Genomic DNA, 244,679 nt, shown 5'->3' with positions numbered 1-244,679 from the left:
TTTGTTTTTCCAGTAGTCTCTCATTAAAACCCACTGAATACATCCAATACCTCGTCCTGGCTGAACCTGATGGCCATCAAGGCCTCGGTATGTCAATGCACATTTCCATATCCTAACGCCTGCAGTGACAGCTCTGCTTGCCAACAAAGCCTTTTCCTGTGCCTGTGAAACTCCAGCCTCTGTCTATTTCCATCCGCAGGGATAACAAACACGGCGTAAAGCGCCCCCGATGCAAACACAAACACGGGGAATAATCCCCGAGTCTGCTCCATGTTTTTACACGGCACGTCCGAAATACCGCGAGGCCCTTCAACAAATAACTAAAATAGCACAGTTTCTGCAATCAAAACAGATCCAGAAGAGAAACCTACACGGTGTGGACGTATACGACCGTTTACATAACAAATGTGTTTGTCTTATCGCTCACTGATGTTGAAGATTGGCGCCTCTTTTTTTAATCCGTCGAAAAGAAGACTTGTTTGAAGGACATGTGGTCCTTTAAAAGTTTTACCTATGACACACGAGGTTTGCTTTCAACAAAGTGTCTTCCTGTTGAGACTGTGGTCATGCTTCCTGTCAACGATGACCGATTCCTGGTGACAGCGTGGTCGAGAGCCCATGTGTTATGGCGTCATTGAGAAAGGCATTCGGCATTAGTCTAAGTGTTTCTTAGTGTATTTGTTTGACCTCATCCTGTGTTTTCTTTTGTTTTTTTTAGCATTGATCTGAGGTGATTTCTTATTTGTCAAACTGTTCCTCAAAAAAGCAATTAAAAACTATGATTTCATCACAGTGGTAGAAACTCTTCTGCACGTATTCAGTGAGCTAGCTGAGCAATTTTCATTGGACTGAATAAGCATCACCTTAGAGTCCAGTTCTCATAATACATCCATGAGTACAACGCTAATCTGTTCTTCAGCTATCTGGCACCAAAACACTCGGAGATAACGTATTTGTGTATCTGTGTGTGTGTGTGTGTGTGTGTGTGTGTGTGTGTGTACGCAGCGCTAGAAATTAAAGGTAAAATGTGCCTCCTCTTATGTGGATATCCAGTCGTTGCTGATGGTAAATGTAGTCCACTGAAGAAATAAGTTATAATTTGTACTTTATTGAATGAGAAAGTGCTGGCTGTGCCTACATATCCCAGGGTTCATTGCGCACAAGTGGTGAGTTCACTACGATATGAGAGATAAACAAAGTGAACTCACAAAATGTTAATGAAGGAAATATTCTTACACCTAAATAGAAAAATACAACTGTACCCCTTATGAATTCTAGTCTCGGACCATTTGCATAAGAAGAGATACGGATGAAAATCTGTGAATTTTCCCTTTAAGGATGTTCCATTGTCCAGTAGACAATAAAAATAGCACCTAGGACACAGTGTCTGGGACGATTCCCGGACAGGAAGTTACAATTACAAATGAAATTATTCACTTTATGTGTCATGGTTGTTACCAAATTTAGAGAGCGAAGCCGCAGGATCGTGAGACGAGAAAACAGACGAGCCCCGTGAAAGTTGCAACAGCTATAGAGAGTTTTTATTGTGGATGCAAAGTTTGACCAATGAGTTGAAGATTCAATGTGTCATCATATTCCTGATGATGTCATCATAAACCTTCCACCACTGACTGAAAGACATATCTCAACCTGGTAATACCTCTCAGATTTACTATGATATTATGTTCATAGTGTGTGTATATCCATCTCTGTATACCAGTGTGTATCAGAAACAAGGTTGCAGTTGTGCATTCATTGATCACACAGTTGATAAACAGGATAAAGTAACTCAAACCAATGACCAGACAAATAAGGAAAACTATATATATAATTATATGGTATTCATATACCATTATAGAATCATTATAATAGAATTATAATAGAATCAAAAAGATTAAAATTAAACTTTATCTATTATGTATAATGTAAAAAAGAACTCCAATTTGGGACATTGGTTATTAATTTGGGAAAGTGTGTATGTGTGTAATGTTTTCCAGCCCCCCCCCCCCTTTTCCTTTCTCTTCGTCACAGGCCTGGGAAGCAGTCATGGGGGGGATCTCTCACAGCCGCTCAGTGTGTGTGCATGTGTGTGTGTGTGTGTGTGTGTGTGTGTGTGTGTGTGTGTGTGTGTGTGTGTGTGTCTCACAGACAGCTGTGTGGACGGCCGGGAGCAGCCGTTACAGCAGGGACACACACACACGCACACACACCCACAGCCGCTCCATCTCGGCATCCCACTCCCTTCCTCTCTTCAGTAAAGGGAGATGTCAGCTGTGTGTGTGTGTGTGTGTGTTAGGGTCAGTGGTTAGGTTGGGTGAGGAGACAGACATGGTCGTCCAGTGTGTAGGACAGTACAGGTTATTATATCATTATGTGTGATGGGGGGGGTTGACCACCAGATGGTAAAGTGGTGACCTCTTTACCAGTGTGTGTGTGTGTGTGTGTGTGTGTGTGTGTTGGCTGAGACAGGGTCACATTACATGGTTGACTAAGTGTTCATGTACCATATATACCACCTTTTGGATGTCAGCGTGTGTGTGTTTATCTTACATCCGATGTTGAGACGGTCGATTCACACCTGTAGACTTTTAGTGGAGTTTGAGGGAAAATTATTTCTTTTACAACTTGTTTTCATGGTTTCCACCATCATTCATACGAGGTATAAAAACAATGTTGGGCAGCAGCACACTTCAGAAACAAATCTCAGTTTTCATGAACGTCAACTGTAGGTTGTAATTATTATTTTATAAATATATAATTTGTCACCTTGTTGCTGTTTTAGAGTCTTTTTTAATGTCATTTCAAGCTGCGATATTCTGTGCAAGACAACTTTCTCCCAGTTTCTTCCCCATTTTTAAAACATCCATTGATTACTTTTCCATTATATGGCACAAAAAAGCTGAATCAATAATTTAAACATTCTCTTTTGTAGTATTTTAATTTGCATTTGCATTTTAATATGATAGAGGCTCTTCTAAATTATTTGAGATTAATACAACTCTGATAGCTGTACAGTTGGTGTGAAGCTACACAACACAGTAACAGCTGCTTAGCTTAGCTTAGCTTAGCATAAAGACTGGAAATATGGAAAAACAGCTAGCCTGGCTTTGGTTTTTATGTGGATTAAAGAACCATAAAGTGTTAATCGTTGAGCTTTAGAGGTCCCGAGAGGCAGATATTGTTACCTTTGTGTAGCTAGCTGTTTCCCCCTGTTTCCAGTCTTTACGCTAAGCTAAGCTTGTATCTAAAATATCAAACTATTAGTATTAAAAGTTATGAGGTTTGAAAAATCTGTTGGATTGTGCTGTGATTCAGTTTAAGGATGATTTTGAAACAGATTTACTTTCTCGGCAGGACTTTAGAAAATATCTCGTTGTAATCGTAATGATTTACTGTATGTTATTTCAAAGCACAGACAGGAAGCTTGGTGTGGGAGTCTCGGGGTGCGGGGGACAGCGGGAAGAGCGCGACCCCAGTGTTAGTGTTGGTAGGGCCACAGGGACCCAATAAAAACAGAGCTGTCAGTAGCACTCCTGACTGTTAGGCTCTGCGTCAACCCACAGACCAAATAAACAGCAATCAGCGCTGCGTTAACCACTCAAAACACACACACACACACACACACACACGTGCATGCATGCACACAGATGCATACGCACGTCACTCACATGTCCAAAAGCAAACAAGCCAGAGAAGTCTGTCTAATTAAAGTTTTGAGTGCGTCGTCTGAGCGATGTAACGACAACATGCGAGTCGGCCTCAGCCCGGCGACTTCCCACAAACCTGGGTTTGAGTTTGTGTGAGCACAAAGCACCGCAAACTACACACTTTATACGTCACTTTCTGTTCTATTATCAGCTGTTTTGCAGCAATTTGTGTGTCAAGCAATCCTTTTCATTATTTGGAGGTTGAGAGATGATTTTTATGGCAGAAATTGATGTCAAAGTTACATTTATTTATCCATGAAATAATGGAAATTAGATGACATGAATGGATTAAAGAACTAACCATCCAACACCCACCATTATGGTGTCCATACAAACTTATTATTGTATCTAATCCGTTGAAGGACAAATAATAATAATAATAATAAGGAAATCACATTGTCATATTTGACTCTTTTCTTCTCCACTGCGTTATATCTTTCGAGAAGAGATGTGCAAACGATCCCTGTTGGTCCGTTTGATGTGGCACCTTTCATTACCATCCCTTTGCATCCCAACACCGTGGATATCAATTCATAAAGACATCTGTGGCATCGCTTCAAAGGTGCGGTCGATTCTTGACTAATTTTCTCTCTCTTTTAAGCAAACCTCAAGGAATTTCTGAACGGGGTGCGCCGCGTTTCCACGCAAAGGGCCCCATGAGCGGCGGTGGGATCAGACATCACAAGTCCCCGACTAATAGATCTGATTGTTTCGAAATGTCTGCACAGAGCCTCCAGGAGGGAGCAGACAGACAGACAAAAAAAAAAAAAGCTAACGAGAGCCGTCTGTGATTGAATAAGCACGCGGAGGGATTGGTTTTGTAGCTGCCATAACGAGCCTGCAGATACGACTGAAGTGGTTGCATCCAAATAGGCGGAGCAGACACACAGCGGAGGTTTGACCAGAGATTCTAAGAAGAATAGCAGATGCTGGAGATGAAAGAGCCGCCGAGCCTTCACTGGAGGGGTCTGTCTCTCAGATACTGACACACACACACACACACACACACACACACACACACACACACACACACACACACACACACACACACATAACCTCTCCGTGGCTTCCCTTTAATGTCAACCTCCTCCCGATCTAAACTTATTTTGAAGGTGCTTTAATGGGATCAGACGATGCATTTAAACTGCCTGGACATGAGGAAGACAGTGTGTCATTTATTATTGCATTCATGCACACGTGTACCTCAGGACAGTGAAAGTACTCAGATCCTTTGCTTCAGTCATAGTAGAAATACTTTTACTCACAATGATGCGGGGTTGGATGAACCAATCATATGTATTTTATTTCACGGTTGTGGGTCCCCTTCTTTCTCTCAACAGTTCATTTTCTGTTCCATCTAAAAATGGAATTGGAAACAATTGAGCTACTTTATCCAAGAGAAATGCTAATTCGGGGCTTCACTCTGCTTCCTTCTCTGTCTCAGGAGACGGCGAAGCCTAAAGTCGTCTCAAACTTTCCCCACCGCTGCCTCCTGTCATTCCTGCCGTAGACAGGCATGCAGACAGGGCACCCTGGTCACAGCAAGACAGGCCGACCACGGGGATCTACCATTTCCGCTGGTGTGTCTCCTGTCGCCGTCACTCCCCTCCTACACACACACACACACACACACACAACCGCCCGCACTTAAAAATAAATACACACCACTGGTCCCCTCTGGAGAGATCAATTTCACGGGATCACACGGCGAGCTCTGGTTCCCAGGCGCTCCTCACGCGCTCTGCAGACGTAGACGGTTCCTTCACACAACCTGAGTCCTGACCCGCCATCATTACCGGGGTCAGAGGAGCAGCAACCCCTCCATGCAGCAGGAGATGGTGGGGGGTGAGGGGGGTGCAGGGTGGGTGGCTGCTCTCTCCCAAGACTGCAGAGATACTGAAGGGAGGCTCGTTCTTTTCTTTTTTTCGTCTTTTTCTTGAGGCCAGATGTCAAACGCTAAAACATGTTTCCACTGTTCAGGCTCGTTATCGAATTAGTGAGTAAAGATGAGTGATTAGAAGTTTGTGTGTGTGTGTGTGTGTGTGTGTGTGTGTGTTGCACATTTGACAAATGCGTGAAACCAATGTTGCTTTTTTCGCCTCACAATTTCGCCATTCCTCCAGGCCCAGATCTCACACTGCAGCCATATCAAAGGATCAAAATCTCAGTCCGTTTTTCTTCAGGCGCAAAACTCGTGACTGCTGTCGCATGCCAGCAGGTTATCCTTGTCCTATATACTCTTCATCATGTAAAATGTCAGAACAGGACAAAGGTCCCCCCCATTTTCCAAGGGCAGGAGGCCAATTTGAGAGTGCGACTGGGTCAAACTCAAAAGCGAATAATTACCTCAAGCTGAGATGAAAGTTAAATAACCGCCTTTGTTCTCTATGACTTTCTCTCGCTCGCCCCTCACAGTGACCACCCACCCGGAGTTTCAACCGGCTCCAGACGTGAGTCACACCCAAACCTCCACGAAACCAGCCGCTCCACTTTGCCTCCAGATTAAAGTCAGACAGCGCTGATTATGACATCCTGTGAATTTTCCCCCGGCAGGTACTTTTTTTTTTTTATCTGAATTGACCGGACGCAACAAATGGAAGTTGAATACCGAGCCTCCGATCCACCTGTTGAATTTAGATATCAAATGTACCAGACGGGAGGATTAGCGGCCCATTTAGGAGATCAGAGGACGGCAGATGAAGGGGGTGTGTTCAAGTCGTCTGGGTTTCCTGCACCCCAAAGAAATCACAGACATGAGCTGTGCAACATATATCCGACAACTCTGCTGTCTGGGAAAAATGCTACAGGTGCCTCCGAGCGCTCACATCCAGGCTCAACCACAGGCTTTGAACTGAAGTTATTCAGCTTAACTCGGTTTCCCTAATGCTGCATAGTTTTGATGTACAGAAGCCAATTCTAATTATTCTGATGGAGCTCCAAATGTGTATTAATCCGCAGTCGATCATAGTCAGGCAACAAATGTACCCAGAACCTTACAGCTGTTTTAGGAAATGAAACCAATGGGCTCGGGACTTGGAGCCACATTAACAGATGTTGGTTTTGGTCTTTTTAGCTCCTATATTTCCATTTAATATGTTCACAATAATCAACAATGTAGAATATATTTAAATTATGCGCAACTGTTATTATGTTTTTCTACTTAATATAACTAACTTTATTTTTTCATTCTAATTTTTCTTACTTTTATTACACACATTACGCATGATTCATTCTATAATGACATTTGGCAGGTGCAAATTCCAAGGAGACTTCATGAATAAGATTATCAGCTAAACAGTTAACGTGTGACAGAAACCAAAGTCATTAGAGAAAAATAATTAAGATACAAACTTAAATCCAACCATCCAACTTGAAAAGGCCATAAGATGTTTGTTTTCAAGAATTAGAATTTAGATTCAGACTGAAATATAAATATAATGTGAAAGAAACATTTGTCTTGTGTCATCAAGACAGAGTTGGTTTCTGTGTGTGTGTTAGTGTGTGTGTGTGTGTGTGTGTGTGTGTGTGTGTGTGTGTGTGTGTGTGTGTGTGTGTGTTACAAAGGGAGGCCCACCGTGAACACTTCCCATGGGGAGACAAGACAGAGATGAGTGTCAGTGGGTCAACTTTGACACATCCTTCACTTCCTCAATACACACACGTACACACACACACACACACACACACACACACACACACACAAACACACACACACACACACACACACACACAGTGAGAAATCTGTTCTGTGTTGACCCAATATGCAGGAGAGGACCCTGTTAACAAAACTCAGAGGGGAACTGTCAGTGATAGACAAGAGCAAACAATGAAACCACTTTCAAACCCCCACCCTCCTGGACAATACTAGGGTATCACACACACACACACACACACACACACACACACACTCCTAAAGACACATTCATAAACAATGTCCCCCCCCCCCCTCTCTCTCTAAGGCACAATGGTCGGGTGTCACACACGTCTGGAGCAGAATTAGCCGTCGCTTCCTCTCTCTGTCAGGGGAAACAAAGTGAGCCTTCCTCCGTGGTCCCGCACAGCTCTATTTATAAACAATAACACGGCTCGCCCTCCGCAGGGTTTCACCAGAGAGCGGCTCGGCGTATTGTTCTCGAGCGGACGAACATCTGTCTGTGGCTAACCTGCAGACGCCGCAGCTCCCAGCGTCTCGCTGCGACACGCTGACGGTTACACCTTCAAAAACCGTTGGATTGGCTTTTTAGCAAACCCAGAGCTGCACCCCCCCCCTTACTACACTTGGATGTTTAATACGTAACAGTCCGATTTTATGACATCACAGTGGGGAGCCAATCATGTTCCACAAGTCACACAGGTCAAACTGGAAGGACTTTTCACTGAGGTCTTGTGTCCAGAAGTCACGTTCTAAATTAAAAATATTTGCATATTCATTGATTGTGGCTTTTTCAATGAGTGATTATGCTTTTAAGACGTCTTTTTTTTTTATAGTTTATAGAGTGTTTTATTTCGTGTTGTTCCTGGAAGGGGACTTTTAAACAGTGTGGGAAATCTGTGTGTGTTGGACTGTACTGACACGTGCTGAATGACATAATGAACCAAGTCTACTGCAGTTTTTCTACCACTTCTTTGTCCGTCATTATACATTAATTATCGCATTTAAAGACCCCTCAACTAAAATGAGCAACGACGACGAACCCAAAACTTAAGACAAACATTTATCTGGCAGTGAACTTCACAAAGCAACATGTGTTGAAGGATCGTTTCCTGCAGTCGGTTGATTTATTACGTATATGATACGTGGCGAGTTTTGCAAGATGAAACAACAAACAACCAAAAAACCTGACGTCACCAAATGAAGGCTTTGTGTTTGCAGACGTTCTCCAAGTGATTCTCATGTGTATTGAACATTTATCCTTGTTAGCGATTTGTCATATTTGTGCTCATACTTCTGATGATGACATCACGAGGCAGACACATATTTTGAAGCGGTCCACGGTTGACTTTGTTTGGTTAAGGAGTAACTGAGAGTTCCTGGACGCGATATCAACATCGTTCATCATCGTCACTCCGTCAACGCGGCGGCGCGGCTTCATTTACACTCGCGGAAGTCATGCAGATCCACGCGAGCTCTTTGCAGGAAATCAAATCCAAACAGCAACTAAATACCTGATGACGTGTGGACTCGTTGTATAAATATGAACAGCAGACGTGACATATAGACTGCGTACGGCAATGAAGTGAATTTATCGGAGATATCTGCTGTGAAAACTACTTCAAAGCCCGAGTGTGCATGCATTAATCCAAATAGTTCCTTCTGTTTATGTCTCCACTGATGACATGTTATTGCTGAAAAATAAAATGCACTTGTGGCTTTCTAATAAACTGAAATTCCAAACCCGCTTTGATTGCACGCTGTGTGAGCCGGCAGAAGACATGGAAACGTATCATTTTCAACGTTTGATTTCTACATAGATGCACTAATGTCTCCCCTTTGAACCGACCCTTAACCATGTGCATCAACATCGATTGAGAGGATTTGGAGAGATAAAATTACCTTCGGCTGAGGGAGAAAAGACAGAGTGAGGACACGATTCAAGAAAACAAGGCAGAGGACAATATGGGAAAACAGGAAGTTGCAGATAAAGGAATAAGATAAATGTATGAGAGAGAGAGAGCACAATCTTTCTGCAAACCTGGTTATTTTGGCCCTGAGATTGAGTCGGTTTGGTGGCCTGATTTGCAGCGGGAGAAGAGAGGGGAGGAGGAGGAGGAGGTGGGTGGGGATTTGATGATGCCGTGTAGCGGGTCCTCACCTTCAAAGGGCGGCCCCTGAAAGGCCCTACTAATCACAACATGTGATGAGACCGGTAGAACAAAGACAGCCGTGCAGAAAATAACAGCGTGGGAACTCTGGGTGAACTTGAAATACAACAAGAGGGCTCACCCCCACCTCCCTCCCTCCTACTCCCCCTAGTTACTCTCTCACACACACACGCATACACACACACACTCACACACACAGTCAGAAACTAATGTGGACGCACACCTGTGTTTATTGTGACAAAGGCTTCAGGTTGCATGTATGCAGCTTCCACACACGCACACACACACTAATAATCAGTTCGATGAATGTTGTGTGTCTGTCTTTAGCCTTGTACAACAACAATAAGATGAAAACAGCCCTAAGTGCTTCCTCTCATTCATATCAGCCAAACAGGCAGCCTCCTCTCTCTGTGATGACTATTATACGCCTTGGGTTGCTGTTTGCTCCCACTGATAAGGATCACCATATTGTGTGTGTGTGTGTGTGTGTGTGTGTGTGTGTGTGTGTGTGTGTGTGTGTGTGCATGTGGAAGTTAGTCATGACTGATCCTTAATCTAGAGTTGATCTTAATAAGCACAAGATCAACAGTACATTCCCCCAGACAGTGAACGGCAGTGTATTTCATTGATGTTGCAATATTGTTTTAGTGTCTGATGAATCATGATTTCATGTTCAGAGAGTAGGAGGTATTTCATATTTATTTTTAATTTTTTTTAAAGTGACCTTCACTGACATTTTTAAAGTAGTTTTTTTCAGGTTGGATGTAATGTCAGCGTGCTGCCGGTGCCGACTGGTTTCAACGTGGATCGCAAACGTTAACAAGAAGGTAATGTTTGTTATCCAACATTAGCCGTTCGTAAGTGTTCAACCACTGTGGAGCTAAAATGCACAGGGATTATAAAATGCCGGCTGCCATGTTTATATTGACCGTTGAACTCATCACTCTATTGGTCTTTGAAAAAGCAAAAGAATGTAAAACTTGGTGGCTTTTTAAATATCGAAATGCCAAATATGCAGATCACACTCTTAGATATGCTGGAATACACATTTTTTAGTTGGACTACCTTCACATGGCATAAAACTTACTTAAGTTCACACAATCTGTCAGTAGCAGTTTGATGCAGAAAGAAGTTTATTTTATTTAAATGTACATTTTTAAAAAAACAGTTTAACAAACCAGGGTGGATGTTGTTGGGCAGAACGGCCTGCCTCCGCAGACTCCACAGGCACACTATCCAAATCTAAAAGCGGCAGTACGTCACGTGGGACGAGATACTCGGCCATGTTGGGGAGTCCGGACACCACACAGCAGCTCAGGGCACTGCGGGCGACCCCCATGTCAGAGACCTCGGACCACTCACCAGTGGCCACGTTGTAACACTCCACGTTGGGGGAGGTGGTGAAGCCGTGTAAGCCCCCGGCAACGAAGAGCTGGCCGTCGATAACTTCGATGCCGAAGTTGGTGCGAGAGGTCAACATGTGGGACACTTCCTTCCAGGTGTCGCTCTCAGGGTTGTAGACCTCAGCGCTGCGGAGACGACTGGTGCCATCAAAACCGCCGACCTTTGGGAGGAAGAGGAAATTAAAAGTCAAACAGAGATTGAATCAGTTTCTCTGAATCTCTTCACACTTCAAACAGTGTATTTGTTGTGTGAGGGTCAGCAGTGTTTCCTGGACTTACAGCATAGAGGCAGTCTGCATATGTAATGACACCGAGCCCACTGCGGACGCAGGTCATGAGGCCGATGATCGTCCACTGGTTGGTCTCTGGGCTGTAACATTCAGCCGTCTGCAGGCACTCGTTCCCATTGAAACCACCGCAAACGTAGACCTGGGAAAAACAGGAAAGGACTTTAATAGGATTTAACAATTAAATGATTTAAGAATTAACACTTTTCTTGGCTTCCACTGGTAATAAATCATCTGAAATATCGCTACACAATATGATAATAATTTGAGAATTATGAGACCCACCTTGCTGTGGAGCGTCGCGGAGCTGGCGTCACTTCGTCTCTCCTGCATGGATGAAATGAGACTCCACTGGTTTGTCTCAGGGCTGAAGCGCTCTGCAGTGGAGTGTCGTGCGTGGCCGTCGTAACCTCCCATGGCATAGATGCACCCGTTCAGTGTAGCGACGCTCACATAGCAGCGGCGGAAAAACATGGGCGACACCTCATGCCAGGTTTTTGAGCTAAGGTCGAACCTGCACACGTTGTTGAAGTACTCCAACCTGTCGAAGCCCCCGACGCAGTAGACGCTCCCGTTGAGGAAGGCGGTGCCGTGGTAGGCACGAGGACGCACAAGACTGTGGGTCATGTTGATCCAGTCGTTGGTGTGGACGTTGTATGCCTTGATGCCGCCACTCCCGCCTCCGATGGCCAGCAGGATGGCTTTCGGAAGGCGAGGACGGGCGAGATGGTTGTAGACATCGGTCTCGTTTTGCATGACTTCATTGGCTTCCATGACCATGCGCTGGCAGTCTGTGTTGTTATTCACGAGCTCATTAGACATCACATTGATCCTCACGTACTCTGTACCCATCGAGGCCAGCCGCACCTACAGAGAAAACAGGACAGAATGCTTGAATTCAAGTTCATGTACGGCAGTACTTTAGGCCGGTCCTTTTATCCTACCTAACAAAATCTATTCAAAATGTCATCATTAAAGATTTTACAGGATGAAACCACGGAGAAGAAATCTAAACATGTGACAGGAAGTCATCGTACCTTAGACAAGAGTACAGCGATGTGGTCTTTCCTTTCTTCGGGTGCGTGGGCGATCCAGCGGAGGACGGCCTCATACACGGTCCTCTCGTTTCTCACTCTGAGGTCGTCTCTGTTGAGGATGGCGGTGAGTTCCTGCACAGAGAGCTGCAGGAACTCTTCAGAGAAGACGAGCTCCTCAAAGTGATCGACGATGAAGCTGTAGGCCTTGCGCTGCAGTTCGGGGCAGAAGCAGACGGCGGTGAACTGAAAGATGCCGATGCAGTTCTCTGGGCAGAGCTGGCCCTCCAGGAAGTCGCAGCACATTTGCACAAGGCCCATCACGTTGAATTGATCGGCTGCTAGAAGCAGCTCCTGTAAGTTGTCCTCCGTCACTGAAACGGAGCCGGTGTATGCAAACTGGATGATGAGCTGCATCATGTCGGGAGTCAGGCCGGGGATGTTGTAGACCTTTTTGTCTGGAGTCGACCAGCGTTGGAAGAGAGCTCTGTGGGTCAGGATGGAAACACAAAGAAGAGGATGAGAAACTGACGTCAGCTGTTCCTTCTTTGCTTCACACTAATAACTATAAGAAATATAGTGTGGCGCCTTTCAAAACAGCAGCAGAGTGAAATATGACTGATATCAAGGATCCTCCCAGTTTACGTGTAGCTTTAAACCACATCACTGACAAACCAAATACGCTGAATTACACATGAAATCTATTGAATAAATGACATCTGGAATGAAAATAGTGAATTATATGCATTTTATAACACTTTTCTGAATGCACTGCATTCTCCAAATCTGCTTTAAAGTACAGTAGTATGGAACTAAGAGACCAGCAGTTAAAATTCTACTTCACGTTAATCATATTTTTAAAAAACAACAAAACAATAACACGTTTGGCAAACATCATAAATCCAACTTGAGTTTACATCTACGATCAATGTACAAATTTCCCATCTTGGTAGTTGATATGAGATGAATGGAAACAAGAAACCTCATTTGAAATGATCAAGTCAAGTCATTATATTTATAAAAACTATACCGACTATGTGTAGACAGACAGGGAAACTACACCACTGGTTGACTTCTTGAATTTTGAATTATCCTTTCAAATATGTTACAAATATTCTCGTGGCTGTCTATCAGGTGTTTAATGTCCTCTCTAGATGACACTTGTTTTTGTTTTTTTTTAAATCACAAATGCTCTATGAGCTTGTTATGTGTTGTAACTCTTCTCTCAGACTTCAGATCGCTAATACATCAATTTGCTATTACTTTCTGCTCATTTGAAGGATATACATTCATAAGCTTCCCCCCTAATATCAGATAATGTACTCACTCGAAGTAGAGGCTGCATCGACAGAGGATGGTCTTGTGGATTTGAAATTCCACGTCTTCAACAGTGATGACTGCGTCGCAAAGCGTTCCCTCCAGACGTAAATCATCGAACCCTGAGTCAGGAAACAGGAAAGAAGACTTGCGTTGATCACCCATCTTGATTTTCTCTCGATAGAGTAGTTGTCTCTGTGTTGTTGTCTCTGGCGGTTGGCTTGTGTGTCGATCAAGAGAGAGACTGGACACCTTCACAGATTTCCATTCTAGAATAGATGCTCATCACATCACTATGATTTATGCGGAATGTTATTGCTCAAATTTAGTTTCTATGTGTTTAACTGCAGCTTACATAAGTCAGACAGGAGGTGAAGTTCCACTAAAGTTGCAGAAACATGAACTCACACTGTATCATTTGTTTAAACCCTTTATTTACTACGACAACAGATCTTCCAGATGATAATGTTTATTTTTTTCAAAGAGATGTTAATTCAACTATAAGTTTCTTCTTTCCAACATTAGCCATTCATAAGTGATCAACCACTGTGGAGCTAAAATGCACAGGGATTATAAAATGCCGGCTGCCATGTTTATATTGACCGTTGAACTCATCACTCTATTGGTCGTTGAAAAAGCAAAAAATGTAAAACTTGGTGGCTTTTTAAATATCGAAATGCCAAATAAGCATATCACACTCTTAGATATGCTGGAATACACATTTTTTTTAGTTTGACTACTTTATAAAATTCCCCTTCACATGCTAAAAACTTACTTAAGTTCACACAATCTGTCAGTAGCAGTTTGATGCAGAAAGAAGTTTATTTCATTTAAATGTACATTTAAAAAAAAACAGTTTAACAAACCAGGGTGGATGTTGTTGGGCAGAACGGCCTGCCTCCGCAGACTCCACAGGCACACTATCCAAATCTAAAAGCGGCAGTACACTGTTAGAAATTTTCCTGTAAAAAAACAGTAAAGAACTGGCAGCTGGGTTGCCATTATGTTACTGTAAAATTAACATATTTTTGCTGTCACTGAAAGTTACAGCTTTAAACTGTAAATAAAAAAACAGTGTGAACTGTAAAAAAACAGTAATGAACTGGCAGCTGGGTTGCCATTATGTTTCTGTAAAATCTACATATTTTTACTGTTACTCAATTAACAGTTTTGTCTTGTAAATGAAAAACACAGTGTAAACTGATATTTAAAATTACTTTCACTGTGTTTTACAATTAAATGACTATTTAGTTTGTATTATTTATACATTTCAATAATCTATTAAAATATGATTGCACACAGTTAAAGGCACTTTTGTAAAGAAAAACATGTTACATGTGACTGACTTTAGGTTTCACTAAATCTCTGTTTGAACCTGGCCACGGAAGGCAAACCATAATAAATTAACCTACTGATATTTCAATCCTGTCATTAAAATGTAAGAGAAAAAGCAGCTTCTTATTGCACTTTACTTTTATTTGAATGTAAAGATTACATGTAAAAACTTCACATGCTGAACAAATTGCATGTTAAAAACAGTATTACATGTTAAAATGACATGTTAAAAACAGTGTTACGAACATTTATATATTAACAGTATTACAAACATATACAGTACTGTTAGTGTGGAAGTCCAAGAACATCGGCAGGAGAGTTACGGCTCACTCGAAGACACCAGGTTTCTCAATCCAGCCTGCAAGTAGCCGTGTGTGTGTGTGCGTGTGTGTGGGTGTGTGTGTGTGTTTGCCTGTGTGTGCCTGTGTGTGTGTGAGAGAGAGAGAGAGAGAGAGAGAGAGAGAGAGAGAGATCAGCTCTAAAATAACTTATATTCGCAACAACTTACACTTATATTGCATACAAAATTAACATTTCTGCCCCTCATTCCCCCCCATCCTGATAAAAAAAATGTCCCAAGCCATGAACTAACACCTTAGCAAACCATAACATTCCAACCTTAAACATCCTCCTGGTACCTTTAATATAACCTTTTGTTGCTTGCATATGCAGTGGTGTAAACATACCAAGTAGTATCAGACGAGGAGTTTCTGGTATGTTGATGGTCCTCTCAATGTCAGCTGTAGTGGCAGATCCCTAGGACATAGAAAGTGAATTACAAACTGTGTTGTTATAAGATGAGTCATTGTATGACATAGTATATGTATATATAAAAAGAAAACGTACATCTGCAAGTAGGATCAGATCTGTAATGTTCTCGGAAAAGTGAGCCATCAGAAGCTGGAGGACACAATATGACAGCTCATCTTCACAGAGAGAGAACTTCCTCATTACAAATTACCAGAGGTCCCCAGGTAATACTTATCTCGTGCGAATAGAGTAAATTACATAGACGGTTTACACAAACTATCATAAAGTTTCATTAATTCACTGACAAAATGCAGCGGTCAACAAACGTTAACTTTGTAGAAATTAAAATGTGCTCCTTGTGTTGTTTGACTATCAGCTTTGAAAATTTAGCTAGCTGCTAACCATTCTAGCATGTGCATATGCTGTAATCATCAATGCTAACAAAACTAAATCAAAACTAATCAAATCAAACAATAATATAATATGTAATATAAAACAATCAAATAAAGTTGGTACTCACCAAATAATTAGTAAGATGGAGATGGATCAGGAATAGCAGGTAACTAGCTTCACATGTGCAGCTCAGGCAATGCTCTTCCCAGAATGCCAAAAATAATGCATGATACTGTTATCTAATACACTTTAACGGTAAAGTGTTGTATAATAGGAATACATTAGAGTTCCGTTAAAAAAACTGTAAATGAGCTGTAATTTCACTAATTTTCTGTAATATTAACAGTAAAGCACTGTTTATTAAAAAACACCTTACTACTGTTGAAATTCCGCCGTAAATTTACAGAAATTATTTACAGTGTACGTCACGTGGGACGAGATACTCGGCCATGTTGGGGAGTCCGGACACCACACAGCAGCTCAGGGCACTGCGGGCGACCCCCATGTCAGAGACCTCGGACCACTCACCAGTGGCCACGTTGTAACACTCCACGTTGGGGGAGGTGGTGAAGCCGTGTAAGCCCCCGGCAACGAAGAGCTGGCCGTCGATAACTTCAATGCCGAAGTTGGTGCGAGGGGTCAACATGTGGGACACTTCCTTCCAGGTGTCGCTCTGACGGTTGTAGACCTCAGCGCTGCGGAGACGACTGGTGCCATCAAAACCGCCGACCTTTGGGAGGAAGAGGAAATTAGAAGTCAAACGGAGATTGAACCAGTTTCTCTGAATCTCTTCACACTTCAAACAGTGTATATGTTGTGTGAGGGCCAGCAGTGTTTCCTGGACCTACAGCATAGAGGCAGTCTGCATATGTAATGACGCCGAGCCCACTGCGGACGCAGGTCATGAGGCCGATGATCGTCCACTGGTTGTTCTCTGGGCTGTAACATTCAGCCGTCTGCAGGCACTCGTTCCCATTGAAACCCCCGCAAACGTAAACCTGGGAACAACAGGAAAGGATTTAACAATTAAATGATTTAAGAATTAACACTTTTCTTGGCTTCCACTGGTAATAAATCATCTGAAATATCACTACACAATATGATAATCATTTGAGAATTATGAGACCCACCTTGCTGTGGAGCGTCGCGGAGCTGGCGTCACTTCGTCTCTCCTGCATGGATGAAATGAGACTCCACTGGTTTGTCTCAGGGCTGAAGCGCTCTGCAGTGGAGAGTCGTTGATACCCGTCATAACCTCCCATGGCATAGATGCACCCGTTCAGTGTAGCGACGCTCACATAGCAGCGGCGGAAAAGCATGGGCGACACCTCATGCCAGGTTTTTGAGCTCAGGTCGAACCTGCACACGTTGTTGAAGTACTCCAACCTGTCGAAGCCCCCGACGCAGTAGACGCTCCCGTTGAGGAAGGCGGTGCCGTGGTAGGCACGAGGACGCACAAGACTGTGGGTCATGTTGATCCAGTCGTTGGTGTGGACGTTGTATGCCTTGATGCTGCCACTCCCGCCTCCGATGGCCAGCAGGATGGCGTTCGGAAGGCGAGGACGGGCGAGATGGTTGTAGACATCAGTCTCGTTTTGCATGACTTCATTGGCTTCTATGACCATGCGCTGGCAGTCTGTGTTGTTATTCACGAGCTCATTAGACATCACATTGATCCTCACGTACTCTGTACCCATCGAGGCCAGCCGCACCTGCAGAGAAAACAGGACAGAATGCTTGAATTCAAGTTCATGTACGGCAGTACTTTAGGCCGGTCCTTTTATCCTACCTAACAAAATCTATTCAAAATGTCATCATTAAAGATTTTACAGGATGAAACCACGGAGAAGAAATCTAAACATGTGACAGGAAGTCATCGTACCTTAGACAAGAGTACAGCGATGTGGTCTTTCCTTTCTTCGGGTGCGTGGGCGATCCAGCGGAGGACGGCCTCATACACGGTCCTCTCGTTTCTCACTCTGAGGTCGTCTCTGTTGAGGATGGCGGTGAGTTCCTGCACAGAGAGCTGCAGGAACTCTTCAGAGAAGACGAGCTCCTCAAAGTGATCGACGATGAAGCTGTAGGCCTTGCGCTGCAGTTCGGGGCAGAAGCAGACGGCGGTGAACTGAAAGATGCCGATGCAGTTCTCTGGGCAGAGCTGGCCCTCCAGGAAGTCACAGCACATTTGCACAAGGCCCATCACGTTGAATTGATCGGCTGCTAGAAGCAGCTCCTGTACGTTGTCCTCTGTCACTGAAACAGAGCCGGTGTATGCAAAGTGGATGATGAGCTGCATCATGTCGGGAGTCAGGCCGGGGATGTTGTAGACCTTTTTGTCTGGAGTCGACCAGCGTTGGAAGAGAGCTCTGTGGGTCAGGATGGAAACACAAAGAAGAGGATGAGAAACTGACGTCAGCTGTTCCTTCTTTGCTTCACTCTAATAACTATAAGAAATATAGTGTGGCGCTATTCAAAACAGCAGCAGAGTGAAATATGACTGATATCAGTGTAGCTTTAAACCACATCACTGACAAACCCAATACGCTGAATTACACACATGAAATCTATTGAATAAATGACATCTGGAATGAAAATAGTGAATTATATGCATTTTGTAACACTTTTCTGAATGCACTACATTCTCCAAATCTGCTTAAAAGTACAGTAGTATGGAACTAAGAGACCAGCAGTTAAAATTCTACTTCACATTAATCACATTTTTAAAAAACAACAAAACAATAACACATTTGGCAAACTTCATAAATCCAACTTGAGTTTACATCTATAATCAATGTTCAAATTTCCCATCTTGGAAGTTGATATGAGATGAATGGAAACAAGAAACCTTATTTAAAATGATCAAGTCATTATATTTATAAAAACTATACCGACTTTGTGTAGACAGACAGGGAAACTACACCACTGGTTGACTTCTTGAATTTTGAATTATCCTTTCAAATATGTTACATTTATATATATTTATATTTATTATATATTATATTTATATTATTGTGGCTGTCTATCAGGTGTTTAATGTCCTCTCTAGATGACACTTGTTTTTGTTTTTTTTTAAATCACAAATGCTCTATGAGCTTGTTACGTGTTGTGGCTCTTCTCTCAGACTTCAGATCGCTAATACATCAATTTGCTATTACTTTCTGCTCATTTGAAGGATATAAATTCATACGTTTCCCCCCTAATATCAGATAATGTACTCACTCGAAGTAGAGGCTGCATCGACAGAGGATGGCCTTGTGGATTTGAAATTCCACGTCTTCAACAGTGATGACTGCGTCGCAAAGCGTTCCCTCCACACGTAAATCATCGAACCCTGAGTCTGGAAACAGGAAAGAAGACTTGCGTTGATCACCCATCTTGATTTTCTCTCGATAGAGTAGTTGTCTCTGTGTTGTTGTCTCTGGCGGTTGGCTTGTGTGTCGATCAAGAGAGAGACTGGACACCTTCACAGATTTCCATTCTAGAATAGATGCTCATCACATCGCTATGATTTGTGATTTATGCGGAATGTTATTGCTCAAATTTAGTTTCTATGTGTTTAACTGCAACTTACATAAGTCAGACAGGAGGTGAAGTTCCACTAAAGTGGCAGAAACATGAACTCACACTGTATCATTTGTTTAAACTCTTTATTTACTACGACAACAGATCTTCCAGATGATAATGTTTATTTTTTTATTTTTTCTCTACTTTTCAGAGAGATGTTAATTCAACTCCAAGTTTCTTCTTTCGGCTGAAGTTTGCATTGATATACACTCAATCGTGCACACATTGACAGACACTTATAGTAAAACACACATTCATTGCCCAAAATCTGCACTCACTCCCTGGTATTACACCGCTGCCTTACCTCAAGGGCAAACACAGCAGGTAGCCCGGGAACTAATTAGCTAGTTAGCCTGCGGTTGACTGAGTAAAGACTCCATCCAAGAGGAGTCTGAGCTCAGTTCACGACATTGTGCTGTGTTAAAGAGGAAATGTGTGCAGCAGTGAACAGTAGGAGAGAGCATTGAGTTGATAAATGGCTGCTAAATACAGCGGCTTCTGATTAAACAGAATCCGAGGAAGTGTTCGTAAAAACGACGAGGCGGTGGAGAAGAATGACTGGAATCAAACAGATTACATCAAATTGCTTGATCTTAATAAGCACAAGATCAACAGTACATTCCCCCAGACAGTGAATGGCAGTGTATTTCATTGATGTTGCAATATTGTTTTAATGTCTGATGAATCATGATTTCATGTTCACAGAGTAGGAGGTATTTCATGGCAGGCATTATTATTATTATTATTATTTTTTAAAGTGACCTTCACTGACATTTTTAAAGTAGTTTTTTCAGGTTGGATGAAATGTCAGCGTGCTGCCGGTGCCAACTGGTTTCAATGTGGATCGCAAACGTTAACAAGAAGGTAATGTTTGTTATCCAACATTAGCCATTCATAAGTGTTCAACCACTGTGGAGCTAAAATGTACAGGGATTATAAAATGCCGGCTGCCATGTTTATATTGACCGTTGAACTCATCACTCTATTGGTCTTTGAAAAAGCAAAAAATGTAAAACTTGGTGGCTTTTTAAATATCGAAATGCCAAATAAGCATATCACAGTCTTAGATATGCTGGAATACACATTTCTTTAGTTTGACTACTTTATAAAATTCTCCTTCACATGGCATAAAACTTACTTAAGTTCACACAATCTGTCAGTAGCAGTTTGATGCAGAAAGAAGTTTATTTCATTTTAATGTACATTTTTAAAAAAACAGTTTAACAAACCAGGGTGGATGGTGTTGGGCAGAACGGCCTGCCTCGGCAGACTCCACAGGCACACTTTCCAAATCTAAAAGCGGCAGTACGTCACGTGGGACGAGATACTCGGCCATGTTGGGGAGTCCGGACACCACACAGCAGCTCAGGGCACTGCGGCCGACCCCCATGTCAGAGACCTCGGACCACTCACCAGTGGCCACGTTGTAACACTCCACGTTGGGGGAGGTGGTGAAGCCGTGTAAGCCCCCGGCAACGAAGAGCTGGCCGTCGATAACTTCGATGCCGAAGTTGGTGCGAGAGGTCAACATGTGGGACACTTCCTTCCAGGTGTCGCTCTGAGGGTTGTAGACCTCAGCGCTGCGGAGACGACTGGTGCCATCAAAGCCGCCGACCTTTGGGAGGAAGAGGAAATTAGAAGCCAAACGGAGATTGAACCAGTTTCTCTGAATCTCTTCACACTTCAAACAGTGTATTTGTTGTGTGAGGGTCAGCAGTGTTTCCTGGACTTACAGCATAGAGGCAGTCTGCATATGCAATGACGCCGAGCCCACTGCGGACGCAGGTCATGAGGCCGATGATAGACCACTGGTTGGTCTCTGGGCTGTAACATTCAGCCGTCTGCAGGCACTCGTTCCCATTGAAACCCCCGCAAACGTAAACCTGGGAAAAACAGGAAAGGACTTTAATAGGATTTAACAATTAAATGATTTATAGAATGATTAACACTTTTCTTGGCTTCCACTGGTAATAAATCATCTGAAATATCACTACACAATTCCGAGATAATTTGAGAATTATGAGACCCACCTTGTTGTGGAGCGTCGCGGAGCTGGCGTCACTTCGTCTCTCCTGCATGGATGAAATGAGACTCCACTGGTTTGTCTCAGGGCTGAAGCGCTCTGCAGTGGAGAGTCGTTGATACCCGTCGTAACCTCCCATGGCATAGATGCACCCGTTCAGTGTAGCGACGCTCACATAGCAGCGGCGGAAAAACATGGGCGACACCTCATGCCAGGTTTTTGAGCTGAGGTCGAACCTGCACACGTTGTTGAAGTACTCCAACCTGTCGAAGCCCCCGACGCAGTAGACGCTCCCGTTGAGGAAGGCGGTGCCATGGTAGGCACGAGGACGCACAAGACCGTGGGTCATGTTGATCCAGTCGTTGGTGTGGACGTTGTATGCCTTGATGCTGCCACTCCCGCCTCCGATGGCCAGCAGGATGGCGTTCGGAAGGCGAGGACGGGCGAGATGGTTGTAGACATCGGTCTCGTTTTGCATGACTTCATTGGCTTCCATGACCATGCGCTGGCAGTCTGTGTTGTTATTCACGAGCTCATTAGACATCACGTTGATCCTCACGTACTCTGTACCCATCGAGGCCAGCCGCACCTACAGAGAAAACAGGACAGAATGTTTGAATTCAAGTTCATGTACGGCAGTGCTTTAGGCCGGTCCTTTTATCCTACCTAACAAAATCTATTCAAAATGTCATCATTAAAGATTTTACAGGATGAAACCACGGAGACGAAATCTAAACATGTGACAGGAAGTCATCGTACCTTAGACAAGAGTACAGCGATGTGGTCTTTCCTTTCTTCGGGTGCGTGGGCGATCCAGCGGAGGACGGCCTCATACACGGTCCTCTCGTTTCTCACTCTGAGGTCGTCTCTGTTGAGGATGGCGGTGAGTTCCTGCACAGAGAGCTGCAGGAACTCTTCAGAGAAGACGAGCTCCTCAAAGTGATCGACGATGAAGCTGTAGGCCTTGCGCTGCAGTTCGGGGCAGAAGCAGACGGCGGTGAACTGAAAGATGCCGATGCAGTTCTCTGGGCAGAGCTGGCCCTCCAGGAAGTCACAGCACATTTGCACAAGGCCCATCACGTTGAATTGATCGGCTGCTAGAAGCAGCTCCTGTACGTTGTCCTCCGTCACTGAAACAGAGCCGGTGTATGCAAAGTGGATGATGAGCTGCATCATGTCGGGAGTCAGGCCGGGGATCTTGTAGACCTTTTTGTCTGGAGTCGACCAGCGTTGGAAGAGAGCTCTGTGGGTCAGGATGGAAACACAAAGAAGAGGATGAGAAACTGACGTCAGCTGTTCCTTCTTTGCTTCACACTAATAACTATGATAAGAAATATAGTGTGGCGCTTTTCAAAACAGCAGCAGAGTGAAATATGACTGATATCAGTGTAGCTTTAAACCACATCACTGACAAACCCAAGACGCTGAATGACACATTAAATCTATTGAATAAATGACATCTGGAATGAAAATAGTGAATTATATGCATTTTCTAACACTTTTCTGAATGCACTACATTCTAAAATCTGCTTAAAAGTACAGTAGTGTGGAACTGAGAGACCAGCAGTTAAAATTCTACTTCAAGTTAATCACATTTTTAAAAAACAACAAAACAATAACACATTTGACAAACATCATAAATCCAACTTGAGTTGACATCTACAATCAAATGTACAAATTTTACATCTTGGAAGTTGATATGAGATGAATGGAAACAAGAAACCTCATTTGAAATGATCAAGTCATTATATTTATAAAAACTATACCGACTATGTGTAGACAGACAGGGAAACTACACCACTGGTTGACTTCTTGAATTTTGAATTATCCTTTCAAATATGTTACATTTATATATATTTATATTTATTATATATTATATTTATATTATTGTGGCTGTCTATCAGGTGTTTAATGTCCTCTCTAGATGACACTTGTTTTTGTTTTTTTTTAAATCACAAATGCTCTATGAGCTTGTTACTTGTTGTTAATCTTCTCTCAGACTTCAGATCACTAATACATCAATTTGCTGATACTTTCTGCTCATTTGAAGGATATAAATTCATAAGTTTCCCCCCTAATATCGGATAATGTACTCACTCGAAGTAGAGGCTGCATCGACAGAGGATGGTCTTGTGGATTTGAAATTCCACGTCTTCAACAGTGATGACTGCGTCGCAAAGCGTTCCCTCCACACGTAAATCATCGAACCCTGAGTCAGGAAACAGGAAAGAAGACTTGCGTTGATCACCCATCTTGATTTTCTCTCGATAGAGTTGTTGTCTCTGTGTTGTTGTCTCTGGCGGTTGGCTTGTGTGTCGATCAAGAGAGAGACTGGACACCTTAACAGATTTCCATTCTAGAATAGATGCTCATCACATCGCTATGATTTGTGATTTATGCGGAATGTTATTGCTCAACTTTAGTTTCTATGTGTTTAACTGCAACTTACATAAGTCAGACAGGAGGTGAAGTTCCACTAAAGTGGCAGAAACATGAACTCACACTGTATCAATTGTTTAAACCCTTTATTTACTACGACAACAGATCTTCCAGATGATAATGTTTATTTTTTTCAAAGAGATGTTAATTCAACTATAAGTTTCTTCTTTCGGCTGAAGTTTGCATTGCTATACACTCAACCGTGCACACATTGACAGACACTTAGTAAAACACACGTTCATTGCCCAAAATCTGCACTCACTCCCTGGTATTACACCGCTGCCTTACCTCAAGGGCAGACACAGCAGGTAGCCCGGGAACTAATTAGCTAGTTAGCCTGCGGTTGACTGAGTAAAGACCCCATCCAAGAGGAGTCTGAGCTCAGTTCACGACATTGTGCTGTGTTAAAGAGGAAATGTGTGCAGCAGTGAACAGTAGGAGAGAGCATTGAGTTGATAAATGGCTGCTAAATACAGCGGCTTCTGATTAAACAGAATCCGAGGAAGTGTTCATAAAAAAACGAGGAGGCGGTGGAGAAGAATGACTGGAATCAAACAGATTACGTCAAATTGCTTGAACTTAACAATCCTCTGAGCATCTCTCAGTCATTATACTCAAATATGTGAGTGTTAATACTGTGTCAGACCTATAGAAACCCAGTCAAACACGTGACCACATATTTGTATTGTTGTTGTTGTTTAAATTGAGGAATCTTTGACCCATTAGTACATTTAGGTGGTCACTGCTCCATTCAGGGAGGACAATAAACAGCACTGTGAATGCTGTATACATGTTGATGTTGCTGATATTAAGAATATCACATTACACATGACACAAATGTGATTTTCAATTACACATGTTTATTTAAACACGCCACCGTCCCTGCAGGAGCGCCTCCACGGAAGGGTAACACGAGCCCTCCGTGTATGCAAACACACCCCAGCAGCTCTACTAAATGATGGGGGGGGGGGGGAGAGTGTGACCATTATAGGAGCCGCCGGTCTTGTGTCGGTGCAGCCGATGTGGAAAACTCCGGGTGAAAAAGGGACGCGGACGGCTTTGATTGCATTACGGCCTTTTGTTGAAAGCACTTGAAGTCCCCACCGCGTCTTTGCGGTGCATGAGGTCTCTCTGTGGGGTGAGATTAGACTTGGTGGCTTCCTCTGGTTGCGGCAGCGCTCCCCGTCTCTGCTCCCGGGCTGAGTTAGTATTGGATTACAGGTTCACACGCTCGCTCGCAGACCGCCCGTCGCCCCGACCAATTGCTCCATTCATTCCAGCGCCGGAGACGGCCGTCGACCTCTGATTGGTTATCAGCGCCGGTTAGGGAACTTTCCCACGGCCAGCGCGTGCTGACAGCCGGCCAGCCACTCCTCATCACCGCCGGGACGCGCACGGGGGGGTGGGGGATGGTGGGGGGGCGTCCACGGGCGGGGGCTTCGACGGACCGAAAGTCCATTGGACCGCTGTCAAAGTTTCTTCAAAGATCCTCTATTTTACAGAAGATGACCTTCAAACCTAAGCTTCACTTCTCAGACGAGAAAAGACCAAACTGGAAGAAGGAAATCATATAAAGCTAATCGAGTCAAAGAAGAACTGAAGACATAAAATTAATTAATTAAGTTCAAATTCAAAGGTCAAATTCCCATAGATGCAACAAATCTTTCTTGTACTCTGTTCAGGTCTTATACGCTTTACATAAACCGTTTTTAAATTAATTCTGGATCTTGGCAAAACACTTTTACCACCATCTCTACTTGGAGATCGTTCAGGTGCTTTTCATATCTTTGTCCTTTGTCAGCAGATAGAGGGGTTCCAGCTGCTGTTTCCAAGGTCAAAAACAAACTTTTAATCTCAGATTTGAAAACCAACACGTAGGCTACAAGAGGTGTGCGAAAGTAAAAATTGGAGAAAAAAAACCCTATTATTTCAGGATCGACCAAGATATCTTTTGTGTTTCTGTGCATTTTTGTTTTACTTAAAAACTTTGGAAATGTTTAATTCTCAAGCAACACAAAACAAACAAACACAGCAAACCTTTAAATCATTTCCACGGTGCGGTAATACCAGCGGAGTGAGACGTCTTCATCTCGTTTCCCCTCTCTGACTTGTCAAAGCGCATTTGGGATGCTCTTGCCAACTGCGTTGTCACTCAAACCCGGGGCCGCTCTGTGATTGGCCGGTAGGTCCTGAAGCCCCGCCCCCACTGGCCGGCACCAGCGTTGAAATGACACCGTGGGAAAGCTGAGCGCTTCAAACGGACGGACGCACGTCTCGAAGACGCAACAAGGAACGCCGAAGAAGGACTATTAACGAACCAAACATGAAAAGGAATCACGATTTCAGCTCCTCGGACAGCGAGTTGGACGAGACCATCGAGGTGGAGAAGGAGAGCGCGGATGAAAATGGGTAAGTTAGGGGTCTTCAGCCGGAATGGAAACAAAAACAACAACTTCAGTGTCTAAGAAAAAATACTGAGCGTCTCTGTTTGGTCTCTTTAAAGGAACATGAGCTCTCCTCTCGGGTCCATGTCTCCCACAACGACTACTCAGGTGCAGGCGAGGAAAAGGCGTCGAGGAGTAAGTACTCATATTTTATTTTTAATATATCAATAAAAAATAAAAAAAACCGTTTGCGGACATGGAAACTCGCGTGATTTCCACATCTTCGTCATATGCATTTATTCTGAAAATAACCATCATTTTTTCTTTCCTCAGATAATCGAGAAACGGCGCCGTGACAGAATCAACAACAGCCTCAGCGAGCTCCGCAGGCTGGTTCCCAGCGCCTTCGAGAAACAGGTAAGCGACAGGAAACTCCAATGTAATATCACTTATACAATAAAGAAAAATGATTTTTTCCATTTTAAATCCCGAAATATGAATTCCCTTTGTTCAAATATGCCCGCGTGGATTATTATTAATACATAATTGTCTCCCCCACATTGAAGGGCTCAGCCAAACTGGAGAAAGCAGAGATATTGCAGATGACCGTTGACCATCTGAAGATGCTTCATGCTGCCGGAGGCAAAGGTGCGTCTTAATAATGATCTGTTGAAAAGGACAAACAAGGTTCTCATTCTTTAGAACAAAAAAACAAACAGATACATGTTTCAAAACTCTAGATTATAAAAGTGTCTGTTTTGAGGGAGTATTTGCTCTCAAAGCCAGGAGCACAATGATTCATGTCAGACAAAGATCCTCCAGCTCTGGACAAACTTGTTTTGGAGCAGCTCAGGTGACTTTTTAAACTAATCCGTCTTCTTCTCCCCTCAGGCTATTTTGACGCACATGCCCTGGCGATGGACTACCGTGGTTTGGGTTTCAGGGAGTGCCTGGCTGAGACGGCCCGTTATCTGAGCATAATCGAAGGCCTGGACAGCGCAGACCCTCTGCGGATCCGCCTGGTCTCCCACCTTAACAACTACGCCAGTCAAAGAGAAGCCCACTCCGGCCTGAGTCACCTGGCATGGGGCTCCGCGTTCGGGACCCCTCCTGCCCACCTGACTCACCCCCTCCTCCTCCAGCACCAACAGGGGGCAGCGTTGGCGCCTTTGCCCCGCAGCGCCACCAGCAGCCCCCAAACTCCTCTCTCATCCACATCCACCTCCTCCTCCTCCTCTTCTTCCTCCTCCTCGTCGGCTGCAGAGACTCACATCACAGGCAGGCGCAGCGGCAGCGCCACGCCCCACTCTGATCAGGTCCCCATCCGGGTCCCCCCCACCACCGCCGCCCCCACCACCGTCCCACACCCAGCCCTGGTCTCCTCATCAGCATCCAAGCTCTCCCCTCCTCTCCTCTCCTCCCTCTCAGCGTTCCCCTTCCCCTTCAGCGCCTTCCCCCTCCTCTCCCCCGCCACTGCCATCGGCGCCCCGGTCTCAGCATCTAGTGTGGGCAAACCCTACAGACCCTGGGGCATGGAGATAGGAGCTTTCTGACTGAGATGAAAACCTCCACACAGTCCACACATAGACTCAACCCACTACCCAGCTGAGCTGGACTTTCAAAGACTTTTTTTCATTTCCCTCAGCTATGAAAGTACTATTTTTTCTATGACGTTGACACACCACAGAGGGTACACCTAGCTCTAGGATTTCTATTTTCTTCGCTAATGTATCTGGTTTTGTATAGAAGAGAAAAAACAGCGAGGAGGGAGACCACGACTAAAAAGCAACAGGAGTGATTGACTGTGATTGATGTCTGTTCCCGCCCGCCCCCCTTTTAGAAGTTTCACCCACTGTTGTCGGCCTATCAGGAATGGCTTTTCCAGATGGTCAAGCAGGCGCTGCCTGTCAAGTTCCTGGGCGAAACTGTCCCCCCTTTGTTTCCCCTCTGCGTGTTGGTGCCCTGGTTACGAGGGGGGGTGGGGGGGGGGGGGGGGGGGGGGGGGGGCTTGAGGTGGTCGAGCGTCACCCCCTTTTTACAGCATTTTATGGGGTGGAATAACCGAAACCAGGTGCCTGTTTGACTAAATACTGCAAACAGAAGTGAGCTACCAGCTTGGTTGAAATAGACGTGATTTACCCTCCGAGGTTCATATGGTGCTCCATTGTTTACGCTCGCTTCCCTAACTTATGTTTCCCCTCTGCAGTAAATTCTCTTAACAACTGAGGCTTCACGTGTATTTCTCCAGTTTCCACCATCTGCCCCACATTTCTTTTTCAGTTCATGTCATGTAACTAATGCTTGGGTCATTCCTCCTTTTCCCCCTCGTCTAGAAAGTTATTTTCTTGTACATGTTCAAAGCTGCAGCGTTGCTGATCTTTACTCGTCAAAAAGGAAGAGCTCATCTGTCTCTGCCACGGCAGCGAAACAAGTCGATACAGTTCGGCTCCCAGCTTTTTGTGTCTTCTCCTGGCGAACCTCGCTGTTTGAGTTTATGTTATGGTTGTACAATGCAAGCACTGACAAATCACACTTCTTGGCTTTCTCAGAGATGTTGCTGGTGATGATGACAGCTTCCCTGTAATAAAAGAGTTCTGTTAAATCACCTGTGGCTTCGCCGGCGTCTTTTTATGTGACTAGTTAATTTGCATGTCTGTTTATCCAAGTGTGCATGTGTGAATATGTTTGTTTGTATGTGTGTGTATGTGTGTGTGTGTGTGTTTGTGTGTGTTTGCTTATTAATGCCTGCAGTTGTTTGCGTGTGTGTGTGTGTGTGTGTGTGTGCATGTGTTTGTTTGTATGTGTATGTGCGTGTGTGTGTTTGCTTATTAATGCCTGAAGTTGTGTGTATGTGTGTGTGTGTGTGTGTGTGTGTGTGTATGTGTGTGTGTGTGTGTGTGTGTGTGTGTGTTTGCTTATTAATGCCTGAAGTTGTGTGTGTGCGTGTGTGTGTGTGTGTGCGTGTGTGTGTGTGTGCGCGGTACGTGGTGACGCCTGCTATCAGATGAGGCTGCTTGTTTCTCTCAGCAGCCCTCTGTGTGTGCACAGGAAACCATTAACAAGGAGGGGATATCCTGGACAATAGCAGCCCGGCTGGCCCCATGCGCTGCGTGGGAACTAGAGGAGGAGGAAAGAAGGAGGGAGGGAAGGTTGGAAGGAGGACGAAGAAAAGGAAAGGAAGGAGGGATGGCGCACGGAGTTGGGTGTGGAGGGAAATGGGGAAGAAAGAAACAGAAGAGGGGGATCAAAGGGGAGAGAAGAAGAAGAAGAAGAGAGGGGCCGACAAACTGAAAAAAGGAAGTGTGCAGACAGTTCTGTCCCTCTGCCATGGTTTCAGTGTGCACCAGCTGCACCTTCTGTTCTCAGCTCCTGCGTGCCGTCACCTCTTCTGCTGATCCAAAAAAAATCCACATACCCGCCAAAATACCTCTCGCTCTTTCATCTATTTCTCCAAAATGTGCACTCTGCCTCTCTCCTTTGATGTCTCTCATAATTCTCCTTAACCTTTTGATTTTATTACCGAGGATGATGCGGAGCCAGGTGGTGATGTAAGCTTCACTGCAGCCAAAACCACAAGGTCAATGAGATGTGAAGTTGAGACAACTTGTCCTTTGGCTCCCCCGGCTGGTTGTAAATGGTACTTCACCAACTGAGAGCAGAGATTTACTAATTTTACTACTTTTTACTTATCTTACTAAGTAGCAATAACACTACGTGACAACATGTAATGGTCAAGTAAACGACCTGCATTAAAAGACTTAAATGTTTCACAATGTATCATATTCATTCAATCAAATGATTTGTAAGTTATATCTGCAAAATAGCCAGTTACCTTGTAAAACAGTATACAGGATTTTTTTTTGTCACAACCATTTTAATATTCTGCTCGACTTATACAATATATATCTCGTATTTTGAGTCACTGTATCTTATTGAAAAATGTTGAAGTCAATCCGATTGAGCCATTTAGGTACGGGCAATAATAAACCGTCCACTAGACGTCGCTGTGACCTTAAATAGCATGTCTTTCCAGTTGGCCTACAGGAAGTTGGCAACAAATTAAAGTCACTTCAGACGTGACGGAATCTGTTTGGTCCAAGGTAGGCATGTTTATTTTAATAGAAAGAGTCTTAAAAAGGGCAAATTATTTTGAAAAACATAGTAGTAGTAGTAGTAAAGCTGATACTGTAATTAAAATGGACTTATCGCAACGAGAAACATGAAAATTCCTTGTTGTTTTTATGTTACATTTAATGTGATTTCATTATGCTGAAAATATTTTATTATGATGCTCTTACTGTCTAAAACACGTCATTGAGTGATGTAGGTAGTGATGCTGAGATAATAAATTAACTTTTTTTCCAAAAAATTAAACACTTGGGAACATTCTGTGTTGTTTATCAAACATAATGTTATTCCTTTATATATTTGATGGAAAAATGTCTGCAATGTTTTAAATGTGTAATTAAATTTGGTAAATATCTAGAATAAATACTTACTCTTACCATGAAGCCACATCTCAACTGCCCTATATTAACAGAAAGTCTGTTTAAAGGGAGTATTTACTCTCAAAGCCATATATATATATATATATATTTATATTTATCAATGAATGCTGCACACGACGTTATCTGAAAGAAGTCACTCTCAAAGCCGGTTTCATTCACTGAACCCCAAATCTTTATTAACCACTGCTTGCTCACAAAGATATACATGGAGAGGAGGGAAACACACAAATGGACGGAGGAGAGAAAGAGAGAGAGAGAGGCAGGTAGGAGAGTGATGTTCTGGCTGTTACACACTGTAACGGTGTTGGTTTATACTTCACCGGGTCAATATCGCCTGGCACAAACATTCTGTTATCTACCTGCCGTTTTTCTGCAATACACACGCATTCCTTTTAAATACACTCATGTACTCCTTTACAGATGGCAATACTGTGTTTGAATCATTTGCAGCTATACCTGTTATGGCTTAAATATCTTTCTCGTGCCGACCTTTCGGTGGCGTTTACAGTGTCTTGGCGGTGGCGTGCAATGATTTTACGCCAGGTGCTGATAAGATGTCGGCGCTACTCTAGCCTCTATGAAGTGGAGAAAGGTGGCATTTATTCGTATTTTCTCCGATTAAACGTTCACAGTCACGAGTCTGGTGAAGTTGTTGAGATCAGTTGTTATCGTACAGTAACACGTGATGGAAGGGATATCAGAGGCCTGCCGTTGGTCAGGTGGATGCTGTGTGACCTTTTCAGGTGTCAGCTCTGCGCTGTGATTGGCTAAATGCCTGCCCATGTGTGAGAGAGAGAGCGTGCGAGTGCGTGCTTCTACGGTATGTACGTATGTAGAGAGATGAAGAGGTTTCAGACAGAGGGGAGGAGGATGAGGATGGGCTCGTTAAATGCTATAGTGTTCTCCGGTGGTACAGTCACCATCTACCTCACAGGAGTGGAGGATGCTGGCGACGGCTTGCGGTCCCCGCAGGAAGCAAACCGGCCCCCTTTTCTTCTGCCCACGTCCCTCCGCTAATTGGAACACTGGCATGAACTCGATGGGATAATCACTCCGACCAAGGATCCAATTTTGTTATCGGATCGGCCGGGTCAAATTAGTAAGTGCCCATTCGGAGGGACAGTGGGGGGGAGGGGATGGTGCCAGCATGCAGGTCTTGTGAGGACGCAACCAGTCGCAGCAAACATCGGCTAGCTGGCAAACTCACAACAAACACCTACGCCTGAAATGGTTCTCAGGCTGAAACAAACAAAAAAAACTGAGAAAAAAACCATGAAAATGAACAAATTATTACATCCATATATAAGCAGGGAGAGGAAACTTATATAGAAAAAAATGGCACACTGCAATCAATACTTTTGCTGCTTGTATTGTACTGTATATAACAAAAAAAGAAGTATTTACAAAAAACCAATACCCACTGTCATTTGTCAATTTGACTTTTTTTTTTCTTTTCTTCTCATTTTTAAATGAAGCAAAACATTCCTTTTTTTTTTGGGAAGAGTGGGTGGGAGACATTAATTTTTCTTTTTTTTCCTAAATGATTTTTCTTTTTTTTCTTTCCACCCCCAACCCCATTTTTTGTACCTCCCACCGTCTCGGGATGGCGTCTCAGGCTGTGGTTGTTTCATAGTATGATGGGGGAGTATGGCGGACGGGTGGAGAGGGTGGGGGGGCATGTGGGATAAGGTGGGGAGAGGGGTGTTCCTCAGGGTTGGGGGGGGGTGGTGGTGGTGAGGTGGGACGTATGAACCTGTTGGGGCTTCTCACGCTGTCAATTCTTCTCTCATCTCCTTGTTCCTGCGCACCTCCTGAGCATGCCTCTCCTAGAAAAAAACACAGTGAGGATGTCACGTTTCTCTCTGCTGCTGCCGGGCCTTTCTTAACATTTGCTTCGTGCTCACTTCATAATTTCTCTTCTTTGACCTTTGCAGCGAAGACTCGTTTCCTTTTCTATCCCCACAACCCATTAAATTCCTTATGTCCCACCTTTCGAGCACAAGACTCCATCTTTGTCTTTATCGAACCCAAATCTTCTCTGAAAGGTGCTCCATTTACAGATGTCAAACAGGTGTGCCAGCCCTCCTTACCCTGCTCTTCCACTACCTGCATCTCTTTCTTTTCATTATTTTCTTTTTATATATTTTTTCATCTTTCATCTTCCTCCCCATCAAGAGAAAATTCATATTTATTCATCCATATTTAAATAAACGGTCAAAGGAGTTATGTTGCAGCTTCTGATGCTACAGTGAATTCCTGTTTACGTGGCTTTTGATTGGATGCCACTAAATACGGTTTTCTAGCAACCAGAGTATGCATTAATTTAGTCTCTAGTAAACCATAGCATGAAACTAGCAAGTAGGAAATGATTTACAGCTTACTGTTAGTTTTCATAAAAAACGTACGATATAATTGGACAGAACAGAATGTTAAAAATCCAAATAATCAACTATTTTGTCTTCTTATTATGGATTTATGACCTCCGTATATCTACGTCGCTGCTCCTCACCTTCTCCTGCAGGCGCTCCATCATGGCAGCCATGTAAGCCTGCCTGTTCTCCTCGATTTGCTCCATCTTCACTTGGAGCTTCTCCTCGGCCATGCGGCTGAAGTTGCTGTTCTCCTCCATGGCCTTCAGCAGCACGTCGCGCTCGTGGTCCCTCTTCTCGGCCAGGGCGCGGAGGACCTGGGCCTCCTGGGACTGGGAGGGAGAAGGAGCAAAGGGCAGCGGAAGGGGAATGAGTCAGCGAGCGAGCAAGAGAATCGATGCAGACAGTGATTTACTGAATCCTACTCATTGATTTCTCTTGAAATTTGAACACTTTTGAGTCCAAAGCTGCTGCAACTGATCCGACTCAGCATAAAAGTGTCTTGCGGTACAGAATTCCTCTCCTTGTCACACTCATCCTCTCTTGGCCTTAATTCAGATAACATAGTGAATGTTGGACCCACAAATGGGACATCTGGTGTTTAAATAAAATGGGCAAACTGCGTTATTGATTCTGTGATTGATTTGCTGGTGGGCTGCTGGATTTGTCAGCTGCTGGTATTGACATTCAAATCAATGAGATGCAGGAATGAGCCGATATCAGATTATAGTCAGTGTGACGCGTGATTTACCAAACATCCACACATCAATGTAGATTTAGTAGTTAGCAAGTAGTAGTAGCAACCAGTACCGTTGTGATATAATTTCTCCTTTTGTTTGGGGTGAGAAATTATTTAGTTTTTTGTGGTTGTCATGGATGCAAAGTGATGCACGGCAGCTGGGTTGCAATGAAAATGATTAGAAACAGCCTTACTCTCCTCCGATCCTCAGCTGCCTCCAGTTTCTTCTGGATGTCCTCCAGGGAAAGGTCCCTCTTTGGGGGGGTGGTCACACAGTGGGCCACATCAGTCACGGGGGAGGTCGGCTTCAGGATGACCTCAAAGGCCTGGCCTGAGGCCCGCTTGTTAATGGGCTTGATGTCCATGTCTGTATGTGTGTGCATTAATGTGAGAGAAAGACAGGCAGAAATCACAGTGTTGGCTCTGTGTGGCTTTCAATTCCAGCATGTTTTATAAAGAATGATTCAAAAATATAAAGTAAATCTCAATCTGATGACCACTTACCTTCAAAATCCCCCATGAGGTTTTTGTGGGTCTCAGGGTACAGACAGGAGCAGATGAGTGAGAGAACTGAGATCTCCTTCATCTTCTCTTTGTAAGCTGTGGAGTAAAAGTTAAACATGACTGCGTTAACTGACTGCGTGTAAAGACGTGTGCACAAACACAAAATATCATTAGCCTACTAACATACAAAAAGAGGAAACATCATTAACCCACTTCCACCTCCACAGGAGGTCCTTGATGTAAATATCCAGATTTTTTGGAGTAATAATTAATCATCAGGTCTCCCCCCAAAAAAGAAAAACCCTCATTAAAGGATGTGAGGTTTGGAGGGGAGCAGGATGGATGTGTCCTTACTTGGCCTAATTTCCCCCAACAGCCAAGATGCTGCCGTCCCTGCAGGATTCGCCACACATCATTAGCTATGCAGTATTATTTATTAACCTAGGCAGACCAACGCCCTATTGCCTCGCAGCCGTTCTGTGGCTAACACACAAAAAACAACAAAAAAAAACACGATTTTCAGATCATGTAGAAAGCGAACTTAGGATTTACGACAGCTGTTGGAATAACATTAAGGCTGTGTCTTATCTTCTTTCTCTGTGGCTTGTGGATAGAGGCTAATAGGCGAGAGCTCCTCTTATCAGCTTAACACAGCAACATGACTGTCCACCCCTGGTTCATTTATAGTCCCAAAAGTTAATAACACTGAAGCAAAGCTGGCAACAAATCACCCCCGGTTTGGCAACCTGCACCCTGCTCAATAGGGAGGGACAAAGTGCTCCAAAGGGCAGATGGTGAAAAAAAAGAAAAGAACAACCAACCTTGTCTAACCTTGATTTCTTTTTTTTATTCTTGTATTTTTGGCATCTACTACTCTGTAATGTGAGCCCAGAGTTCAGCGGCGGTCCCTGCGGGGAGAACGACTAAAGAAATATCTGCAACGCACTGCAGCCTTTAAAATATTCTGCTTCTGCAAATGACTGCTGTGTTCTGGAAAAGGCGAACGGCCTCATGGTGGAGATTTGCATGCCGACTGTCATATTAGAGGACAATCCATCACCCCGGAGCACATGGGCCTGCAGGGCTGAAGTGTGCCGCCTTGATTCATGATTTTCACCGGGCTACAGTGGCAAAGCCAGAAATGAGATTTACTCCGTGGTTGGGGTACAGTGTTAGAGGAGGATTAATCCAAATGCTCTTCCTCGCTCATCCTCTTCTTCTCTCTGTGTCTCACTTTCTGCCCTGCAGACAGGCAGACGCCGCAGTAATGTGATCAACTCTCAGATGTAGCTCTCACTACTCTCTGATGGCCTTGTTAACTCCTTCCCCCGAGGAGGAAGCGAGAGAGGGTGGGACCGTGGCAGGGGGGGGAAAGGAGGGGGGGATGAAGATGAAGGTGAATCAGAAAATAGTGAGAGTTATATCGCATGAAAGGAGAGAGAGAGGAAGAAATGTTTGTCTGTTGGGGTGGGGCTTCGCTGTCATGGTAACACCTCTCTGATATAAACAGAAATCACAGACCGGAGGATTAAAAACCAGTAAAGGGGGCAGCTCCCAGTGGGGCTTGCGGCTGCCATCCACTGCCCCTAGGATGGCCTAATGGAAGCAGCCACCTCAGGTGGAGAGCACTTTAATTTGTAATCAGTGGACCGCACCATTTCTGCTGACGAGGGGTGGGGACAGGGCTTTTGGAGGGCTCATTAACTGCCGTGTTCGTGTCAAGACCCCAGCAGCCATTTTCTCCCACACACAACTCCACTCGACGGCTTAAAGCCTCAAACAGTTAACAATCCAGTGGAGCATGTAATTTGAGTTAAGTGCTTTTGGAGCAGATCGGTAAGGATTGTTGTTCATTGGTTGTCAAAATCTGGGCGGTGCCTTTTTCAGTGAAGAGCTGCAACTTATTAGAATTTTTCAAAAATCCATTAAGCTGCTGATTGTTTTAGAATAACTGGTTAATTGTTTTGTATATTAAACTAAAAAACCCTGAGGAAAACAATTCACAATTTCCTAAATTTCCTAAGAATGTCATCAAATGTGGATTCATGGCCATAAATCACTGCAGCTCTGCTTTGCTTAGTTTTATTTGAGGTGACGTTCACCGACGAATGTAATTTCTTGGAAGATAAGCTCACTGTAAGTCACTGTAACATGAAGCAGCTCTCTGACTCAGAGTCCTGCAGATTATTCATTTATATCCCCTAATCAAAGATATATGAGATTCTCTGTTGTGCAAAAAAATATGAGATTTCCTCCGTATTTCTCCCGAGAGAATAAGATTTTCCTTTCCGTAACCTCGGTTGTAATAAACTCATTCCCAGGGGATCGGCCACATAAAAATGGCAAATGATCCGGTGCGATGTTCCACACCAGGAAGCGTCCAAACATGAGCATCTGTTCCAAGAAACTGAGTTTCCTAGATGCTGCGTCAGGTTTATCAATCTGAGATGAGACAAAAACCGCCTTAAGAAGGACATGACACCGCTTTAATGCGCCCACTCCTCTCCACCGCGCTGGTTTCAACCAGTCAGCTCTGCGTCCTCCCCGTCCCGACCACAGACCTGCAGCCAGCAAACTGCACTTCCTCTTCCAATCCATCAGCCAAAGAGTGCAGATCGTCAATATCCGCCTACTCCCCCGCAAGCGCCCCTCTACCCCGACACCTTCTGCATCCCCGAGCCTCCGATTCATCTGTTGCTGAATGTGTTCTCCCCTCTCAATCCCAGTGTTATCTCTCCCTCCACCCCTCCACTCTCTGCGTCTCCTGGGAGCTTCAATTCTGCGTTAGCAAAAACAAAACTACCCAACCCCCATTATAAAATGTTAACAGGCGAGTCACTTTGAACAAGAAGGCCCGAAGTGATAAAGGCTACAAGCAAACTGTGACCCTGAGCATCGTAGCGTTTACTGCCTTGCTGGGTCCTGTAACCCAGCAGCAGAATGAGCCTGCGTCAGTGTTCGGCACATACAGGCCCTTTACAGCTGTGCCGCCGGGCCACGGCATAATCACAAAATTATGAAGGTATTACCACGGCAAAATTGGCCGTTAAATGAAACGATATGGCACCCAGATGACCAAGGGCAGAGCAAGACGTTTGGTGTAGGAGGGATGGGCTGGTGGGCCGCACCCTGTGTCTGCCAGATCTGCACAGAGGGCCGCAACTAAGGAGGTTTTTCAAATAATCAATAATAGTTTGGCCTTCAAAGTTTTGTCTTGCAAAGCCAAAACCCAAAGATATTCAATCTGGTTATGAGAGAAAACCGAGACGAGCAGCAAATCATCACAATTTACGAGAACACGAGAATGAGTAGTGAAAGGCGATCGACAAGTTATCATAATAGCTGCCTATTATGTTTCTATATCGGCTTACAGCTCCAGATCAGAGCATTAAAAGTGCAGACCAGAGAGGATTCTGTGTCCTGAATCTTTAAAGCACTGGAGGATTGCATCAAATTTGCCAAACTAGGACGTTATAAAAATCTCTGAACTGTCTCGTCCATATGTTGATTGATGGATGACGAACAGCTCATTAGCATATTGCATACCGTCGATGCTGGATTGATGTCACCTCTACCTCTCAGCCTCCTTAAAGAGCAACAGTCATCTGAACCAGTAATGGGAGTGCGCCGCGTTGATCGATGAGACTCTGCGCTAAATCAGCATGAATTATGGGGTCTAGGAGTCTTTTGAGCTCTTAAGCACGCGGGGCCGCTACGACAACGGCGACGCAGGTCATGAGATGGTAAAAAACGCAGCCAGATTTGTACGTGACCAGTCGTCTCTGGATCTGCGCACAAAGGAATTGATTTATAAGGAGGCGGCTGAATGACCACACCTAATTGGATACGACAAGTGTGCATGATAAGGATCGGGAAAAGTGCTCAGAGACCTTAATGCACATGGGAGTGGTTCTGAGCAGGAGTTTGTTGGTGGGGATGCATCTGGGAATGAAGAGGCTTTAGGGGTGTCTCTGTCCCTATTCTCCTCCCAGGAAGGAAGAAAAGAGACAAATTCCCATATATGCAGGTGTATTTATCCTGCCTTATAGTCCCTAAATACACTTATAAATGTTTATTGACCCCTGACACCTAAGATGCTCCTCCATCTCAGACATGACAAAGTAGAATATTATTGGGATTTTATGTTTCTGTAAAGCAAAGACCCGGCATGGACTCAATGACCTGCTGGGTGCTGAGTGTCTGCTCCCTGCCCATCCCATTCTGCCTGTTCACAGCTCAAACCGAGGAGGAGGAGGAGGAGGGAGGGGGAGGGGAGGAAGATGGGGGAATAAATATAACAGTCAGGGTTCGACTGCCAGCGTTGCTCAGCGCAGACACCATGCAGGACCCTTTAAGGCTGTCTGTCTGCACGCCCCTGCAGTCATCGAATGCCTGCTCAACCATAAAACTAACCGACCCACTCCACACTGCACTTTTCATCCCACGTACACACCCCTTAAAGTAAACACACTTTCCTGGACGTCGGATGTGATTACAGGCTTCTTTTCTGATGAAGCCCGCGGGTCACATCCAGTGTTTATGGGTCACACGAAGTGACACGTTGAAAAAGATAATAAAAGAAATAACGCATAAATAAAAATATCTCATAGCTTTGATATGGAAAAGCATGAGAAAAATGCAAGGCCTACAACCTGTCAAAGCATGTAATCTATTTTTTATTTCTACCAGACACTGTCACATTATAAGCCACTAAATCTATATATCTATATGTACAATAATGTTATTGAACATGATCACATTTAGAGGATTGAGGTATGAAATTCATTTCATCGCCATAGTCGTAAATTCTTCCCTCGACTGCAAAGCAATTCAGGAATAGGCTGCTCTTTTTTTTTTCCTCCCCTAAAAAAAAAAAAAAAAAAAAAATCTCCCTCTCGTTCATGCATTTAGCGGTCACCCACAAAATAGGTCGAGCAGACTTCTCGCCACAGCTGCATTGTGCAGGATGGCCCGCTTTTCATCGAGACATTTGTCACGGTGAAACGTCTCCCACACCCTGGGGTGAGCGGCCGGCTCGCCTCGAAGGGACCGGAGATGTTGGGTGGGGTCGCTGGCGCTGCATTATGCTGCGCGGCTCTGAGTCAGGTGCGGCACGCAGGCAGACAAGGCAGCGAAGCGATGCTGCTGCGCGAGGAAATAACAACGCATTTCTGGCGTCGATGCGACCTAATTCTCTTTCATTAAGCGAGCTTTAAAAGGGGGGATAAAAAAAAAAGATATGCGTCACAGAGGTGGCAAACGGATTCCCAAACTAGCTCATATTGATCGGCGCTCATTTGGATATAGGATCAAGCGTTTACCGTTAAAAAAAAAAAAGATTATTAAAACATCGACTGTAAAAAAAAACATAATTCTTTTTTTTGCAACTTCATTTTTAAGGAGTGACTTGCAGAGGAGTTTGGCCGCTCCCTCTAATCGACCAACCCTCAGCATCCTTTTGTGCCATGGGTGTCGCCACAGCCTCTCAGCATCCTCAGATCTGCGAATATCTCAGGGAAGAAAAAAAGAAAAATACATGTGCAAGTGTGAAAATAAAACAACTCACCGATTGCAGTCTTAGCCATCTCTGTACGGTGGTGGTGCCGGGGCGGTGGTGCGGTTGGACCGGAGGAGTGCGCGTCGGTTGCTGGATGCGGTATCTCGGGGTGAAGGGACTGCTGGTAAGGCACTGAGTCAGCAGAGACGGGACTGCCGGTGCGCCTGGTGGTCTGTGATGAGCTGCGTCAAGACGGCGGGAAATATCTAGGCGATAACCGGAAGTGAGTTGATTTAGCCTTCAGAATAAAACGCACTAACCCATCCCATTGTGGAGCTTATTCGTTTTACCTATCCTGTAAATCAAAAATGCAAACAAATCCCTGATCCCAGCTTCTCAAATGTGAATACAAATTTAGCTGATATGATAGTAAACTGGCTCTCATTTGGCGGGATAAATAAAACGATGAGGCTATTCCTCTCCATCATCATGTCAAGCTTTGAGAAAATGTAAAGGCTTGTCTGTATTTTTCCCTATTTTGACATTTTATAGCGTAGACAAACAATCAATAAAATAACTGATAGATTAAATGTTAATTGTAGTATAGGCTTATATACACAGAATGGAAACAGAACTTTGAGGTTACATGTAACCATTTGTTTTCACAACATTCCAACAGCGTGAGAAAGACGTTTTTTGTTGTTGGTAAGACTGTCTTAACTTGAGTGAGGGGGGAGAAGGGGGGGTAAGATGTAACATGAGCAGACAGTCAGTGCCCTCTCTTATTGAAACCTGTCTGACCTTGATGAAACCTTGACCCACATTAAGATTTGCCATATTCTCAAAGGCTTTATTGTGAAATGAACGACAGGAAGTTTCAACACATAATCCGAATTGGTTTGACACTGGGTCAGTAATGAGCGTTTATGTGCCTGCTAGAGGTACCACGCTCCCTTGACGAGCCTCTCCTAGCCAAAAGCCTGACGAACCCAATGTCCTCTTGTAATGGAGCGATCAGGTCCTCAGCAATGTGGGTGTTTCCCCTCTTTGTTTCTGTGGTGATGAGAAGGCTCAGGTTCAGATTACTCATGCTCTCCTTCCAATGGTAATTAAATAACATTTATATTTAGCATCCTTTCATAAACAACATTTACATGCAATTTTGATTAAATGTTGATGGATTTTCATATCTTATATTAAACGACAGCCCCGGACTAAGTCATCCTAATAAATAATCAATGGAAACGGTCAAAGGGCCAAATCATATCAGTTTTCACCTCTTTGTAACCGATGAAAATACTGATGGGCAAATCATTATCTGCCAAAATGAGTAGGTGGAATAATTAAAACGACGACCACTAGGTGGCAGCAAATCTCAGGCGATACGAGCTTGAGGGATACCTTCAGTGTACACTCATCCAGCGCTTATAGGCGACCCTGCAGACCGATCTCCATTCAGACACTCAGCCACACATATTATACACTTTAATTCATGACTTTTTGCAGTAAGATATTTGCATTAGTTCTATTGAAAAGTGGGAAAACACACGAAACACAAAGTAGGCTTTATTGTTCGTACCAACTCCAACATCACCTTCCTTATCAGAGGGTTGTGTTTTCACAGATAACAAAGCAGTCAGGCTAGTGTTTGTTTAAACCGTGACATACACACTCGTCAAGACTACCTGACGTATGTCACTCATTAACCAGAACAGTTTTTAGTTGAGTTTTTAGTTGTTTATAGTTGATATGCTGTGAACATTTTAAGTACATGCGTATGAAATAGTTCAAGTAGGAGTTAAAGAAAACATAGAAACTTTCAAAAATATATAAATTGTTTTACAAAAGCAATTAGCTTGATAAACACGATTAAAATAAAGTGCAGTTTATCCAATAATCACGGGGATCAGAACCAGCCAGGTGTGGCCGCATCACACACACGTACTGTAGATCAATGCGCGGTGTTTTCCCCACCCCAACGGTCGTTTTGAGGAAACGAGGATGCCGTCGCTAAAACGATGAGGTATTTAATACATGTCGGTGTTTGGACTTGGTGTCACAGCAGTGAGGCCCTCGTCCTGTCAGTGGGTGGTGCCACCATCATTTGGCGGTAGATGGTGAGGAGGAGTCAGCTGCTGATGTTGAGTCGACTGACTGCTTGAGGGGACTCACTAGTTAAAAGTTAGACACACGACACACGCTTGCATCATTGAGGGAGGAGGGAAAACGACGACACAACAATGGTAAGTAGTCTCTCTTATATTTAGCTTTTGGAGTGGATTCACTTCCCATTTTTTAAATGACACGCGTTTCCACTCAAAGTAACCTTCGCCACCATCAGTTAAGGTTAGCCACATCACACACTGGCGTTAGCAGGCGCAGCATCAGACATGTATGACGAGTAACTCGGCTAGCTCTGTTAGCTAGGTGACACGTTACAGAGCCGCCGCACAGCCAGTTTAAGACGCATGTCGTCCGTAGAGGGACGCCAGTGTAAGCTAGCGAACAAGCGGGGAGCGGAGTGAAAACCCTCTCATCCTTTCTTGAATATGTAACGTTGTCAGGCCGTGCTAGCAGGGCTATCATTCGTCCCGGAGCTAATCAGTGACGGCAAAAGGAGATTGTTTAGTGTAAATAAAGACCGGTGCGGGAGTTCTTTGCTCTGTTATTTGATGAAGTTGACATTTTTAAGTCACGCGCGCGTCCGAGTTAACGTTGAGGGTCGACGCGAGCGCAAAGTAGTCCGCATTCCACATCACCAACCGCTGTGCGCTCGTGCTCGGTGTTTAAACTTGTGTCTGACACATGAGGGGAGCATGATTCCTCTTACGTATAAACGAGCTGTCAACCGTAATGTTTAATAACCGTAGTGATGGTTAATTATGTGAACTTATACACGCGTTTCCTCACGAACAGCGGGTACGTTTAGTTGTGAACATGAGGAAATATACCAATTTCCTCCACAAATAGGACTTTTTTTTTAGCTTGTTATACTGCAGCAGCCATATTGCTTAAGCATGCACACCAGATGCTACCGTAATTTCATTGAGTAATGCAACACATGGCGCTTGTCCCTCACACCCATTTGTACTGTTTTTATTTTAGTTGTTAGGCAAATGTCTTGGCAGCTGTGAATCTGCAACTAGATCGTTTTACTTGTGCAGTTATTGTGTATTTGAAAACAAAAAATAGAGTACAAAGTACATTTTTTCAATCCGAAATCATGCGTTTGTTTGGCAACCAGTCATGCCCTTGAGCAGTACTGCACCTTAAATGTAGATGGATGGTTCCAGGGTATTTGGTTAACATGTTTGTAGAAGGGAGGGACTCAGGGCGATCTTAATGATGTCGGAGGCCCACAACCAACTCAGCCATGGGAAATGTTTAAAATGCACATTTCCCGACTCTCAAAAGAAGGGGCTCCTTATATTTATCTGGGTTTGGTATATGTCTATCTCCAAGGGCCCGTTCCAGAAAGCAGGTTCAACCAACTCTGAACCTAACCCTGAACTCTGAGTCAACCAACTCTGAACCTAACCCTGAACTCTGAGATGGGCAACTCTGAGTTTTCGGTTCCAGAACAGCAGATCTGAATTAGTTCAATCAACTGAGTATGTAAACTCTGAGTTACGACTCTACAAAGCCATCATCAATAGAGCTCCGATACTACGATTCACCATGGCAACCGGGAGAGAGTTATTAGATATTACTGAGTGTTTATGTAGAAAACAAGCTCATCCATAGAAAGCGGACCAACATTACTGCATTAAAGTAGAGATAGTTGGCGTGGTGGACATTTACGGCCAAACTTTATGCGTATAACTGAATGAAACAGTCTATTGGTCTAAAGGTGATAAGTCTTTATTTTCTGCCTCGCAGTGCGACACTGTGTTGTAATGGTTAGCAACGCTGCCGACGGTGCAGGCGACGGGTTCAACTCCCGTGGTTCCCAAAGTAGCACAAAGAACAAATAATCATTTTAATAGGTGTAATGTGGTGACGGGTGTAATCCCCCGAGGCACAAAAAGAAAGTGACTTCAGCTGAAAATTAAGCATAAGAATATTGCACAAATACGTAGACTAAGGCATATGATTTTAATCATATTTCACATATTAAACAGTAAATATAAGCGGTTATTTCAACAAAGGAATGTCCTTTTAGTTGAGAGTGAACTCAACTAAAGGTTGAGTTCACTCTCTTTCTTGAACGGAAAACACAGAGTATACCTCTTCTCAGGGTTAACAAACTCAGAGTTTCAGGAAAACCTGCTTTATGGATCGGGCCCCAGAGCAGTTGACTACACCTTTCCCTGACTGACTCAGCAAACAGCTGAAACATGATTTCACCTGTTCTCCTGCAACAGCTGCACACGGTGCAGGTTTTTGAAAACACTGTCAATCACATCAGCTTCATGCCCTGAAAAGCCTGTTGACACCAAAATACCAATAACTGAAAAAGGCATATCGTTTGTTTTCATGAAGGGCCAAGGTGTGCAGCACTTGGTGTGCAGCACATTGCTCTCGCAAGGAATTGTGGGTCGGCGTAATTTCCTTTCCTTTCTTAAAGGAAGGTCTGTTGCATCCTATGCTAAAGGAGCTCTGAAAGGAAGCATTGGAGCTCCTTTCCTTTGCATTTAAAGAATTCAAACGGCTCTTATCATGGCGGCCACTTGTTCACTTCTGGGTCACTTCTTCTCACCTTCCTAAGCAATAATTTAAGTGCCGCACACCTCGGCAGTTCATGAAAACAAACAATATGCCTATTTCCATATTTCAACAATTACTTTCATGCAGACATATAGTAATTGGAATTGTGTTGATAAATGTGGGGAAAGTGATAATAATTTAATGGTGTTTATATTTATTTCAATCATGTCACAAATGTTTGACAAAAATAAAACTTAACATTACAATAACATAGCTTAGTGAAAGTCCGGTTGGATTACATCACCGCGGCCGTCTTTTTCTAAATACTTTTGAGTTCTCCTTCCACCTTTCCTTAACCCTGTGACATTTTCCCCCGAGGTCAAGGAAAAGGCGTTAGGAATAGGAGTTGGGTATTTAGAAATCCTGCTGGTTTGGCTTTCAATACCTTCATAAATGCAGCCGGTGTGCTTTCTGTGATGCTGTATTGAGGTCGACTGTGAAACAAACAGCTGAACTCAGAAACATGGCAACTCGGTGTTGCTTTTGTCTTAAAAAGTGTATAGTGCTTTCAATCATCGCTTAATAATACATACCCTTCAACTTAATTTGGCAACATATGGAAATATACCAATGTGGTATCTGTGACACTGTTCATTTGTTTTTCTTGCAGATCATCCCAGTGGAGAATTACTCCTCAGATTCAACAATGAAACGGCCCTAGTCTCAGCCTTCCAGTGACACTCCCACCCCCCTTTCTCTTCTCTTAATCCTCATTCTCTTTCCATTCTAATATTGTCTTGCTCTGTTCTTTTCACCTGGTCAATTTCTGGTGCTGGTCTTCTTTATCAGTTCCCTGTTACCTCCTCTGAGTTGAAGGCTGTAAATCCCTCACAATGGTTGCTGAGGTAGACTCGGTGTCTCAGGGCAGCGAAGTGCGGCTAAAGCAGGAGATCTCTCTCCTCCATGGGGTCTGCCTCATCGTGGGAAATATGATCGGCTCTGGTATCTTTGTCTCGCCTAAGGTAAGAGTTTGTGCTTTGTTTGCCCAACTCATGTATTTGCCCTGCAAATTTATTTTTGTATGAAAATTGTTTCTTGCTCATTCATTCAGACATTTTATTATCTTAAATATTTGAGAAATGTTAAGGGTTTGCTTTTTAGTCTTGGTGCCATTGTTTGGCATGCACTGACCTGCAATGGCAGTATTCACTGCATTAAAAAAAAAAAAAGCAAATGTGCAATTGCACAAAAAACAGGCAAGGCAGGAAACCACATGCAACTCTGATGTGCAATGAAATTCCCTGTGTGCACGCGCACCCTCTTTATTCTCTGCTCTCAATTGTTGTCCTACAGGGGGTTCTTCATCACACAGGTTCATTTGGCCTGTCCCTGGTAGTGTGGGCCATTGGAGGGATATTTTCAGTGTTTGGAGCATTATGCTACGCTGAGTTGGGTACTACCATCCGTAAATCTGGAGCCTCCTATGCCTACATCCTGGAGGCCTTTGGAGGTTTCTTGGCTTTTATACGGTATGGTTTATTTCTTTTTTGCACTTTCTGCCTGCAGAGATTATTTTCATGCATTGTCCTGGAAACAACACACAATTGAAACTAAATCATTTTACTACTTGTACTACTACTTCCAAAACAAAGTATAGTGTGACTAAAATTAATTTTGGCCATTATGATTGGTATGGCATAATTAGTACAGGTTCAGTACCCTTTTGTCCTTTCTACTGTATGTCGGTCCCTTTTTTAGCTGTTTTTGTTGGCAATGGCAGATTTGATTCTCTCATACAAATCAACTTGTGCCCAATTGTCACTTTCATTTAACTGTATAACTTAGCACAATATTTGCTTATAATCTTTACTTATCTTATGATGCAAAAACTCACTAGAAAAGTATAATAGCTTAGTCTTACGGGGCCATTGTTATAAGCAAAACTATTTGCAAGATTTTTGGAGATTTGTTTAACTGTTTTTCCAATCTGTGTTAAATAATCTCTAAATGCGTACTGGGATTTGGGTTAGTGTGTGTATGTGTGCATACCCACCCCTACCTTACAATTAAGACTTGTTAATTCTGTAGACTTTGGACGTCGTTGCTGATAGTTGAGCCAGCTTGTCAGGCAGTGATAGGTCTGACCTTCTCCAACTACCTGGTCCAGCCCTTCTACCGCACCTGTCCAGCCCCCTATGTCGCCGTCCGTCTCATCGCTGCTGCCATCATATGTAAGCCTCTCCCTGTACTAAACACATCTACACGTTCTACTTTACCTGTTGCATGTGTTTTACATTAGTGGTGAAACGACAAAGGTGACACAAATGTATGTTTACGTTCGACACCTATGTCACGGGGTGTTATGTAGAGGATCCATAGAAAGAGGAGTGTCAAAACCACAGGTACACATAAAATTGAACACAGTTCCTTTGTTCAGGTGTTGGACTGTATTGGCCTGGGCTGCTAAATTGCCTTTACATTTTGCACTCTGCACCTGTGCACTGTTGTTTTATGGTGACTGCTTGATTTTATTTCCTTTTATGGGGATTTAATGCAGACATAGCTTCATGGCTTAGTCTTTGTTTCCATTGCACTTAGATGGATATGTTGGTAACTACACTTAATCCTTGTTAAATTACTCTCAACACTACCTACAGCACTTTCTTGGTGAATGGTGTCCGTAAAGCTGTGTGATGCTTGATGATGAATGGCTTTTAAGAAGAATAGCAGTTATAAATACAGCTGTTCATTCTAAATATGGATGTGATTAGGACCAAGCGATACGGCCTAAAAATAAAATATTAGATTCATGTTGCATCATGTCACATCCAATTTATGGTTTTGATCAATGTTTTTACTTAAAAAAAAAAAAAAAAAAAAGTTGTTGAGAAAAATGTATTGTATTATCCCTGAAGAGAAAACACAGAAGACCCTCTCTGATGGGTGACTGAGAGTTATTTCTTGGGCAGATCACAGTGATAGTGTGTTGGCATGTTTGATACGGTTCCATTCACACATCCTACAACATCGGTTGTTGGTCCGACACAGCGTCGTTGTCTTGTACACAACTCACTTTGTGTTGTTGCAGCGGACGGTGAAGCAGCCGGCTGATCTTCCAGCTCCAGGGTCGTCTTTTATGCTTGCATTCTTCACATATGGGATTCTATGAGAAAATTATTCTGTTGTCGGTGTTCTAGGGCTGCCGCTGTCTTGTGCAACTCAGGGTGTCAAACACTTCTGCATATCTGCATGAGATACTGGAATAAATTAGTTGTATTGCTGCTTTTAGTTGCCACAAACGTCTCAACAGATGGTGATTTGCTTGAGGTTGTTGATGAACAAACTCCTCACTTTTATTAGCAAATGCTGCCATATTGATTGATCACAAGAAGCTTAGATCTTTAGATATGATCTATGCTTCTTTGCCAAGGACGTTACACAAACGGATCACTGAGAAAGCAAATGTGTGACAGAGACTGGCGTCAAACTCTATAATTGTGTACACAGATAACCGGGACTGCTTGCTTGTTTAAAAGAGGAAATTCCAGGCCGAGTTAGTAGAGTTTATGTTCCTCCCACATCTAAACTGTGTAAAACGGATTTTGATAGTTGATAAATTAATTTACTCATACCTCCATTCCACTCATACACAAATAATTAATCCATTGTTTATCTCCTTTTCAATGAGTTTGTTATAGACATTCATTCGATTTCATGTTGCTGAAATTCAATGCCAAAAACCTTCTCCACAACTCCCTGCTTGTATCCACCACTCAGTTTAAACTATATTTGTTAACTGCTATTTTTCTTCTTCTTCTTTATCTATCAGGTCTGCTGACTTGTGTGAACTGTATGAAAGTGAAGTGGGGTGCTATTCTTCAGGTCGTCTCCACCGTGGCTAAGGTCCTAGCTCTCATCGTCATCATCATTACTGGTCTGGTTAAGCTTGCACAAGGTAGGAAATCCTAGAAACAGAAGAAGAATTAAGTCTTCACCTGGAAGAGATATTCAGGAATGTTCATACTTCTTTATTTACTGAGCTCATGCCACAAACCTGTGTTGGTGTAGGTTTTAACCAGCACTTTGAGGACTCCTTCAAAGGCTCTAAACTTGACCCTGGTGAGATGGCCCTGGCCCTCTACGCTGCCCTCTATTCCTACTCTGGCTGGGACACACTCAACTTCATCACAGAGGAGATCAAAAACCCAGAGAGGTACGAGTCTGGTATCTGGTATTTCAGAAAGACTTCACAGATTGTTTTTACTTAACTCTACCTATTGTAAATCTAGCATTTGATAAACCTGACTAAGTAATCTTACTTGTGAATTTCACAAGTCACCATGCTCTCATTATATCCAGTAACAATGATGAGGCGTTACAGCTGCATTCCTACTGCATTCCTACTGGGTGCAATGTATTCTCTGCACAAAGCTTTTAGTACTACGTGTACTTGTTGAAGCAATAAATGTTCTCACTTATCTTAAGTAAATAATAATAATTATAACAATGATAATAATAATAATAAATAAATAAATGTGCATCGGAGAGCTTTGATTTTAAAAAACACTTTTCTTATTTTCAGGAATCTGCCCTTGTCCATCGCTATTTCCATGCCTATTGTCACTGTGATCTACATCTTGACCAACGTAGCTTACTACGTTGTCATGGATATAGACAGCGTGCTCAACAGTGACGCCGTCGCTGTGGTGAGTGCATTCTTCCTTGTGGACTGTATGTCGGACCGTGTGCATACTAATATCTACCCATAAACTCTATTAGTACTTCTACAGGACTCCTCCTAATTGACAGAATCTGCTTTGCCTGGTAGGTCTGCAGGTATTATCTCCTGTCTTCTGCTGTCATCTCCTTCAGTCTGGCTGGCAGCCACGGGCGCTGGTGTCTGGCAGTAACTTAGTTTAGCTAAAGAGATTAGCGCCCCACACAGGAACATGGGGAAGTTGATTATGTGATTAGTCCATTGGAGGGAGAATTGTGCCGGTATTTCTAATCTTTTTCCAACTCTGTGTGATCTTGAATTTAACCCGAGAGTCACAGCTAACAGTTTCTCATGTTGGTTGTCAATGATGCTGGATTTGTCAGATTCAGAAGAGAGTGATGATGTCGAACCCTCTGCCATGAATGTTTTGCACTTCTGGGCTTCATAACTCAGCTCTGCACACAGTTCATACCGTTTTAACTTAAACCTTCTTTGTAACAACCATTTTAAAGCACATCTTAATTAATTAGATGTCGCTTCTGTATATCTAATGTCTCTTGTTCCTAGAAATGAGAATTAAATGGGCCTACCATTGTTATACTGACATTTTTTATAATGCCTACATTATACTACAGAATCAAAGTAAGCTTTTGCACAGTGTATATCACATAGTGGCATACACTCATCATAGCCTAAATATTAATCTGAGAGTGCATTTACACAAGGCTTTTTTTACAGCTACTTAAATTATCCATGCCACACTTTTTTTATTTAATTTTTTTTTATCTCCACCACCTTTTTTTTGGTTTCAACATTTTTTCAGTTTTTTCTGTGTAACTTCAGAGGGAAGTCAGTGACCCGGCCAAGGGTCAGGCTGAGCCAATCAGATTGAACAAAAAGTGGAGCAGTCCAAGTTGGGAGGGGCCACATCACTAATATTTTAATGGCAAACATGGCCTCAATATATGGTGGCGACGCCCATGGTTGTATACATAATGTTAAAAATGTTGCCACACCAGTATCTTCAAGGGAGCAGGAGGATTGTTCCTCTGTCATCTCAACGTGCAGCTGCGTGCTACCTGTAAGATACGCTGTGTCCTTTTTGAAGGAAAAAGGACACAAATATTGGGCAGATTGCCATTCCTGCTTCTGACTCTGAAGGTCGAATTTAAAAGCTCATTGAAATCGGGAAACCCCTATCTAGAACTGTACAAGATTAAAGGTAGAACTACATGTAGGGGTCTATATTTAGATCATTGTGTCGAAGCTAAAATGCAATTATTCTTATAAATCAGTATGCACTTACAATATAAGTCACATTAGTACTAATCAATATATTTGATATAATCATCCGATTAATCTGCTGTTATTTGCGTACACTCTAAGCCTACGTTTTTAACATTCAATGATCTTACCAATAGTAAGTTGAGTAGTAAGACACTTTGTCTTTGTCTCCTCAGACATTCGCAGATGAGGTGTTGGGCTGGGGTCGATGGCTGATCCCCCTGTCTGTGGCCATTTCCTGCTACGGGGGTCTCAACTCCTCCATCATTGCTGCCTCAAGGTTACTACATACAAGCACACCTTTCCCTCGCTATTCTACAAAATCCTATTTCTGCCTGTAATGATTTTAAAATATCGGCAAACTACGAGCGTACATGGTGACATGATTTTACCGTTTTGTTTCTCCCGCAGGTTGTTTTTTGTGGGTTCCAGAGAAGGCCACCTGCCTAATGTGCTGTGCATGATCCACATAAAACGTTACACCCCAATTCCTGCCCTGCTTTTCAATGTTTGTATTACATTTTGTTGTGGATTTTGAAATTAAATTCTTTGGTTTTAAATCCTGCGTCCCTGACGTATGCTTGTTGCCAAGCTCAAATATTCTTCTCTTTTCAGGGTGGCATGTCTCTGATCTACCTGGCTGTGCCAGATGTTTTCCAGCTGATTAACTTCTTCAGTTTCAACTACTGGTTGTTCATCGGCCTGTCAATAGCCAGCCTGATCTACCTTCGCGTCAAAGCCCCTGATATGCACCGGCCGGTTAAGGTAAAAACTTGTTGCAGCATGAGTGCAGATGTGCATGTTTAAGTATCGTAGTGATTCCTCTCTCCAGGCACACATAACTTCCCCTATCAGTGTTGTATGACAATGTGAGTCAGATGTTGAACATGTGACACACATGATTTTTTTTCCTCCTAACTTTAGTAACCTAACTGCCTGCTTGCATGCAGATATATTTATAATATTATGATCTATTTAGAAATTATGTATTTCCACCTGCAGAGGAACTACAGGGGGAAAATGCTTCATATAACCTTTTCGAAGGCATCTTGAAAAATGTGATGTTTTTCCCCTTGCCTTCACCCATGCATGCTGGGTAAACAGGGTATCCTTTTGCCAAATGTGCCTCTTTATTTATATTTGTTTACCCATCAACAGTGCCTCCGTTGCAGCCCGGACTACACTCGGCAATGGCTTTGAGTTATAACAATTATTTGGTTGTCTAAGTAACCATCAAAATGACTGCACTGTGTTCTGGCCGAGCAATTTAAGAGCTATTAGAGACGCAATCTAATTATTAGAGGAATATGGTTTACATTATTTGTTAATGTAATTTAAGTTTTAATCCTTCTACTTTTCTTCTCGCCAACCTTTTACTACCCCCATTCCTCTTTTCTGCCTCCCCTTCGTACTTTGCCCTTGTATATCCTCCTCTACCTGTCCTCACTCCCTTCCCCTGCAGCTGTCTTTGTTCTTCCCCATCGTCTACTGCTGTTGCAGCATATTCCTGGTAGTGGTTCCCCTCTACAGCGACACCATCAACTCTCTGGTGGGAATCGCCGTGGCGTTGTCTGGTGTACCAGTCTACTACATTTGCATCCACCTACCGCCCAGTTCCAGACCAGCCTTCCTTGGAAAGCTGCTCGGTAAGAAGCTTCAACCAACCGTTGGGGATGTCGGTTTTGGGAAACCCTCGTACGCCTTTAATAGTGTTTGGCTGCTTTTTAATGGAATATTTACTTTTTTTCCTTATCGTTACTGATCCCTTATATTTGTTCTTCAAATCTAACCAGGAGGCATACTGAGCATACAGCATTTTAGAGTTGAAAAATCAACCCCGACAGTGCTCTCTGGTGGATAAACTGTAAGAGTGACACTGTCTCCAAATTATCACAAACTTTATTTGGCAGTTTTGCACTAAATATTTTTGTTATCAGCCAATATTGGTGGATATACTGGCCTGGGTTACTGTATAATTTCCCTGTGCATGAATGTGGGTGTCTAATGTTATTCAGGATAACCTCTTAAAGTAGCTTACTGTAAGTTGCATGTGGGCCAGCTACCACTGTCACATGTAAAAACTCTTAGCCTTAAGAGCTGAAGAGTGACTGAGATTACCGTTTCAAAGTTCAGCGTACTTTAGAGCCTACTGTAAAGGATTCTGTAGTACAATGTGAAAACCTGCTGTAGTAGAATATCCCCTCCTAATACGACTAATGTTATGCCAATATGTTAGTAATCCTTTAGGTGGTTGTTCTAGAACAGAGTTGCTGTTTACTGCATTTTCAAAGATGGTCTCTTTAGAGCGTTGATTCTTTTCTTCATATTTATTATTTTGTCGTTGCAGATAAGTTCTCCCTGTACACCCAAAAACTGTGCATGTGTTGCATGACCTCGCCGGACATCGACCTGGACAACATAGACCCAGAGAAAATTGAATGATGGCGCAACAATGGCCTCGTGTGGAATGCTGTATGGAGGGACGGAAGAGGAGCTACAGACAATCAGGATTTAGATGAGTAAAGCCTGACTGATTTAAGGAGGATTAAGAAACGGGAGAGGTGAGCTCAACACGCCTTTTCCACCTCTCCTCCTCTCACATACACAATCCATATGAATAAAGGAGCAGGTTTTTACTCTTAATGAATAAAAATATTTTCCGTTATAACCTCTCCAAACTACAGAGGTGTGTAGCTCAACTTAGTGGAACTTGAGCACATTTGCATCCTATTACACAGTGCAGTGTTTGCCGTGCGATTCCCTCCACACATGTGCCCATGCACATAAGCTGACCAAACGCCTCTCGGTGACACTGCGACAAATGGGAAATAAACCACCTGATCCAGAAGGAATTGACTCAGCAAAGATGCCTGAGGCGATTTGTTCACAACAGGAGGTTGTTGCAGAAAATACTGAGGTGGATTTGAAAACGTTAATGCCTCACACGTGTTGCATCACACGTCTCGTGGTGACGGAAGTAAGTTACTGTAGCTGAAGGCATGAAAGATGAGCACTGATCGGTGCAACCTGTTTGACCCCTTTTTAAAAAATGCTGCTTCATCGCAGGTTACAAGCGATGGTGGTTAATGCACCAAGATGGTGGTTAATGCAACCAAATGGTAATTTTCCGTTTATATGAACATTTTTAGGGGCCTTAAGATCAGAGTAGTCACAATTAAAAAAACATAAATTGAAACATTTAAGTCTTACACCTTGTGACTCAATGCTGAATGTTGCAGACCTCAAGACACTCACTTTGTGTGTGTAAATGTTTTGTGTGTGTTCTCATAATCTCATTATAGTTCTGAAATGTTTTTTTTTTTTTTAAAACATCAACTGAATGGTTTGGCAGCCCGACAACGTCCTTGGATTTGTTGACAGATTTAAAATCTGCAGCAAATTTGCACGTTTGCCTTTTTCTTGTTTCTTTTACAGCTACATTACTCATGGAAATACTTTATTCTGCTCTATTAGTGAACTGGAGGAGCAAATAGTAGAAGAGATTACAAAATGTTCACCTCAATAATGTATGTGGATTATTTCCTTCTCTCTTCTAAATCCTTCCAATGCATCTTCTGGGCTACCGGTATATTTGATTTAAGCTAATATTAACTTCCAAGCACAAGCTATATGGTTTACCCCTAGGGTTATTTAAGAGTCCCTCTGCCATTTGCATGTTTTTCATCATGCTGTTACTCTCACCCCGTCCCATTGTTCTCTCTTCAAACAAAAACTAGTGAGAGCAATGTAACTGAAGTGTGAGGTTTTTAACTGTACACACTTATATTGTGATTTGTTTCTGGATCAAGCAAAAGTACCTTCCGGACACCTCCGGTTTCCATTCACAATCAGTCTTAATAGAAACAAATCCTGCTGATGTGCACACATTGTTGCTGATATTTATGATGTTTGTTCTTAAGAGGTTGTATCACAAATGGGATAATTAATCTAATGTCGCCTTGTGAATATATCACCAACTCGGACCATTTATTAGATGCACAGCCAAAGGTCTTAAACAGGCTGATAGTTGGACCATTTTCCCTGCTTGCAGAGTGCAGTGCATCTCTGTTATCTAGTGAACTACAGGTAGAAATGAGTCAAACTTGAGTGTTTGTTCAGTAGTCCTTAGGAACTTCATGTGCCTTCTGTGAGTGTGGTCTGCCAGTGGCCTTGTTTATTTTTGATAATGTAACGTAGTTCTTGTGTACCGTGTCTGAGCACAGTCGTTTTGAATCGTCGCTGTAGGCGCTAGCCAAATGTTTTTCAGCTGTTCAAGCAGCCTTAGAGGATGTAGTTTAGGGTCAGTCATGTGTACGTTGGACATAATCAGGACTTTGAACCATATTTTGTGTCTTGACCCAAGTACTTCCACAACACCAGCCAACCGGAGCACACAGACGTTAATGTTGCTTTCTCGGAGGTCAGTGTCATCTTTAAGCCAAATTGATCTGTTTTGTGTGTGTTATGAATAAATGCCACCATATATCTTCAGTGAACACTGAATAAGTTTAATGTATTTCCATTTATAGTCTTTTACAAACGTCTTTATATACCCTTAAATCACAGGACTTGAATGTTGCAGTATATTTGATGTTTCATTGGGTACAAAATACTGAGTGTGTGTGTGTTTTCTGGTTTGGTTGGGTCTGATAGTTTTGTTTTGTGTATTTTTAAAAATTGTGTCTTGCGTTTGCATGTTGACTGTTTTTGTCTGTTTGGTTTTTTTTTATTTATTGTATTTTTGAAATGGGACAAACCAAATGGCAAAACATGCTGTTCAGTGGGGGAAGTGTTGCCCAGACTGCAACAGGACCATACTGTTTTTATTTGAATAAAGTAAAGACTGCATTTCATTGACTTTGACTTTTTCTTATCCACTGTACTCTACATGAACATGGCTTTGTTGGACCTCTGGCTGCAGTGAACCACTCACAGCCACTAGAGGTCATGGTGTGGTAACTATTCATGATTTAGCTCCAGCAGGTACCTTTTTTGGAAATGGGTATAAACTGCATTGTAGCCGTCAACCAATGTTATTTTTAAGTTGTATAGTATTACAGTAGGAGGAATTGTTATAATTCCTGATTCTTGCATGTACTTTATTGACATATATTTTATATTTATACCTTCTTGTTTGTGAGGGGAACAACACCAGGATTCTGTTTCATAGCTAAACGATAATTCGTGACAAACACCAAAACACAGATCCTGTGTATTTCTATAAGTAAAACAGTCCCTGTGTCTTGGTGCGTTGGACTGACCGTCTTCCTTACAGCCTCCTCCGGTGGCTGGCCCGGCCCCACCTCCTGTCCATCCGTCCACCTTGCCTCCCCGGGGGCTCGGCCTGCTGCAGAGGCATCACATTTCAGCAGGGTGTGCACTCTTTGCTTCAGATTCTGCCCAGACGATAGGTGCGTGTTCCTGGGGAGAGTCTTTCCGCCATCCCTCCCCAGGAGTGGAGGGAGTTGGGTTCCACTGACTCATGCATAAAAGATAAAGCATTGGAGGTGAAATGCAGCTGAGCGCCACAACAGCTACTGTAAGAGCTCTCTCCCACAGAGTGCAGGGCAGGCTGCAGACAAAGTGAATTATTAGCTGTAAAAGGCCCGGGCCTGCTTAGGGTGGTACTTGGCACCGCTGATGCTGTGGAGGGAGAATCTGTCCTGGGGATGGACAGAAGCACTGGGGTGCTGCTCTTTGATGGGTGAGTGGCCATCGCACACTGGCACCAGCTCGGCATCATGGAGCTGCCTCGACGTCTGAACTGGATACGAAGCCGACCCTGGAGGCCCCATGTCTGCCACAGGGAGTTCAACCGTAAGTGTTTGAAATGACAGATTGTATACCTGATTTGCACTACATTTGGCTTTTCCCCCCTCTCTGTCCAAATAGTTTGTTTCTTACAAAATGCCTGTCTTCTGGGTCTGCCTTCATTGTCTAAGCTCTGCTGTGAACCTGAGAAGCTCCCAGTGAAGTAATACAGACTGTGTCGCTGCTGCTCTCATGTCCTTTATGTGCTTCATGCTGTGGATAATAGACATCATTATCTGCTGTTTCTGATGGTACATTCTAGTTTGAAGCATTTCAATAATATACTGCACAGTACTCCAGGTTTTGAGTTTTAACTTTGCAAGTGCTCTCTCTTTTTCACCGAGCAGGCGCTGTTGACATCCCTCCACATATCAGAGAGATTTGATGTTGAGCATGATATTGTGTGGGGAAACGTAACGGAATATAACCTATCTCTTTAACATTTTTGCCAACAAATATAAACTATGGACTTGTACATACAGTGATATGCGTGGGGATCGATGCACGCTGTCTGCCGTTGCCTGAATGTTGCTGAGCTGAGAGGATTTAGTCGACTACAACTTCTTGAGCGGAGTGCAGTTCGGTTCCCATCCCACATCCTGTCAGCACTTTTAATGTGTATGTATGCAAAGCAGAGTTGAGGACAGCGAGAGAGGAAAAGTGGGTTTCTCTGGGCACTTAAGTATTTAATTTTCTCTCTGGGGATCCGTAAAATGACTTCCTTTACATAAAAGCTTTGTGTTTGGTAGTTTGTCTAGAGAGTGAATGGGCTATGGTGTGTGTAGTTTTGATAATTGTGTGTTCAGCATGGATGTGTTTTAGCCTGGTGGCTGGAGGAGGTAGGTAGGCCAGTTGCATGGAAAACAAAAAGTACAAGCAGGGTGTTTAGTACTTTAGCGTTTTGCAAATTGCCCCTTTACGATCACAAATGTGGCTTATAGACTGGTTCTACATTGGCACAACGTTGTGTGATAATCTCATTGATTATCTTGTAGTCTCTGGTGGTTAACACGTTCCCTCCAGCCTTTTTTAATCTAAACGACAAGCAGCAGCATTGCTTGGAAGTCGACGCTTCAAAGAGGAAGGAGCACTGAGGTTGAAGATTATTGATTATTCCCTCAGAAGTCTTTGAGTGGCTTTGTCCACGGCTGGTTGTCTCAGTATTTATTTATAAGAGAGTAGCTCTGTTCTGTTGCAGGGTTTTAGTGGCCACCACAGAGTAGAGGTCTTGAGTGTATTATGATTAGGTTTATAGCCTTTCTGAACAGACACAAAAACACTTAAACTTTCAAAGGACCTGCATCTGATATGACTGTATCAAAGCTTTATTACCACATTATTGATGAAAAGGCTGAATAAAACTCGACTAAAACAGGAAGTTGATACCAAGGAGTCTTTTTATTGATATATATATTTAGTTTTTCATGGCAGTTATCCCACTTTCTTTCTTGCAGGATGAAAAACGTTGTTTTCCTCTTATTTTAGATGTGTATTAAGTCTGAATGAGGCTGTTTTTTTTATTTTCAACACAGCCCATTTATTCTGGAAGTCATTCCTTCATTTCATGGTTGAAAGAAATCCTCTCGCTGAAGGTTCAAACATCTGAAGTTACACATTTTAAATTATTCTGTTGTCTTGTGTGTGCATTAATAAAAACGCATGTTATAAAGTTGCGGTTGCTGTGGCAACTGCTCACTTAAATTCCGTGAGTTATTCATATCTGGTGTGAGTGAGGTGACTTACTTTAACAGCCCACTCGTCCTTTGTTATTGCCTACAGGGCTGCGTGTGTTATGGTTGTTATCCACTGGAGTGTGATGTCACTCAGTAATAACTGTCTTTATAAGGGCATGCATCCCAGTGTTGTCATGGAAACAGTGGGGAGATGTATTGGATAAATTCAATTATAGCGCCAAAAATGATTCAGTCTTACAACATCATGTTTTCACCGTGCCAACTGGAACCTCTGGTTATGTGGGACAGCAGTGACTTGGCCATTAATGCAAGGGTTGTTGGTTTGTAGCTCTGTGTGTCCTTGAGCAAGACACTGAACTCTTTGCTGTTGACTTTGCTGTTGATGTACAATATGTGTAATGGGATAAATATGTAAGTTGCCCTGAACAATAGCATCTGCCAAATGAATATAATCTTTTTTTTTTTTCTTCGATTGACTTCAGCTCGTGGCGGTACAATTGTGTATTTGTTTAAGGTATTATCATATATGTCAGTACTTTACTACATTTATTTTGGTGAGGGTTCAAAACGTTTAATTTGTTTATTGTTCTGTACACCATGATGGGGATTGGAACCATGATTTTTGGTTTACCAACGCCTTACTAGTCTACTTGGCCACCATGCCTAGATTACTCCCATGTACATTATGAGAAGTATTTATTTATCTTTTAAAAGCCTCTCTTACAATTCAGAAAATGACACCAGTGTTGTTTGTTTTCATGCTGCCTGAAATCTTGTTCCCAGTAGCCGCCAGCAGGGGGCCTCCACAGTTTGATAATGACTGCATGCTGAATACTGTCTACAGTACACACACACACACACACACACACACACACACACACACACACACACACACACACACACACACACACACACACACACACACACACACACACACACACACACACACACACACACACACACTCTCTCTCTATACTGTATGTTCCTCTACTTAACCCCCGGGGGAAATGAAGCAACACAAAAGATTGCAAAAAGGATCTTAGTTTGTGTGTTACGTGAAGAAAAACGCTCTCTTCCTCCTCTGAAGACTGCAGTGCCTTCTTTCTGTTTTCTGGCAACGCGCTGAGGGCAAAGTGCCACTCAAAGGATCATCTGACGGATTTTTATAAATAATAAATAGGCTGAAAAAGAGATGCTCGCTCACTTCTGGCGAGCTGCACAAAATCACATGTACAATGAAAACTCTCTGTATCTCTTAATTATTGGTCAGGCGGTCACTTCCCATTTGAGATGGGGCCGGGGCCATGATGTATGTGCTGAAAAGGAAACACTTTGCTAGATTGTATTCTCTGTCTGTGACCTGCCTGCACATTTTTCTTCTCCTGCATTCAGTTGTTGTCACCCCCCTCTCCTTCCTGCACCTCTCCATCCCTCACCTCTGGCCTTGCTGCATTTGCTTTATTGCTTTCTTTCACCTCTCTCCTCCAGTCTCCAGTTCTCAAAAACGTTTGTTTTGTGCCCTGCGCGACCTCCCTCTCTCCCACCTCCCCTCCTTGATCTTCATTATCCCCCTGCCTATCCTCCTCTCTCCTCTCTGCAAACAGATTTGTAATGGTGCTCGCTCTCTGCAAATCTTCCCACTCCATAGCAACGCGCCTCCTCACTATTGTAGCTGCTCCCACAGCTGATGCAGGAGGTGGCGGTTGGGAGGTGGAACTACATCAGACGAGATTACATATCGCCTCGGCTCGTTTTCCAGTTGTCAGCTGTAGCTGGAAATGATTCTCATCACTCGCACTTCTTTCCCCTCCTCTTTTCCTCATGTCCTTTGTTTCTCTCTCTTTCTGCCCTGCTCATCTGCATGTAACCCCCCCCCCCCCCCCCTTCACCTTGAAAAGATTTAAATTCACACGCTTTACAGAGCATGTGAGTGTGGAATCGTGTTGGCCTTTTCTCTGTAATTTCACACAATAAAGTCAACAAGCGGGGCTGCTGCGTGGGCTGCTTGTGAACACAGAGAGAGCGACTAATGGGAAAAGAGAGATGAGGGGAGAGCGAGAGACGGAGGGAGAGGAGAAGAAAATAAAACACTGCCTTCACTTCCCAAAGAAGAGCGCACGTGTTGTGTTTATTTCTACTGGAGCTCTGATTTCCATTTGACAGCAAGACTTTCATATACGCCAATATTTTCAGTCACTGATCGTGATGCTTAGAAACTCATAGACTGTACTCCTGTTGTCACTATATTATATCTATAAAATATATATAAACTAGTAAAAAAAAACAGTTACATGAAAAATTTTAAAAAACAGACAAAGCCATGCAGTTATGGTTTTATTTGGTCAGGTTTTAAGATATCTGTCTGTGATATTTATATCATCCCAATAAAGCAAAGCAGCAATTGTAAATTAATAAATCAAATATCGATGGCTAGATGCCACAGACTAAAGCTATGAGAACTAATTGTTTGTATATTACTCTTGAAAGCAGCATTAAGTGTATTTTGCCTTTTGGGCACAGCAGAAAGAATCTGGAAACACAGCACTGATCTTTAACGATAATATGACCAGTTTGTTAAAAACACTCGATACATATCCAGCAGAGCAACATTATCATTGATTCAAGTCAAGTTTGGGATGAACTCCTTTTTGCTCAATTTTGGTCTCCACCATCTCCTGAGGGAAATATCTTGCTCTTAAATAGAGTTGCTAACTTGTACTGTGCTGACCATGAAGTTCAATGAAGTCGTCTGGCACGACACCCACTCTGCCGAAGCACCATAGATACAGACACTCCCTCCAAGCCTGACCTTTGACATCTCCGTATAATGGAAAGGGCAAATGGAATCGACAAAGTAGCTTGTTTTTGTGGTTGTTTTGGTGACGATCCAGAGGTAAACGATCAGGAGGTTGACCTTGTCTCCTGGCTGTTGTGTTCCGTTAACAGAGTTGGTGATTACTCACGAGCTACAATGTTTGGAAGAAACACTTTGAAAGGGAAAAACACAACGCAGTCGATAAAAGGAAAATGCTGAAAAACACATGCTGTGGTGAACACGATGAATAGATATGGTTGTTGTTTTTTCCATTTCTCATGGAGGTGCTGCCTCTGATATCCCACTGCAACTGGACAATATACTTGGACTGCTATGAAAAAATGCAAATACACAAGGTTGATCCCAACCATAGCAGGATGAATTAATTCTGTCACATTTTTATTACATAAAATAACTTGATTTAATATCCTCTCTTTTTTCTCTCTCAGTATCCGTTGGCTCCGTCTCCTCTTCTTTTCAATCTGTGTCCACATTCTTGTCTCAGCATCTATTGTGTCTTTGCCAGATCATTTCTTCTGTCGGGTCTTCGGACACCAAACCATCCCTCCCATCATCCCGTCGTTGCACTCAAACCATAGGGACACACATGAGAAGTTCCTGCTGAATAGCATGACGCCAACTGAGCGTCTCAGGGCCAGTGTCGTAAGATTTGGCATCCCCTGAGTACGTGGCAGCATTAGCTCATGGTTCCCATGTCACTGGGTTTGGACCGGGTTGCCAATTTCTTCTTCTTTGTGCTTCTCAGTAGAACTCCTGGGTTTTCATGGTGGCCAGGATGTGGCTTTGTTGAGTGTCCATTCCCCTCAGAAGGGTGCCAGATGAACGTGTGTGTGTGTGTGTGTGTGTGTGTGTGTGTGTGTGTGTGTGTGTGTGTGTGTGTGTGTGTGTGTGTGTGTGTGTGTGTGTGTGTGTGTGTGTGTGTGTGTGTGTGTGTGTGTGTGTGTGTGTGTGTGTGTGTGTGTGTGTGTGTGTGCGTGCGTGCGTGTGTGTGCTCTAGCATGCAAGATGCTGGCCTGAGTTAAACCCATGCTGGCTTTACCAATGAGAACAAACATTCAAATGCTGATGAACAGGAAAGGCGTGACTCGACTCGCATCTCCAATGCTGCGGGAGAGTCCGTAAAATGTATTTCTCTAAAAGAAAGCCTGCTTCACAAATTGGGAGTGTAAAACTTGAAAGATGTGGGCATTTAGCAGGCGGGAGGAGGCTTAATAAATAAATAATGGGTTGCATTATGGGAAACATAAGGTCCAGAGTTTTTGGTGCTTAACCTACTGTATACTTTGGATTTTGGACTCTGCTGCTTTAATTTCCAGCATGCTTTTAAAAATCAGTTTCTTGCAAACTTCTCAAATTGTTGAAATGCAATAATAAGTAGCTGGAGTTCTCCTTTTTATTGGAACCAATTAAAGAAAATGTAGATGTATGTAGGTCATATAGGATTGTACATTGTCATACTCCAGGGGGAAGAACAGATGTGCGGTCATGGCAGATGTCATCATTCTGGAGTGACAGACACTGGGAACACACACACACGCACACACACACACACACAGAGAGAGAGGGCTTCTTTAGTTGTTTTTTCCGATGCCCTCATGCGTGATGATGAGCTGCCACTACAGTTTCCAGCCCAGCTCCCTCTGCCCCTGTTCCCCTGACCATCGGGGCAGAAAGGCTACAACGTGTAACACTTTCAGGGACCAGTTCTGTCATCCTCCCACTTTGAATTAATCCTCCACCCACTTCCTAACTGTGTCACCCTTCATAGCTATACCGTGGCACATGTGCACCCTGTTGTACTCGACGGAGACACAGCTGTAATCATCATTTTACACACTGTTGCCCAACCTTCCTTCCACGTCCCCACCCTACTTCTCAGAAGCTGTGTTGTGATATCCTCCCTTCCTGTTCTCAAGGAAGAATTTGTTTAATCTATACATGCACCCACACACCTCTGCCTATCTATCTGTTGAATGATATTCGACCCGTAAGCGTGTACATACCTGATGACCACATGCCTGCAATGCATTGTGGTACAGGTCAAACAATATCAGCGACAGTCATATTGTCGAGTCCCAATGCCCCTCTAGAACACATTGCATCAATTGTATTTCCTAGTTTTGTAAGTTCACTTCCCCTTGTTGCCGGCAGCAGGTGTTGGCTTTAATATGCTGGAAGGCGTGGTGATGTGCTGAGTGGCGTGGGAGAGGAAACTGTGGTTTTCACAGTTCCTGCCATGTTCTTGCCCCACCCTGCTGCAACGCCATGTCATCTGGCTTCTGGGAAGCAGACAAAAATGTCTCCCTGTTAAAAATGTTTTTACGAAATGATGGAATAATGAATGAACTTCCTGGACCAGCTTCCACAGTGGATGTGCTGGTTCTGCACGTGGCTTTTTGTAATGCAACCTGTAGCAACTTTTGTAAGTTTATGATGCGTCACCTTGTGATGCTTGTTTACAACTGATAATCACATCATTAAATCTGTTCCTCACACATTTGCAGTTATTGTTTTTTGGAACCAATCCATCATACCCGATCGACTCTTTATGAAAGCACTTTGCTGCTACAGCAGATCTTTTAATGAGATCATCCCCCCCAGATTGTCTTGAGTTCCTCTCTATAAATTTGATATTGAGGGTCAGAGACAAATGAACAGATATAAGGCTTCGGTCCGCTGGTTCGGACGGTTGAGTGCTCCAGCTGCCTGTTATCGCTTCCCTTCAGGTTTAGCCGGCAGCAAGCAGGACACAACGTGGGTGCTGCCACGTCGTCGGTGCCAGTCTGCACAGCTGCTGTGCAGCCGCTGTATCGCTGCCATTGTCTGATGCCCTCCGTGCACTCTGGGATGGAGACGGAAAGGCAAGGAGTGAATGAGCACCAGGGAAAAGGATCCAATTGTGGAACAGAAAGACAAAATACAATAGGGACAGGGAGAGACGGGGAGAGAGGCACAAAAATAGAAATCGGTGCCAGCACAAAAGAAGTTGTAGGCTTCACACTGTCAGAGGGCGTCTGCTGGACTCGTTAACATGATGCACCGCAGAGTCAGGACATACAACCACATTAAGATGATAAGATATCAATATGCTTACAGTAGGTATATCTTCTTCCTGCTTTTTTATTAGCTGTTTTCTTTCATCTCTTCCTAATACATCCCAAACATCCAAACAATTACAGGCTGCCTGTTTGTCCAGCTGGTGTTTGCCTGAATAATTTAACGTGCTTGTGCTGCTAAGAAACTGTGAAGTTTGAACTAAAAGCTGTTTTAAATTCAGGACTCATTTGATAGTTCATACGTTCTGTTGCTCTTTTGTTTGCACGGACTACTTTTCTGGTGAAAGACTTCTCCTGGTATTTGAATCAGTGATTCACACTGATTGCACTGCTGTTTTATGCAGCAGATCTCATTTATATTCATCATAGCCATTCTCGAGTCTAAGATTTGGATAATTTAGGTTTTACCTGCTTGTGCGTTTGCTGTGATTCTAACTTCTTGTAGGAAAATAATGTCAAGTTTATATTTCCTGTGTGTGTGTGTGTGTGTGTGTGTGTGTGTGTGTGTGTGTGTACATGCATGAGTATGTGCGCTATGGGCTACAGTATGGTACATTATGGTCGTCCTCTATCAGACACACTAAGCCACAGCGCATCACACTCAAACCCTAACTTGCGCACGTTGGACCTCAAATGAGTCAGAGGGTGCCATGGCAAATTGGATTTACCACGCAATGCCCTCATTATTGTAACCAGGGTAACCAGGCGCCTCTCCACAATCATCCCATTTTGTCATCCTTCTTAGAGGCATCGGCCTGCAGAGAAAATGTCCAAAGAGGTCATCTATCTCTTTGTTTTCTTATGTCTGCCACCCATCATCCTGTTCGACACTCACTCACATTGTAATAATTCGGTGGGAACTGTAAAAGAGCTGAACTGCACCATCCTCCGTTATTTCTCTGTTCTGCCTCTGTTTCCATCACCTTGGACCCACTCCTGTCATGGTTTGGCAGAGGAAGTCATGCTGACATCAAGAAGTTTTTGTCATGGTTTTCCATCCTGTCCCCTCGTTAAACTTCCCCACCCACTCGCCTCTCTGTGCATTTGATACGTCTGGGCAGTCCGAGCCTCGGCTGACATGCTGTTACAACACGCTGTTACTCAACTTCCCTGTACTCGGAAATCCAGTTTCTACAGGATTTATGAATCGTCTTTTTGTGCTGCAACAATATCCAATTGTGTGATGGGTGTATATTTTCTAATCTTTATTGCCTTTTTTAATAACTATGCATTGGCTTGAAATCCCATTTTGAAAATCTTCTGGTTTGTTTACTCAAGAGTCCAGCAGGATCATAAAATTATCTATAAAATGATCAACTTAACTGCTCAATACATTTAATTTCCCATTACAAAGCAAAATAATTTTGGATTCATGCTAACTGCTAGAAATACAATCCTGGTGGTAAAATAAAGACTTTAAATATCAAATCCAAAATAATCCAGGACATGAACTCCATGTCCTCCGTGGTAGCTGCCGCCCTGGAGCTCAACATAAATAACCTGCTGTGAACATTAATCACTTTCATGCATGAGTTAGTTTAGACACAAGAAAGTAGGCAGAACTCCTTTCTAAACTTGGTGATCTGACAAACTCATAAGGGAAGGATTTTATTTTAAATTGTGCTTTTTAAAATATGTCAAAGCTAAGTTGTCATTATTTTTTAATTCTGTGAATAGTTCAAACTGAATGTTCTTTGTACTTTATGTTAAGATGTTCAATCCCAGAATAGTTGACAGAAAATAATGTGAGAACACCTAAATGTTTAATGTATAAAACTGTCATCTTACTCCCTCTATGTTCTAGTTTCTTTTCCAAGAGGCTGCATACTTGCAAATTAGCTAGCACCGTAGAATTAGCCTGGATGCTAATGAGTTGCCGCTTCCATGCTAATAACGGATATTTTAGTCCCCAGTAACAGGCGGCGCACTGATGCATATTATCAGGGCCAGAGGAGCGAGTGTGTAGGAGGCTGAAGCCGCCTATTCAGCCTCCTGGGATACTCATCATCTGGCTCGATTCAGATGCCAAAGAGCTCTATTGTTTGACCCCATTCAAACAGCACCATTGTACTGAGCGGGTCTGATTGTCCTCCTCTTTGCAGTGGCGGAGTAACGACTGTGTATGTGTGTTCTTGTCTGTTTGTCCGTGCGGCGTTTTGGTGGCATTGTTAAGAATTATTATATGCACGTGTGTGTGTGTGTGTGTGACATTGTGTGTTTGCATCACAGCAGCATGCGTTTGCATTTCCCGAAGAAAGGGGGGGGGTTCTCTGCTAGTGACAACAATGTACCCAGTCATTGAAATGCAGCCGGGCAAATTCAGCCCAAACGTGACCCCGTTTTCTGGCACTGCTTGTTTGTAAAGTAGCTAATAGTGAGAAACTGCTGCTGAGTTGTTGAAAAAAAGTTGTCTGTGAATGCTGAGATTGGGAACTTTTCACAACAGCACGCAGCATTTTTTTTGCACCAGAGAATAACTCTGGGTTTTAATCCCAAACCTGTTTTGCACATAAACCATGATACAGTCAGCAGATCATGTGATGATTAAAGCAGCGAAACAGATGGGAGTGGGACGGATCTGCATAAGACAATGGGCTTTACTGTGCATCAGGATCAGAGAACAAAGTCCAAACAATGAACCACCACGTTGGTTAGAGGACATTTACATTCAGTGTTTGCACGAAGTCCATTCTGCATCCTCATGGTTCTAAATAGTTTTGTTATGCAATTTATTACAAAACTTTGTGTAATTTCCTGTTGCTGCTCGCAAAGTTCTTCCTTCAAGTTTGTGGATTTCCTCAGTAGCTTCTGCCCTCTTAAAGTTGTTCCTTTTCTGATTTTAATTTGCATAATACTGTACTCTCTGAATATTGTTTCTTTCCATACTCTCAGCAGGGTGTGTGTTTTTTTTTCAATCATTTAACTGATTAAATGTCAGAAAAACATTAATGTATTTATTTTTGCATGACTTAACGGATAAATTGATTATCGGATGATTTTAATTAGTTGGCACGATTCCCCTTCTGTGAAACCAAGATGCTCCTGCACCACTAGAGGTGTTCAGTTCCAACCCATCCTCATTCAATGCATCAAATACTGACTGCAGCCTAGTCACTGACGCTGAAGCATGGATGCACTCTTTAGTGCACATACCTGCTCTGATCTGCACAACATGGTCAACATGTGTTGCTTTTAAATGCGCCCGTTACGTCACGTGAGTCGTTAGTCAAATTAATGTGTAAAGATGGAAGATTATTTTGAAAAGACTCTATGCATGTAACAAGCGTTTTACAGACACGTCCAAAACTGACCCTAGGGGACGACGTGGAGCGTCATAGTTTGAAGTTCGGGAGCTCTGACCGAGCTGTGGTATTTGACATATGGGAGTGAGAATGTGTTGTCAGAATCAGTAGCTTTTAGCAGTGACGCTCCTCACTGGTGACCTAAAGCACCGCTGTCAGCTCAGCAGTGACCCTCGACGCTATTCCCTCGTTAAACTACAGAGTAACACACACACACATGCACAACTACTCTCTCTGTAGTCTATTTCTCACACCCTCCTCGTATGTACCCCACCTCTTCATAGATGTGATGCATCTGAACTGTTTGGACTAGCCTCAGTGAAAATGAGTCCGTGTCCGGGTTCGGCCCCTTGAGCTCGGCCCTTAAAGGGAGGCGTTGGCAGCGGAGAGGAAGTCTGAAGGAGAAGTGATAATGAATTGACTTTTGGGCCTGGTTTCTATTTTGGTTGGGAATTGGTTTGTGTAAATGAGGTGTGAGTCAGAGAAACTGCACGCTGTAGACAGATGGAAAACATCTTAAACAGCAGTATGTGGCATCAAACCACCTGCACTCTGTTCAAATCTGCCTCATATTAATGTTTCGAAAACACCGGTGCGTACTGTACCTCTGTGACTGAAATATCATCATCAATGCAGAAGTCCCAAATGTAAATACTATGATTATAAAAGAGTCTTCTTCAGTGCAGGTCTGTCTGTGTGTGTGTGTGTGTGTGTGTGTGTGTGTGTCTGTGTGTGTGTGTGTCTGTGTGTGTGGCACCATGGGGACTCTCAGCAGCAGCAGACGTTATCAGCTCTGCCGAGGCCCCCTTGGTGTGGGCCAAGTGAAAAAATAGAGAGAGCAATCAGTGCGGTCCCATGATTCCTAGTGAGCTGTGAAGGAATGACAAGTGTGGCCGCATCTCATACGTCACGTCACGTACACACACACACACACACACACACACACACACACACAAACACACACACACACACACACACACACACACACACACACACACACACACACACACACACAAACACACACACACACACACACACACACACACACATTTTCACACCATTTTTTTACATGTCCTTGCTTGCTCAAAATATAGAATCTAATAATGCCTGTTGATCACCATCCACTCAAAGTGACTCACTGTAGTGCACCTTACTGTGCAAATGGACACACACAAATGCACACACCACTGACCCTCCCCCCTACACACACACACACACACACACACACATGCGCACACTTACTCATACAAGTGCTCTCCAAACAGCACACTCTCACTTCAGCTTTGCACAGGATATTATGAAATCAGCACTGTTGCTGCAACTTAGTGAAGGTCGCTGGGAGTCCTCTCTCTCACCCACACACACACACACATGCTCTCACACACTTCACCTGACACTTACACGCTCACACATACACACACACACATCCTTGTGCAGAGAGCTGAATCTCAGCTCAGTCCCAGTCCTCTGCTACTTGAGCGAGGAGCCTGCCAGTGATCGGACTGTCGCCTGAAGGGAAGAGGCCGAGCCGGCGTTGATTCAATTTTACAGCCCAGTCACTCTCTCTGAAGCTCCGATTAGTCAGACGAGGGAGACGAGGGGGAGAGGAGGAGACGAAGAAGAAGGAAGAGGAAGAAGAGGAATAGTGATGGCTGTGACCGACATTGCGGAGGATGACCTGGATGAGATGATGCGCGAGGAAGCGGAGGACGTCTTCTTCGAGGACGGTAAGGCTTGCCACGGGGTCGGCCGTAAAGTGTGAAAGCAGGCGTGGGTTTACAGGTGGGCTGGGACTGCTGCCGGAGGATCACAGTGAGGTCACACTGGTTGGTTTGTGACTTGTGGTGGTGATCGGGGTTAAGACGAGGGCAGAAGTGGTGGTTGAAGTGTGGCCCAGAGGGATCTCTTCAGCTGTGTAGGTGGCGTAGTTTTCTGCGTGGTTGAGTAGCTTCTGATACACACTGATGCTAAAAGGTTCTCACCAATAAATGTTTCTATTAAGAGGAAGAAACGCTTCAGTATGCCACTGCTAACAGTTTTAAGCAGTAGTTGCAGCAATTGTAATAATTAGTCGTGTAATGAATCCTTGACTTATTTCTGTTTCTCCAGTGCAGAGTTTATTTCTGGATTTTTTAAACTTTTACCCTTTTTTAGAAAGCCCAGAGCAGCCATGTCCTCTGCAGTGTGGGCGTTCTTGTATAACAGGCAGATGATTTTGAGCACCACAGTGTTTTTTTTATTTAAAAACTAGCTGTAATCATAACCTATCTTTAGTTGTGTCCTAGAAGAGTGATGAGCAGTAGAGTTAAAGCAGGAACCGACTCATGATCATACAGAGATAGAAAGGAGAAAAGAGGAAATGATGCCATGGTTGAATAATTATTGACTGCTCTTTTGCAGCCATTACAAAAGTGATCTCTGACCAGTGTTTCATAGATCAGCACGTATCATGTCACATGTGTGTTTCTGTGTTTAAAAGTCCACCAATTTAGCAACATACTTTTATAACATACATCCATTCCAACATATTGGACAGTTCACACGATGCAGCAGAAGTGGGGATATTGTCTTTTCTATTCTTGGCACCTACATTACCCATGATGCACCTTGGCCACCAACAGTTTGGTGGTAGATTTCAGTGTGTTATACCAGGAGGGGCAATGTAGCTTGACGCTGCCTCAAGCAGAGATGAGGAGCGAGCTACGCAGGTCTGATGAACTCACTTTTGTCACACATGGATATTTTTAGAATCTCCGCTCAGAGCCAAGAAATAGTCCAGCACACAAAGCCCCCCCTGTGAAACTGCTAACCATCATTTCTACAAATGATATATGAGCTTTAAAGATTCTGGTGGGCAGTGTTGGGCAAGTTACTTTGAGAATTAAATATATTACATTTTACTTTCAAAGTAGCGTATTACATAACAATACTACTGTCAGTGTAAAGGAATGCCCTTTTAAGGGTTTTGCGTTACTTTCACCCAAATAACTGCAGAAGTACGACGAGGCATTATTAAATGGAGAGGGTGATATTGTTCCGAAGCCGGAATGAAAGCACAGCAGCGCAAGTGTATTTCAGTTCGTTATAAATCCACATGCATTTTGTTTCTATGACAACAACATCTCGACAAAATATCTGGTGTCAGGAGTGGAACAGTGTGAATGCATGAAAAAATATGAATGGAAAACAATAATCACACTTCAGGTGGTAACACATTATTTGACATAGTAAATGTTATAATATTGCTAAATCCTATTAGTCATTTGCTAAAAGTAATACATTACTGTAATGCATTCCTTTTGCTACGTGTTACCTTTTGACAGAGCGAGGCTAGCTACTTCCCCGTTTCCAGTCTTTATGCTAAGCTAAGCTAACAGCCTGCTGGCTCCCATATTTTCATATTGAATGCTGTAGCGTATTATCCACAACATCGAACTGTTCTTTAACAATTGAATTGCTTATAAAAGTGTCTAATTGCACACCAGCTGTTTGTATTGTACACATTAATAAAGTGCTCTGCAGCAGCTCTGCTGACAATGAGTGGACAGTGAGCGCTAGGATATCCCCACATATTGCATCATTTGGTGTGTAATGTATGTTAATGCCTCCACTGACCCACTTCTGACTGAGAACACCGACGGTAACGTGACGTTCCCTTTGAACAACACGGCTAGGAGGTATGTTGCCATATGACTCTCTGCAACAAACCGTCCAATCAGAGGGCACGGATTCATGTGGTGGTTGGCCAGCAGGCATCTGTGTGTTTATTCACAGACATGGCTGAAGGATGCAGAATGTAGACCACTTATCTGTTCAAATTTATAAATTATATTGTATGTTATGTTGTGCTGAATGCAAATTGAATTCCACGGGTCTATTTTCTTTGTAAATCATTCGTTTCCTCATTAGTAGTTGGTTTGCAAATCTTTAATATTTTCTACAGCATTAGGATTCAGTGTTGAGTGAACGCAGCTTGAAGTTGTGGCATGTGTGATTTTGCAACAGTCTTATGTGATGTGGTTCCCAACCTGGGGGCCTGAACCCCACAAGGCAGGAAATACATTATACATTAATATGATAATTTTTTGGCTTTTCCCCAATTGTTGCATATTTCTTTTCTGAATCTGGAGCATGGAAATTAGACTCAGCTCTGCTTGCTAACATGCTCACAGTGACCATGCTAACATGCTTTACAATCATCCAGCTTTATTCATATTCATTCATATAATAGATGTTTCACAGAATAAGGGAATCTGATGTCATGTGATAATCTTTTGATGGAGTTGCTAGTATGGAAATAAAATAAAATATGAAGACAATAGGAAACAACTAACAGACATCACAGTTATAGCAGTGCAACTACAAGCATAACCCTAATGGGGCCCTGACGTCAGAGTTATGGTTATAAAAAGGGAGTGTACAAGATGTGGTTGCCCACAACTGGAAAGGTTAGATGCTGCGTGACCACAGGATGGTACACAGTCTCAGTTCACCCCTGACAATTACCCACGAACCCCTGCAAAATCACCTCTGCATCAACTCCCACCTGACCTGAACAATTCCATTTAGATCTTACAGAAACTAGAGCTATGAAGTGTTTTTCCCCACACACAAACTCTGCTTTCTTCCCTTGTTATCACACTTTACCACACACACGCACAGCACAACAGCTTCATTGAGGCAAAAATAAACACAATGGCCACTTTAACGCCTTCTTCCTCCTCCTGCGTGATTTAAAGGGCTTGATTTTGCTCTGCTACTCTACTCATGTGGTCGGCAGCTCTGTGGCAAACAGAGCAAGCAAAGTACACAAGAGGAGTGCGTCCCGGAGGAAAGCTGCACTAGAAGGGCTTTAATGGCAGCAAAAATCTAGTTGATTATGAAGTCGGTGGTTGGAATGAAGCGCCTGTGTTTGCTGTCTCAATAAACCTGCGTTTGACTAACTGGGTCAGGTCACAAAGCATGACAGATGTGCCCGTAGTCACACATGAGAAGCTGCTGGGAAATCAAGAAACACATAATGTGTAACTTGACTTTTAAAAGGGTTGTATGCTGCTGCTTTGTGGTTTCATGTGTTGAACTGAACTAAATCCCTTTTATTTAACGCAATTGTGACTGAGTTCATCTGCTCTGATGCAGGAATGTTTCTTGTGCAATAGGATGCGTCTCCACTCCTCCACTAACTACCAATTACATGACAAAACCACTAATTGCCGGGCTTAACCGCTATTGTTTGTTTGGTTTTTGACACCTATTCTGGCACAATGACATGCCAATCCCCCAGACTTTAAGGGAGTTTTCCATTCAGCCAGTGTCCCTCCACAGATTTTTGAGAATGTTTTCACTTACTACCAAGATGTAGATTAGATATGCAATTAAATAAAGGGGAGGGGTTTGTAGGTAACTTGAATGGGGTTAACGCTTTGATGTAGTGTTTTCACTGGTGCGCTTTAAGCCTTCGCTCCAGACATTGCCAAAGGGTTTTTTCCTTTAATGTTCTGAGATTTAAGGAGGGAACAAATGAGCCGGCAAAGGCATGACACGACATGCACGCTTATTATAAAGGAGGTATGTCACAAAACACCAAATTTCTCATTTCCTCAGGAAGCTGCAGGAGCTTTTCCTGGAACAAGTGGTAGGGCAGCATTCCTCTGGTAATCTAAGAAACAAGAGGCGATACAAAGAAAAGGTATTTATGCTAAAACTGAGCTCCGCATTACCTGAAAAGTTAGTTTTGTAAAACTCGGCTTATAGATATATAACTAGGTCTTTGTTTGGATGACATAAATAGGCTTTTATTTTGAAGCTTTTATCTTACACCTGATTTTAGTAACTTTTTGTGATGTCACACGTGTAAAAGTGAGTAAAATGTAGTCATTCAAGTTGGTATTCCAGTCGACTTCCGACTTGCAATGGATTGCAACATAACCAGCGATGGGCCCCAGAGCACACTATCATGATGGGCCTTAGTTACTTACAGACGCTTTTATTTTTGAAAGTCATGACTGCTTGCCTGGCTTCTAGAGACAAATTCTTATCCTAAATTAGCTTCCGTATATTTAATCATCTCCCCACATGGTCAAATAGAGACTTGACTCTGGACAACATGAGAAGATCAACATACATATTACTCAAAAAGTTATCCGTTATTTATAGTTTTTATTGCTTATATAGAATAATGAATGCATTCCCTATTATCTAGGAGTTTAGCTACATTACCAGCTAAAGCCTTAACCTACATTTAATTGACATCTAACACGTCTAACCTCATGTATGTATCTTATGATAAAATGCTCATGCTAAAGAACGAGGATACGATTGAATTGGATGCTTATTTGAATCGGAGGTTTGTTCATTTCATCCAGATCACATCTGTAGTTCATTTCATGGAGTCGTGAGTTTGTTATGTATGTTATAATTAAATCACGACTTCAAATATGAGCTTTGCGGAGACCTAATTATATTATCATGCTGATGACATGAAATCTATCTCACTTCTACAGTCGAGGCTTTCAACTCTTGCCCAGAGGGTGAAACGGAGGACACGCCCCCCACACACACTGACATTAGCATGATATACAGAGCTGGAGGAGGCTGCAAGATTAGAAGCCAGGTCAGGTTTCACAAATCCATTTCTCTCTCCCAGTCTCTTGTCTGTACTTGCCTTGTGAGGCAAAACCCAGGAAACCGTATCCTCCTCTGAGCCCACATGGTGCCCACCGAGGCTCAGGATCACAGTGAGCAGTAAGAGGGGAGGGAGGTGATTTATCAGCACAGAGAACCATCTGATCTGACAGTTTAGGATCTACTGTATATAGAGAGACGCAAGAAATAATTGAAATCATGTTGTTAAATGGTGTGAACTGGGAAGACTTTAAATGACATTTTACAAAAATCCCCTTAAAAAAACACATTATGCCAATAATAGACTAATTGTTTAGGTCAGATTATCCAAAACACATATTTGTACATGTTGACATAAATAAGACAAGGTCAATTTACAGCTAAGTTATTGTTTGATCCATTAAAACTGTCATTTTCAGCAGCTATTTAGTCGAATCACTCATTTGAAACCAGCTGTACTGATGAGAAATTCTAAGAAAACAATTAAGTGATGGATATGCAGTTTGACCAGAAAATAAAGGGTCACATGGTCTCACACACACACACAGACACTTCCATCCTCAGCATGCACACACTGACACACACACACACTTCCATGTCTCTCCACAGATGTGGTCTCCGTCCACAGCGCTGCAACACACCGACGCCACGACAGTACTGTAGGTTGTGCGTCAGTGGCCGATGTTGGGAATAGCTCTGACCTGAGGGGACCTACTGTAGCTGGAATATTACTGCTCTGCATCTCCCTCTTCCTTCTTCTGACAGTTGGCTCCACTGACCTACTTTTGCCCGGCGACTCAAATTATTATTATTATCTTCAGCAGATTGAACGGACAGAAAAGAGAGAATATAAAGGCAGCCTTGCATTTTGAGACGAGGTGAATTTTTAATGGTGCAACATTCAGTAAGCCCGATGATGCAAGAGTAGAAATCTTTCATTCTTTTGTCTCAGCCGTAAGAGTAACCTTGTCTCGGTTATTTTGGTCACATGATGTTTACATGCTTATGGCAGTTCAACTGTACGGCTAACCTTTCCTTTACAGTTCCCATGTGGTTACTATGACAATCTGCAACACTGGGCGTGCTGGGTTTACACTTTAGTGGTTTGGAAGCTCCCTCACAATGAGGTTATCCTGTTAAACACATGAAACGTAACAGACCACCCATGAATCTTTACAGACGGGTTAACCTGCTGGAAATATGGAGAGCAATTTTGGCTCATCACTGGGCAGCTGGTCACACGTGTATTACTGTTTTTTATGAGTTATGACCATAATTGATGGCTGCTTGTGCAAGACTTGTGCTCCCATTCTCTGTGCCAGCATCACGTTTGTTCAATTGACGTACACCTTACAGTTTTTTTTTTTTTTTAAGTCCATAACAGGTCTTAACTTTTTTTTTTTTTAATTAATGCCAAATTATTTGTAAACTGGTGTTTATTTGTACATCCACTATCAGGTGCAACATTAGTGTTAATTTGTTGGTGTTTTTATGACCTGATGAATGGATATCATGATCGTCTGCAGGGTTATCTGATAGTCCTCTATGGATTTGTCACTATGAACAACCCCCCAACAATTTGTTCAACTTATAATATATATAAAAAAAAAAGAATTAAGAGATCATTAAGATGGGAAGGAATTATTAATATTGCATCCTATATCAGATGTCTTTGCTTTGTGAGGTCACTGGTGAGATGATGTTGTTGGCAGCCGGCTGCAGTCTGCAGGCCTATGACGTGTCTCCGAGCCCCTAGAGGCAGAGGCTCTACCTGCAACAAACAACCTGTCATTACAGACCAAAGGAGCCACATCATGGAGCCGGGCCGTACAGTCTGCGGTTCCCCTCCGAAGACACACAGTAGAATGTACAACTTTGTACAAACACATAGAAGCTTTTCATTGACAATTTAGAAAGCAATGCAGTAACACACATACTCTAAGTGTGTTTCTTTATGTCTCTATAAGCACAAACTAACGTTGAGTTGACAGAATTTAGATTCAAGTTCGGCTTTTACAACCGGGGAAGTCCAACGATGTGTCAACCTACACAGGGCTAGTAACCGGAGAGGAGGCAGCATTTTCATTTTAGCACACACTCTCACTCTAACACACATATATACACACCGTCAGCTGTGCTTGTACATCCCTTTGCCTCGACCTCCCTGCCCTCTGGTCATGTGGCCTTTCTGACTCATCCTGGTTTAGCGGTTGGACGTTGTCAGGCAGAGACGATGGAAACGTGGAGAGCAAAAGACAAAGACCAGCAGTAAAATAGAGATTATAGATGTGGTGGTAGAGCCAGTGAGGTTGTTTTAATGCCACGCTACAGGCGGAGATCGATGGTGGTGACCAACAGCAGTTGTCGCTGTTACGGAAGGAAAGAAACTTCTCTGCTGGGAGGTCGGTGGAGGTTGGCTTCAGTTAAACTTTATCTGCATGAATGGGTTTATGAATGGGCGCACATACCTGGGTAAAATACTCTTTATACTATATGTCCGGATCTATAGTTAATATCGTAAAAGAGCTTTACAATAACGTCTTGAGACCAAAATAAGTGTTTTTCAGCTTGGAAAAGCTATTCAAGAATGTCAAACAACAGGAAAAGCTGGATAATTAAATTTGCTGACATTATAGTTATGACCTTGAGTTAATAAAAATGCACATGTTACTTTGTTCCTGACACAGAATTAAATTTCTGCTTGCTGAGAAAATTCTTTGGAGGATTAGAGCCGATGTTGCAGATTAGCCTGATGCTAAATTACCTGTTGCTGTGATTTTGATTGGTGACTGCTATAAATACCTTGTTATGTATCTGTGTGTGTGTGTGTGTGTGTGTGTGTGTGTGTGTGTGTGTGTGTGTGTGTGTGTGTGTGTGTGTGTGTGTGTGTGTGTGTGTGTGTGTGTGTGTGTGTGTGTGTGTGTGCTGGTTCTTCAGTAAATATAGCCGCTAGTCAGGGGCTGTTGATGACAGCCATAATTACAGGCTGAGCTGTTCAGCAGCTGAGAGTCTTGGAGGAAGCAAGAGAGAGGGGTGTGTGTGTGTGTGTGTGTGTGTGTGTGTGTGTGTGTGTGTGTGTGTGTGTGTGTGTGTGTGTGTGTGTGTGTGTGTGTGTGTGTGTGTGTGTGTGTGTGTGTGTGTGTGTGTGTGTGTGTGTGTGAGGGGTTTATGGAAACCCTACAGAGTTCCCTGAATGTGTTCTACCCAGCATTCTTAGTCAGATGTACAGTGGAATGCAGTCTGAGTGTGGTTTTGCATGTTTCGGACGGTGATGTTTAACATTACAATTAAAGTATGAGTCCCCAAAGAACGTTTCACTGCGGACCAATCAGATTCGCAGTTAGAGCGGACCTGGGACAGAAAGGGACGGGTCGGTTGAGGGGGTTGGGGGGCTCACTGACAGTAGAACAAGTGTAACTGCTGCTACTTCTTTAGCTTTAAAGGAAGGAAAAAGCCCTCTATAGACATGCATTGAGTGATATATATTGGCAGAAATGGAATATAATATTTAGAAGTATGTTTTCTTTGGTGTATAATCACTTGAAAATAAGCTAAATTAAATGATGCTGTTACCTTGGAATGAACTATTGCATGCAGATCAGGTCCTCTTCACGTAGCAGTACAGATGTTGTGTCTTCACATTGGAGTCCCTGGTTGAATAAAGGATAAATGTGTACAAAATTGAAGTGTAAAACCATCCTGTGGTTTTACCGGGGTTTAAGTGCAGGATTGTACTGTGACTTCCTGGAATTTTGTCTTCCATGTGACGTTGCCAGGCAACCACTGGGGACTGTGGAAGAGATTGTGTCTGTTTAAGAAATAGTCTCAATCTCCTAATCTAACTTTCAGCAAAAAAAAATCTATTAAGCGTGTTTCAGAAAATGTCAAACTTTTCCTTTAAACGGCTGAGAGGAAATGGGGGCGCCTTGTTGTTTTGGCGTGTTTTTCATTCATACAAATTAAAGTCAACTACATGTCGGTCTACCTCGTTTGGCCTCATGTAACCTCAGTATGGAGCTTGTTCTTGACTCATTATTCCAGCACTGATACAGTAGCTCACAATGAAAGTCTTGGAGCCATAAAGCTTTTACTTTCTTTGCCAGCTTTTCTTAATTTCCTCATCTGGGTCGTTGCGGCCCATCCAGCTTCACCAGAGTCCCGTTACCGAGCACATTTCACTGTTATTTCATAACAGGCCTTAATGGCAACGTTACAGTGAGGAAAGCATTCTCATGGATTATTTTTTTAAAGGTTATCAGTATTTTGTCAACAAGGATGATTTTCCTGAAAATTTAAAAATCTGTCCTCACGTTAAGGACCACAGGTGAATAATTCCTGGACCTTCCCTTTAAGATGAATCACACCAACGATTATGAAATCCCTTCCTCCTTTACTAATACCAAACTGATGGATTGAAAGGGACAAGCCATTTTCTGCTCCCTTTGCTTCATGGAAGGGCGAGCTGAATTGGATTTGTATGGACTCAGCGGAACAGCATATCCACTTATGGAGGGCAGCTACGCTGGCAGAAGCACCTCAAGACAAGTCACTCTACATAAAACCACGTTGTTCCACAGAAATGTGTTTTCCCCTCGGCCCTCGAATAGCAGCACCGGTGGGGTTTCACGCTGTTTGTAGCTCCTTAAGAACGAGGCGTTGGTGTTTTTCATTGTTCCCTTCGTGTAATTGAATTTATCCTCGGGAAAGCAATCTTTATAAACCCACCTTAGGCGAACAGATTTTTGAAAAAAAGCCCTTGTTGTTAAACTGCATAATCACAGATAATCACACCATCATTTTCGCAATCTGTCAATACGTTTACGAAGAGTTTCATGCAACGGTAAAACGCTGCAGAAAGAGGCAGGTTGTACTGTACTGTAAAGTTTGGTTTAATGTCCAAGTTAACATGAAAGCTGGATTTAAACCCTCTCTCTCTCTCTCTCTCTCTCTCTCTCTCTCTGCTCTCCAGAACAAGGTCAAAGAGAAATGTTCAAGACAGTTCATAAGGTGACAGCTGGTTAAATCTGGTGCTCAGGCAGATTCACCCTGCAGGCCAGGCTGCTGTGCAGAGAGAGAGAGAGAGAGAGAGAGAGAGAGAGAGAGAGAGAGAGAGCTAATGCCTCTAGCAATACAACACCGACTACAATGTACTGTTTGTGTGTGCAGAGCTGCCCAGAGGTCACGTCCTTCATAATTTTGACCCAAAATATTGGGATTTGAGTTCCCCGAACTCTTAGCTGTTAGTTACACAGTTTAAAAGATCCTCAAGGGCCTATAAGTTTTGTATTAGCTTTTCACGCCACTCACAGACACCTGCACAAATTATATTTATTTACACACTGCTACAACTGTAAGACGGATTAATGTTAGGTAAAAAACTAAAATATAAAAAAAAATCTTTGATGTATGACTAACCACACAGCAGACTGGAAGCTTTAACGTGTTTCTGCTGTTACTGATGTTTTATATAGCGCTTTTATTTATATTTTATTTTTTTATGTTAGTTTATCTGTTAATTGCCTATGTAGTGTGACCTATGGTATAATGTGCAGTGTCGCTACGCCAACATTTATACCAATAAAGCTCCTCTGATTTGATTTTACCAGACAGACAGACAGACAGACAGACAAAGAGAATCAGACAGGCATACTCCAAGCTTTATTCATGCTTCTAGGGCGCGTGCACGAGCAACCCCATCACACACACACGCACACACACACACACACACGGGAGCGTCGGGGCACGTAGCAGCCTGACCCCGCCCCTCCTCGTGACACCCTCCGCCTCTGATTGGCTCGCAGTGGTTCAGGCGGAGCGCAGCAAACACAAACTGGAATGTGTGAGAGCGGCTCCAGTGTTTGCTGTGGACGGCCGCTGCACCGAGTCTCCGCGGGGAAACAGACGCCGACCGTCGATCGCTCATCCGGGCGGCTGGTTTCATTCGTTGTGGGGAGATTATTTTCTTTAATCTGCACGGCGAACAAGCACCGAAACATCTGCGTTCAAAGCGACACCGCACTTTCCCTTTGTATTTACGCATGGATGGAGAGGCGCAGGTAGACGGCCGCAGACGCCACTGAGGAGCCACGAGTGAAGTTTTGCAGAGGTGAGTCGAAGCATCGACCGGTGCAACTTCTGCAGAGCTGAAACGCAGAGGAACGCAAGGTGTTTGGTGTGGCGCTCATTCATAAAACAACTGCGTTCTCTCCACTGTGGTGGTGGTGGTGGTGGTGGGGGGGAAGCTTGTTCTCCGGGGCAGTGGGTTAGTGGATCACAGCGAGGCGTGAACTCAGTTCACCACTGGAGCATATTAACTCACATAAACCACCGATATTTTCTTTTTTAAGTCAAGTTTTCTTGACACAAATCGTTTGGTGGTGGTGGTTTTGGGATTATTTTCTGAATTTGTGGCTGGACAATATGGAGAAAATCAAATATCATGATATTTTTGGCCGAAATACCTCAATATCGATATTTTAAACATTGAGATTTTGGATAATAGTCACCAGCAATGTGGATATAATTGATAAGTGGGCAAATAATGGAGCCAATAGAACACTTAAAAACAAACGTGTGCCATATTTGGACATCCATAATCTATTATCTAGTCTCCTTTCACAGATCTGCATTTAAATTGTGTATTTTCCATGGTATCTGTCACTCCTTTTGAGATGATGTGTTGTGAGTAGTTTCTGGTCCTGAACTGGCTTTGTGTTTCCTGGAGACACGTGAAACAAGTTTAAACACCTGTGATGCGCATGTGAAACATGAGTGAATGAGGTCCGTGGTTTTTAAAAAAATGCCCCCGCAGGTTTGTGGATGGAGTTCAAAGGGCATCAGTCTTTTTTTGTCATGTATTGTACAGTGATACCACCCACGGTGAATTGGCCAGATGAACCAGAGCGACAGTACTGAAGAAAATCTCTCTGTCCTTGACTGTTCTACCAGGAGATATCTCCAGTTGTTAGAAGCTTGTCCACCTGCCAGATGGTCTGCAAATAACTTTAAAAAAACAAACACCCTGCCTACCTAGAGACGAGTGTAAATTCCTTAATATTTTAAACTCCCCCCTGCTTTTTAATCGCCTGCCAACTGGGCTGCGGTTATCTTTTCAGCTGCATGTCCTCCAACTTGATCAAAAGCAACAATTTGTCAAGCTATCACATGTCCTCAATTCAGTCAGTTTCAATACACTTAAAAACAAAACAACAAGAGATTCTTCTGGCCAAATGAGCATGCAGCTTGCAAGCGGGGCTTTTCCCTGGCTTCTCAAAAAAAAAAAAAAAGCCAATTTTTTTTTTCAGGGCTAAATGCTCTTTCAGTGCAGGGCTGACTTTGATATGGTTAAGTGGAAGTGCTTTGCTTCCCTGCCAGCCTGTTTGGGCCACGGCTAAGCAGTTTGGAAGAGGCTGGAGACGAGGGGGGGAAGCATGTTTGTGCCAAGCCGAGACGGGCTGCGGGGATGCAAGACTGCCGTCTGTTGCCAGACTCCGCTCACCTTCTCTCTACTTTACCCCAGCCGGCTTTTTATTCCTCGCATCTGCTGCTCCTTCAGTCCTCCTTTCTTCTCCCTCCTCCTTTTCTGTTCTCTCTCTCTCTTTCTCACGTTCTCTCTCTCCACTCATGTCGGGACAAACGCACACATGCACTCATTTCCTCCTTTTTCTTTGCAAACTCTCATTAAAGGAATTATGACTGTGCGGTCTGGAGGAAATTAGACGGGAGGAGGGGGGGGGGTTCCCCCAAACTGGCATAACACAAATGTTGAAGTGAACTCAATGTCACCATCACCTGAATGTATCTGCCGAAATCTGCCAATTACTTTCTCGATTAATTATCCATAAAATATCAGAAAGTAATGAAAAATGTGAGACTGAGGTGAAATCTTCAAATATCTTGTTTTGTCCGAACCCCAAAGATTATATGAGACAAAGAGAAGAAGACAATCTTCAAGTTTGATGCTGGAACTTAAAAAAAAACACAATTGTTTCCCCTCTAATCCTAACGATAAGATAAATTGACTCATCAAGTTTAATTCGATATATCCATTAAGGTGCATGTAAATCACCAGAATAAATCCAAACATCATATAGCAGATCAATATCATGGCAACAATATTGACGAGCTGGATGGGTTCCAAATTTTATACAGATGTTCAAAGTATTTAGATGCTAAATCCTAACGATTTTGGAGAACGCAGTCTCAGAAAGTCAAATAACGAAAGCTCCGTAAATCAAAAATCAAGAGGAGGAGAGATCTGATCTGGAGGTGCTAACAGCCGCGATGAAGACTTTGGTGCTTTAAAATGACACACGGAGTACTTGACCTTTACTTTCCTAAAGAACTTGCACATCTTGAGAATATTGCCTACCTCTGTGTGCATGCGTGTGTGGGTGTGTGGGTGGCTGCAGCATGTGTTTCATTTATATACATATGTCTTTCCATCTGTTGGGAAGAGTGTGTTTTTATTTCAGGGGGAAACGTAGGCCTTGCATTCTTACAGGAGGAGTGTCTCCTAAAAGTTTGCACAGCTGATAGTTATTTCATAAGGCGTGTGCTGCTGGATGTTGAAGTGCTGGGATGGGGGAGAGAAATGATTTCAGTTAAATTAATAGAAATGACTTACACAATGATGTCAATTCTCCTGCTGAGTTTCTTTGATCTCGACATCCAAATTTAGCTCGAGATTGGGTCACTCTGTTCATAGATATACTTGTTTTTTAATGCGTCTGTCACAGTGCATACTAACTGGTATTATTTTAGAATTACAAGTCTGTTTGTCACAAAGTGATTCATCAGTTTGTGACAAACGTCCATTTAGATTGTGGTTCAGCCACACCACAGTCTGATAAAGGGGCCGTCGTATCTGCTGTGACTCAGAGGTTATCTGGTCTCAGGATGGCGGTCTGGCCTTGCTCGCCTGTCCTGACATGTCTTACTCTACAATCACAGCCTCCACAGTGGTGGTTGGGGGGGTAATTCTATGTGTGTTTCTGGTGTCAAATGGGTGGGCTGAGGTTGTTACACTGGGGTGACGTGGTATGTTGAGGGAGGGGCAGGGACAGGGAGTGGAGGGTCGACTGGGACAGGGGAGACGACTAGCTGGGAGGAATGAGGAGTGGAGGAGGGAGGAGATATCTCTGGGGGAGGGAGGAGAGGTGGGAGTAGAGGGAAAATATTTTGGCTCTACAGACATTCATGGACCCTCATCAAACGCCAAAACCTTTCATGTTAATTAGCAAAGAATAACATTCTAACGCTAACATATTATTTTACCTAAACGTCAACATGCTAGCGTTGTCATTGTCAGCGTGTTGCCATGCCAACCATTCAGCTTCAGCAGCCTACAGAGCCGGCTCTTATCTTGTTTTTATAGGTGGGAGATGAAATGAACGAGCGCAAAAGTTAATCTCGCGTCTGCTCGGCTGTCCTCACGGGCCCTCTTCTTCTTCTGCAGGCGGTGCTCTCATTATTCAGAGACGGGTTACTCTGCTGACCGCATGAGCAAGAGGCAGTGATGTATGAAAAATGATAACCGGAACAATTATGTGCTGCTAATGGACTAATGAGTGCCCGGCTGTGTGAGTGAGAGGGAGAGTGGGGGCGGGGTGGGGGGCATCAGTCACCTTTTTGGATCTTCCGTCATTCATTATTTTTATTTTTCCCCCTCCCTCCATCCTCCTCGACGTCTTACAGTCCCTTCCCGTCTGCCCACCCCCTTCTTCTACTCTCCTCCAGGATACAGACAGAGAATTTATGGTTTGAACCCGTCCTCACCCCTCTCCCCTGCTGTCTCTGAGAGCAGGTCAGCTTGGTGTGTTTGTGTGTGTGTTGAATCCCCTCCTCCAATTGTGTGACCATGCTAGGAGGGTACACATATGCACCACATGGCATTGACGTCATGTGCGCCACATGATATCTGACACACACACACACACACACACACACACACACCTCTGGCCGGAGCAGCTGGGAGTTGTAGCCGTGTTATGATTGCAGTAAGCGTTTTAGGGTCTTAAGCCGATAATCCGTCTGTTTTTTGGTATTTGGTGCGCTCCCTCTGCAGCGTTCAGCAGCTGGAAGAGACACTTTTGCTCGGTGTCTGTGTGTCACTGTGATTTGATGATCTGCTTCTTTGTTTGCCAGCATGAGAACAACATGCAGACACAATATGGCTGCGTGACACATCCAGTGCCAGCTGTCCGTACAGTTTGCTTCATAGTTACTCACATTAAGTTCGCTGTCAACGTTGTGACGGATCTCTCGGCAACAACCGTTGCGGCTTTGTCAACCGCAGCCTCCTGTTTGGTTGTTATCTCTGTTGTCTCTTGCTGTTCGTCCTCACTGTTTGTGAACATTTTGTTTTTGACCCAGAATACAGAGGGATGACTTACAGCAAGACTTTTTTTGCACATTTTGTCTGGTTACTTCCGTCACAACGTTGAGCTCAGGGAGGCACCGGGAAGTGTGTGTTCCTGTTACCCAGCTGCCTCTGTGACACACAGCTGTGTGATGACTTGAGGAGGAGACAAAGGGACATTGTTGCCATGATGATGTTCTCTCTTTGAACTGTGCTCCTTCTCCTGCAACAATGTCCTTAAAGGATGCTGCTGCCTGGTGTGGCCATTACGTTTTGGGTACCATCATGACGTGCCTTGCAGGTTTTTTCCTCCAGAATCTTCCTCTTCCCTCCCTGTTTCTCTCCCCGCATCTTCCGCCAATAACAGCGCGTTATTCCCGCGTGGTTCCCCCGTACATCACCACACATGTAGATAAACATGTGTAAGCAGCCGTTCCTGCTGTTTTCCAGCAACAACTTCGCTTTTAGAAATCCCCGGACATCCAATAGGGATTGTGCTAGAGATTTACTAAAAGGATAAAGTGCCTCTGCTGCTTCAATATGGACCCTTGTTTTTTTTAATCTTCACTCTCTAGTCCCCCAACATTATGGATGGTACTAAATCTATTGACCCCTTTTATTGCAAAACATCTGTGGGATCGAGCTTCTCTATTGCATATATTAAGAGCGTTTCTCTCTCTGACCATTTCTGAATGTCTTCAGGTTTTTTTTAACCATTTGGTTCTTTTAGTGTTTGTAACCGAAAATAATAATTAACTGCAGCCCTAAATGTCAGATAACACCGGAAGATTACCTGTGTTGTAAAGGAAAAGGTCAAACCAAAGTTCAGCCTTCAAAAAACGTTTTTTTTGTGTGATTATTATGATCTGCAATGATAAATCACACTTTAGGTGATGCAGCTGCACGTCCCTGGTAAGCACTTCTGCTATAGGTTACAGCACACTCTGTGTTTTTCAGTGTCTCTTGACCTTTTCTGCACGTCCTGCACTCGCTCTCATCTTCCTGGCTCAGTCTCGTCCTTACACTGCACATAATAACATGACAAACAGAATAAAGTGGAATAGAGTGGCAGTAATATAGAACTCTGCCTACTTCTCTAATCAAAATGATTTACACAAATGATTTGAACTTTTGGGTAATGACTGTACTGTCTTTGTGCAACTTTTGATGTATAATCTGTTCAATTTCGTGCTTGCGGAGCAAAATGCACCTCAGTGCCCGGCGCCCCCTGCTGCGTCTTTACATCTTACAGCGTAATAACCTCCACAGTTAGTTTTAACTGAGCACCGTTTAGGGAGAAGTGGAACATTTATTAGTGTATTATCTCTGCCAGGGAGAGCTCATTTCAGGAACATGTGGAAGTGTGGTTTTATTTTTGCTCAGCCGCTCAGTTATTTGCTCCTCTGTTGTAAACATGACGATGGCTTAGTAAAGGTTGCAGAAGGATTGCCGATTACAGCTGTGTCCTGAAGCCCGAGACCTCACCTCACCGTCCTGCCTCCTTCCTATTATGAATCGTGACGATAGCTGGCAGGTTTCCCAGGGTCGGCTAATTCACACATAGCTGCAGAACACTCGGAGCTTGTGTTATCACAGGATCAGCTATCAGTGAAAAGAATGTTGTCTTTCTTTTTGTGCTAAAAATAACAAATGGGGCTGAAATGACCAGTGCAATCCTGTTGTGTTAAGTGCATTCCAGTGCTGCAGCATAGGTGGTCACTTTCAGTCAGTCGCAATGGACTAATCAAAGAAGAGCAAGAGGGGAACTGGTTCTCATGCTGGCCCGAATGCAGGGGGATGCTGACCCTCAGACCTCATGTTCTACTTAGTCAGTGTGACATCAATTTGGCCAAAGAGGACATTTGATAACATTGTCAAACTAACCATGGACAGTTTAAAAGAAAAAAGGGTGAGGCTGAATCATAAACTCTATGTGAGAAGTGGATGTACCGGTAGTCATTGTGACATCATCCATTGGTTTTGAAACCTCAAGTTTGTCATTTTGACTGATGATATCTTGGAATTTTGCAATCAGTGAAAGGAAGTGACCATGTTTGGAATGTGGTGGAAGTGTTGAACTGATAGCGAGGTCGTCGTAGGAACCTGTCAATCACATGGTAGCTATACCCTAAAGCATACGCTACTTTATGGTCTATTTTACTCTAAATGAACATCATGCTGGATTGATGAAGACTTTAGCCTCAAACAGATGTGATGCTGCTGTTTGATGTGTTTTATTTTGACTTTATTGTGTGTTGAGTATCACCACTAGGCAGCATTGATTCTGCGTGGATCAGGCTGGTGGATGTGCAGGTTGGTATCAGAGTTGCTGGCGGTGATGTCGTCATGGGACTACCGTACTTTATTCGGCTGCAGCACTTAATGACTTTGTTGCCAGTGTGCCGACACTCAAGTCAGCAACAGACACATTGTGTGCTTGTGTTTTTAAGCTCCTGTCCCTCAGCTGCTGCTATTTTACTATCTAATCATGTATTGGATGTCAAAAATAAGGATCTTTGAGTACATTAATCTGGATCGTGCATTTACTGGTATGGCTTACAGTTCTTACACGCTGCTCTCCGCAGCTGAAATGTCAGCAGCAGCTGCCTTGATTGTCGCTTCGGTCCAGACACGCCTCAGTTAATCTGATCATCTGTACATTTAAATGCCACGACATATCCTGGCCTTAATTCCTTTTTCAGCAAGGACACTGGTGACCATATGAAATGTACGTGTACTGCACACACACACACACACACACACACACACACACACACACACACACACACACACACACACACACACACACACTGTAACGCTGGGGAAATGTCATAGAGGTGGTCTGAAACAAGCCTTGGTTCTTGTTAAACATGATGACTTAAAAGAAGGATAATAAAGAGTAATATGTACGTGTACTAATTAAGGTGACACATAATTCCAACCGTGGCCTAAATTATCTTTCCGCCCTCTTAAACCCAATCTGAAAATATGATATCGGATTCAGTGCTTGCATGTGTGTATTTCTGCAGCTTGTTGGCAACATTTCTGACCTGTTTCGACTTTCATGTGATGGAGGTGGCACGGGTCTCTCTCTCTCTCTCTCTCTCTCTCTCTCTCTCTCTCTCTCTCTCACAGACTCTGTTCAATTTCCACACTTTGGCAGTCACACAACAGTCATGTCCCCTCCGTTACAGATCCCAATCTGTCTGCTAATGAACCAAATCAGATGACTGGGTTGCCCATCAGCTGATTCTAATATTCTCTCTAATGTTGTGGTGATTGGGTTTGTCTGAGAATCAGGAGATTATGATTAATTGGGTCAGGATTTCAGCAGCCTGATTGGTTTTGCCTAGATGAGGTCCTCATATGCTGGGTGAGGCATAAATCAACAAAAACAAATTATTTCAAACTGTCATTTAGAGAAATATGTTCATTTCACTAACTCAGTAAGAGTTGGATGAGAAGAATAATACCATTCTGTCAGTAGCTTGCTATGAGTACTGGAAACGGAGCTTAAACAAAGGATAAACATAGTAAACTTAGTGCACTTTAGAGCCGATGGGTCGATTTTGTTACTTTATGACAGGGCCGGGCTAACTGTTTCCCCCTGTCTCCAGTCCAGTGGAATCTAATTCAAAAAGGTTATATTTTCAGTTTAGTTGGTTTGCTTTATTTCTCAGGGGATATGGAAAAAAAAAACAGATTTTCATTAAACTCTTACATGGAGCAGATCCGAATCACGAATCAGATACACATTGTTTTACACTTGTTTGACAGTCATCGGTTACTGTCGTCTTCAGCGTATGTCAGTCGATTTTTGTCGAATGTTTGCGCTCCTGCAGGAATTTTCCACCATTGTTGCCATTCAAAATGACTGCTACAAAGAGGCATTGTGCACATGGGTAGAGAGACGACTATTAACCAAGCTATTGATTCTTTTTTTGTACCTGAGGTATTTTCGCTGCGTCACACAGGAGCTGTTGACACATCTGTACTGCTCATTGTTTCTTTTGTGTGTCTCATCAGCGTGGCTCGAATGAAAAACCTGGCAACCTGGTGTCTCTCCATCCTTAGGGCTCTTAGTCAGAGTGTAAAAATGTTATCCATCATCCTGCAGGTGACTGGAGCTAGGAGGCCTCAATTTACAGGGTCAAAGATCAAGGTGTTTACAACATCATTCTGTGTATGTGTGGAAATGCATGTTTTGATGGTAACCGGAGGCGTCAACTAGCCACACACACGTGAGGAGGTAGTTTTCTGGGTTTGACACGTAATATATACTTGTTTTTGTGAGCGACGTCAAAAGTTGCAATAACATTTTTTTGGCCACCTGGGGGCACCAAAAACGAGCTGTAAAGACAGCCTTTGACATATTACCTTTTTGAAGAGGAAATGGCTAAGATGTGAAAGTGAAGAGATGCAGAGCAATATAATAATTCATATTTTGTGTCCACCTGATGAACTCTTTTGGTCTCGACTATCTATTGATGGAAATATCTGGCTCTTTTCGCTGCTAAAGGCTCAATTGTGCTCACTAACTCTCCGTGTGCTGTTTGTTGCTGAGCAGGTATTATACAGTGGATTTGTAAAGCTTTATCAATGAACAGCTGCTGGTTGCGGCTGAGAAAATAAAACCGTAATGGTGGCTGATGCAACGGAGACAGCATTTCCGAGCACTACTGCTTCTATTGAAAATGTCTCCGTTACAGACTAAAATACTGGATTGGGTAATGGTGAGTGAATCTGCACATCCGACATCCTGTTCTATCATTTACCAACTCATTTAACACTACAGTGTAGACATCCGCGTTGAAATCGGCAGTAGAGCTAGTTAACGTTAGCCAGTGGGCCACTGATTTGCATTATGATGGACGTTCAAGGTCCATTAAGTAAAAATGAGTACAGAGTTAAAGTAGGTAATATCGTTATCATGATGCATTCTAATGTAATCAGTCACTGGTATATGTATGGGAACATCTCTGTTCTCCGTCTGTCTTTTTCCAGCAGTCAACTTGACAGAATATTCTATGAAAGATCCTAATTATTAAAGGTGTTTCATCGTCACCATGGCATTTTGGCATGTTTCTCCACACTGTCATCCCTTTTTCTTTTCATTTCTTGTCCTTTTTAGCACTTTAGTGAAGATGAACAAGCACTCCTTCCTCAGGAGGAACAAGCAGGCTCTCCTTGGAGTCTTTTTGCCTTTTTAAAAGTAGCTGGAAATGGCCAACTCTTGTCGTCGGGTTAAGAAGCAACATCACGATCATTCTGGCTGCAGGACTGTATCACATTTGCATGTGCACCGCTCTGGTGTCACACAAACATAATTATGCAGTGATTATGCGCCTGTATGTGTTCTGCAGGCAGATATGTCAACGCCGCCCACTTTACCTGCAGGGAACTTTTTGGATTTTCATGTTCTTCCCAACATGGTCAACGGGTTAATGGGACACGTGATGAAAGTGGGATTAAAACATGCTGCCTTTCATATCCAAATTAATCTTGTGCACGCATGGAATTATGTAGACGTCTGTAATCTGTAAAGAGTTGAGATGTCATGGTGTGTTATTCCGAGTCTTAAAATCTTTTCCAAGGGAGTATTTGAAGATACGTGTGCGTCTACTGAGCAACGTGAAGCCGTACCTTCTTTTTGACTCTGTTTGAGACACTTGAGAGGCCCACACCAAGCCATGCGCTTGTGTCAAACAAATCAGAGCTCTTTCAGGTTTCATCTCTCGTTTCCAGTTTTGAACCGGATTACAGGAAAAGCAGAAGACGGAAAGAAACAATGTGGTATGTTTTGGCTCGGGGACGGCAGCCTGCAGCCAGTTTTAGCCCAGTTTGAAGCCGCACCAGCAGTTACCCTCCTCATTGAACCAGTTCACGCAGACACGGACGCATCGGGGGAAAACCTGAGCTGCTTTCAGGCACGCGCTGGCAGCCTGCAGGCTGTGTTGGGACACGTCCGTCCATTTCCAGTAATGTTGATCGTCACAACTGCATTCGTCCCGTTGTCCTGATTGTTTCTTGTAATCAGACGGTCGCCTCTGTTTATACACTTTTCTCCTGTCAAATCTCTCCTCATCCCCTGGCTGCTTTATTCTTTCATTCCTATTTTTATCTGCATTTCCTGCCACCTTAAATACAAAGACACGATTAAAAGGAATGAGGCAGTTTTAGATGACATTTAACGCAGCATCTATAAACAATCTAAATATATATATATATATTTATTTATTTTTTCCAACTTAAGGATCGGTGCTTTAAAAGCCTCGGCCCTGTAACACGAGGGCGTGTGTCCTACTTCTTGGCAGTTGGCTCTCATAACCATTGTTTTACATAACCCACTTCATCCCATTTTGTCCGCTGTTGCCATGGTGAAGCTAATTTATACAGGCATTAAAAATTAGGCTCCTCCGCTGTGAGCTGACTCTGTTTTTTTTGGGGGGGTGGGGGGAGTTAAACATAAATTCTCATGACACACACACACACTCGGGGAATTATTAGAGTAAAGTGTTTGTTTTTGTGGGTGACTCCTGTTTAAAAGAGAAGATTGAGGTGGGCACAATGTGCACAATGGGAATTAGTGTTAGTGTGATGAATTAAGTGATACAGCAGTTTACGTGTCTACTAGAAATAGTTCACTCACCTCTTCCTCATCTCTGTCTCCACTCTTGTGACGGCTACAAACTTCATTAAGGAGAAAAGTTACTTCACCGAAAGTGTACTTTTACAGTTAATATACATTTGTATGAACGAGTGACAACAAGAGTGAGGAGTAGAGAGAGTGGGCTGAAGAAATGAGATAAAAGGAATAATATAGTGAGTCACAAAAGAGGAGAAAAGAGGAGGTGACCTTGGTTCAAGAGATTTTTGGGAGAATCCATTCAAGTGTCTGAGTCACCAAAACGTGAATGGAGGATTTAAAAGAGTGAAAAGATTGTCATTTTATGCGTTTCTTTGGTAGATGTTTGAATATGTGGCTATGAGTAATTGACTTAAGGCATAACTAAACGTCCTTCATGAAAATCCATGCAAACAGGAATTGTAGTTAATCCGAGTTCAGGTCCCCTAAATGTTATTTTGATTTAATTTTATTGTATTACTGTTCAGTAATCACAGAACTTTCTCTGAAATCAAAAGATTTCCTTCAGATCTGTTCACAATGTCTGCAGAAGAAATAACGTATAATAAAAACATTAGACATCATCTTCCGTCGTAGATTCCTTCTGGGCTGCATCCATTCAAAAAAACAAACTCATTGAACATCGTCACACTTAATAAAATGCAATAAAATAGTCGTCTGGCAGCAGTAGACTTGCTAAGAGGTGAACTCATGAGCAGTAGCGTTGGCTCGGCACCCACACCAGTCATGTGAGAGAGCAGGACACTTGGTGTAATCTTATTGTGCTCTTATCTCTCCACAGTCCATGTGCATTAATAGTCCCATCAGCCCCCCCTCCCATGTGTATCATTGGTCCAGTCCTGCCAAGCTGCAGCTCAGCATACTGATCAATCTAATGTTCACATATTCAACAAAGAAATGCATTCTCACACTTCGTCGAGGGCATTTAAGGCTGTCCGTGTGTGAGCGCCAGAGAAGAAAGCCCCGTGAATGGGCTGAATGGCGGCCGCATTCAACGCGGGTAGCGGCTGGCACCAAACCAGAACGCACTGCGAGAGTTGGCATTGTTGTTCTCCCTCTCAACGGGTCTTTAGACGAGATGAGCGGTGACACTAAGAGGTGCAGAGGAAAGGTTTTTAGGATTCAGTGACTGAACTCAACTCTGTGGAGTTTGTTTTTGAAGGGGCTTGCTGAGGCTGGGAAAGGTTTTGGGGAAAATCTAGAAGCCCGGACATGAGTGGGAACATTCGGCACACCACTCTTGCCAAAGTGTCTGCTGCAAAAACACATCAAGAGAATAAAAACAGGCTACGTTTGCAATAACTTTGAGTATATGGCAAATAAACCAATAATGCAATGTTTCCAGTATTCATCATGTCTTCCGAAGTCTTGTTTTTTCGGACTAAATGAGACCCAAATATGACTTTAATTTATGACAAAGAAAAGCAGCACATCCTCATATTTGAGTAGCTGTAAACAGCCGGTATCTGAATGTAGGACACACTTTCATACAGTCTCAGTCCGCATTAGATTTCACTGTTGACAGTAAGTTAGACTCTTATTCCCCCAAGTCCTCATCATGGGCAGAACTACCTTTTTTGTACCATTTGGGAATAGAAAGGTAGTGAAGGGACTTGAAACTAAATGGCTTACACCATCTGGTATCATTATGTGTAGTTTTTTTAGTTTCTCTGGGCTAAAACTGTGGGACATCTTCGGAAAACGGCTGAAGTGCAGGGAACAGTGTCCAGACAGTGCTGTTATTGCCCAGAGAGCATTAGGTAACAAAATGCACCATTTGCACCCACTGCTCTTCTTTTAGGAGAGTGAGTCAGAAAGTCAGAGAGACAAATGTGGTTAGGGAGAAAAACTGTGCTGTTGAGTATCCAAAGCTCAAAATGGACTAAAAATTGCTGCAGTCCTGTGAAGTCTTTCTGCTCCCAACTGGGGTCAATATTCATTTCAACCATATTGCATTGCACTAGCTGTAGTTAACCTACAATTTCAAATAAATTCCTAAGCATATTACACATTTGCTCATAGATAAACCACCCGTAGAACCAAACCAGATGTATTTTTGTCCACATCCTACCAATCAAAACAGACATTGCCATTCCCAGCCAAAACATCCATCCAGCCATCAGTCCTGATGGTTCGTTTACAGAGTTACAGCCGTCGGCGTTCTGTGTTAAAGTGAGCTAGCTGCTATTAATAGCCTGAACCGTATCAGTCTCACCAGCCTATTGTCCCCCCCGCCGCAAAACAAGGCTCTAGTCTTTCCTCGGGCCCCGTGCCGGGTCTTTGTGTCGCTATCTGCCCGTCCCACAGACCAAAGGAGGGGGATATCGGATGGCTCAGCCGCTTGTAGCGCCGGGATGGATGAAGGTGGAGTGTGTCTACGCATGCATTCATTTGTATGACTAAACGAGGCCCGCACAGAGATGGTTTGTCCTCTGGAAACAGAAAGATGGATCAGTGGGGGGGAAACAAACACATACAAACACAAGGCCCCACAAACAGTGTGTCACACACAAATCAACAAAAAAAATGTCACTTTTCCAAAGTGGTTTAACTGGTAGGACTACGGGACGGTTGAGAGAAGCAGCCACACGGGAGAGCTGAATACTGAGGCTTCACAGACGGATTCCTCTGCTTGTCAGTGTCATCTGTCTCTCTCTCTCCTCCAGGCAACTGTGTGTTCGCCACTCTCTTTGTCATGAAGTGATACTGATTACCAGAAATGACACTTCCTCGCTACAGTGGTCACACAGTTAACACCGAGATCAACATGTTGGTCAGTTCTCATCTCTGAGTGACGCATTGTTGGATAACTTTGAAGTTACGGTAACATGAGGCCAGCGGTTGCTGTTGGCAGCCGGCTGGGACTGAATGTAACCGATAGTGGAAACACTGATTTAATAATGACTTTGACAAACAAACTAGTTAAAGTTCACAGGTCATGTCTGGCTGGTACTTGATTTGTTTAATTGGGTTGTTTTTGGCCCCCCAAACTGCAGCAGATGGGCGCCTCCCAGCATTTTACACTGAAGTCCCCTTTTTTTAAGTTTAAATGCCAATCTGCTGCCACCGGCACCAAAAATCTCTACATGCCATGCAGCTGAAACTATGAGTCAGTTATCTTCTTCCCTCCGGGCGCTTCCTCTCTGCCGCATCATTATCTGACAGCTATACAAGGACCTCTCTGGCTATTTTCAGCTTGTTCCTATGTGAACTATGTTGCATTCCACGTCATCTTATAAAAAGCTGAAATCCGACGGGCCGCTGCTGCTAAATATACACGCAGGGATACGGTCTCAACTATAGGAGAAGCTGATTAGATAACTCGGCCATAAGACAGTCTGGATTGTTTTTACCCAGAATTCCCAATTAGATTTCTAGAAGAAAAAGTGGCCTTTAAAGCTACAGCTGGTCTCCAGTGACTTCTGCTTGTGCCACATTTGAACGACTGTCAGATGAAACACCTTTTTTTTAGAGGTCGACCTCGTCGTTCAGGTAGAAACTATGCATAATTGCTTCATGAAAAGTGATGGGAGTCATGTTTTTTGACACCTGCTGAGGAAGGAAAACAGCAACAGTTGAGTTTTGTTTGCCGTCGGGTAGTGAAAGATGGGGCCACTGTAGCGGAGACATGTCAGTGCAGGATCTGAATGCTGCTCGTCCACATTGCACACTGCAGCCATCACCAACAGCCTGCTTTGTCCCGCGTTGCACAATTCTCCCTGCTATGTAATTAACCTTTATGGTGACATTATTTGGGTGCTAATTGAGGTCATGGGATGCTTTTTGTCGTATCAGTGACTGACCCTGATCTCGACCCCCCATCATTCTGTGTTCAAACATTGTCAAAGGATTTGTTTGTGATGGATTTTTTTTTTGGTGTCTTACTCCAGGAGTGTCGTCCCGCGGCCCAGAGATCATGGCGGCCGGCACCCACTCCCCGGGAGGGCCCAATGGTATAATCCGGAGTCAGTCCTTCGCCGGGTTCAGCACGCTGCAGGAACGACGCTCTCGGTAAGTCTTGGTCAGATGATGTTACTCATCCCTGAAATGACAATTGAAGTCGTTAATGGAGGGTCATCCAATGAATATTTAACAGTAGGTCAGGTATTCAATCATTCTATCATTATAGTATTCTTAAAAGGATAGTGCACACGTTTGGGAAGCGGCTTTCTCCCAACTCTAGATAACCCTGATGATGTCATCAGGGTTATATTCTCAGGATTTCTAAAGCTCCTCCCCAGAAGATGAGTCAACTGTTTGTACAGGGGGGTTGTACTCCTTGTGAGACCATATGTGAAGTGGTTGGAATAGCCCTTTAAAACAAACAAATAACCTCCTTTAGAATCTGATCGATTTTCACATATTTAAACAGCTTCTAGTGTTTAAAATAAGTGAAACACTTCCCTCTATTACTCAGTGATACAGTTGGGATTCTCATGATTCATAACAGCAGAAGTACTATAGATATATTTGCTGTTTTGTAAGCATTGTGTAAAACATCAGCATTCTCATTTAATCTGACCTTTAGGGCTAAAGACAGTGAGACAAAGTTGCCGTCCTTTAGGTAAGTCTTACATCATTTTTACATAAGTGACACATGACATGTGGAAACTCTCGTATATAAGAGCAGATTCACCTCACCTCACATGCATACTGAACACCCGGCGATTCAATGTCAAATCTGTGATTTTGTAGGAGAGATGTTGATGGAAAAGACGACGCATGAGAGAGGAGGAGGAGGATGATGAAGCCTCGAAACAGGATTTTAAGAAAATGGCAGCAATATTTTACCTCTGTAATTAAAAATCAGCATTTGTTAAGTATCTGCCTTCTTTTCCCATGCAGAAGAGATGACACAATTTGTCCAACAAAACCTTCATTTGCTGTTTGGTTGAAATCGATCACTGTTAATGACCACACCTAGATTCAGACATCACTCACAGAAAAAGAAGGAATCTACTAACTCAATCATCGTAGTGACAACTTTTTTTTTTTTTCTGGTGGCGTTCAGCGAGCAACAGCAAGTCTCAAGATCCTGTGAAGGACCTGAATTCTTGAGGGATGATCCGCGCTGTATTGTATAACTACAACTCCGTTTCCTGATGATTGTTCCATTCATAGCCAGAAGTCTGAGATCGCGAAAGTTTTTGTCTAAACATCTGCGTTCCTTCCTCTCTGACTTATCTCTGACAACTCTCACTCAATCATCACAAGACAAAGCCCTCTCACACTACACAGAAACATATCTTGTGCGATCTCTCGGCTGCCGACGCCTCGTCCTCTTCGGCAGCCCCTCGTCCTTCTGAGAGAACCTATTTGAAATGTCTCTTCTTTCGGCTCAGAGGGCGGATGGGGTAATTGGTTGGAATGACTCGAGTGTGTGGGCGACTTGACACTGAGTGACAAGTTACTATTCTGATAATGAGTGAGATTGGAAAGCTGCAGAGCTGTGGTTTCACTTCCGAAATTCCGAGTGTAATTCAGCGACGACTCTCCACGCGTGTACCCATGTGCATGTTTTAGTGTGCATTTCCGCATGCGCTGCCGACTTTGCAGTTTCTGTCACAATTACAAGTCGGTATGGATTTTGCGTCTCTGCATATGTGCGTTTTTTGTGTGTGTGTGTGTGTGTGTGTGTGTGTGTGTGTGTGTGTCCCTGCCAAGAGACGCTTCCACGCTACAGCTTGCGTGACCCCAAGGCTACGCGGCGCTCTCATTCAGCGGTGGCCTACATTCGTGGCAGCGCAGCTTAGCTTGTGCTGCGCTGCCTGGCAAAGCGGCAAGACGTTCCAAGTTGTCGGAGCGCTGGGATTGGTCGCCGCCGTATCCCTGAGAGGAATCCGGTATCGCTCTCATTAAGGCCGGGGAAATGTCATTTGTCAGCCAAATGTGTAAATGGTTTTAAAAGCTGAAATGTGCAGCGTGAGTGGGGAAGATGAGCGTGACCTAAAAAGGGGGTTGATGTGAGGTGAGAGAGGCTTGTGTGGTGCTTTGTGCAGTGGAGAAAAGTTGGAGTTCTCGATCAAAAATTTTATATATTGTTTTTGCGATTTATCAAGCAAAAATGCTAAAGATTTGCTGATTTTATATTAAGTGAGAAGCAGATGCTTTTCTCAGTTTTATTGAATTTTCTTCATGCTCCAGTACATTGTAGATACAGTAGAATATTTTTGGGTGTTGGGCTGTCAGACAGACAAGAAACATGATGACATCACCATTCGCTCTGAGAAGTTTTAGTGGGCACATTTCACTGTTTCCTGACGTTTTATATTTTAAGGAATTAATTTGGAATCTGGAGATCCACCATTTGAATTCTGATTTCTTTACTATAATTCACAGCAAGTACTTAAAATACATAGATATAAATGTACTGAATTGTTATATTTAAATGATGGTATCCGATACCAGATCACCACATTGTCACAAAACCTGATCCAGCTGTTTGAGTCGGTATCGGAATGAGATCGGTATGAGTATTGATGCGTACACATACACTAGCGTTCAAAGGAGCATGTCTCACTGCCTGTTATATAAACATAACACCTACTGCACTCTGTTTAACTCCGAACTACATTTGTCAGCTTCCCCCCCTCCAGTCAGTCACGTTGCTGTTGGTATGTGGGGAAGAAGAGTGAAGAACAATGAATGTCATTGATTGGCGGTAGTGTGATTGTGCCTCCAGCGTGCGTTTGTAAGTTCACTCCGGCAGAAGATAAATGGCGGCTTTTGAATGGGGAGGGGGGGGCACGTGTTTGCATATGTTCGCACATATAATACGTATGTGATGTAGCACGTCCCTGTGATTGATGAAGACGTTCACCTCTGAGTTTACGCTGCACGTGTCTGACAGGTTCTTGTGCAGAATGATGTATAGCCTAAATGTGTCGGTCCCGTGTGACTTTGTAATCTTGATCTGAACAGACTCGACGAGCTCTCCCCATCAGGCACATGAGATGGATTCATGCTGAGACCGGCCCAAGGGCATGCTCGGGATGCTGTAATAATGCAGAAATCTCATCTAACGTTCCATTATTATAGGAAGCTGCAAGCCCGGTTATCTGAAATACTGTGGAAATCCCGTTGTAAATATTTAATATGAAATGTAATGTCTGAACCAGGACTTTAAAGCCCCCCCCCACCCCTCCTCAGCTTGTCCTGTTATTACATTATTATTTGTCTGGCTTTGAAGTTGTGAAACCAAAGTTTTCATAATTACAAGGGATGTAAACAGGAAGTGTTGCCATGCAAGCAGTGAGTCTTCTTTTTATGCTCCAAAAATATGCATGTCATCACTCCCAAGAGGCAGCAGAAAGTTTGATGCAAATTGTGGCTCATGCCTCGTATCCCGCCCTCTGCACCCACCTCCCCTTCAACTCTCCTCTCTCGAGGCATGACATTTTGAAAACCTCTGCTCTATCTGCACTTTTTAGTTCTCAGTCGGTGTTTAGTTGAGGAGATGGTCTTCTTCTATCCTGTTCTTACTATGAAAATGCTGTAAAATGGGTGTCGAAATGTTTTTGCACGGAAACAGACGATTAAGAAAATTTGTGCACACAAGGGACCCTTTTATCGCACTCACCAATGTGTTTGTGTGTGTGTGTGTGTTTGTTTTTGTGTGTAGCTGTAACTCTTTCATGGGGAACTCGGCGGTGCAGAAGAAGCCCCAGTCCAAGCCAAAGAAGCCCCACCTGTCGGGACACAAGGGGGGCAGCAGCTCGAGGGAGCCGCAGCCCAAACGACTGGAGGAAGTTTACACTGCACTCAAACAAGGCCTGGAGTGAGTAAACCTATGCTGTGTGCACACATCACCCAGTCAAGTCATGATGATGCTTTTCAATGCATCAAATGATCAGCATCCAATCACAGAGATTGTTTTATCTCTTGTATTGAACCTTTTTTCGTCCCACAGTGAGTATCTTGAAGTCCATCAGACAGAATTGGACAAACTCATGTCTCTGATGAAGGACATGAAGAGGAACTCTCGCCTGGTGAGAAGCTGCTTTACATGACGTTCCCTAAAAACAACACTTTAGTCTCGCCTCACCCACAATACACTTTTCCTCTTTCTCATAAAGAGTTAGATGACAAGAGCAATACAACTCTCATATTTGTACGGTGAATATGAAAGAGGGACCGCACACTTAAAAGTCTGATCCTGCATTTCAAGAGTATCTAGCTTCTGTACGGTGACATATTTCAGAGTAAAAGAGGATAGGCAGGCGGGACCTAACCGAGTTAATCCTTCAAAAGATTAGCTCACAACTTTCTCAAGTTCTGTGCAGAGCCATACTTGCAGATCTACCTCATGAAATGTGTGTGTATAAAAAGGCCAAAATCACAGTTAGTTCCACCATGTATAGCTGCTGTTGTTTTACGTCACAAAAAGCTTCAAGAACAAACGTTTTTGGAGCTGCGATCACTTCAGATCTGAGCTCTGTTTTAAATTTAATGATAATGCATCACATACAATAATAACAACAGCAACCTGAGCACCACAGATTCACACATACATGCACGTACAGTGTGCAAACACACAATATTGCACATGTAGTCCTTCTGTACTAACTAAGATTGCGTGTGTGTGTGTTTTCTCTCCAGGGAGTGCTGTACGATCTTGACAAGGTGAGTTGATGAAGAGGAGGGTCTGCTGTAACAACTGTTCCAAGTTGGGCATGTGTCCCGGGGGGAATCTTTGATGTTAATAAAAAAAACAATAGAGATGAAGGTAGGAGACAACACTGTTTAAAGGCAGAAGAAACGAGGGAGGGAGGACAATGTGGACAAGTGAGGAGCTGAAGGGATGGAGAAATAATGCAGGGGAAAAGGATGAAAGAGCGAGAGTGTGTGATGGAACAGGAGAGACGGCTCGAGAGGGATTAACTCTGTGGATAAAACAACACATACCATTTAGTTAAACGTGTTGGCAACTTGTGACATGCATTTAAAGTGGCAGTCCATAAGATTTGAGGAACGTTGCTTCTAGCGGCCTCTTTGGTGGTAGATGTAACTGCAGGCTGGGACCCTCATCTACCTCACCGAACAGTGTCGACTCTCTCAGCAGTTGGAAGTTACCGATTTCCGATAACAATGAAACGCAGCATATGTTCCGTGAGTAGCTCCACCTGGGAGACCAACCGCTGCTGACTGACGTCAAAAGCGTCACTAATTTTGAATTTTGCGCGGGAATGTCACCACAGACACGGAGATCCTATTTCTGGGCAAAGCAGCAAGTACAAGCACTTTAATTAGTGGGTCACATGATCAATCACCATTGTTTTAACTCACTCTTTGATAGATGACAATTAAATAGATGAAAATGTTACGGACTGCCACATCAATGATCATAATCTCAGGCTTGCAGTGTATGGATATAGAAATCCTTGTCTACAGCTTAAAACTGGATGAACTTATCAAGTATTGTGCTCTCTGTGTCTTCATGCAGCAAATCAAAACCATTGAGCGGTACATGAGACGTCTGGAGTTTCACATGAGCAAGGTAAGAACTGATGTGGTGGATTGATATCAACGAATGCTTTGAATATGCATAATCAAATGGTTAGCTTAGCGGAGCAAGACTGGAGAGAGGGGGAAGCAGAGAAACAGAGAAAGGCTCTCTGTTAAACTCACCGATCAAAATGTATCTTAATGCCTCTTCCGGGCTTCATGCTAAGCTAAGCTAACCAGCTGTTGAGCTCCAAGATTTTTCAAGTCAGATTCAGGTTCAGGTGATATTCCTGCTCCTCTCTGGTTCATGTGTTGATATATTGTGAGAGCTTCCAGCTGTTTTAAATTGTTGAAGCAACAGGTTGCCAGGTAAGAAAACTTTTTTTCCCCCTTCCCTATTATCCTCCTTTGTAGTCTCACCGGTTGCCTATTTGGGACATGAATCCCCCAGAAAGGCTGTGCAGCACATTCACATCTCCTTTTTTGTAGTTTTGTAAGAGTCTCCCTCGCTGTGCGTCAAATCAGACGTGACAGCAGGCAATCAGAATACACACACCCAGACAACAGCGCCGCTCCGAAGGTAACCATGGTTACCTTTCGACAAATGTACTTATTGTCAGTCGCTTTGGACAAAAGCGTCTGCTAAATGCCCTAAATGTAAATGAACCGGAAGACTTTGAAGTCTTGAGGAGCTGCTATTGGGTGACCGTAACCCTTTATGTTCACAAATGTCCCGAAAGACGATAAAAAATCACCTTCTGGTGTCCAAAAGCAGACATGTACAGACGACGTCGGACAAAGAGACCATCCTTGGACAGACAAGTGTTTATGAAGGGTTGAAGACAACAGTGAATCTGGGTCAGGGCAGTTAGTAAGCTACAGTGAGGAGTGATTGTCAGTCTTTTTTAAAGAAGAATAACAAGAAGAGAGAGATGGAGGGAAAGTGGGGAGGAAAGGGTCTTATGGAAGTAATTTGAAAATAGGCGATGTTGTCTGAAACTCAGGAAATGCACCTACCAGCGCGATCTTCTTTGGCCTCGATAACAAAGAGAAAACAAAAGCGGATTCGATGCGTGTTCTGGTTTTGTGAAGTTGTCACAGGATGCAGTTAAAACAAACACACACACACACTTTCTCTGAGCCTTTTCTACTTAACATCCAGCATTACTCTGCTTTCTGTTCTTTCTGGCTTTGTGCAAAAATAGATTTGAATGCGCTCGTAAATATTTGAAGTGACAAATATAAAGCCTCAAAAGTCAAAGCGTAAGTAAAAAGTTAAATTTAGCACTCTTGTGTGCTCTTTTGTTCTAAATGTGTTCCAGTGCTCCTTCGCCAAACCCTCGTCTTTTCATCAACTGTCTGGCTTTGTGCAGGTTGTTGGTTTATGAATTTGAAATAGTTTAAATTTAATCATTTGTCGTTGTTTGAACTTGTCAGGTTCTAGTTTCTCCCCCTGGTGTTTCTGTGCAACAAACGGTATGATTTCCTGTTAGTAGACTGTGAGAAGTTGTCCTGTAGTGTGGGACCTTTCTAACCGAAGTATGATGAAATATTAGATCCAACTTTTGAAGGTCAACTTGAAATGTCCTAAAATGACTTAATATTCATTTCAAATCCATATTAATTTATGTATTAGCTAGCTGCCCCCATGGCTACTGGCTTTACAAACACACACACACACACACACACACACACGATGAGAACACACCCATTCTCCAAACTTCAGCATCAGCAGATAACTATTGAGTGAGATCAAATGCTGAATGTCCAGCTAAGGGAATCGGCCAACCACGAAAGCATCGTTGTCAGGAAATGAAAGACACACATACACACACAGACACAGAGAGAGACACACAAACACTCTCTCTCTCATCCTTTATTTATTGATATGTTTTCCTTTATACCCAGACCCAGTGATGAATACTTCAGAGATAAAGATTGCTCCCTCAGTGGAGCAGCATGTTGAATAAATGTGTGATGAACGTTAAATGATCAGTTAGTAAGTATGTTGTCATTAAAGGGAGTATATTTGTGTGTCCGACACGTACGCGTCATTGATTGGATGGGTAAACAAAACATTGTCAGGTTCATACACAATGAATAAAACTGGAGTCAGAAAAAAATGTGCATGTGACTTGACGTCAACTCTGAAAGGACAAAAAAAAAAAAATCTGATATAATACTGTATATTCAGCTGTGAGCTACAGTAAGTGTGGACGTCTTTGTCAGTGTTTTCGCTCGTGCACAGGCGTCTCTCTCTTTGTGCAGGACAGCTGCCGTGAGGGGTGACTTAACAATCATCCATCAGCAAGTTGTTAAGTGTGTGTGTGTGCTTGTGACTCACATCAGCTCGGTCTTTTGTTCCTGCTTCTGCTGGCTGCCTGCAGATGTCTGAGCAGTAATTGGCACACATGAAGGAAGCAGGTGGCCCAATACAACCCCTATGATGTCCTGCATGGGATAGACTGTGTGTGTGTGTGTGTGTGTTTCAGCAAGGCATCTTTAAAGATGAGTGATATTGAAGGTGAGAAGAGTGCATGTCAGGCACCTTGTCTTCCCCCGAGGAAGAGAGAGAGAAAGTGTGTGTGTGTGTGTGTGTGTGTGTGTGTGTGTGTGTGTGTGTGTGTGTGTGTGTGTGTGTGTGTGTGTGTGTGTGTGTGTGTGTGTGTGTGTGTGTGTGTGTGTGTGTGTGTGTGTGTGTGTGTGTGTGTGTGTGTGTGTGTGTGTGTGTGTGTGTGTGTGTGTTGTGCCAAATTCAATCCAGAATGAGTGAATACTTGCATGTGATTATTTTTTTTATATAGGACCTTTCTGCTTTCCCCTCTTCCCTTGAATGCTAATCTGGCCCCACACACACACACACACACACACACACACACGCCCACTGTTCCCCAGAGGGGCTTGTGTGTTTGATGCTGTTTGATGTGGCCCGCCTGTTTTAATCTGCTTATAATCACTCCCCTTCTGGTGTGTGTGTGTGTGTGTGTGTGTGTGTGTGTGTGTGTGTGTGTGTGTGTGTGTGTGTGTGTGTGTGTGTGTGTGTGTGTGTGTGTGTGTGTGTGTGTGTGTGTGTGTGTGTGTGTGTGTGTGTGTGTGTGTGTGTGTGTGTGTGTGTACATCCAGGATAATGGCCATATCTTAAGAGGATTCCTGCCATATCCCAAATATTCTCTGCTCATATTTAAAATCCCACAGTTTAAAGTCGGATATACAGTTGATACAGAGACAATCCTTTAAAGTGATACTTTATTAAAACCCACCACATTTACCTCCGACCGTTCAAACCACCAAACAAGTATTATTATTTAGTGATTTTACGAGGATTAGCTCGGGAGGGGGCTTAAAATAAGAAGTCTAAATGGATTCTTCACCCTTCATAAATGTGAACACAATATTATCCTCACCCTGAGCATAATTGATTTCCCAATAAAGATTTCCCCCATAATCCCTCACTGGGTCTCTGGGTCATTCAGGTTTTGTCATTGCTGTAATTAACACAGGGACTCCGTGCCCAATAGGACTCGGTGTAGAATACATTTACATTTAATATCCGTTCACATCTGGTAAGAGTTAATTAAGGTTCTGGTGGGATTTTCTTCTTTTTTTGGGGGGGATTTGATGATTAATTTTCCAATTAATCTATTTTTTACTGCGTGACATTTTACATCCATCTGAACAATTTCTTCTCTAATACAAAATCTCCGGAAGAAAACGTAGAGAAAATATAAAAAACCATGAACAGCTCAATAGGAACTTCATTCTTATATTTTACTTAATATAATTTTTGAATACACATTTTGTCCATCTGCCTGTGTTGAGATTTCTGTCTTGTTGTTTGTGTTTTTTTTTTTTTCTGGGGTGAAGTACGCCCGAGGTGGAGCAATATGCTGATGGCCATCCTCTGGAGTGGAGCTTGGCTGACCTTCACGGGGACGTGTCCTTGAAGGCAGCAATGGGGCTATTGTAATATGGGACAAAAATGATCTTAATTAGGTTATAATGATATGTTTACTGATTGCCTGAGCAGATTGATGGCTATTCATCAGCACCAGTTGTCTCCAGATTAAAAACTAATCGTAGCTATTTGTTTATGTGAGCACAATAATCTTGACTTAATCACTGCAACATTTCACTCAGTTGTGTTTCTTTTGTCTTCAACTTCATCTGCAACCAAAAAATGTCCGCCGCTCGTTTTTCCCTGGTTTTGCCGTAAAGAAATGTGTTTTAAAGCTGCCGCTTGATGGTTCTGAACCGGCTCCACACGAATCTGAGCTGAGAACAGTTGTGGTCGGAGGCTATTTTATAGCTGGCTCAGCTCAGCTGCTGCAGCCCCGCCGCATACACCACATACCACAGACAGGCAGACGGGGCTGGGTCCCAGTGGTGGAGGGGGGGGGGGCTGGTTGGTTTGAGGTGGAGCTGGTGGGATTGGGTGGGTGCTCTCTGTATGCATTCAGATCATTTATTCTAACATCATCAGGCTACATTACCCATCCTGAAGAACAGAAGCTTTGCACTTTTTATAAAAAAAAAACTCACGAACCCGTCCACAACAACATGCTCTCCGCATGTAAACATCCACATACTCGGTCTCGGAGCTCACTCACACAAACGTGCTGGCAGTGTTTGGTTCAGACACAAAGATGCACAAACAAACACAGAAGCTGTTAGGATGGCAGGAGCCAGAATGGCCCATTTTCTCCTCCTTCTCCCTAATGAGTGCCATAAAGAGAGCACAAGGCATCAATATTTCAGCGCTCTTGTCAGGCGGGCTGCAATATTTCCCTTTGATGAGGCTCACCAGAGGTGTTTTGTTTTGCCCGGCTGCCACTCCGATCATATGTGATATTCGGGAAATCGACAGACAGGACGCTGAAAATCTGCGCTGAAAATTGTGGTTTCAGGGAGTGACTCAGCAAAGTGTGATTTGTTTCCAAAATTTAAGGAGAATTGATGGACTTTTACTTTGATTTGGAAGGTTATGATATGAAGTCTGTGTAGTTTGGTATTTGTTTTGGCCATGCTAGCGGGATGGGTTGAAACTGGGATAGGCCGGTCGGGCCACCACTTTGTCCAAAATGATATTCCTCAACAAATGTTAGATGAATTGCCATGAGATTTTGTACATTCATGGTTCCCAGAAGATGGATCTTGCTGATTTTCCACAAACCACATGACAAGGCAAACATCTGGTTCTGAATGACATGTGGCTTACCAGCTAATACAATTTTATGGGGGGGAATTCTGCGATATGTCAAAGTAAGTTAAGTAAATAAGAAAAAATAAAACAAAACGGGTTAGAACTGACTCCATTAGGTTTGGCTTTCCAGAAAAGTAAATGTCTCACCATTTTGCTCAAAATAAATATTTCATCTCATGTTGATGATTTGATTCCAGTTCCAACACTTGAGATCACTGTAAGGCAGCAGGATGTTGATGTCTTTCTCTCTCCCTGTGGATTTGGGCGAGATCAGGCTGCTGCTACAGACTTCTCCAAATGAGCTCTAAACGCCGTCTGTTGTTCCCCCGCTTTGGGAGTGTCCCACTGGGGTCACTGAATACAGTCACACTGATGCATACCAGCTGTATCTGCTCAGTTGGGGACTTTTTGTCTCCTCGGTTTATCTGGTTGTCTCGGTCTCGTCTCTCTTGATGACTGTCCTGTCTATCACTGTCTTAATTAATTTTCCTATCAACCCTTTTTGTTGTCTTTGCAGGCTAGAATCTAACAAAAATCTTCTCAGTCACATTTTATCTTTTTATTTAGACCTGGTTCATTTTCAATAATTCCTATTTTTGCTGTCTTTGATGACCCGTTGATAAATGTTACTGACTGCTCAGGCACAAAGCTGTGTTGGCCGTCCTTGAATGAGTTTTAGTGAGATGTGAACACATCCAGAATAATTTAGGTGGCAGTTGGAAGTTTTTTGGGGAGGAATTTGCTTCCTGCCCAGGGATGTTTTGATGTATAACGTGTGGAGGGTTTCAAACTTCAAAGACTGTCGGTATACCATTAGTGCAGAAGTTTCTCTCCTCGCGTGCATCTTACCTAATGAACATGTTTGACCTCGTGGTACATTTTCTTAAAGATGGAGGATTCGCTGTGTTTGCTTTCAGGTAGATGAGCTGTACGAGGCCTTCTGCATCCAGAGCCGTCTGAGGGACGGTGCCTGCCGCATGAAGCAGGCCTTCTCCTCGTCTCCCTCTACTAAAGGCACCAAGGAGAGCATCGCGGAGGTCAACCGCCGCTACAAAGAATACACTGAGGTACTGGCATATATACCATATGAGAATGCTTTTTAAAGCTTAGGTCACTAAAAAAAATTTCAACAAATATTACAAAAATGTCTAAAATACAGCACTCAGCTTAACTTTCACCATGTCAAAGTCATATAAACTGTGTGTTTATATATATATACATTGGCTCACAGCTGACAATACCCACAATGCACCTATTAGAGATTACTGCTTACACTGTCTTTTGTAAACACCGACGTGTATCTTCACATACTTACAGAAAGGCCTTTAAATCCCAATGACACACACACACACACACACACACACCTGTCATCAGCGGCCCTGAGGGTTTACACCAACCCTCCTGCCTTCTCTGCAGTTTAGTGTCGACTGTCTTTGTCATGGTCTGCTGAGATAACGTGATTACTATTGTATTCCTTGTCTTGTGTAACACAGGGCTGTTTGTTTGATCGCTGTTATCTCTCTCCTTTTTTTAAGAACATGAGCACATTCGAGAGCGAACTGGAAAATCTGCTCGGGGAGTTTCATATCAAAATGAAGGGTGAGAAAAATGACAGATAAACCCACTCAGATACCGTCGATTTGTGGAATAAAAGGCATCATTCCACTGTTTACAGGAATGTTTTTGGTGATGAGCTGGCAACTAATTATCATACTGTATTTTCCACTGCTTTGATCTATTTGTCCATTAAAAACCATTTGTACTGTAATGAAGACACTGAACACATTTGTCCAGCTGAATACTAAAGTCGCATAAAACAAACATTTGTCTTTCTTCCCCCATATCCTGTCCAGATGTCTTTGTATGTTTTTAAATCGGTGTCCTCTCTCCAACAGGTCTGGCAGGCTTTGCTCGGCTCTGTCCTGGAGACCAGTATGAGGCAAGATATTCTTTTTTTTATGCAACACTTGGCTGTTAAATACAACTTTACTTTAGAAATCCATGTGGGAAATATTGCAAAACCAGTCCAGTCAAAAGTCAGGACAGGACAATTAATAATCTAAAGGCATAACGTGTGCAGACATTGTCTGTTTGTAAGCACAGCATTTAAAAGTCCTGACCACGGCAAAATAATAAGAAAAGAGAGTATATTCTGAGACAAAAGTGCTGTCCTTTCTCTCGCTTCAGGCTTACTTCCTAACGCTGCCTTCCCGTTCTTTCCTTCCTGTAGATCTTTATGCGGTACGGGCGCCAGCGGTGGAAGTTGAAGGGAAGAATTGAAGTAAACTCCAGACAGAGTTGGGATGGAGAGGAGATGGTCTTCATGCCTCTCATCACCGACCTCATCAACATCAAGGTGCTGAAGAAAATCCATATAAGCTAACGTTGTACTTTGCTGTGCAGGGTCAAGGAGAGCACAATGTAGAAATCAGACGCTCAGATACAGAACATGACCTTATTTTATTACAGCCGGTATAAGAAAACAATCACCTCACTTATGTCTTGATGTCAGAAGGACCTGTTTTATTGTTTTCTTGACCTGAGCAATGAAAACATGTTGTTTTGGCCTCAATCAGGTGACGGAGCTGAAGGGCCTGGCCACTCACATGCTGGTGGGCAGCGTGATCTGTGAGACCAAGGAGCTGTTCACCGCCATGCCTCAGGTGGTGGCCGTGGACGTCAACGACCTCGGGACCATCAAACTCAACCTGGAGGTCACGTGGTAGTAAGTTGACTCTCATACCTACAGAAAGCTGTCATTGTTTTGTGTTATTCATCATGCTATGCTATATTGTATGTAGTTTTATAATTAGTTGATTACTTTTTAAAGGAATAGTTCACCGCAAAATCAAAAATTAGTATATGAAACTGCTGACAGGAAGGTCTGTGGATTATCTTGAGTAACCAGGTCATGATGAGGTACATTGCTGTTATTTTTCTATATTATATTGAGACAATGCAGAGATCTCTATGGCTGATATCTCCAAAAACTATGCAACTCACCAAAACAATCTTGACTGAGAAATAGCACTACAGGTCAGAGGGAAAATCTATTTATTTTTTTATTTTGGGGTGAACTAACCCAGAACCGAACACACTTAAGGGGGAATTTATCATTTTACTTGAGCCAACTAAAATATTAAAGGTTAGATGAATACATAATGAAAGATTTCACAAAAGATAATGGGATTATCTGATGATTTTGTTATTATTTCACAAGATTCATTCAATTTAATTGAATGCTCATTCCACAAATGTTTCAATGAAATCTGATTTAGAGTTATTATCTCACATTACTGACTTGTGTATGTTATCATAGTTAACACCTAGAGAAACTATTATGAGTCTGGTAGCTTTATATTCCGTTTATATTACATGTGCTTTCCTGCCACCTGGTGGAGAAACGTGGTCATTACACGTTATGGAAGTTAAAGCAAATAAATCCTCCTCTGTGACAAAAACCAAATAAATGAAAGCACACATACAGTGTTTGTAGGGAGGCATAGATAGATCACATTGAGCGGTCGTAAATGTGTGAATGTGTTTTCGTTTCTCCCTTTAGCCCCTTCGATGTCGAGGACCTGACTCTGTCGTCCGGTAACTTGAGCAAAGCCACAGCACTCCAGAGACGAGTGTCGGTCTACAGTCAGGGCACGCCGGAGACCCCCACTTTCCAGGACACCTCCTTCTTTGTGAGTCCAACACACAAGGCTCCTTACGCTTCGTTAGTGTTGCGGGAAAGAGATGACATTTTTGTCTTTAACACCTCAGTAGTTGCTGCACACTAACCTGTCTACACCCTGTGCATATTTCATCATGGCCCCATGATATCGCACACATGTTTTCTGCTGATGCATCATGCTTATGTTGGCGACGCCAATGCTACCCCTAAACTAACCCTCACCCATTTCCCTGCTATCCTCCTCTCCTTTGCATTTCCACATCAAAACCCCCCTTACCCACACTCTATCCCACCACACGTTTATCCATCCCTCCCGCATCTCACCCACCCGCCCTCACTTGAACACCCAACAACTTTTCCCATTTGCCTGCGTGCATTGTGTAAAGAAGTGGCGGCCAAACCCCGTGGAGCGCCAGCGCCTCTCCTTCCTGCACATGCTCCGAGACACCCTGCTAGAGAAGTTAAGGCGCAGTCGCTCGTTTGGTGACCTGGCCTCACTCCGGCCAAGGCCCAAATCCAGTCTGGAGGTCTATGTGAGTGTGTTATGGCCCCCCCCCCTCGACCCGAGCCTGACTTTTGTGTGCCCTCATTGACATGATGGGGATGTTCTGTGTTCCTCTGCTGGTGTGGACACACTTGGGCTTGGGTTGCAGAATGCCACGTGTGCCTTATTGCATGTTTATTTGCATGTGCTCTTATATTTAGCTTGCTAAATTACTTCTGTCTTGGTTGAACAGATCTGGTCGTGAGAATTTAGAAAGAAAAGTGGAGTTAGAGTAGATGTTTTAATTATATCTGCCATCTCCTTTTCCATTGAGAGCTTTGCTGTGTAAGTTTTAATCATATTTGCTTAAACTGTCACAATATCTTGATAAAAGTATGAGAAAGAAACAGACCAATCATGTTCCTCTGCCTCCTTTTAGTGCTCCTAAAAGCTAAAAGCCTTTTTGCTATTTTACAATTTGACAGTTGTACTCCTTGTCTATGATTAGAGATTGCTTGTTTTTTTTCAGGTGCACTGGAATCTTAAATTAGTATCACTACAAGGAGGCAGAGGAAACAGATTTTTTTCTCTATCTGTCCTACTTTCAGGATATAGTGACATAGTTTGAGCAAAAAACTGTAGCCTTTTATATTCTGTCATTGTTGTCACAGATATTTACTGCCATGTCTCTCCTTTCAGTCCACTCTGCCAGACGACGTCTTTGAGAACGGCGGCTGCGGCGTGGCCGAGTGCAAGCGTCTCTCCTTCACCTTCTCCGACACGTCTGGTTCCACGCCTAGCCCCGCCCCGAGCTCCCACTCCCCGGGCCAGTCCAACCCTGAGATCACAGTCACCCCCCCAGAAATGGACCCGTCGCCTACACAATGCCTCCCAACAAGGGAGGACTCCATTGCTGAGGAGCATTTAGTGGAGGAAGAGGAGGAGGAGGAGGAGTATGAAGAAGATGGGGAGACGGGTAGTAGAGGAAGTAGGGCCACCAGTGCCAGCCTCGCCAGTGATGAGGTGGCAGAGGACTCTGAGTGGGAGCGCACAGAGTCGCAGCGAAATTCTGGTTCTGCCTGTGGTTCGGCTGCCCCGTCCCTCTGCTCGAACGGCCAGCTGTCCACTGTGGCTCCAGAGGATGTTTTCTTGGACCACAACGACGAACTCAAACCCGTGGAGCTGGACACGGAGGAGGCGGGCAGCCTGACCAGGCAGCTGGTGAAGAGACTGACTTCTTCAGAAATTGAGCCGCCGAGCGGGAGCTCCATGGAAGGAGGAGGAAGAATGAGTTGGGCCGGAGAGGGGAGCAGGGCTTTCCTAGAGAGCAGTCTGGAGGAGTCCATCCACAGCTTGCTGATGAGGCTGGAGTCTCTGAATCACCGCTGCCGAGAGCTGCAGGACCTGGAACAGGAAGTGATGCGTCTGGAGGACCTGCTCAAGGTGACCGAACCCGTCCGTCTCCCAACTCTCAACCAAATGTTTTATATTATCTTATTTATAAACTTTATAATTTACAGTTCCTTTCCAATTTGGGATTAATACATTTCCTCAATCTATTTATCAATCTATAAATCTAAAGAAACAACTTAAAACACTTATTACCTCAAAAGAAGTAAGTTGACTCCTGGAGTTACAGGAATGGACTATGGCAGGTCAAGGATTTGTAAGAGTAAAGGGTTATTGACCTTCTGGCTCCCCCCTTCTTCCCAGTGCCGTCTCCCGGGTCACAGGAGCCGGTCTTCCAGCCTCAGTCTGACAGTGGAGAGCGCCCTGGAGAGCTTCGACTTCCTCAACACCTCTGACTTTGATGACGAGGATACTGGAGACGATAACATCGTACTCAGTACCCCCCCACAGAGGTCTCCGCTGTTTGATGCAGACGGAGAAAGGATCGGGTGAGTGGGAAAATGTCTTGGTCACACCCGATGTTAAAATCACTTTATTTTAAGTATTGTCGATGACCGTTCTGCGTGGTGACTGTGTATCTGCCTCTCAGTAGCCAACATCCAGAAGCCAGAGGACACCTGAGTGAAGCCCTGACCGAGGACACCGGGGTGGGCAACAGTGTGGCAGGAAGCCCCCTGCCGCTCACCACTGGGAACGAGAACCTGGACGTGGCCATCGTCATCCACCTACAGTACTGTGATCACCTCATACAGGTAGAGCTCCTTGAGACAACTATTAATTTATACTCCAAAACATAATATTATTTATATTTGACATTAACAGCCCTTGGTTTTTTTTTTCCTGTAATGACAGTTGTTGACCAGTGGGGTGGGCGTGTGGCAGCGTCGCAGTCTCCTCCTCAAACTGTCCGGACAAACTCAGCTGTTAGAGGAGCTGGCAGAGATCAGCGTGGACAGACTGGGAGCAATTACATCTGCCGTTGACGGTAAGTACCAACGAGTGAAGGCCTGTTTGCTTTATTGGTGTCGGTGGCGTTGCCAGGTCATTTTGCCGGGGCTTAAGGCCCAAATGTTTTAAGAGTAGTCCGGAAGTTTAAATGTAACGTGTGTTTTGTTCCCGCCTCTCTCAGTCCTCCCAGGCCTCGCTGAGCGTCCACAGCTGATGACTCTGTGGTCGGAGTGCAGCGGGTCTGCGGGACTTTTCCACACAACACTGGACAGAGCGTTGGAACACATGAAGCAGCGCTACACGGCAGTGTTGCAGGAGAGGCACCCACGCAGCAATGACACAGGTTGGACCCCCCTATTATCTTTCTGCAAACAGGCCACTTAAAATGACATGTTTGGTTGTTTGCATCAAGGTGTTGGTCCCGTGTTTTTAATTACTGTCACATTTCAACTGAGTCACTAATTTTCAAACTCTGATCATTAAGGCTCCTAAGAATTAAAAAAAAAAAGAATTGACGGGACTAAAAGGAATCTACTGTCAACACAGATTTACTATTACATTACAAAGAATTGTCTCTGACTTGAGATTCCTTGCTCTTCTCTCCAGTGATTGGCGTGGTCGTCGGCGAGATGGTGGACAGGAGTGATCTGGTGGCGGCACACAGTCCTCCTGCCGCTGAGCTCTCCCAGGACGTCCTGACAGTGTTTCAGTTCCACAGCTACGTCTTGCAACATGAAGTGCAGGACATGGAGATGCACCTGCTGCATCTGGCCAGAGAAGGTCAGCTTTATCTGCCTTTGAGTCATGTCATCCATTGTGTACAGATTTTCACCAGAAAACACCATTTAAAAAAAAAAAAAACATGCGTTACACTTAGACCTCATTCTGTGTTTTCCTCAGAGATGTTTGCAGAGGCTCTGTGCAGTGGGGATTATACTCGGTGTCTGGCAGAGCTGGAAGAGGTGCCCGTGTCATCCCTGTGGCCTAGAAACAGCACCCTGAGGGCACTGGCCTCCCTGCTCACTGCAGAGGACCCTCAGGTCAACAAGGCAGCGGCCGAATACCTCTCTTCCGCCTCGCACAGCCGCTTCAGGTTCAGAGTGAGTAGTGATGAAGTGAGGCAGTTTGTTTGAGAGTTGTTGTGTATGTTGTGTGACTAGTGTTGACTGTTTCTGTGGGTGTCTACAGGCAGTGGAGTGCTACACCCATGCTCTGTCGGAGGCTGGAGTTCAGAGTCAGAGGGCGGCCTGTTCAGCTCTCAGCTGTCTGCAGGTCAGTGGCCTCTTTCCTCATCAACGGATGTGATACTGTGAAGATTTGGAGCTGCTTACTGAGGCGAACAATGTTTCTGATAGATGCTAATTTTTTTTTTTCTTCTTTCAAATCTGTGACATTATGCATATTTGCACAGTCTGGATGGGAGGAATGATATTTACAAAGCATTATTATTTTAATGTACACTACATGTGCCAAGTTTACTATTCAAATAGCAGTCAGGGCATGGTACACAAAAAATCTGTTTCTAATTGTGTTATGCTATGTTGACTAAGGAATTATGTAGATAGAATAGAAAATAGGATTTATTTTGTCCTTTATGTACTTTGACAAGTGTCCTCTAAACAGAGCCTGTCCGTCTGTCTGTCTGTCTGTCTGTCTGTCTGTAGGCAGTAGAGAGCATCAAGGCGGTGGTAGCACTGTGTGATTCAGCTGATGAAGAGCTTCGCCATGTTGCTATAGAAACCCTGCTCACATTTGGTGAGTAACACATTTATGGAAAATCAAATGTTACTTCAAATCACTTTATTATATATGTATTGTAGTTTGTACACAGTTGCCACAAAGGAACTCATACCCAGGGATGGCCAAAAGAAAAATTAAAAAACTTAAAATACAAGTCTAGAAAAGGGTTGAGACAGAGTCTGTAACCATTTAAGAGTTGCTGGGAAATTAACACATATTTTCATATCTGTCTTATTAACATATTTCATATGTACATATATCATATTAAATAACTCTGTTTTTGCCAGTATATTGTGGTGGTACGGGGATTATAGATATCCCTCATGTTTGTGGCAGGTGAGGAGGGGCGGCTGGCGTACGAGCAGCTGGACACGGTGCCGGGGGAAATCATCCGCCTGGGCACGCGGCGAGGAAACGCTGTCACCACTGCCTTCTGAGCCGTCGCCACCGGCAACATCATAAATGGCGTCTCAGCCCGTCCTCCAAGGACAGCGCTGCTCCTCCCTCAGTTGCACCCCACACTGCACACCTTACAGGGCTGTTGATGACTCATCACTTTATTGATCTGCTTTTTTGGCACAGACTTTCCACACCGCCGCGTTAGGTCACTGTTCTTACTGATACTGCCTTCTAAAAGGAGCTCACAACATACAAAATGTCTTAACTACACAAGCCACAACCTATACTCCTCCTGCACACACACACACATACACCCCTTGTTTCTCCATCACCTCCACTTTCAAACCCTCCACCTTACCCCCCTTCCTCTCCCTGCTTTCTGAGCCAGGCAGGCCGGTCGCATTCCATTTAACTGGACAAATGAATTTGACTGGACACAAAGCTGCTGCATTTCACCCTTCAAATAACCTCTGTCACCAAACCACCGCACCCAACACTTGTATCATTTACTCACTGATTAATCACCACCTTGATTGTTACAGAGACTGTAGTGTCACGCAATATGCTAACTATGATCTTTGTATAATCTCTGGTTATCATTAGAAATGTTTTATGGCGCTTTTGGAAGATTTTGCACTGATAGGCATGTAAATATGGCATATTTTACACAGCCGGTGTAATATATGAGCTTGTGTTCAGACGTATTTTGAGTTCTGTTGTCTAGTACGTTCCATTTTGAGTTTCAGGGATTCGTGTACGATTGAAAGACGTGTGTTATGTGGCAGGGAGGACCATTAATAAGTTGAGATTGGCTTTCGAAGAGGAAGTGATGTTGTGGCGTGAAAGTCCTACTTTAACAGCAGTATACAGCCGTGAACAGATTTCGACTTCAGCTATCTTGGAAAAGGAAAAACTGAAGGGTAGAGGTGAAACGGGTCCGCATAGTGCCCACGTTTCACTCACTCAGCAGTGTGTATCACATTTTTTCTCATACTTGCAGTTGAATAAGTGCAATTTTTCTGTACATATGTGACTCTTTTGCACCTAGATAATTAGAAGACGTTTGGTGAAGTCGGCTTTGACCATTTGAGCCTTGATGTGGTCGAGCAGGCAGGTTTCTACAAATACTTTTGTTATTATATTTTTCCCACCAAGTACAGAGCAAGTCCAGGGAAGTAAATTGGGTTTAGCGTTGCGATTGTGCACTTTCTCAATGACTGAACAGAAAGGAGGATTCTTTGGGTTGAGGAAAAGCCTCAGTTTTGGCTAACTGCACATTCACACAGTATGTGAGCTAATGGCAGGTTTAGCAATTAAGCTTTTCTTATGAGAAGCTGCAGAATGAGGTGTGCTGTTTTGGGTCTGTTTTATTTCCCTCCATTTGTAACTATTATATGGGAGAACTGACCCGACGTAAGCACCTAATTCCAACTTTTTTTTTCCATTGTAACTGTACTACTGAGTCTTGTGCTAGTGCACAATGACAAAACTCACATTTGTTCACACATCTTATTTATTATTTTCTTGTAATTCTAATATTATTTGGAGTTGTACTGTAATAGTGCAGATGACATTGTTATGTAAATGAAATGTATATTTATGTTCTATTTTGGATCAGGTCTACTATTTGAAATATTGTTTATCGCTTAAAAAAGCTTCCATGTTATTATCATACAAATGATCTCATCCTTAACTTTAATTGGAGTTTATTTTGAAGGAGATAGAATTAGATGTATTATTATTTTGGAGAAGATTATAATATTATTACATTATTAGCTAATCTTACATTTCTTTTCCCTTAAAGGTCCCAAACATAGGGGGACATTATATATTAGAAATGTTACTTTATTACTTAGAAGAGTTACTGTTACCAAAGGAAGAATTCATTTTAAATTTTTAACAAGAGCTCATCATTCATAAAGGAGAATGTATTTTCAATAAAAACATTTGCATTTTGGCCAGAATACTTATCTTTAAAAGCACAACTTAAACAAGACAAACCCTTAACATATGAATCTTGTTATTTGGTTCTAACTGCACAGTCCAAAAGCCATATTGACGGAAAGCAAGTGGTAATATTTTTATGAAATGTATTTTTTTCTTTTGTATAATCTGTAAATGTGTGAAGTTCTTACTAAAAGCTGAAGATAGATCTGTTTTTTTTTTTCTATACAGCCTTTTGCAAAACATGGTCCACATTTTAAGTAACAGTTACTTGTATTTCTTCCATGATGTGAATAGCATTACAGTATTCTGGAAAAGTATCTAATTCATCCACTCATTCAGTGTTTTTGTTTTTTGTTTTTTTGAGTGAGACGTTCTACAAACTAGGAGTTTGCCAGTGTTGAAATCATTGAAATTGATTCATTGGTTGTTTAATTCCTAACGACCACAAAGTACAAGTTGTCAAATTGTGTGTATATTATCATCTCTTATTTCAGAGTGGTTTCAAAAATAACTTGGTAGACTGCTGAAATTGATCTTCATCCATGTGTGTGGTTTATAGCTTCCATACTGATCCATTTAGTTGCATACTACCCTTTTCCATTGTGGTCAGCAGTATGTTCTCTGCTCAACAAAACATGCAATAAAGTTTATTTTTTCTTATTTTATGACTTTTTATTTTAGTTATTAATTTGACCTTAACCCTATAATAAATTTCATAAAAAAGTCAGTCTAATAAATCAAAAAGTTATTATTTTAATAGGTCATGAAACATTCAGTATAGCATATTGTCAAAAAAGTCATAGCCCAGTATGAAAAGTTCATATTATGATGTTCCAAGAAGGTCATAGTGTATCATGTCATTTAAAAGTAATGGTAAAGTATGAACAAGTCATAATGTGTCAAAAAGAATTCATAGTATAGTATGTTGCGTGCTGAAAAAGTAATAAAAAAGTTATAGTATGTCAAAGAAAGTCATGAAAAGTCATAGTATAGAGTGTCGAAAAAAAAAATACTTTTAGAGTATGTCGAAATAAGGTCATATTAGCATGTCCAAAATAAGTCATAAAAAAAGTCATACTATAGCATATCGATGAAAGTCAAAGTCTAGCATGCCGAAAAATAATAGTATAGTATAGTAAGTTGAAAAAGTCAGATATAAGTCATAGTATAGTATGTTGAAAAAATTCATTTAAAAAGTCATAAAAGTCATAGTATAGTAAGTCATAAAGAAGTCACAGTGTAGTATGTCAAAAAAAGTGGTAAAAAAGTCATAGTAAAGCATGTCAAAAATAGTCATAGTATAGCATGTAGAAAAAAGTAAATAAAAAGTCATAGTATAGTAAGTTGAAAAAGTCATAAAAAGTCATAGTATAGTATGTCAAAAAAGTGGTAAAAAAGTCATAGTAAAGCATGTCAAAAATAGTCATAGTATAGCATGTAGAAAAAAAGTTAATAAAAAGTCATAGTATAGTAAGTCATAAAGAAGTCACAGTGTAGTATGTCAAAAAAAGTGGTAAAAAAGCCATAGTAAAGCATGTCAAAAATAGTCATAGTATAGCATGTAGAAAAAAAGTAAATAAAAAGTCATAGTATAGTAAGTTGAAAAAAAAAGTCAGTATAGTATGTCAAAAAATTTGGTAAAAATAGTCATAGTATATAGCATGTCACAAAAACTCAAAGAAGTCATTAAAAAGTAATAGTATAGCATGTCGAAAAAGTAAAGTCATAGATTAGTATATTAAAAAAGTGTTCAAAAAGCAATATAGCATAAAATAAAATCATTTAAAAAAGTAATTGTATAGTACATAAAAAAAAAGGTCATAATATAGTAGGTCGAAAAAAGTCAGTTTAGTAAGTTTAGTCGTTGAAAGTACATCGAAAAAAGTATTTCATAGTATAGCATGTCCAAAAAGGTCAGTATTAAGTATATTGAAAAACGAAAAAAAAGTGATAAAATAAAGTCGTAGAGACAGACATATAGCATGTTGAAAAAGTCAGAACAAAAGTCTTTTAAAGAAAAATAGGAGTATGGCATAAAAAGCCATAGGTACTCTACGCCATCATAAAAAGTCACTGTGTGCCATGAAAGGTCATTGTATGTTGACGTCAGAAAAAGGCATAACAGTTAATCATGATAAAGTCAACATTTGCCATAAAAAGTCAATAGCATAGTATGACAATAAAAAAATCATAGTATGATTTGTCATGAAAAGCTATAAAAGTTGCAGTCTAGTAGTGGAGAGGGGCCAACACACGCTATGCGTAATTGCGCACACACGCACGATCGTCCTCTCAAATGCGGCTGCATCCGGCCCGGTTCAGCAGCATCAATTTTTCCACCTTCAAAAAAAGTCCTCCCAGTGCGTACTGGATTCCGGCTGGCAGTGCCACTGGGTGTTGTTATATATTCACATTGAAATTCTGACATTGATTTGAGCCCCACCGTCGTATGAGTTAGCCCCACCGTAGTTGAACCAGAAAAAATACTCTGGCGCCGCCACTGCCTTTGATACATGTCACATCCCCCTCTCTCTCCCATGTTTCCTCTCTATCCACCGCTAAATACAAGGTGTCTATGCAAGAAAATAATCTTAAAAAAAAAAAGCCTTGATCATATTGTTAAAAAAAGGTCATGCTATAGCATGTCGAAAATTAACGAAAAAGTCAGTCAGAATATATTCATAAAAAAATATTTAAAATTGTTAAAGAGTCATAAAAATCGCTCATATCGCTTGATGCACCAAGTCTCAGTGTAGTGAGTCCAAAACAGCCATAAAAAGCCATGGTCAACTTTTTCAGGAAAAAAAAAAGTCATACTATAGCATGTCGAAAAAAAAGTGAAAAATCGACAAAATTCATAAAATGTTGTAAAAATGATGTAAAGGTCCTAACATATGCTTCTATAACGCGTGTCAATCAAAATCTGAGTGTAAACAGTCATAAAAAGGCTTAGTCATATCCCCCCCCCCCCCCCCCCCCCAAACAAAAAAAGTCATACTATAGCACGTCGAAAATTCACGAAAAAGTCAGTCAGGACATATTCATAAAAAAATATTTAAAATTGTTAAAAAGGCATAAAAATCGCTCATCTCGCTTGACGCGCCCAGTCTCAGTGTAGTGAGTCCAAAACAGCCATAAAAAGCCATGGTCAACTTTTTCAGGGGAAAAAAAAGTCATACTATAGCATGTCGGAAAAAAAGTGAAAAATCGACAAAATTCATAAAATGTTGTAAAAATGATGTAAAAGTCCTAACATATGCTTCTATATCGCGTGTCAATCAAAATCTGAGTGTAGTGAGTCCAAAACAGTCATAAAAAGGCTTATTCATGGCAGGCAGGCAGGTGGTTGAGTGGTTAGAGTGCATGCCATTTACCCATGTCTGCATATATGCAGCAGCCTCAGGTTCGAATCCCGGCTGGAGATCCTTTGATACATGTCACATCCACCTCTCTCTCCCATGTTTCCTCTCTATCCACCGCTAAATACAAAGGTGTCTATGCAAGAAAATAATCTTTAAAAAAAAAAGCCTTGATCATATTGTTAAAAAAAGGTCATGCTATAGCATGTCGAAAATTCACGAAAAAGTCAGTCAGAATATATTCATAAAAAAATATTTAAAATTGTTAAAGAGTCATAAAAATCGCTCATATCGCTTGATGCACCAAGTCTCAGTGTAGTGAGTACAAAACAGCCATAAAAAGCCATGATCAATTTTTTCAGGAAAAAAAAAAGTCATACTATAGCATGTCGAAAAAAAAGTGAAAAATCGACAAAATTCATAAAATGTTGTAAAAATTATGTAAAAGTCCTAACATATGCTTCTATATCGCGTGTCAATCAAAATCTGAGTGTAGTGAGTGCAAAATAGTTATAAAAAGGCTTAGTCATATTCCCCCCCCCAAAAAAAGGTCATGCTATAGCATGTCGAAAATTCACGAAAAAGTCAGTCAGGACATATTCATAAAAAAATATTTAAAATTGTTAAAAAGGCATAAAAATCGCTCATCTCGCTTGACGCGCCCAGTCTCAGTGTAGTGAGTCCAAAACAGCCATAAAAAGCCATGGTCAACTTTTTCAGGGGAAAAAAAAGTCATACTATAGCATGTCGAAAAAAAAGTGAAAAATCGACAAAATTCATAAAATGTTGTAAAAATGATGTAAAAGTCCTAACATATGCTTCTATATCGCGTGTCAATCAAAATCTGAGTGTAGTGAGTCCAAAACAGTCATAAAAAGGCTTATTCATGGCAGGCAGGTGGTTGAGTGGTTAGAGTGCATGCCATTTACCCATGTCTGCATATATGCAGCAGCCTCAGGTTCGAATCCCGGCTGGAGATCCTTTGATACATGTCACATCCCCCTCTCTCTCCCATGTGAAAAGTGCGGAGTTCAACAGCACCACCACGTCACGTCGTAACGGCATTCAGGCAGCTGCGATGACAACTGTCACTGATCTGGGTTTGTCACTGATCTGGGTTCATTAACAGACTGTACTGTCTGTACGTCAACGTCACTCATGTGAGCCCGCTTTTAGTGTATGCTCGACACAGAGACAGCAGGCTACTAGTTTGTAAGCTACCTGGCTCTAGCAGTTCGCGTTAGCGGCTTATAGTCACTCACGTTAAGTTAACGTTAGTAAGCTGGTCAAAATTGATCATGGATACATTTGTTTTTAAACGTCGTCGGACGGAACAACAGATGGCGGTGGCGGGCGTGTTGGATAAAACTACGGACGCACCGTTGACACCTGCAGGGGAAGATGACCACTCGGGTCTAATGTTTTCAGTATCAGTGAAATCAGTAGTGTATATCATGGTGATAGGCCCCGGTGCAAATAGTTTTTTGTGCCCTCCATCCCCGACCTAAACACAAGCGCACGCTTGTGAGCACTCCACGCACGCACACACACGCTTGGAGGACACGCACGCACAGTACGGTATGATAACTCTGCCGGCCCGGGGAGAGAGACATGCATCGGCTCGGCCCACAGTGCTCAGCAGCAGAGAGGTGACGAGACTAGAGCCGAGCTGTATTGTGTAGTGGAGAGGGGCCAACACACGCTATGCGTAATTGCGCACACACGCGCGATCGTCCTCTCAAATCCGGCCCGGTTCAGCAGCATCAATTCCCCCCCCCCCCCCCCCATCTTCAAAAAAAGTCCTCCCAGTGCGTACTGGATTCCGGCTGGCAGCGCCACTGGGTGTTGTTATATATTCACATTGAAATTCTGACATTGATTTGAGCCCCACCGTCGTATGAGTTAGCCCCACCGTAGTTGAACCAGAAAAAATACTCTGGCGCCGCCTCTGGCTGCGCGGAGGCGCTCCTAATGTAAATGATTTATGAATGAATTGATAGGTGGCTTATTTTTGGCATATTGATTTTTTTTTTTGGCCTGGCGGCAGGTCTCCTGTACAATGGTAGGGGAAACACTGTAGCCTATAGTAGCGGGGCAACACAGACACGCCAACCACAACACACTAATTTCTTTACAGAGACAAACTTTTTTTTAAACCCACAGAAGTTTATTTCACATTAGACTTATGTACAAAAAGTCATAACATTGCACAGAAATTGCATAACATTGCATAAGTTTACAGTGTAAACCAAAATACTTGTGAGCCATGGTCCAGGCCACATTTAGAAGTGAATTTAGCCAGGCAGCCCCCCCCATTAAGAAATGAATGTACAGCTAAACCAAAAATAAAAATCAGCCCAAGGCTTAAAAATATAAAATTCAAGCATTTCAAGACTATTGCAGTTTGAAGTAAATATCTTTGCACAGCCAGCTCTGTGAAATGGAGCCACTGGTTGCCGCCAAAGCACACCACAAAAGCTAAACGGCTCTGTATGAACAGATCAAAGTCTCATGATGTACGAGTGTAGGTTCATTCAAGCCTGCTCTCCTAAGGTCCCAGCTTCTTCATGGTCTGAAGTCTCTTCATCATCTGTAGTCTCATCTTCCTCTGAAACACACAGACTATAATCGGCATCATCTTCTTCCTCACTCTGGCCATGCTCATCCTCCTCATCAAGAGCAATCTCCCTCAGTTCTTCTAGATTTTCTGGACTCTTGCCCGTCAGTCTCTTTTATAAAAAAGGGAAAAAAAGATACAGTACAGCAAGTTAGCACACAAGTTACTTAAAATGCTTGTTCTTGCAATTTAGCTTAAGATTCATGCAGCAAGGCGTGAAGTTAAAACACGGTAATTTTTATGTATAAGACAAGCAATTAAATACAGAAATCACAGAATACCAGTGTACCTACCTCAATCATGTCAGCCATGTACTGTACGTGTTGTGCCAGCTCCTGCAGCTCTTCATTTTCACATTTTAGCTCCGTTATCTGTTCATCTTTGGCCTCAATGTCTTTGTGCAACTGGTTTAAAAAAATAAATAAAAAATAAGTCCACACCATTAAGCTTGGAGAAAGGTAAAGCCGAAAAGACAATGCTGTAATCACTGGCCAACCAAAAGATAAAATAAGCCATGGATATTTTAAATTTCCAATTCCTCTATGCCAAACTAAAAAGCAAAATCATAAAGGAGGTGACAATCCTTCAATAAACTATTTTCAATGTGTACTTAGGTGTAGCTATGGTTGAGTCAGTGGGAGCGTGGGAACAAGTCAAGTGACAGCTAAACATTAGCCATCTCTGAGCGATTAACTCACCTTCTCGTTCTCCTGTAAAACATTGTACAAGGCCTTCCGACGCTCCTCTGCAATCTCTTTCCAGTAAGTGGAAGGTGGGGTTTCTACAATAGAGACAGAAATGTAGTTCAAATGGAGTATAATACAGAGATAGAGTACATAATTATGCATGGAATGATTATGACTTCCTACCTACAACCATAAGTTCATATGCTTCATTGGAGATGCCATCTGTCGAACAATGGCTTGCTTCAGTTTGTGTAGATTTGACTTCTGCCTTAACCCTCTTTGGACCTCTTGTTTGTTCGGCGCTCCACTGTTTCCTCTTTGGAATGACTTTTCCCACCTAAAAACAGAATTATATAATTTAGAAGCCTTTTAAATGTTGAACATAAATACAGATCACTCATCGGTTAGTGGAAAATTCTATACAAAGAATCGATTAATGCAAATAACAGATTTCCTGCATAAAACCAATGCATACCTGAGCTGACCTTCCGAAAGGTTTGTTGCCAGCCGAGGGTTGAAGAACCTGCAGGGTTGGCCTGGGGCCTCCCATTGCCTTTTGAGATGGACTGAAAAAGCTCTGGATGGGGAAGACAAACTCAGTGTTACCTTAAAGCAGAGTAGATCACAATGCAAATATAATTATTACACATGCAACAATTTCCTAAAAACTACGCAAGAATAACCTAGTCATCCACTAGACGTGTGGCGGTGTCAGCATCTGGAGAGACCCTAGCATCTGCCGGCAGTCTTTAATTTTGTCGTTTGGAACCCTTTCGGGCATAAGCAAAGGGCACTTTGATCCCATGTGGGGTGTAACCACCAGCCAATAAGCAGGACCTGCAGCCCAGTCTCGTTCCCAGGTCAAATACAGCTGCTTTGACATGCCTCCATCTACCAAGGAGCAGACTTCACAGGCCTGAAATACAGTTCACATGCCAGAGCACGCAGGGTTTGGATGCATTTGTGCTTTAGAACTCAACCGCTGTGATACAGTAAGAAAAATGGCTACCGCTACGGTCAATCAGTGAATTCTGCTCAAATAGCGCTACTTGGTGTACCTTTAACAATAGGAAAGAGCCTTAACCATTACCAGATGCATTTTGGCTCATTGAGTCACAAGGGAAATTAACGATCCATGTTCTCATTTTCAAAGTCTCTATTCAGCAGGGCTTAGAGTCACGTTACATGCTTTACTCTAGTTACACTGTCACCATGGCAGAGGGCATAAGTGTAGTGGCTTGCAACACTGCCGTCACGTACAGAGGTGTAAGAACAGGGTACAAATTCTTCCAGGAGCCGTGGGAAAGTGACTCCTCAAGGCTCATTATAGACAAGCAAACATGCCCAGCCTGTTAATGTTTGGCCACAGCTTCACAACACTGCTTGTGTGTTTCACACCAATAAGAGGTGATGAGCCTTCTTATTTTCAGCTGTGAGGGAGACAATGTTTATGTATGGGAAGAAAGAAAAAAAGCAATGCATTTCTGCTGTGCCATCCATACAAATATGTGCGAGTGTGTGTCATAGCTAGTATTTACTGGGAGAAAGAAACTAAACTTATAATTAATCCCCTTTTTTTGATACATTTAACCGTTATGATGCATATCCTTCCATTCTCTTGCCCATATACCAGTTACATATAAAAAAAAGGGGGACACGTTTCTAAACAGGACAAATTTAATTCAAATTACTCACCTTTATATTCTCATTAGACCTCTGCTGGCTGTGTTTTAACTTTCCACTGAAACTCATTTTCTTTCAAGATACCTGAAGGTGAAAAATATAAATTAAAAAAAAAAAAAAAAAAAAAACACTGCTCATTAAAATGTGTACAGGAAGTTACTCAACATTACACACGGGGGACTTCCGAAATAAATTAAGGTACATTTAAAGATTAGTAGCTGCGTTAATAGTTTAGTAACGTTGGATTGTAGAAAGGACATTCGTTAAGTGTAATGCTGTCGTTAAAAGGCAAGATTATCGTAAAGTGTCGTTACCGCTGTAGGAGAAGTTGGTTACGTTAGAAACCCTACTCAACTAAAGCTAAAAAACACACGATAATTTAAGAACCAACAGCTAATGCCAATGCAAAGGTAGCTGCCGTTAGCAACACTTAAACAGCAGCAGATGTAGAATATACAGTTAGGGCAAAACAAAAGTCGATAAAACTTTGTTCCGACTTACCGCTGAAAACGCTTCGTTGCTAAACGGTTGAGAGAGTATTCTTTTCTCTCAGAACTCGCGCCACTGGGTTAAATAGGCCTACTCAGTCACGTGGTAAAGGCGTCACTCCCGAGAAAGGTCGTGCGGTTGTTTTTTTTTCCTCGTGCGGTCACATGTCAACATACGTCACATCTTTGTAGTTGACTGTGTGCGCAGCCATTTTGGGGAGGCTGTCGTCGAGTTTGCGTGTGTGCCATTACCAGCTGTCCAATAAACACACAAAGGAACCAAACGGACAAACGTTGGACGACACGCCGTTAAATATGGGCCCGCCGGGAGACAGAACACGCCACATGTCGACTGAAAGAACGGAGGATTTCAGCTGGATTGTCGATTTATCTTGACATGGCATGCGGCAGGGCGAGTCGGAGGTTGTGACGACTGAAGAAAAGAAGAGAAAGAAAACAAGCGCAGAAATATCCGGCGTGGAAAGGGGCGATTTTGTTTAGCTAACGTTTATTTTTGCCATTCCGCGTCTGTCGTTGGTTGGCTAGTTGAGTCCCTGGCTAATTTTTCTCGATGAAGTTGTTGACAAGACACGACTGAAGCACACTATACCTAGCTAAAATGCTGAGCACAAGCAAAACCAGTTAGTCGGTCAGCCCCGCAGGTCTCTTGACTCTCACAACACTGGCAGTCGCATTGAACCTGGCGAGAAAATGTAAACGCGTAGAAAGATGACTGAACGTTAGCTAGCCAGCCACACATGGGCCTCAATTAAGCCAATCAGTCAGAAGATAAGATGTAGCTTTATCGTCGGTTCACTACTAGCTAGTGTTGGAAGTGAATGCCTAGATTAGCTTGCTAGCTCACCTTAGCTAGTGTGCTAAAAATACGCCCACACCATGACTATCAGCCGTGGCAGCACAGCAGGCCCTGGGCCAAATGATTGGCAGTAAAAGTCGAGGAAATGTCAAGGTACTTTCGCAGTAGTCTTCGATGTTACCCGGTGCCAATATCTCCTGGCATCTGTATTTACCTGCCATGTTCGTCTGTATCCCCGATCCGCCTGTAACACGCACATAACGCTGTATCTACAGAGAAACAAACACAAAACGATAGCCATGGATGAGGGACTTTGAAATGACCCAAATAATATACCTGTCTGCTTGCTAGTCTCTAGCCCTCAATTTCACGAGCAAAAATATATTACCGGTATGTGTTTTTACAGTAGCGGCCGTTTTTGTTGAGTTCAGTAACATTCTCGGAAGAAAAGTTAGTCAAATTTGAGTTGCTCTTTCATTGAAATCTCCGTTGTTATCCCTTTTCGATGGCAGGTTGAAAAAAATAGCTCATTTGGCTTTAAAAGTCATGTCTTAAAAGATGGATTTCTGAACAAGTAATAAGGAGATGTAGTCTTAGCTTGTTGACCATTCCCCTCCTCAACACTGCCCTTTTACAAAAAAATAAATAAAATGACTTAGTTTTGTTTCAGATTTGTTGACCTTCTCAGTTTGTCGTGGGTATTTTATAGATCTAGAGTTGTTTGATGCGTTGTTTCTGCGAAGGGTAGCTAGCTCCATCCTTTATCCAACGTATAAATACAAAAGTAGAGGATCTAGCTAAAATATTCTGCACAAGAGAAGGAGACACTACCATCAAAATCTAACCATGGGGGACCCAACTTCACGAAGAAATCAAACCAGAAATCGACTACGAGCTCAACTTCGGAAGAAAAGGGAATCTTTGGCTGATCAGTTTGACTTCAAGATTTATATAGCCTTCGTTTTCAAAGAAAAGGTTTGTCAGTAATAAAAGAATACAGTATTGGCACAAGCTTAAATCACACTTCTCCCATACGTTATCATAATTCTCTCCTGCATTTGCTCATTGTATGTTTAAATGTCTAATTAAGATATTACATTCTATTATATGGCCAAAGATAAATGATGACTTAAAATGTGTTTTGTACCTGTGTTTTGTCATTACAGAAGAAGAAGTCTGCACTTTTTGAGGTAGCTGAAGTGGTGCCAGTGATGACCAACAACTATGAAGAAAACATCCTACGAGGTGTGCGAGACTCCAGCTACTCTCTCGAGAGTTCAATAGAACTCTTGCAAAAAGATGTAGTGCAACTACACGCCCCCCGATACCAGTCAATGCGAAGGGTAAGTCAGTGCAACGTCTTAGCAGGGGATAGCTTGAAGAAGACAAAGTCCAGCTGTGTTTTACATATTTCTCTCTTCTCATAGGATGTGATAGGCTGCACACAGGAGATGGACTTCATCCTTTGGCCACGCAACGATATAGAGAAGATTGTCTGTCTGCTGTTCTCCAGATGGAAGGGGGCCGATGATGAACCCTTTAGGCCTGTTCAGGTCAGAACTTTGCATCTGTTCAGATTACTCAGCCTGTAAATGTTAAAAACCCTTGTTATTTGGATTCTATTTAGATCTGCACCTAATGGTTATTTTCATTATCAATTAGGCAAGATGTATGTTGACAATACAAATTACTTTTTGATTAATCAAATGATCATTTACTTAATAAAATGTCAGAAAACTGTGAATTAGCCCATTACATTTTCCAAGGTAGCATCTTCAAATGTCTTATTACGACTAGCCAACATAACCCTGAGGTAGTCGGTTACAATTCCTTTTCTTTACTTTGTTGCAAGCTTGTTCATTTTTTCCTGCAAAGTGCTTGCAAGAGTGCTTGCATAAAAAAAGTCGAGCGAGAATTATAAAAGAACTGCTCACTTGCAAGACTCTGAGTCATTTTGCATATTTTCAAATATAGAGGCAATCACATTCAGCTATTGTCATGATAATAATTTATACATTTTTAAAATGAGAAAAACCTTCTTGTAATAACCAGGTTTTTCGGAGACATTTTACAGTGTCAAGAAATATGAATTTAATAATTAATTAATCTATTAACGTATATCACCCTGCCCTAGTCTATGGAAGAAAATTTACTCCTTGGTTCACAAGGCTTTCTCTGATTTACAGGCCAAGTTTGAATTTCATCATGGAGACTACGAGAAGCAGTGCTTGCATGCTTTGGGTCGTAAAGACAAGGCTGGAATGGTCATGAACAACCCAACTCAGTCTGTATTTCTCTTCATGGATAGACAGCACTTACAGGTGAGTCCGTTCACTTAAATGATAAGGTTACTGATCTGAAAAACTGAAGACGGGGGGGACTAACACACTTCTTTACAAATGTTCTCTGTCCACATCTCTGGCAGACTCCTAAAACCAAGGCCACAGTGTTCAAGTTGTGCAGCCTCTGCCTGTACTTGCCCCAAGACCAGCTGACCTGCTGGGGTGTGGGAGACATCGAGGATCACCTCCGCCCATACATGCCTGATTAAGGCTTCCTGCATCACCCAGCCACATAGGGAAAACCTTTCCCCTCCCTCCTGCCTAAGCCTTCAGAAGCAAATTGATGTACTCATCTCCACCCGTTTCCTTTTAAAAGATTTGAACTTGTGCTTGGATCTCCCCCCTTTTTTTTTTGTTACCTAAACGTTCTCCCCTCTCTGACCTGAAGCTGATTCAGTTCCCATTCTTGTTTTTTTCCCCTCCTCATGCTCCCAATGTTCCTCCTCCTCTTCACTCTGCAATTTTTGGATTGGTTTCCCCATTTTTTCTTTCTTTTATTCCCTCTTCATTCCCTCCTACTCATTCATCCATTTTTTGTTCATTTGAACCTGCACGAACATTGATTTTGAGTGGTTGGTTGTTCTCTTGGAGCCGCACTGTCAACAGCACCGGTCATTGAAGGAACTCTTTATGTTGCATCAAAACAGGAACAAACAATACACAGGTCTTCACGGTGGTTCTCAGATGGACGTGTTTTATATCCTTGTTGTCATAAGAAAGGATTGTTAAAGCTTGTTTGTAATGTCATTGGGGTTTCTAGAACAACTTTACACAATCTTTTGACCAAGGACAGGTGTGAATAGGTGTTAAAACACCTGTATAAGCAAAGAAAACAAGATGAACAATATTTGTCAAATCATATGGTGTAGGTATTGCTTCTTAAAACCGCCTTAGATTTTTTTTGCTGGACTTTTAAAAAATGTTTTGCTGTCATTTGCTTTCCTCTAAAAACATGCTAGGCAGGCCTTTGCTAAAATCTTGAGTGGCTTGAAAGGCATTGTACACAAAGATGAGACGTGTTGGTTAGATGTTGAAGGTCATTGTCACCATTCAAGCCGTTCATGCACCATTCATTTAAGCTACTGAAATCTGATGTTTTATGTTTTGTTTTATTTGGGATGTGGGTTGGTGAGAAACTGAAATGATGACATACTAAATGTTTAACTTGCCTAACAAAATTTGCTGAAAGTGAACAGATTTGTTTAATTTGACCTACTAAAATGAAGATAATTAGCTGCCATGCTCATCAAATTAAAATTGGACTTGCTTGTCAAAGAATATGAAGTACATAGTACATATAATTTTGCTCCTTGTTGATTCAGTGTGTTCAGTTGAAAGGGTATAAGGCGTGTAACTTCTGTTTTTTTTCTGTTGATTCTCAAATCAATACTGCTGAGCATATCCCAATACAATGCAAATTCTGAAAGCATATTTTTGTCTATTTGTTTTATTGCATGTGCATGAAACAGAAGCATTGATACAGTAGTTGGGTCAGGATTGACTCAGATATTTCATTCCTCTTCAACTATTGAAGACAAACAGTGGTAACGACAAAAATGAAGTAACCAGCAAACAAGGGTTTGTTGCACTCACTTCATTTTTTTGTACACATGATGCGATTTAGGCTGCATTCACACTAGGCCATCCGTACTGTGACCAGGCACGATTAATGTCCAGATTGCGCCGTTTTGTTAACAACACTTCATTGGCCCCGCCACGCTTGGAAGAGGTGTCTTTAGGCTGTTCCCCTAATTATCGCTCAATGATAAAGTGCTTTGGACTCATGGTGTGAGCGGTATGGAGCGGAATTGGACAGGGACATAGTGCGGCGCTCCGTCCTTTTATAATAAAAATGCCATTCTGCGCTTTCCAATATCCGCTCTGCTAACATGCTCTGATCCAGAGGTTGAGTGTTTACCAAATATGTGCAGATGTGACTTGTCAGTAAAGTTACAGTCATGTTCTCTGTGTTATGTATGGTGATGACTTTGAGGTAGCGCGTCTTGGAAACTAATCACAGTACGGATCAACTGGCCCTAGTAAATGGCCTCATTTATTTAGTGTGAGTCCGCCCTTCCAGACGGCCGCTGAGACGATTTAGCTGCTGCCAAGGTGTTTCGTGTGTCTCCCTTGTGCTATGAGCATCCCTGTGGCCTTGTTGGTAAGGTCTACGGTGGCAAAGGCTAGTGTCCGTCCTTGCTTCAGAACCTGAGCCGTGATGAGTATGTCCTCTCCGATCTTGGCAGCATTCATGTATCTGTAAGACATTGACATTTGTTCACAGTTGTTTTAGTTAATCTTCACCCTGACCGGAGGCCTGTACTAAGAAGCAGGACTTGGGGTTAGCGAGGTTACTTCAAGGTTAAATCTGGGTTTTCAGTCCTACTATGGTGGTTCACTTCTTACCGGGGTACATCGCCATGGTAACTTACGCTGCAGCTTGTATTACATGTTTTACTTCATATTTCTGCATTATGGTTTGCTCCTCGTACGTGAAAATTTAAATATGCTGGTCTGCTGCCCAATGATCCATGTTTACGATTGGTCAAATGCTGCAAACACCTCCTTATTTCTTTGATTGCAGTTGTTAGGGTTACTTAAAAAGATACCCCTTGTATGTTGAACTCGCTTCGTAATACAGGCATCCGGGTCATATAGGCTTTTTCAGGATAATAATAACCTACGGCTATTGGTTGAAAGAAAACAACAACATCGAAAGGAAAACTTTCTCAGCAGTAGTAACAGTATTATTATGTATTTACACTACTATTACATTGTTCATGCACTCACGATATGTTCATATCCACACTGACTCCCGGTGCTCCCCTCTCACTGTGCATGATCGCCAGGGTGGAGATGCAGTCGACCAGGGTGGCTGTCAACCCGCCGTGGAGCGTCCCTCCTCGGTTGGTGTGCTCCTCGTCTACCCGCATCTCGCACACCAACTTTCCCGGGCTGGCAGACAAAATGCCCACCTGAGGGGGACATACACTTGCTGTTAACGGCGCAACAATGTGCAAGATATGCGGCTACGTCACTATTTGTGTTTGGAAAACGAGCAATACAAGCGTCAAGCAGTCACAATAATACATCTTAAAACGGTCAATAAATGTCAAAGAATACGTATTTTACCTTGCCGATGACTCTTTCGAAGGACGGGGTCTCTGACATAAATCTCATTATCTGTTTTATCGAATTTAAAGACAGCGAACCCATATTTAAAGCGAGCAACTCAAACGCAACCAATGTCAAACTTGCATTTACTTCGTACCGGAAACTGTTGCGGTCAAACCAGTCGACACGTGATAAATCGTCCGGGCGAAACATAAATCGTGTGCTAAACTGCGTTTCCATCTTTGGCTATAAATGCGGTTAAGAAAGTAAACAGTAAAACATTTGTGGCGTTACTCATTATTAGTTGTACATACAACGTAGCGTTGTTCACGTTGAATTGTATAAAGTAAGGTTGCTGTTTTTTGCTACGACGGTATTTGTTGTGACCTAATTGGCGAATGTACCCGGCCGGAAGCCTTTCACTGATGCACAAGAGCTAACTTGCTGAGAAAAACAAGGGCTAGTGTTTGCCAAAGTCTAAGTTTCTTGTGTTGTTCTGTCATTTAAACTCGGGGCTGAGAACACATGGCTAGTGATGGTGAGATGAAGCCTCTTGAAACATCAAAGCCTCTCAGCCAGATGAACCACCAAAGTGGTTCGACCCCAAAGCTTCAAATATGTACGCTAGGGACACCTAGTGGTGAATGAAATTATGAAGAAAGTAAAAGAGTTTCCAATCAACCTAACATAAGATGTTTGCTGTGCCGATCCAACATCAAATCATTTGAGAATTAAAGTCATCTTGGTGATACATGTGTGTGAGTGTGCCTTTCATAAATAGTTCTGAACTCAAGATAGAAATTAAGTCATTTGGTAAACCACAGACTTGGATTTGAACCTACAACACTTTGATAATGTGTCTCAGTCCTTAGACACTACACCACCCGAAACATGAGATAGGAGTAATACTTATAATGATATATAATAATAATCATTTGTAATATAAGTAATGGATGCATGGGGGTGGATTGTTGTAGGTCTATCCTAGATTCGAACTTGCAACACTTTGACAACAAATCCAACTTCTTAACCGCTACACCACTGTGTCTTTGTAGTATGACCAGCAGTAGTAATAATTACAATAATGATGTATAATAATAATAATAATAATGATAAAGTGATATATTAGTCAAAGTGGTAGGCCAACACTGCAATTCCACCTTGGATTTGAACCTACAATGCTTTGATAATGTGCCCATTTTTATAATAATGATGTATAAGAATATATAAGAATAATTAATAAGAATACTGATAAGCCCACGAGTTAGTATTCGTGTATGAGGCATTTTTATAGTCATAATGTCCCGCCAATTGTAAACCTGTATCACCGCGGTACCTGTATCGCGAAAAAATAGCCCGAAACGAAGCCTCGCTCGTCATATGCTACGTCATTTTGCCGAGGTGAATCAGATCTCGACACGGAGCTTCGTTGGGGGAGGAGCCGAAATTCTCGACACATGCCTCGAAGCCTCGACGCAAATCATAACATCACTACACATGGCTTCTGCATCCGACTCGGACAAACCGTCGGTTTCTAATGTGGAACGAAACAGGAGTCGCCTCTGCGATGAGTTCGCTGCAGTAACAGGAACTGATAGCGCCGTGGCTCAGTGCTACCTGGCTGAAAATGAGTGGGAGATGGAGGTACAGGAGACAACTCTCAGATGTTGTATTCCTTTGCTAGCATACTGCTGTAGCTAGATAAAGAATGCTACAGCTGGTGGCAGATATGGCAACTTTATTGTTCAATTGGAAGCTGCTGAAGTTTATTTCACTGAGTATTGCTAATTATGATTCAACATGTAAGGCTAAAAAGTGCTAACATGTTTACTTATCTGTTATGGGTGTCATGAAAATCTTAGCATTTCCCGTCTTTTGTCTTTCAGAAAGCTTTGAACTCATTCTTTGAGGCTGATTTGGAGAGAGTCTTTGAAGAAGATTTTCCAGAAAGTGAGACCACTCCCAAAACAAAGAGGCAGAAAGTTGAGGAAAAACCTCCAGACTGGTAGGTCTACCGTCCTTCCCTACTTTGTGTGGACGAGTCACAATTATTTCGGTAGTAGGCAGCATATGTTTAACAACTCCAAAAGCATTAACAGTCTGGAAATATTCCCAGTATAGATTTGACTGAAGACAGTCCAGCCTCCTCACACAAACCCCCAGAGGAAGACGACAATAAACTGTCACTGATCTCCTGGAACGTGGACGGACTTGATACAGACAACCTCGGAGAGCGCGCCAGAGGCTTGTGCTCCTTCTTAGTCTTGTAAGATTGTGTATATAATCTGGGACTTGATATTTGATTTGTGGGCTCCAAACCCTGGAGATACAATGTGTAAGATGCTGAGGCAGATAGAATTTGAACATTGAATCTTGTCTTCGTGTAGATACACTCCTGACGTGGTGTTCCTGCAAGAGCTCATCCCACCTTACGTCCAGTACTTAAAGAAACGGGCAGTCAGCTACCTAATCATTGAAGGTATGCTCTGCTCCTTTTATGCACTCTACTTTCTGTTTATCAACTGACTACCGTTGTACACAGTATGTTGTACTTAAATACAAAAAGTAATAAACTGCGATGTTTAAACTATCCTCTTTACTTGTGCTGACCAGGTGGTGAAGATGGTTACTTCACTGGGATGATGCTGAAGAAGACACGAGTCAAATTTGTGGAGAGCGAGATAGTAGCTTACCCCACAACTCAAATGTTGAGGAATCTGCTTGTAGCTCAGGTTAGTGCACACATAGTTCAATCCAAATACTCAAGGCCTTGTTCAGCTCACCTTAGTTGATACAAAGTTGTACTTTTGCTCTTCTGAAATCAGGTGACTTTCAAAGGTCGGAAGCTGTGTCTGATGACATCGCACCTTGAGAGCTGTAAAGCCCATGCAGGGGAACGGATGAAACAGCTGCGAGTGGTGATGCAGAGAATGAGAGAGGCACCGGACGATGTCACCGTCCTGTTTGGAGGAGATACAAACCTGAGGGACACTGAGGTGAGTCAATTTTCTTGGTATCATGTGTGATGTCACTGCTAAAGGAAAAAGGCTGCAGCAATGGTGTTTACACTTGATTTCCCCTATACATGCAATCACACAGTGTAGCTCATTTAATAATTATTGAGGTCCATCTCAGGTTGCCATGGTGGGCCTGCCCTCCACTGTCTGCGATGTGTGGGAGCAGCTGGGAAAGCAGGAGCACTGCCGCTACACATGGGACACCAAAGCCAACAGCAACAAGACTCTTCCTTACGTCAGTCGCTGCCGCTTCGACCGAGTCTACCTTCGCCCGGCTACCAAAGATGGCGTCCCACGACTGGCCCCTGACCACATGGCCCTGGTGGGGCTGGAGAAGCTGGATTGTGGACGCTTCACTAGTGATCACTGGGGAATCTACTGCAGCTTCAGCCCTGTGTAAAAAAATGCACAAAACAACCTGAAACGTGCCAGTTAAAACTTGTGATCAGCTGGTCACCTGAAACAGTTTCTTTGAAAGAAGATTATCCCACCTCATCTGTTTGCTTTAACTGTCATTTTTATATTTTGATTTGAGGAGTTTTATCTTCTAATGAGTCTCTTGTTGATGTTTCTTTCCAAGCTTTTGTGTAAAATTGCTAAATAAATGTAGAAAGCACCAATAAATGTAAAAATATGTAAAAGCTTGTGCTGCTGTGTATGTGTAGTACTGATATCTGACCACTAGAGAGCATTACAGAGCTCAATTGCAATTCTTTAAGTCTTTGGTTCAACATTTTTAAATAATTTATGAAATAAATAAAAATTCAACTTGACCCTAACCATTCCATCATTTAATTGAAGCCACAAGTCAATAAAATATGACCCAACAGCAAATTCCTCACAATTGTAGGCTAAGCTATGAAATTTTAGACACAAGTTTGAACACACATGCTGAATTTGTTAATGCATTTGCAGCAGATTCAACCCACAGAAACATGGATCCAAAACCTGTAAAGCTTAAAGAGTGCAGGCCTGATTTATATAATTAGTACAGCTTTTTTTTCTAGCAATGTCATGTAAAATGTGTGTTGTGAAAAAATGTCTATTAGATAATAGGATTCAATAGCACCTATAATCTACATCATGACCTCAGTTGTACCCCCTAACCAGATGTAACCTCCGCCTCAGTCTCTGCCATCACGTTGTCGAGACGTGTCCCTCGCCTCTCTGTGATGTACCCTTCAGATCTGAGAGTGTTTTCATGTTTGCTCGATGAGCAGACAGCACGGATTTTACAGCGCAGTCAGACAGTGAAGAGGAGCTGACCTTAGGAGAGGACACAGATGCGACTCTTCCCTGGGAGCAGGCGTCATCAGAACATGCCTCCCTCCCCCGTTTGTTACCCGCTGACTGGTTCTTGATTATCAAGGACACATGAGCCAAGTCTGTCCAGCTCTAATACGTTGACCTAAAGCCCAAAACATGTCAATCTACATATATGTGAGCCTGAATACTGTCATGCAAGCTTCACTGTGGTGCCACAATTCTGACCATTTTATACATTTTTCCTGCTCGTTATGTTGATTGTATAAAACACAGTTAATTAATAATTTTGTCCCATTAAAACAATGAAATTCACATTAAATTTGACAAAAGAAAGGCAGAAATACTTACATTAGAGGACCTGGAACCAGGACTCTTTTTTTTGTGACGATAACATTTACCAATACAATATCTGTATAACAAGAAATAAACTGATCCTAGCTTCAAGTAGGATGACGAGCACTTGTCAGAAGTCTGAGTAAAATGTATGTCCTAGTGTCCTTAAGAGCTTATTTTTGTACCTCAGCAGGTCATACATGTACAGATGGAAGCAACAGCTGTTTGTGCCAATAAATTAGTCATGTGATCTATCCATCTGCCTTGAGCATGATCCCTCTGTGTTGGAGGCCTATTGACATTTCCATAAACATCCAATGCCAAAAATGTCCCTCTGGAAGGCTGCGTAGACATATTAAAAAAATAAATTTCACTCACCACATTTTTTTTTCTTTTACAAGTTCACTTGGAGATGTGTGTTTGTTTTTGTCAAGCACCGACAGCCTCACAGATGTACGTCTAGAGCTCCAAAAACGTAGCCCTCAGTGAGATGCAGGGCTTTTCATTTGAGGCCCGTCAAATGAATGTTCTTGGTTTTGTGTGGACGTTATCCGTGTGCTGGCGGGGAGGCTCTGGGATGAGGTTTGTCCTTCCAGGCAGGGTTGGATGATGATGGATCAGACACAGATCTGACCCGAGGCCGGAAGAGATCGGTGGGTTGCGTGAAGAGCAGCAGACACATCTGTGCTGCAGCTCCTGCTAACAGAGGAAGAAAGAAAACGCGAGAAGAGTCTAGTCTGCTACTGTTTGATTGCTAAGCCGTGGCTGGGATGCCTCTGGATTTCTGTTGTATTCGGGGTGTTACTAGTTGACTGTGGGCCACTTGATATTGCGTGTGTGTGTTTACATGGGCATTGCACTGTTCACAAGCAGGATCTATCTGTACCACGTCTTTCAAACACCATCCACACAAACAACCCACCTCCCCCTGAACAGATAGCTTGTCACAGACAGGGCAAGGGCAAGCGTAAAGTGGTGCTCTACATCACCACCGCCACATCCATCACTACTGCGTTTTAAAATTGCTGTGACAAACTGCCCCAGAAGCCAGCATTATTTCTGGCGGTACAGTGCGGCCGCTGCTTCTGCTGCATATTTGAGGACTGGCAGTTATTTAGAGGTTTGCAAGATAAGGGGAAACCTTCTGAGCGAGTACATTTTGTCTTCCATCACTCGAATGGTTGAGGATGACGCCAGGTAATACTAATGGACTCGTATTAGAGTTTGAGGTGAGGTTTTGATGTGTGGGGGGGGGGAAGGATTTTGTGAAATGTGTGGCAGCTCAAAGGATTAAGGATTAAATGTATGAAGTAATCAGCTACACGTCTGTGAAAACAAATTCTAATCATTTTATTCTTGAGGCCAGTTGGACGATGGGGCCAATTTTGAAAGAATTGCCTCCGGGCGTTCCTGAGTCACTGAAATCATGAGAATGGCAAGAAACATAATGCCTTCCGGCATTAAAACAGTGCAAGTAAAAATTTAAAAAATAGCAGAACAAAACTTTGTAACAAAGTCTGGTTTTATTTCTCTCTCTCTCATAAATAACACTGAACAAGCATTGTACAGCGATAAATATCAATTTATACACTGTAAAATTCTCTGTATTACAAAATACAGTATATGTGTAATGCACTTGATACAGATGGGAAGTATTGCATTTCATAGCACCAAACGAGACCCTTAATGTGACCCTTTAAGTTAATGATACCACACGGTACTCCTCCTTAACAGTCCAGTTGTGTGTGCAGTTTTCACCCACATTGAGGTCTTGTGTAGGCGTCTATGAAATATACTTCCCTTAGGAATCAGTTGTTGCATAACTATATCTAAGTTAAGTAGAGCCCACCTAAGATGAACCAAAGCCTCGACTGTAAAACTGCTCATTTCCCCCACAATCTCAAGTTCTCAAAATACCAGAGGAGAGACTAAATTATTATGATCAAATGTTTTTGTATTAAACATGGTTTAATGTCCACTTTAAAGTGGAAGCCAAACAGCTTCATTGAATTACACTTTGTTTGGAGGGTAGGGAAACACTTCTGTCAGGTGAAAGCCTTACAGGAAAACACATTTCCAAGACATAAAAAATAAACAAAAAATGAGAAACTGAGAGCTGTGGGTAGATTTTATAAATATCGCAGTCATAAAATGTACTCATGTCTCTGTATGTAAACTTTCATTCAAGTAGGAAACCGGAAAATATGTCTGGGTTGGATTCAGAAGATTTTCATGTGACAGAAGTGAGAGGTCGATCGCTACACATCAGTAGGCGATCAGCAGGTTTAGGGACTCTCCAAAGAAGGTGCTACGGATAATCAATGAAGCTGTCCTGATCACATATGTTTTTGTGTCTCTTCCACATCATATGCAGCGCAGAAATGTCTTTCAGAGGAGGAGGTAATAGGCAGGTTGAACACTGAAACACAAAGCTGGGAATATTAATACTTAACCTTACAGTGAAACATGGATTGATTGGAAATCAAATGCCATTTTAAAAGAAAAACAAATGTTTACAAGCATCTTTTACATCTTTAACATCAGAAGATATTCCAGCTTTTCCCAACAGTTGGCAAAGGATCGTATTGATAGGACTTCTATAATATTTTTTTGCTTTTGACTTTCAAACGTTATTGCTGAATTCAGACAGGATGGGGCCCTTTCAACCAACATTAAAAGGACTGACAGCATGGAATGTGAACATTAAATCTGCCTTTGAAGAAGAGAAAAAACAATAGTACAAAAATTAAATGTACTAACAAAAAGTTGTGCCAGCATTACAAATATAGGGATATAGATGGATATTTCATATAGGAGCCCTTATTATTCCTCAACCAGAATGAGGAGCAGCATCGCAATAATTCATGTAAAAATAAAAAAATTTCACATTCATCACTTAGTGTCCATGTTGTGTTTGATTGTCGGCTTCTGAGACACATCAATTCCAACCTTTGACCAACCGAACCCCTTCCAAGTTTAACCGTTTGTAGTGGACTGTGCCAGAGAACCTACAGTATGAGAAATCTGATGTATTATTAAGAGCTAAAACACAAAAACATTTATATTGTTACCAGCAATATTAATTCATAAAATAAAGTCAGTCATAAGTCACATGTAGCTCAGATGGGGCCAGTGTCATGGCATCTGATAAACTGTATCAAATTATGGCACATAAAAAAAATAACAGCCTTTTTTTTTCTTCTTGAAACAAACAAAGACTCAGGTTTGTGTTATTTTGATGCATGAGAGCCTTTCTGATTAGTTTGGTTTCAGCACTGAAATAGGACATTCATGCCATTTTGTCACCATTCTTTGATGTATTGCACATAATTGTTAAAACTACCAACTTAACGGGGAAATCCAGTGTAAGATGTAAGATTTTGGATATGTTAAGCATGATAATAAGTTCAAAGGAGCAAAAAACAAAAACAAAAAAACGCTTATCTGAGGCTTCTAACTAGGCTGTTTTTAGCCGATGCTACCAAAATGCTAAAAGTGGTAGCGATAGAGGCATCTCTCACATCGCCCCCCAACGAATGTTCAACCTCATTATCATGCTCAACATATCCAAAATCCATTTTACACTGGATTTCCTTTAAGCAAAAACTATGTAATAACTATGATAATCTCACAGCCCCAAAAAAAAGTAGTAAAATCACATGAAAATGAATAAGAAACACTGAGAAGAAATCTTGACATCTTAGTTTAAGCTCGATGTGGAACTCTTTCCGGAACAGAACATGTGGCTGTCCTACCGAAGGGCTGATCTCACCGCACTTAAAACTTTCCTGGCAGAAACTTTCCTGAGTTTCCCGCTGTGAAATCTGCTCTCCTCCCCAGCTGCTCTTATCAAAACTGCAGGAGTGACAAAATGATTTCTAGGCAGACGAAGCCAATTCAGCTGATGTGGTCGTAAGCCAGCAGAAATCACAGTAATGCTTGATGAGAGCTTTCACCCTCTCTCTCCATCGTCCAAAAATAAGACACTTAAAAAATGAACTGGACTTAAAAAGCCTAATCTTTCATACATATTAATAAGGCCCTTATTAACTGTACTGTGAATTCGTACCCGATGTAGACAAATCATAAATCTTACAATAAAACAAATCAGATGACGTGTGAAAGAAAGGTGCATAGGTTGGCATTCTTTTGACACTGAAATGGAAAAACAATTCCTTGGTTCTCTAGAAATCTCCAGATTGCACATTCATAGTGTTAGCAGGCAGCTGATGCCACGCTATTGTTTTTAATGACTCACTCACTCAGCCACCTCTGACATCTCTAAACATCATCATTTCATTGACATCTCTTGTAACAGAGAAAATTCAGTTAAGAATAGTTTAAGAAGTACCTTAGCAAAAAAAAAAAAAAAAATACTCCCAAGATGATGTACCGCAAATCCTTCAGCACCAATTCCGCCTCTCCAAAAGGTCCCTGGTCCCACACTTCTAAATCATTGTACCAACTAAAGATATACGCTTCCAGGGTTTTCTCACAACGGTGGCCAGAATATGATGTGGAGATTTATAAACCACGCCGCCAACAAGTTTCAGACGGGTTACCTCCTGCAGTCTTGCAATGTGGCGAGTCGTACAAGCTACTGCCTCGTGTGTCGATTCGTGGTCACACCACGTTAATGCAGTTTCCACTGCTGGCTGTCGCCCGCTTGCTGCAGTAGGTGAAGCCGCTGTGATTGGTGGAGGAGCCGTTCATGTGCGACGACTTCAGTTCCATCTGGCAGGCAACGATGGCTGCGTTGAACTCTACCTGCGCCCGGTGCACGACGTAGAACATCAGGCCGATGCTGATGACGATCTGCAGAGGACGGACGAGGAAGTCACAATGTCGTGTTTGGCTTTTTTTTTCTTCATTTTTGTGGCTTTAATCTTTGTTGTGGTGGTAAACTGAACTATGAGACGTTACACATTTGATATAACTGCATAAACAATCGATTGCAGTGCATTACAAAATTATTTATCGAAAATATTACCATAATTATTAACATGCACACGTTTTTCCTCTCCTGATACCAGTAGCACAAAGACTGGAAACAGGGCTTAACGGCTAGCCTGGCCTATATTCTTGATATTTTGTTGGTTTCTACATTTGTCATTGAAACAAATGCATGATTGTATGATATGTATCCTGGTTGGTAAAAATATTAAGCGATAACTGGACTCTTCCACGTGGAGTTTTCCCACCACCAGTGTTTAAAAAAGCTTTTGTGTGATTAAGGCCAGTTGTCGATTTGGAGCAACAGCTTTCAGTTCCGCATGAGACCCTGAGACCTCGTTAATCTGAATGTGAACCTTGACCTCTGACCCCTGTGAACCTGTCATGGTTCGCACTATGAAACAGCCGCTGAACACATGTGAGCTGAACATGTTTGGGTGGGGTTGTGTGTTGGCAGATTCATTCTTTGAGTTAGCTGAACAGGAGTGTGGGCATATTTTGCATATCTAGATATCTAGGTTTAGGATTCCTGCTCTAGGCGTTTATGTAACTAAAGACATAAGGGAGGGGCAGATGTCAGTGCTTGTGCAGTAAGATAGGATTTGACAGGCTTGGTAGACAATATGTATTTGGAAGAAAGCGCTGATCCACCAACAAAAGATGACATTTACAAATGTGTACAATCACACTATAATCACTATTATCACCATCAGCTCACCTGCAGGCTGAACACAAAGTAGCCGCTGACGCTCTGCTCAGCGATGACGTCCTCCATGGTGCGAAGTGTGGTGCCCAGGTAGGAGTTGAGAAGCTGAGTGGGCAACAGACCCACAGAGGAGGCCACCAGGTAGTTTGGCAAGGACACGTCTGTAATCTTAAAATGGAAAAACATCTTACAAACTTAAAAAAAGGGATTTAAGACAAATAAAAGCAGCTGCAAATGTCTTCAATTTGAGGTCAGAAAAAAAAATCTGCAACATATTGGTTCCCGCTTGTGTTTTTCCCTTGAACAACAATCTAAATATTGTCAAGGGCCTGCTTTGCTGTAACCCTTGATCCCTTGATGAAGTGATGACATAAGCCGATGTGTGAGAATGTGACCTTGGCACTGTGACTACAGGCTGATAACCGTGTGTCAGGGTCTGTGGTGTGTTGCTGCAAGACACTGCCTGGGATAAATTCTGATCAGGGCTGGATAATATGTATTTATGTCTTCTCGCAGTGCTTAAAACACTCTTTTGTTATTACACTAGCCTAGGTTACACTCCACAGGACACTGACGTAATCAAAACCTGTAAATCAAGGTAATGTCATGTCAACTTGTTCATTCTCAGTATGTTTAGTTGAGTATGCTTTCCTCAACTTAACCATGTGAAAGGCCTTTCTCTTAGAAAGAGGAGCAGTCATGTGTCAACTCCACACAATGAAAATGCCTTCAGCTGATCTCTGAGACACGGCATGAGAGCTGCAGAAGAAGAAGAAAAGGAATGCATTCTCTTTCTCTCAGCCATCATCTCAGAGTTGTGACGCATGTGTCCTCTGAAGTCTCTTCTCACGCAGGCATCTAGTGTATGCAGCTGTATTATATTGGTCCGGGGAAGGGTTAGCCGGTATTTTTATAACTGCACAGAGAATTTCCACTGAACCTCCCACTCATTTCTGAAAGCCCTGTGTATCAGATGTGCAAATTCAAGTGAAAAAACACCCCATCCCAGGCTTGACCTGATTTATTCAGAGCAGTAGCAATGCAGGTCTGTAAACAAAACAGGAAGTAGGGTATCTTGACTGCATAATACATTTCGGCATTGCTACTATAATGCTGTTTTATTATCTGGACAAACACAGGGTTTACCCTTTGTAGTGAAAGATGAAGAACAGGGTGAAATTACAGGCGGAAACATTGCCTTTAATTAGTGTCCATACATGAGGAATCACATGAAGAATTTACCAATTTCTTCATCACCTCGTTATGACAGCTGAGAGATGTAGCCAGGCCATCGACCAGTAATAAAACTTAATAAAATACACATAGCGAGGGACTTGAATATGTCCACAAACTTCTCCCCCTGAGCTATCCCATTCTTTTCTCTACTGCAGTCTTGGTGTCGTTTAAGGTTACCCACTATAACGTAGCACCATCCACTTCAGCAGAAAGAAGCGGGGGCCACAGTGAAATGTAGCCTGATCCACAGAAAGTGCTTATCAAGGACAGATCAGACAACGCATAACTCCACTGTGAGCCAGCACGGGCCTATTAGTACCCAGTCATGATTAGTTTCACATTTTATTGTGGAGAAGAACATACAATACAATTTGGGATTCACAAATCCAGCAAATACAGAGGAGTTGCATTATCTTATTAGTGTTTCTGGCCTCCTGACAAGTCAAATACTCACTCTCATTTGGCTCCGTTTTTGGGAAATATCGGGCTCTGTAGCTGCTTAATGCTTGACGCTATGAGAGTGTATCAAATAAGGTTCAAACTCGTTCATAATGCAGGTGCAATACTAAAAAAGAAAACAAAATATTTGTCTATAAATCTATAAACCTAAACTATGTAAACAGGAGCAAAAAGTCATGACAATGAGTCAAGCTGCATTTTCAAAGAAAAACAGCTCTCATAACTTCAAACTTCCCGAGGGAAATATGACAAATCTGAACTGGCATACCAATTATAACCCACTTTTGTAGTAGCAATCCTTTTCATAAAAGAGTTTTGTTTGCTTTCCGCTGTAGATAATGACCTATAAGCAGAAGCAAAAACAGTATTTCACAAGGCTGTCAATTAGCCAGCCTTTTAATTTGACTCTGGCAAACTGATTGTGGTGCACCAATAAAGCCAGTGACGGCAGAAGCAGCTGGGCAGCACCGTGTAAATAGTCTGTCCCTTTGACTTTGTCACCTCACTTTCACCTCCGCATAGTGAAAGAGCCATGATCCTCACACAAGTGAGACACAGACGTGATTTAATTCAGGCAGGCAAAAGAAAACAACCTGCTGGGTTTGTTATTCCTGTGGACATTATGGCTCGAAGCTTAAAGTTACTCCTATATATAATTCACAGCATTCTTTTAGTACTGTACTGCACTCAACACCAGCCTGAAAAAAAGACTTGTGGAAATCCAGTTTCTTAAGACTCATCCTCCATTCAAATTCATTTAGATGATCTCCAGTTTGGAAGACAACTTCCAACAGGTCAACTCCTGACTCCTGCTATAATCACTGTTCAACTCTTATGTCACAGCCAAAGGATATGAATATGATATTCTTCTCAAATAACAACCTATATGTCAAAGTACAAGTGCAGCACAAGCTTTTCCCTCCAGCAGTGCCTCTTGTTCCTACAGTCAGCAGTTTTCCAGCACTTATCTCACTTAACTGTTGGCTTTTTACTATTTTCACTTATCTGAGATTGATGTATTAGTGTTAAAAAAATAGCAACTTGCTCCAGATAAACATGTCAACTGTCTAGGATTTAGTTTATTATTTTAAAAACAAAATGATGAATTAAGATGAATTGATTATGAAAATAATGCAGCCCTACAACTTTCATTAATTTAATGTTGAAATGTAAAACTGTTTGTACTGTACTATTGTATCCTCGTTTTGAAAAGGTATTAATTCTATAGATGAACACACTGGATGTAGATGTAGACAAACCAAAAGGATTTTGGATAAGGCAGCCCACTACAATGAGAGTACGGTATCATAACTTAACAGGAATTTGATTTTCACCCCTGCAATGACACTCAATCCAGTATCCCTGTAATAATTACTACTGTACAATTGTATTTCTAATTTCGGTTGACACTCGTCAACAGAGAGTTTAGAGGCATCAAGCCAAATCTATAGTAATTTAGGAGGCTCTAGGGGCATTATTGTATTGGGTTATATTATTTTGTACAAAGTGTTTAATATTTCATACCCCTATGTAAATAGGGTTTGACAAAGAATTAGAAACAGTTTCCGATATTTAAAATCGAATATAAAACTTCTACAAACTATAGCCTTAAAACCTCCCAAAGGTGGGGGAATTGCACAAAGTGGGTATTTATTGTTATGAGTGTGTGTATATAGAGCTGTCAAACGCCAAAAACAAATACCCAATCTCCCGAAAAATGTCCGAGTAAATCAGTCAACCCAGAAAACATACTGGTTTTGCAACGTGCAATTACTGTGCTTGTGAATCTCACTTACGTCATCTTATTTTTCCCTTTCCTGCCTCAGGCCTGTGCATCAACTCCTTCAAGCTTTAAGCTATAAATGCCTTTCAAGCGCCCCTCTTCACATCCACTTCTGGATGTTTAGTGCGTCTGTTGGTTTCTGCCTTGAACAGTATTTTGATTCTCCTCTCCCCAGATATGTTTCCATAAAAAACACTGTAGTATTCAAAACAGTTTCAGTTAAAGGAAATGGAAATGTCACTATTCACTTAAACCAAATACAGTCTGCTACTGAGATGAGGTGTTGTTTAAGAAGGCTAAATTTAAATTAAACTGTTATAAACTGTAAATCGTCCTTTCTGCTGACTTCATCCTTGTAAACATTTCTATTTTAGTTATATTTTAGTAATTCTTAAGCGATGCATTGCTTGAGATTCAATTTGACCAGCCTCATAATTCAACTGAGAAAATGTGTGCTTACATATAGATATTGATGAAAAATGCCTGCACACTGATTCTGAAATCAAATTTATATAGATGGACAACATTTTATCCCAGTTGGATATTCGTCAGGTGAAAATGTTAAGTTTATCTACAGATGTATAAGTGTACACTAAAAAAACTGTACCTCTGCAGTTACTTGCTTATATATATAGGCCATATGGCTATGTGAAGGTAACCAATCTGAAAATGTGATACTAGTGAGGCACCATGCCATGTGAGAGGTACTATATAATCTGCTGCAAGAGAGTGATTCGAGTTTTGCAGCAGCATGGCTCTGAAAATCTAAGCCTGAAAGCCTGTATGGCTACATGACAAAATAATTTCACCCTCAGGTGTTTGTTCTCCACTAGTCATTCAATTCATAACATTTTTCAAGCTGCATGACCTCTCAGCTGATTTCCTACAATACAGTTCGGCTTTTACCATTTGGAGGTATCAATGAGTTGACTGAGAAGGGTAGTCAGGGACTATAAATTATTCATGCCATGTATGAAGGTCAAAGGCTTCAGGTTAAGTGAAGTGCAGCTAAAGGCAGTGTCCTGATACTGCTTAGCTTTATGATGGCATGGTGTATATCGCCTTCACCAATGACCAGACGTATCTTACGGGGGGGGGGGGGAGTCCATGATTGAGTTAACATCTTGTATTTTCTTTCCTGCTATAAAATTGTGGTCTGCCTTATAAAATGTAGTAACAAGTCACCTATTATGTTCAGTAAAACATCTACAAATCATACTTCTGGTGTCTTCCTTGAGGCTGGTTTCTGGATAGTTATGAATTCCTCTGTGTGTTAGATTGGCCTAGCAATAAGGAAGTAATTTCCTTCTTAAAAAAAGGTCACAGGTTTGGTTGTTATGACTGCAAGTGATTTGTTGAACTGTCCTCAAGTATGTTAACGAGCTCTATGCCTGGCTGGGTCATTGACCTTTCTGCTTAAATCCATACAGTCCACACTTCATGACCGTCTAATGTCTAAAGAGAGAGGGAAAAGATGGTAATGACGCTTTCATACTCACCGAGAAAACTGCATTTTGAAGCCCAAATGGTATCGGGGTGAGTCTTGCTAAGGCCACAACTTTGAGTCCGCTTCCTCCCTCCACCACTCGGATGACAGCGCTGAGCTGTTCACTGTTCCCAACCTTGTTCAGCACCCAGTCAGTCAATAGTCGTTTGCACACTAGGTGTGCCACAAAGGTGCCTATTAAAACTCCCACCATAACTAGTCCCATACCCAGCACAAAGCCGTAGAGGTAGCCAGCTGCCACATTAAGAACAATGTAGCCCCATCCACACGGGAACGACACTATAATCAAACCAACTATAAACAGCAAGGCTCCGACAAGGCTGTCCAAGCTCTCCACCCAGAGCAGGAGGTCCTTGAGGTATTGGCGAGCCAGCGCGACGGAGGAGAAGCACACTGTAGTCAGGATGCATGCCAGCAGGGCGCTCTTGAAGCAAAAGGTGGTAATACAGCACGGGTGCCTGAACTCTCCACCGTTGCTGAAGGTCGTGAGCCCCGTGTCGCTGATGACCTCGGGGTCTCCATCCGACTTCCCTATGGCGGCCCCTGTCTCGTCAAAAGCGCTGCAAATCAGGATGTCGATCTTGTCGCACTCGTCTGTGGCGGTCCTCTGCAGCCAGCGGTTCAGCTGGATCTGCGCCTTGCCCACCGCATGTTTGACAAGCTTGGTAAAAAGTTGCACAGTCGTCGACCCCGACATTGCCATGTTGTAATGCCGGCGGCGAGGCTCAGGTGAAACTTTCAGCCCCCCTGGTGACGTGTGAGGTTTCCAGACAGTCCTTTTTTACGTCCAGCACGCGTCCATGTCTCGCAATATCGATTTGCTGAGCGTCAACAGAGGCACGTGACCATGAACTTTGCAGAAAGTGGCTTTTAGCAGTGGAAACCCATCGCTATGCAACTCTGAAAACAACCATTTAGCGAGATATGAAGATGAAATCCGTCATTCTTCTTGGCCATTACATAATTGTCCAAATTGCACGTTTATCTCGGGTACACTAGCTGGACAACGTGCCAGTCCAACGACTTAACAGTGCCAGTTTTGTAGTTTCTGTGTGAAACATTCGCCATATTCAGAGATGTAACCCCCCTCAGCTCAGTGCAGAGTCGGTGAACAGAGGGAGCTGTCAGGGCGGGAGAGCTAACAGCACAATGACAAAACAATCCAATTGTCCTTCGGAGTGAGATGACCAGATGCGAAGCGGTGCAAGAACATCAACTTTTACGACTCCAGCAGCACCGCCGTACAGCTAGCGTTGACGCACTAGCATATATCACTCCGAGGCTAACTTACTCCTGTCGTTAGCTAACTAACGTTAGCTCGCTGCGTGGATAAAGTCCACCGTTGCATTTCAGAGACCACACCGCCGTAGCTCCTCCCGCACAACGGCGCGACAGAAAAAAAGAGACGCAGAAGTGGAAAAACAGTTTGCTCTTTCTCTGGCAAGCTGGCTGTAGTTTCCCTTCGTCGCCTTCCTTCCACGGTGGAAATTGCTGCTGTTGACGCTGTTAAAGCTATTCATACCAAACCACTGTTTGTGTCCCAGAATGCCAAGTGACCCCATCTCACGTGACCGACCTCTCGTCCAATCACGGCGTTCAATTGTTATCGCGAGATGTCCGCCTGGGTTTCGCGACCATTTCTATTTGTTTTTGGATCAATTAGCAATTATGGATGATTTCTGTTGTCAACCACTGTGATATCCACATAAGTAAAACACACTGCTACACTGAAATGATGTGGCACCTCAATTACTTAGATTAGAGTACTTAATTAATAGGGCATTAAAATCGAACCACTTCTAGAAAGAGAGGCAGTTAATTAGGAGACAGCGGTTTTTACTTATTTATAAAAGTAACAACACCACAATATAGAACTATAATTCATACACATAGCCATTAACATGCATTTTGGTGTAGCTTGCAAAAGTGGTGCTCTTATCATTTATGCTGTAACAAAGCATCATAATTAATACATTTATCATGTGTTTTGTTTGAACAATCTTGATCTGCTGTGCAACTTGTGAGATAAATGTCGGGAAAGTACAATTAACTAAAATTAGATAAAAAGTAACTAAAATGTGTAAATGCAGTAGCCAACTTGAGGAATTATGGGTAACATATTTACTTCAACTGTTGGGAAGGGTATATGTTTATGCTGATAATTCATAGTTTTACTACTCTATAAAGGTATGATAAAGAAGAGGTAGGAAGATCTCGGCTGTCAATGGTAAGAGGCAGGGTACGGCCTTGACAGGTCAGGCTGTCAAATGTTAATCTGCTAAACCATAGTCATCAAATAAATTAGTAAATTACCATATTCATCTTAAATATTGTAAAGTATAAGTAAAAGTAGTATAAAATGGAAATGCAACGTTAAGTGCAATCACCTCAAAATTGCAGGCTACTTAAAAGCTACAGTATAACTGAGCAATCAACATTGGCAATAAGTAATGTAAGTAATAAGTTCTATGGGAAAGAATCGTCTCTTGAAATCATATCACACTCACAATATTTAATTCATACATTTTTTATTATAAAATAATTTCTAGTTTGCAACAGAGTTGATATTCTCCTATATTTCTGAGAGCCGTATACTATAGTAGCCTGAGGGGAATCTCCCTGCTCCCTGACATGCTCAGCATAAATTCATAATGAGGGGAGTGAAGCAGACAATATGTGCATTCATGCATCTACCACCACTCACCCTGGCTCCCCCAGCTGTGGGTAAAGAACGTTTTTGTAGTACTCAAAAAACTTTGCGTTCCTTCCACTCTCTCAAAGGCTTTCATTTTGAATTCATATGTAGACGCCGATGACATTTTATGCTTCAGCCTCACAAATGGTCAGGTATAGTCTGTCTTTATGGTGAGATTGACCGCTGTGCTGTGTTGTAGCCTAGCGTTCCACTAGATGGAACTGTTACACTGTTTTATAACTATTCCAAGGACCTTGCAGGGTTTATTTATGAGTTGGATTATTCTGTATTTATGTGGGAACATTTAACACTTCAATCTCATCCACTTCATCAGTAGATTATATTGGTTATATTACATCTGAGGTCAAACCATTTCACGTTAAGATATTTGTTTGTGTTTTGTGTCACTCACCTTATGTCTGGCCTTTGTGTCTTTTAACAAAAGCTTCTATCTTTTTGAATTCTGTGTACATAATGTACTATTTGTTCTGCTTCTGTGTTGTACATATAAATACCAGTGAAGTTATCTGTCTCAGTAGAGAGGCTACTTTTCAGTGATCTTTCAGTGGAAGTTAAATATCCGATGCAACACGATATTAAAGTGCAAAACAGAATTCGCATTTGATCGACACTTTGCTTGCTCCAACGGAGATGCAGGTTTGGATTCGTATAGAAGCGGCTGAGGCGACTGACGGGGACAGCCAATACGTGACAGGAAGTGTGGTGGTTTTGGCTTTCAAAATAAAAGCATGTCAATTCGGGAAAAGTGTCGGTGTGTGATACAAATAATATCCACAAAACATCCACGGAATAATTGAGGCCATGTTTGAGCAAAACAACAACGTGTGGAGCGAATGAAAGGCAGAAACAAATATACTGTTTTATTATTATGGTAGGTTTATTCTGTGAAGCAACAGTTGAATTGTGAAACGTTAATCCGGAAACGGTGCATATTATTGTGGCTGTCTTGACCACCGTAGGCAGTCGCTCTTTTTGACCATTGGCTTTGATCAGATAAGAGGTTCAAGCGGACACATTCCCCCGCAGTTGACAAGTGAAGCCACATTTTGAATGATGGATTGTTTAGAGGAGGTTCAGTCTGTGCCTGAGGAGTCCAGATCTCAAATGGAGCTTAAAAAGGGAATGTCGATTTTCATAGATGTAAGTACTGTACAATGTTTTTCAATCAATGTGTATTGTTCAAAAATGCATATTTTTTTTCTTCACTGTTATGGAGAAACTTAAGCAAAATTCTGGACTATATTGTAATTTTTCAAATTATCTACATAACAATCTATATCCTAAAGTAGCAGATGAAGGAAAACAACTGTCATGCTTCCCAAATGTATTATTATTATTATTATTATTATTATTATTATTATTATTATTATTATTATTATTATTATTATTAATATTTTGCATTTGAAGAAAAATATGCATTTTACTTTTCAATCCTATGTTTCAGTGACTTTAATAGTTATCTGTTTAAATATACAGATTCCCCTAATGCATGCCTGATACACAGGGGTTCCTTGTTTATGCATTCATTTGACACGGGTGACCTTTAATTTAGCTTCGTGATGTCAGGATCTCATTGGCTAGCGATCCATTTTCATGTCAGTGTTCAAAATCAAATACCAAGTTAGAAATGTGAGAAGTCTACTTGGTTTGGTAAAAGTCAGGGTGTTACTTATGCTGACAAATCCAGGTCAATTAGACAAAACGTAATATTGATATTCGGAACTTTTTGAATCTAAATGTGTGTTTTATGAAATTAATGTGTACCTCAGACGGTGATGACTTAAATATTTAAATCACATCTTAATATCAGTACAACTAATGATCTCCTTCCCTTGTATCACAGCGTCGTATTCTGCCTCTGATTATACAACATTCCTCCTCATTCCTCCACTCTTTCATTCGCTTGTGATTTACCATGAACCTGTTGGCTGTCTTCAGTGACAAAGACAGGGGGGGAAGCACACATGGGAACCAAGAGATATTGAAGGTGGAAATCCATAAAATTAGATGATTTGACACAGCCAGGTTATGATGAGCTGGTACCTGAATGACCGAACCCAATCAGCCCACAATTTGACTTCATTTTCAATGAGCATGAATGTCACATATGGGTTTATGAGAACAGAAGGAGCAATTGTGTTAGAGATTGGAAAGCAAATAAAAATAAAGCCATGACGAACAATTATTTTCATTATTGATCGATCTGGCGACTCATTGTTTGGTCTATGAAATACTGGAAACCATGAAACATTGCTATGTTACAATGCCTTAAAGCACAACTTGATGTCATTTATTGTCCTATTTTGTCTGACCAAAAGCCCAAAAGCCAAACAAATATTTGTTCAGCAAATTGTCACATTTCAACTATCTAATGTTTGGCATTTTTGACGGAACACTGTCTTTATTAATTGCTTATGAAGGCATGGAGGAGTGATGCTTGATTGTTTTAACTTTGTGTTTTTCCTCTTGTGTATTTGTATATGTAATATTTGTTGACCTGCGGGTAAAAGTAGAAATGAGTAATAGAACTGAGATGGAGACAGATGGAGTTAATAGGTTGGGGCCCGGAGAAGAGGTGACAAATACGGATAAACTGAAAATTAGAACAAATGACGTTCAAATTCAAGTACAAGCCAAGAAGAGAAAGTGGGTTATGCTATTTCGAGGTGGTTCGAGCCTTTCAAAGCAGATGTGGTCAATGCCACTCCGCCTTTCATCTCCTCTGGACTCTAGGACAGCACTATCAATAATTTAATGACTGCTTTTGAGAGTGTGATCAATGACTCCCCCCCCCCCCCCCCCCCCCCACACACACACACACACACTTATTTTAACGTTGATGATATGAAACTTTTTTGACGTCCCTCTTTTTTCCCGTTCTCTTTGCAGATTTTACGGAGAGCTGATAAAAACGGTAAACATTGCACCAAAAGCTCCCTCTGGACTCACACACACACACACACACACACACACACACACACACACACACACACATACTCCTCTGCCTTTGGCATTACTTCAACCTTTTCTTTCTCGTTTGTGAAAACCTACTTTCTCAATGAAATTCTGATCATGACTCTCTGCTGATACTCTTTCAGTTTCCATGGAAACAGGAAGCTGACCGTGCCCACTGAGTTCAGTGGAGCATTGATGAAGAAAAATGTTAAAAAAAAGAAAGAAAAGATTAGGCTATTGTTTCATCTTCACCATGTTGAGCAGCATTATCATAATATGCAGTATAAACGTATGATTCACCGTTTGTTGTTTACTAGGGAGACAGCAGGAGTCTGAATCCAGGAAAACTTAGAATGGCCCCGCATTTTAATCTATTGGTTCTGATTTATTCAGCCATGTCAGTCTGATAGGCTGTTCAGCTTAGGCTTCTGTTCTAAAAAGATTCTAATTATTCACGTTACAGAGCTGTACATCACTGTTATCAATGCTAACGTCAATACCACATTGGATTGTGGTAATCTATACTGGCATAGTGTCCAGTGATTGCATACTGTAATATAGTAGTAGTTTACAAACAACCGTTAGTCTTCATATAGAGAGGAAATCAACTATTTTTTTGTTTGTATTTTTCTTATGTAGCCATAATGGAACTACAAACCGGCCATTTTCACACTTTACTACTGCAGCATCAAAGCTTAGTGTGGCTTTTTACAAAAATGACCTTGCTGCTAGTTAATCTGATACTAAAACAAAATTATACAGAGAGGACTGCTTTTTACTGCAGTCTTAGTCAAGTTTCACAGGATATCAGTCTCAATTAATTTCTTGATTTCATTTTAAGATTTTAAGATATATTTATATATTTTTTAAATATTAAGATTTTAATAAATGCTATAATACCAAAGCAATTAAACTTATTCTAAGGAGACAAGATGCCTCTGGGCCTCTTCGTCTGGGTTAATGTTTACACACACAAGTTTGTGTTTGGGACATTAAGTACGCTCTGTTGCAGGTTTTTTTTAAAAATGAAAACCAACCAACAACCAACAATGTGCTTATTTGATTAAAGGAGCTGCTATCAAAATAAAGTACATGTGTGACAATATATAACCACACGGCAAAACCATATTAAATCAAGTGTTTTTAGTTAAGGAACAAAGTGAAATCTGGTTTCATATGACATTTAGGGACACCGCATATCATCAAGAATGATTCAGCAAAAGAAACAGATAATCAGAATTAATTAGGGCATGATATGCTTCATTATTCCCTTAAGCGTCCGTCCCGCTCAGTGAATGACTTGAGGTCATGTCACGCAGAAAAGTAAGAAGTCATCACACACGTTTGTTTTTAGCGCAACACCGATTATATGTCAGGTCCGTTCCAAGATGAGTCAGTGTGTGCTTGATTTATGCACGTTTGCCTTTGTGCGTCTCTCTTACTCACATAGTGACATGAAAACATGTTGAACATCACCTCTAGGGCAGCAGGTCAGCAGTGAACATTTGAATATCAGCCAAAAATATGTAGTCTTTGGTTGATTATTCATTTTGCTGCAGGATATAACGTTTGGGGCTTCTCATTTTGAATTTGGTTTAGTTTTATTACTTCTATTTCCACTGGAAAGGAATTTTGATCTGTACACTTGATGCCATCTTTTGCTGATTCAGCCCCTGTAGTTTATAACATACTCTAGTCACCCTCAGCTCCATCAGCTCAGGAGGTGGACTTAAATTCTTAATTAAAGAGTATTACAATAATTTCCTCAGAGAATGATGAGGAATTAAATCTGTACTACAGACCCCCATCAAATCTTATTACCTCCATGTTATATTTCATCACAGATTCTTATGTCCAAAACACCTAGACACAAACCAAAATAAGCTGTTGTTTTATATAAGGAATCTTTTATAAAATGGCCATCTCAACTGCCTCTTTGCTCTGTCCCCAGATGACGGAAAGCTTTCCTTCGACGAATTCAAAGCCTACTTCTCCGATGGAGTCTTGACAGCTGAGGAATTGAAGGAGCTCTTCCACACAATTGACACTCACAACACAGAGTAAGTCAATTCAATTGCTCTCATTGTTTGTATTATTTTATACCACGGAGGATAGAATTGACATGTGTATGATGGAGGAGAGGTGACGATGCTGTTTGGAAATAATGGGACTGAAGTGTAGAGTATCTTTGTTTTAACTTATGTTCCATTGATTTACATCTGACTTTCTTGTGAAAACCCAGCAGACTCACACATCCAAGAAGGAATGTAAACTTTGAATATAGGAGGACACAAATGTCCCCTTCCTAAAACTGATATTTATAATTGTCTTCTTTCATAAGGTCACATTTTTCATCAATCTATCAAATATTAATATATTTTCAGTCTCAATAATTCATGCAAACAGGAATTCTAGACAATCAGAGAAGTGAAAAACTATATCAGCATCCCTTCAATGTTATATATATGTGTGTGTGTGTGTGTGTGTGTGTGTGTGTGTGTGTGTGTGTGTGTGTGTGTGTGTGTGTGTGTGTGTGTGTGTGTATACATATATACAAAATAATCTATGAATGAACTACTTATCTTCAGAAAACAACAAGTTCACAAGTTTTGAAATGTTTGTTGATGTTTCCAGAAAACATCCCCAAAAACATCCTATATTTCCCATAATGCATCCCACTGCTTTTTTTTTTTAAAGATTATCTGAGTTATTTTTTAGGAAATACATCATGTCTATGAGAGTCTGTGTATAACTCAAACCCGGATGCAGAAATATACGTTTTATTATGAAGTTAATGTTTATAGAGTGGAGTGGAGTCAGTCAGTCTCTTCTACATTCATCGTCGGCTGCCGATGAGTCATAATATCAAGATGATGGTACATTTACTCGAGGCAGTGTGTCGATCTCTTTACATCCTTCACTGGTGTAATTAAAGTGTTTTGCAACCAGATAATGAAACGCATTGAGCCACAGCAGCTGAAGAAGGTTTATAAAGACAGCATTTCCTCTCCCTCAATTACTCACAACCTGCTTCTGCAAGTGCAACAAAGGTAAGATGTTTATTTAAAATGTATGCAATCATCACATATACCCAGCAGCGCTTCTACTCCTGTCTGTCTTCATACTTAATCAAAGTTTGAAGTCTTTATTTATTTCAATAGCTCCAGGCAATGCTGTTATCAGTTTTCAGCATTCATTCAGACATTTTCTTTACCAAGGATTTCTCTGTTTATTATAGCCTGATGGCACATTTCTAATTGTAATTATTAAAAAAAACACATTTATAGTTTTTCCTAATGCAGTTTGTTGTCTTTAATTAACTATTATTTTTATCTTTCAACAGGCAGGCATCCGTTCTTCATTTTGCTGTGCTTTTCCTGACCAGTGGGCTGCTTGTATTAAAAGAAATTATGTGGAATTCAAAATGATTTAGTCAGGTGGCTGCAGGGCTGATGAGCGAAAGTGGGAACAGGTGAGGTGAACAAGGAGCATGAGCAGACCTAAATCCATTCTCAAACTGAAGACAGAAAAATACTCACTTTTAAAATGATGATTTGTCCAGATAAGCTGTCTGTTCAAGTGTTTTGTTTGGTCTAATCTTTAACCCGTGTCCACAGATCAGTGACCTTACCTGGGAGTCAAAAAAGATCATACATCTCCGCTAATAAGATATCAGGCCTCTATGTCAACGCTGATTTCATTTCATTGAACTGTTGGAATTGAAACTGAGCTGCTGAAAACTGTTTACCATTCAATAAAGATACGTGTGTGTGTGTGTGTGTGTGTGTGTGTGTGTGTGTGTGTGTGTGTGTGTGTGTGTGTGTGTGTGTGTGTGTGTGTGTCTGTGTGTGTGTGTGTGTGTGTGTGTGTGTGTGTGTGTGTGTGTGTGTGTGTGTGTGTGTGTGTGTCAACTTTAACGCAGGGACATCAATCAAATCAATCACACACACACTCGTTTACAGCACGTGTGGAGAGCAGATTGTGTAAAAGAGAACAAGTGGAAACACTGATAGAATATACGCTGTGATACATATTTGAGCAGTGTACAGGAGGGGCTTAAATGAAGTTGTTTGGAGTGAAGACAGATTTTGCTAAATAAAAATACGAAGAAATGTATTGTTTTTGTAATTTTCTTTTAAATATTTTCAAATATGTGCACAATATGACAATATTTTCAACTTGACTTATAAATAACAATGCAAACCAGTGACAAACATCACCAACCTAACTTTGGGACATGAACACGGGTCTCCAACACCGGTATCCTGGTTGAAAGTCCTGTGTTTGTTTGACACATCAACCTTTCCCACCATTGATCTCTATGTCATCACACTCCTGGAGTAATAATGACGTGAATGAGTTCACATTATAGTTACTTGAAAGCCTAATGTATACGCCAAAGGCATAAATAGAAGGACAAACAAATAGTATATTATTTGGACCTTCAGCCGACATCATCATCGTAGTCACCATCACTATCCTGAATCACAGACAACCTCAATGGACTCTGTGTTAAACCAAAAACAAACGTGTGCCTCCCTCTGTGTTCATTTCACAGATGGCACAGTTGTTATGAAGTCTTTGGATGCCTCAAAATTGAATCCTGTAATAATTAAAGTATGAGTCACTAAGCCGTGAGGTCTGCGTGACAGGCTGGCGAGGATGCTCAGGTTGAGTTGAACAACCAAAGATTATTCAATACTTCACATTTTCCAAAAGCACAGATTAATTTGTACATGAATACGTTGTAGTTGGAGTTACACAGGAGGACTAACGTGAGAATCTTTATATAATTCCTTATACATTATAAATAATGTTTCTGATCATCTTTATAATACAGTATTCAGTATAAAGTGCTTCACTTGTGTGCTGGTCCAAGTCTCAAGCCACACAAGTGAGACCTTTCAGTGAGTTACTCCGTTTAGTAACCTCTGGTTTACCTCCTCCGTCCTCTGTGGCTCTAAGTGTTTTCTCCTGTTCGGACTGATCGATGGCTTCATGGCCTTCTCCCCTGTGAACGAGAGCTACAGCTTGTGTGGAACAGAGTTAAAAACCTGTGTAATTCCCCAGCCTCCTTCATTTGTAACAAGGAGTCAAATGTCTATTGAAGTAAGCTGGACAGTGGATTCAATGGCACACTTTCCACTTCTTCTCCTTATTTCTCATGCATTGACATGTATCACAAACAGCCGCTTTCCTGTGAGGGATTCACTGCCTTGACAGTTGATTTCTACACACTTCTAGGGGGAAATAGCAACTAAATTATTCAATTATTATTTATCATTCATCAAATCATAGTCTGTCCAGAGATAAATGATGAATCTGTCACATCCATTAACCCTGGAAACTTTTGTTTTTTAAGGATTTCTTTTCATTTAAATGTCTCTTGTTTTGCAGCAATGTGGACACCGATGAACTCTGTGGTAAGTGGATTCTTTATCTCAAATCTGTACTGCTCTGTCTTTATCTTGCTTGACCTCGCTGTTAGGGATCCCCGTAGGCAGCATAAAGAAAGAACCATGTCAGATTTGGTCGCATGTTATATGACCAAACCACCCCGGGCTGTGTAACATGAGGTCTCACACAGTGCTGCTTTAACAGAACACCTCCAGCGCTGTCTTTAACTCAATAAACTTTCTTTTTTGTTGTCTTTCTGCCATGAAGAGTATTTCTCTCAGCATCTCGGTGAATATGAGAATGTCCTCGGCGCCTTGGAAGACCTGAATATGTCCATACTGAAGGCAATGGATAAAACAAAGAAGGTAAGATCGGAAAAAACATAATTGGCAAGATGAGCCTGCTATTCTCAACAAAAACACTAGCTACTGTATGTCATATTTAATATCTGCATTCGTATCTGTATTTGGGTGTCTTCCAGGCATGCACTGTTGAGTTGTGTGACCGCGTTAACTGGTGACTCTCAGCTGAATTTGTTGTGGTTGACCGTGAAACACCTGTTGCTCCGAAGACGTCGTGATCCAGTCGTTATTTTGTAGAACTTGAGGCTGCTGTTAGAATTGACTTTGATGCTGTCAAACCTTTTCAATTCAATGATTAAATTTCTTTATTTCAAAATGGATTTATGATGAAGATCCTGACTCCAATTTAATGTTTAGCATATAAATATGCTGTTTGTTTTCCTTCGCAGCGCATATAATGATAATAATAAGAGATGTTTGATGTCCTGATCTCCACACTGCAAATCTCTCCCAGCATGCTCCTCTGCTGCCCGACTGGCTTGCTCAGATCTCCCATTAGCTTAGATTTCCATTACAGAGCCAAAAAGGAGGAGCCAGGACTTTTTCATGCTACTAATTAAACCCTGGAACAAAGCAAGTTATGATTCCTTTTGTACTCGTAGCCAACATGGACAAGAAATGAAATTTTTGGCTACGAACCAAACAAACGCTGCTTTTGATCATGTTTAGAAAAAGCTTCATGTCCTCTCATTCTTACAGTAGAGCCGTGGCAGAAGCTTTAGATTATCGGAGAGGGAAAACAGACAGAGATTAATGTAAATTATCTGAGATGACAGAAGAGAAAACGAGGACTGAAGGGACAAATGATGAAGAGAAATGATGTTAGGATGAGGAACATGAGATCTGCAGGGAGAGCTTCTTGTTCCTTCTCCCACCCTCTCCTTCTCTGTCTCATCTGGCATATATGACACACGCTGTGAAGCTGAGATCACCCTTCAGATCTGCAGCGAAGCAGGCGCGTCTCATTCTGGCTGCTTTGGAAACAGAGAGTGGGAGTCGACCCGTTCACTGCTGGTGCCGGTGGTTCCTTATTAGCACGGAGGGAGGTGACACACGATGACATCCAACTTCAACGCCGAAAAACTGTGGTGGCACAAGCATGCAGCATGATACAGATTTGGGGATTTGGTAAATGTTTGGACACTTAATGAACAGGGAAAAAAAGATTTTTCAGAAAAATCAAATAATACTTTATTTGAACATGCTGCTGCTAGAAGGAACCAATTATGATCTTTAGAATAAACTTTTCACTTAGAGAGAAATGTATTTTTTCTTCCAAAAATGTTTTAAAAAGGGTGGAAAAATATGACACAACAGTCTCCACTCTTTTCCCCTCGCAGATACAGTTTGAAATGGATATTTGAGTTGAAATTAAAACAAATGACTCTGCACAAAATAGACGTGATTGGGGAGTTATTGACCAAGGCAATAACTTTGAAATGAAATTACAACACTCTATTGTGAACACACTGATCCTGGCGTTTACTCCCTGAAGCCCAACTCATAGTTTTCCCTTCTACAAAGCGTTTGTGATGCCACCGATTATTTCTATGACCCTTAAATGTGTCATAAACCATAAAAGAGATTTAAAAAATGATCGTTTGACGAGCTGACGAACGTGGCTGTCTCTCTTGAACTGTATGTGTGTTTGAGTGGGTGGTCTCTGGCTGTGGATGTGTGAGAGGGGGGCTGGCTGCATGTTCCACTTTTTTTTTTTTTTGCATAAGAAGATTACGAATGTGTATTTGTGTGAGGTTATGTATGCACGGGCTCATCTGCTTGATCGTGTGCGTGCTTTTGTGTCATCAAACATCCGTGCACATATGCGGGGGAGCTGAAACAAGTGTGTCCAAATCAAAGCCAGGCATGTTTATACGTTTCTGTGCTGAGACACTCGGGGATTCTTTTATTTACAGAGATATTCCTGCCAACGCTATTCAGGCTTCCCATACCAACCTCCCTCTTATGGAGAGATTAGATAGGTGTTTCTAAAAATCTTGTAATACTAAAGTGATGTTGTCAACACATCTGATCTGACACTCGAAATGCTGTTTAGTGATGAGAACAGGCGGATTTTTAAAGATTGTTACACAGAAATAGACAAAATACCCTTTGAATTACAAATCGCAAAACAAGCAAAGCAAATATGATATTTTCCAGTGGAGTTAAATATTGAAGTTATTAAATCAGTGATAATGTGTAAATAAGCACGTATCTGTCACAATGTCGGCCCCAGCTGTATGGATTCCTCATTCTGCCTCTCTGTCCCTTACATTTCCACTTTCTCAGACCCCTTCAGTGTTATTTGTAATCTGTACATTAGAGGCCTCCAGGCTTTCCTTTTATTCCAGATGCTGTCACTCAACTGGTCAGATAGTTGGAGTTTCTTTGTTTTCGAATCATAGTTCATATCAGTGTTGACTAACTGCCTTTGGGTCCTTCGCCTTTAACCTCACACTCACCTGCCTGACAACATCGAACTATTGAGCTGTCTGTCTGTCTGTCTGTCTGTCTGTCTGTCTGTCTGCATGAGGTCCTTTGCATACTATCAGAACTTCTTCACCGGTGTCCCAAGGACGTGCCATTTCAAAGTTGGTGCAATATGGAGACGCGACAATATTAATAAACTTTGCGGAAACAAGCAATAGCTCGGAACAGCCTCGCCCTGAACGGGCACTATGGACTACTTAACTTAAAAGGTGATAATATGACAATGTTGTGTTTTTAACTTATTTCACCTGGTCAAAATCCGTTAGTTTTAAGGACCGTGCAACCTGATATAGCAAATATCATATATATCACATAATAATAATAACATAATATAATCTAGTTTTAAAATAGCCTGTAATTTCTAAGAATGGAGGGAAGAATTTACGAACAAACTAAGTAATTCATTTATTAATAGCTGGAGCAACTCAATCCCACTTATTTTGTTATTTGCAATGTAGGGTGATCCGTAAGAAAGCATTCACTTTTCAATCAGCTTGTTTTTTACATTATTTGATGATGATTTTTGCACTCAGGAATTTATAAGTTCTGAAGTAAAGCCATTTTTGCAAAGGGCGAGGTATGATTGCATGGCAGGGTGGGTGTTATAGTCCTGCCTCTATATGGCTGATATGAGTTTTAGCAGCAGTGCACCGCCTTCAACAAAGAACCCATTTGACCTTTTGTACAACTGAAAATGAAAGATCAATAGAAAGGCAAAAGAAGAGGGGGGGGGGGGATTGGCAGACCTTAAGCTGTTTAAAATGAGCGCAGATTGATGAGGTGGACACACACACTCACATACAAAGGTACAGATCACAGGAGGCAATCCATGCTCAGATGGTAGACAGGAGACTGACCTTTACCAGTTTTGTCGTGACCAACTCTCACTGAGTGAATGTGCACGTGTGTGTGCACGTGTGTGTGCACGTGTGTGTGCTTATAGTCAGAATGTCAGGGGATCAGACAATAGCCAGGACTTATAGCAGTTCTGTATTTTTAAATGCAATGCAGCAGAAACCAGAGATTTTGAGTATTTGTGTTCTTGTGAAAGAAGTCGTTAATTCTGACACTTTAGAACGAGCTGTTCAATCTTTGGTATGATGTGCTGTTAGATAGGACCAATGGGAAAAGGCTGAGTCTAATGATCTGCTCTGTATTCCGGAGAAGAATTCAGCTCTCTCACGGAACGACTCAACATATTAGGATGTGTGTCTGTGTACTTCCACTGTTTGAGAAATAAATCAATTTTATGATGATTTATAAATCCATCCAAGTCATCTTCATTGCTAAAAAAACATCATATTTATTTCCTGTCTTTCACCCTCTTTCTCTTTCTGTCACACACACACACACACACATTCCTGCATTAGTCTCTAATGTAACTTGAGTTTCTCTTCAAACCCCACATTGTTAGTCGAGAGTACAAACAGTGGTTCGCAGACAGCAAACTGTCATTCACTCTCCTTTGATTAGATCCAAAACACCGGCTCAGGTCCAGGCATTACAGATGACGCAACTCCAGAATGACACACTGTGCCTCTGTCTGAAATAGTGTGGAGGAAATGATTCATTATAGGTGATTTCTATTGCAGGTCAGTCATTATAATCAACCAGAACGTGTGACTCATGACAATAAAGCCCTGGTATAGTTATGCTTTTTCACATGAATAACAACACAAAAATCAATTATTTAAGGCCACAAGTGTCATTGAAACTCATTGGATTTTTAGTTGAAAAACAAAGTGAATTGTTTATCCTTCAATTATTGCATCATGACATTTAAATGCATGCGTTTTCCTTTTCACGGTAAGAAAGGGATGAAATAATGTATTTGCCATATTCTGAGACCGGACGTGGGCAGAAGGTGCCGATGATGGCGGTGCTAAATATTTGTATTTTATAAATATATTAAAATGTTGACAATGAACCAGACAAAAATAAAATGATTTTAAATGTAATTTAAAGCTTAAATGAGTGTTTAAATATTTAATGAGTTCCTTAACGTCTTAAATTAGTTATAAGTGTGTCTGGAGTGAAATTAATGGATACCAGAGACACTCACACTCCCTTTTTACCTGTTAACATAATGTTCTCATTTAAAGCTCCCCCTTGCATGCATAATATATCGTGTTATTTCTTATTTTCTTCCCCCATTTAACTTGCATCATGTTGTTCTCTTCTCATCATCCATTTAAGATGATGAACACCCGAGGCAGGTTTCAGCAGATAAGAGATGTAGAGAGTGAAGACCCCGGGTGTTCATGCTCTTCTTCTCTTCTTCGCCTTCTCTTCCGTAATCTTTTCTAAATTAATGATCATGTTGGCGTCTTTTAATTAGCAGAGGAAGTCTGGACATTGAGCGACTCTTGACTGACGTGTGAAACTTGTCCCCGCTCTCCTCGTTCTGTCCTCCCTCTCTTCTTATCATTCCTCCTACTCTAACTCCCCCACCGTCTTCCTCCTGATTGACAGGACTATCAGGAGTCCACCCACCTGGAGCAGTTTGTGACCCGCTTCTTGCTGAAGGAGACGACCAATCAGCTTCATTCTCTTCAGAGCTCTCTCGAGTGCGCCATGGAAACCACAGCCGAGCAGACTCGCCAGGAGAAGTAAGAAGGAACCTCACGCATGCATACAATTAGTCCTTAAAACGCGGACAAATTGTATTGTACAGTGGCACCTATAATTACAGTTATCACATCTAGTGTGACAATTTCGTCCAAACCACGCATGCTGATTTACCTCCCACATTTGAGATTTAAATGATGCTTTCATCCAAGGTGCTGTACAGCAACACATGTTGCTACTCTGTATTTGTGAAGACAACCTGCTCTTCCCTGTAATCCAGCCCTTTCTACACAAACATCGATTCAGCTCTTTTACGTCCCTTTTCTGCCGGATTAATGGTTCGTATACGATTTATACCCAACAGTCTCCTTCCCGCCTTAAACAGGCTGTTCACGTAGAGCTTTAATAGCTTCTATTAAGAATGGATGAATTAACTTTTATTATATGAAAAGTGATATTCTTAGCGACGAAAAACCGAGGTGAATATTTAACAAGAAAGAATTATTATCCTCAACCCACAAGTCTCATCAGCCTCATTTCCAGTCCCATCAGGCAGTTAGCAAACAGACAATGTTAGAAATTAGCTTGTAAAGAAGCATCAAGCAACTAAAGTGTCACATATTTCCCTCGGGAGTTGACGGAGACCAAACCAGAGCTACAAGGGAAGTGAAAATCAGTGCTTGAATATGACAAATGTTGTGTTTACAGCTTGTTGTGCTGCCCCCGAGTGATCAAATAATCAATACCTGCAGGTTTAACGTGACTCTTAATTGGAAGCTGCTAACTGTCACTCCCAAAATGTGCAAAGCATCTGTTTGTCTGTGGATCCAAAGTCTGAAAGAAACTGAGGTGAATGCCATCCAGCTTTATCTCTATTTAAATGAACGTGCTGAGATTTACCTGGAAGGTGTTTGCATGGCATTCCGACAATTGCATTAACGTGGTTATGATGCGTGTTTATTAATGTACTGTCAGATAATGAACGCTCACCCACTGGTTGGGCGGACAGATGATTATTCTTATGGGGGATCTGTGTGTGTGTGTGTGTGTGTGTGTGTGTGTGTGTGTGTGCATTGCATGCAATACTCCATCAGTCTGCGTTCCGCATTAAGATTTCATTAGTGATGATGACTCACAAGCGTACAAGCGCATGAGGTTTCATATACATTCACGATACAAGTGATGACGTTCATGCGTTTCTTCACCTGTCTGTTGCAGTTCAGTTTAAAAGGATTGTTGTGTCCCTTTTTTTACACTTATTCTCAGAGGCAGAAAATGCCGGGCTTGCATAGTTGACATCTGACTCTTCTCTTCTCTCCTTTCCTCTCCCCTCCTCGCCTCCTCTGAAGGTTTCTTTCTGCCTATCCCCCTCCCACGTCAGAGTGTGACTGTCCCTCGTCCCCCGAGCAGCTTCTTCTCCTCCAGCATCCGTCTCTGAACTGCCACACTTGAATAATTCCCCCATGCCTCTGCATGCTATCACTTGTTCTTCTAACCGTCTAGAGGATCGGGCTGTTTCTCCCGTGGCTTTAAATTGGTTTCAGTGGTCAGTTTTTTAATGTGTGAAGAGGACCAACTGGAGCTTGTGTGACTCGGAGCTGACTGTGAGCTTGGTATTCATAAGTTGTGCTATTCATTTCCAAAGTAATCTTCTCTTGGTCATTTGTTGTTACTTGCCCAATATTCATTTTATTTGGTGCCTCATTGATTTGCATCATAATTTTTCATTATTTCATCATTTCTGGTTTAAAAACACAGTCTGAGTGGGAACAGAATTAGATGAAACATGGATAAAAATGTCCTGGATCTTTTTGGCTGTTTGCTTTGACCTCCCCATACTCACCCATGACGATGCATAAGCTGATCTTCGTTTAATTACTGATCCCAGACAGTGTTTAGCCATTGAGGTTGCTGCATTTCGAGGACACAGTCTGACTCACTGGAGGACCAAGAGGGACCCACCATCGGTTCCTCCTTCTCCTCCATGCATCAAGCATACACACATTTTACTAGCAGATGAATCACACTGCGTTCCTCCCAGATGTAGGAGGCAGAATTTAAAATCTATTATACAGTGAGTGGTGTCATATGAAGCAACGACAAAGGGAGATGATTCTGAGTGAGCTGATTGAGATTTTAGCATTTTAGAAAACACACTGTCAGAGATCTTTAGGAACACTGCGTACACGTGGAAAGCTTGATACAGAGCTTTACAAAAAAATTATGATCAGAAATAACTCTTTCTGCTCTTTCATTTGCACAAAACTCCCAAACACACACACACACACACCACCACAGACACCCTGCGGTCTTCTCAAAATACGGGGCCGAACAACTTGACAGCATGAAGATAAATCTTAGGTGATGTCACCCTGCGGCTGCATGTACCTTGTCACAGGCATTAGCATCACTGTCAGACCAACACAACGTACGAATATAACGTAATCCCGGACAACTTCAGGCTTGAGCTGATCTATTCATGAGACGGTTTTGGTCACCTTGTGCCATCTTACATCGCAAACCAAAAATGAAAGAAAATTACAAGTTGTCCCTTAAAAACTGTTCAAATTGTACTTCCTCCTCAGGTGCTATTATGTAGTTATTTAGATTACAAGTCAAATTTAATGTTTATTTTTGGGAGTCAGCGGAACCCAAATCTAAGTCAAAACCCATGTTATGGTGTGTGTGTGTGTGTGTGTGTGTGTGTGTGTGTGTGTGTGTGTGTGTGTGATATGCACCGCAAAAACCACAGAATAAAAAGGTGATTTAATGTATCATACCAGCTTTTAATCATAATGCAACTGCAACAACGTTCAAAGAATACATACATATATCTATCTCTCTGTTTCGACTACAGACAGGGTCCGCTGAAGCCAGAGATTTTGACCATCCAGTGGTCGGGCCGTCGCTCCAATCGCAGGCTTCAGAGGAACAGCAGCCTCTCTCCCAACAACCCACTCCTCAGTCTCGTTAATTCAGGTGGGTTTATGTGACATGATCTACTGCAGAGACTGCTTAAATAATCAGTGGATCCTGTTGTGGTTCATACACTCTTAGTTATGTTGTCTTGTAGCCGTCAGCGGTCAAATAGCTGCTCAACCAGAGTGTCTCCACAGGACAGAGAGCCGAGCACAGGAGGAGGGAGGGGAGGTCGTGGAGGTCGTGGAGGTGTGAGGGTGAAATGTGAGAGACAGGGAGCGATTGTGGTGCAGAGTTGTCTTCTCATATGCTCCTGTGTGTCAATCCAAAGCTGTTAACTGGTGCTCAGGAGGAGGATTGAAATCACCTTGTGCTTCGATTAAGAGAATCACTGAAAAAAACTCCCCTGGTCGTGTCCATACTGACCAGCAACTACATGCGGTTAGATAATCAGCCGAGGGCTCCCTGGTTTGTGATGCACAAAGTGCGCCACCAGCCTGCAGTGTGTTGACGCATGTTTGACTTGTGATGCCTCGAGTCGTTCGCTAGCACACACTCTCTCTCTCTCTCTCATGCAGGGCTGCTCACAGTGGGCATAATGTTACTTCAATATTGGGCATAGAGAAAAAGAATGAGCCTGAATGAATACAGAAATGACCACATAGGGAGATTTTCACTTCCCAATGAATGTGGTCAAAAGATTTCACAATAATCATATTAGCATGATAGTCATAAGAAATGGAAAATGTAATAATAATGCTATCAGTCAAATATGACATTTACTTTGTTTATTGTGCATTTTGTATATATTTTTTGTAATACATGTAATAATTATACTGTATTTAACGTCTTTTTGCACAATCAGTAGTCCATTAGAATTTGTGACACAGCTGCAGAGCCCCTAAACTATGATCACAAGCCTCAAAGCTTTTCTATTGATTGGCATGTATGTGCGTTGCATGACATAAAAGGAAACCTTGAAATGGCTCCCGGGACACCGTCACCATGTCAGAGGTATTCAGATCGAACAATCAATGACGGAATATGTGTTAAAAATAGAGTCGGTGTATTTCATCCCTTCACCTTTGTTGTTGGCGCTTTCTGTCCAAAACTCATCCTGTCTGCGTCTCTAGGTGTTTATGATGAAGACAGCCAGTGGATGGTCCAGGTCAACAGACTGCAGAGGCTTATCGACCGCCTAGAAAAAAAGGTGACCTCCTTTTTTCCAACCTTTTCCATACTCTCCACTCCTTCTTTGTTTTTTTTTTTATTTTGGTCTTTAAAATGGCTTTCTCAGATTAACCACAAGTTGTGGAGAGACAATGATACCAACAGATTAACTCAACCCAACAACACCCTCCCACATTCAAACACATACACATAGCAGAATAATATATAGAACATAGGGGGCGGGGTCTCCACAAGGGACTAAAACATAAATCTGAGAGGATGTGAGATGATTACCAAGAGGAAAGTAGTATAAAACGCACATTGGAGGTTAATTATACTTCTTCACTCCAAATTCTCTCCAAGTTGCCGGTTGTTGTGCAAAAACTATGCAAATTCAGAAGTATATGCGTTTTAATTATTAAACTATGTTATGTATCTGTTGTGCAGGAGATCCGTCTGGAGCCGGTTGAAGAGGAGGTCTTGGAGAGCAAATCGGTTCGTTTTCTGACTTCAATACACTTTTCAACCGTTTGTCTTGTTTATGAAAAGGAGGCCACACAGATGATAACTACTCAGTGGTTGTCATAGCAACAGCTGGGTTGTAACTTGACAGAAGCGTATCCCCGTCTTTGCACCGACTGTCTTTATCTTTAATCTTTGTTTAAAGGCTCTCCGTATTAGATTTGGAGGTCAGCAGGTGTGCGTTTTCTAAAATCTTTATTTACAGTAACACTATAATAACAGGACATATATATTTGTTTTAGCCACCCGCGTGTGCAAACATGCTGGCAAATCAAATGTCCCCCTTTGCATGTGTACAGTGGCTTACACAGGTGTTTATGTGCATGTTTTCATTCGCTGTTTAACCTCAGCATCCGCACGCCAAAGCAAAGGGAGACTGTTGCTGCCCGAGCCTCATATCACTCGTTTCACGGCTGAAAGGGTCTCTATAGCTGAGGAAACAGCCGACCAACACAAACACTCACACGCTGGAGGATTTCTCTTCAGTTTGAGTGTCTCAAACAGACACATGAAGTGCAGGAAGAACATTTATAGTAGAGGGCAGTTTTCTTTTTTAAAAAAGATTGCTTGCACAGTTTCTACTAGTAGGAACCTAGTGTTATAGTAACATTTTGGAAAATGTATGAAAAATATATTCTAATACCCTTGATTTGAGTAGTCGAAAAGGAAATTAAGGGGGGGAAAGGCCATGTGGAGTTGTCCTTTCTTATGTCAACATTTCACTTAATGGCACAAGATTTTTTTTGGACATTTCAGTCCAATAAAATTAATTTAAATTAAAGCACAGAGTCTGCAGGTTTAGCATGTTTGAGCAAAACAGATTTGTGGCGTGCCCCTCAGACACAAACAGCGAGAGATGTTTATTTAAAAATCTGCCCTCAGATTCAACTCTAAAACAAACCGCTGCATCTTCTTATATGGAAGCAGATGTGAAATATTACATTTCTAGAATCCCTACTACGAATATTTATTTGATGAATCTGATCATTTCTTGATTCGCCTCGGCCTAAAAGAGATTCAGTTTGATATGTTATAAAATAGAGAAAGGTTCATATGACATCAGTAATGTTGCATGCTCCTTATTTTAAAAAATCAATCACAATATGTTTACCAGAGGTTTCATAGCACAGCAGCACAATCGAAACCATGCGTATGAATATTGCATCTAACTGTCATATTTTGTGATGCAGACACCTCAGTGTGTGGATTAATCAATATGTAATTAGTGTGTGACACTGGGAATAAAATGAGCTGCTGCCGAGAGAAGGACTGTGCGTGTGCGTGTGTGTGTGTGTGTGTGTGTGTGTGTGTGTGTGTGTGTGTGTGTGTGTGTGTGTGTGTGTGTGAATGTGTTTCTCCTAAATTAGCCACTGAGAGAAAATCCCAAGGCGTTTAATCAGTCACACACAGACACATCATTAACACACACACCTTAGCCCAACGGGCAGACCATTCACTTCCTGTTCCCATCAGCCACCTTGCTCTGTCAACAATGCTTCATTGGCCACAGGAAATGATTGGCATCTATGTTATCATGATTATGGCAGGTTTTTCCTTTTCTTCTTCCCTGCTGTTCACGGCTTTTTTTCAGGTGCTTTCGTTTTATTTATTTTTTTAAGTGTAAGAAAAGAGGATAAACATCACCTTAAAGTTCTGCATCCGTCGCCAGTTTTCCGTGAGCTCACTGAGCAGATGTGAAACCCCGCCAGAAGATTTCTGAACATCCTCCAGCTCTGTCACAATCTCCACCAGAAGCAAATCCTGACCTTCTCACATTGCGTGCCTTTACACGTGTGTTCGTCTGTGTGTGTTTTGTCTTCACAGCACATCCTGATAGTCCAGAGGCAGCTCTCGGTGTTGGAGGAGGAGCTGGAGGAGTTTCGTTTGGCTCTCAGACAGTACATGGAGTGTGCCTGCGCCCAGACTGGATGTCTACAGTCAGTTTCTATTCTCTTTGTTCGCTTTGAATCAGAGGTTTACTACATGTATTTGTGTTTGTATGGGAATAGAGACATCCAAATGAAAAGGTAAAAACTCACAGAATATGAAATATAACATTTAACATTTAGTTGTTATATTATCTCTAGATATTGCATGTTCAGGGGTTTCTTCCTTTTTTTCCCCGTTGAATTATTCTTTTTGGATACGACACAAAAAGCATCCATTAGGCACAGTCTACTGATCCTAAAGTCAAGAATTAACTTATTCAATAGTTTGCATGCTCTGCTTATACAATCGTTTTGGATGTTTAACAAAATTCAAATAGAGATGTTGTCATATGTATGTTTGAATCGTTGTTATATGTGTGTTTGAATCGTTTAGCATTATTTCTGAGAATAAAGGTAGAAGGACTGTCCCTCGACTACCAATATAACCGTAATCCTTAAGGAATTGTTTCACTGCAGTTGTCAAGGGTGTGCAAAACCAAAAAGACTGAACTAAAAACAAACCAGCATAAACCACAAGGACTAACTAGCAGGGCAGCACATCAGTGACTTAGGCAGACAACCTGACACTGATGCAGGAAAACACACAAACTAAATACACAAGAGACTAATCAGACAACAAGACACAGGTGGGCAGACCTGAGGGCAAGCTGAAAGCTGATTGGTGGAAGAAACAAAGGTAAAGGAGCAAGGATGAAGATACAACACAGGTGATACACAGAAAAAAGACAGAGGAAGTAAAACAAACACATGACACAAGAGGCTTCAAAATAGGAAAACAGGAAAATAATTAAACATAAATTACAGTAGTTTATGACATTTTTGCCTGTGACTGTAATCTGCAATGGAATTACATTATCTCCTGTAGCTGTAGAGTTTTTGGCATCTTTTTTTAATTTGAATTACATAAAGGACCTGCAAGGAGTGCATGCTCTCTAAATGGTTCATTACTGTTCTAATCTCACCCAGAAATCTTCACGAGATTATGAATTAATCATGAAAATGGAAACATGGGGGAAATGGCTGTAATTCTTTTGGCTCTCCTGTCACAACTGAAGATGCTTTTTCCCCATTTCAAACCATAGGAGGGGAAAAACTCTCCCATGAACTCATGTCTGTTTCAGCTATATATATATTTATTTGTAAAGTTATGTATAGGTTGTTATGTAAATTTTGAAACTGCACTTTGGGGACTGCTGTACATAATCTCGTTGTTCCTGTAACAATGACAATAAAAGCAAGTCTAGAAAGTCTAGTCTAGAAAAAATGACATGTACATACTCTAAATCAAAATGAGACTTAAATCTCTGCCTCAACACCAAATAATCATCAAGAAGAAGAAAATATGATTTGACTGATACTCCCAGTCCGAGTGTAGAAAAACAATGCAGATGGAGAGGCTGTGCTGAGGGACATGATGTAGCACACCAATTAGTGATTGCATGACTTGTGCTCTCTCTCCTGTTTTTGCATTTGGCAGCATCGCAGTTCAGCGGCTGGCAAATGAATCACGCTTCATTCTCTATGAATTCTGGGAGCACAACAACGTGTGGAAGAAGTAAGTATTCGCCTGCGCCATATGCCTCATTACTAATGCGCCGTGGCCTGTTCAGATAAATGTCCAAACGATGTGTTCTTCTGCTCAGCTTGAACTCACAGCGAAGGTCTGCTTCACACGGCATTTAGTGACAATGTACTAAAAGTGAGGCTTTAATGAATGAAGCGGTGGCAGAGAATTAATGAAACTGAGGTCAAAATGCATCAGGTTTTTGAGTTTCAGGGGTATTAATTAGTCAGCTGTTAACAGCACATAGCCAAGGCACCTCATCCATCATCATCAATAAGTGAATTTTCCTCTGCACAGTCACCTGCAGACTAACTACAGTAAGACCTTCCAGCGGGGGAACGTGGACTTCCTGGAAACTCCTGAGAGCATAACCACCATGCTGGTTCCTGGTAGGATAACATTTATTCGAGCTCCTGCTGGTGCTCCCCTCACATCACACTCAAGCCTATCACATCTAATAAGATCACAATGACTTTCACCTCACTGATCTTACACTTCTAAAGGGTACATTTTACAGCCTCAGGTGCCCTTTGGTACGTCTATCACCAATCGCAGAGACACCCTGCCGACATAAATGACCCTCAAACCCTTAGGACTGGGTTTTAAATCTGAGTCACGATGCCGAAGTTTGCAAAGATACCCAAAAGTTCTCTAAAATCTTAGTTTTGATTAGTTCACATTGAAAATGTGGTAAAGAATGTATGATGTGGATGCTTGAGTTTGAAGCTTCATTCCTTGAAACCAGAAAATGCGTCCAAGCAATTGTGTTTGTGTTATTTTTCCTTCCTTATTACATCAAATTGATCTTAATTCTGTCTCACGAAGCGCCACAACCCTCTTCACATAAGCAGCCACAAGCAGCGCAGAGGGCAGAGCTGAATAAATTGGTCACAGAGTACATGGACACACAAACACACAACATGCACACAGCCGCCGAGGAGAGCGAGCTCATTGGTTGGAGTCATTTTTGTCTTTCTTCTTCTGCGTCTCCTCCGCAGCCTCATGGTGGGTCCTCAACAACAACTGAAAGTGGACGAGCACCCTTCATAGATCGTCACTGATGGGTGTAGAGAGCTAAACCTGCCAACAGATCAGGAAATCTACAGCAGACGCACACACACACACACACACACACACACACACACTCACACTCAACACGACTCGCGAAGTCATGGTGATTAGTTATTTATGACCTCCATGTTCCTTCATAGTTATAGGTGGTAGTCTGAAGTAGTCCACGCGTATGTGTTTGTTTACACTCTGACGTCCTAAAAGCAATGACCTCATCAGACGGAGACCCATCCGATGATTTGACATCATCATTGTGTTTGACGTGACATCATCTGCAGCCCAGGGTAGATATCATGAGAGCTGAAGCGAGCTGTGCGCGCGTGTGTGTGTGTGTGTGTGTGTGTGTGTGAGAGATGAGAGAGAGAGAGAGAGAGAGAGAGAGAGAGAGAGAGAGAGAGAGAGAGAGAGAGAGAGAGAGAGAGAGAGAGAGAGAGAGAGGACAGATAATTGTAGCAGCTCCGGGAGCTCATTCTGTTGTTTCTGTATTCAATGTTTCAAATAAGATAAGCTTAAATAAAGATACTATATTATTGTGTATCACGTTTTTTTGTGTGTCTTTTTGCTTACATGATATCTCAAAAATAACACATTAATTGTTTAGAGGTTAGTGGCGATCCAAGTATGGATTTTGTGCCCTCAAGTATTTGGGAAACTTAATTCCTAATCAGACTGTCGTGTTTGCAGAGTCCAAGAATACGGCATTTCCATATAACAACATGTCACTGTTGGTCTGCTCCTCTGTATGTATGGTGTAAAACCATTGCACACACACTCAAAGCTTTTAAATTCATCTATTAACGTTTGCCTATAGCACCACAAAGTGGATATATACAGTACTGCAGCTATTAAAGACTGCTGAGAATGTTTCTGGCTTTCCACTTGTACATGAAATAAGACCACTAAGTGTCAGCTAAATATTTTGTATATATTCAATAATAAACAGGTTTGTCATTATTCTTATTATTGATATAGACCAAGTAATCACATTAAATCAGTAGATCTGCAAGACAACAACTAGATGGATAAAGGTTTCATCAATTCATCTGGTTGATGAGGCATCGAACTGATCATCTACCTGATTACCTACAAACATCTGCCAATCAGAATGATGAAGGGGGAAGCTGTCCCACTTAATCAAGCACAGTTTGCACTCGAACACACAATCCCAAAAAGTGGTCTAATTAGGCAACATACATGGAAACACCTGTGTGGATGTGTAGCTCACGCATTCAGTTCACTGGCGTCATTACAAGAGAATGAAGCATCTGTTTTTAACTACAGTCTCAGTGACATCACCGAAGGCTTCTGCCTGTGCACTTTCATCATTTGAGACTTTGTGTTGAACTGTGGATTCAGGTTCTGTGTAGGCGACTGATCTTCCATTATGCAATTCACACACACAGTATCTGAACATAAATCCAGCCTAATTTGCTTCTCTGGTTTTATTTTGTGGTAATAGTAATAGTAATAGTAGGCGTTTGGAGCAAGGAATTTGATTAGAAAATTAGAAATCCATGATACGTTCACATATTTACAATGTAATGGTTAAAAAACTGGGATTTCCTGCATTTTTTTTAGATTTGGAGTTAATGAATTGTGTTCCTGCTCTTTGGATTGTGACTTTATGATCAAGTACTCATTAGGAAAACTGCTCCCTCTCAAAGTATTATACTTTTAAATACTATGGCATAGCTGTTGCAGTGGTAATACATTACATTAATACTTACTTGTTTTGATCAGAAAAATAACTAAAGCTGTCAAATGAAGGCGAAGAAAAAAAAATACAAATAGAAAAATGTTACAATATTTCCCTCTGAGATGTAGTGAAGTAGAAGTATAAAGTTCATCCTGTTTGTTAGAACCTTGTATGTCGGCCTTCGTCATTTAACGTGGTTTAAGTTCCAAACATCACAGCCAATCAGCAAACAGAACAATACAGGCAGTTTTTGCATTTTATTGATAAATTATCTTTTTTTTTTAAAAAGACCCACAAACCATCTTCTCCTTTCACCTCCCACTACAGTTTTCCAAGTACTGAATTTGAACTATGTACAAAGAGTATGTTTTTAACTTCATTTTTCTGCATCGTCGTCATCATCATCATCACATTCAAAACAGGGTTAGAAGTTTGAGCTGTGCCCACTGGTCAAGGTCAAGAGACAGGAAGCCGAGTCACCCTAAAGCAGTGCTAGCTAGCGCAGAGTTCACTGGATGTCAGAGAGCCGTGAGTAGAAGCAGCGGGAGGAAGAGGAGGGTTTACATTCTAACTCACAGGAAGAAGAGGAAGAAGAAGAAGAGGAGAACGACCTCAGTGACAGATAAACAAGTCAACATGCAAACATGAGTCACCATGTTTTAGGATCATTTCTCCAACCACTCAAAAAGGCAACGAAAGTGCAGTGAAAAACGCAGGGAGCTACCGTTCAAATAACTCAAATGAAATTATTGCTATGGTGAGATAAAAGCTGCATGGCACCAGAAATTAACACTTTGATTTAAAAAAAAAACAAAACCAAAACAAGTTCCTGTTGATCTTTTTGCTCTTCTTGACTAATACTGGGCAGCAAAGTTGGCACACATGGGTATTTAAGGGTTCTTTTAAAAAGTTGATCATTTAGAGAGTTAAAAATCATACAGCAGTACTATGTCAGTGTACACAGGCAAGGTAAATGGTTACAATACAGTAGGGGTATGCAGCTTTCTGTAGCCAGAGTTAAACTAGCAGCAAAACAACACACACAATTGCATATAATCGTAGTGCAATCGGCAAACTGTTTTTAGGAGGTTCTCTCATTTTGGTCTGGTCAGTAACAAAAGAAATCAAGTGTCGAAAAAAAACAATAAACTGGTCCAGAAAGACCAAATCCAACCAGTTTGTTCAACTATCATTTTCTTATATATAAATGTTTGCATCCATCAATGAAAATCACGTTTTTTTTTAGTTGATTCTCTATTTTGGAGGATTTTGGCTAAACCTGGGCAGGATTTGAGTCCTTGTGGACGAGTAGGAGAACTGATTGACACACGTTAGGTTTATTCAGCAAATCAAACATTCCAGACACAACAAGAATCAAGCTATATCTCCAACATACGCCTCTTCAAACACACAACACCCCTTCAGCACACTGTTGTCCAGACGCGACGCCCTGCCGAACACGGTTTCACATCTGAGCAAAATGGAGAAAAAAACAACTAAAAGTGGGGTTTTGTTCTTCCAGCCGCGCCGGGCTGTGCCACCCTAGGCGAAGCTATTCTCCGGGTAGCTGACTTTGATGGCACCCCAGTAGCAGGCTCGTATCAGACAGATGAGACCCAGCAGGTAGGCGAACGCCCAGGACACGTAGGTGGCGTTGTAACGACTGGCAAAGTCCCGAGTACCAACCTGTCGATACAGAGGCGGGCATTTACACACTGCATTTATAATGTTTTACCTTTATCTATACAAGGCAAGGCAACTGTTGTTAACATATGGTCATTTAAAGTTTCTCCTCTAGGGATGATAATCTCTGACAGTCAGTTTTGTCAGTTCTATTTTTGTTCTTGTGCAAGTTGTGATATTTCCTGCTTAATGTCTTTGTTTTGAAAGTTACACTACTCACCGTTAAACCCACTCCGATGAAAATGCAGATCATTCCTATAGTTATATAAGCACAACAACGCCTCCTGGGGAGCGCGCTACCAACAGAGGATCTGCAGAAAGAGAAACAGAAAAAAAATACAGAATTCATTTCAGATATTTCAATGTTTTGTTTGTCTTGCGCTATCTTTTTAGATTTTTATATGGTTACGGTTGAAAAACAACAACAACCTTGCCAACATTTTGTGGTGCAGCAAAGATTGCGTTATGATTCTGACTGATATGACTTCATCCCTTTTTCCCGGTGATGTCAGAAGATCTCTTTCTCTTTTTAAGTTACGCATGAAAGAGCCTGAAGCCGGTCACATGTGCAAAATGTACACCAGGCATCCCAACATCCAGACTGCACACAGACACAAGTCAACTGCCCCGAAGCGCCAGGCTGGAATCAGGATACTTTTTTTTTTTTTGCTTCACCATTGCTTTGCTTTCTTCCCCCTCTCTGTTCTCACATGCCTCTCATGTGACGGGACTAAAGCATTCTTCAGGAATTGTTGGTATTCAGATGGCTTAAGGGGGCCTGATCACCTGATTTCTTACCTTCTGCTACTACTTGTTCTCTCCTGCTTTCATGTTCGACTCCCTGTTTACAGTTTGTGCTGCGTGATCATTCATTTCACCTGCGACTCTGAACGGAGCAGACTGAATATCACCCAAGAATTAATCAGGCAATGAGTTTAGATCTGCATCAGTCCGGCGAATAAAAGAGTCCTACCACAACGATAGCAACTGAGGGACTTTTCCTCTGTGAAAGTATTGTTTCTTCTTAAGCATGAAGGTAAAATCCTCACAACTCCATGTTACTTCATCTGCCACTGTTTGACTTCTTTTACAGTGGAGAAAAGGAGACATCAGACTAAGAGAACATAAGGATGGACACAAAGAGATAGAGAACAAAAAAAGATGGAAGTCGACACTGAGGCCAAAGATAGAAATAAAGAGTCAAATATTATTACCATAAGCTAGACAAGAGTCCATTTGAAGACACATTTGAAGTAAAATTTGCTTAAAAAACATCCCTCCTGACTTCTAATGGCTGGATTATCGTAAAAGACTGGTTGTTGAGTTTCCAGAAGTTTTTTTATGAAAAATGTTGCACCAGCTAAATCTTCATCATAATATGAAATACAAGAAAATACTGCAGAAGAGAGAAAGAGAGAAAGATTGACATGTACCGAGGTACAGAGAGAAGAGATAGAAACAAAAACAGCAGCTGTTTGTTCTGTCGTCTCAGCATCGCTGCCTGCTGTCCAAATCATAACTTTCAGACTCGCCTCTTCATGCCGTCCCACCACCTCTCAACCCTGTGACCCCCCCTACATTACTACCATGAGGCCAGGCTCTAATTCCTGTCACACGTCTAGATTAGCCTCCATCAGCTCCCCGCTCCTTCTAAGAACTACAAAGTCCAGACCCCCAAAGCTTGGCATCCATAAAGCAAGCTAAACTAAACTTAAGTTAAAAATATTAACATCTATGATAAGCTGGTTCATATCGGATCCCAAACCTCCATGACTGACAATTGATGTTGATTTTCTACCTTATTTCTCCTCACCCAAGTTTAGTATATAGCTTGAAAAAAAGGTTGTTTTCTGTGTCTCTTGGTTTGTTTTTCATTCATTTACATTTTCCCCTTTAAAAGAAAGTTTGATGGACTCACATCTTTTTGCAGTGGGGACACTTGGCTAGCGTGTTAAACCGAAGCTCCATCCACTGTGAGGAAACAGAAGAAGCACCGTTTAGTTATATCACAGGGGCGTCCACACACGCACACATAAACACAGAAATGCAACAACACACTCTCAGAACAGCGGACACAAGGCCTACTGGAAGTGAATTTAGATGATCGGTTAGGCTAAATTACTCGTATAATATATTAGTTAGGATTGTAAACATACAATTGTTTCATTAAGGATTTTGATGTTAAAAAAGCAGTGTTATGAAAATCTTCATCCCATCACAGATGAGCATAATTTAAGGTCCTATTGACACAAGTTTAATATGTGACCTTTGACATCGGGCTTCAGAGGAGGAATGGAAAAATGGAAGCAGGAAAGAAGTAAATTCAGTCCAAGAAATCTAATTCAATTGCTCTTTCAAAGCCAGATGTGTACAAAAGTCACATTATCATCACCAGTGTGAATAAGGCCACTGATTGAACTGGAGCGGGTTAGGCTGTTGTTAATATGTCCACCAGTATGACCAGCTTTCTCAACCTCTTGTTGTGCTGGGGGAGAGCCATCGCTGGGGAGGCCAGACATTGGCTGGGATGTTCTGGCGTCCTCACTGCCCTACAAGACGGCGCAAGCAACAATGTGCACACATTAAGAGGATAATACCACTGATTTTGACATGCGAGTCCGTGTCATACTGGTTCAAAACCTCCTTCCTTCAATGAGACAGTTACTTTTATTTACGTGTAACGTGACAAATAGAGGTGTATAGTATTTAAACCCAAACATACTGATCTTCAAGCACGGTGCAGGAAGACAATGTCATTTAAGTTGGGAATAATCTGAACGAGGCTGCAACCACATCGCTATCAAGCGGGGTTGTCAATGAGCCAGACGAGGAAAGGAAACCTGTAGCAAATGCATGCCGACCTGCAAACATCATATTCTGTTTTCAACTAATATAAAAGATCAACAGGAGAAGAACATCTTATTAGCTTTGGACTGACTTGAACACGCTTTACCACGCAGAACGGGTTTGCTATCATAATGTAGAAAATCTTCCATCACCAAAATACTGAAGAATACGCTGTGGTTCGGCGATCGCAACACAACTCGGTTGGATCGGTTGTCTTGGTGGGTTTACATACAAGAAAGGTGTTGCCACAGTGACCGCAGACCACCCTCATGCCTTCAGGTTGGATGGGCAGTGCGGGCTGGGCGGGTTGCTCCTCTGGGATCACCATCACGGGGCTAAGGTTGATGATGCGTCTGCTGTTGAAGAAACAAACGGATGGAGAGGCTTAAGACTGAAACCTATCCAAGACGGGGTCATTGATCGGCCTTAGTAGATGTTGACTTTTGAACTTGACTTCCCCGATACCTACCAGTTTGGTCGAGGACATCCTATCCTCCTGGACGTGTCTTTACAGATGAGCAGGCAGTTACAGGGACACCTCACATATTTCTTCCCTGTTGGGGGGTTCTTGATGGGCTGGAAGGCAGGAGGTCAAGATCAACATAAACACGGGGCCATAAAAGAGGAGCACAGTCGGTTTTAACACTGAAGAGGTGACACGAGCCTCTCAGGCATAAAGGTGCTGTGCGTTGCACACAATAAATACACCAATAAGTAAACATTTTTAAAAGCAAATTAGAATGTTGTGCTTCTATGGAATTAGCCTGTATTGTGAAATCTTTACTTTATGTACAGACGTTGATCACAGGATGCCTGATGCACTCCAGCTTTATTGTCCTCAGTGTCCGGCGAACCTGAGCTGGAATAACACTATCATCTATATCCTGTTGTGGTCCAGTGTAATAGATCATCATATGGCTGTGTTGATGTACATGCAGCACAAATATCAGCCACCAGAGATTTGTGATGACAGCCGTTCATCCTCCCCGCTGCCTCCGGCTCGATCGAAGCTATCAGTTAGACGCGCGACACATTCAAGTCATAGCACTTATCCCCGGAACGGCTGATCGATGTGACCGACGTCTGCATTAAAATCTGGTAATGCTCTCTAAACTGTTGCCGTTACCCGAAGGAAGAACAGTCAAAGAATTGCCATCCGAAGCAAATGGTTTCTCTCTTGATTGTCCGGCAAATCCCATGTTTTATCAAAATGATGCTTCACCATAAAAAACACGAAGCTAGCAAAAGACATCACTGGTGAATTAATTAGCAGAGGAGAGCAGTGATGAGCAGCTCACATAAAACAGAAGACCAAATGTCTTTACTCAACTTGACAGTTGAACTTTTACAACTCAACACCACCGATTATTTATAAAGCCATTCGGGGCCTCAACGATGGCCTCCACTTACTGTAGCTTCATTGCAGACTGTGCACTTGACCACATGCTGATGCAGCTTTCCATCCAGGTTTATGAGCGACTGACATACGCGGCAGTTGATGACAGGCACCCCGCCGGCGTCGGGGCTGGCGATGGCCGTGTAGGGAGGAGGTAGTTCGGCTTTGGAAAGAGGACAGAACACACGCCCTGCTGTTAATCGTGTGCATCACTTAATCTTTGGACGTTAAACAGACGTTATCACAGCAGCTGTGAAGATTAGCACCAGACAAGAATGAATTCAATGACGGACTGTGTCTTTGGTTGATAAAGGATAAAGAGTTTGTTATCAAAGCGTAATTTACAAAGTCAAGAATGGCCTTAAATTCAACACTCTGGTATTTTGTGAATCAAAATCCTTCAGATTTTATACATATTTTACAATGTAATGTGGGTTATGTTTGGGAAATAAACTGTCCGTGGATTATGTGGATAACACACAACAAAAGTTGGTTTCTGATGACGGCCAGACAAAAACAAAATCATAATCCAAGTGTAAAAATAAAACAGCATAATTAAGTGCAGACCAAAATCTATGAAAATGTGTAAAAATCATTTTACGAACTACAATCATTTTATGAACTACATTTGAACAAACATTTGAAGCTTCTAAAATATGACTTTATGCTGCTTTTAATCATTAGCATATTAACAGAAAATGAAAAATAAATTGCAGTAATTTTATAATAAGCCGTCCGCTACATTATACAATAAAAGAAAATGATCATATGAATCGCATTAAAAACTAAAAATAAGTTGATGTCTAACATGGCTTACAACTCTAACCAACTAGAATACTTACTTCACTTAAAAGTCTAATAACATACTGTATTTTATAAGCTATTAAACCTAATGTATGTACATACTGTACATAAACCCATGACAGCCTGTGTACGACTCGTATTGTTAAACATGTGACTCTTCTCTCTTTGTCAGGAACCGAGCACCACTATGTTAAAGAAAGAAACAATGGGCCCTTTTAGACGTGAGCTGGTGGTCTTATTGTGAGGCTGGAGCATGGGGACATATCCATATGTCATAATGTAACATTTCAGCTTATTTGTTGTAACCTGTGATACAATTTTATACAACGTAATCGTAAATATATGGATAGAAATAAACACTCGATTCTTTGTGACTTTAGAGAAAAGGCTATTAAAATGTCTCTGCTAATGAGGTTAATAAGCTCACAACAATTTGGGGTGAAAATATTAAGAGGCAACTGATTAGTGTTTTATGGTCCATAAACAAGTGTAATCAACATGATCAAATAGCCAGACTTAAAAACGAACTACTGTGAACCAAGCCTTTCAACTGAACTCTGTACTGTTAAATCCCACATTAACCTGCGTAATGAGTCTACATTCCATGTGTTTCAGGGGTTTAATACACTTACGGTTTAAGGTTTGCACCAGCCGCTGCCGTTACTACTACTACTGTAGTACTTGAGCATTCTTTTCAGTCCGTGTGATCATAAATCACCATTTAGGTCAACATTTAACATTCAATTGGTGCTGTAATTTTTTATCAAATATGTATGGGATCATGTCGGATGAGGTGTCCATTTCCAATTCCTGATAACGGACACCTGCATTAACCATGGTTACTTACCAAAGAAAGTAATACCTCTGGGTACTGCAGTGTTTTTTGGACAAAAATGTGTCAATCTGGGAAATTAACAGGCCTTTTGTCAGTATTTTACATTTTATAGACTCCAGAATTAATCAATTCATTTAGAAAATGACCAACAGATTAATTATGTAAATACTAATTTGATGGAGCTATTGACAAATGACCAACACAATATCACAGTCTCTTGTGATACTGTATTAAGTCTTTTGTTAAGCCTGACCCGAGCCTCCAGACCAAACCCAACGGAGGCCTCTAATCTTACAAACGGACGATTTCCTTCACTCTGAATAAGACGGTGGGACGAGTCACCAGGTAAACGGTCTTGGCGCGGATATTCACCGACACTCAACAGTTGAGACCACAGGGACAGACGGGACGCCGCGTCTACAATTGGGCAAGCGTGTCTAGAAATACAACCCAAGCAGCCAACGCCTGAACACTCCTGCTGCGGCAGCACATGATGATGCACTTTCTACTGAGCAGAGTTAATCCTTAATGTCATACAGAGAAGCGAGATTCAGACCGTGTTCACTTCTTAAATCAGAAATTCTTCCGTAAGGGTATGAGATAATATCCTAAATGCCTCACATTCAAGCACAGTCAGCACTTTTCAATGCTCTCAATCTCAGGAGCGACCCGACTCCACTCGCTTCTCTCTCTGCTGTGAAGTTGTCCTAACGCAGGTCTGAAACTGAATATAGCAGCTATAGGTTTTCACCGGCTGTCCTCGGAGCCGGAGGTAAGACGAGAAGATGCTCCACTACAAACCCCAGCAGCACCACGACACACGGCCACCATCACGTCCGGCCCAGCTGGTGCCAGGTGGCTAACTGAGAGGCCACCACACAGATCCAAGCTGCTCAGGGATGTTTCATGTTTTTTATCCGGTTTCCTGTTGCTCATGTGAAACGTTGAAAAGGATGAGACTTTTCAACACATTCCATGAAAAGATTAAAACCAACAATGAATTAAGCGGTCTCTTCCTGTATCACTCAGGCCATTAGCTTCTACTAAAAGATGTAGGTGATTAAACTTCCTCGAACAGCTGGGCTCTGTAGTTTCAGTCATTTGATTCACATATAACAACACTGAAGCTCTATGGCACAGAAGAAATCAGATATATGAGGCTTCAGCTGAAGATATACCACTTCATTTGGTATTTCCATGGGAGAAAATATAACGTAATATCACTAGACTCATCCTTCCCAGTGTGGAATGACTTCGCCCTGATACTTTGTCTGATTTAAAGATGATACGTTTTTTTCGTCAGTAAAGCACTGCCTCCAAGTTAAAGTAGAGATGACTCATTAATCACAGGTCAGATTAAAAAAAATGTCACAGCTTGCACGGCCTTTTGTTGTGGACAATTTATTCTGCTGTTCAAGCCTAAAACTGTCAAGCGTGTGACAACAAAATTGAACAAGGTGCCAGTCGAACGAATCAGATGCAGCCAAGGTCATTAGTCTCCGCCTCCTCACCTCTACCAGACTGTGAATCTGGATCCAACCTGATGTGGACAACTCTGTCCATCAGGGAAGCCGTCATTATTCTTTAGATTGTCAAGACATTCAGCAGAGACTGCTTTCACTTTCACAGATGACATGATTTTACTCAGTCCTAATCACTGCTCACATTCACTTTGTGTAGCCGATTATTATTAGTCTGAGCTCCACCTCGGCCATTGTGCTTCAGGATAACAGCTCAGTTCTTTGGCTAATAAATCCATTTTACAAATTGGCTGATGAAGGATTCAACAAATCCAGAGAAAACCAGACTTTGCCATAATCCCAACCGCAGAGAGGGAAAGGAGGAGAAACTAGGCCATGAAATGTCCTGACGTTCGTTTAGGCTTTCACTAAGTCAGCGGGGTGACATCCAAACAGGCTGTCAGTTCACAGGTTAGAACAGTCCAGTGTTAAAGACTTTATGAATAATCCGGTGGTGAAATGTGAACTCGCCGAAGATTAGAGTGCGTCAGAACAGCAAAAAATTATTTTTTTCTGCATAACGGTGGCTCGAGGTTAGCCGTTGGTCCTGAAATTCTCTGCAAAGAGCATTACACAGTCAATGAATCCATTCATTTGCAGCAGAACAATGTTGTGCCGAAGCAAAGAAAAGCTGTATTTTATGAGCACGTAACAAAATAAAAGGTATAATAATACGTTTTTTTTGTGCACGGTGTATAAAGCTTCATTAACTTAGAATAAAACATGGAGAGGGGAGTTTTATCAAGTACAGCCTCCAGTAAAAAGAAAGAAAAAAAAGAAACAACATGCTCCAAAATTGGATTTGATCTCCTGCTACATAAATTCAGAATCAGATTAAATTCAGTTCAAAGGCCAGTCTGGGCAGCAGCTTCCAGACAGTGGATTTATGAGCTGGAATTGCCTGGGTCATCCAGCTCTGCATGTATTATGGTGCCATAACCTACATTCAGCTGTTTACTAAGCAAAAAAAAAAAAATGTGGATGCTGGGATCAGTTTCCTGGCTGCACATCCACATGTTGTGTCGAAGACGCTGGACTAGACTCAAGCTTTCGAGATCGAGAGCAGATATTTTGTTGTTTGCAGGCTAATTTGAAATGAGCTTAGATGCGACATCGTGGCTAAAAAGGGTTCCGTGTTTTGGGTTTGGTCCCGTCCACGCAGGGACACATCTGGGCCTTTTTTTTTCATTCGATTTGCAGCTGGGACAAAAGGCTGCATTTATCTGCCCCATCAATCAGCAACATTAAAGCCTACATCTAGTAGTGCAACACCACGGCTACTGTTTTATTTATTTATTTATTTATTTTAAGATCCAACACATTGCAGGCCCCGCCGAGTCGTGATGTGAGCATTTCTGCAGTAAAAACAGAGCTTGGTGTTATTGTAGGCCCCTCTTCTCTCACCCACTGCTCCAGTTCTCACAGTGCAAGCTCCACCTTTTCCTCAGCTGCCGATTGATTAGCCTCCTCTTGCCTTGCAGTGCAGTTTTATTTACGCATAAACACAACAACAGCTAAATAAAAGTGCATACATGGCGTGTGTTTACCTCGGGGACTCGAATCCTGCAGGTACGGGGGAGCAGTGGGGGTCACGTTCTCCGAGTTGGGACCCGACAGCAGCGGGGATCGCTCGTCCATGCCGTCGGAGGCCATGTCGTTCACCGCGGACCGCGACCGTCGACGGGGGCAAAAGGCGGCTCCTGGTTGCACCGGGTCTTCGCTCAGCACGGAGGAGCAGCCGGCGGCCGGTTGTTGGTGCCGAGTCGCTCCGGTCCAGCAGCCCCCCGGTGACTGCTGCAGCCTGGAGGAGGGAGGAGCTCCGCGGTGATCCCCAGTCCCCGCCCCTCACTGACATGACCCGGGGCATGGGCAGAGCTCGTGGAACGTAGTGCGCACGCAAGCTGCTGCTGTGGTGGCATTTCGAACAAAGATTATGTCCAGGAATTTACTCGGATGTCGCTTGGATTCTAGTCCATATTTTCATAAATAACTGCATAAAATTGTCCCGCTGTTTGTTTATGATGGAGGGAGAGAGCTGGTGGGGAGAGTGGTAATTCAGTAGAGCCGCGCTTCCCAGTGTTCGCCGCTAGATGTCACTGTAGGAGCTCTGTCATGAGGCCTTATATTAAATTATTAAATCTGTAAAATACACCACACTAACACTGCCTGCTCCAGTAGAGAGAGATCACCAGGTCAGAAAGCTCTTCTTACCATTTTACTGATTACTGATACTGATTATGTTGTATTAATTAACAACATCTTTTGCACGTCTTTCTGTTTTGCATGGGTCCTTCCTCCTTATTTTAATGTGTGTCACGTGTTGTACAGATTGTAAAGCCCCCTGTAAATTAGTTACATATAACTGTGCAATCAGTATGGGTTTTTATGTGTTGTGGGTGTTTGTTATGTTCATTGTGCTTGTTGTCATACTACTGTGGATCCCGTTTTCTTTGTTCTTGTGTGTTTGTTTGTTGCTATAAGTGCAGTGTATTTGTGTAATGATCTGATAGTTGGCATTTTGGCCTAATTGGGGGGGAAACTGTCCAACTGTTTTGCATCCCCACCCTGAGTCACAAAGCTGGGTCTCACATTCACTCTTCCCTTAACATTACAGCCCTCTCAACACTTTGTGCCAAAATACTTCCCTCTCATTCCTGGCTGCTTATGTCAGGGTGTTAGTCTCCTCAGCTACATAAACTCATCCAAAAGACTCACTAAATAAACACAGATGGTGTGTTTTCATGTTTGGGATGGAACAGAGTGTGGGTCCAATTTTAAAACATTTGTGTTTGTTCTTAAAACAGCAGGGTTACAACACACTATTTCATATATGATTGCACAAGTTTAGAGCATTTTGAGTTCAACACTCAAGCCTGGCTGGTCCTGTTGAAGACATTGTAAAAATGTCTCATAAATTCCAGGAGAATCACAGTTCTACTGCATTCACTGAGTCGTCAAACATTGCAAATTACGCAAATGCATCCTACTTTTAAGTGGGAATTCGTTACAGAAAAGTCCTGCAACAGACAAGTTCTCGTTGCAGCATGCATGTCTTCGTGTTTGCAAGTCAGTGCCAGATTTCCAGTCAGACTACAAGTGTGTTTGACGCTCTGTGGGTAAGTTTCACCCAATCACTCCGCAGACTGACGGAAAATCCTTGCTCCTGGCGGGCCAGTAAATGGTGATTCACAACGCTTGTAACAGGCTGCAGTCAGCGACTCATTTTTTCCGACGACTTCAGGCGCCGAAGGAGCGTCGCAGGATTCACAGCCCGCTTCGTTTCTTTGCATGGTAGGACAAATATAACGCACACAAGACATGAGTGAGATTGTGAGATTTTAAAGAAAAAATATGTTTGATTTAAAGGTGTCGCAGTGATCGGGAGTTACGGATTAAATGTGGCTTTTCTTTCTAAACGTTCTACTGGTCTAATGAAGTAACCAGAATGAGGAGAAACACCTCGGAGATGCATATAAGACATAAAACATGTATGCTTCAGCATTTACGCAGATTACTGTACAGAAAAAAACCTTCTTGTCGGAGAAACATGTGGCAATCGTGTAGCTAATCAACCATTCTGTCCTTTTATTTAACGTAGCAGCATTTTTAATGCTTTTATTTTGAAGATAAAACCTAATTTGAAAAGTGTCTCTGTTTTTAACTATGTATATAAATTGAAATGTACTGGACTATCAAAATCCTTATTCCTCCTTCTAGACTGTCTAGAGATTGCATGGTTTGCAGATATAGAACTGTGAGAATAAAACAAATAGTTTAACCGGAAAAGACCACAGTGGAAAAATATGTGCAGTGGATAAATTCTGTTATGATGCCAAGAAATGGCCTTTCCGACCATTACTGTGTGTGTGTGTGTGTGTGTGTGTGTGTGTGTGTGTGTGTGTGTGTGTGTGTGTGTGTGTGTGTGTGTGTGTGCGTGGTTTCAGCCAGTTTGGAGATGCTCCAGGGGGCAGTGAGCAGGGCTGTGCTCTGCCTGTCCCTCCTGCTGGGGGTCTGCTTCCCAGCAGAGGGTGCAGGGGCAGCAGGGCCTCGTCCTACCCTTTCCCCTGAACACCAGTCCATGGAACCAGACCTTGAGGACTGGGAGTGGGGCTCCGGATCATCTCTTCTGCACCTGCTCCACAGCTTCCCTGCTGACAGCCCCTTCATAACAGAGACCCCAGGGAAACCAGTTAACTGCACACAGCGCTTCTGGTTACCACCGTCTCCTGCAATCTGCTGGGAAAACATAGCCGGACCCGAGGAGTTTGCCAGGTCCCGTCTGCTTGTTCTCCAGAACAGGGCTGCCCTGCAGGCTGTGTCAACCAGCAGTGGGCTGGATGATGGAGGGCTCTCCTACGAACACCAAACCAGAGAGGAGGTCCAGGGGATCCACTCGGACCACCTAAGTGTGGTAGAAACCATGCAGACCATGGAGGAGGTGTTTGCCTCTCTGAAGGAGAAAAGGAAAAAGGGAACGGAGGACGGCGTCCTCACAAGGTGAGAAAAACAAGTCAATGGAGCATTTGATGGATAAAATAACTGGGGATTGTATGATTTGAAACTTCAAGTGGGAATAATATGAAGTCATGCCATCATTTCTTATTTAATGGTGTAGGAGCAGGTACACTTATCAATAGTGTGGCTTTCTGGTATTGCATATTTAGATTTACATACATATATTGGAACCATACTTTCCAGAAATCAGTCGCAAAATACATCTACATACAAACTTACATAGACACTTTAAGTTTCTAGTAAATTCTGATCCAAAGCCAGCCGTGGGATTATTCCTATCATTGTTAGTGCGGCAGTCAGGAATCCTGGATCAGTGTTTCTTGTTGGGGCTAACATCATGCTTGAACGCCAAAGAGTGGAAGCAGCGTCCAGACAAGCAGTCTGCAATTTCAAGTGGTTTCCAACAGTCATCTGTCAGGACATCCGGCTGAGACGAGGCTCTGGCACTAAAACGGCTGTAGAGAATCAATGCAATTCCGTGCTTTCTCACTATTAGATGTGAAAAACGTTGTTTTATAGAGTATTTCATTACTTGGAAGTATGATTTAGGGTCTGAACAAAATTGCATGCAAAGCAGTGTGTAAATGTGTGTCTAAGTCTGTGGTTTGTCATCCCGACCAGCATGAAGGAGCATCTTACCAACACAAGGGACGCCATGGATAGCAGAGAGCACACAGCAAACATCCTGGAGAATAATTTTTCTACTTTGGAAAATACTCTGCTTAACATGCAGCTTCGTCTCAACCAACTCTTCCAGCAGTGACAAACACCGGTTGCCTTATTTGCGCTGTATTCATATATACATATATTGTACAACAAATGTAGCAAACGCACGCATGATTATGTTAGAAACAAGCTTGATATGCACCTTATGTCATCAAAGCACCTACGAGTAACATGTGTTAACTGGAATCAGCGGAGATGAATGAACCTCACATTAACAGGGAGATTTGAACATGTAGCTGTTTGAAGACGTTCCAGTCGTGTTGAAAATTAAATGCGGTGCAACATGAATGTCAGACAGCATGAATCTTTATTTTAATATCAAATCTAAACATTTGTAAAAGCGTGAGGATGATGCGTTGTAAGTTGGTCAGCTGTTATATACACTTTAATGATTCACATCTATTAGGCTGAGTGGGAATTTCCCTTTGGAAAGATGCAGAATGTTTACTTGCTATGTAGTTAAGTTGGGGGGAGAGAGGTATTTGTACTTTTGATAAGTTTTAGGACAACTTTCAAGTATTTACGATAACTAACACATGAAAATATATTTAAAAAACTGTCATGTATAACTTAGAATCAGTAACTTCGGCATATTTCACTTTGGAATCAATGTTTGACATCATCTCTACAATTAAGTGTTCAACTCATCATATTTAAAAAGGCAATAATAATTCAGGAGCTGTGACATCTGTGGATGCCCATTACGTCTTGGTCTATTACATGGAGTGAGCCCACACAGGCCTGCAAGTTGCAGAAATAAGCAAGAAGTCAATCAGACATTGCAACCAGAAACCCTTGGTCTAGGAATTCAAACCAAATGCAAAATTGTTATGAAATCCCAAAAATGTTCAACATTCATCCTGAGGGGTGATTGCATTATGATTAATTTAGGCTACTTTGTTTCGGCCATTGTACCAAATCCGAGTCTTCACTTGATATCACATTTTCCCTGTGTGGCTTTACTTTTGGTTCCGTGTCCAATATCGTCTTCCATAAGCCCTACAGCTGACCTCTCTCAACGCCTTGAGAGAGGTCAGTGCGTCTCTTCTGCTAGTGCTCTCAATGAATGACAGGATGTGTATATTTGTTCTATCTAGATGTGAAACGAGGTCAGTGTCCTTTTTAAAAGTCCTCGTCGTCTTCTTGCATTTGCTCCAAAGATTGAAGGTATTCGCGGGCCAAGATCTTCTTGGGCAGGATATCTATTAAAAAAAGGAGAATATTACACTGTGACAAGCTCATTCTTACAGGCACTAGCAATAATTTTACTGTGGACATAAATAAAATAAAGTTAATATTGTCCTTGGTAAGAGGTGAGGTTCAGACTAGTACATACTGCAGGTCTAGCCGTGGGTCTCACCTGTGAGGAAGTGAAAAGTCTCCGTCTCCTCCGCGGTGTGAGCCAGGTCGCTGTACGATAGAGACTTGGTTTCCTTGCCGGGGCCGTGGTTGAATGAAGACAGAGCCAGGTGCTGGACAAAAAGCTCCTTCAACAACACAAGACAAGTCAGCAAAGAAGAATCTAAAATGGAAACTTGGAGCGGCTACTTTTTCCAGTTATCCCAGCAGCTAGCATCGAGCTAACCCCTGTTAGCAGCAGCAGATGAATGAGCTGATAATTTAGCAGTGCTCAGTGAAGCGAGGATTTAGCTAGCATTTAACGGGAGCTTACTGTAGCCTTGGTGGTGAGGAAAAGAGCGTCTTGGTTGATGCTGGAGACGTCGGGGGAGCTTTTCATTATCAACCTCACTCTGGAAATTGGGAGGGAGATGTTTTTTTTGTTCGCTGACGTTTGGTCGTCTTTGTCAGGAGTAGTTTGAGACATCTTCATGAGGACTCGCACGGCGCCAGACAGACACGGCGGAACTACTCGAAGTATGTTTTGAACAGTGACGCATTCTTCTTCTTCTTGAAATTAACAGTAGGTGGCGGCTGTATCATATGATTACTGCCACCTACCGGGGGAGTCAATTCTGGTGAAAACGATTGTCACGAGCATGTTCAAATATTAAGGTTGATTCGGGACTCTAAATGCCGTCATAGTGGTTTCGTATTAACACTAAGTTGGTTTGTATCGCCCAACAGTAAAATATCAATACGCGTACTGCTCAAAACTCCAGTCCAGTAGGTGGCGGTAATGCGCATCTATGCTGGTTATGCTGGCCAACCGCCACTGGTGAGTTTTTAGGAGCAGTCTCATCCAGTCCAGTGGTGGCGCTTGACTAAGGAATCACACACCACAGAAGAAGATTATTCTTTCGCCAAAGGAGGCAAAGAAGAAGAAACAGCCGCTGTAGCAATGGTGGTTGCGAAAATAAACAAGCCAGATTATATTTCGATGCCGTCGTGATTCTCGTAATTAATCTAATGTCATTACGGGTTGTCGGGGCTCGACCTGTCGGAGGAAGGAAACATCGTTCTCTCTGTTCGTGTCATTTGTCGGAGTCACATCAGTTTGTTATTGGTGATTACACACTGAGCAGGAGCTGAGCGAGCAGCCATCATATCGTTGTCGGGCACTGCATTGGCGTTATTTTTCCTTCGTACCCTGGCGTCGTTTTTCTGACCGTTAGCGATGCCGCTGGGTTTGAAACCGTGCTGCGCCGTCTGTAAGACGAACTCTTCCTCGATGTGGAAGAAGGGCAACCAGGGAGAGATCCTCTGCAACAACTGCACGGGGAAGAGCGGCGGCGGAGGAGGCGGCGGTGCAGCATCGGGACCTTCCGTGTCCGCCAACGCTCAGCCCAGCAATGGCGGGGGGAAGCAGGTCGGTTCCTGTGTGTAAATGTGCCTTTCCCCGGTGGCTCTGCTGGGATATAAAGATGACTGACAGACTGCTGTCTGTGTGTCTGTAGATATTTAACAAGTTCAGTGACGCAAAACAATGAACATTTTCACATTTAGGATGATAACATGTCTTTATTTTTAATATAGACAAGTCACTAATTAATTATCTGATAATCATTACTTGCAGCTCTAGTGAATGTTGTTATAGATAAACAATTAATTGAAGCGGCTGGGCAAATTGTGCTGAACTGCAGCTTAAATACATGGTGTGTGTGTGTGTGTGTGTGTGTGTGTGTGTTGCTTGTAGTCCAAGCAGGAGATCCACAGGAGGTCTGCACGACTGAGAAGCACCAAGTACAAAGCTCCTGCATCTGAGAAGAAGGTGTCGACAAAAGGAAAGGGGAGGAGACACATCTTCAAACTTAAAAATGTAAGTTAGAGGTGGATTTGATCAGCATGTTATTGTGCTAAACTATGGATTTATGTATTTGACCCTGTATTTGACCCTGTGTGTGTGTGATTTCTTTCCTCAGCCAATCAAAGCACCAGAATCTGTTGCTACAATCATCACATCAGAATCAGTATTTTATAAGGTATGATGTGTATTCAGAAACGATCATATTGGCATATAATTGCAGCTTTAACTATTACTGTTGGCTTCATCCTGTAATGCACGAGAGAGAAGAGCCAGATTGTTGTCATTCTGTTTATATTTGTTTCCTTAGGGTGTGTACTATCAGACAGGAGATGTGATCAAGGTAACGGATGAAGAGGACGGGAAGCCGTACTATGCTCAGATTCGAGGCTTCGTGCAGGACCAGTACTGTGAAAAGAGTGCTGCACTGACCTGGTTGATCCCCACACAGGCTAGCCCAAAGGACCTGTTTGATCCTGGGACATACATTGTTGGTGAGCAATGAGAAATAAAAATCTTACCGTCGGGTCATCTATGTGACAAGTAAAGAACTGTGTGTTCTGTATTAGGTCCAGAGGAGGATCTGCCCAGAAAGATGGAGTACCTGGAGTTTGTGTGCCACGCCCCCTCTGAATACTTCAAGTCGAGGAGTTCTCCGTTCCCCACCATCCCCATCCGAGCAGAAAAGGGCTACATCTGGACCCACATCGGACCCACGGCACCCGTCGCTGTCAAAGAGTCTGTCAGTGGCAGCAGTTAACACTACTGTGATATGGACCTGGGCTGTTGCTCTTAAACTGACATTATGTATATTTATGTAATATAGTAGAAGGTGAGTTGTAAATTAATACAAAGGAGACAGTTGTAATTTCAAACAAGTTGTTTACATATTACTTATGTATTTAGTTATAAACAAAAAAAAGTGCTCTTTTCCACCATCTCCTTTGTCTGTTGTCTTTGTTAATTTGTTGAGTTGCTGTGTGGGTAATAGAAGAACATGACTTTTTGACTTTTTTTATTTTATAATACCTTTTTCTTTTATTTACCCTTTTTGTGAATTGAGCTATAAATAGCTTAATTATGGCAACAATAAGATGTTTGCTGATGATGTTTAAGGACTGCAAATGTCATGAGTGTTAAAAGTGTCAAAGCACAAGATACTGAAGTACACTGCAGATCTGATTTGTTCGTCGTTCCAGCACCCTTTTGATGTTTCCCAGTCAGCAATTTAAAAAAACATCTATGGTCACCAGTGAAATCAACTTAAAATTATTCAAATATAGGCTATGGATGTTAATGTTGAAAACCATTGTAATAAATTTGTATTTATTAAGCAACAATTCATATATAAGATGAACAATGTTCTTAAAAATATTTAAATTACAATGGAATAGAAAAATACGCAGTGCAAAGAACAAAATCTCCCTAAAAGAAAAGAAAAGAATTGTCACCGAAGGGTGAATGTTCATCATAGCTGAAAGTGGTTGTGAATGTGGTTTTTAGTTAAGCTCCAAAATGACCATGTTAGCACAGTGTAGAGGATGAAACGTCACTATGGCAAATAAGCGTCTTTTCAATGGAGAAATGCTCACTGGGTAACATGACGTGAACTCTGCTTATGTCCAGAACGAGGTATTTTACACGTCATCTGTCTAATTCAGTAAACTGGCAGTTTACCCAATTAACCGAAGAAGGAAGTACGTGACGGGGAAGCCTCTCGCTCTGCCTCTACTCTTGGATAACTCCGTTACTTCTAAGAAGAAGCTTCACCTCGTCTGTTCTGCGCTTCTTTCGCTAATGTCACGTTTAAGATCACCCTCGTGGATCGGACATTATGAACTCCTCTTGATCACATGAACAGGCAGCAGCATGGGCAAATTCCAGTCCAAACTTGGTGAGTTATTTTATTAGTAGATCACAAAATGTTTGGGGTCTTTTTAAAAGACGGAATCGCTTCTGTTTCGTATTAAATTCTCTTTTCTTTTCTCATTGTTTGGACAGCTTCGAAACGCAGACAGAGTCCTGAAGGTAAGCCAGCAAACACCGAAACCGTACAAACAACATAAGTATTTATATATATATATTATTATTATTATATTTTGCAGGTGGTAGTTTGGCTTCCAATGTGTTGATCTGTCAAAGGGAGATGGAGCGACAACTGACAGAGGTAGTCTTTTTATTATTATTATTTTTTTTTTTACCATTAAAGCTTATATTGTTTATATAATAGCATGCATTTTATTGGTCTACCTCATGTAGCAAGTAAAACTAAACCCTGAGGATACCTACATTAGGTACAAAGAATCCTGTGATGCTTACTTTTGGTTTCTATTAAGGTTTGTTATTGAAAGCTCACCAGATAGGGTTGAAGCTGTAATGGACGAAAACTAATCAGGTCCTGAAACTGGCCAAAAGGTAGATACTGTATATCATTGATAATATAGAGTTAATAATCATTATATCTAGCAACACACAAGTATTTGAGTGAAGATTTCTCCCCAGTATATCTTCCTAAATGCATGAGAGTTGTATATCAAATTTGTACAAATTCGTACTCATACTGGAAAAAAATGCAATGCAGACATTTCCAGCCCAATCATACCAGTTTAATGCAGTGCCAACAGCTTCATCTCAGTTGGGCCGGTTTTGGGATAAACCATTGCTTTCATCACATCCATGACACATAAAAGGTGTTTTGGAGGTAGTCGTATATTTATTCTTCCGCCCTTTTCCCCCCTCCATCTCTATAAAGAGATTTCCAAGTCTGTGAAGTGCAACACAGCCACCCCCTCTAAACAGCAAGGTCTTTATACCCAACTGAAAGAAGAAGAAAAAAAAGTCTCCACATCTGGTACAGCTTTCCTTCTGCAGGCAGACAGACTGTGAGAGGGGGGGAGAGGAAAAAGATGTGGGGACTGGGGTTTTTGATTGCGTAAATGGCATCACATGTAGACATTAATGAAGCAGCCACGGTACGATGCTGTCGGAGAGAAGAGAACTTCTCTTCATTACATTTTATTCAAGGAAGACTGTAGAGACTGTCACATTATGCTCCTTTTAACCATAACCGCACTGATATCATCTGTGAAACCAGATTTTGTAGTGAAAGTAAAACACAGAAGTTTTATGTGTTTGTTGCATAGTGTGTGTTTGCTGTCTTTTCTCACTTTTCCTCAGCTTGTTTGATATTTTAGCACAACTGCTAAAGTCATGAGTTAATGGCGTGAGTTATCACAGTTGATTTTATGTTTATGTTGTATGAAAGTCCTGGAAAGTTCCAGTTTAAAGGCTGTGGTGGGGTGTCTGCGCTGGTTAATGGTTGTATTCAAAGCTCCATAACACCACAGCTGTGAACTCATTTCATATTGGTTTACTGTCTTGGCCATAACTTTAAATTTAAAGATTTTTCCACAGAGAGATTCACATTTTTTTTACACCTTAAAAGCTATTGCTAACATAAATATGACTGTTTACACAACTAACTTTGTAGTTACATAAATGTTTGTGTATTCTTGAGATAACAAGTGACAGCTAGGTGAACACACAGACACCTTTAGCTGACTCTCTACATACTTACCTGTCAAATAGCTGCCGACAACATCAGCAACAACCAAAGCCACTACAGATTGTTGACATAAATACAAGAGTGCAGAAGTCACCGGAGCGGTGCGTCTCTATGTTTGCGTCCCCTCAGTGAAACGTCCTATCAGGTTCTCAGGAAGGCCGTCGGACGCTCTGCTGAGACAAAGGCGGCTACTGTTCTGCTCTCGACACTGTTGTATCGGGAACGGATTCATGGTTGGCTGATGGGTGATGCGGGCGTCCAACACACACACACACACCTTCCTGCTACCTGCAACATCTCTTTCACTTCCCATCCTCTTCCACTTGTAATGGAACCCAGCATCAAAGTTTCACAGCAGGCAGAGCGGATAGAGGAGGGTGTGTATGTGGGTGTGAGGGCGCACACTCATCCTCTCATCATTCCTTTTGTTGCTCATCTGCATCTGCCCGAGCATCAGTGGGATTGTTGAGATGAGAAAAGTCTTGTTGGTCATTTCAGTTAGCAGACTGGTTCCTATGTATGAGTGGAGTGGATGATTATGTATGATCATGGTTTTTAAATCATAGAAATGGATATAAATCTTGAGGATTGATAGTTTTCTGGTCGGTTGATGTTTTATAACAAACTATTTATAAATGGTGCAGTTTTGAAGTCTTTCCCTCTTCTTCTCTTACAACTTTACTCTCTGCTTATTTACACTCAAAATATTTTTCTTTTCTTTTAACAGAACTTGTACATAGAATTGAGGGCAAACAAGTCTGACCGGAACTGCAACCTCAAAGGTGAATAGAGAACTGTGTCGTGGCTGTTTGACTTGAACGTGCATCAAACTGACATTTCTCACCTAGTATTTGTTTGGGAAATCTTATAACATCTAAAAAAGAGCTTATAACAAGGTATACATTTATAAAGGCACCGCATGTTAACACAATAATGATAGTAACCCTTCAACTGTGAGTCTGTTTGTTAACGATGTCCTCAGTCCAGCTCTGTCTGTTGTTTAGTGGTTCTTCCACCAAAGAAGACAGCAGACAGAGGTAACGGCATCCACATCTGGGTCAATAAACAGACAAAGGAGGCGAGCAGCCATGCTGGTGTGAGTGTAAACTTCTGGATCTCTGTCACAAATCCTAATTTTTTGTAAAAGCACGCTGTGATTCTAGTGTGTCTGGCTAATAATAGTTCTGACTCTTCGCAGTCACACATCTGATGTTAATCAACGATGCATTTTTTATCAGACATGTGGGTTTGCCAGTTTTCAAGGCCCTATGGGTTAACTCACACACCAAATAAATTACTGTAAACTTTAATTCTACCTAATAAAACGACACAGTTGCAGTAAAAATGCTTATTATAGCAGTGATGCAAGTGTTTTCCTGATGATATGTGCTCATACAGGTCACAGAGTGCAACATGGTGACTGACGAGGACACTCAGCCGGAGTGGGTCTTCACACTGTACAACTTTGACAGTGACAAGGTAGGTTTCTTTTGTACATATTATTTAAATTAAGTACTGATTTATGTAGTATGTGTGTGTATTCTGCAGGACATGACTGGTCTGATACACACCATGTATGAGATTCTAGAGGCCTCAGTCAAGCTGCCTCATGGTGGCACAACACCCCTGAAGATAAAGCTTGTTGTAGCTCCATCAGCTGACCCAGAGAAGATCTCACAAATGGGTAAAAAGCCATCTTTATTGTGGCTCTATTAACTATTAAAGTGGGATTTGCACTGCTGTGATGATAATGTCCCTCTTTCATGTAAAAAAAAAAAAAAAAAAGCAGCAGAGAAAGAGCAGAGTGCTTCTCAGGAGGCAGGAACCCCGGTGAGAAGAATTTATTGTGTGGATGAAAACATAGAGCGTAGAAACCACTACCTGGATCTAGCTGGCATTGAAAACTACGCCTCCAAGTTCGACAATACAGGTGAAGATCCTCTTCTATTGCTATTGTGTTTTGTGCATTATATATATACCTAATTTCATGAACTGTTATACAATTAATTTACAGAAAATAATTTAAATCGTTTACTTTTCCCTCCCCCTCAGAGTCTCCCTCTCAGGAGCCCAGTCGGGATGCTCCCTCTGCTCCTCTGCACCACCCTGTGGTGATCAGAGAGAACTGTGTTTCCCCTGACTCTCCCAGAGGCCTCTCTATTCCTCATTCCCTGAAAAGCAAGGCTGCGTCAGCGAGGAAAGACAGGAATGGAGGAGAGGGAAAGTCCTGCAGGTTGCATGGCCATCACCCTCCTCCCTGGTGCCACCCTTCCCAGTCTCAGCCTGCAGCACCCAGTCTCCTGCAGCGGAGTCACAGCAAAAGGCTTCGCCCCAGGGTACAAGACACCTCGCACCTTAGACCCACACCCGGGGGAGAGAGGGATATATGTTCCAACCTCCAGCCCTCCTGTGGGGCCCTGGTCTCTAGAGCCCAGAGACACGAGCACCATCACCACCATGAGCACCATCATCATCATCACCATCATCACCATCACCACCACCCTTCGTAAATGCGTTTCAAACACATATGAGACAGGTAAGAAGATATGGTGTAGACTGTCAAGTGGGGTAGTTTTTGTTCGCAAAAAATATGTGTTAGCTTGAGAGTGGAATACATTTAACAATACAAACTAATTAGGTTGCTATGTCAGGGTCACAGATTTGATTGATCCTTTTTATCCTTTCTAATTCTGTTCTTGCAACATTGTTTCCTTTGATCTTTGCAGCTAATTTGAGTAGCGTAGGCCTCACAAAGTGGTGCCGTGACTAGCAGCAAGTTTCTCAGTAGCATTCAAACGTTGCTCCTACGCATCTCCCACACATAAGTAAATAGACACCGTGCCCGACGAAGGACGCAAGGCAGCTGTTTCTATTAATAACCTCTACCCTCTTACCTAGCACGTGGCCTCCCATGCCTACACTACAGCCAGCCTGGGTCTAGAAATATGCACAACACTCAGGCAGACAGCAACAGAGGAAATCAACAAAGCAGCAGCCAGGGAGCTGTTAGACTGCAGCTCTCAAAAACCAGGACACAGGAAGAAAAACAGGGACACAACCTGTGAACATGAAGTCACTGCGATTCCTTGCTGCTGAGGGCTTCATCCAGAGCGGCCCCAGCGCTCTGGATGACCTCAACTGTGTGCCTTTCAACCTCTTTCCAATCCTCTTCAAGGCCTGCTACCTCCACGAGCAGGCTGACTTGCTACATGCGTTGGTCCAGGCGTGGCCTCTTCCTGTGCTTGACCTACACGAGCTCCTGGGGGAGACGGTCGACTGTCAGATGGACCTTACCTCCCACACCTGCCGGCTTTGTCTGGAGGCACTTCTAACAGGCTTAAAGGTACATAAATGACTATGGTGCCATGTAATGTTCTTCTTTGTGGCCTAAAACACACATGACTTGTTGGCTTACAAGGATCAGAAATTGTTATCGGTTGACAAGAGAATCACTTCAGTTGATTTTACAATAATTTCCTCTTGATTTTCAAAGGATTATGTGCTGTCTCCTCCAAGAACCTACACCAAGAGCCTGCAGTTGGTTGACCTGACTGCCCTGAAGGATATTGAGCACCAGGCCTGCCCCTGCCAGTCCACCCTGGGTCGATGGGCAAGAACCCAACTCCTGACCCAAATTTGTTACAACACCCTGGTGGCCATGCAAGGCAGCGACGTGTCCCAATCTGCCTTTGAAACATCTATTGACGTGCGTCTGAACGGCTTTGTCACGGGTCGCAACTATGAGCTGGTGGCTCAGACCTTCGTCCTCCTCCGCTACTGCCCACTGAAGCTTTCTTTTGTCAGTTTTCGGGCCGATTCCCTCACTCTCAAGCAACTGTTCTATGTTCTTCGCCTAGCAAATCCTGAGCGCATTTCAAAGCTGGAGGTAGTCCACAATGTTCCTCTGGAGGCCACACACTTGGAGGTGCTGCTGTCTAAGGTGGAATTCCCCAAATTGCAGTCTTTGACCCTGCCGGCAGGGGCGTTGGACGTAAGGAGGTTGGGCTCTGATGAGGACGATGTGATCTCCATCATCGGCAACCTGCTGGCAAAACTGAGCAGCCTGACTGAGCTCTATGTTGGTTTCTCCACTCTAACTGGACACCTACGCAAACTGCTTTAGTGAGTTAACGGACAGAGGGAGGGAGGAAGAGAGACAACAAGCTGTCCTTGTTTGTATATGAATTAGATGGGGGGGGCTCTGATGTCGGTCTCGTGTGTACTTTGCAGCATCAAGAGCTTTAATATAGCTCCCACCAATTACCTTTAAAGAAGGTCACAGCACATTCGTGATGTAGGGCGTTTGTTTAGCAATGAGGGGTATTTTGTTGTTAAAATGTCTGACATGATACCAAAGCGTGGGCAGACAGCTGCAAGTGAGTACAGTCGTAGGTTAGCCAGAAACCTGCTGATGTACTTCACAGTTCAAATGGAAATAGAACAGGAGAACAAACCCCAAACAGAGCTGCCAAGCACAGTCTGGCATCTAACTTTACTTCCTAAAAGATAGGATACTTCCTGATCCTATCTCAGGACTGGCAAAAAACCTAATATGCAATATCCACTGTATTCAAAAACACTAATTTCTTTCGACCTCTCTTTTGTTTACTCAGTCCCCTCAACACTCCACTGCAGTGCTTGGAGTTGGCCAATTGCTGCCTGAACCGTGTGGACATGACGTACCTGTCCAACAGCCTCCACAGTGAGTTCCTGGTCCGTCTGGATATCAGCGGACATGACATCTTCGTCTCTTTCCCCTCCTGTTTCCACAAACTGCTCAGCCGTTGCTCCGCCACATTGGTCAGTCTGGCCCTTGAAGAATGTAACATAGACGACGAGCACATGGACGCCTTCACCGATGCTCTGGCTCGGTGTCAGGTGCTGGAGGAGCTCAAGCTCATTGGGAACCCTCTGACCTCTGCAGCCCTGAGGAGGTTATTCTCCATCCTATCTGCAAGTTTTCCGAAGTTAAAATACATAGAACTGCCAGTTCCCCGTGAGTGCTACTCTGAAGACGTCACTTATCCTCCTAACGATTCGGATCTACTGCTTTACAACAAGGAGTTGTTTCAGGAGGTCAGGGACCAGCTGATGGGGATCCTGGAAGGAGCTGGTAGAGGGAGTGTGAAGGTGTGCACCCCTCTCATGGGGGCCTATGACCCAGAGATTAATGAGACCAGCAACGAGCTGGGAGTGTCCATGTTAAAATCTTTTAACAACGTCATTGGGAGCTTTATAGGTAGCATAACGGAAGTGGACAACAGGAGATCGCAGGCTCAGCAAGATAATTAATGGGGTTGCCTGTGGACGTCAATGGACTGCCACATTATTACACAAATTGAGACATTTGTGTAAAGCAGTCCTGAATCTTCAAAGTGTATGCAGGGCCGCTGCAGTCACTTTGTTTAAAGACTGTTCTAAGGCTATACTAAATTAGATAACTGTAATAATTTAGTGCTAGCACAGATTGCTAGCGAGCAAGTGTCATCACTGTTCCTATGCACGACTGAACACTGTGAAAATAGATCTAGTAAACTACATTTGTTTGACTGTAGATTAACATGTAACGTACAACTTCCATCGCTGACTAAATAGTGCAAACAGAGAATCATTGTTTTCTTTTTAGTGCTTCCAACAAACAGATGTGCAGTGGAGATTGATGTTGTTACCGTAGTGGTTGTGGTAGATAATTAGAAGTTTGCCTAAGATATATTTTTACCTGTTTCTATTGTACATGTTCTTATGACTGTATTCTGGTTTGAATGTTTTATATAACTTGATTTGTAAATATAAACAGTAAAACAAAAGACAGATCTGAATTTAGAAATTATACATTTAACAGTTTCATTTTGTTGTACAATAAATCTAAATTCTAATAGCCTATTCATTGTGTAATTAAAAAAGTAACACATCCTCCAAAATGTACATTTTTTTTAATAGCAATGTTTCATATAGGTTAGATTTCATTTTAAATATTACACCAGTGGACAGCTTTGAAGGGGAACCATCTACTTCTTCATCCACTCCTCCCTTTCTTTCCTCTCACGCACCACCTCGTCCAGATATGGTGTCAGGTAATGGACATCCTAAAAGGCAAAAGATAAACAAAAATATCAGATTGACGATAAAATCAACATGTGTAAATAACGCAATTCAAACTATTAAAACATTTAAATTGGTGTAATGTACCTGTTCATATTGTGTCCACTGGTCTTTAGGGAGGATCTGCTGCTTCATGGAGAGATCCAGGGCTCTCTTGACTCTGAACATTCTGTCATTGTACTGAACCTCTGGAAGCCTCCTCAGGGCCTCTTTTACATCTGAATCCTCATGGATCGTGTCATCACGCATTAAACCTGTCAAAGAAAACATGCAGTGTTTAGGATGATAAACGCCAAATCAATTTTGCAATAGCCCCATGTTCGTCACAGACAAGGTGTCCCTCCCTACAATTGCATGTCCATGTGTAGTCTTGACATATAGCTTCAAAACTTTAAAAAATATTTGTAATCAGTACACCGTATTTGAACTTACCAAGCTTGTTGAAGCCACACATGTTGTAATACCACTTGCGGGCCCCAAGCAAGAGCCTGCCTGACGCTACTGTGGACATGACAAGAAAGACACACTCAAAAAATCAGTTGGGCTGCACAAATGTGATTATATAGCGTTACTACTATCGTTATTCAGGCGACCCGGTAATTTAACGTTACCTCACAAAACTGAAAATTAAATTATGAGACTGTTAATAACAAGCCAGGGTCAGAACTATGTTCAAGCTATACGATCTGATTAAGACATTGGATACAAACAGTAGATAACCTGACCTTCTGCGGTCCAACTTCATTCGAATAATAGATGAATCAACACAGCGGTGGCTATGCTAAAGCGCTATCATTAGCGGACATCCGAATATAACGTTAGCTGTTACAGCATAACACCAAACGATAGTTGGGTGCGACAACAGTTGTCTGGTAACATATTTTAAAAGACCGAATGTCTAGTTATAACATAGATATTAAACTGTGATAGCAGTGACGTTAGCACCAGCGTCTCGCGCTAAGCTAACGTAACCTGTACCCTTAGCATCAGTTAGCACAGGGACACTAGAGGACACACACAAGCCAAATGCGCCAAAAGGAATAAACAGTCAGATAAAACGAACATAACACAATAATATGTATTACAGAATAACACGTGACATGTCCTGCAAATACGACATGTTCTTTAGCAAGGTGATAACAGTCGATACAACTAAAAATATAAGGAGCGACGTTACGTTACCTGGTGCCCTCGACGCCATCTTTTCAACTAAGAAACGCCGCGTTGCATTATGGGTAGGGCGACACATTCAAGTCTATGGGAAATTGTGCAATTTTATATTGTCTTTATAGCTTATTGATATGGTTATATAGGATATTTTGGATTGATACAAATCTAAACAACAAAGTTACGTTTTCGAAAGGTCATTAATAGGTCAATCCACTCGTGAATAATATTAAAATACATTAATAATTTGATGTAAATGGACTAGCTATCTTTATGATTTGATTACTGCCAAAATGTGCAGTGGTGGCATTAGTACAGATCCTTTACCCAAGTAAATCAGCAATACCAGAATGTAAAAAAATCTGTTAAACATAAAATATCAGCATTCTGAATTTCATTTAAGCAGTAACAGTTTAATAATTGCAGCAAAACAAACCTTTAGTATTCAAAGTAATAGTACCCATTATGCAGTGGAGTGACCCCTTTCAGTGTTATTGTATCAATTGATCAGTATTCCTGTTGCATTCAAGTGTACGCTGTAATGTTTTTCAGCTGTACACCAATTTATTGTATGTAAATCTAGAGCAGAATTATTACGTTGTTAAATTCCACATAAGTGAGAACTGATCATTTACAATCCACCCTAATTACAGGCAGGTGTGAATACATTATCAATGATAATTTTTTAAATATTTATCACATTTAGTCACTTTTAATAGACAGTTGTGGTAAATAGGAACAGCATTTCAGTCAGAAAAGCTTATATACATTATGCACATTTATTGAACATCAAATTTACAAAGCAAACATTTGTATTTTAGACTCAGCTGATGCTCTATATCTTAAAGACTGCATGTGTCTGACATTATGGTAATTTTTCTCTGTGACCAGTTGTTTTCTGAATTCCTTTATACTGTCCCCTCATGAAGAATCAAAGTGTCTTTTGGAACAAAGAAAAATCTTCTAGTGTTGCCAAAGCCAACTCAGTGCAGAAAGTCTCCTCAGGCAATGCCACCAGGCGGTCCAGGGAGATGTAGTTGGGTAGTGTTGGGTCATACTGGGCCTTTCCAAGGTACTCAAGGAACAGGTGGCGCTCTCTGAGACGCAAGAACTTGGAATTGAGGACCTATGGGAAGATATATCATATGTTCAAGTTATAATTCTGAATATAGACAAAATACAAAGGAAATTATAATTATTTATATTTTTGAATCAACAACAGCTGTCAATCTACCTGTGGGAACTTGGCAATCAGGTGGTGTGGCACCTTCATGATGTTGTGGACGAAGTCAAATATTTGTGTAAGCTTTCTTTTATTGGCTGTCAGCACTTTTGGGACGGCAATAACTATGTGTTGGATCTCATTTTGCTTCAAGCCAAGCTCTATTTCACACATCTGTGGAACAAATTTAGAAAACGTATTCAAACACAGCACCTCAAGGTTACTCAAACAATTTTTTCTAATAATTTCTATCAATACATTCACATTCATTGAGTACCTTCAAATTTTCTTTGACAGGCTCCAAACTTCCACACAGTAATCTGGGTAGGCGAGCTAGAATGTTCCGTGTCTGAAGAGAGAAACAAAACTATCTATGATTTGCCATCTCTTTTTCTACAGACAAAGCCACAATTTATCTAATTTAAAAATGACATTGAGCTTCTCAATGAGGAGGTCTCATTGCATCAACTAACTTACATTAGAAGCACTGAGGTTGAGTCGCTGCTGATAGAACCCCAGTCTGTTATCCAACCTCTTCACACTGAAGTTAAGCAGATGCGGAGCTCTGGACACCATGGATGCAACAGTCTCAGAACTGAACTTCCTTGACTTGAGATAGTTCACCCTTTGCAAACAACAAAAAGAAAACTTTATTAAGACAGTCTCATGACAGATGCAACTGCAGAAAATTAACTGAACTGTTTATACTACAGTATACAGGGTTTCATAGTGTTGTGTGACTTCTCTTATCAGACTGATTTCATTTAGAATAAAGACATTTGGCAAACATAAAAACATGCAATGTTTCTGTTTCTGAGATCCATTAATGTCACCTGGACTGCAGGTTTTCCAAACTCTCAGTGAGAATGAAGGGGTTGTGCGTGATGATATAGCCAAAACGAGAGTCCTCCACCCCGATCGCTTTGAGGAACAGCAGCCTTGGGGCCACATCTGTGTTGAAGTCAAGTCTCAGTACCATGGAGCCAACGTTGGGCCTCTGTTCAAGCTTCCACAGGTCTACACCTGCAATGAGAGGATGAATAATCACAAACGTGTAGCTGCGGGATGTGGGCTAACTCAACCTTTTCCAGTCATTGTGTGTATCAGTTAATCTCGACATAGTTCCAAACTACAGGTCATATTTGATTTAAATTGATCTCAAGAATATTTTAAAAGTTAACTTACCTAGCTGTACCAGTTTGCTGAGTGTCTCAGACTGGTCAACATAGTCTCTAAGAGAGGTTGATGCAGGAGGCATGGCAGAAGGAACAGATATAGTGACAGCTTCTTCATCACTGATCAACTCTAATGCTGAAAACTCAGTCGCAGCATCCAAATCTGATAAATAAAGATAGAACAACATTTTCAATTACCTTTCGAGATAAAAAAAATAACAATTAAAGCAAATTCTCATGTTAAATGAAGAGGTTATGGTCAGCAACAGCAAACCGATCTTTACCTAATGACATATGGCTTTCAGTCAATGCATCTCTGATTGGCAACAATGGTTTCTTGTACGCTACAACATTAACTTCAGATGTTTCTTCAACATCCTTGTCTCCTTTAGCCTCAGTTGTTAGATGTCTGGCAGTTAAGTCACTGTAACAGAACCGCCATCTTGCCTGAGCTGTTGTGTGATTCCCTTTGATAATTGAGGATACACTTAGGATTTTGGAGGGCACCCTTGCAATACAATGGCGGATTTGAGTGCAACACTGCCAGGTACTAGTCACTTTCTTGGAGCACAGAAGACGTCTGCATTGTAGACACAGCTGTGTACAGGATGAAGCCATGGCGGTTCTGGAAGAAGAAAACGTATCATGATTTGACGAGCCATTCAATAAAAAAATATTTTGCTGGGTTCCATCAAAACAAGAGTTACTGGCATCATTATGCACAAACTGGACCTCCTCCAAGAAAAGTACTTCATAAAAACTATGTGGCGTTGAATTAGAATCAAATCAGATAATCAGAGATTTGGACATAATAATAATTTAATAAATTACCTTCCTAGTTTATATTTATTGATGGAGGTAAGATATAAAACATACATTTGACAGGCTAGCTTAATCCAGATGAATAGTTAGCGTGAAATGCTAGCAAGCTACCAAAACAAAACGCCCCTTCAAGGGAAAAATTGCTCCAGCCAACATATTATTTAGGCAGTTTAGTTTTTACTCACGGTGATTGTTGTGCTGAATTCAGCTCCGTTATCCACGAAGGTGTCGTACAATGTCAACCGTTTTCACGTGTACACTAAAGAAGGACCTCACGGAAGTGTCACAGTGTGGGATGTACCACTACGACATATTTGTGGGTGCCGCTTTTTGCATTTGACGTACTTACCGTATTAGAACTTTGTAAAAAAATGAATTCAATTGAATAAGTCGGTACCAGTTAAAAATAAAAGGACATGTTATTTTTTTACCGGTTATTATTATTTGTTTTGGTGAATCCTAAGAGGTGTATTTTTATCTACAAACAACCCCGTTCGCTCTATGGTTTAGTCCATTTTCAGGTTTTCTAATGGGTTCTCGTCTTCACTGCGCGTAGTTTCGCCTTTTTTTTTTTACAACTTTTAGTTCTACTCGTCGAAATCAAGAAAGCAGCCCACTGGCAGCAGGACATGGCGGCCGCCGCGGCTCCCCGAACCCCTCGGAAGGAGGACCTCAACTATAAGTTACACTTCGGCATTATAAACGAGCAACAAGTGGACGACATCTGCCTCGACTTCTTCTACAAGCCACACACCATCACACTCCTGACAGCTACTGTGTTCAGCCTCATGTACTTTGCGTTTACCAGGTAACGTTGAACTACAGCGTGCTTAGCTAGCTGCCTATCTTACTGGACGTAATATGCACATTGCTGAGTTTGTAGGACGCTTCCCTTTGTTACTGTGATGTTACAGGGATGATGCGCACTCTGACAATAACCTCCGAGTTGGTGTTTTGGTGGTTGTCTCCTTCTTCCTAGTCATCAGTGTCCTGGCCTTTCCTAATGGTAAGCTACGTGTAAATCTGCACTCTAGTTCTGAGTGAAACAGCTGCTGTTTTTCAAGCATAAAATGCCAAATATTTGTTTCTCAAATGTGAGGATTTGCTGTTTTTTTTTAAATGGTCATATGTGATAGTTAATCTAATATTTATTTTTTGTTACCAAAACATTAATCTGAGAATAATCCTCAGATTATAAAAAATATTGTAAATTGCAACCATACTTATAAATACTTTTGTTGAAAAAAAAAATGAAATAAAAAGACGAAATGCCAGACTAAACGTTTATCCTGATTCGGTGTGACAGAGTAATCCCAATATAAGGTTTGTGACTTTTTCCCGGTCGCTTACGTTGAAAGACACGGCTGGGTTGTCAGGGAGATAGCACAGTTGTCAAATATGAAAATTGGCATGATAACAGGTGGTCTTACAGAGGGAGCTACATTTTGCCATGACAACAGGGCAAACTCCATCTACTGAGGAAGACCAAGAGATGTGGTTGGTGACTCCGGGGGAAAATGTTTTTGTTAAATCTGCCTCTAATAAATCAAAAGTCACATGTGATGCTTTCTTCATCAGGACCTTTTACCAGGCCACACCCTGCAATATGGCGAATGGTGTTTGGTGAGTGTTCACCCACATCTGTCTCCCTCGCTTTGCACCATTCACATTCAAGTCATTTTTTCTGCTTGGATCCAGTTTTCATCTTATCTTCATCCTCACTCACTTTCTCCTCCTCTGTAGGCCTCAGTGTTCTCTACTTCCTGTTTCTTGTCTTCCTCATCTTCCTCAACTGGGACCAAGTAAAGATGCTTATGTACTGGCTGGACCCAAATCTGCGCTATGCCAAACGGGAAGCTGATATCATGGTGAGGATGGTTTGAAGCTCACGCCACATCATCTAATACTTAATGTTGGAATGGGTCGAGGCATAGAGAAGGCTTCTGTCTGTCGGTTTTCATTATTCCCGGACACATTTCCTTGCTTTCTTAAGAAAAAAATATTGCCAGCTATAAAAAATCAAGTGTTTTTTTACAGGAATATGCTGTGAACTGTACAGTGATAACATGGGAGCGGCTCCTGAGCCACTGTGACATCTTCGCATTCGGCCACTTTGCTGGCTGGGCCGTGAAGGCTATGCTCATGCGCAGCTACAGCCTCTGTTGGACCATCAGTATCACCTGGGAGCTCACTGAGGTAACATGCAAGTCTTCACAAGATGGTGGTTGGACTTGATCTACCTGTTTTGAAAATATGTCGCATGAATCGCAGCTATTCAAGAACCTAAACAGAAACAGTCTACAAAGATCATACAAAAAGTAATTTGTTTTGGTCCAGCTCACACAGGTGCAAAACATCGCTTCCGCTCGGTCTGTGCAGGAAACAAGGGCGGTTTGTTTGGGAGATAACAAAGCAATTGAAGCGGAGTTTCTGCACATAGCAAGTGCTGTTGCCTTGCCTGCTTCTAATTGTTCACTGGAGGGATCATATTACCTGTATTGCCAAACACACAATTTACTCCTCAAATAATGAATTGCGTCACAGCAGGTCATGAGGTCAGCAAGGTGCCGGAATCATTCAAATAACAGACTTGGAAAAGCTTTTTGTCTCTTTCATCACATAAATGCATTTTTTTTCCCATCAGCTTCATTACTCTTTTTTTCCGCACAGCTGTTCTTCATGCACCTACTGCCAAACTTTGCAGAATGTTGGTGGGATCAGGTGATACTGGACATACTGTTGTGTAATGGAGGAGGCATTTGGCTGGGTATGAACGCCTGCTGGTTTTTGGAGATGAGGACCTACCAATGGGCCAGCATCAAGTCAGTGAAGCTTGTGTTCTTTTCCTTTCCTTTCCTTTGTCCTTAAAAAAAACCCAAGAATGTTAAAGTTTAAGCTATAAGTAGTAATTACAGGTCTTTTTTTAATTTTGATACAGCTACAAAATCAGCTTGTGGCAGATTCCCATTAGAATAATACATTTATGTTAAAGTAGATTTCATTTTCTGAGTTTGTGATACTAGAAAACTGCATGCATGTATCTGTATCTAAGTATCCTCAAAAGTACACATACTCTGTTCAGGGAAATCCACAGCACCACAGGGAAGATAAAACGAGCCGTGCTCCAGTTCACCCCGGCCAGCTGGACTTATGTGCGCTGGTTTGACCCAAAGTCCTCCTTCCAGAGGCTAGCAGGCATCTATCTTTTTATGATCTTATGGCAGGTACTGTGGTTGTTCAAAAATACTTGTTAGATTGTATCTCTATTCGTGCTGTATCTGTTGATTATCTTTTTTTTAATTAATCAATGAATCAGATATTCCAGAAAAGCTCCTCTCTCACCATGTCATCCGGCTGCAGGAAATATACAAAATATCCACGAGAAGTCCTTTAATCTCGTCCGTCTTACATCCTTTATCTTGGCAGCTGACAGAGTTGAACACATTCTTCCTCAAGCACATTTTCGTCTTCCGTGTGTCTCACCCTCTCAGCTGGTGTCGTATCTTCCTCATGGGAGTCATCACTGCACCCACTGTACGGTACGTTCAGCCTTCAAAACTACATCTTAACATAACACCTATGAGCAGCAAATAACACTATAAGCTAGATTTAAATACTGCCATAAACAAATACTAGTAGTTGTCGTGTCGGATGATTTCTGGCATTTAAGTCTGTGTAGAAACCATAAACCCTTAACTTTTTTTCTTGGCAAGAACAAATTCAGTTTTTTCTTCAACCTCTTTCAGACAATATTACGCCTACCTGACAGACACTCGGTGTAAACGAGTTGGAACACAATGCTGGGTGTTTGGGTAAGTATCTCATCCTGTTGGATCATATTTTCCACTGGTCTGGAAACAAGCTATGGGAAACTTGATGTTTCCCCAGTAGGAATTCTTTCCAGGACTGTCATAACATTTACAATTTTATGATTTTTTTTTCCATTGTGGTTTTAGCATTGATCGCAGTAGTTTGGGAAGCAAACAGACACTGAATGTTGTCTAGACTGGTATATTTTCTTTGATCTTTCAACATATATCACAATAATAAAGGGGCTGTGCGGAATGCCAAGTTAAGTCCATGTCTTACTGGTCTATTCCTGTGTATGTTTGAAAAGTATTGGCAGGCGAGGGATGTTGTAGATTCAAAAATGAAACCCATTCAAAGTTCTCAGACTACTACCACAGTGAATGGTACTTCCCACAAGTGGCAACAGCTTAGCCAAACTGGTAGCACCTCTGATGTGTGTTGGCCTGAAGCCCACTATGATATGACTGCAGGTTTTCCAGGTCCTACAAGCTTTTTAGTGTAGTTGGAATATGAATGGGCAAGCGTTTTACAGGTTTTAAATCCAGCTTTTATAACAGTGTACGTTTTGGAGTCAATTGAGATTCATCACGTTATGTAGTTATTGACCTCACCTCAGACACAAAGCTGTTTATACCGTCTGTCTGCTCTAGTTTCCATAGCAACAATACAGACTCTCTCCGTCTGCATGAATTACTTAACACTGAGGCAGTTCTCTTGTCCAAGGGGTAACCTCTGCAATCGAATTGTTGCCCATAGCAGTATGACGAGTGTTCTTATGGGTTCGAACAGCTGGGGAACAAAAACACACAGCAGATGCATTTGGACTCATGTGCCACAAGAGTTATGGATCCATAGAGAAGCTACACTGCAATGAAATGGTGTTGCCAAGAGAGGGGGCCATTGGTTAAATGTTTAAAAAAAAAACAAAAAAAAACACACACACATACTGTTCAACTAATGATCCTATCTTTCCCTTCAGGGCCATCGCTTTCCTTGAAGCTCTTGCTTGTGTGAAATTTGGTCACGACTTGTTTTCCAAGACACAAATTCTTTATGTACTCCTGTGGCTGCTGTGTCTGGTAAGGAAATTGTGCTCCTTCAAACAGCCTAAATCTAAGCTATGTTTATTCTTACTAGCCTGTGCACATGTACAGCAAGTGTGGACATATTGTTGCTGAAACATAAATCCGTTATGTTGCTATATGCACCTGTATGGTTTCTATTTTCTGCTCACTTGTATTTTCTCTCATGTCCTTGGGGGAAAAAATGTGTGTTTAACCAAACTTTTTGTTGCATCCTCTTGTACATTTTAGGCATTTATCACACTTCTGTGTTTATATGGGATGGTGTGGTATGAGCAAAATAAACTAAAGGTGAGCTTTGCTTCATTATTGGAAGGTTCTGTTATATTTTATGTAGTTAAAACCAGCTGGAAATCTTGTTTGTCTGACTTTTTGCTGTTAAAGCCACAATTATCCATTTCACAGACACTTTGAGTTTTCGTAGTAGAAAAACTAACCTTAAACTAAAGCAGCTAAACGAAATTCAGCCTGCATTCATTTTTATATTTACACCTGTGCTTTTCCTACTACCAGTAAAACAGTTATGGATTTCTTGCTCGCTGTGTAGTTGCTCTTTAGAGCCACACATCTTCTTATTCATCACTCTGAGCTTCTTTCTGTTTACAGAGCATGTCTGCACAAAGTGAGAACTGCAACGACAGCAGTGTTGTCGATTCGTGTGGTTTTGTCCCAGATGGCGTTGCAGGTCAGTCTCATAACAGCCAGATTGGTGAAAACCCCAATCCGAAATGTTTAACATGCAGTCATGTCTTTTTCCTCCATAGCTCGGAGCGATTCATTGAGAAGTGTACAACCTACAAAACGGAAGAGAGCTTCTGGAAAGAACAGATTTGTGAATGGCCATGGAGGAAAGAAGTAATAAACAAGAGTGAAACTTAGAATTCACATCCTCTCTAAAACCCCCAACAAGGGAAAAACATACATTTACTGAAAAATTGTTGTAAAAGTTGCATGAAGGGTTTAATTAATTCGAGAGGCCTCCGAAACAAAGCTACGTGAACAAAACGTGATACTCTATTTCAACTTATCAAGTTCTAATGTTCTGTGGGAATCAGAGGACCAAACAAACCTATGAGCTGAAAGCTTCATAGACCTGCAGACCTATAGTACTCTAGTCGTATAATTAGATCCTTGATGCTTCATGACAAGGTGAAAGGGAGTCTTGTATTTAATGGCAGATATTTTTAAACACACCTCACCGAGTAATATGCACTGGATTTTGAAATAGAAGATTGCCTGAGTTGGACCATAACAACTAGAATGCTAGCCTCAGCATCATCCTATACCCAACATTTTCTACCTTTTTTAAATTACTGAAGATTGTGAGGATGCTTTGCACTGTGGGACACGTTAAGTATGTCCAGTCAGGGGTGTGCCAAACCAATTTATCACCACCCTGTGTACCTACCATGCTACACATGTTTTCTTTTGCACTTAACCTTTTTGACTGTTGTGTTTTTTAATATTACTATTTAGTTAATGTAATGCTTTTGCAAGAACACTAAAGATCACAGTTATTGTTGTGTATGCATTTTGTAAGTCATTTGAATAGGTGGTTATTTTTTAACTTTGTTGATTTAATATATTTCTCTTTCTATAATTGCCAAAAGTGATCACATTTTTCAAATATCTAGAATACAGTAAAGCACTGGTAAATGCAGCACAGTATGTTTTTATTCAATCAGAATTGCATCATCAGACAAGGTTTTTTTTTTTTTGTGTCATCAGATGCGAGCAACAACCAAGTGTCACTGAGCCACCTGTAGCCTTTACATGTTACCCTTTTTAGCCTTCTTAAATGTGATATTGGAACTGTTGAGATGTTTGTTACCTAAGCCTTTTTGTGTGTTTGGAAAGAGACTTGAGTGATGTATAATATACTGACCAAAAATACTGTGACATTCAATGAAATAGCACTCTGGTGGCGTTCAATAGCGGAGGATAATCACTTGTGTGAAATTATCCTTTGCAGTCCGTTTGAGTTTTGTAGAGATCCAAATGGATGAAATGTGACATTAGTAGGCTATAACACAGTAACTGACTGCTCCATTTCCGCTGTTCTGAATTATGCATTATATGTCATATTTAGTGTTGGAATATGTTTACAACTGCCCGGTAAGATGATGTTTGCATATGGATTTTGTATCCATGTTGTTAGAATAAAACCTTCTCTCTCTTTTTTGCACTAGCAGGCTTCAGTTGTTCTACTCTTTACATCTACAAAGCTTTGAGTGTCAGATTACACTGTATTTAATATGAAATTGTGCCACCTTTTATCGTCTTTGAAGAGGATCTCTGACTAAAGGCTTTTAACATTAAACAGAATTTGCACAGATTTGAGTGTGATGATAATTTTGTTATTAAGTAATATAAAATGTGTTGATTGTAACCTCAAATGCAAAACTTGGTATTACTAATGTATAATTGTATATGGATGTGTTTGCTGGTTTTTGATGCAAGCTTTCTTTACAATACATGCAAACCACACAATGTTAAAGGAATACAAATTAAAATTCCATGGTAAGTCGAAAGATAATTGCGTTAAGAGATAAAAGATACAATTCTGCAAACAAACACAATGACCTCCTTGACTCATGTAGGAAAATGTAGGGATACAACTAACCATTAGCTTATTGATTCACTTTTTATAGAACATCCAAAAATACTGTAAAATGTCTGACACAAATTAACAGAGCCACCAACAGTATACAACAAGTTTAAAGTCATGTGACAAAATGAAAAAAAAAAAAAATCTCTACAATGAGAATCTACAACAAGCACAATTCCTTCACCCTTTGCTAATTATCAATTAATTAATTGCTTATAAAAATAGTTGATAGCCTAACTGGTTTATTGTTTTTAAATACAATTTGAAACACCGAGAAATATAGGCATTTCCGTTCCCATGACACGAAATAACCCTATGCTAGAGCCATGTGGTAGAAAGTGCTGTCAACCCTTCCTCTTTGTTGTTTTCAAAAACTACATTTCCCATAGTTCCTTTGTGAGTGGCCGCGGCTGTGCTGGATGACAGCTATCCGGCGCCGAAACGCCGATAGACACTCAGACGAAAGAGCCATGGCGGCCACGGGTGGAGGGAAAATTAGAAGCAGGAGATATCATATCGCCTCTAAACCATACGCCAAGAGCAAACAGGTAAACCGAATGAAAGTGTCCGTGTTAAAAGTCCGCGTTGAGGACATTATGGCGATTGTAGTGCCGTTATGTCTTAGCTCTTGTTATTGTTTTGTTGGAGACATTTTATGGCCTGCTATTAGCGCTCGTGGCCTCCACGCGCTGCTAGCATGTAGAGGAAATGCTAGTGAGCTGGCTTCTAGGTTAGCAAAATCAAACGGACTTGACAGGTCAAATCACGGCACAGTGAGTCGTCTGGACTAGTTTATCCGTATTGAAAAGTTAAAGTGCACGCATGACACGCTTTGATAACCAACGTTAGCTTTGTTGGGAGCTTAGCTGTTAGCCAAGTTAGCAGAAAGCAAGTGGAATTCTAAGTATTAGCGGTCTGGTGTAGCCAATGCTAGTTAGCACGCTAGCATTGGCGACGCATTGTTGTCTTCGGTTGTTAATTTTTTTAAGCATCAACACTGTCGTAGGGAGGAGTGACATTACCGTTCGGTTCAATAGGCTACACTTGTCCAAGAATTAATGGCTGCCTTTCATGCAGTTAAATGTTAAGATTGTGTCTCCGGCCTGCGGGGAATCATGTTGGATGTTAGGCTAGCTAACGTTAGCCAAATCTAAGCCTGTCGGATTGCGCAGGAAGCATTGGCTGATTGGGAACCCACATGGTTGCCCGAGTGGACTCACTGCCGCCTGGAAATCGGCGAACGTTGGCTTCAAAACCGCTAAACAACATTAATAGTGGCCAAGATATGTCTTGATACATGGCAGATCCGTTGACCCATTTTCTCAGTATACTCGAAGTGGAATGTTATATTGACCTACAAATAAGAGGTTGTTTATGTTAATTGCATATTGGTGTATTTGCTGACTATATAGGCAAGTAAACTGCTAAACATACTCTTTTACAGTAGTCTGAATATTGATAGCTGCCAGCTGAAGTTGATCACGTTAATACACTCATTTTTTATTTTATAAGGTGAAAGAGATTTAAATAGTCCGTATATGGCAGACATCGGTTATCCACAGTGTTGTGTTGGACACTTTTTATTCTAATACAACTCATAATGACTAATACAGGGATATAGGTGTTTATACAAACTCATATTGCCATTTTACATGTTTCAGGGCAAGCTATTGTTGGTTCTGGCCCACGTTTTGTCTACCTTTTTATTGATATTAATGTGGATATTAAATATTGGAAACATCTCTCTGTATAACTCTATACAACTCAGTGACGCCACAATCTAAAGCTTCCAAACATGACCATAAAGTTAAAACGGCACTGCGCTAAACCTCCTTTAAAACAAAAACTGAACATTATAATTCAATGCCGAACTGATGTTTTACACTGCAGTAGTTTTAGCCAAGTGGACCGAATACACTCAACTGAGAGAATATTGTGCTTGTGTGTAGTTTGTTGCTGCTCAGCATCTATACACAGCGCAGTTGCAGCATGTATGTAATGTCTAAAATGTAGTACCAAGTTTAAAATCACTTAAAAACAACCAAAAGTATTGATTATTGGATTTAATTCTATGAATATATAATTGCTAATACAGAGCATTGGAATGAAGAGAGATTGACTGGAATAATGCATTCTTGCCAACGACAGACAAAACAAATGTGCTTATTTTAATTTGAATAAATGCAAATTATATATTTGAGTCAGTGTGGATGTGTTTTTGTTTAAGTTCATACAACTGTGGCTGGACTAAAGTCAGACAAAAACTATGATTATCTAAGTCTTGTGTACAGCCGCCCTTAAAAGGTGGGTTTAGCTTTTCTTCAATTGGTTTACAGGACACTGCTGAAAACAAAGCAGACGGAGCGTAATAAGACATGTAATGTTTCAACAGGTTTCTTGAGTCATCTGTGAGATGCTTTCTTGAAAATAAAATGTGAATCTTTCTCCTCAATACTTACCTCATCATGTAACATCAATGCAAGTCTGTATTTGCATAAAGGTTAAAGTGCAGAGTGGCCCACAGGTGTATTTCGTAGATAAGCAGTAAACAAGATGCACGTAGCTCTTATCAGGAGTTGAAGCTGCCATGGCTTAGACAGCATGCACGTAAAGTGATGCACCAGCTTCTCTAACCCGTTTACTTTCTCGTCATCAGAACAACACAACTAAAATCTAAAGGCCATTCAAGTTCAGTAACAGCACCAATATAAAACCTAAGCAATATTTTTATCAATAAAAAATTGTGCGTTTACACAAGAGGAAAGCACCCGTTTCGGTTCAATATTCTCCAATACCCCTTGCCTTTTTAATAGGTCAATGCATTCATAAATGTTCTTCCACTCCAAAGCGGCTCCATCTGTAGGGGACCTTACTCCAGAAACAGACCTTGAGTCATTTAAAGCTGGTATAGTCAACTACTGGAGCTCAAAGCATAAAGTGCGACAGCATTTCCACAGATTTTGTGAACACAAAATACTGCAGACCTAACTCCTGGGTCTACAAACCCATTCACAAACGGGGTTTTTCCTGGCTCAAACTGAGACAGGTGATACCATCCTTATCATGGGCAAACAAGTGCATGTGCACTGTGGCGGCTTGCGTTCAACTGGCTCTAGCAAAAACAATTAGAAGAAAACTATTGCATGGATAGCCAGGGGTTTCTATATTTGTCCCCCCATTGTTTTTCCTTATCTGATAGTAATGCCCAGAGACATGGGATGGTGTATGTCCTACAGATTGTATATTACATTTACATTACATTTGTGATATTAGGCATAAATCAAATTGAATGTGGCATCCTGGATATTAAATGTTCATTTCCGTTTCTCTGTTGTGTTCCATGTAGTGGGAATATTTGTTCTATGTACTGACGTAGCAAATCAAATGACATTTTAAAACTTTGTCCGAGACTAAGAACATGACCATTAATGCTGATATACTAAAAAGATTGTAAATCAAATTGATTGTGCTGGCAAATATTATTTACTCAACGTTAGATCTCCGGTTTGTGAAGCAGCACTGCCTATCCTTGCGGGTGAAACTTAAAACCTACTTTATTTCCTTACGTTCTACAGTGTTAACAGACACACATGTAGAGGTTCATGGAGTGGCTTTTACAAACTCATTTATAGCATTTATAAACACCAGCTCAATTATATAAAACCATATTAAAACATTGATCAGCAAAAGGAAAAAAAAGAAGGGACAGCTAGCAGACTGTGAGGAGATATTTGCTGTATTTCTATGTGTATTTGATTACAATAACAGACTCTGCCTTTTAAATACACCCATGTCCTATTTTAATTTTAAAATGACAATGAAAATAAATTGTGCGGACAACAAGAACGTAACAAAACCACTGCTTCAGTACAGTGCAGACCAGCGTCACTGGCTCACTGCTTCACAGAAGCATACACAGAGCCTGACCCAGTTTCACACCGTCATGCTTAGCCTGTGTTTTGCTTTGCACTAGCGAGGACTAATGGCTTCTCGTTGCAAGTAGGCCTGTGAACCCATTTCAAATAGTAAAAATGCAGTGTTTGATTGCTGTATTTGGTGCAGCATTTGTACATGCCTTGAAAAGGACTTAAAAGCAAATTATGTGGAATTGCTTTGCCAGGAATTCATTATTTTTGAACACTAAATACAGGCATCAGTATTTGTCTAATTTTCGTCGGTATTAGTAGTTGGGGGAAACTGGCAAGATTCATCGAGCAAAACTGTTCATATGCAGTGTTGTGTTACACTCATTGATTTTTATCCAGTGCTCATTGTCAAGGGAATATTCTAAAGAGGAAGCTACAAAAATGGCCTCAATTGATGGTACTTTGTTGTCTCTGTATGCATTTGTCTCTGTCTCTCACTCATCCCGTCCCTCTGCTCACTGCTTCCTCTCATGTTTTTATCAGCAACAGTCAGGCCTCATCAGTCGAGTGACAGACACAGTAAAGAGCATCGTTCCTTCATGGCTGCAGAAATACTTCAAGAATGAAGATGCTCCTGAAGGTGGAGGGGCTGTACTGTCGACAGACCATAATTGCCAACAACCGCCTCCTCCTAATGGCAGCGAAGAGGAACCTCCTCCGCTTGATGGATGCGACTCCCCAGAGCCAAGCACAAGTAACACAGGTGACGGACTCAGTCTCTTCACATGTCATAAAAAATGATTAGCTAGAGATTTTAATATCCCATGCGTGAGATGCTCACTTCCGACTTCTTTCTCTCTCACACAGAGCCCACAACCAGCCGGGCATCCCTGAACTTTCAGGAGTATGTGCTTTCTCGACCACCTCTGAGTCGTTCCCACCTCCACTTTCCTTCGTTGGACGCGTCCTCCCCGAACTTGGGGGTCTCCAGCAGCCTCTTCTCTCAGCCCTCCACTTCCTCTGCCCCTGGACCGTTTTCTACAGGCTTCTCCTTGGTTAAAGAAATCAAGGATAACCTTTCGCAGCACGAAGATGACAACATCTCCACCACAAGCGGCTTCTCCTCCCGCGCCTCAGACAAAGGTAAAATCAGAAAGGGTTTTCTTTGTGTAAAGATGTTTGGATGTCTTTTAAAGTAAGGGATGTCTGTATAGGTGTAGTTATATCAAGTTAGCCATATAGACATGTAATCTGTTACTTTTGCCTTCCCCGGTAGCGAGAGGTAATCCCGGTGAAGTTGGCAAAGTATCCATATTTTTGAATGTGATATTTTCCTTCCCTCTAATTGTTTATAAACTGAATGAAAGTGCTTTGAAGTGATAAATTCATGTTCTAAGTAATTTTTTAACGTTCTTTCGATCAAATTTACACACACAAATCGTGTCTATGAACTACCACACAATTGGACTACTGTTAAACTTGCATCATTGATGTAGACTTAAAGCCACTGCAACATATTTTATCCTTCTGCGCAAAGTGTGTGCCATGTGTTAGTGTGTTGATAATATAAGGTGAACATTTACCTTAACTTAATTATCTTCCTGCCAAAATAGAAATGTGTAGAAAATATATATATATATATATATATATATATATATATAAATGCACACAGCTTTCATAAATTATTCACTAAACCATGGGAGGCCAGCCATGTGCCATTGTGAGCCAACAATCAACAGGGTGTAGTGAAGCCTGCAGACCGCTTGCTTGGTAGAGGAAGGTTTACGTGACTTTATTTCTTCTATGCATGGATTGGCTCAGGCCTGGAATGTGGCGACTCGGTTGCTAATTGTGCTCTTAAAATGGTCCGAGAGGATTTAAAAAATATATATTTTCTTTCTGCCGCCTCTTAACAGATGTCCCAACTTCCAAAACGGCATCACTTCCCCAACTTTGGTCTCCAGAGACAGACAGAACACACTCTGGACCTCAACCTGCCCAGTCCAGTCTGAAAAGGCCTTCTTTCAACCTGTCTGTTTTTGGAACTTCCTCCAATGTGAGTATCTGTGTGTGTTCATCAAGATATGAAGGAACACTTTCTGAACAAACAGATCTGTGCCACAAAGCTCTGCATTTTAGTGCGTCAGGGTTTGAATTAGGGCTGTGCTGTTGGCTTGTTGACGCACTTGGATATAAAATGCCTGTCTGGAATTTGGTACATGCACCCAACTCCTCAAAGTCCTGGGTACCACAGGCGTCCACACATTTCTAATTGACCAAAAGCTTTTAAGTGTAGATGCATTCTGATACCCATTTTTATTTTTATCTCTTGCATTATCTGGAAACCAGTTTTACTGTCACTCCACTCGCAGCCAGACAGTATCTTGATTTGTTGCATTCCGTTTCAGCTGTGTGATTTGTAAACTTCCTTTCATGTGCATGACAGCAGTCATGCTCAGTCTAACCAACTCACAACTACTTCTGTTTGCATTCTGACTTTCTAACAATTATTACAATTTTAAAAGCAAACTTCAGAATGACAATACAGGTCTGTTTTTTTTGTGTGTCAGCTATGTTAAATCCCAACATCTTCTTAAATCAAAAAATATTTGACATGACTATGTTATATGTTTTAAGGGTAAATATGTTTAAATATTGAAAAGGTCACAGGCCATAATTTGCAGTTTTACTCAATATACTGTTTTGTTTTGCTACTTAAACCATACGTATACCATGCCATTGATTGCTAATACAATGTAATTTCACTTGAATCTGATATCATTTTATGTAATCCTCTTTCCAGTCATCATTAAACAGCACAGTGCTGAACTCCAGCCAGCTGGGAGATTCACCATTCTACCCCGGGAAGACGATGTATGGTGGGGCAGCTGCAGTCAGGAGCGCTCGTGGTCGTCCTGGAACACCGTACCAGGTGAACCGAGAACTGCACAGTCTAGAAACCTAGATTACAGCATCCAGGGTCAATGAGTGTTCATTTTTCTTTTTCAGATAACTTCCTATTTAGGGGTTTGCACTCTGTCTAACAAATTTTTCATATTTAGCCTACATGAGCATTTAGCGTTGTGGCTGTTAAAGTTTAGCAGCCTTTAGTGGGTGAACACGTGATGTCATGATGAATTCATTCTATGTAATTGGAGACTAAATTAGCTCATCTGATCTGTAGGCCCCCGTGAGGAGACAGATCAAGGCCAAGCCTGCTGGTGCTCAGCCCTGTGGGGTGACCAGCGCCACAGCTAGACGCATCCTTCAGTCCTTGGAGCGCATGTCAAGCCCGTTGGCTGTGAGTGTACACACACACTACCATCTCCTCTGTTCAAGCTTTATTTATATAACTCTGACAGTGACCTTTGATATTTTCCCGATGAACATGTAAACGTAAAATGATGTATTTAACTTTTTGTTTTCCAGGATGCCAGGAGAATCCCAGCAGCAGCCTCATCCCCCCTGTCAACGGTAAGATCTTTTAATATACTTACATATATTGATTAGGGATGCAACGGTTCTCAATATAACACTGAACCGTACGGTACGCCATGCATGGTTCAATACGCACTTGTGAATTGAGGTATTTTCGGTTTTGCAAATAATTTCACGTTTCCATCCATCCATTTCTCTCTGAATTGGCTATGTCGGAGCTTTAGAGGAGCGCTCTCTCTCTCTCTCTCTCTCTCCAAAAAATATCTCAAAATAAAGTTGAAGCAAGTCTTGTTATGGTTTTCTGACATGAGTATCTTCTTTGCAGTCGATGGATGGCACAAATCTAGATGTTTCACATTTCCACTCAAAAAAGAAACGCGTAAGTACAGATTTTGGAATTCTCATGACGACGTCCTTAAAGCCAGAAAATTAATTTGTCTGATTAGGGATGCACCAATATTGATATAAAAAAAAAATCTGGATTGGGCTATTGTGACTTTGTTTTTTAGATGTTATGATAACAGTCATGTATGTCTTTGAGTGTACTCTATGTATGCACATCAACAACCAAACTTCACGTGTCTTCTGCTCACTGCGTTTTGCAGTGTAGCACAAGGCTTAGTGTTATGAACAGGGATACCATTGTACAAACCCAACAGCACTTGGTCCTCCTGTCATTTCCTGTCCGACTGTCTGTTGACCTCCTTTGCCTCGGTTAACAGGATTCTCCTTGGCTGGGACACAGCTGTTCACCACTGCACGTGTGTGTGTGTGTGTGTGTGTGTGCGTGTGTGTGTTTTCCTTTATAAATGCTTGTGAGCAAAAGTGCCCCAAACTCCACGGTGTGTGTATCTCAGTCATGAAAGTGTACGTGTGTGTTTATATGCAGTGTGTTTAGAGTTGTCCATTGTTAACTAGTGCCAGCTCTGGACTGGACTTCTCCTCAGTAATAACTGTCAGGCATTTCCAGCTGCGACAGCTGCTTTTGTTAATCCTGGTGTATTGACCTTCACAGGTCCAAAACAAGAAAGCCCACTATGCTTTTCATAGCCAACTGTTGTCTTGTGGTTTCACCTTGGCACAGTCCATAACATAGTCCAACCACTGCTAAACCTTTGACGCCATAACTGATGACTAAAGTACTCGTAACAATAATTCTGATAACGACAAATCAGGTGAAAAGTAATTTGTCACATAAACAAACAATCTAGTTACTGATCCCTTAAGCCCAAGTTATGCTTCCGCGTCGACACAACGCAAGGGGGCTTGCGGACCCCTTGCGGAACCCCCTTACGTCCAATCCTAGACGCGCGTCGAGGCGACGCAACACCAACGCAACACCAATGCAGCGGCATTGGCTGTGATTGGTCCGCTAACTACATCCGCTGGAGACCGCTTTTCCTGTTTCCACTCATAAACACCGCCATTTAAACTTTTAATAGGCTACTTTTATTGTTTGCAACTTGTCGCTTTTTCACAAAGAAATGAAACACCAAGTTCTGAAAAATTGTGGATGTTTAAAGCCGGAAAGTAAACAAATAGGCTATAACGAGGCTTACGACGATATACGTCAAGAGTCTCAGTCGGTCGGTCAGTCTTTACAAAAAACATAGCGCCCTCTACCGGTGTGGCATTGAATTGCATTTCGACACGTAAACCCAACGCAGAACCATCACGGTCTCCCAGCAACTGCGTGGCCATTGCGTGATCACTACGCGGAAGCATAACCGAGCCTTTAGATTTGTTAATTTAGAGACTAGTGGCCATGATGCATACTGAGCAGGACGTTTTACAATGAAAAATCAGCTTGTCGCTGCTGAAGAAATTATGAAATGGGGGCAAGATGAATTCTGTAGTATAAAGACAGAAGTTATATGAGACACATTGAACAGCTAATTTATTGTCTTTATTTTACGACCCTTTCTTCAATTCAGATGGATCCCTCCCTCCCACCAGTGCAGAAGCTGGTGATTCCTGTTGCAGTGTCTGTGTCAGGAAACCGCTCCGTGTCCTTCAGGCCGACTTTAACTCCTGGAGGAGTGAGCCGAACCCTGGACAAGACCCCAAGAGAGATGGTCAGAAATAGTGCCGCATTATATTACACCTCAACACTGCTCCTCTATAACCTAATGCTAAATTTGTTGTTTTATTCCCTTAGCCTACACGACAATCGCTACAGCTACCTGAATCAACCCCAGGCCCATCGCAAAGGTAAAGCAGGGTTGCTTTGTTTGGTCAGCCAAGAAACCTATACTTTTTTTTTTTAAAAAGGGTGATGATCAATTTTAGGTGCGTGCCTGATTTCTGTCTGTCTACCCTTCTACTCCTAGCACAATGGTGTCCGGTGGCCCAGCCTATCCTCTGTCCAGCACGCCTGCAGCCAGCATCGTAAACTCTGGAGGGGGCAAGATGAAGAGGGAGAGGACCAGTACGCGGCCTTCCTCTAAACGCCCTGAAGAGGAAGAGGTAAGGGCTTTGCTACCAAAAAACTAAATCCTCTGTATCCAAGAATCCTATGTGTGTATATAAAAGATAATAATAGATAAAAGATACAGGAGATAAGTCATTTATATCTTGACTCTGGATTCTAGTTTTCCTTACCACGTTGATACAAACAGCTGATGTTTAAAAGTGATAAGAAACCAGTGTTCGTTCTTCTATACCAGTGCAGTATCAGAGCTATGTTAGGCCCGTTTGCGGGGAGATCACAAATCAACATCTGATAATGATCCTTGATGCATTCAGATCCATATCAAATACAGGTTTATATCATTTCACAATCGACCTTTTTGGATATGGCAGACACAGTGATACTCCTGCTTATTTTCTGACTTTAGGTTGCTGAGGTACCGGACCTACCAACCATTTCACTTCCCATACGCACCTCTGCCTTGCCCACCTTCAGCTTCTCCTCCCCTCTTCCACCGCTCACCACCTCCACCAACAGCACGGCCCCTAACATCACACATGTGACTCCCGCGAAGGAAACGCTCACAAATAAGGTCTGTTTTGAAATTGGGGCATTTCACTACAATACAACTACATGTCTAATGGTCAACAACATTATTTATTTAATTTTATTTTCATGTTTCTTGCAGGAGCCACCAACGGCCTCGACACCTCCCTGTATACCTTTTACGTTTTCCTCCCCTATTGTCAAAGCTACTGCTGCTAGTCCTCCTTCCTTTTCCCCCTCAGTAAGTTAATGGTTTGTCTCATAATGATTGCTCATTGATTTTTGTTTACAACATTGACAATAATCCGGATTTTCCTTTTTATGTAGGCTGGATTCACTTTTAGTGCACCTGTAGCAAAGTTAGGTCCCTCCATGTCAAATGGGAAGCTGGCCTCTCCCGTCACAGCAGGTAACAGGGTTTTCTTGGAATGATACCGGTTGTTTGCCTCTCCTGAGAAAACTGGAACTCCTGATTTAATCTTTGTTTTCATGTTTTCTACAGTGAAGTCACCAACAAGCAAAAGCACAGAAGATTTTGAAGGACCTTTCAAACCAGCCAAGACCCTGAAGCAGGGCAGTGTGCTGGATCTTCTCAAAGCCCCTGGTTAGAATCAATATCTCATTACTCGTATACAGTATTTTTTTTTGTGTGCTTTGCCTTACAAGGGTGTTCACTATCCTAATCCTTCACTTGTTCTGTATAGGCTTTGCCTCCCCTGTTACTCGGACTTCTCCAGGCCCGGACAACGCTCTGCAGCAGCTGTCCACACAATCCACAGCCCTCTCCTCCACCACCACAGCCACCACCACCTCTTTGTCTTCAGCAGGGGTTGTAGATGTGTTCAAAGCCCCACCAGGGTGGAGCTGTGATGTCTGCATGGTGCAGAACAAAGCATCAGACACCAAGTGTGTTTGCTGTATGGCTCCTCAGCCCCATTCCTCCTCATCCAAATCCATGGACAGTAAATCTTCACCGGCCACCTCAATTGGGCTAGAAAGCAGCGGCAAGAACACCACAACAACCACTGCAGGCTTTGGCACAATGTTCTCCAATCCTGCTGGAACTTGGGACTGTGATACATGCCTTGTTCTCAACAAACCTGATGCAGTAAAGTGTGTGGCCTGTGAAACGGCCAAACCCGGGACGGGACTTAAACCCTCACTGACTCTTCCTTCTGCCTTCTCAGCTGTTAAGACTGTATCCACACCCACAGCCCCCGTTTCTACAGGCTTCACTGGATTTGGAGAACAGTTTAAAAAACCTGCAGGTGGATGGGAATGTGATACGTGTATGGTAGAAAACAAGGCAGACGACACAAAGTGTGTGGCCTGCATGAGCACTAAACCAGGTAATGAGAGCCCAACCACGTTGGTATGATATTCTACAAAGTGCTGAATCTTTGGTTTTCATTTAGTAGATTTTCAGTAACTTGTTGATTTAAAGTATTGGTTTAGTGAAGCATCTTTCTTTCCTTTATTATCCTCAAAACAGGAGCTTCAGCAGGAGCCTCTTCTTCAGCCAGCAGTGCTCCAGTTTTAGGTTTGAGCGATGCATTCAAGAAGCCAGAGGGTGCCTGGGAGTGTGATGTCTGTATGGTACAGAATAAGTCTGCTGATGTGCAGTGCGTTGCCTGTCAGACCGCAAAACCTGGAGCTAACGTGGAGCCCAAAGGTAACAAAAGTTAATTACTTAAAATGCAGAGCATTACTCAGTTAATTTAAATGTTTGTTTGCATCATATTAAACTGTTTTCCAAATAGTCCAAATATTAAGTATTGGAAAATGTGAGAGACTTGCAATACATCCTGTACCTAATCTACACCATTCACCTTTTTATTATTATCCTTTGATTCTCTTCAGCTTTTGGTACGTCTTTTGGTTCATCAGCTGGTGGGACATCGGGCTCTAATTTTGGAGGTTTTAAGTTTGGCACATCAGACAGTACCTCAGGATCTGAATCTGGAGGTTTGAAGTTTGGAGGCTCGTTTACAGAGTCCTCCTCTTCATCTTCAGGCGGATTCAAATTTGGAGTCCCATTTGGAAGCTCCTCATCAGAAACCTCTTCTAAAGACACTACTGCCTCATCAGGGTTCAAATTTGGCAGCTCATCTGAGGGCTTTAAATTTGGGGCTGCCTCCAGTGATGACAAGCAGTCAGACCAATCCGCCACAGATGCTGGGTTTAAGTTTGGAGCCAGCGGTGGGATAGCATTTGGAACTGGATCTTCTAGCACAGAAAGTAACTCCTCGAAGGGCAACTTCGCCTTTGGACTGTCAAAACCTGAAGAGAAAAAATCAGACGCCACCACCCCATCCTCTGTTAGTTTCACTCCTCCTGCATCCTCTCAAGAGAAAAGCGACAGTGCGACATCATCAAATGATACCACAACTGCCACTACCACCACTGGATCTGTATTTGGGAGTGTGTCGGCCACCACACCACAAGGGGGGTCTACGTTTGGATCCTTACAAACGGACAAAGAGCCAGTTGCTCCCACGTTTGCTTTTGGGAAGCCAGAGGAAAAGAAGGAAGCTGCTGCCTCCTTGGCTCCGTCTGCCTTCCTCTTTGGTGCTGCTAGTAAAAATGCAGATGCTGCTCCAGCACCAGACACCTCAGGAGGCTTTTCCTTTAGCAAGCCCAGTGCTCCAACAGAACAACCTCCACCTGTCTATAGTTTTGGGAAGCCTGCCGACAAGAGTGAAACATCTTCTGCAGAGGCCCCAAAGCCATCTTTTTCCTTTGGACAAAGTGCTACAGGTGAGACAAAGTTTGGACAGTGATACTGTAGTAATTATTTTGTGGAAGCTATGCTTTCTGTAGATATGTAACGCTTTGATGTTTGGTTATTTTCTGAGTTTTATATGCTGCTTTTTAAGTAATTGTTTTACTTTTCGTCACTTCACGCACTAAATTAATTGCTAAGATTCCCCCAAGAATATGTTATACTTCTTTGGCAAACCGTGAAACATGAATGAAACATAATCAACTATTCGTTCCCCCAACAGATTCTTCTGCTGTTCCAAAACCATCATTTTCCTTTATGGCTAATAATCCCACCAGCACAGTCAACTCCACAACATCGTCCTCCATCACCACGCCAGCCAGTGTTTTCGGCGCCACCACCACCACCAGCAGCAGCAGCAGCTCCACTCAGGCCCCCACTCCTTCTGCAGCTCCTAGCACTTTCATGTTTGGTCAGCCTGCTGCGACCTCCAGTGACGCTCCTCCAGCTAACGCCTTCCTCTTCGGCCAGAATCAGGAGAGCCAGCCGCCTGCCCCGTCAGCTGCTCCTCTGAACTCTACTTCAACTCCAGCTCAGCCCTTCATCTTTGGGGCTCCTGCCACTACTGCTGCTCCTCCCACAGCCGCTGCTCCATCCTTTGGCTTTGGAGCATCAGCACCATCTGCTGTCTCATCTTCAGGTCTGCATTTGTTCATGGTGGTTGCATGATCAGTCTGCAACAACAATGACTTATTCACGTTCAATATTATAAAGTATTTATTTTAAATGTTTAAGCTGAACATGTACTGACATCTTCAATGTTGTCTTTTCACCAACAGCTCCATCTGCAGCTCCCTCTCCATTTGCATTCAGCTCAGCCCCCTCTGGTGGATTTGGGGCCAACCAGACTTCTTCATTTGGTTCATCCTTTGGATCCCCCTTCCCGGCCACACCTTCCCAGCCCCCAGCTTTCGGAGCCAAACCCAATGCCACCCCTGTCTTTGGACAGCAGACCAACTCCACACCTGTATTTGGAGCGGCTGCTAATTCTGCGCAGGGTGGGTGACTGTAATTATATAATCCCTTTTCCTTTCAGTGTGTTCACTCTACCAAAGGCTCCTGATCCTTGCATTATCAAAGTATGTTCAAATGTGTAAATGTTCCCCATTTTTATCAGGTGGAGGCTTTCAGTTTGGAGGTGCCAGTGCATTTGGAGCGACAAACAATGCCTCAGGAGGAGGAGTGTTTACTTTTGGAGCAGGATCAGCAGCTTCCCCTGCCCCCCCTGCCAACCCCTCCATTACACCCCAGTCAGGGCCACCTGGAGGTGGATTCAACTTTCAACAGCCCCCTGCATTCAATATTGGGTATGTTGCATCTTTTCAGCTTAAAATAATTTAACAGATTTTCAGAGAATGGCAAATTATACAAAAAGCTATTGGCATCAGATTGTTATCAATATTGGTGACTTCATCTTTAAGCTGAGATTGTGTCAAACGTCAAGCTTTTAATCGTCTTTATGTCAGACTCCGACTTTAATAATTCCTCATAATTGTTAATGAACAAACAGCTTTTCTGATAGCGGTGTTTATCGTGACGTTTCCAATGACGAAAATGTAATTTGCTCTTCCAGGTCAGCGAAAAACTTCACCGCCTCTCCTGCTGGACAGCAAGCAATTGCAGGGCGCAAGATCAAGACAGCGGTGCGGCGCCGAAAGTAGAGCCCTGTGGACTCGACTATAAAGCAGACTTGACTTTGACTTGACGGTATCCCCACCGAAGGCTGAATAAAGTGCTGCAAGTTCTCCGCTAGACAAACACTGAAATGATTTGGCATGTGAAGGAAGGGCTGAGGCTTGGGGCCACTTTGTGCTCGGGCTGCGCGGCTGTGTGTTTTAGCTGTGGGCTGGGCTGGGTTTTCACATGTGGTTCGGAGGCATTAATATGTGAAACTAATCCCACACGACTTCACATGGGGAAACTGTTGACTGAACAATGACACCGACTTAGAAAAGAACAATCAAGCAAGGACCCCTGCTCAACATGACGAAACAAGACAGTCATATCTATATTTTCAACACTGGGTCTGCAAGACTTTAGGCATGACTTTTTTGGAAGAAAATGACAAAGGCAAAAACTGAAAAACTAAAGAGTTGCGAGTGTACACAAAATCGTATTAATTAGTATGGGTGATCAGGTGTTGAGCTGTGATATGCAGAGAGGTAGTGAGAGCTGTGCGGCGAATCTCCAGTGGTTTTCCTAAAAACTATTTAGACTGCTCCTCTTAGAGGAATCATGGTGCCGTTGGAGATCTAGCCGCGGTGTCAGTGCAGTGTGCTGTATGTACAGGGATGAGCGTGTAATCTTTGTGGTGAATGCAGCGTGCTTGTTTTTTTTTTCCCTCCCCCCTCTTATGTACAGACTTGAGGTGTGTTTGGTATATTTGTACATGCTGAGGTTGCGTGTGGGTGTGCGTATGAAAACTGAACGTCAGAGTTATTGTCCGGGCCGCTAGCTAGCGTCGCCACAGGTGAGCAAGCATATGAATGTTTAAAACAAAAAACAAGGGGAGAAGGGAGGGGGCAGGGGTGGGAGAGGGGAAAACGTATCCATGCACTGTGGAGGATGGTCCAGGCTGGAGGATTACGCCCTACTCCTGGACTTTGTAAATGCATAGTTTCAAAACTCTTACATGTTTGATTCTTTGACCTCTCTGGTTCGCTCCATTACTCTGCTTTTTGTGCCGTCTTGTCTCTCTCGTTTTCATCCTGATTCCTTATACTCTCCCTTTACCTCTCTCTGCCTCTCCCTCTTTATCTCTCTTAATTGGCCTTTGAATATTATTATAAAACCTGTAAATAGTGATGTTTTTTTTAATCTGTGAAGTTGAATTTTTTTTTTTTTTTTTTTTTTTTGTGTTACCAACTCCGCATTCAGCATTTTTGTCTTTAGAATTTATGTAAATTCCTATATTCAAAGTTGCCCAAATCCATTTAAAAGGAGCTTAAATGCAAATTGGAGAGCCTTTGATGACTAAAGGTATATTGGCTTTTCTGATCCACTTTTGTTTGGACCAAAACCAGTATTGTACAAAGTATTAAGTATATATTTTTCTATTGCGTGTTTAAATGGACGAGGGTGACTTTGGATGTTGAGGAAGTCAGTTTAATTTTAAAGCCATGATTATTACAGGATGAGTGATAAAATTAAAACCATGGGTAATTACCATCAATAAAACTATAAAAAGAATTTCTGTTTTCTGTCCTTGATCTTTTTATACAGAGCCCACAGTATTAGATCTTCTGATCTGCGATCAGGCTTGTAGCTGAAGACAAACGCAGTCCACAACGGTTTGGCAATTAAAGATTTTAATGTTCAGTTTTTGTGGAAACTTGTTTTTAGATGGTCGTTCAACTGGTTATTTTTCAGGTTGTAGTTTGTGGCCCTGAGAGACCTTTTTAGTAGTGATTTGTCACTTTAGATGCCCTCTTTTTGGATTTGTAGTTAAACACAACAAACTTGCTTTATGCCTCAATTAATTTGTGATCGGTAGCTTTTATTGTATATCATACAGTTTGTTTGCAGTTTGTTTTTTGCACAGAAACATGTTCTGGGTGTCGATGTATGTATATCAATGCAATTAAAAATGTTCTTTGTTGAAGTTAGGTTGCATTGTATAGAACTGTTTAATGGCCTTAATGTTTATATATAAATGTATATAGAGAATTCATGGTGTTCTTGATTTTATGTAAATAAGCTTCTTATTCTTAAATATCATGGTGCCATAGTATTATATGTAAAATCCTAGATACATAGACTGGGATGCAGTCTGGAGGCTACTGGTGTGTGTAACCGCTGAGAAAGTGGATCAGGGGTGACAGGAGGGTGAAGCGGGTGTTTTGTAGTGTCCTGACTCAGAGACCCACAGCTTGTTCCTGGGTGTCACCTCTGTGACCGGGTCAGATTTATTGTAGCAACGGCCCCTAGCAACGCATATGGTCCATGGAGACTGTCTCTACGTGTGTGAAGGAATGCGAGGCTACACGGGTCAACACCCGGAGGATAAACGCGCCAAAGTGTAATTAAACCTGACATTTGCGACTTTTAGGCACTTATTCGACGCCGTTGCTTGGAGGTGATTATGGGATGCTGTAGCTCCACTAGCACCGCGGTCCAACCGTTTACACCGGGAGACGTGAATGGAGACGAGGTAGGCTCAACGTCTCAATCCGCCACTTTCTGCTAGCTAGCTAAAATGGTGGCGAGTAGTTCAAAGTGAGACAGCCAGCTACAGTTGGCACTTTTGGGCAGTTACAGGTTCTAGGCCGAAAAACGTGTCACTTAATTTTGTGACCATAGACGACCACATTGTTAAATTAAGCTAGTTTCTGTGTGTTAGCTACTGCTGGGTCACAACAAGAATCAGGCACTTTATCAACGTCAAAGTAGCAGTAACGTTGTAAAACTTTATTTACAACGTTTTTTTTAAGTAAAACATGAGTAACATTAAAAATTTAAAGCATATTTAAAAAACACTATGAAACCCTTAATTGTTTTACCTTTAATGCATTGCAATATATTAAGGTATTTGAATTGAAAATATATAGGCTAAACTTGCAATGTTGGGTAGTTTAATGTTTATCAGTTGTATCATATTAGAAGATATGGTCCCAGAATACACTGTAAAAGATAAGGTTTCACATTCTGAGATGATGTAATCTCTAGGTGTTACCTGCTGTGTATCCTAAATGTTACCGTGTCCATGACAATGTGTCAACTCAGTTGTCACCATAACACCATCATGTCTGGGATACACAACGGGTTCAGGGGGTGAAAAAAAAAAAAGCATATATTTCTGCATTCATACCGTGTCTCTGCTGTCAGGATGAAAGGGGAAGTAAAGACGACGGTCGTGGGGACTCGGCCGTGTCAAAGGACACCACAGACAGCGGGGTGGTGATGGAGGGCACAGATGTGTTACCTGGAGCAGTGCTCAGGAAACTCCCTCCTCCAACATCAGGAAACAATGTGGACAGAATTTCACAAGATGGTGAGTGAGCTGAATAAAACATGCCGTGTCACGACAAAGAAAAAATCCAATGCACAAAACCTAAAGTGTTTTTTTATTTTGTCCGTCTTCCAGGATTGCGACAGCAGGAGAGCACGATGCAGAAGCGCCGAAACTCCAGTGAGATCCTGGAGGAGCTGCTGAACGAAGGCATCATACCAGTGGGACAGACCGGAGAGAAGGGCAGCGGGGCTGGAGAGGCCTATAGCATCAATGTGAGTACCTGGCTACACAATGGTGGTGGCCTTGGCTGCCATAGACGGCTACAGTCTAACTAATTTTGTTCAGTTCCATCAACTGTCCCAGTGAGGGCGACAGCGAGCCAGCATGCACAACACCAGCAACTTGGAACTCACCCAACTAAATGCTTGTCCTTGTCTGCATTAATATGAAAGGTTTGTTGTTTGTTGGGATTGTATGTCAGTAATGAGTGTGTTTTAAATGCTCTTTGTGTTAGCAGGATGACAGGGAGGGAGTCAGGCCACGGCCGCCTGCCAGACTGGTGTCCCTGAATAAGGCACAGCGTCACCCCAGCAAAGAAAAGATTGAGGACAAGATGAGACTTACCGAAGAAAGACCCAAGGTACCTTGTGACACAGAGCTGGACGAGGACGCAGCCCTCACCCCTGTGGAGCCGCTACAGTTACCTCTCAGCCTGGACCCCCTTGATCCACTGCCCCACAGTCAGATGAGACGCGAGGCAGCCGAGGGAGGGGAGTGGGCGAGAGAGTCTGGAGGCGACGGCAAAGAAGGAATGGGTAAAACAGACAAGAGAGAAGGGAGGGAAGAAAACAGCGGGGAAAGTGCAGAGAGGGTGAGTGAGGATGGTGAGGAGACAGGGGAGGAGAAGTCGACCCAGGTGGAGGATGGTGAGGAGACAGGGGAGGAGAAGTCGACCCAGGTGGAGGAGCTCAAGGAGAATTGGCTCCTCACAGCCTCGGGGGAGCTGGAGAACGATTCTAGCTTTCAACATGCAGAGGACAAAGAGCAGATATTTTAATGAATTACAAAAATGAGCCATGAATCGGCAATAATTAAAAAAAAGACGGAGCCAAAACGATTGATTTTATTATTTTATGTTATTGATCAATAAAGTTTCTTTGTGTTGTTTATAATCATATTGTGAATGATATGAAAGTAGCTCATTTATTCGTAGTTCAGGAGTTCATTTCAACTTTTATATACATTTTTTATGGAGGTTGACCTTGGTGTGACTGAGCTGTGGGTATTCAGCTGTTCCAGTGACCTTTAACCTCTCTTTGCCTGACAGGTGTGTGTGTGTGGGGGGGGGGATAACAAGCACAAAGTTACAGTTTCAGCTCTCCAGCATGGCAGCCTTTGTCTTGCTTAAAAAAAAATTGTTTTAATGGGGGGAGAGGATTATATGTTCTGGTGATTAATGCTGAAAAATAATTGTACATGTGATGTGGAGTATTTCTGAAGATTATTGGAAATTAAGTATATAAGTAAAGCTTTCAATGGGCCCCTGTTATGGTAGGATTCAGACTAGTCAGCATGCTGCACATGAACAGAAAACAACAATTGGACGCAACCTGACCGGATCCCCATTGTTGAGACTGGGGAACTCGATACTGGTCCTCTTTTTTTCACGACTCCACTCGGACTTTAAAGCGCGTGTGTAGCTGCATGAATAAAATAGTGAGTGAACAGAGACAGAGACACCGCAGAATCAGGTTGCATTTCTTTGTGATGCGGTCCTATATGGAGTCCTACGGTCACCTTCTCATAGATGTGACGATTCTAATTGTTTTAAGTTTACAGATTTTGGTTGAAGTTTACACATGTCGACAATTAGTCCCACATTACAGACAAACAGTCGACCACTAGACTCTACCTGACAATATAAATGCATGCACTTGAGTCACGTGACCTTTTTAATTGGCAGTGATTTGACACTTATCATCTTTTATTTTTTTTATTATTATTTATTTTTTTTAACCAAATAATGACACACGACGCTGTGCGCACATGTGTGACCTCGCCGTGTCACCTGGTTAGATTGGACATGTGCGCGAGGAACAGCGCAGCCGTCATGAATGATTAACAAACAGCAGAGGTCCCTCTCACGTTACTGGGGATGAATTATCCAGCGGGTCGGTCCGGTGCAAAGGAGGCCGAGCTTCAAAAAACTGATTTTAATCATTGATGGCCGGCGACTCTTGACTGAATTGATCTCTGACTTGATTCCGATTAGAATAGCCGTGCGCACTTCTATGACGTATGATTCATCACATTTGAAGTCTCGCCTGATTTAATTATTGAAACGCAATCACCATCCTTTTTTCAGATAACAAGTCTTACATCGAGATACTGTTAATTGGAACCTCGCTTGTTAATTTTTAAGTAAATTGTTCACACCTGTTGTGGGTTCATTATTATAAACTCCCATTAAAACAGAACACATTTAAAAGAACAAGCCATCATCTCCAAACTGAGGGGACACAGTGCCGTGCGGCTATCTGTCTGCATGGGCCCAGAAACTTGCCAAAACTCTGTCAACCCCCCACAAGTGGACTGTCCTTCCAGCGGAGCCTCAAAGCTGCACCTGTCTGTCTAGCTCACTGCTGCTGCTGCTGCTGTGATTTGTCTGTCCTTGAGCTGTGCCCAGTCCAGTTTTTTTTACGCCTATAGAGAGCCTGCTCTGCGTTTTAGCTCACCAAAATGATAAAATAGTCTGTTTGATTAAGTTTCACACAGCCCATTTCCTGAAAGGCCCTACTCCTCCTCTGTACCCCCAGCATATCACCGGTGGAATCAGGTGTTGTTGGCCCCTGATGGGTAATTAAAACGTGCATCTAGTCGAGGATCTTTCTTTGTTAAGGAGCCCCGGCGTGTCACGCTGTGCAGGTTCCCCAGCTGTTTGTGCGCGCTTGTGGGCGGCGCAGAGACGGTCTAAAAAGCTGGGTGGAGTTAGGAGCGGCGCTTTTAGGAATGGGTCCCAAACCTATTTAGTTAGACAGCAGAGTTACCGAGAAGAGCTGGAAACACCTGATGGTCTCTGTGGGACAATCCGCTCCATATAACTCTCCTCTTAACTGTCGGAAGATAAATCTACCTCCAGGCTTCATTTTTGTCGAGTTTTATGTTGTGTTTTCTCTTCTGAAGAAGTTCCAGAGCCAGCTGATCTCTCTCTTCCCCTCTCTTCATCCAAAGAATCACCGATAAGGAGACATTGCACTACTCTTCTTCTTCTTTTTTTTACTGTTCCTATTTATTGTATTTTTGCACTAACGATGCACACCACGCAAAAGGACACGACCTATACGAAGATTTTTGTCGGGGGTCTTCCCTACCACACCACGGATTCAAGTCTCAGGAAATATTTCGAGGTGTTTGGTGAGATTGAAGAAGCGGTGGTCATTACCGACAGACAGACCGGCAAGTCTAGGGGTTATGGATTCGTAAGTATCACCTATTAACTTCTTCTCTGCGAGTTTTTTACGCAATCTTTACGCATGTGTGTGGGGAGGGAAACATCTTGTCATGGCGCGTCTCTGTAAAAATGCGCGCGGCTGTTTCTGTCTGTCACAACATCGTGACTAAACGTAAAATAAAACGCAGTCATGTGATGTTTATGTTTTGATAAGAAGCTCCTGCTTCAATCGTTCTTTGCTTCTGTTGCAATCTCGCACCCAGCGACTTGTTGCGCGTTGGTATGCGCCCTCCCTGACACCGTTCAAAGTCAGCTTCCCTCACACTGAAGTGACAGCTGAAGTGAAACAAACAGCAGTCCAATAATGCTAAGTTTCACAATACCGTATCTCCTTTTTTTTAGTAAATTAATGTGTAAAAGATGCTTAAATATACATTTAATAGCATTGCTTAAAGAGCATTATAAACACCATTGTATTTGCCCTCTTCAGAGACCATAATAATATGTTTGGCACATATTACCTGGAAGATGTACAAATATCTGTAAACTAATATTTCTCTGTAAAGTTGAGATACACTCAAACGTTTACTTAAATCCCCTCTTTATGTTGCATTACCATATTCATGCATCGTCCACTAGCTTTTGCTTTCACTTCTCCTGGTAAATGTTTTGGCACCATGTCAGTGAGGTAAACCTCAGATGTTAAAAGGTGTAAAAAAGAAGAGATGCTGGCTAATGAAGCTACGAGTGGAGCAGCAGAGTCTTTATTAGGAGCGATAAGGGAGCCGTGTTCTGTCAGTGATCTCAGCCTGGCTTCCTTTCACTGCTGATAGTTACGACACATGAAGGTGATGGATGTGTGCGCTGCAAGATACAATCAGAAAGAGGACACACACACACACACACACACACACACACACACACACACACACACACACACACACACACACACACACACACACAATCATGATTTCCCCCTTTCTTCCAAACACACATGCTTTACATCATGTGATGCCAATCAGCAGGAAGTGGAAACCACTTACACACCCATTGCAAGTGAATCTACATCTTTGTAATGTTGTGCGCTATTTGACTCTTGTGTCAGGTGACGATGGCGGACCGCTCGGCTGCAGACCGGGCCTGTAAGGACCCCAACCCAATCATCGACGGCAGGAAGGCCAACGTCAACCTGGCCTACCTGGGGGCCAAGCCTCGGGTGATGCAGCCAGGTAAAGACAGCCAGATGAGGATCAGTACAATACAAGCCACAGAGATGTGTTGGTCTTCTATTAAAATGTGCAGTATGACATGTGCAGATGTGGTTGTTTAAAGAAATAAACATCGAGTTTAACCAACATGGCAAATGACTTTGTTCCCACACTGTTTGTTTGGGATCACGAAGGTGGTTTTATTGGCAAACCAGCAAACACGAAAAGAAGTCCTTCCTGAGTTTCACCACAGCTTTTGTTTGTTTTTTCGGTAGCTGCGACTGATGTGAGAATATATTAGGAGGTTATTACACCCATGTTAGCCTATCGATGAAGAAATCAGTGAATGTTGGATTTAATCTTCTTTTTTTTAACATTATTTCCTCTGTTTTGCAGGTTTCACCTTTGGTGTTCCCCAAATTCACCCTGCCTTCATCCAAAGGCCTTATGGGTAAGTAAGGACATGAGGACATGAGAAATGTTGGGATGTACACATTGGATTAAATATTCAAATTATGTTTAAATTAGATTTTTTCTCACTTTAATGTGTGACAATTGATAGTCAGTATGACTTTTTATTCTCCCAAATATAATTGATGGCTGATAATTAGAGATAATAAGTTGAATGTTGCTTTTTCCCTTTATCACTGTCCACCAAACAGACAGCTAGCCAAACCTTTTCTAGGTTTGCCTGTTTGTAAAAATGTGTATGTGTGTGTGTGTGTGTGTGTGCGTGCGTGCGTGCTGAGTGGACAATAATGGAAACTTCCAGCCTGACTCAATGTTATCTATCTTTCTCTGGTCCGACAGGCTCGCTCTCAGTTAAGCTAACTGTGCTGGTTTGTGGAATAGTTCTGCGAACATAATCACAGATCAGAGAAAGGAATTACCTGTAGACTCAAACACACACAAACAAGCTCTCGAAATGGTGATTATAGATGCATGTATGTGGGTTTTGACCTGTTGTTTCATTTTATTTGAATAGAACTTAGAGCTTTGTGTGCGGTCATGAAGTGGTGTTGTTAGCTGAATCGTGTGCTTTCTTACTTTTAATGACAAAAAAAAAGAAAAAAAAAGAAGCTGGATTGATTGAATTTTTGGGGTGTTCTTTTCCAATTTTGTTTGTGGACGCGTGTTAACTTTGCCAAGGAAGAGCAAAGCTTTTGTTGTTTTTTGTTTAAACTGCTTTTAGCTTGTGGTTGATCTGTTTTGTTTAACAGGATTTGCCGTTTCATGTGTTTTCTGGCTGTCTTGTTGGAGTGAGAGGTGAACTTTCTGTGTGATTTCTTTGTTTTGTTCTTTTTTCCCTCCAGTCACCTCCTTACTTCCATTCCTCACGTTATTCCCCCCCAAAATAACAAAAGCCATCACTGCTTGTGTGTGCTTATAGCATCTTACTGGTGTTACTAGCAGTTTCTCAATTCAATTCAATTAATGACAACTCTCTGCTCTCTACTCATTTACACTCAGAAGTGTGGATGCCAGTGTCTTGTGAATGAATGACGTGAAGTTTATGTGAGCTCTAGTCATAGCAATATGTGTTTTTATGTGTGTATATGTCTGGCTGCATTGGTACATATGAGTATGTGCTCTCATTGTCCTGTGTGTGTGTGTGTTGTCTTTGTCCGTTCATAAAGTCCCAAAGTCTCCAGTATGACACAAACAAATCTCTCTCTCTCTTTCTCTTTCTCTCTCTATATCTCTCTCTCCCTCTCTCTCTCTTGTTAAGGAAAACAAGCGCTCCCATTGTGCCACACAAAGCCCTGAATGCTGACGCTGCAGTCGCATGAAGCTCTGTGTGTGTGTGTGTGTGTGTGTGTGTGTGTGTGTGTGTGTGTGTGTGTGTGTGTGTGTGTGTGTGTGTGTGTGTGTGTGTGTGTGTGTGTGTGTGTCTGGGTGGCGGGGGGGTCTATTGAGCACGCAGGACCATCTCTCTCTGTCATGTAAAAGCAGAGCAGGGGCCATTTAAAGACCCAGGGTGGGTGTTTCAGGGGCCACATTAATGTACACCCTCGCCATGAGCACATACCTCCACCTTTACTGTGTAATTTGAACCATCTGTCACTCTGTCTTTCACAATTACCACATAGTGAGGACACGGCGTACACATATTTGTAAGTTAATTACTAATTGATTCAAATTTTGGTTAAGCACAAAGCATGCACTGATTAATCTACAAGTCCATAGACGAGACAAATTCATGAAGTAGGTTAGAGGGTATCATTCGCTCACTGTCACCAAAGCTGCGTGTGCTCAGGTTTGACCGTTTGCATTCCTCATAAGCAAACTTTCACATTAGCCATGTTTCCATTCACATAGGAACTTGGAAATATTGCATTAGAAAAGCTGATTGGAAATGGCTAAATTTGATAAAAACATCCTAATTTGCTGTTGCAAATAGATTATGGAAACACCTTTGCCAAATAACTTCCGATGTCGGGAACATTTAACACAAATGACAGATATTCCTATAACGTATGAATGCTTGTATCCATCTACGGTCAGCATTAAACATAGCCAATAATAGCTGACATGAAAGGACAGTCAAAACGTGCCCATGTGAATAAAATTCCTGAAGATGTCTCTCCAAAGATGGGTGAGCTAGCCCCGCGGACTTGTTTTGTGTGCCAACTTACGCCAAAGTACGCTGTAGCCGAGCTTAATTGCAACATTACAAAAGTAAGCTTAAAGTTTGTTTGACGATTGAATGGAAAAACAGAGTTCCAAAACCTAAAACATTTTCTTAAATAAAAGGAAGGAATTGATTTTGAACCTAAAGAACCTTGCATGTTTTTAGTCACTTTTTAGCAACAAAGTTTCCATCCATACACCTTCATCGGGTAAAATTAATTTAGTCAAACATAAATATATAAGTCCAAGAAGAGTCTGAATGCAAAGCTCGATAATGTCTAACTAAAAAGATCTGACGCTAACAGCTAATTGTTGCTAATCAACTTTCAAACTGTCTCAGCGCACTCAAGTCGGATCCAAGTTGCTTTCTATTTGTCGATTATGACTCATTTCACCCGTTTCACTTTTGATATTATGACCGAGACCATAATATCAAAAGTGAAATGGCAAATCTTTGGAAAGCAGGACAGGTGTCTCCTTCCAACCTCTTGCACTTTCATGGTGCACAAACACACAACCACTGAGAACAAACACACACACACACTTCACCCACATTACTTTGGGCTCTCTCCCTCAGCGGACGGTATGCACGATGTCACAGAGAACCTTTATTTAGCCTTGAACTTTTGTGACCGCTGGGTTGCGTGAACACGCTATTCCAGTAAAGACACACACACACACAGAACACGCCGTCACACCATAGCGACCAGCATGGCTTCACATAATAGCCATACACTCACTCTGCATTTTTGATTTCTTTATTTTTTTGAATACCTCCAAGGAGAAAAGAGGGTGATTTACCATTGGATTGGTCAGCCAGAGCTTTTCTTCCCATGGTCAAAATCTCTGCTAATGCTATGTGTGTGCTAGACTACCCAACCATCTCGTAGATGTAGGTGCAATCCAAAAAAGCAGTACCAGAGGAAGACCTTTTTTTAAATGATGCCATGATGATGATAGAAGTTGTGACTGGAAGTTTGGGGGAAAGTTAGATGTTTCTGTAATGTAATGTGCCGAGTCACAATGGACAGTTTTTAAGGAGCAAAAATATTAATATAGCAGCAAACAACTATCTGCCGAGAATGAAGTTGCTCTCCCTCTGTGTGTGTTGTTATCCGAGCACCTCCTTACTTGGTTGACAGTCGGGCTTGCAGCGGTTACAGCTGATCATGCCACCGTCTTCGCAAAAGCATAGCATCAGCCCTCCAATGAACACTGTTAGCGCCGTCACCATGTTTGCCCATTTGCACCGTTAATGCTGTTAGCACTGTTAGCACTGTTAGCTACGAGACGCTGGCTCCATTTTGAGAACCGCGGAAACGATCAATGGATCGGGAATGTGTCGCTGCTGTTTTGTGAGGGAGTTCTAGATGATGAGATGATGTCCTCTCAAATCACCCTGGAAACCTGCCTCACCCGGCTGACTCCGATTAGTGCTGGTTTCAAAGGAGACTTTTAAGTGTCACATGATAATAAAAATGCTGTGTTTGAGGGTTTTAGAGCGAGAATTCGTAACTCTGGAGGAAACTAAATCTTTTCAATGCAGACATTTTGTTGCTGACCTTGGAAAATTGGTTTATCCTGTGTGTGTGTGTGTGTGTTTAATGTTGTTTTACTGACAGCCACACCAAACCTCTACACACTCACTTATTCAGTTTAGTGCTTCACTTTTTCGTCTTTGTGTCTTTTCAGTTGAGTGCTTGTGCTGTGCCCATGTTGTTGTCGTCGTGTAATCAGTGGAGTCAAGGTGGACTATTTATACATATTTCTTCCTCTCTGACGCCTTGCTGTTGTTTTGTTTTTCCTGTTTTTCTCCTGGCCCACTGTTTTCGGTTGAGATGTGGATTGGATTGGATAATGGAGTGCTCACAATAGGGTTGCCACGATAGATCCTGCCTTCCAACCTTTAACCTTTTCTGCACCTCCTCTCTTTTTTCCCAATCCAGACTATATAAAAAAAGTGACCACCTGATGTTCATTCATGCAGACTCAACTGATTATATTTGGTTTCCTTGATTTTCTCTCAACAGATTTTTGAGCTACCTTCATTCAAACTCACCTCACATAGCTGTTGTTGCAACTTTGTCCGATGAGAGAGCCTGATGCCTCTCATTCCATTTGAATTAAAGTGAAATTGAACTCTACTTTTATCTCTAAAGTGGAAGGGTGGGGTCAGGACACCAAAGACTGAAATTTTACATTTAGAGCTTTCAAGTTTTTTTTTTTCTTCTTGCTTCTATCTGCAGTCAAAAGTTGAGACTTCAACTCTCTTAACCATTAGTGTAAATTTCCAAAGCTCCCGTCACGCTAACTGTTTGACTGAGTTTCCAAACCTAGAGTCTGGGGGGTGGGATAAGGCTATGTCATGGAGGGCAGAATGTGCTCATTGTTCATAATTGTTTATTTAATCGAAACATCCCTCTGGGTGTGGAGCCTAGTCCCGGCTCCCTCTGCTGCCTCCCCGGTTCTTTGTCCCAACACAGAGGGGGAAATGGCCAGCAGCGTCCCTTTTTGAAAACTGTCCAGCTGTCAAAGTGGCAGTGACATTTTCACAATGCCTCCCTGGGCTCATCTCCTCTGTCCGCACCCCCGCCCCCCAGCACTGTAAGCCTCCCTCTCCTCCCCACCCGTTCGCCCCTGCAGCAGGCAGGGGGACAGCACCAGAGCCAACTCCACATGTGATGGACAAACAAGCTGCAGGTTACAGATCCCAAACCGTTTCTTCCTTTTTCTTTTCATCTCACCTCCCTATTCCTCTCTGTAGTTCTGCCTCCACAACCACAAACTCAAAACTGGCCAACGGCAGAATTATAAAACCACTTCCCATGTTGTTTCCCATAAACACCACAACATAATCACCTCCCCCATATGTTTTCATACAAATGTGATCCTTCAGTACATTTGAGTGACCTTAAGCACCTCTGGGTGTCCATCACCTTCCAGTCTTCTTTTCACAGAGAGATTTCTATTTTGGCAACCCTATATTGTTCTAATCCCTACTAGCAGGCATTTCCTTGGTGTTCTTGACTGGTGGATTGGACTGGGGCTCAGTGGTGGGTGGTGGGTGGGCGCTTGGCCGCAGTGTGAGTTGGGTTTGGGTTTTAGGCTGGGTGCTTTTACTCTCAGACTGGGCGAATCAAACTAACCTGTTGTATGTGTGTTGTTTCACAGCATCCCGGCCCACTATGTGTACCCTCAGGCCTTCGTTCAGCCTAGTGTGGTCATCCCTCATGTGCAACCCACAGCTGCTGCACCCGCCACTGCTTCCTCTCCCTACATCGACTACACAGGAGCTGCATACGCGCAGTATTCTGCAGCCGCAGCCAGCGCCGCCGCCGCCGCTGCATATGAGCAGTACCCCTATGCTGCATCCCCTGCTGCCGCGGGCTACGTGGCTACCGCCGGCTACGGCTACGCAGTCCAGCAGCCTTTAGCCGCAGCTGCCCCGGGCTCAGCCGCCGCTGCAGCCGCAGCCTTCGGTCAGTACCAGCCTCAGCAGCTGCAAGCCGACCGTATGCAATAGCAGCCACTGCAACCACTGGACATGCAGAGAGAGGAGGCCCGCCCCCAGCCACAGCTGATTGGTCAGGAAAAGGAGCAGGGAAAGAAAAGGAAGAGGGAGTGGCCTTAAGGGTGGGCGTGTCAGCAACTCAGTGGCAGAGTTGCTTTAAAAAGGTGATGATGATGATGGTGGTGGTAGTGATGATGATGGTGAGGTGGGAACTTTTGACAGTAACTCCAACTTGCTGTGCTTCAACCAAAAAAACAAGAAAATGAAAAAAAGCCGCAGAACAAATAATGGAAAGTGATTTACTATTATTGTTGTTATTACTATTATTATTATCATTACTATTATAATTGTAGTAGAGTACTTATTTCTAGAGAAGAAAAGCAGGAACTAATCCCTGTGGTTGGTATAGGTGTTAAACTAAGCCCTTAAGTCCTATTGCTGTCTTTAACGTTAGTTTAGGAAACTGTTCTCTTTTTTTTTCACTCGTGGTTTTCCACAGGTGTTTTCAGTTATTTGATGCTCTCATAACATTTATATTTATTATTGTTATTATTACACTTTGGGGGCTCTATTTGTTCTTTTTTGTCTTTTCAAGTGCATTTTTTTTTTCTTCTGATAATCAGGGAAATGGAACCGTTTCCAACGTGTTAGCTATTATTATGTGACCTCTGTCAGGAAGTCGAGGAGTCGGAACTCGTCGTGTCACACATATTTGAAAAACTACCTTTTTATCTTCCTGATGCTGAATGTCCCTTTTTTTACATTGTGTCTTGACCTTTTGACTTATGCAACGCAAACAAATCACCAGGAGACAAAAAAAAAAAAAATCTACGGAAAAGAAACAAAAAAACTGAAAATGTCATCAACTCTGACTTGATTCTTGGACTAAAGGGGGACTTGGCAAACAAAACAAACGCACTGACAAAGGAGAGATGTTGAAAACGGCTTCAGACAATGAAAAACACTAAATCAGTTGCTTTTCCACATGTTTCACTCACACGTACACAGACACATGCATCCAGAGTTGCACACATAGCAGTCAAAGACAAAGGCGGCACAGTTGTGTTTCTCTCCGGCTCTGGGATGGAGAGAAAGAGAGAAAGAAAGAGGGAGAGAGCAGCTGCTGGTGGGGGGAGGACAGAGCCGCTCCAGCGCCACACAGACGGATCACTCTGGAAAGAACGCATCACTTGTGCTCGTTTGTTGAGCTGTCACATTTTAATCCCCGGCCGGGCCCATTTGGGAACCAACTTCACACCCCTCCACCCAACACAGAGCCCCACAGCAGAGCCCCCACACCCCCTCAGTCATGCAGCCCTGCAGCTGTCAGCACTTCCACCTCTGTGCTGCTGTAGTCTGGTGTCAGGTACACACACACAACAACACACACACACACAATTTCACCAAAGCCACCCCAACAACTGGTCTGCCTCATGTCTGTCAAGATCACCAGGTGGGGTGGAGAGGACGGGGGGTTGACTGTTTGACGTCATGTTGGTCCGTGTGCCTTACATTTTTACTGCTATTTAAGGGGGAAATTTGAAAAAAAAGAGAGAAATCTACTATTTAAGATATTTATTTTTGAGGGTTGACTATGTTGACGCTCTGAGAGTAGAGACTTAGTGGCGGTACTGTATTAATAATATTATGTACTCATCTCAAGGCATATATAAGTTATTGATTAGTTTTAGCTATAATATTATGATAAGTATTATTATTATTATTATTATTATTATTAACATACTCAACCAAAAGTGTCGATGTAGGAGTTATTTAAGATACTGTTATGTGCACTGTACTTTTATTTTTCATCCTTTTGATTCTTTAGAACATGACATTAAATATTAGCCTAATGTTTTTGTAGGGAAGAAACTTTATTTAAATGCAGGCCTGTTTGCATGCAGATTGTACTCTTCTGTGTTTAGATGAGAGGAAAAAGACAATAATTTTCATAAATAAAAAAAAAAAACGAGCAAAAGTGCTGCTTTCTCCACTAGAATGTATAGTCGTTGTCAAGGTTTCAGTAGCTGTGCTTCTTTTGCTTAATATTCATCAGATGGGCTATTTTACACTGTTGGGAATTTTTATACTTGAACTATTTCTTACAAGGGAAATATGAAAAATAAATGACAAAAAACTTTTTAAGGAAGCTTTTCATTATCACTGGATGAAGGCATGTAAAGTGTTTCTATTTAAATGCAAAGGTCCTGTTGATATTAAAACCTTTACTTCCGAATTTCAACACCATTTACTTAAAATTTGAATAAAATGTTCTATATTTAAAAAGCTTGGTGATATTTCTTTCCATTAAAATGCAATCAAATGGAGGTTTCATGTCAGGTTATTTGAATGTGAAACGCATCTTACTGTTTGTAATCTCCCTCCATATGTAGCCTTAGCCTTTCATCATTATTTAGACTACACCAATGAATATAATGAATACATTTGCCCATGCTATTGTAGCCTATGGAGGTGTTCAATATGAATTGTTCTAGCTTTGTTAGGTAACACAGGAGGACTGTGGGCAGTTGTGTGTCTTTCTCTGTGGAGCACATTTTAAATTAAGACATGGTTACGAATTAACTATCAACACAATAATGTTAGCTGCTGCTGCTAACGCTGTCTCTTCACTTTTATAATCGAGTCAAAACTCAGTCCAGCTTATCAGCCAGCAAGGTGGGGAGCATGAGCAGCCTTGTCAACAGTGTTGCCAAACACATTGACAGTTTTCGGCCTAATTCAATAAAAAGCA

General features: G+C 42.2%; 24 protein-coding genes across 32 annotated transcripts; 13 read left to right on the top strand and 11 right to left on the bottom strand.

Moving 5' to 3' along the window:
• Positions 1 to 9,404: 9,404 nt before the first annotated feature.
• On the bottom strand, positions 9,405 to 13,736 carry LOC311027470 (kelch-like protein 10; the record flags this gene model as incomplete). Its single annotated transcript, XM_084031493.1, has 6 exons — positions 9,405 to 9,546; positions 10,709 to 11,094; positions 11,213 to 11,362; positions 11,506 to 12,087; positions 12,258 to 12,741; positions 13,582 to 13,736. The coding sequence occupies 6 exons, from the start codon at positions 13,734 to 13,736 to the stop codon at positions 9,405 to 9,407; spliced, it is 1,899 nt and encodes a 632-aa protein (XP_083887619.1).
• A 2,722-nt stretch (positions 13,737 to 16,458) lies between these two features.
• On the bottom strand, positions 16,459 to 19,423 carry LOC311027469 (kelch-like protein 10; the record flags this gene model as incomplete). Its single annotated transcript, XM_084031492.1, has 5 exons — positions 16,459 to 16,779; positions 16,898 to 17,047; positions 17,180 to 17,761; positions 17,932 to 18,415; positions 19,269 to 19,423. 5 exons carry the CDS (start codon positions 19,421 to 19,423, stop codon positions 16,459 to 16,461), a joined length of 1,692 nt encoding a protein of 563 aa, XP_083887618.1.
• Positions 19,424 to 20,820: 1,397 nt separating this feature from the next.
• LOC311027467 (kelch-like protein 10) lies at positions 20,821 to 23,888 on the bottom strand (the record flags this gene model as incomplete). The annotated part of the gene is made up of 5 exons (XM_084031490.1): positions 20,821 to 21,228; positions 21,347 to 21,496; positions 21,644 to 22,225; positions 22,396 to 22,879; positions 23,734 to 23,888. 5 exons carry the CDS (start codon positions 23,886 to 23,888, stop codon positions 20,821 to 20,823), a joined length of 1,779 nt encoding a protein of 592 aa, XP_083887616.1.
• A 2,434-nt stretch (positions 23,889 to 26,322) lies between these two features.
• hey1 (hes-related family bHLH transcription factor with YRPW motif 1) lies at positions 26,323 to 29,064 on the top strand. Its single transcript, XM_084032009.1, has 5 exons — positions 26,323 to 26,484; positions 26,579 to 26,654; positions 26,793 to 26,876; positions 27,026 to 27,107; positions 27,351 to 29,064. Exons 1-5 carry the CDS (start codon positions 26,399 to 26,401, stop codon positions 28,010 to 28,012), a joined length of 990 nt encoding a protein of 329 aa, XP_083888135.1. The 5' UTR covers positions 26,323 to 26,398; the 3' UTR covers positions 28,013 to 29,064.
• Positions 29,065 to 31,294: 2,230 nt separating this feature from the next.
• stmn2b (stathmin 2b) lies at positions 31,295 to 40,304 on the bottom strand. Its single transcript, XM_084032524.1, has 5 exons — positions 40,146 to 40,304; positions 34,580 to 34,675; positions 34,270 to 34,442; positions 33,477 to 33,668; positions 31,295 to 32,793 (listed from the first exon to the last, which is right to left on the bottom strand). The coding sequence occupies exons 1-5, from the start codon at positions 40,162 to 40,164 to the stop codon at positions 32,734 to 32,736; spliced, it is 540 nt and encodes a 179-aa protein (XP_083888650.1). The 5' UTR covers positions 40,165 to 40,304; the 3' UTR covers positions 31,295 to 32,733.
• A 1,876-nt stretch (positions 40,305 to 42,180) lies between these two features.
• On the top strand, positions 42,181 to 55,572 carry LOC311027519 (Y+L amino acid transporter 2). The gene is made up of 12 exons (XM_084031550.1): positions 42,181 to 42,319; positions 45,394 to 45,745; positions 46,077 to 46,252; positions 46,812 to 46,954; positions 48,553 to 48,678; positions 48,792 to 48,936; positions 49,306 to 49,429; positions 50,901 to 51,004; positions 51,136 to 51,232; positions 51,340 to 51,489; positions 52,187 to 52,370; positions 53,072 to 55,572. The coding sequence occupies exons 2-12, from the start codon at positions 45,617 to 45,619 to the stop codon at positions 53,164 to 53,166; spliced, it is 1,473 nt and encodes a 490-aa protein (XP_083887676.1). The 5' UTR covers positions 42,181 to 42,319; positions 45,394 to 45,616; the 3' UTR covers positions 53,167 to 55,572.
• A 13,196-nt stretch (positions 55,573 to 68,768) lies between these two features.
• ripor2 (RHO family interacting cell polarization regulator 2) lies at positions 68,769 to 116,967 on the top strand. 3 transcript variants are annotated; one of them, XM_084031537.1, is made up of 23 exons: positions 68,769 to 69,150; positions 94,944 to 95,064; positions 98,675 to 98,830; positions 98,963 to 99,041; positions 99,652 to 99,675; positions 100,496 to 100,549; positions 106,615 to 106,764; positions 107,233 to 107,296; positions 107,593 to 107,636; positions 107,928 to 108,053; positions 108,274 to 108,422; positions 109,260 to 109,389; positions 109,769 to 109,912; positions 110,563 to 111,306; positions 111,577 to 111,761; positions 111,863 to 112,025; positions 112,126 to 112,258; positions 112,403 to 112,564; positions 112,828 to 113,001; positions 113,122 to 113,321; positions 113,410 to 113,493; positions 113,886 to 113,976; positions 114,298 to 116,967. In XM_084031537.1, exons 1-23 carry the CDS (start codon positions 69,072 to 69,074, stop codon positions 114,396 to 114,398), a joined length of 3,357 nt encoding a protein of 1,118 aa, XP_083887663.1. In that variant the 5' UTR covers positions 68,769 to 69,071; the 3' UTR covers positions 114,399 to 116,967. The 3 variants fall into 3 exon arrangements, with proteins under 3 accessions (XP_083887663.1, XP_083887664.1, XP_083887665.1); XM_084031538.1 differs by lacking the exon at positions 109,769 to 109,912 and having other exon boundaries at positions 68,771 to 69,150; XM_084031539.1 differs by lacking the exon at positions 109,769 to 109,912 and having other exon boundaries at positions 68,772 to 69,150; positions 111,866 to 112,025.
• A 4,853-nt stretch (positions 116,968 to 121,820) lies between these two features.
• On the bottom strand, positions 121,821 to 125,259 carry gmnn (geminin DNA replication inhibitor). The gene is made up of 7 exons (XM_084031567.1): positions 125,154 to 125,259; positions 124,665 to 124,736; positions 123,445 to 123,546; positions 123,153 to 123,306; positions 122,982 to 123,064; positions 122,577 to 122,687; positions 121,821 to 122,395 (listed from the first exon to the last, which is right to left on the bottom strand). Exons 2-7 carry the CDS (start codon positions 124,719 to 124,721, stop codon positions 122,201 to 122,203), a joined length of 702 nt encoding a protein of 233 aa, XP_083887693.1. The 5' UTR covers positions 124,722 to 124,736; positions 125,154 to 125,259; the 3' UTR covers positions 121,821 to 122,200.
• A 121-nt stretch (positions 125,260 to 125,380) lies between these two features.
• On the top strand, positions 125,381 to 129,730 carry cUnh6orf62 (chromosome Un C6orf62 homolog). The gene is made up of 5 exons (XM_084031573.1): positions 125,381 to 126,932; positions 127,124 to 127,300; positions 127,385 to 127,510; positions 128,144 to 128,278; positions 128,383 to 129,730. The coding sequence occupies exons 1-5, from the start codon at positions 126,804 to 126,806 to the stop codon at positions 128,506 to 128,508; spliced, it is 693 nt and encodes a 230-aa protein (XP_083887699.1). The 5' UTR covers positions 125,381 to 126,803; the 3' UTR covers positions 128,509 to 129,730.
• A 265-nt stretch (positions 129,731 to 129,995) lies between these two features.
• Positions 129,996 to 131,587, bottom strand: acot13 (acyl-CoA thioesterase 13). The gene is made up of 3 exons (XM_084031577.1): positions 131,432 to 131,587; positions 131,090 to 131,274; positions 129,996 to 130,556 (listed from the first exon to the last, which is right to left on the bottom strand). Exons 1-3 carry the CDS (start codon positions 131,513 to 131,515, stop codon positions 130,397 to 130,399), a joined length of 429 nt encoding a protein of 142 aa, XP_083887703.1. The 5' UTR covers positions 131,516 to 131,587; the 3' UTR covers positions 129,996 to 130,396.
• Positions 131,588 to 132,910: 1,323 nt separating this feature from the next.
• Positions 132,911 to 135,113, top strand: tdp2b (tyrosyl-DNA phosphodiesterase 2b; the record flags this gene model as incomplete). Its single annotated transcript, XM_084031556.1, has 7 exons — positions 132,911 to 133,057; positions 133,300 to 133,418; positions 133,530 to 133,679; positions 133,801 to 133,892; positions 134,027 to 134,145; positions 134,239 to 134,409; positions 134,549 to 135,113. 7 exons carry the CDS (start codon positions 132,911 to 132,913, stop codon positions 134,828 to 134,830), a joined length of 1,080 nt encoding a protein of 359 aa, XP_083887682.1. The 3' UTR covers positions 134,831 to 135,113.
• A 2,420-nt stretch (positions 135,114 to 137,533) lies between these two features.
• Positions 137,534 to 148,179, bottom strand: tmem64 (transmembrane protein 64). The gene is made up of 3 exons (XM_084032369.1): positions 146,666 to 148,179; positions 141,701 to 141,856; positions 137,534 to 140,844 (listed from the first exon to the last, which is right to left on the bottom strand). Exons 1-3 carry the CDS (start codon positions 147,374 to 147,376, stop codon positions 140,653 to 140,655), a joined length of 1,059 nt encoding a protein of 352 aa, XP_083888495.1. The 5' UTR covers positions 147,377 to 148,179; the 3' UTR covers positions 137,534 to 140,652.
• Positions 148,180 to 150,391: 2,212 nt separating this feature from the next.
• necab1 (N-terminal EF-hand calcium binding protein 1) lies at positions 150,392 to 172,699 on the top strand. Its single transcript, XM_084033070.1, has 13 exons — positions 150,392 to 150,529; positions 152,279 to 152,303; positions 154,296 to 154,404; positions 157,742 to 157,767; positions 158,009 to 158,106; positions 163,066 to 163,202; positions 166,019 to 166,140; positions 167,214 to 167,290; positions 167,698 to 167,745; positions 169,597 to 169,709; positions 171,199 to 171,276; positions 171,583 to 171,674; positions 172,284 to 172,699. Exons 1-13 carry the CDS (start codon positions 150,440 to 150,442, stop codon positions 172,310 to 172,312), a joined length of 1,044 nt encoding a protein of 347 aa, XP_083889196.1. The 5' UTR covers positions 150,392 to 150,439; the 3' UTR covers positions 172,313 to 172,699.
• Positions 172,700 to 174,282: 1,583 nt separating this feature from the next.
• On the bottom strand, positions 174,283 to 184,946 carry pip4p2 (phosphatidylinositol-4,5-bisphosphate 4-phosphatase 2). Of its 2 annotated transcripts, XM_084032414.1 has the most exons (8): positions 184,685 to 184,946; positions 179,993 to 180,141; positions 179,052 to 179,158; positions 178,815 to 178,938; positions 178,210 to 178,284; positions 177,654 to 177,706; positions 175,956 to 176,046; positions 174,283 to 175,738 (listed from the first exon to the last, which is right to left on the bottom strand). In XM_084032414.1, the coding sequence occupies exons 1-8, from the start codon at positions 184,788 to 184,790 to the stop codon at positions 175,595 to 175,597; spliced, it is 849 nt and encodes a 282-aa protein (XP_083888540.1). In that variant the 5' UTR covers positions 184,791 to 184,946; the 3' UTR covers positions 174,283 to 175,594. The 2 variants fall into 2 exon arrangements, with proteins under 2 accessions (XP_083888540.1, XP_083888541.1); XM_084032415.1 differs by lacking the exon at positions 178,210 to 178,284 and having other exon boundaries at positions 174,286 to 175,738; positions 184,685 to 184,943.
• Positions 184,947 to 186,279: 1,333 nt separating this feature from the next.
• On the top strand, positions 186,280 to 189,336 carry LOC311028035 (uncharacterized protein). Of its 2 annotated transcripts, none has more exons than XM_084032304.1 (3): positions 186,280 to 186,428; positions 187,082 to 187,634; positions 188,274 to 189,336. In XM_084032304.1, the coding sequence occupies exons 2-3, from the start codon at positions 187,093 to 187,095 to the stop codon at positions 188,413 to 188,415; spliced, it is 684 nt and encodes a 227-aa protein (XP_083888430.1). In that variant the 5' UTR covers positions 186,280 to 186,428; positions 187,082 to 187,092; the 3' UTR covers positions 188,416 to 189,336. The 2 variants fall into 2 exon arrangements, with proteins under 2 accessions (XP_083888430.1, XP_083888429.1); XM_084032303.1 differs by having other exon boundaries at positions 186,412 to 186,428; positions 187,086 to 187,634.
• Positions 189,337 to 189,497: 161 nt separating this feature from the next.
• On the bottom strand, positions 189,498 to 190,268 carry chrac1 (chromatin accessibility complex subunit 1). Its single transcript, XM_084032305.1, has 3 exons — positions 190,051 to 190,268; positions 189,739 to 189,865; positions 189,498 to 189,580 (listed from the first exon to the last, which is right to left on the bottom strand). The coding sequence occupies exons 1-3, from the start codon at positions 190,207 to 190,209 to the stop codon at positions 189,501 to 189,503; spliced, it is 366 nt and encodes a 121-aa protein (XP_083888431.1). The 5' UTR covers positions 190,210 to 190,268; the 3' UTR covers positions 189,498 to 189,500.
• Positions 190,269 to 190,647: 379 nt separating this feature from the next.
• On the top strand, positions 190,648 to 192,501 carry gatad1 (GATA zinc finger domain containing 1). Its single transcript, XM_084031901.1, has 5 exons — positions 190,648 to 191,145; positions 191,473 to 191,595; positions 191,699 to 191,758; positions 191,891 to 192,074; positions 192,150 to 192,501. Exons 1-5 carry the CDS (start codon positions 190,954 to 190,956, stop codon positions 192,338 to 192,340), a joined length of 750 nt encoding a protein of 249 aa, XP_083888027.1. The 5' UTR covers positions 190,648 to 190,953; the 3' UTR covers positions 192,341 to 192,501.
• An 828-nt stretch (positions 192,502 to 193,329) lies between these two features.
• Positions 193,330 to 200,983, top strand: lrrc14b (leucine rich repeat containing 14B). Of its 4 annotated transcripts, none has more exons than XM_084032271.1 (10): positions 193,330 to 193,474; positions 193,582 to 193,608; positions 193,686 to 193,747; positions 195,873 to 195,927; positions 196,150 to 196,241; positions 196,544 to 196,624; positions 196,694 to 196,829; positions 196,935 to 197,075; positions 197,198 to 197,681; positions 199,759 to 199,884. In XM_084032271.1, the coding sequence occupies exons 1-9, from the start codon at positions 193,450 to 193,452 to the stop codon at positions 197,653 to 197,655; spliced, it is 1,077 nt and encodes a 358-aa protein (XP_083888397.1). In that variant the 5' UTR covers positions 193,330 to 193,449; the 3' UTR covers positions 197,656 to 197,681; positions 199,759 to 199,884. The 4 variants fall into 4 exon arrangements, with proteins under 4 accessions (XP_083888397.1, XP_083888395.1, XP_083888396.1 ...); XM_084032269.1 differs by having other exon boundaries at positions 196,932 to 197,075; XM_084032270.1 differs by lacking the exon at positions 199,759 to 199,884 and adding an exon at positions 198,044 to 198,148 and having other exon boundaries at positions 196,932 to 197,075.
• A 78-nt stretch (positions 200,984 to 201,061) lies between these two features.
• On the bottom strand, positions 201,062 to 202,478 carry uqcrb (ubiquinol-cytochrome c reductase binding protein). Its single transcript, XM_084032272.1, has 4 exons — positions 202,430 to 202,478; positions 201,680 to 201,748; positions 201,335 to 201,501; positions 201,062 to 201,231 (listed from the first exon to the last, which is right to left on the bottom strand). Exons 1-4 carry the CDS (start codon positions 202,446 to 202,448, stop codon positions 201,154 to 201,156), a joined length of 333 nt encoding a protein of 110 aa, XP_083888398.1. The 5' UTR covers positions 202,449 to 202,478; the 3' UTR covers positions 201,062 to 201,153.
• A 611-nt stretch (positions 202,479 to 203,089) lies between these two features.
• On the bottom strand, positions 203,090 to 205,920 carry mterf3 (mitochondrial transcription termination factor 3). Its single transcript, XM_084031900.1, has 8 exons — positions 205,819 to 205,920; positions 205,096 to 205,436; positions 204,822 to 204,974; positions 204,470 to 204,659; positions 204,114 to 204,261; positions 203,914 to 203,985; positions 203,649 to 203,810; positions 203,090 to 203,540 (listed from the first exon to the last, which is right to left on the bottom strand). Exons 2-8 carry the CDS (start codon positions 205,427 to 205,429, stop codon positions 203,346 to 203,348), a joined length of 1,254 nt encoding a protein of 417 aa, XP_083888026.1. The 5' UTR covers positions 205,430 to 205,436; positions 205,819 to 205,920; the 3' UTR covers positions 203,090 to 203,345.
• Positions 205,921 to 206,171: 251 nt separating this feature from the next.
• ptdss1b (phosphatidylserine synthase 1b) lies at positions 206,172 to 213,020 on the top strand. The gene is made up of 13 exons (XM_084031551.1): positions 206,172 to 206,441; positions 206,548 to 206,639; positions 207,212 to 207,256; positions 207,377 to 207,501; positions 207,671 to 207,829; positions 208,304 to 208,455; positions 208,716 to 208,857; positions 209,060 to 209,172; positions 209,380 to 209,445; positions 210,423 to 210,522; positions 210,757 to 210,816; positions 211,132 to 211,210; positions 211,290 to 213,020. The coding sequence occupies exons 1-13, from the start codon at positions 206,263 to 206,265 to the stop codon at positions 211,382 to 211,384; spliced, it is 1,407 nt and encodes a 468-aa protein (XP_083887677.1). The 5' UTR covers positions 206,172 to 206,262; the 3' UTR covers positions 211,385 to 213,020.
• A 532-nt stretch (positions 213,021 to 213,552) lies between these two features.
• On the top strand, positions 213,553 to 229,364 carry nup153 (nucleoporin 153; the record flags this gene model as incomplete). The annotated part of the gene is made up of 22 exons (XM_084032362.1): positions 213,553 to 213,681; positions 217,543 to 217,762; positions 217,867 to 218,142; positions 218,916 to 219,055; positions 219,803 to 219,931; positions 220,184 to 220,300; positions 220,429 to 220,473; positions 220,763 to 220,816; positions 222,372 to 222,512; positions 222,596 to 222,648; positions 222,768 to 222,903; positions 223,275 to 223,439; positions 223,536 to 223,634; positions 223,721 to 223,802; positions 223,896 to 223,997; positions 224,098 to 224,742; positions 224,886 to 225,065; positions 225,254 to 226,150; positions 226,399 to 226,815; positions 226,955 to 227,173; positions 227,293 to 227,482; positions 227,749 to 229,364. The coding sequence occupies 22 exons, from the start codon at positions 213,553 to 213,555 to the stop codon at positions 227,834 to 227,836; spliced, it is 4,524 nt and encodes a 1,507-aa protein (XP_083888488.1). The 3' UTR covers positions 227,837 to 229,364.
• Positions 229,365 to 230,144: 780 nt separating this feature from the next.
• Positions 230,145 to 232,232, top strand: stmnd1 (stathmin domain containing 1). Of its 2 annotated transcripts, none has more exons than XM_084031561.1 (5): positions 230,145 to 230,325; positions 231,000 to 231,165; positions 231,259 to 231,398; positions 231,644 to 232,042; positions 232,085 to 232,232. In XM_084031561.1, exons 1-5 carry the CDS (start codon positions 230,257 to 230,259, stop codon positions 232,181 to 232,183), a joined length of 873 nt encoding a protein of 290 aa, XP_083887687.1. In that variant the 5' UTR covers positions 230,145 to 230,256; the 3' UTR covers positions 232,184 to 232,232. The 2 variants fall into 2 exon arrangements, with proteins under 2 accessions (XP_083887687.1, XP_083887686.1); XM_084031560.1 differs by having other exon boundaries at positions 231,641 to 232,042.
• A 1,888-nt stretch (positions 232,233 to 234,120) lies between these two features.
• Positions 234,121 to 244,213, top strand: rbm24a (RNA binding motif protein 24a). Its single transcript, XM_084031568.1, has 4 exons — positions 234,121 to 234,605; positions 235,683 to 235,806; positions 236,182 to 236,236; positions 241,588 to 244,213. The coding sequence occupies exons 1-4, from the start codon at positions 234,438 to 234,440 to the stop codon at positions 241,937 to 241,939; spliced, it is 699 nt and encodes a 232-aa protein (XP_083887694.1). The 5' UTR covers positions 234,121 to 234,437; the 3' UTR covers positions 241,940 to 244,213.
• Positions 244,214 to 244,679: the final 466 nt, after the last annotated feature.

This window comes from Eutrigla gurnardus, assembly GCF_963514095.1.
Source record: "Eutrigla gurnardus genome assembly, chromosome: 17".
In the NCBI taxonomy this organism is placed as follows: Eukaryota; Metazoa; Chordata; class Actinopteri; order Perciformes; family Triglidae; genus Eutrigla; species Eutrigla gurnardus.
This window is presented reverse-complemented; position numbering and strand designations above follow the sequence as displayed.

Excerpts from the sequence above, each read along its gene's own strand:
- hey1 (XM_084032009.1), top strand. The coding sequence starts at position 26,399 with ATGAAAAGGAATCACGATTTCAGCTCCTCGGACAGCGAGTTGGACGAG. Across the intron at positions 26,877-27,025 it reads CCAGCGCCTTCGAGAAACAG|GGCTCAGCCAAACTGGAGAA; the intron begins GTAAGCGACAGG and ends CCCACATTGAAG. Across the intron at positions 27,108-27,350 it reads TCATGCTGCCGGAGGCAAAG|GCTATTTTGACGCACATGCC; the intron begins GTGCGTCTTAAT and ends TTCTCCCCTCAG.
- stmnd1 (XM_084031560.1), top strand. The coding sequence starts at position 230,257 with ATGGGATGCTGTAGCTCCACTAGCACCGCGGTCCAACCGTTTACACCG. Across the intron at positions 230,326-230,999 it reads GAGACGTGAATGGAGACGAG|GATGAAAGGGGAAGTAAAGA; the intron begins GTAGGCTCAACG and ends CTCTGCTGTCAG. Across the intron at positions 232,043-232,084 it reads GGGAGGAGAAGTCGACCCAG|GTGGAGGAGCTCAAGGAGAA; the intron begins GTGGAGGATGGT and ends AAGTCGACCCAG.
- chrac1 (XM_084032305.1), bottom strand. The coding sequence starts at position 190,209 with ATGAAGATGTCTCAAACTACTCCTGACAAAGACGACCAAACGTCAGCG. Across the intron at positions 189,866-190,050 it reads TCCTCACCACCAAGGCTACA|GAGCTTTTTGTCCAGCACCT; the intron begins GTAAGCTCCCGT and ends GTGTTGTTGAAG. Across the intron at positions 189,581-189,738 it reads GACTTTTCACTTCCTCACAG|ATATCCTGCCCAAGAAGATC; the intron begins GTGAGACCCACG and ends TTTTTTTAATAG.
- uqcrb (XM_084032272.1), bottom strand. Across the intron at positions 201,502-201,679 it reads GTGTGGCTTCAACAAGCTTG|GTTTAATGCGTGATGACACG; the intron begins GTAAGTTCAAAT and ends TTTCTTTGACAG. Across the intron at positions 201,232-201,334 it reads AGTGGACACAATATGAACAG|GATGTCCATTACCTGACACC; the intron begins GTACATTACACC and ends TTTGCCTTTTAG.
- gmnn (XM_084031567.1), bottom strand. The coding sequence starts at position 124,721 with ATGAGTTTCAGTGGAAAGTTAAAACACAGCCAGCAGAGGTCTAATGAG. Across the intron at positions 123,307-123,444 it reads CTTTCGGAAGGTCAGCTCAG|GTGGGAAAAGTCATTCCAAA; the intron begins GTATGCATTGGT and ends TTCTGTTTTTAG. Across the intron at positions 122,688-122,981 it reads TTTTACAGGAGAACGAGAAG|TTGCACAAAGACATTGAGGC; the intron begins GTGAGTTAATCG and ends TTTTTAAACCAG.
- ptdss1b (XM_084031551.1), top strand. The coding sequence starts at position 206,263 with ATGGCGGCCGCCGCGGCTCCCCGAACCCCTCGGAAGGAGGACCTCAAC. Across the intron at positions 206,442-206,547 it reads ATGTACTTTGCGTTTACCAG|GGATGATGCGCACTCTGACA; the intron begins GTAACGTTGAAC and ends GTGATGTTACAG. Across the intron at positions 209,173-209,379 it reads ATCACTGCACCCACTGTACG|ACAATATTACGCCTACCTGA; the intron begins GTACGTTCAGCC and ends AACCTCTTTCAG.
- gatad1 (XM_084031901.1), top strand. The coding sequence starts at position 190,954 with ATGCCGCTGGGTTTGAAACCGTGCTGCGCCGTCTGTAAGACGAACTCT. Across the intron at positions 191,146-191,472 it reads GCAATGGCGGGGGGAAGCAG|TCCAAGCAGGAGATCCACAG; the intron begins GTCGGTTCCTGT and ends TGTTGCTTGTAG. Across the intron at positions 191,596-191,698 it reads ACATCTTCAAACTTAAAAAT|CCAATCAAAGCACCAGAATC; the intron begins GTAAGTTAGAGG and ends TTCTTTCCTCAG.
- mterf3 (XM_084031900.1), bottom strand. The coding sequence starts at position 205,429 with ATGGCTTCATCCTGTACACAGCTGTGTCTACAATGCAGACGTCTTCTG. Across the intron at positions 204,660-204,821 it reads CAGCAAACTGGTACAGCTAG|GTGTAGACCTGTGGAAGCTT; the intron begins GTAAGTTAACTT and ends CTCTCATTGCAG. Across the intron at positions 203,986-204,113 it reads TCAACCTCAGTGCTTCTAAT|ACACGGAACATTCTAGCTCG; the intron begins GTAAGTTAGTTG and ends TTCTCTCTTCAG.
- tmem64 (XM_084032369.1), bottom strand. The coding sequence starts at position 147,376 with ATGGCAATGTCGGGGTCGACGACTGTGCAACTTTTTACCAAGCTTGTC. Across the intron at positions 141,857-146,665 it reads TTCAAAATGCAGTTTTCTCG|ATTACAGACGTGTCCTTGCC; the intron begins GTGAGTATGAAA and ends TTCCATTTTAAG. Across the intron at positions 140,845-141,700 it reads ACTTTGTGTTCAGCCTGCAG|ATCGTCATCAGCATCGGCCT; the intron begins GTGAGCTGATGG and ends CGTCCTCTGCAG.
- stmn2b (XM_084032524.1), bottom strand. Across the intron at positions 34,443-34,579 it reads CCTCATGGGGGATTTTGAAG|ACATGGACATCAAGCCCATT; the intron begins GTAAGTGGTCAT and ends ACACACATACAG. Across the intron at positions 33,669-34,269 it reads CAGCTGAGGATCGGAGGAGA|TCCCAGGAGGCCCAGGTCCT; the intron begins GTAAGGCTGTTT and ends TCTCCCTCCCAG.
- ripor2 (XM_084031537.1), top strand. The coding sequence starts at position 69,072 with ATGGCTGTGACCGACATTGCGGAGGATGACCTGGATGAGATGATGCGC. Across the intron at positions 109,390-109,768 it reads TCCAGGACACCTCCTTCTTT|TGGCGGCCAAACCCCGTGGA; the intron begins GTGAGTCCAACA and ends TGTGTAAAGAAG. Across the intron at positions 113,322-113,409 it reads ACAGCCGCTTCAGGTTCAGA|GCAGTGGAGTGCTACACCCA; the intron begins GTGAGTAGTGAT and ends GGGTGTCTACAG.
- cUnh6orf62 (XM_084031573.1), top strand. The coding sequence starts at position 126,804 with ATGGGGGACCCAACTTCACGAAGAAATCAAACCAGAAATCGACTACGA. Across the intron at positions 127,511-128,143 it reads AACCCTTTAGGCCTGTTCAG|GCCAAGTTTGAATTTCATCA; the intron begins GTCAGAACTTTG and ends TCTGATTTACAG. Across the intron at positions 128,279-128,382 it reads TGGATAGACAGCACTTACAG|ACTCCTAAAACCAAGGCCAC; the intron begins GTGAGTCCGTTC and ends CATCTCTGGCAG.
- pip4p2 (XM_084032414.1), bottom strand. The coding sequence starts at position 184,790 with ATGGCCTCCGACGGCATGGACGAGCGATCCCCGCTGCTGTCGGGTCCC. Across the intron at positions 179,159-179,992 it reads CAGTCTGCAATGAAGCTACA|CCCATCAAGAACCCCCCAAC; the intron begins GTAAGTGGAGGC and ends CCTGCCTTCCAG. Across the intron at positions 176,047-177,653 it reads TGTCCCCACTGCAAAAAGAT|ATCCTCTGTTGGTAGCGCGC; the intron begins GTGAGTCCATCA and ends CTCTTTCTGCAG.
- necab1 (XM_084033070.1), top strand. The coding sequence starts at position 150,440 with ATGATGGATTGTTTAGAGGAGGTTCAGTCTGTGCCTGAGGAGTCCAGA. Across the intron at positions 157,768-158,008 it reads GGACACCGATGAACTCTGTG|AGTATTTCTCTCAGCATCTC; the intron begins GTAAGTGGATTC and ends TCTGCCATGAAG. Across the intron at positions 169,710-171,198 it reads GCCCAGACTGGATGTCTACA|CATCGCAGTTCAGCGGCTGG; the intron begins GTCAGTTTCTAT and ends TGCATTTGGCAG.
- rbm24a (XM_084031568.1), top strand. The coding sequence starts at position 234,438 with ATGCACACCACGCAAAAGGACACGACCTATACGAAGATTTTTGTCGGG. Across the intron at positions 234,606-235,682 it reads AGTCTAGGGGTTATGGATTC|GTGACGATGGCGGACCGCTC; the intron begins GTAAGTATCACC and ends CTCTTGTGTCAG. Across the intron at positions 235,807-236,181 it reads GCCTCGGGTGATGCAGCCAG|GTTTCACCTTTGGTGTTCCC; the intron begins GTAAAGACAGCC and ends TCTGTTTTGCAG.
- LOC311027519 (XM_084031550.1), top strand. The coding sequence starts at position 45,617 with ATGGTTGCTGAGGTAGACTCGGTGTCTCAGGGCAGCGAAGTGCGGCTA. Across the intron at positions 46,253-46,811 it reads GGTTTCTTGGCTTTTATACG|ACTTTGGACGTCGTTGCTGA; the intron begins GTATGGTTTATT and ends TTAATTCTGTAG. Across the intron at positions 51,233-51,339 it reads TTCCTGCCCTGCTTTTCAAT|GGTGGCATGTCTCTGATCTA; the intron begins GTTTGTATTACA and ends TTCTCTTTTCAG.
- LOC311028035 (XM_084032304.1), top strand. The coding sequence starts at position 187,093 with ATGCTCCAGGGGGCAGTGAGCAGGGCTGTGCTCTGCCTGTCCCTCCTG. Across the intron at positions 187,635-188,273 it reads GAGGACGGCGTCCTCACAAG|CATGAAGGAGCATCTTACCA; the intron begins GTGAGAAAAACA and ends CATCCCGACCAG.
- lrrc14b (XM_084032268.1), top strand. The coding sequence starts at position 198,213 with ATGAAGTCACTGCGATTCCTTGCTGCTGAGGGCTTCATCCAGAGCGGC. Across the intron at positions 198,489-198,638 it reads CACTTCTAACAGGCTTAAAG|GATTATGTGCTGTCTCCTCC; the intron begins GTACATAAATGA and ends TGATTTTCAAAG. Across the intron at positions 199,268-199,758 it reads CACCTACGCAAACTGCTTTA|TCCCCTCAACACTCCACTGC; the intron begins GTGAGTTAACGG and ends TTGTTTACTCAG.
- acot13 (XM_084031577.1), bottom strand. The coding sequence starts at position 131,515 with ATGGGTTCGCTGTCTTTAAATTCGATAAAACAGATAATGAGATTTATG. Across the intron at positions 131,275-131,431 it reads TCGAAAGAGTCATCGGCAAG|GTGGGCATTTTGTCTGCCAG; the intron begins GTAAAATACGTA and ends TGTCCCCCTCAG. Across the intron at positions 130,557-131,089 it reads AGTGTGGATATGAACATATC|ATACATGAATGCTGCCAAGA; the intron begins GTGAGTGCATGA and ends AATGTCTTACAG.